At 30.0% G+C, this 288,358-nt stretch overlaps 5 protein-coding genes across 8 annotated transcripts; 4 read left to right on the top strand and 1 right to left on the bottom strand.

The window, feature by feature from the left end:
• The first annotated feature begins 54,568 nt into the window (after positions 1 to 54,568).
• On the top strand, positions 54,569 to 141,509 carry LOC142322836 (dual specificity protein phosphatase CDC14C-like). 2 transcript variants are annotated; one of them, XM_075361907.1, is made up of 13 exons: positions 54,569 to 54,904; positions 65,686 to 65,858; positions 73,250 to 73,348; positions 76,246 to 76,325; positions 79,469 to 79,598; positions 86,468 to 86,555; positions 89,012 to 89,242; positions 90,529 to 90,667; positions 100,137 to 100,416; positions 107,017 to 107,150; positions 114,500 to 114,688; positions 133,139 to 133,309; positions 141,034 to 141,509. In XM_075361907.1, the coding sequence occupies exons 1-13, from the start codon at positions 54,856 to 54,858 to the stop codon at positions 141,122 to 141,124; spliced, it is 1,854 nt and encodes a 617-aa protein (XP_075218022.1). In that variant the 5' UTR covers positions 54,569 to 54,855; the 3' UTR covers positions 141,125 to 141,509. The 2 variants fall into 2 exon arrangements, with proteins under 2 accessions (XP_075218022.1, XP_075218023.1); XM_075361908.1 differs by lacking the exon at positions 133,139 to 133,309.
• A 13,402-nt stretch (positions 141,510 to 154,911) lies between these two features.
• LOC142322601 (uncharacterized) lies at positions 154,912 to 156,177 on the bottom strand. The gene has a single exon (XM_075361677.1). It carries the CDS (start codon positions 156,175 to 156,177, stop codon positions 154,912 to 154,914), a length of 1,266 nt encoding a protein of 421 aa, XP_075217792.1.
• A 12,352-nt stretch (positions 156,178 to 168,529) lies between these two features.
• LOC142323317 (haloacid dehalogenase-like hydrolase domain-containing 5) lies at positions 168,530 to 186,212 on the top strand. Of its 3 annotated transcripts, none has more exons than XM_075362796.1 (7): positions 168,530 to 169,038; positions 170,020 to 170,226; positions 171,713 to 171,916; positions 173,236 to 173,444; positions 176,556 to 176,744; positions 182,615 to 182,728; positions 185,525 to 186,212. In XM_075362796.1, the coding sequence occupies exons 1-7, from the start codon at positions 168,922 to 168,924 to the stop codon at positions 185,625 to 185,627; spliced, it is 1,143 nt and encodes a 380-aa protein (XP_075218911.1). In that variant the 5' UTR covers positions 168,530 to 168,921; the 3' UTR covers positions 185,628 to 186,212. The 3 variants fall into 3 exon arrangements, with proteins under 3 accessions (XP_075218911.1, XP_075218910.1, XP_075218913.1); XM_075362795.1 differs by having other exon boundaries at positions 182,615 to 182,795; XM_075362798.1 differs by lacking the exon at positions 182,615 to 182,728.
• A 41,477-nt stretch (positions 186,213 to 227,689) lies between these two features.
• LOC142323316 (serine/threonine-protein phosphatase PP1-gamma catalytic subunit B) lies at positions 227,690 to 258,696 on the top strand. Its single transcript, XM_075362794.1, has 7 exons — positions 227,690 to 227,898; positions 228,005 to 228,136; positions 239,316 to 239,546; positions 240,909 to 241,123; positions 249,017 to 249,130; positions 253,313 to 253,456; positions 255,784 to 258,696. Exons 1-7 carry the CDS (start codon positions 227,844 to 227,846, stop codon positions 255,877 to 255,879), a joined length of 987 nt encoding a protein of 328 aa, XP_075218909.1. The 5' UTR covers positions 227,690 to 227,843; the 3' UTR covers positions 255,880 to 258,696.
• A 4,803-nt stretch (positions 258,697 to 263,499) lies between these two features.
• Positions 263,500 to 283,184, top strand: Dysb (dystrobrevin binding protein dysbindin). The gene is made up of 6 exons (XM_075362793.1): positions 263,500 to 263,722; positions 265,373 to 265,523; positions 274,431 to 274,563; positions 278,804 to 278,959; positions 281,139 to 281,294; positions 282,568 to 283,184. Exons 1-6 carry the CDS (start codon positions 263,667 to 263,669, stop codon positions 282,651 to 282,653), a joined length of 738 nt encoding a protein of 245 aa, XP_075218908.1. The 5' UTR covers positions 263,500 to 263,666; the 3' UTR covers positions 282,654 to 283,184.
• Positions 283,185 to 288,358: the final 5,174 nt, after the last annotated feature.

Genomic DNA, 288,358 nt, shown 5'->3' with positions numbered 1-288,358 from the left:
TTTAATTGAAGTGATTAAAATTATCTTCTGTTTGTTTTAATTTAGTGAATCTAGTACTATTTAAATATACTGTAAGTGATATAACCTATTTGACTTTTAATGTGAGAGGTAATACGTAGATAATGCAATGGGTCATTTCTTAAATTTTGTCTGAAATGAAGGGTGGTTTCCATCAGTGTAAATTTATTAAGTTGATAATGTAACTGGCATAGATTTTCTAACATTCTGGAAAAAACAAATTATTTTCCTGAATAAAACTAGTATGTATTTATTACTTGTGACTTACATAATAGCACTAAAACAATTACTGTAAAATGACATAAACCCTTAAGAATTGATGGGAAGTATTGTGACTATAAACATTAGTATTTGAAATGTTTGGTAAAAATGACATCAAGGAAATTTTATTTTCCAAATCAATTTTATTTGTTACCAGCTTATATATTTGAATATTAATATACAATTAATTTTTTGTTAGTTACATCTGTTTTAAACAAAAATGTGTAATGAGATACAAAAAAGAAGTAAGTTCTGATAACTTCTTCATTCACTCACAGAAAAAAATACTGCTTACTGGTTTATTTTTTCTCAGCCATAATACACATTTTTCTCTTTTATGCGTTAATGTATTTCCATTTTTTGTTACTACTAAGAGAAGACAATTTAGAATCTCAGATAAAACAAAATAATACTGCATGTGGGCAAACTTATGTATACAATCCTTTCATGTCAATATGGTTTGATTAACTGCTTTAAGTGTCTTAAAAACTTATTGATGAGTACTTGGATTATAGTTAAATTATCTGAATAAAATATAGGGCTTCACAACAACCATATCAAGAATTGTGTGCTTAAAATGTTACTAAAATTATTAAAAAATAAATTAAGCAAACAGAATAATATGTAAATGTGTTAAAGAAATACTTTATAGAATTTAAAAAAAGAAATAATGCACCATGCAACCAACATATTGTGAACCATCTATCTCTGTAACTATCTGTCATTTCTAACTCCATCTATCTCTTATAACCATGTATTTGTGGCTACACATTAATTTTACAGCAGTGAAATGTAACTCTATTCCTCCAACAGTATTTTTTTATTAACATGCTGGAAATGCCAGTTGCCCTGTTGTTATTTAAACTAAGGAGTTATTTTCATGACCACTCATAATATTCCTAAGTTTGACTATAACCTTGTTTGTTATCTTTGTTTCCATTTGATTTAATTCCTGTATTTTATAAATAAAAAAACTCACTTTTACAGAGAAAGCGCATGCAGTACTAGATCGCATATTTGTTAAGCAGAAATTTCAAAACCAAATTATGAACCATAATAAGTACTGAGGGGAGCTGAATAGATAGTGACTATAATTTTGTAAAGATAAAAATCACATCAATTCAGTTGAGTTCATTTTAATTAAGAAAAATGAAATTCATCTTCAAGTTTTTGAAGAAAAAATTTGTAAAATGAGATGAGGTGTAGAAAAATTAAAAAAACAATGAAGTAGGAAGCAGGAAAACCCTAGAGATTGCTGCAAAATCAGATGATAAAATTAATGAAAATATGATTATAAAAAGGAAATGTTTGAGGAAAAATAGTGGACATTAGTAGAATGATAACGAGTGATCGTAAAGTCGCGCAACCCAAATGACAACAAATTGTTTTTTAGACAGTTTTTTTATTAATTTTTTATCGATTTACAAAATAATATTAACATTTACAAAAGTATTACTTACAAGTTTATAATAAGTGCTGGAAATATTCATCATGATTTTCAATGCATCAACGGGGTTTCTTACATTGTATGCGACCTTTTTCAGTGTATTAACAGTGACATTTGATATACAGCTCATTGGTTTATCAAGTTTGGTTAAGTTCATCAAGTGTATGCGGTTGTTTGAGTACACATTATCCTTCAAAAAGCCCCACAAATAAATATCGGGAGGACTCAGATCCGGTGAACGAGGAAGCCATAGACCACGAGAAATTATCCGGCCATCGAAGAAATCGCAAAGAAATTGAATATTACGTTGGCGGTGTGTGCAGCTGCTCCGTCTTGTAGTCAGCAATCACGTCCATCATCATGTAGCAAAGCTATAAACAGCATGATTCTTTCTTGATACCATTCAGCTGTGATGGTCTCCGAAAAAAGATAGGCCCGACAATTCTCCGACGAGATACACCACACTCCAGTTTTTTTTGCGAATGTAGTGGCTGTTCATGGAACACTTGTGGGTTCTCTGAAGACCATATTTTGTAATTTTGACTGTAAACATATCCGGTAAGATGAAATCTTATTTCAAGCTTGAATGTCTAGAAGAGATATGTCATTTCGAATGAAACTTCTAAAGCACTGAAAATACTCCACTCGTTTCTCCTAATCTGGTTGTTGGAGCTGACTTACGTTAATCCGGTGCGGATTTAATTTTAGAATTTTAGTAGTCTTATGAACACTTCTGTAAGACAGCCCAATCTGATTAGAGTAGTTTTTGGAGAACGAAGATGTGTTTCATTTATCAACTGCTGACTGTCGACAGTTAAAACACTTGGACGGCTGGCACGCTTACAATCATCCACACCACGTGTATCCCAAAAACGTTTAAATAAACGACATATAGTGGATTTTTTTGGTACGTTAGCATCTGGAAAAGATTTTAAAAAAGCTGCTTGATACTAAGCGTATGATTTCGATTCGCAGTAACTCACAACAATAAAGACGAGTTGTTCTTGCGTAAAAGACATTGCTGCTCGGACTAGACAAACTGCTTGGTGCCACGCCCAGTGTAGTCTTTCTTTCTTTTTTTCCTGTTTAGCCTCCGGTAACTACCGTTTAGATAATTCTTCAGAGGATGATATGTATGAGTGTAAATGAAGTGTAGTCTTGTACATTCTCAGTTCGACCGTACCTGAGATGTGTGGTTAATTGAAACCCAACCACCACCATAGAACACCGGTATCCACGATCTAGTATTCAAATCCATGTAAAAATATCTGGCTTTACTAGGAATTGAACGCTGTACCTCTCGACTTCCAAATCAGCTGATTTGGGAAGACGCGTTAACCACTAGACCAACCCGGTGGGTTACGCCCAGTGTAGTTCCGTACACTAATCTGTAACACAAAAAATTACCGTAATTAAAATATCTTTTACAAATTTAACTTTCATTCCAACAAAGCAGAAAAATTTGGGTTGCGCGACTTTACGATCATTCTGTAGAAATCACTGATGAATTAGAATTGATGAATGATTATTGTAAGAATAAAAACCCAATAATGAAGGAAGCTGGGAAGTGTGCATGCTCTTTGAAAACAAAATTAATAAAAATTACAAAAAGGTGCACTGAAAGAAAGAGTGATATAACAGCTGGGAAGATAAGTGTTGTCGTACAAAAAAATAGCAGAAGACTTTAGTCAAAATTATGCTAAAATGCATTAGTACCAAAGTTGCACATAATAACTGCTGTTAAGATTGTTTATGATGATCTCAGAAAAGACTAATCTGAGTTCATAATTTGTTACCATTCTATAGGATAAATAAAAATTTGAGACATGTATATGAAATATTTTTCGAATACCTTGTTTAGGTTGATCAGAAAGCATTTTTAATTTATAAAAATATATTTTCGGATTTGCAAAGCAGTAATATCTGATTTATTCAAATTCTATTGGAAATTGTATAAGCTTTGGACTAAGCTTAAAGTAAAAGCTTTAATTTTTTTAGAACTATAATTAAAATTTGGAAATTAATTGTTCAATATGAATCAACATCCAAAGTAAAGATTTATATGAGTAGGCTTACTGTATTTTTTGGGTCCAACCCAGGACATATTTTTGAAATTACTTAAAAGTCTTAACAGTTTACTAAAACATTAAACTTTATTTATTCAGTTGTATTTTTCACTAGACATGACATTTACAGAAATGGTTTGTTTGTTTTAATTACATCATAAAATTCATAAGAAAGTTCTGAATTAATTTTAACATTTAGCAGATGTTTAACAGTAAATACTGAAAACCTAACCCTTTCTGCAAACCAAATGTTCCCCGTAATTGAAAAAAAACTCTCAACTGGAGCAGATGTCCCAGGAAAAGACATCGCAAACTCAACCACTTTAGAAATATTGCAACATGAAATATCAGTCTTTTGAAATACTTTAAAAATTGCTTTCCACTTCTCTTCAATAGTATCTGGTACTTTTTCAGAACTTGAACCACACTCTACCCTTTGGTTTTGAATTGCCTGGTTCAACAATGTACTTCATCAAATTGGTCACCAATATTTATGGAATCTTTAATAATTTCATTAACAACCTGTGTACTCTCTTCTAAATCAGACCAGGCAATTTCAGTTCGTAAATTTATCCAATGAAACTTACTAACTTTATCAAAACTGGTTCTCCACAATTCTAAGTACTGAATACTGGAATTATAAAAATTGTCTATGCTTGAGAAGAATTTTTGTTCCTGAACAACATTATTTTCTTTTAGAGTGCATAGCAACTCTTTGACAGAAGGTGGTATATATCTGTGGGTTTTTCTTTCCTGAAGTTGACAAATTAATTCAGAATATGTCTGAAAAGCTTTTGCTGTGATAAAATTAGCTTCCAATTTTGAAACATTATTAAATAACTGTAGAGTACCGTATAAAAATTTCAAAAACAGTTCACTTTCTAGATTTTCAAATAATAATTTTGGGCATTTGTCACAAGATAAGAAGTATGATTTTAGGCCATAAAAAATAGAAAGAATTCTTTCTATTGCAGGTAACAAACTAAGGAACCTTGTGCTGCTATGAGATAATACTTTTTTGTAATCTGTTTTCACAATTTACAGAACTCTTTAAGTTTCGTTACTCTTTCTGTATATATGTGAAAATATTTATACACTTTTATAAGAATAACTTCTATGTCCAGGGATAGAGAATCACATGTTGTTTGTATCAAATTGTGTACAATGTGGGCTGAACAACCAATTCCTAAAATAGGTCTATCTAAATCACTTTCAACTTTCCTGAACACATTTTCATTCCCCTTTCTCTTCACACCACCAAAATTTTTGGTTAGTGTTATCAGCAGAATAACAAACCAACTTTTCAAGTTTGTATTTTTTCATACACTGCAAAAGATACTGAGTCAAAATTTGAGCAGTTTTACCTGAAATTTCATCAAAATTTAAAAGTTTAACTTGAATTCCCTCCTCCAGACTGAAATATCTTACAATAATCAGAACAAATTTTACTTCACTTCTGTTTGGGCTATCCATCGTTACTGCTACAAAATTAATGTTGTCCAATGAACGCAAAACATTATCAAATATAAATGGCAAAATAATTTTAACAATAATTGCCTGTTTTGGTTCTAGCAGATGAAAATAACATTATATTGTGACAATCTGTTTATATATTCTCTTATTAGAAACAGTTATTTTCATTGTCCTTTTAAGAAGGACTCATCTTAATAAACTCTACACTACAAAAATTATTTTAATTTTAACTTTATCTCACACATTCATTTCATACATTAATGAAATGGAGTTTTACCATATCTTAACAAACAAAAAATTTAATTTTAATTTTTAATAAGCTTTGTTTAACAGATAAAAATCTGTAATGCTAACTTATATGTTTGTGTTAAATCTAATTCAGTTAATTATTATCTTACTTTCAGAAAAGATATTTGTCACTTCTGGATTTTTATTTTAAAAAATGGATGGAAAGAAATCTTAAGTGAAAAATGCTTGGATTCAAACAGTTTCAATTCCCTGGATTCTGATTTAGAGCTATCCAGTGATAATTAGATGTTAAATCTTGATGGTCCCAGTGGAGATGATAATTCTGATATTTCGAGTCAATGATATTTGTGATTCTGATGATTATGATATCTGTTCTCCACATACTGTGTAACTTCTCATGGTATAATAAGCAGATCTACACAGACTGATGATGCATTATTATGTCCTATAACAATTCCTTTGACATCATCATCTCATGAAGAAGCATCTACTTTTGATAAACATAATGACACGATTAACAACAATCAATATGGTAACATTAAAGAAAGAGAATCAATTATAAAAGAAATATATATATATTTCCACATCTCAATAATGTTAAAGAAAATTTAGGGAGTGACATCAGTGACATCTGTTCTAAAGAATTAATAGATAATAGAAAACGAAGAGCTGAAGTATTTCCTTGTGAAAGTATTTCATTCATTATTCTGATTATTATCTTTACTCATATGATTATATTTTCTAAAGTAATTATTACTGTAAATTATAAATAATATAACACATTTCACTAACAGTGTTGAACGTTTTTCAAGTCATAAATTACCACTGATAGACAAAAATAAATTTTTTTGTTTGTATAAGTGTGATACCATTTCTTGAATTGTATTTTTGCGTACATTAGAGATCTGTAAATACAATTTTTCTATCATCTTTAGTTTAAAATAAAATACGCTTCAAAAAAAATTAAGGGAAAATATAGTAAAAATCTGTAAAATTTATAATTTTACATGGAATGGTTTCGCTGATGCTTTTCTTTTATGAATGACCTCAGGGACATCCTGAATTAATGGCCAAAAGTATTTGGCTAGCATGTTAGTATTCCATTTCACTTTATAGCAGCTTTCCATCACCAAAATGTCTTTTTGGAAACATCCACTGTGTTCGTCACTTACGTCTCCAAGGTTGTCCGGGAAAAAATCCAGATGTGATTGGAAGAAGTGTACTTTCAAAGACATATTAAATCCCATAGCTCTGTTTGAAATAAGAAGTTGATTAACAATATCGTGGTATTTGTAGGATTTTTGTTTGCCGAGAAAACTTTTGCAAACATCTTTAAATGAAGACCAAGCTGCACTTTCTACATTATTTAACATCGAGTTAAATACATCATCTTTGACCAACTCTCTTATTTGAGGATCAACAAATATTCCTTCTTTAATTTTTCCTTCACTTACGGTCGGAAATTTCTACCTGATGTACAAAAATCCGGGACTATCCTACTTCATTGCTTTTGCAAAATTTTTCATTAGTCCTAGCTTGATATTAAGAAGGGGTAAAAATATTTTTTTGAGTTCAACTAAGGACTCATAAATAATATTTTTCCCATTTGTAGTAAAGTTGTCTTGTTTCTTCCACTCTTTGGTAACAGAATGTTTATCCCTAGCTCGGCTGTCCCATTCGCAACGAAAACACATGTACTTAATATAGCCTAACTGGACGCCTAACAAAATAGGTGTAAATTTCAAATCACCACATGTGTTCCACCTATATTTTTTATAATTTATTTTTTCAAGAACGTCTATCATCACATCGAATGTTTCTTTCGAATTAATATCATAAGCGATTAGTATCGAAGGATATTTGTTACCATTGTGTAGTAGAACCACTTTTAAACTATACTTGGACGAATCTATGAAAAGGCGGCAGTCCTCAGGTTTATGAACTTGTCCTAAGTGCAATATAAGCTTACCAACATCTGTGTAATAAACAAAATTATTTTCATCAATGAAGTACTAAGAAAGTTCTTTTTGTCGGTTTCGAAAGCCCAACATTTTTGTATTTTTTTGAAGTAAATTCCAACCTTGCATTTAATTCACCTTGTGGTATAAGATGTGGCTTATTGGAAGATAATTCAAAATCAAATTCATTTTTGTCTTCTTCAGTACTGCCTGATTCTTCATCGCTGCTTTTGAAACATACATTCACAGGTGGCTCAGGAACTGGAATAATTTCACTGTGAGGTACATGCCTGATTGCACATTGCAATGAAGGGTACTTTACACTATATTTAGATTTTTTAGAAATTCCAGACACACTTGTTAAACAAAAGTAACAATCGGTTACATGATCCTTTAGTTCACTCCAAACCATACATACACCAAATGGCAAAGCCTTCCATGTACCTTTCAGCCAGCCTCTTAAATATACAGAACAATTAGTGCATACTATATTAGGAGCCCATATTTTATCCTGATCACCAATTTTACACTGAAAGTACAAATGACAAAATTTTTTAATTAAATGTGTAATGTTTTTTCTATTTGATTTTATGGTAAACATACATAACAAAAGGCATCCACATCATTTATATAATTTCAAGGTATTATGACGCTGCAAAGTTAACAAACTTAAGACTGAATAAAATTAATTCATTCCTAAATCCAATGCTTAATACAAACAACACACATCTGTGGAACAACACACCTGGTGTGTTGTTACACAGCTACAAGTTTTGACCTGCACAGACATGATTGATTTGTCCATGAATGCTCACTCTTCAGTATTAGATATGATGATCATAGTTACATATTATTTTATATGTAATTATGATATGATTAATTCTTTGTTTAGTATTGTTTATTTATAGCTTACAAATTATGTTAACTAAGTTAAACAATAAAAAATTAGCTACCAAAATACAATCTAGGAGCTTAAAATGCTAACTATACGTTGAAAAATGAAAAAATCCTTTAATAAAAATTTAAACATTTTTCAAAAATGGAAGGTGATAGAAAGATTCTGAGTTCATATTCGTTTTCAGCATCAAAAAAAAAAAAAAAAAAAATTAAAATCATGTATTGCATTTAAGAAACAAAAATTATGTTTATCAGTGTAATTATTCTCTGTGGAATCCTTCCACATATGCTACTTATGACCTCTTTCTTCTCTCCTTAACATCAGCTATTGATATTAATGCATTTTAACATCATTTCAACAAAACCTCTTATTTTTCTGTATGATAACATATAAAGTACTTTCCCAGCTCTAACATCACTCATTTCTACAGTGCACCTTTCCTTGTCCTGTATTTTTGGGCTTTCTACGAATTTTATTTTTAAAGACCATCCGCACTTTCCAGCTTTTTTCATTGTTTGTGTTTTATACTTTCAACAGTCATTCATCACTTCTAATACATCTTTCAGTTTTATTGACTTTTATATTTCTGCTTAGTGTCCCCTGTCTGGCATCAAACATTTCCTTTTTTAAAGTCATATTTTTATTAACTATATTATCTCATTTTGCAATCATTTTTAGATGTATTTCTATGCCATCTTCTAAGTTTGACTACATAATTGTCTACACATTTTATGGTAAACAATCATAACAAAAGGCATCCACATCATTTACACAATTTCGAGGCATTATGACACTGTACTAATAACAAACTTAAGACTGAACAAAATTAATTCATTCCTAAATCCAATGCTTAATACAAACAACACACCTGTGATTTCAGCTACATGTTTTGACCTGCACAGACATGATTAATCTTGTCCAGGAAGGCTCACTTTTCAGTATTAGATATGATATCATAATATGTGACTATGATATGATTAATCTTTTGTCTAGTATTGTTTATTTATAGCTTACAAATTATGTTAACAAAGTTAAACAATAAAAAATGAGCTAACAAAATACAATCTTACAATCAGGAGCTTAAAATGATAACTATATGTTGAAAAATGAAAAACCCTTTAATTAAAATTTAAAAATTTTTCAAAAATGGAAGGTGATAGAAAGATTCTGAGTTCATATTCGTTTTCAGCATAAAAAAATATTAAAATCATGTATCGCATGTTAAGAAACAAAAATTATGTTTATCAGTGTAATTGTTAGTTGGGCAATTCAAAAAGAGTTAACCGATTTTAAGACATATTTTTCAGTTTAATAGAACTGTTGTAGAATGAGTCACAGTCATTCGAAAAGTAGGTTTTATAGTTTCGAATAATTACCGCATGAGCGCGTTAGTTATAGTGTCCGCAAAATGGCGAATCAACATTAAAAGGCGTTCTGTGTCCTCGAGTTCGAGAGAACAAATTCGGTAGTAAAGATGGTGCGTGACTACGCCTTTCAAAGGCGATTCAACATTAACCCGCCCTCTCCGAAGAACATTCGACCGTGGTTTCGATGGTTTGAGGAAACTGGGTGTCTCTGTAAAGGAAAACGTCCAGGCCGATCACAAGTTTCGGAGGAACAAGTGAAGAGAATCGTGTTGCGTTACAACGTAGCCAGTATAAGTCCACAAATCGAGCTAACCTTCAGCTTGCAATTTCCCAACCAACTATATGACGTGTACTAAGAATACATCTACATATAAAACAATGCAGACTGCAACTCGCTGAAGCACTTTCCTATAACGATAAAAGGAAGCGATTGGAATTTTGCGAATCGATACTGGACAAAATGGAAAACGAAACCTTCATTTCACGTTTAATTTTCACTAATGAGTGACCTTTCAGTTAAATGGCACAGTCGATCGTCATAATTTTCGCATTTGGGGACTCGAATCCCCACATGTAACAGTTGAGCACAAGAGTAATTCTCCTAAGGTGAATGTGTTCTGTGCAGTGGGTAAGAACAAGGTTTACGGTCCTTTTTTCTTCTAGGGCATTACCGTTACAGGACAAACTTTTCTTGACATGCTCTAAACTTGCACTTCCTGTTACTTGCAAGCAGATTCAGATGACTTCATTTTACAACTAGATGGAGCACCGCCTCATTGGCACCTGATGGTACAAGCTTTTTTGAATGAAAAAGTGCTCCAACGATGGATTGGTAGAAACGGTACCCAAGATCTTGCTCTTTATGCTTTGCCTGTGAGATCTCTAAATTTAACCGTATGTGTTTTTTTCTTGCGGGTATATGTTAAAACAACTTGTTTTTCGTTCACTGCTACCCACAAACATCGAACATCTACGCAGTGAATTGTGTCATGTTTGGGAGGAATTTTCTTATTGCCTTGATGGTGTCCCTGCTCCTAATGGTGGTTACATTGAACACTTGTAAGATAGGAAATGAAACTTCATTATGAGTAGATTTGGTAATCATGGAATATAGTGATGTGTTAAGAATTTTATATTACTTTTCCTTAATAAAATATTAAGTTATGAAATCGGTTCATTCTTTTTGAATAACCCGTGTATAGAAGGTTCAACACAACACGTTTAACCGCCCGATCCAACGCAGCAGTATAGAAAATTAATAGTTAATTATAAGATAAAAAGTAGATGCGATTAACGTACATAAAAATTGATGGAAATACTTTTTTAAAGGTTCAGTAGCTTATTAAAAATGGCATCGGAATCATAAGACTTTCTCTATTCCTCTTAAACCGAACAATTCTACTAAAAACAATTAGAAAAAAATACAAAATGTTCCATGAAAACAACACTATTGTTTGTTTTGACAGAGGTGGATATTATTATAATTTAAACGTTAGTTTTTATTTTTTTTACCATAAAATTCATGAACTCAGCATTAGGCAGTAAAAAGTATGAGATTTACCGACCCACTATATTCGCCAAAAAAATATACTGAATGAGTGTACATAACACAATAAAATGTGTTTATTGCTGATTTAAAACGAGCGCAAATAATTAAATAAAAGTCGTCTGTAATACCAACGAGGAAGAATACAGATCATAATATTAAAACATTTTCTGGATGAAAATTTTTGTTATGAAAAAGTGAGTCTGACTTATTATTTTGTAAAAATTTAAATATAATTTCTTGATGTTGATCAATGAAATCTTCTTTTTTTTATTAATAATAAAAGACTACTTACACAAAACAATCTATCTTAAATTGAATTATTTTACAAACAAAGTAGATTGAAAACAAAAAATAAACAGGAAAAATTAAAATACAATCGATTATGCGGATTAGATAAAATTACATAATTTCTTTCGGATTATAAGTTTAAATTAATATATTTCTAATTTTAAGTATGGCTACCTAGTTAAAAAACACACAAATGGTTTTTTAGTGATTGTCGGTCGACTTATTCTTCTATGGAGCAATTATATTTTCTTAGGCATAAGAATTTGAATTTTACCTCTCTTTATGTTCATATTTCTCGTATATCGGTTTGCATTCGCGAGCTTACATAGTATTATTAAATAAAAAAAATAAATAAGGTAATTATAATCAGTTCATAATTATAAAAATAATTAACTTTGGATTATTACTAAAATTTAATTTCCATAATCAATTTAATTCAATTATAAACTAATGAAACATAATTTCATATCTTTTAACATATAATTTTCAAATTTTACAGTCAATCTAATTAAAGTTCAGTTGTTAAGCCTAACTAAAGTTTACAGCTTAACAACCTTATGAAGTTATTTGTTTTTAATTTGTAAGTTAAATCTATTTCTAAGTGATAAATCTAGTTTCTTGATAAATTTTGCATTGTAGGCCTCAATCATTTATTAAGGCTGAATTCCTCAATAACAAATAAAATAGTTTACTTAATCAGTTAATTAATCAACTAGTTTTAACTAATAATAAATTCATGCTTGTGATCAAACAATAAACTGATTTCACTTCAGTTGGATGGTATTTTAATAATGATCATAGGATCAAATCAGTGTTCTAGGCCTACGATATTAATTGAAAAAGTTGTTTGCTTTAGGCCTAAGGTATTAATTGAAAAAATTATTCTCTTAAACTAATAAAATTATTTTTGAATTTTCTCCTTCTTGTTCAAGCAAACTCTTAAATGACTCAAATATATGTTTTAGATAATGAGCTAGGATAATTTTAGTGGTAATCGAAAAATAATACAAATTATGACTGAATTGCATATCACTACAGTCAAAAGCATCCTTAATTTGGCATTTCAGAATGCTATTCTAATCTTTTGTACACAAGAAAGCATAAATTATCTTCTCAAATGAAAAAATATTACTTCAAAGATAATTCTTGTGTGTATATATATATATATATATATATATATATGCACAAGACACATTATATAGGTGTGTGCGTGTGCATGCATATATATATGCACACCATGCGTGTGTGTATATACATATATATATATATACACACACCTATGTAAACTCATGTAGGCTTATATTATCATGTTTTTTTTTTGCAACAGGTTCACATGTAGATAAAAAATTTTTGATTGAATATCTCTTTGTTTTTATTTAGCGAATCCAGTATTGATTAAAAACTACATTGTAATTGATCTAATCTATTTTTGATTCTTTTACTGAAAGAGTGCATTGTAATAGGCAATGCAATGAGTAATTTCCATCATTGTAAATTTATTAAGCTGATATTGTAATAAGTAAAGATTATTAAAAATTGTGAAAAAAATTACTAGCTGAAATAAAATGTAATTAAAATTGATTGATATAAAATGTAAAGTGTAATTCACTACTAGTGAATTACATAATGGAACCATCACATTACTATTAATAGCATTAACCCTTAAAAACTGATGTGAAATTTTATTACTACAAATACTTGGGTTTGAAATGATCAGTAAAAAATTGCATGAAGGATTGTGTGATAAAATAAATCAAAAAAAGATGATTGTGTTTTAGTAAATGGGGCTTAATTTTTTTTTTAAATAAGTGTTATTTGTTTCAAGTAAAAAAATTGTAAGACGTTTCAAATTTATCAATTCCAATAGCAAATGTATCTGCGTGATTATATTTTAATACTAAATTAAAATGATTATGATTTAAGCTTAATGTTGAAAGAAACAGCCAACATGGTAGAAATACTATGTTAAAATATTTGGTGTAGACAATTTTGTAGTCAAACTTAGAAGATGGCATAGAAATACATCTAAAAATGATTGCAAAATGAGATAATATAGTTAATAAAAATATGACTTTAAAAAAGGAAATGTTTGATGCCAGACAGGGGACACTAAGCAGAAATATAAAAGTCAATAAAACTGAAAGATGTATTAGAAGTGATGAATGACTGTTGAAAGTATAAAACACAAACAATGAAAAAAGCTGGAAAGTGCGGATGGTCTTTAAAAATAAAATTCGTAGAAAGCCCAAAAATACAGGACAAGGAAAGGTGCACTGTAGAAATGAGTGATGTTAGAGCTGGGAAAGTACTTTATATGTTATCATACAGAAAAATAAGAGGTTTTGTTGAAATGATGCTAAAATGCATTAATATCAATAGCTGATGTTAAGGAGAGAAGAAAGAGGTCATAAGTAGCATATGTGGAAGGATTCCACAGAGAATAATTACACTGATAAACATAATTTTTGTTTCTTAAATGCAATACATGATTTTAATTTTTTTTTTTTTTTTTTTTTGATGCTGAAAACGAATATGAACTCAGAATCTTTCTATCACCTTCCATTTTTGAAAAATGTTTAAATTTTTATTAAAGGATTTTTTCATTTTTCAACGTATAGTTAGCATTTTAAGCTCCTAGATTGTATTTTGGTAGCTAATTTTTTATTGTTTAACTTAGTTAACATAATTTGTAAGCTATAAATAAACAATACTAAACAAAGAATTAATCATATCATAATTACATATAATAATATGTAACTATGATCATCATATCTAATACTGAAGAGTGAGCATTCATGGACAAATCAATCATGTCTGTGCAGGTCAAAACTTGTAGCTGTGTAACAACACACCAGGTGTGTTGTTCCACAGATGTGTGTTGTTTGTATTAAGCATTGGATTTAGGAATGAATTAATTTTATTCAGTCTTAAGTTTGTTAACTTTGCAGCGTCAAAATACCTTGAAATTATATAAATGATGTGGATGCCTTTTGTTATGTATGTTTACCATAAAATCAAATAGAAAAAACATTACACATTTAATTAAAAAATTTTGTCATTTGTACTTTCAGTGTAAAATTGGTGATCAGGATAAAATATGGGCTCCTAATATAGTATGCACTAATTGTTCTGTATATTTAAGAGGCTGGCTGAAAGGTACATGGAAGGCTTTGCCATTTGGTGTATGTATGGTTTGGAGTGAACTAAAGAATCATGTAACCGATTGTTACTTTTGTTTAACAAGTGTGTCTGGAATTTCTAAAAAATCTAAATATAGTGTAAAGTACCCTTCATTGCAATGTGCAATCAGGCATGTACCTCACAGTGAAATTATTCCAGTTCCTGAGCCACCTGTGAATGTATGTTTCAAAAGCAGCGATGAAGAATCAGGCAGTACTGAAGAAGACAAAAATGAATTTGATTTTGAATTATCTTCCAATAAGCCACATCTTATACCACAAGGTGAATTAAATGATTTGGTTAGGGATTTAAATGTATTAAAAAATCAAGCTGAACTGTTAGAATCAAGACTGCAAGGTTGGAATTTACTTCAAAAAAATACAAAAATGTTGGGCTTTCGAAACCAACAAAAAGAACTTTCTTAGTACTTCATTGATGAAAATAATTTGGTTTATTGCACAAATATTGATAAGCTTATGTTGCACTTAGGACAAGTTCATAAACCTGAGGACTGGCGCCTTTTCATAGATTCGTCCAAGTATAGTTTAAAAGTGGTTTTACTACACAATGGTAACAAATATCCTTCAATACTAATCGCTTATGGTATTAATTCGAAAGAAACATTCGATGTGATGATAGACGTTCTTGAAAAAATAAATTATAAAAAACATAGGTGGAACATATGTGGGGATTTGAAAGTTATAGCTATTTTGTTAGGCGTGCAGTTAGGCTGTACTAAGTACATGTACAATTTTAGTATATGTACTGCCGAAGCAAGTACAATTTCGAGGTAAGGATAACGGACAATTGTGTAAGATTTTGTGAATTTTGGTGACCGGACTGTGCTGTAATTACGTTTTTAATTACTGTCGTAACGTTTTTCTCCATAAGAGCCAATGTTAAATTGGCTGTTGAGGCTAGTGAAAATAAGTTAAGACAATAGACAAGTAATCTTATCTATAATTACTTTATATTATTAATAACAATAGCTTACAGTGATAAGCTACTGTGGCTTGAACAGAGTTAAATTTATTTCTTTTTTTGCGTTATCTCTTGATAAGAGACCTATAAATATAATATTAAGCTTTTTTATTATATTAAGACTGTGCGTGTAAGACTATACACAAGTAAGTATACTTGTGTATAGTAGTGAGTAAACTATTTACATTTAACTGCATTTGTGTGTGTGTTATTAACATGCAGTGTGTTAGTATATAAATATTTAATTTATAAGTTACTGGAATAGAAGTCAAGTTTAATCTTGTTATATATAGACCTAGTTTTATTGAAATAGCTTCTAGTAATTGACCCCCTGACCCCCGTATTGGACCCCCTCCGATTATAGTGAGTGGGGTATCAAGTTAATTGGGATTGAGTTGAGAGTTAGATTTTTTAACATTTTATAATTTTATCTGTTCTTGCTGAATTGTGAGATGGCTGACAAATGTTTTAAACCTAAAAAAACACTGGCTCGTTCCCCTGTTAGAATGGAAGTATCGCAGCAGGAACAGTCTGTGAGCCAATTGGAGAGCGTGTCTCCGCAGACTACACCTAGTGTACGGACAGTCCCACTTCCACAAAGAGACAAGAGAAGGGAGGCCCCTGGCGATAAGCCTCAAAAACGTAAACTAGAGGAGATTGAAGCTAGCACAGATAGTGATTCTATCGAGGGCACAGACTTTGATCAGTTGATGAAAGAAGTTGGAAATTTAGTGAAATTAGTGCATGGAAGCACTAATACTAAGAAAGAAATTAAAGAATGCGCTTTTAAGATTCTTGAATTAGCTAAAGACTTAGGAACCTCGGTGAGGGCTCTTTATGAGCTCTCACATCCGAAGCAATGTAATGAGATTCCGACTCAGACTGAATTGCCACACCAAGTCAAGTAGTGGACATTATGGCGGATATAACATCGGACGATGATCTGATACGCCTCCTACATAGGAAATGGCCTATTGATTTATTGCAGCGTCTTGTACAACTAGAGGAATATCCACAGGAGGGTGACACGTGTCATTTTCATGACATTGTGGAAAATAAAAGCGTTCAAGAATCTAGGAGGTACCAAGCGAAACCAGGTGAAATAAAGCAAGATATCTCTACTATAATGTGTAGTGCTTCTACGATTCAATTTACGCGATATACAATATTTTATGACTCATCGGAGCATGAGGAGCCATTACTCAAGACGATATTAGCTGCCTTGAAAAGAGTTATAAGTAGTTCTGCAGTGCCGACTTTCGTTCTTCCTGGAGGCAAATTCGGGACAAGCTTACGCAAGATTATATTGTACTTGCTTCGTCAACAGGAGGAAAACATTAAGATTTATGTCCGACCAGGAGAAGGACGTCAAGAAGTAAAACAGGTCTTAAGAACTACACCCGCGGTAACTGATAGCGGTACTGTTATTGTTAAAGCGCAGGGAAGATCCTACGCGGATTTATTACGGACTGTCAAGTCTTCGGTGTCACAAGAAGAAGTGGGTGATATTTTGTCACTAAAGAAAGGTGTAAATGATGATTTATATATTCGGGTCCAAGGTTCAAAGAAAGCTGCCGAGCTGAAAACGTTATTGAAAACCAAGGCGGCTGATCTTAAAATTGATCTCAGGTCACGTGAAAGCAGGCGGACGGTGGTACATGTTAAGGGCATAGCCATGGATACAACAGAAGAAGAAATAACCACTGCGTTATCGCGAGTACTCGGTGAGGACGAAGACTTTAAATTATCGTCAATAAGACAAGCTTACGGTGAAACTAAAAACGTCACCGTAATCACGAACTTCCGGGCCGCAAAAAAATTAACGGAAAGACGGGTTCGCATCGGCTGGGTTCATTGTGGAGCGTACATAAGAGAACCGGAAGAAAGATGTTTTAGATGTTGGTCTTTCGGCCACGTCTCTGCGACCTGCAAGGGTGTGGACCGTTCGCAACTGTGCTACGGATGTGGAAAAGCGGGTCATCACAGAGCACAATGTAAAGACCTGACAACGTGCATGCTATGTGGTAAGGAGGGCCACAGGACCGGTCGGTGTTCTGTTGCAAAATAAGATTTCTACAAATCAATTGCAATAGGAGCCGACAGTCATTGGCTTTATCGTGGGATACAGCTTTGACGGAGCGCTCAGACATCATTTTTGTGTCGGAACCTCCTTATGATCTCACTTCTGGAACAGGATGGCTAGTGGATGCGACAACGACAGCAGCTATTGGTTTTCCGGTGTCTGGGATCCCTATAATTAGCAGTGGCAGCAGTGACGGTTTTATATGGGCCGACCTCGGTGAAATCGTAGTATTTTCTTGCTACAATTCTCCAAATGCGGGAATAGATAATTTTGTAGTATTCCTAGAAAATCTTGTAGGAGAGGTTATGAGGCATAGAGATCGTAAAGTCTTAATCGCTGGAGACTTTAACGCCAAAAGTCCCGAATTTGTGGGAACTGTAAACAGTCTAAGAGGGCGTCACCTGAGTGAGTATGTTAATACACTAGGGCTGACTTGTATAAACGGTGAAGATATGAGGTTCCGTAGACGAATGTCGTGTTCGGCAATAGATTTAGCCTTTACAAGGAGTACTGATATTAACGACTTCTTTGATTGGAGGATTATTAATAAAGAGAGTTTATCGGACCATCTATTTATAGCATTTGAGTCCCGATCCAGGGAAATTCGTGTAATGTCGGAAAGGCTGATCGTCTCCAAAAAAGGATGCTTACGGTTTAGGGACAGAATAATCCTAAGACTTGCTGGCGATATGTCCCCCGAAGACTTTGTGGAACAAATTCAAGAGGAATGCGGAAAAGCGGGGGTCTTAGTTTATCCCCGGAGGCAGCAACATGCTTACTGGTGGTCGCCTGATTTGGAACAACTACGGAAGGCAGCATGGAAAGCAAGAAGAGCCTACCAAAGATCGGGTAGGCAGAATGCTAGATTAAGGGATGCTGCGCGTGAGGTATACGTGGAAGCAAGGAATGCATATAATGCATCAATTAAAAGGGCTAAAGCCAGTTGCTGGAAGCGACTGTGTCAAGATATAGATGCTGATCCATGGGGCAGGGGTTTTAAAATTGTTACCAACAAGTTAGGGAAGAGATTACCTGCCTTAACAGACGATAAGATCCATCGTGTTGTTAAGGAATTATTTCCTCAGCAAGCGGATCCTGTTCGGGAAGAGATTGTGGATAATAGCTTTGAACTTCTTGACGCTAGTGAGCTATTAATGGCGGTGAAAAGACTGAAGCTACATAAGGGACTCGGGCCAGATGGCATTCCAGCCGAGATAATCAGAATATTAGCAGAGAGGATGCCTGCAGAGCTTCTTAATATCATGAATAAGATCCTGAGAGATGGTTGTATTACAATGCAATGGAAAGAGTCCAGTACAAGTAGCATATAGACCTATATGCATGATTCATAACATCTGCAAACTCCTAGAGAGATTGTTGGAATTGCGGCTGAAAAATGCGATTGAAGAACATGGTGGCCTTTCTAATGCACATTTTGGTTTCCGTAAGGGGCGTTCTACGGTGGGTGCTGTTAAGACAGTTATGCGTCTGGTGGACGAAGCGGCATCGGGTACTTGGCGCACCAGGAAGATACCAATTGTGATATTGCTTGATGTGAGCAATGCTTTTAATTCGCTGAAATGGGATGCGATCCTACAAGCGTTGAGAGATAAGGATATTCCTGGATACCTAAGAAGAATTATCCAGAATTACCTGCAGGATAGGTTTGTTGTTTGTCACCAGGGTAGATCCTGCTTCCGCTTCAAAGTGACGTGTGGAGTGCCTCAAGGCTCTGTCTTGGGGCCACTCCTTTGGAATGTGGTCTATGACGGAATTCTCGGGCTGAGTTATCCTCTGGGTGTTTTCCCAGTGGCTTTTGCTGACGACCTGGCCTTGGTTGTTACTGGAAAAACTGAAGTAGAGGTATCGGAGAAGGCAAACGCAGCGATACGAATGGTAGAAGTCTGGATGTCTACTAAAGGCTTAAAACTTTCGCATGGTAAAACAAAATACGTAGTCATGACAGGTCGTAGGAGAATATCTGACATCCTAATTCGAGTAGGGGGTAATCTTGTCCAGCAACAGACTTCAGCCAAATATTTAGGGATCTGGCTTGACAAGAGGAGGAGTTTTACGGCACACGTGAATGAAATACGTAAACGAGCTGAATGCACGGTCAAAAATCTTAGCAGATTACTCGGTAATATGGCAGGATCCAGAACTGCGAAGCGTAAGATTTACGCTCACGTAGTTAATTTCATCTTACTTTACGGTATACAAGTCTGGGAAAGAGCTCTGCGTGCCGAGAAGAACAGAAGAGCCCTTGAAGGAATTTAACGGCGCATGGGCTTAAGAGTGATATGCGCATATTCTTCAGTCTCCACCGAGGCAGTACTCGTAATTGCAGGAGTTCCTCCGCTTAAACAACTGGCGGAGATGCGAGTCAGTATAGCATGTGGACAACCTTCTAAAGAAGCATATGAAGAGATGCTGCGTAATTGGCAACATCGTTGGGATGTAGCCAACACGGGACGATGGACACATCGTTTGATACCTTTGATCCGACCATGGATAGAAAGGAAGTTCGGGGACATAAATTACTGGATAACGCAATTTTTTACAGGGCATGGGTCGTTCAGGTCCTATTTATGTGCGAGACTAAGGGTAGATAACAACAACTGTCCTTACTGTGGGGCTTATGATTCCCCTGAACATGTAGTATTTGAATGTAACCGTTGGACTGAAAGCAGGCAATCCTGTGTAAGATGTATAGGGCCATTATCTACGGAGAATGTGGTGGATAAAATGCTACTTAACGAGGATAACTTTAATGTGATCTCGTCGTTTATAACCGCAGTTATAAAGAAGAAAGATGAGGAAGCTCGTCAAGAAGAAACCGCTCGCTGATGACGGCTTGTCGTAGGTGGAATTTCCACCTACGAAATAAAAGAGCTAACCGGTGAACTGACCTGCCGCGTGCCGGACATACAGCCGGCGGGCGGGGAGGCGAGCTAGAGTAAAGGACACTCCTCTGGCGCGAGTCAAACTTGATTGTAGATCCGTTCCAGAGGAGTAGGTGGAATATAAAAAAAAAAAAAAAAAAAAAGTACATGTACAATCCATCGGGTTCGTCTAGTGATTAACGCGTCTTCCCAAATCAGCTGATTTGGAAGTCGAGAGTTCCAGCGTTCAAGTCCTAGTAAACCCAGTTATTTTTACACGGATTTGAATACTAGATCGTGGATACCGGTGTTCTTTGGTGGTTGGGTTTCAATTAACCACACATCTCAGGAATGGTCGAACTGAGAATGTACAAGACTACACTTCATTTACACTCATATATATCATCCTCATTTGTCCTCTGAAGAATTATCTAAACGGTAGTTACCGGAGGCTAAACAGGAAAAAGAAAATAAGAAAGTACATGTACAAAGTCGAGTTGGAGACTTTGCCGTGTGATGACGTGCCTTGTACCGCTCTGCGTTTTTGTTAATTTTGACCGGGTTTTTTGGTGTTTTTTTCGGATTCGTTGATTGAAATTTAAGAGTTTTGGATATTGATTACGGACTACCAGATAAGAAGATTTTTTGATACGGACTGATTGAGTTTTTTAGAGTTTTTTAATAGTTAACAAGTGATACAGTTAATTGGTGTTTTTTACCCATTATTCTTTTTTCTAGTAGTGGGTAACAGTGATATAATACTTTTGTAATAGTGAAGTGCCGTTTTACGTACTAAAACAGTGAATACACGTACTTTTTTAACTCTTTTTTAGAGTAAAATAAGGTTATAATTAAGCATATTTCAGTGAATTATTCTAAGTCATAAGACAAGAATATACAAGTGCATAATTTGAAGTAAACAAGGACTTGGAAAATTTCACGTGTTGTTCTAGTAGCAATAGTGAAAATTTTTCTAAGTCCTAAGACAGCTTTTACTAGGGGAATACTTTTCCTTTAATCCCACTTATCCTAGAATCCTCAATCCTAGACATAAATCCATCCCCAAAAATTTCCTACCCCCTGACCCCCCCACCCAAATTTTCGACTCGATTTTTGGGTGGATACATTTTACCTAACCCCAAAATGTTTTTGGAGCACCCCACCGAGTGGGTACTCATTGGACGCGAAATTGTCCCCGTAGTCTGATAGTGCAAGTATGAGGCGCAGAGGATCGCTCCCTTTAGAGGCAACAGCCGCTCAAAGTAGTAGTAAATAGAGGATGGTGCCTATCTAGAAATCAGAGGGCAAATGCAAGAAGAGACCACGCAAAGGGTCATCAGAAGAAGAGGAGGAGCTGCCAGATACTTTGGGTAGCATAATTTATCAACTGGGACACACGTTGGTTTCCCTAAAACAACATATGGGTCCTGGACTTAGCAAACACATTGGTACGCATGAGCAGGAGCTCAGAGCAATTTATGAAGGCCTGAATGCGCTGGCTGAAACGCCATCCATGGCAAACATGGTGACGCAAGCCACACAAACGGATCTGCCGATAACTGAAGATAGCATGGAACATATTCTTTCTAAGGATTTAGAAGATGGGCAGCTGTTAGAACTCCTACACAAAAGGTGGCCCGATTCCTTGAGGAGTAAGCTAAATTTGGTGACAGAACTCCCTTCTGACAGGGAAATTACATGCAGTCTAAAGACTTAAAGAAGATGGGAGAACAAGAACAAGGCCCCAAATTAGTCGCAGGAGACATTATAAAAGATGAAGTTTCAGTCATTGGAGACAGCACTACAGAAAAAAGAGAAGTAAATATAAGATATGCTACAACTCTGGCGTACCTGAGAGGGAAACCCTTGCTACATTGTTAAGAGCGGCCAGGAGGGTTATATCTCAAGTACCAGATGCTGCGTATATTTTGGCCGCAGGGAATATTGGAAATTACATGAAGAAGATCCTGTCCTATTTGTTAAGGAATAAGGAAACGCCAGTATACATATTGACGCTTGGAGATTCAAGTGTAAGGTATGTGGGAGTGAATCATATACCCATAAAGAAAGCTACACCACCAGCGGATCAAAGTCGTACAGTAATCGTCAAGGCTGAGGGCAAGACGTATGCGGAGCTCCTTAGATCGATGAAGGGTGCAGTGACAAGTGAGGAGGCAAACAACGTAATAGCACTGCGCAAGGGCCGTAACGAAGAGTTACATGTAAGAATCGAGGGTGCAAAAAATGCAGAGGACTTCACCACATTACTTAGGGATAAGGCGGCAGATTTGCACGTTGATCTTAAGAGTAGAGCCACCAGAAGAGCTGTTGTCCACATCAGAGATGTAGTGTTTGAAACATCAGAACAGGAGGTGATGGCTGCAATAGCAAACAGGGTTGGTCCAAACGAAGAGTTTAAGATATCATCAATCAGAAGAGGCTTTGACGAGACCAGGAACGTCACGGTTATCGCCTCCTATAGGGCAGCGTGCAAACTCGTAGAGCAAAGGCTCAGGATAGGCTGGATAAGTTGCCGAGCCTATATACGCGAGGACGAAGACAGGTGCTATCGTTGCTGGGGGGACAGGACACAGACGTCAGGACTATAAGGGCCCAGATAGGTTGGAACTCTATATCAATTGCGGCAGTCGAGGTCATAAGATTGCTGATTGTCGAGAACCGAAGCAGTGCCTCGACTGCAGAAGCAGAGAACATAGGACTGGAGCTTGGCAATGCACGAAAGACCAACATGTATAGAACATTATTTGCTAATGTGAACAGGAGTATCCTCGCTCATGATCTAATTGCACGAGTCGTCGTCGAGAGAGGAGTTGATTTCCTTGCAGTTGCCGAGCCGAATAGATACGAGGCAGCCAAGTCATGCTGGATCGCTGATACTCAGGGGCATGTTGCTATTATGGTCATAAATCATAATATTCACTGGAGACTCAGGTTTAGGGATAGGGGCGTGGTGGCATTGGAGAATGAGACCGTCATGATAGTGGGTGTGTATGTGTCACCCAACATAGAGCTTGAGGAATTTACTCGCTTCGTAGATATCCTACAGGGATTAATTACTAATTCACCGAAGAGATTAGTTATGTTGGGTGACTTTAACAGTAAAATGGTGATGGCTGGTAGTCATTACACGAACGGGAGAGGACAGATCCTGGCGGACTTGCTTGAGGAGCGGTGCTCCTTCCTAAAGGTGCACCCATGGAGGAGGACGCCACTTACACACCCCTGAGCCTCTTGAATGCCATGGGGAAACTCGTGGAAAAAATTCTGGCGGGCCGTATTATTCGGGAACTAGAACAGGGAGTCGGGATTAGCCCAAACCAGTATGGTTTCTGGCGGGGGCGGTCCACTGTGAAGGCCATCTGTAGGATTTCGGACTGGGCTAATGAAGTCAGAAGAGGCACATGGCGCACAAGACGCATTCCATTAATGATTTCACTTGATATAAAGAATGCCTTTGGCTCAATCAGTTGGAGTCACATAAACAGGGCAATGGCCACAAAGGGATTGAGCCCTTATATATGTAGGCAAATCGAGGACAGTCTTTCCAATAGAATATGTTTGATTGAAGCCCAGGAAGGAAGAATTCATTTTGAGATACACGGTGGGGTGCCACAGGGATCGGTCCTGGGGCCGCTGCTATGGTTGCTAGTTATAGATGGTCTGCACAGAATGTTCCCTGCTGGAGTTGAGGTTTTGGCATATGCAGATGATCTCGCGGTACTAGTTGAGGGCAAGACGGTAATTGAGGTCCAAGAGAGGGCGAACGCGGCCACTCATATCATTAATGAGTGGATGGTTTCTAGGGGTCTGCAGTTGTCATTGGAAAAATGTAGGTGTATCGCCTTCACTGGAAGAAGAGTACTGGATCCTATTACTATTTTCATCAATGGTAAAGTTATAGAAGAGGTGCATAGTTTGAAATACTTAGGAGTTACCTTTCAGAGGAATTATAGATACACTGACCATATAAGTAACATATGTAGGTAGGCTGAAGCAATGGTAAAGAGTCTTAACATTATAATGACAACGCAGAATGCCCCTAGAGCATCAAAACGCAGATTATTGGTGTCAACGATAGTATCCTCGTTGATGTATGCTGTTCCCGCATGGAGTCACGGTATAGATATCAGGCGTAACAAGGAGAAGTTAGCGGGGGTGCATAGGAGAGGGCTCCTAGGTGTGGTGGCCGCGTATAGGACAGTGTCCTATGAAGCCCTTTTGTGTTCTTGCCGGAGTACCGCCGTTAGACCTCATCGCGAGATATAGAGTCGAAAGATCGAGAGGCAGAGCAGATCAAGAGGCCAAAGATGAAGTCAATACTACCTGGCAGGAGAGGTGGACTAATATCGGTGTGGGTCGCTGGACAAGAAAACTCATCCCGGAAATCGAACCATGGATAAGAAGAGGTTTTGGCGAGATGGATCACTTTTTAACGCAATTTTTCACCGGGCATGGCTCATTTAATAATTACTTAAATAAAGTAGGAAGGAGAACAGAGGCAATCTGCATGTATTGCGAAGAGATCGACGATACAGAACATACTTTCTTCATATGTGAAAGATGGGCCGCCCTCAGATTTGACATGGCGATCGACGGGATGACTCCCGAAGCTATAGTACCTTTTATGACTAGTCGGGAATCCAACTGGAAGAAAATAGCGTGTTACACCAGACAAATCTTATCGCAGAAAAACATCGACGAAAGGAGGCAGGGTTTTTGATTTAGGTTAGGGAAAGGAGGACAGCCTCAGCGGAGAGGGCCGGCATGCCGAGGTGTCTCGGTTCCAATGAGCCGCTGGGGACTCCTGGGGATATAGTTTAGGGAATAATAAAACACAAGATATAGAGAAAAGACCTCGACACCACGTCACGACACTCCAGGTATGGCGTGATGTCTGAAAGGGGCATATAAAATAAAAGATTACTCTCAAAAAGAGCTACCGGTAGGCCGACCTGCCATGCCAGTATATAGCTGGTAGGCGGGAAGGCCTATTTGAGTATAAAGACACTCCCCTGGGTGGCGTAATACCAACAAGTCGGTCCGGCCCAGGGGAGCTGAGAAAAAAAAAGAAGAAAAAAGTACATGTGTTTTCTTTGCGAATGGGACAGCCGAGCTAGGGATAAACATTGTGTTACCAAAGAGTGGAAGAAACGAGACAACTTAACTACAAATGGGAAAAATATTATTCATGAGTCCTTAGTTGAACTCAAAAAAATATTTTTACCCCTTCTTAATATCAAGCTAGGACTAATGAAAAATTTTGCAAAAGCAATGAAGAAGGATAGTCCCGGATTTTTGTACATCAGGTAGAAATTTCCGACCGTAAGTGAAGGAAAAATTAAAGAAGGAATATTTGTTGATCCTCAAATAAGAGAGTTGGTCAAAGATGATGTATTTAACTCGATGTTAAATAATGTAGAAAGTGCAGCTTGGTCTTCATTTAAAGATGTTTGCAAAAGTTTTCTCGGCAAACAAAAATCCTACAAATACCACGATATTGTTAATCAACTTCTTATTTCAAACAGAGCTATGGGATTTAATATGTCTTTGAAAGTACACTTCTTCCAATCACATCTGGATTTTTTCCCGGACAACCTTGGAGACGTAAGTGACGAACACAGTGGATGTTTCCAAAAAGACATTTTGGTGATGGAAAGCTGCTATAAAGTGAAATGGAATACTAACATGCTAGCCAAATACTTTTGGCCATTAATTCAGGATGTCCCTGAGGTCATTCATAAAAGAAAAGCATCAGCGAAACCATTCCATGTAAAATTATAAATTTTACAGATTTTTACTATATTTTCCCTTAATTTTTTTTGAAGCGTATTTTATTTTAAACTAAAGATGATAGAAAAATTGTATTTACAGATCTCTAATGTACGCAAAAATACAATTCAAGAAATGGTATCACACTTAGAGAAAGATTAAAAAAAACTTTTTTCAATCAGTGCAAAAAGATTTGAAGGATGAAAAATTTCTCATGATGATCTCAGATAAGCCTCTAATCTGAGTTTTCAATTGTTAGCGCAAGTAAAAAAAATTAGATGAATAAGACAAAAAAAAGGTTAGGCAGTTAGAGTAAATGAAATATCGTTGGAATATCTTTTTTTAAATGAGCGGAAAAATATAAAACTCTTGCACTATCAATCTCATTTTTCATGAATTCTCCAATACATCTGATAGTCTGCATTTAACAGAAAGCTCTAATATTTTACAGACTCATAGAGTGTGCAGTAAAACATGTTCTAGTTCGAAGAATTCAGCGGGAAGTGAAGATCTACTAAAGAACAGTTCTTCAGTCTAGAAGTATCATATCTAGATATAAAATTAGAAAATAATTACCAAAAATAATTAATTATGTATATCTTCGATCTTTATGTTACTAAAACACAACATACGAAGATCACTGACTTCTTAATTTCTAATGAAAATTGCCACAAAATAAGCCTATTTTCTATTATAGTGAATTATTAAATTAATTTATTTTTACTTATTTAATTAATTTTTATGAAGTACGTCATGTCATTGGAAACCACTCCCCCTCTACACCAACCCTTAATGATGAAGTATATAAAATACATACAATTTTATTTCATGTGTCGAAGTTTCTTTGGGCGACTTATACTCTGCTATGTTCTCTATAGGTTTCATCTCGGTGTGCAGAAGTGAAAGGAGAACTTTATTCGGATCTATGAGAGCTTTTTGGAACACATTTTTGGTTACAGGTTCTAACGAAGCTCTTTTTGACCAATCTTTCCTTATCCAAGGATTTTCTCTGTTTCTGCTATCCCATTCACATAAAAACATAGAAAATTTGTGTATCCTCCTTGCTGTCCTAAGCGTATCGATATTATTTTGAGATCGCCGCACGTGATCCACTTATAATTGTCGTATTTAATTTTATCGAGAACGAATTCCAAATTATCGTAACCCTCTTTTAAATGGACAGAATGTCCGACGGGTATTGACGGATACGTATTCCCATTGTAAAGAAAGACAACTTTGAGGCTTCCTTTGGACGAATCTATGAATAGTATCCAATCGATACTTTTGTACGGAATGTTAAATCGAGTCAAAAGTCCACGTACATCGGTGCAGAAGACTAATTCTCCTTCTTTAGAAAAATACAGGAGAAAATCCTTTTCTCTGTATCTGAGCCAGAGAAATGAAGTGCCAGCTGCTAGCAGGTTGTTCTCTTTAAGCCTTGAACCAAGCAATTCTGAATTTTCTTTCGTCAGATGTAAGTCTCGAATCAAATCGTTTAGTCCAGACTGTAAATAAAGCTATGGTGCACAGCTATCTCTGGGTTTGTACTCCTCCATGTTATCTTCATTTAAATCACTTGTGGAACCATCTATTTCAGGTAAATTTTCTAGTGGAACTGGCACTGGTACATCTGGATCACGAGGAGTCGGGCTTAACGTGGATGGCATATTTGGATTGACTAATTTTTTTTAATCTTCAAATTGAAACGTTGAACACCAGTCAAACAAAAGTAACAATCATTGGTGTAATTTTGTGGCTCTCACCACACCACTGGAACTCCAAATCTGAACGCTTTTTGTTCATCCCTTGACCACCGTCTACGTCCTTCATCACATGTGTAGAAATATGGTGGGGTACCCAAGTTTAATCATTTCAAAATAATTTATCTTTTTTTCTCAAATTTTTGCATAGTTTGCATATTGAATAGTGTAAGTCTGACTTGATATTGAAAAACATCAAAATTAAAGAATTGATTTTGATGGATTATTTATTTGATCATAACTTCAAATCCACTGTTCTAGTTTTCCCACCTATATCAACTGTTAATAAATTTTACACTGATATTCATTTTTTACTCTTACCTTATTTGTAACAGGATTTTCTGGTTTTATATGTGTGTTATGTTATGTTACTAGTACGTTAATAATTAACTCCAATGATAATATTATCTTTTTTTAATAGAATTCAGAATAGTATTTAATAATTATTCATGTAATTACAGCAAAAACTTCATTTTTAATCTGTGCTATGGATCTTTAAACAGATCTTTATACATATGGGGATGTAGTATTCTCTGATTTATTGAAACTCCATCGGTACATTTATAAAGTTTGATCCAAAAAATTAAAATTAAAACTTAGATATTAATCTTTCAACATCAAAAATTAAGATTAATGTAGGGGACCTGTATACATCAGTACAGTTTAAGATAATGTTAATGTGACATTAATTTAACAGAGTACGTATGAATTAAACTGTAAGAAGTTATATTAAATATTTATCAAGGTGAATTAGGTTGTACAATTTTACAGTTTACTATTTCTATTTCATAATTTATATATTTATTACATTTTTATAAACATAACAACTTAGTGCTGCTTACTCTACCATTATAAACTAGTTCATCAAATGGTATTCTATCTTTACCATATGATAATAATCAGACTGTACCTTATGTATTACACATTCAAAAATTCATTTTAAATATCTACTACATTAAAGATGATACATGAATGTGTAAATTTAAAAAAAAAATTACATCTCTAATTTAAATTGTCAGAAGTTATATGTAAAATGTTTAAATTATTGTTTTAATATTAATGAAAATAGTGATTTTAACTGAAATTTTAGTTATCTTGAATTAATCACTAATTTGAACTATTTAGTGTTTACATTACTAAATACAAAAATAGAAGTGCACCATTTTTTCAAAACACCTCTACAAGCAGCGATCTGTTCATTAAAAAAAATTTACACAAATTACTGTTGCCCCTCAGAATGATATTTGACTTACCACAGTCAGTACACTTGTGAACAATATAAAAATTACACACATTAAATTTGATAACTTGATAAAAATGAATTACTAACTTTCTCAAGTTAAACCAGTTAAAGTTACTTTATTCATTTTTAAAATTACTGTAAACGTTATTTTGTGAATTATTCTTTCTGTATATTTTCTTATTACAAACAGTGACTTTCATTCTAATATTCTCATGTTACAAACAGATTTTCATTGTCCTTTTAAAGGGATTCTTTTTAATAAACTCTGAATTACTATAATTATTGTTATATTAACTTCATTTCATCTAATAATGAAATAGAATTTTACTGTTTCTAGCAAACAAAAAATTTAATTTTAATTATTAATAAACTTTGTTTAGGAGAAAAATATCTAGTGTAAATTATACATATGTTTGTGTTAATTCTAATTCAATTAATTATTTTCCTATAACAGAAACAGATATCTATAACTTCTGGATCTTTATTTATAAAAATGGATGGAAAAAAAACCTTCAGTGAGGAATTCTTGGATTCAGACAGTTTCCATCTCTTATATTCTGATTTAGAGATTTCAGATGACAATCAGCTATCAAATCTTGATGGTGCCAGTGGAGATGAAAATTCTGATATTTCAAGTCAAATTGAGGAAATTTGTAATTCTGATGATTATGATACATCTTCATTAGAAGATGTAAATAATCATGTAAATTCTCATGTTTTGATAAATAAGTCTACACAGACTGATGATGCTTTATTACATCCCAAAACAACATCTGTGCCAACATCATCATCATCATCATCGTCGTCATCGTCATCGTCATCGTCATCATCATCATCATCATCATCATCATCATCATCATCATCATCATCATCGTCATCGTCATCGTCATCGTCATCGTCATCGTCATCGTCATCATCATCATCATCATCATCATCATCATCTGATGAAAAAGAAGATATTTGTGATGAAGAAAATGATATGAATAATAACAATCAATATGATGACAATAAAAAAACAGGATCAAATATAAATTTACTTTCAAACCGCAATGAAGTTAAAGAAAATTTAGGGAATGACATCAATGAAACCTTTTTTGAAGACTTAAATAATAGCAAACAAACAGATGAGAATACTCCTTGTGTAAGTATATTTCATTCATTTTCTGATTATTGTCTTTTCTTGTATGATAATACTTTCTAGATTAATTATTACTATAAATTATAAACAATATTATAACCTCTAACACATTTTACTACCAGTGTTGACTTTATTTTTTATATTTTTTTTTTTTGTCTTCAGTCATTTGACTGGTTTGATGCAGCTCTCCAAGATTCCCTATCTAGTGCTAGTCGTTTCATTTTAGTATACCCCCTACATCCTACATCCCTAACAATTTGCTTTACATATTCTAAACGTGGCCTGCCTACACAATTTTTTCCTTCTACCTGTCCTTCCAATATTAAAGTGACTATTCCAGGATGCCTTAGTATGTGGCCTATAAGTCTGTCTCTTCTTTTAACTATATTTTTCCAAATGCTTCTTTCTTCATCTATTTGCCGCAATACCTCTTCATTTGTCACTTTATCCACCTATCTGATTTTTAACATTCTCCTATAGCACCACATTTCAAAAGCTTCTAATCTTTTCTTCTCAGATACTCCGATTGTCCAAGCTTCACTTCCATATAAAATGACACTCCAAACATATACTTTCAAAAATTTTTTCCTGACATTTAAATTAATTTTTGATGTTAACAAATTATATTTCTGACTGAAGGCTCGTTTCGCTTGTGCTATTCAGCATTTTATATCGCTCCTGCTTCGTCCATCTTTAGTAATTCTACTTCCCAAATAACAAAATTCTTCTACCTCCATAATCTTTTCTCCTCCTATTTTCACATTCATTGTTCCATCTTTGTTATTTCTAATACATTTCATTACTTTTGTTTTGTATTTGTTTATTTTCATGCGATAGTTCTTGCGTAGGACTTCATCTATGCCATTCATTGTTTCTTCAAAAATCCTTTTTACTCTCGGCTAGAATTACTATATCATCAGCAAATCGTAGCATCTTTATCTTTTCACCTTGTACTGTTACTCCGAGTCTAAATTGTTCTTTAACATCATTAACTGCTAGTTCCACGTAAAGATTAAAAAGTAACGGGGATAGGGAACATCCTTGTCGGACTCCCTTTCTTATTACGGCTTCTTTCTTATGTTCTTCGATTATTACTGTTGCTGTTTGGTTCCTGTACATGTTAGCAATTGTTCTTCTATCTCTGTATTTGAACCCTAATTTTTTTAAAATGCTGAACATTTTATTCCAATCTACGTTATCGAATGCCTTTTCTAGGTCTATAAACGCCAAGTATGTTGGTTTGTTTTTCTTTAATCTTTCTTCTACTATTAATCTGAGGCCTAAAATTGCTTCCCTTGTCCCTATACTTTTCCTGAAACCAAATTGGTCTTCTCCTAACACTTCTTCCACTCTTCTCTCAATTCTTCTGTATAGAATTCTAGTTAAGATGTTTGATGCATGACTAGTTAAACTAATTGTTCTGTATTCTTCACATTTATCTGCCCCTGCTTTCTTTGGTATCATAACTATAACACTTTTTTTGAAGTCTGACGGAACTTCCCCTTTTTCATAAATATTACACACCAGCTTGTATAATCTATCAATCGCTTCCTCACCTGCACTGTGCAGTAATTCTACAGGTATTCCATCTATTCCAGGAGCCTTTCTGCCATTTAAATCTTTTAATGCTCTCTTAAATTCAGATCTCAGTATTGTTTCTCCCATTTCATCCTCCTCAACTTCCTCTTCTTCCTCTATAACACCATTTTCTAATTCATTTCCTCCGTATAACTCTTCAATATATTCCACCCATCTATCGACTTTACCTTTCGTATTACATATTGGTGTACCATCTTTGTTTAACACATTATTAGATTTTAATTTTTGTACCCCAAAATTTTCCTTAATTTTCCTGTATGCTCCGTCTATTTTACCAATGTTCATTTCTCTTTCCACTTCTGAACACTTTTCTTTAATCCACTCTTCTTTTGCTAGTTTGCTTCCTGTTTATAGCATTTCTTAATTGTCGGTAGTTCCTTTTACTTTCTTCATATTTTGTTGACTTTATTAAGTCACAAAATATCACTTTACTAGGTAAATTTAACAAATTATATGATGTGCTTAAAATGAAAGGACAGAATGATATGCAACACAGGATCCTCCTGAATATGACACTCCGTTCACAAGAATAAGAACCTATTCTATAAAATGATGAAAATTTTTTTTTCATATATAAGGAACCTTATTTGAGAATAATGTTCCTTATATATGAAAAAAAAAATTTTATCATTTTATAGAACTAAATATAGTTTGGTTCACTATTCCAAGCCCACTGACATGCAATTGACATTTAGCCCAACAAAAGATTCCTTATACATATACTTTGGATGTGTTTACAGTGTGCATTATTTTGCTACTTTTTCTTCTATCTTGTACACTTTGCTTATGGTTTTGAAAGCAACACAGCCTAAATATCTAAAAATGTTAACATGTTGTTCAATGAATGTTAGTACAATGTATTCTCCATCATTAAGTGTGTGATTTGATCTTTTTCTATATGTATATAACTTGTCTGTAAGTGCAAGTATAACTAATACTGTTTCAGATACAGTTTATTTTGATCTTCTTTGTAGCTGTTAGCTAACAAGGATGAGTGTATAATACAATTTAGCCTACTCAGGCGTACACATGTTAAATTAATTATGAAAAAAAAGGAAAACATTTAATAATTGTAAAATTTACAGAAAATACCAACAATTGTGTGGTGTATGAATATCTACTGCTGAACTATAAATTATTCAGCCAAATTACCACTGGCAATTAGCTTTGTCATGGATGTAGGGGATAAAAATGCACCCCTTTGAATCTCCATGTGATGCCTGTGATATTAGGCCTCTTAAATCAGTTTTACAAGATATCCTTTTCTAGAATGATCTCTTGTCAATATTATCTATTCATTTGTAATTTGTGTTTACATTTATGTATCGAAAATACATTTTATCTTCTGAGTCAGCAAGGTGTTTTTGTCTTTATGTTAAAAGAAATTTAGATAAATGATTAACAATGTAACTGATTAACTATTATATTTTAAGCATTTAATAAAGTGATTTAACTTTTTTTATTTTAGTTTGCCACAGAGCCAAGTAAAAATGTTGAGATTCATAAATTTTATATAAAACTGTATCTGGGGAGGATCTAAAAGTAGTTTTGCTCACTACACCCCTTCACAAACAAAGGCTCTGATTGAAATAGGGTAATCTTTCTTTTTTAAGTTCGGATATAAAGTTTACTCATGTAAACACAAGAGAATATAATCTGTGCATATTTTATATTCATAAACTATGAAGAAATTTACTGCAGAATTATGCAGAAATAATTTAATTAATATTTTCCACAAAAACCATAAATTAATAAAACAATTAATTAATCTCATATTGTATTAGAATTAATGTAACAGATGTACTTTTAGGATTCTTCTAAACTGGCTTAATCTAATAAAGACTTTTTTAATCCTTTCCATTAAGATAATGTAATAATTTTTTCTCTATAAGAGTTCTTTATACTGATTTCTGAAAATGTGTTACTACTTTCAAGTGACCTTTCAGACAGCCATACTCTCTGTGCAGAAGCTGCATAAATTTATTCTTCATGCATAAATTTATTACTTTTTGCATATCACTAAAACCTTTGTATAATTTTGTAAATGTACATGATACTCAGATAATATACAGTGGTGGACTCACTACAAATAAAGGGTAATGAAGTATCATTCTCGCCTCTGACTCTCTGTTACACTCAACAACACTTTACACATATGGTTTTTATTTCAACATTGGTTAATAATTATTTTTAATATTTTTCTTTAATATGTATTTGCTTTCTTTTATTATAATTTGAATATGAATACAATATGAACACACATTTTTGTAGGAATGTGATTAGATTATCTCTATTTATTACCTTAAATAGTTTGTATAATTTAAATAGAATATGTTAAATAAAAATAAATAACATTATGCTTACGTTTTTAGCTTAAGAAAAGAAAGTATGTAAGAAGTAACCCTCCTTCAAAACCTTGCTCTCCAGAACTAACACCTCGCCTTACTCTGGAAACAATACCTCTGCCTCAAGGAGTAAATCCCTGTTCTCCAAATCAAACACCCATTCTTACTCCGGAACCAAAACCTGCGACTGTAGAAATAAAGCCTCAATCTCCAGATCGACCACCTCCTCTTACTCAAAACCAATCTTACACTACTCTGGAACCAACATCTTCAAGTCCAAAGTCAACACCACCACCAAAAATACCTAAATTAAAGATACGTCGATCAGGACCAAATGATAATGATTGGCTTCTTTTATAATTACTGGAGGACAATAGTGCACTGGAATTAGCTGATGAAGTGAAAAAGTAAGTTCTGATTAATATGTTTATTTAATTTTTATTCTGAAAATATACTGCTATACAAGCCACTAGTCTAATTTCTGTAAGTCAGTTGAGTTTTCCTGTCTTTAGCAGAACATGTCAAATAACATTTCCTTTAATTTCACCTTAATAAACAAAACACAATAACTGGTGAGTATATCCAGTTAAAAATATAACTATCAGTTTAAACTATATTTGAAATAAATGGATCATGAAATCAGCCACTACAAAAAAAGCACTTGTACTTGCTAAATTTTGTAATGAAATAAATCATTTTTGTAAATTTTACATTTGCCTGGCATAATTTTAAAATATATATTTTCAAATGTAGTCTAATATTATTTTACTGTAATATGTAATTCTATTTTAAAACAATTAACTACAATATGCAAAATTTACGTGCAGTATATTTTATTTTTGCTATAATATTAAATATTTCTCTAGAACTTCACAATAATATAATAATTTTACAAAATTCTCTGACAAGAAATAATTATTAAACTACCCTCTAATTAAAAAGAAATTACTAATTGATTCAATATGTAACTGATAAATGCTTTATTTAAATATATGCGTTATTTTTAAACTCTATTAATAGTTGTAATTAAATCAAAATTCAAGTAGTTTTTTATACAATAAGTATTATTAAACTTACAACTTAAATCAAACAACACTGTCTCTTATAAGTATGTTGGCAACATCTGCAAATAAAATTGATGAAAATTAAGAAAGGACATGATGCAAGATGAAACTGAGGGATAAAAATCGATCAATTTCTTTAGTGGAATAATAAATCTGTTAAAGATTGTTTTCATAATCATACAATAGCATTTCCACTGACTGTTCAATACATTCAACTTAGGACTAAAACCATTTCTCTTCTCTATTTCTGTGATTAGGTAGCCTACATGCTACAAAGTATTATACAAATTATTAATATATATTACTAAACAAATGCATCACTAGATAAGCCATACATGGTTAAACTAATTTAATTAACTTATTGTGTATTTAATCAATGCTTACAGAAAGGTTCCCATTGAAAATACTATATTTAAACACTAAAATAATCATATGTAATTTGACGAATTTCAAGTATAGAAACATAAGTTACTATCCTACTATGCATAGAAAATGGGACAGTGGAGCAGCACTTATGTAACTTTCTATTGGATTTGATAGTTTAAAAAATAAAGCGTTTAAATTTGTCACTGTTAAGCATTATAAACGTTTTCATTGTAATTTTTTTTACTTGAAATAATCACAAAATGCATCATTCTTAGTTTTACTTTTATTAACTTTTAATGTTATTGTTTATAAATTTGCCATGTTTTTTTTTAATTTGTTTCTGCCAATTCTTTAAAGTATGGTTAACCATAAGTATTTTTTGTACCTCAGCTTTAAAATATGGTACTTAAAGTGTTTTAATTTGTAATGGTATTTATTTGATACATTTTATTATTCTTTGGAAGATAAAAGAGAAAATCTTTCTATCTTTTTAGGTACTGTATTGCTGTTGATAATATTTATATATTTTTTTTTAAATCTTTGTCTGACCTTTTTAATCAGAAAAATAAGAAGCTTAAAGTATAAATATGTTTTAGGAATCAAAAGTCAGATTAAAACAGACTAAACTGGTGGAATCATCATGAAAATTAGATATGTAACCAGTTAAAATGAGGAATTAGGAACAGTGGTAATTAAAGTTCGGCGATCACTAAATTCAACTTTTGATACATCACTTGATGCTAAATTTGTAGCATGATGTATACTAAATAATATACCAATATAAACTAAAATATATATAGTATATATATTTAACATGAAAATGCTACATACAATTATCCTAATTAAATTATTGTAATTAAATGTAATAACACATTGTGTTGTATGATATGAAATTCCTACTCATACTTTATTGAACAAGATTACTTGACATTGTATCTGTTTTATATCTTATGTCAAGTGAACTCATTTGGATCAGACCATAGGGTGATCAACACAAACAAAGTTATTAATCAACACAAAATAATCTTGGCATCAGCTTCTTAAAATAAATTTTAGAACCTGAATATTAAAAAAGTTATAAAATTACTTCAACACAGAATTTGTTATTAGTGAGAAAAATTAAACTTGATTCAAAATTATCTGTTGTGGGCTTTACACATGCAAACTGTTAGATGCTGACTTGTTGCAGCTGGAAAGCTTGTCAGCCAGCTCAAAATAGCTTTAAACATCAGAAATGTGCAAAAAAAGGCTCTTGTGGGCCTAAGCAAATACTAACTTAACCAAAGACTGGAAAAATTTTATGTTTTCTGATGAGTCATATTTTTATGCTCAGGGGCAAAGGGTTTCATACATCAGAAAAGCATAAGATGAAAATACATCTACGGCTTATATCCAACAATCAGTTGATGCCCAGAAAAAAATATTTAGGCTTGTTTCACATTTGAAGGTCCTTGTTCATTACTTTCAGTAAATGGTTTGCTGAAAAGTGATGACAATACAAGTTTCTGAAGGAAAGGGTTGTGTCACAATTTCAAAACAAATTCCCACAAGGCAATGGAGTGTTCCAACAACATTTGGTGCCATACCGTACAGCCAAAAAAGCAAAAACATTTTTCAAAGAGCAAAACATTAAAATGCTTCCATGGCCAGGCAACTCCCAAAACTAGACTCAGTTGAAAATTTTTGAGCAATAGTCAAAAAATGACTGTCAAAAATGGATTGTAGCACAAAAATTGACCTCATTAAAGCAATAATATCAGTATGGTTTCATGATGAAGAAATCAAAAAAAATGTGTAGTGCTCTTCTCTAAAATCATGTATGTGAAGTGATTTAGAACAAAGTAGGAGATATTAATTACTAAATATTTACAGATTGTACAGGTATGATTTTTTTCTTAATAAAGCTACTTTTTATTAAATAACATCTGTGTTCGGATTAATTTACATGCTACTGTAGAAGAATCTTTACTATTCTTACATAACATACACATTCTGCGATGGTAACAATCCCCATGGCTCCCTTGATCCATAGTAGGGTGAATGTTATTATTTTTTACAAGTATGAGGCTGTAAAGAGGTGTGTAGAAAATAAACAATGTAGAAGAAAGATAAGTTTGGAATGTATCAAACCTAAAAATGAAAATACAGTAATTATGCTGAGATTAAATGGTTAACGTAGAAAATACACAATGAAGAATACCATAAAAGCAGTCAAATAACTAATGACTAAAAGAAAATATATAAATATATTTATTATTTTATTGTGCATGTCACACTAAAATTCTTCTCATCAAAATGTTTCAGCACTGACTAAACACACCATAATTGTTCTTTCATTAATATTATTAAAACATGCTTCCAACAATTTTTAATAAACATTTGTACTAAACTAATTATTTAAATAATACAGTTTTAAATTTTATTTAACGTGTCTCAATAATTTAATTTAAACAGTGTTTAAAGTTAGCTGTAAGGAAAAGTATGATCAGTTGAAACATTATTATTGTTATAAGTATATTAAAGTTTAAGAACGCATAGTTGTAATTTAATATTTTGGTCTATTTTTTTAGGAAAACAACTCAACAAAATGAAAATTAAAGTGAAGCATACATTGACAAAAATGATCTTGAAGATTATAAAAAATAAAAGAAAATCCTTATACACTTTTTTAATAAGATGAATTTTTTTTTTGAGTATTGTATTATTAAATTATTTATAGTTATGGAATTGTCTGTATTCATATAAGTAGCAGGATTAGATGTTCAGAAAAATTGCCTAAAGTTTGGTCTGGCAAATCTCAAAATGCTTTATTACTCATCTTTTTTAACATAGCTTAGGTTACCTTAAAACATGCCCATTTAATTATGGTCAAGAACTGATAAGGGTTTACAGAATTACTTTTTGTTTATTTGGTTATTTTTTATTATTCACTTTTTTTTGTTTTTTTTATTACAACATATTCTGCATAATAAATATCATTCATATAACAATCATGTAGAGGACTTTTATAATTTTAGCACCTTGTGCAAAAACAATATTATTACAAGTTAGATATTTAAATAATAATAATAAGTTATTAAAGAAATACTTCATTAATTACTTCTAAGTTGTTTAGTTTTTTATATAAATAATAATAAGTATTATTGGTTTATAGTAATTTTATTTTTTATCATTCATTTAATGTGCAATGATTCATAAAATTTGGTGTTAATGTGGCTCAAGTAATAAGAGTGACTATCATAATTGCACACACTACAAAAGGTGTATAAATCTTTTTTAGTTTGAGGAGCAATATTTTTGGCTCCTTGGGTACCGAAAGTGGAAAACCAATATTAATGAAACTGCAAATCCTATAAGTAGATCCCTTATACTCGTATGACTAAGGCATCTCTTGCCATTTGCTATTATCTTGCTCCATGCTATGTACTGGGATTCCTTACCTTGCTATATAACTATTAATTCATTTAAGTAGTAAATCCTACAGTCACAATGTGAATATAAATTTATAAAACAATAGACTTCTTAACTAATAATAAAATGAAACATTTAATTGAATTTAATGTTAAGTGAAACAATTAGAATATTTATTGGTTTGAAAAATTAAACAAAAAAATACTAGTTACAAATACAAGAAAACTATTGATACTAACATAATAAAAAGCTAGTAATAATACCAATACTAAGGAATATAAGATAATACTTAGGAAATAATTTAGATTATTACAAATATTTGTGAGTATTTCTGTTTCATTGTTAATAATAAATTTATATTTCTTTTAACTGTGGGATGTGACACTAACAAAACTACATTATGTATTGATACGTTTGACATAATTTATTATGCAAACGTGTATAAATATAGTGTTGACTTGCATGAGCTAAATAAAACTAAACAGTTTTTTATTGCTCCGCATTATACATTGGAAAAATGTAATTTTTCAGTTAAAAAAAAAAAAAATATTTTTTAATCAAATTAATAGAAATATCATCAATTGAAGCACATTTGTTAATATTCAGTATCATTTCAAAACCAATTCATAAATAAGTAATCTTAACAGATAAATTATTTTATATTACACAGTTTAAAGTGTGACTATTTGTATTTGAGACGAATGAGGGGATAATTTTTGCACCTTACTTCTATTTTTAAAATTAAAATATAATGAGAACACAGTTTATAATATAATTACCACACCTTTATGTAAAAGCTTGTGATGTAAGCAAGCCAGTCAGAATGATGTTCAGTTACAAGGGGTCAAAAAATAATCCAGGTCTCAGTAATTCTGTTGAGCAACAAAGCATGTGCTTATCGTTTGATTGAGGATGCACTCTTTTGGCATTCTCTGGTAATAAGATACAGGTTTATGATGTTATCACCATTAAATCACCTAATTCATGACTTTATACTCCATTTTGTAATCAGTCTGTTCAAAATATTTGTTCAATATTTTGAAATTCCATTCTAATTTTCATAACACCTAAATAAGAATGAGTTGTACTGTCTTGTATACTTTATACTCTTATTTAATTACATGATATTATTTATTTCCTTATATTTATTACATGTTACTCATGTACTATAACCTATGTGAATATTTTTTTCTCATTTTTAAATTTTATTTGTAGAATATTATTATTAATTTATAAATAAGGAAACATGTTATTTACAACTACTTTAATATTTAAAAACATCCTTTTAAAAGAGAGAGACACCAACAGTTTGTATTGTAACACAATTCTCATGTTTTGAAGAAATTGTGATGAGATGTTTTTAATATTTATTGTATGTATTCCTCAGGCTTTCTGATGGAAGCATAATGCAAATCTTCTTAGAATAGAGTAGATTCTACTTGTAGTTAAAATAACATAGCTTCCTCTTCAGATTGTATATAATTGTATTCTATGAATTTATTAAATACAATTAATTAAAATAGATAATTAAATGGAAATTAAAAATTTTTGAAAAGAAGAAGATTTTATTTGTTTTTTATTGTTAAATTTAAAGAATTTTTTATAATATAAATAAAATTCAGTTTTTTACAGTATCCATTCTTTTTTTTATTTTTATCTGGTTATTTATATATATATTTTTTTATAGTATTAGATTTTAAATTCAATTTAAAATTGATTAAATTCTATACTACTATATTTAAATAATGCTTGCATTATGTACTCATATTTTAATTTTTTTTTCCTGTGCACTTTTATGATGCACCACTTGTATTTCAGAGGAGTGAACTATAATAAGTTTTAAAAAATTATAAAACTAGACAAGATATCAAATAGAGTATTATTTAAATATTCATAACTTATTCTGCCATTTACGTTAATCTTGTTAAAATATGCAACACTATATTTCAATGTTAAAAAATTCTACTATCAACGGATTTGTCAACTTATGTTATGATAACACTTAAATTCAAATTTAAAAACTTACAGTGCTGTAAATTTTATCTAACAACTTAATTTTTAATGGATTGTCAACAGAGCAAATACTGTAGGATACACTGTGTCTGCCTCACTAAAAATCAACTTATTTTCCCTACAGTAAGATTTTAATGTACCTAGTCTTTGTCAGACATATATTTTCATTATTAATTAATTGAATTCTTTAATAAATGTTATGCTCACTTTGCTTGCTCTTCTTAAAAATGTAAATCATTTTAATAAGTTTAGTTATACTTCAATGAACATAATTTTATGTAGTACTCAAAGAATTTCTGTTCATAATGGTATTAACTGAATTCAGTATATTTCAATATACTACTGTATTGTAGTTTCTATTCTTATTAACATGCTAGGCTGTGTGAGAACATGTCTATATATATATATATATATATAATATAAATAAAGCTTGGAAAGCTAACTATAGTCAGAGTCAGACCCTAATGAGAATTACCCACCCAAGGGCATATAAAAAGGTGGACTGCTTTAAGTCATGAAAAGGAGAATTAATTGCTGTAAGGAAACAAACAGGACCATTTGATTTTTTCAAAGAATATATATATATATACTTTTGTAAAGTAGTGTCTTATTAAAGGATAAGTAATAATAATAATTCTCTTTTTTTTGTTTTGAGGTGTAAATTCATTTACACACTGACTGTTCCCAATGGTGGCCTTATCAAACTGCCATCAGGAGACTACCGGCTAAAACCAACCCCCCTTTCTACAACTACTCAGCCTGAAACTGTTTTATACATTAATTTGGGCCATGCCCTACTATCCTCGCCTGAGAAGGCTACACTCTAGTTTGCATATGGCTTAGGACTATCCAAGTCGCCATTCTTGGCTCTGTGAATGCCCTTGATGAATCAAGTCACACTCTCCCAGCTGCTCAGATCCCAGACCATCAAAATCACATTGTGGGTACTCAGTGTTCTGAGATTTCCCTCTAGTGTTCATTGATCTGCCGCCCACCGAGCACACTCAAAAAAGGTGTGCTCGGCATCGTCCTGTATACCGGGGCAATAGAGGCAGTCAGAGGACCCCAGTTTCCTTATGGCATGAATATAAACGTGGAAGTACGCGTGACCCATTAAAAACTTGCTCTAGTTCACTAGTACTACACCTCTCCATGCCGCCGCTCAGTCCACAGTCTGACCAGAGGGATACGCCTTGCGCTCCATCGTCCTCTGGTCTAGCGGACCCAGGTCTCTTGCCAGGCGAAGACCGTACGAGTCCGTTCCATCCAGCGATGGTCTCCTGGTCTTCGCTGCCCGCCCCGTTCTATAGGGAGCATGGCGCTCTCTTGACAAAAGAAGAATGGTATAACGGCAGGCTCGGAAATCATCTGATACGCGGAAGCGACTGACAAGGCAGCGGTACGTTGCACCTGCGCGAGCTGCTTCTTCTTGAAAGCAGCTTACGCAGGTTTGGTTTCTCTCAAATCTTAACGCCTGGGCTCACACTTCCACCCCGTATAATAAGACGGAAGACACTGTGGACATCACCAGTCACCGTCTTCTGGCCTTCGGTCCGACGAAATTCACCATGAACCAACTGAGAGCGGTTAGAGCCCTCACGGCTTTGTTGACAGCTCTCTGTAGCTGCTCAGCAAAGCTGAGTTTCCGGTTAAACATCATTCCGAGGTACTTAGCGGCAGGCTTGGTCTCGACAACCTCATCCCCAATCCGCAAGAGGAAGAGAGTGTCAATACGCTTCTTAGTTAGAACCATGATCTCCGTCTTGCTGAGAACTAGACACAACCCATGGCACTCCAGCCAGACGATAACCCTGTGTACCGCTCGGCTGAGCCTCAGTTGGGCGTACTCTACGTCGCGGTCTGAAGCAAGTAGCGCAACATTATCGGCGTGCCCAACCAAGACCGAATCTTCCGGTATCTCCAGCGTTAGAAAACCGTCGTAGACGGTATTCCAAAGGTCGGGGCCGAGGATCGATCCTGTGCCTTCCCCGACGTGATCGCGGTCCTAGGCCAGCCTACTGCGGTCTCGAAGACGAGACCGCTGCTTCTCAAGTATGCGTCCACCATTCTGAGGAGATATCGAGACATGTGGAACGAATACTCAGAACCCGAAGCATATCGCTCCACCGTGCAGAGTTGAACGCGTGTTTTACGACCAACGTAACGAGAAGGATGACATGGCGCGAAGAATGATTGTGATACTCTGCTCGCCGCACTACCTCAACAACCTCTTGGACTGCATCTAGGGTCGACCGACCCTGCCGGAAACCGTACTGGGCAACAGGCCAGCTGCCTAATTCATCGCCGCAACCAGTCACTCCCTTAATAGCTTCTTCAATGCCTTCCCAGATGTGTCAAGCATACACAATGGTCGGTAGGGGGACGGAAATTCCGGGTCTCCTTTGTCCTTGGGGATCACCACAAGATGCGCTGTCTTCCATCTGGTACTGAAGGCCCCAGCCTCTAGACATGCATTGTACATGTCTAGAAGCACACCGGGCCTGCAGCGTTCCACTAGCTTCAGGACCTCGCTCGTATGCCGTACGGACCAGAGGCTTTTCAGACCTTCACCGACCGTAAGACTTCCTCCAGCTCCTTCCTCGAGAAGAGGAGAAATCACCGAAGTCCCGCTCGGCACGAACCGAGTGCGAGGTAACAACGTCTTAACGACGTGTTCTGCTTTAGCCTCGTCGGTGGATGCTGACCGCGAGATCTCCAGTCACCAGGTCACTATCTTGTAACACAGCTCCCAAGGATTAGCGTCCACGGTCTCCGTCACTTCTAGCCAGCAGCATGCCTTACTCATGTTGATGGCCTGAAGGAGCCGCTTCTTCCCCGCTTTTTCTCAGCCGACCTGGCGTTCATGTTCGTGCGATTTCTTGCACCTTGCACCGCTTATCTCAGCCGAAGACACTCTTGGCGCAACCCCGCAATTTCTGGTCTCCGCCAGTACACGGGTCGCCTCAGCTCCTGTGGAGCATGGAGGCGTCGCATGCAGAAGCGATCAGCTGCATGGTCGAAGCAACCACGGCTTCAGTGCCAGCTACGGCCCTCGGCGGTGATGTTCCTAAGACATTGTATTTTCACTAGCCGTGGGGCCCCGTGCACCCTTCAGGATTCTAAACGAGATGTACTGGGGATCGCTGCCGGTGTAGTCTTCGAGGTTCTCCAGTCCTGGATGAGCGTGACCAGCTCTTTGGAGGCGAGGAAAATATCTGGAATGGTCTCCGAATATCCTGGACGGCGGAACGTCATCGTGTTCTCTATATTGACGACTACGAGTTCAGTACGTGCCACCATCTCCAGGACGTATTTCCCTCTCGAGTCGATACGCGCTATAATCTACTACACCGCCCTGGAGTTGAAGTCCCAGCTATTACCAATCCAGCGGCGGCAGCAAGAACAACATCCTTCAGTACGTCAACCTTCCGGCCAAATCCGCTATCGGGTTATTGTGGGAAGGTAACAACTAAAAATTGTCACCCCACCACAGTAAATCCAAACGATTCCCTCGCCTGCGCCGTGCCTCCAAAATGGGCTCTGCTGAGATACGAGGTCCAAATCGTGGCAGATGATCTGCTGCTGTTGCAGCAGCAGCAGATCATCGGCTAGCCGACTCCTGTTGAGATTGGACTGAAGAACGATGAACTTCCTAACAAAGCTTTCTCTTGGCCTGTTCCAGGAAGCCCTGACGGGGCTGTTCCAGGAAGCTCTGACACTCACTTTTTCCGGGTGGGTGGGCCAGCTGCAGGTTACTTATGCCTTTTTTTAGGCAGAGCATGTACCAATGGAGGCGGAACACTCCTTAGCCATGTGATCCCCTGCCCCGCACTTACGGCAGAGCCGACTCCTGTCAGGGCCCATACATCCACGGGACAGATACCCATACCCATGGCACCTGAAACATTGAGGGACCTGTACCCTAGGCCTAATGTGGTAGTAAATCCAGCTAATCCTTATCTTTGATTGACTGGGTAATCTGGCAGTAGGCTTCTCGCCAACTTCTACTACTGGTGCCTTCTGCTCCCTGACATTAAAATAGGTAACGCTAAACCTGCAGTTTCCTACATCTCCGAGATATCTTCTTGGTGCTACTTCCAGTTCTTCCTTCTCTATTATACAATCCAAATCTCGGATCTCAAGGGCCTCCCACGGTTCGTTCTCCGAGTACTGTATTCAGGGCAGCACTGAAGGTCCGTTTGTCTCTGGTGCCACTCCCAAGCTACATCAGAACATCGCCCGCTCTGGTCTTTCTTATTGCCGCTACTTCCGCCTCAGTCTTCTCCTTTTCCATCCCCTTCCGGATATGACTGAGGGTTTCGGCATAAGTTCTCCCGTCGATCTTTTTTATGAGAATCGCTTCTTTACGATTCTTCCTCTTTTCCTTGTTGCTGCTGCCTCTGAAAAGTTTTTGTTGCTCCTTTGCAGTCTCTTTATCTTCAGAGCTCTTCTTCTTCTTTTTGACCTTCTTATTTTCCATGACTGTCCACCGTTCCAATCGTGGATGGTTTGGGTTAGATGGGTGCCCGGTAGAGTCCCGCTCGTGGATGTCAGGGGTATCGTCTTACTACCAAAATTCCTTTTTTCTTTTTCTCTTTATAATAATAATAATGATGCCCCAGATAAATTCCAACTCCACGTCCATACGATCACGTCCGTGGTGAGTAACGACATGGTATTTCGGTTCCTGCACTTATGTCGGCCAACAGGGAAATGGTTCTGTTCAGGAGCGCCCTGTGGAGTACAGGATTGGCGGTTCCGAGCTGGTTGCGATTGTTCTTCTCGGTTTCGCTGTTTGCAGCGGGGGCGGAGGCATGACCGTGATCTGTTTTTGTTGATGATGGGTGGAGTGCGGACGGGGAGTGCTCATCCCTCTTCCCGGTTGTGGAGCGGATTGAGGGTGGGCAGCTGTGAGCTTGTTCTGCCGAAGTCTTGCGCCGCATAGTGTGAATCAGTCACTTACCCTTGGCAGGGATTGTCCCGTGGGTAAGGATATCGGCGACCCATGCAGGGATCCACCCTTGTCTGCGTATTGTTGCAGGCACCATTCGGCGAGATCACGGAATTGCCCGAACTATAAGCAAGAGGTAATTGTTAAAGAGGTCAAGACAGTACAAAAAGTCAACTACTATGAAGCTAGGAAAATTGTAGTCGGCAGACTTCCAAGAACTGTGTCCTCTGCACAGGTTGCTGCAGCTTCTGCAGTTCCCATTACACCAGAAGTTGCAGTCTCGCAACTAGCACCAGCTCTGCCTAGTATAGTCGAATGTATCATTAATGAAAAATTGAAGAGTTGATCATCTAGAAAAAGTAATCCTAAACCAATGCAAAAGAAACAAGATGTCTCCAAATCAAAGATTGTGACACAACCTAGAAATGAGTCTTCTACTAATCAAAAAAGGCGAAGGAAACAGAAGCTAAACCACCGAAGAAGTCAAAACAATATATCAACGGTAAAAGTTGAAATACAGAAAATCCTCACCAAGGGACTTGAGAAGCCCGAAGTAAAGTTACTAGAGAAAGAAGACTGAACAACCAACAATGGAGCCTCCTTATGCTCAGAGGCCTTTAAATGAGAGGGCGAGCACTTCAGCTGCCCCACAAGCTTTTGCGGAGAGTGCATCGAGTCTAGGCTCTGATGTACTGCTGGCCACACCATCAGAGCCGGTATCATTCGATACCGGCAGCAGTAGATCCTTCGTGATTTACAGCGCAGGATCAGAAGAACCCATCTCCGAGGCCTCTGACACCCTGAAATTCGACATCAAGGCCTTCTGGAAGATGGAAAAAAGAAGAAAGAAAGGGTAAACCTAGGCAATAGATTTTAAGAAGTTAGTTCTTATATGATTTAACATAATTATTTTAATGTTTTAATTTAGTTTTGATATTTTGTGAAAACATTTTATTAGAAATGGTTTTTGTTTATTTAACGTATTTTGAGTGTTTTTGAATGTGGTTGTTTTAATGTTTTGAATTGTAATGACCCTTTACACTCCTGTCATTTTCTGTTTATTTACAGTTTTTATATCCTTCGACAAGTCTTTTTTAGATGATTTCTTTTGACAACACTAGTCTTCTATGTTGCTATTATTTTTTATCTGGATGTGAAAGAAATATTTTATTTTTTTCATGTAGAAAGGGGCTAATGACCACAATAGTTGATGCCCCTAAAACCTCAAAAATTATAAAAAATAATAATTCCCTGGATAAATTTCAATCCCATGTCCGTGTGATTAGATCTATGCACACGTCTGTGGAGGGTAACGACATGATACTTTGGTTCCTTCACTTATATCGGCCAACGGGAAATGGTTTCACTCAGAAGTTCCCTGTGGAGTAAGGGACTGGCGGTCCCGAGTTATCCGAGCGTGTTATAGTTGTCCTCGGTTTGTGTTTGTCCCGTCGCTGTTGCGGCGAAAGCGGGAGGCATGACCGTGATCTGTTTTGCCGACGCTTGATGAGGTGCAGACTAGGAGTGCCCATCCCTCCTCGCGGTTGTGGAGCTGGGTTGAGGGTGGGTTGCTGTGAGCTTAGCTCTGCCGAAGTCTTTCGCCGCTCAGCATGAGTCAGTCACTTCCGCCCTTAGCTGGGATTGTTCCGTGGGTAAGGATTTCGGAGCCCTTACTGCTATATGTGAGCCCTGGAATGTCGGTATCACGGGTCAGGCAGTAACTGACTCTCCTACCCGTGTTAAATTTTTGGGAGGCAGCTGACTGGAGGGGATCCTATCTAGGTAGGATCTACAAGTATGATCTAGGGCACGCCAAACCGTCTGTCCACCCGCACCTTATGACATATTGACTGGTGACATTATAGACTATCGATGCGTCTATTTCCACACCTATCGTGGCCGAGAGTCTACGTAAAAACCCTCGTCTTGGATAGCCTCTAACTTCGCAGGTGAAGAGGAGGAAGAGTGAAGAATTCACAAATATTGAGAAGATGGATCGAACCAAGTTTCGACCAGAAGGAAATGTAGTGATACCAAAGTATCTGGTTGTCAAGCAGAGTGAAGGAGATTTTAACAAGATAATTATTTTCGTGATAGTCTGAGGCATCACGGAAGCTGCTGGAGGTCAGGTAAAGGATGTAAGGAAGTCTGCAGTAGAATTATTTGTTGAAACGATTTTCTTTGTTGAAACGATTGTCAACGATTTTCAATCATCACAGCTGTTGAAGGCAAAGAAGACTGGACTATTAGACATTGAAGTTTCAGCATTCGGGACTCTAAATAGTGGGATTTAATTCCATTTCATTTCAGTGTTACATTTTTAGTTAAATACATTTGTCATAGATTTCCTCTCTTTTTTAACTTCGTTCTTCTGTCAGCATTTTATCTTCCGAACACCTATAATATTTTATTCACTGTTGGGGTAAGTTACATAAAATAAAATTATACATAGCTCGTATTTGCCAAAAGAATATTGGACTTTATTTTTTACAGAATGAAATGAGAATTATATAACCATATTTATAAAAACTGCAAAATGCATTATCATAAATTTATATACAACAGTTCTATTTATACAATTACAGGATAGGTAAATTTGTTACCTTTAATATTTCCTTGAGATACACAAAGCATATAATAATAATAACATACACAAAGTATATAATAATAATAATAACTTACACAAAGTATATAATAATAATAATAACTTACACAAAGTATATAACAATGATACAAAGTATAATAACCTTATTATTTAATGGACGATTACCTTATTATTTAACAGACGAATTATTGTTCAATGAAAAACATTAATATCTTAATATTCACTTACGCAGAATTGTAATCTGAACTAACATAATAGAAAGTTTAACAGACAATTACTGTAAGATGAAAAATCATTAATATTTTGCTGTTAATTTGCACCGAATGTAATCTCACAATCGTAAATTATATACGTCGACATGAATTCCTTTGATTTTAATGAAGCATACAATTATAAAGAAGAAAAATCACAAACATAATATTTAAAGAATTTTTGACATACAACTTAGATTCACATATTATAACATAACAGAGAATATTACAAAGATTCATACGGATTATAACATGACAGAATATTAGTAGAGTTCACACAATAAAGATTCATGAGTATTAAAACATAACATAAGATACTTCAGAATTAATTGAAACATATAATTTTTTAACAAGAAGACTTAACAATTTTAGAGAGAACGTAACAAGAGAGTTTTTACATTGTGTAGTGTCTTATACATAAGATTGAAGTGTAAAGAGAAGAACATGGTTTAAATATGTGAAAAGAAAACAATACAACAATCCAAAAGATGATTTTCTTTTGTTTTAATTAAAAGTTCTTCTTATTACCATTTAAGATATAAACACATGAAATAATAAATATCTTAAAGAAATAATCAGTACAGAAGGCATAAATGAAAACATCAGCTGAGCATATATAAATATATATGTCAAATGGAATACATAAATCCCAGTGTATGAAAAATTTCTTATTTATAGTTGAAATATTCATTACACCGAAATACTGTTAAATTTTAGAGGAAAAAAGTTAAATACCAAGTTGAATTAAAACTGCTTTACGCAATGGTGTAAACATTCACTTTATTCCTTCTTCTTTTACATTCTTGATTTAACCAGTACTCTCATTCACTTAACAAATGACAGTTTCTGATCACTGATGTCATTAATGTTTTTCACAATTTTTATTTTATTATGTCTGATGATTCTAAATAGTTGGGTAGTTGTGTGCAGCAACCTTCTAAACTGTACAGAGGAAGAAATCATTGAGGAACTGAATGAACAAGAAGTTATTGTGTGTTGACGATTGAACACCCGACAAAATGGAGAAGTTCTACTCTTCATGTCATATATATTGACATACAACAAGCCAAAGTGCCCAGAAAAGATAAAGGCTGCCTTTCACGAGCTAGATGTCCATCCGTTCATCCCAACTTCATTGTGATGCTTTGGATGTCAGAGGTTTAGACACACAACTGCACATTGCACAAGTAAGTAAACATCTATATTTGTGGTGAACCGCTACATTCTGATGATCCATGCAGAGATAACCTGTCTGTGTCAATTGTCAGAGGAATCATTTAGCAAGATCTAGAAATTGACCAATGTATAAAGAGGAGGTAGCAATCTGAGAGTTTAAGACAATTCAAAAGGTGAGTTACTAAACAGATAAAGGTGAGTAAAAACAGATTGCCGAAGGTAACGTCATACCCACAGGCTGCGTCAACTCCTGCAACTTCTTTCAAAGCAAAGGATGTGATTGTAGAGCTAGGACTGGCATTAGCAAGTATGGTTGAAAGTATTGTGAACAACAAACTTGAAAATCATCCAACCAGAGAAGACTGCTCAAAACGAGTGAAGAAAACATTAGCTATAAAAACAAAAGAGTTTATCTGAGGAATGAACCTTTGACCAGTTCCAAGGTGAAGGACAGAATAGAGAAGAAGCCTAAAGATTCATGTGACATTGCAGCATTTGAAAGGTTTGACAACATTTTGTTGGAAATGGTTTGTGTGTTTTAATAAGTTTTTTGAAGTGTTTTTAGTGTGTTAGTTTTAAATGATTTTAAGTGACAGGGACCCTTTGCAACCTTGTAAAATTGTGTTTCTTTTGGGGTTTTAATACCCATTGAACAAGCCTATTTTTGGATGACCTATTCTGACAAGACTAATCTACTATGTCATTGATATTCTAATAGGAAGGGAAAGAAATATTTTCCTTTTTCCTTTTTTTATGTGGAAAGGGCTAATGATTAACCACAATAGACAATGCCCTTAAAACTTCAAAAATAAAAAAAATAAATGCTGTATATGCATTTATAAGTCTTAAAATATATAATAATATATTTATAGGTACTTATTAATACACTAATAAGTAAATAGTAACATCTATAAGTCTCTTGGTGTTAATTAATTGCTCAGAATATTATTAATAAGAAATAACATTAATTCAACGCATAATATTAATTATTCCTTTAAAAGAAGGAAAACCATTGCAGGAGAATATTTTGCAGCATTTATAAGATTGATTGAACAGTTCAAATACAATCAAAACAGAATCAAATAAAAACAACCAATTCGACAAAGAATATGTGCTATTTCATCATGAAAATTCACTAACAGCAATTTCATAAGCAAAATTACAAATTACATTTAATTCTAAAAAATCTCCAAATTTAACATTGGGTGACTTTATCCTGTTTCAAAACATGAAAAACTGGCTTGCTGTACAGATATTTCCATCATACAATTAATTAATTGATGAAGCAAACTTTTTTTTTGGAGGTTTCAACAGATTGTATTTTTCTGATATCAAAAAACTGGTAACATCATTTGAAATAGTGTATCAAGCTGAAAGGAGAGTATGTTAAACAAAATTTATATGAATTTTGGTTTTGTGGCTATTCTAGAAAATTATCAAAGGCCCCTATTTTTCTAAAATTAATTAATTTCTGCTATTTACTACTTAATCTAAATATAAAAAAATTAAAACTGCAGCAAAACATGTAAGGTGTTACATCTTCATTAAAGTAAACTGAGCTACTCTGCTGTTATTACTTATCAGTAAATAATGAAACTAATGTCTGTTAAGTCTTATAAATTGTGATAAAACTGGCACTTGTTTGTACAAGTTAAGGCTGTATCAAATATTTTCATTTACACAGTGAGAATGTGACTTCACAAGAAAGTGCTTCCATTTATGATTTAAATGAAGGCATAACCAACGTAATTCTGTTGTAACAATGATGCATAATGAAATACAACTGACAAATTATCACAGAAAGCCTCAACATTTCTCTCAGTTAATGATTAGCCAAATATTTCACTACTGCCATTAACATCAAATCTTCTCAATATTCCTAAAACTATTACACTACATACATAAACTTGTCTTCGTTTATTTTTAGATGACTCTTAGAAATGACAATTAAGAAAGAGCATAGTGATATCATTAGTGGGTTATAATACAATCACAATATCTCATCAAAGAATTTAAATGTATTATTTTCACAAGCATATAGCATTAAAACAGCATTAATTTAGTCCTTGGCTTGATAAAAGATGATAGTTCGAATGCATAATGTATTCAACTACTTTTCACTTAAGTTTTCAATGAAGTTTCATAAATTTTTGGTGAACTATGACTGCATATCGAAGGCCCTCAGCTCGCTTCTGATCTTTGATATCAAGGTTTAAGTAGGCAATTCCCGGTTTTTGATATGAGTAGAATATTAATGCTACTCTGAAAAGGCTTGATACTGTTCTAAAGATTGATCATATCATTATATGGTTTACTAATCAAAGGAGTGCCCCCAGAGAAGAAATCAGGGGAAACCAACCACGTTATTCAACTAAAACTAAATGGGACAGTCTTATCAATGACCTCATTATTTAGCTTTTTATAACTTTATTACTGTCTTTGTGCTAAGTTTAGGTCATTTACATTTTACTTAAAGTCTTTATACATATGTCTTAATGAGGTGATCAGCCCTGACTCTTCATCTTAGGTGATTTACAAAGGATTCTTCACTTATATATATTACACTGAAGAGCTTGATACAATAAAAGTTTCGATACTGATTAATAAAAACCCAGACTTACAGACAACACACTATGTAAAATTCAGAATAAAATCAAAGTTGCACCCAATGACATATGTATATATAATACTACACAAGACAGATTAGATACACATTCATCCATAATATTATTGAAGAGAAGTCGTTAATTAACTCTGAAAGGTCTTTGGAATAAAAAGTTTCATTAATTTGAAAACAAGTTGTTTAGTATTAAAGAATATTTACAAAAAATTAGATTTTGAAAATTATGTCATAGAAAGATATCATCACCACACATCTGAATGTAAAAACATGCTCAATAATCCTCAGAAATGTGAAATTTGCAAACTAAACTTGATAAAAACAGCGTGTTAAATGAATAAATACAACTAGACCTAACAAATTAGTTGGATAGATGCTAAATATGTTTTTCAAGCACTTCTATATGGAAACATTAAGAACAGTACTATCTGCAACACTGCTGACAAAGGAGCTATACAACTCACACGTTCTTCTGGAAGGACACACTCACGCGTATTTAAAAGTGAATTGTTTTAAATTTATATAAAAATGAATATCAGATTTCATTGTACTGACCAACTATTGTTTTAACCTGAAAATACGGCAGGCGTCTGCTATTATTTTAGATATTTTCAATGAAGTTTCATAAATTTTTGGTGAACTATGACTGCATATCGAAGGCCCTCAGCTCGCTTCTGATCTTTGATATCAAGGTTTAAGTAGGCAATTCCCGGTTTTTGATACGAGTAGAATATAGAAATTTTTATATCCGTTCAGTCTTACTTTGTCTATTCATTTTCTAAAAAAAGTCGTTTGAAGAGATTAAATTCATGCAGACTGATTTTCTCCAACTCTTCCATTACCCGTACAACCTACCTCGTTTTATAACTGTAAGGTGGGATATTGCGACTAAAGACCTTGTCATGCTTAAACAGAAAAAAGTTTTTAATATCAAAGCATTCGTGTTCAACCGGTTGCATCTGAAATGTAGGACGCTACATTTGGGTTAAAAGACGTGCAAGCTAATCGTGTTTCCGAGGCGACTAACGACTGCTTTACGAGCCTCTTTGCAATCCAAAGAGATTTCATTTATCATTGCTAACACAAGTCAAGCATAAGTGAATGATTAATAATTGTAACTGGGCGTACATTTTACGACTAAGGAGATGTGACTACATTTTGCGTGAGCGTTGTAGTAGGAGCTATGATACTGTTTTTTTAGAATGGTCATTTTCAGACATTATAGTAGGCGGGCTAACATTCTCTTCCCCACCAAAATTGGTTTCTCTTCAGTATTACCAATGTACAACAACAAATGTTTCTAAATGGCTTTGTTTCTGTTAAATTTATTTGGATTAAGAAACAATTAGTACGATCAAAAGAAAACTTTTATGAGGTGATAACTTATATAATGCCAGAAAGCTGCATTATTTACATAATTTTCACTGCGTTTAGTAAAAAATTCTTAGGAGGTATTTTAGCTTATTTATTTTTAGGTTGTTTTGACCCAGAGCGTCGTGCTACAATTTTTGTGTTCTGTCCTATGTAGACTACCAGACTCTAACATTGGCCTATCGAACGATCTGTAGGTTATTTGAAGTTCGTTGATTGAAAAATACTGTAACTGAAAGTATTTTTAAAATAAAAGTGATGAGAAATGTTTGTTTGTTGTTTTCATTCATATAACGTTTCAGTTTACTGTATGACATTATAAAATAAGAGCTCAATCACGTCAATGTTTACTTTCACGGATTTTTAAAATTTTTTGTTGTTGTTTTTAACTACGTATCGTAATTTGGATATTTTTCTTATTTTAATGTGTTTTTCCAGTACTTATTGAAATAATGGAAGAAGAAAGTGATGTATTAGTTTGCGCTTCGGAATTTATTAAAGGTAGTTGTTTTTGTAATAAAATCGTATAACATGAAGTTTTAATGATAGTGTATTAAGAGTAATACGCATACGATTTGTCGAAAAGTATACTTTATTTAAATGATTTGTTGTGATGAATATGTATAATTTTTAAAAATATTCTCAATGAAATAACATCTAATATAATGTACTTGAATCTTATTGTTAAATTAAAAATCACTAACATTGAATTGATAATAGGTTAATTGTACTGTTTACTCTGTACTTATGATATTACTTGTTTAAACGCTATGTTTTTATTAACTGTAACATGATCCATTTTTGTAACGCATTCCGAATAAAACGTTACTTTAAACCTCCCAAGTCGTACTTAAACAGATTTTGGTTATTTTTTTCAGTAAACCTTTTAAAGGTTACATCTGATAGAAGTTTTGTTATCTTTGCGGAACACTTGTGCTAGCCGTTTAGTAAATTAAGGTATTAATGTTTTTATTATAAAAATGGGGGTACATTGTTGAGGATAGATATAGGGTAATATAGATAGATAGGTAATGTTTAAAGGTGAGGGAAATATATAAATTTTATCTGTTAAGAAGCTTTATTTGTATTTCAAATATGGCTTATTCAAACACTGGAATTATTTCATAATTTACTTAGGTTTAGAAAAGTAGTGGCACTCTTTTAGCCATGTTAGAAGCTGATATTCTGACAGTACGATTTTGCCTATTTGTAGAATTTTATTAAATTTCTGTAGATTTTCGTTTTATTTCAAATTTCATACGTTTGTTGTTTTATTAAATTTGTTTATTTACTTCTTAAGCCTGTTGTACATAATTTAGTTCTTTTTTTTTTTTTTTTGCTAAATCAGTAAAAACATAATCATGTTATTTTCATTTAATTGGAGCCATTAATGTGATTTCTGAATCCGCAGTGATAATGCTTTTTTTATTTTGTGTAAACGATTTTCTTGTATATGCTTTATTTATGTACCTAATTATTGTGATGATACATTTTTATATGTTGCTTAATCAAAAAATTATACTATTTTCTCTAAAAGTAGAAAAAAATATAAAACTTAGATGCCTTAATTATAATATTTATTAATTGGCATGGAAACATGCGGTAAGAACTTTTTTAATCAATAAAACAAAACTAATCAATAAATGTTTTTCATAAAAACAAATTTATGAAAAACTAATGGGTTATCTGTTATTTGATAGTTTTGAAAATACATGTTTATATTATACCATGAAAAAAAATGTATTACCCAATATGATACTTGATTACCATATTGATTACAAACAGTTGTTTTTATGTATACAATGTCATATATTCCTCACAGTCATCAAATTATGCTTAAATTACAATTCTTTATAGAATATGTACACTATACAAATTACTCAACTTCCTTGACTATATTTATCAATTATCATGTCCTCAAAATTGATAAAAACCCACATGATGTTTGACAATATTAATCATCTCACACAGCACAGGCTTTTCAAAAATTGAATGCGTGGGAATCATTCATTAGTTTAGAAAATGTGGGAAGTTCTTTATGGGTGATGCTTACACTGCAATTCAAAAGTTTAGTAATTATTTAGGTTTATAATTTATACTATAATATACATTGATAGTGTTTATTACAAAAACTTGTGAGTTGCATACATAAGAAAATATTGGTACAATAAACATTTTTATTTGATAGCTCTTACAGAACTGTGATATATCAAGATCAGTATACCCAATTTTGAGAAATGAAATACTAAAATAAAATTAATTCTTTTCTAAACTTTACACGTGGTAACCATATAGCTGTCTCTTGCAGATCATAAAGTAGAAAAATGATGTTTAAAAATTTGGGTAGAAGTGGAGTTATATAGACAAACACACCCAAAAATCATCCTCAGATTTCAGTAACAACATTATAAAAGAATCATTCAAATTGGCGTGGTGTTTCCATAGTTTTAGTTAAGCAAGCATTGATACATAATTACAAACATTCACATTTGTATGTGAAGGTAGTATTAGTATGGAATTTATGAAATAGTTTGTGTGTACATGAAAGAAATAGTTTTTAAAAATTCAGTTTGTTTTACTTCATCAAATAATTTTGAACAAGAAACAAATATTACTGAAGATCGTAAATCTAGAAATGTTTTCTTATAATGACTTATAAACTTGACTTGTGAGATCTCTTAATTAAATAAAATTTGTTTTATATTTTTACTTTTAATGACTGATCAATCATATCTGAAACCAAAGTCACCCATAAGCAGTTTTATTAAATGTAATGTTGTAGCAGTTAATATAATCAATCACTTAGTCATTACAGAAATTTTTTTTATAGATATAGAACTAATGCCAAAATAATTTGTTTTTAAGTATTAATATAAAGAACGTTCTGATAAGCTACACAATAACAACAGTAGTACTATTGTTTATAACTGTGCACTTTATTGAATAATCTGATTCTATATTAGTGTTTACAGGAAAAACAATTTCAACTCCATAAGAAACTGATTGAGTGGAATCCTTTCCGTTTGCCCATATCAACTCCTGGATGTTTTGTAGTCCATTATTTGATTTCACAATTTTTGCATAACTTTTGTGAATTCTATATGATACTGCCCCATATCTGTGGCCTCACTCATTTACTTTCTTCTTTTATAAGGGTGTATAAAATCTGACAGCCTACTTTCTCATTTCTCTAACCTAGGTTATATTTCCCATCTGTTTTTCCTTTCTCTATTATGCATTCCACTCTCCTGTTATTATTCTTATTATCTTGTACATGCTTGACTAAGTCTTCTTTTATTTGATGTCTTTTATGTCTATTAAAAAAATAAATCTCATATTTCAACTGATATGAATTTTTAAACTATTCTATCAAAATAATTTTACACTTCACAACATCAACTGCTCTATCTTTATAATATTGTTACTCCTACTCTTTCATTACCATTATCCAATTTCTAGTGAATTATTTTATAATTCATTGACCAAAAATCCTGTTCGTCATTCATCTTGATTTAGCCATTTTCACCTGTAAATACTGTATTCTAGAACTTTTATTTATTTAACTCTTGACTCAAAAAATCTCATGGTCCATAGATTTTCTTATGACATCCATTAGTAGTCCACATCTTGGAAGTGCTGGTGAGGAACTACGAGGGTAAGTCAATTATTATCCACAATGTAGTTATAAATTTTATTGCATAACAAATAGGAAACTTACATGTACATCATTTTTCAACATAGTCCCCTTGCATATCAATGCACTTGGTCCATCGTTGCACAAGCTTCCTGATGCCCTCATAAAAGAAGTTTTTCGGTTGAGCTGCGAGCCAGGAATGCACCACTTCTTTCACTGTTTTGTCCAAGGTAAATTGACGGCCCTTTAATCCCTCTTTGAGTGGACCAAACAAGTGGTAGTCAGAAGGGGCAAGATCAGGACTATACAGAGGATGAGCCAGTACTTCAAAGTTGAGTTTCTGGAGAGTTTCAGTAGTGTGGGGAGAAGTATTTGGACGGTCATTGTGCAACAACACAACACCTTTCAACAGTAGTCCTTGGCGTTTGCTTCGAATTGCAGGCTTCAGCTTGGCAGTAAGCATCTCACTGTTTATTGTTGTGCCCCTTTTCTCATAATGTTCCAGTACTGGGCCTTGTGAGTCCCAAAAAACCGTAAGCATCAGTTTTCCTGCAGATGGTTGGGTCTTGAACTTTTTTTTGCAGGGTGAATTTGGATGTTTCCATTCCATACTCTGTCATTTACTCTCCGGCTCGTAATGATGGATCTGTGTTTCATCACCAGTGATGATTCTGTCTAAGAAGATGTCCCATTTGTTACCATAGTGATCCAAATGTTTTTGGCAGATGTCCAAGCGCATTTGTTTATGAAACTGTGTGAGTTGTTTTGGTACCCATCTTGCATAGAGTTTATGAAACCCAAGTCTATTGTGGATGATTTCATAGGCAGAACCATGACTAATTTACAGACGATGTGCCACTTTATTAATAGTTACTTGTCTGTCTAAGAAAACCATGTCACGTGCATGCTTAATGTTTTCCTCGTTTGTGACGGTATATGGTAGTTGGCTCCTTCATCATGTGAAAAACTTGTGCAACCATTTTTGAATTTTTCAATCCATTCGTTCACACTCGGTTGCGGCAACACACTGTTCCCTTACTGAACTGAAAGTCTTCGATGAATTTTGGCCCCTGATACACCTTCCGACCACTTCTTTGGTGCAAACAGAAAGCGGAGCAGCCATGGTTAACGGCAGGTCAGTGATAATGGAATGCCTAGCAGCATCAAACCTGCACAGACATAACAACAATTAAACCATGCATGTGTCATCTACACAACACAACAGTACTACCAATATAAACAAAAATATAACTAAATTGCGGATAGTAATTGACTTACCCTCATATTTATTGTACCTAAGATGACACAATTGCATAAAAAAATAACAGAAATGATGATGAAAACATTTCTTTAGAAATTATAGGTTTAGTTTTTTTTTTTATTCCTTTCAGCTGCATAATCCTCAAGTTTCCTTTCTTCAATCTGTAATAGCCATTATTCATTTAGCACCCTCAGCAACTCTTGAAAATGCTATTGTTCAGTACTATTGTTCTCTTAAAGGCCACTTTCAGGCATCAATTTTAGTTTACACTTCTACAAATACTCAGCTGTTAAGTAGCATGTATGGTACAACTATCTGTTTCACGTAGATGATGTATGAGCTTCCTCAACAGTATGATAAGGTTTCATCCTTCTAAAGGGAGGTTTAGTTTATAAAAGTATTTAAAACTTGTGTTCAGTACATTGTGATGAACTTCTTTATTTGGTAAATGGCGTTTTAGATTGATTTATTTACATGAAGTCTTAAATACTTTGTCAATTTGGAGCGTGTAGTCAACTGCATTCTTGTTTGTGTACTCAGTAACAGAATCATAACTAGAAGGAAGACTGTACCACGGTGCTTATAACATTAAAATGTGATCATTCTGGCCTAGTCTGTTGACTTTGTACACAAGAAAGCAACAGCAATACATTTCTACATTTCCCTGTTTACTCTTCTTGCAATTTTCGTTTCTTTGTAGAGAAATAAATCCAAACTACTGATGTAATATATTTTCATTATTTCATTGTAATAGTTTGACTAATTGATGAATTTCATATACCTGTAGCCCTCTAAGTTCACATTATTACAGGATAATTAATAACATAGGTATTACTTGTTGGTCTGATTTTAAAAGACCTTCATATTTTTATAGATATAAGCAGATGTCCATTTGCAATCCTGCACTTTTTTGGATGAAGTTTTTGTAGTGTATGAAAAAATGTTTAGGCAGACTGGGAAATTCATCTCAGAACCTTCCAGATAGTGATTCAAAGAATGTTGAATCTTTATAACATCAGAAAAATGTGTTATTTTATTCAAATTAACTAAGAAATGTATTTAAAAATATTTCTTGACCAATTAGATTACAAAAGCAATGATTTGGTAGACTTTTTTAAATATATTATTACATATTTAATTACAAATAATTTGTTTTATAAAGTTTTTAATAGCATTAAAAACTAAACATTTACACTTACAATTTGTAATAAAATCTACTAGTAATTATATTTAATTACTGATCGACCTGATTGTATTATTAAGAGAATTAAGTTTTATTACGTTATGTACATTACATTTTTTTATTAATATAATTTGTGGTAGTAAAATGTTCTTGTAATTATATTTAATTACTGAGTGACCTGATTGTTTAGTTATTTTTAATTAAAAAAAGTATTACTTATTGCAACATGTACAGTAGTGTACTTTTTTTATTAATGCAATTTATGGTACCAGACAGCTTGGATTGTAGTATTAGAAATGAACAAATAAATAATTGATGCAAACAAACAAGGAGACACTCTTACTTACAGTACATTATTGTGTGTAGGCATGCAGACATCTGATTTAATGCCTCTAATAACACACAGTTCCGTAATTTGTTATGTATTTATTTAAAAGTCCATTACTTCATATTACATGAGTTGTATACATAAATATGCATTTTAGCTTGAAACACATAGTTATAGTTGATTAAAATAAAACAATAAATAAAATCATTGGATGTGTTACAGGCACATCATGGATATGATGTGCCTGTAACACTGGTGTAATTTAATAGCATTTAGTGATGGTCTATTTTTAAATTTCAGTATTCATGTACATTGTACTCCTTGTCTTTACTTGAATCTGGTTCATTTCAGTACATCTGTACTGTAAAGCAGTACACTGTACTGCTCTAAATCCTTGTCACCAGGAATGTATTCTATTGTATAACATGCCTTATTTTCAGTTTTATTGATTTCTGTAGTCATCTGCAATGCGTTAACTTTTGACATCTTTGTATATTTTCTTCTATTGATTCTTTCATTTCTGGTTTATTATTCCTATCCTCAGCCCTTGACCTAAACAGTTCAGTACGTTTTGTTTTCCGATCTCTTTTTTAATGTATTAGGCAACAATTAATTGTTCTTTCAATACCTGTGTTTTTCTGCCTTTTGTAATATCAGTGCTTCATACTTGTAAAGCAATGTAGCCTCTGATTATAACAAACACTTCATGAGATATCTGTTTGTATTTAATCCCATTTCATTTCAGTGTTACATTTTTTATTAAATACATTTGTCATAGATTTCCTCTCTTTTTTTAACTTGGTTCTTCTGTCAGTATATTATCTTTCAAACACCTATAATATTTTATTCACTTCATTATTAATTCTTTTACATTCTTGATTTAATTGGTACCCTCATTCACTTAAAAAATGATAGTTTGTTATCACTGATGTTATTAATTTTTTTCATGAATTTTATTTTATTATGTCTGATGACTGTCTTCTAGATATGAAATTATTCCTAGTATGTCACTTTAGAATTTTATTTACCCTTAATGATGTTTGTCTTTTGAGTTGGAGAATTATTATTCAAATCACTAAAATTAGAAATACAATTGTAACAAATATGTGCAGTGTAGGAAACGAGCTTAAAAAAGATGTGTACTTGTATGCAGTTTTTTTAATTAAAAAGAAAAATGGGTACTTATCGTTTATCTGCCCACCACATACAATCATTGTTTAAACTAATGTTTTAATCAAACCACCTGCTAGTCTCCTACTGTAATCCTTAACTTGCAACTAACTTATCCATTGCAACTTAACTTTGTTGTCTCCATCTCACTCTAGCATTTACAGACAATGTCATGTAAGGATAAACGTGATAAGGTAGATAAACCTTATAACTACTTAGTACTTCAGATAAAGCGTATTACTTTGATTTTATAAAAATAATAATTATGAAGACTTATTACATTTGTCCTTTGACCTTTTGGACATAGGGAATATTTTGGTAGAACCCCGGCCTCAATAAACGGCACGGTGTTCTGTTCCATATTTGTGGTAATTGCCAAATTTTCATTTCACACAATATAAATTAGAAGCACAAAACTCAGAACCAATCTAATTGAAGAGAAATACTAACTAGAATAAAAACAAGAAGTATTTAAAATATATCAGTTGAGATAACCGTTGCTGTCAATAGAGATAACAATTATCAAATCATAATAATTGTTTCACTAATTTTAAAATAGAATGACATTTAAGTAAATAATACATAGCTAACATGTAAATTGATTACTACTTACTGTTTGAACCCACTGGAATGGAAAAACACTTTGTGATAAGAACCAAAAAAATGTTTGAAATAAGTCATGTGTAATGTCAAGAAAAGGTTTAGTCTGTACATTAAAATATATAATTATGTGGTTATTGTAATTTTTATGTTGTCTGAACCAAAAAGATGGTGTTCCCCATAATAATTTATTTCTACACATTAGTTAATCATTAAAAAGCCAGGAAGTATGGTTGAAAAACTTTACATAACCCCTTTAACTTTACTTTTATTTAACCCCATAAGTTAAAGGAGAACTACCCCACTTTGGTCAGTTTTCATAAAAATCTAATTGCATTAAGCTCTTATATATACAAGTACCATACCAGATTTCATTATTATGCATTTACTCGTTCCAGAGATATAAGATAATAGACTCCTAACACACATACACATTCGTTCTTTTATATATATGGTGTTAATATTTTATTTTAAGTTAAGATATGAAATAGCTGAGGTATTTTTCAGTAGATAATATCAATACTACATAATATTCAGGAAAGAAAAACTTGAAAAAAGAAATTATGAGAAACTTAATTACAAGAGAAATTCAGCTAGAGCTTAAAAGATTGTTTTTTCTAGGACTCATAACTTTGAAGCAATTTCTTCCTCTAAGTTGATGCATCTGTTTTATAAATCTTTTCTCCTTAGTCAACTGTTTGGAAGTTTGTATCAACATAGTGCATGATAGATAAGGTAGATAAACCTTATAACTACTTAGTACTTCAGATAAAGCCTATTATTTTGATTTTATAAAAATAATAATTATAAAGACTTATTACATTTGAACTGAGATAAACTAAAAAGTGAAAGATCTGAGTTTTTAAAAATTGAAAACTTAATTTCTTTTAGACATTTTTGTGATAGTGCAAATTTATAACTGCCTTATACAAACTCAGATTTATACAGTTTGACATACTTGATTACTATTACATAATAGTATTGTGTTATATTTAAGACAAAATGAATTATTTTCTGTATATGCAGCTATATTCTAAAATCTAAAAAGTTATCTTGCTTATTGAAAAAAAAAAAAAGGAATAAAAGTTTTCTGCCCTTAATTGTCTTGTTCTATGTGTATTTTAAGTTGTTTATATTACATTCCTACATTATTGATTCATATGACAATGAATCCCTTTGCTGTTATTTTCTTAATTACTAATGCAGTGACTATTAAATTAAATTGGTCTGATGTATGGTGACAGAATAATTTTTTTATCTCTTGTTATTCATTGTATATTATAAATTCTTGTAAAAAAACGTAACTGCAGATTTATTAGAAATAGCCTTTTTTCACTATACAACATTTCTGTGATAAACAAAAGTGTTCTGTTCTAAATATTTTTCAGTTTATTAAGGAAATGTAACAAAAATTGTTTGTGTTGTGTTTGTACCTCAGATAGATTTTTGCTTGAAAGCTTCTAACACTTTCACTGATTCAGGACTTGGACGATCTTTTGGAATCTGAAGGGACATGGATCAGTTTAATCAGAGATATATCAGCCAATCTCATCAGAATTTATATGTTTCAGAGTGCAACATATAGTTAGTAGTACGTGTTTCCCCATGTAGGAGGTAGACGATTCAAATCACAGCCTGCTCTGACCGGTTATATTTTAACACTAATGGCTCTTCAATACTGTCTCCCAGCCATCACTGTATTATTGAATTCTAATTAATTATGTATCCTGGCCTGATTATTTAGGATTATAACAAGTTATAGGTACACTTGTTACTTAGACAAGGAATGCTGCTATTTACATCATAAAGTTGCACTAAGTTTCTGAGAGGGTCCAGAACATCATACAGATCTATCAGAATTTAGACATTTAGTTTTACTTCATTTAACTTTTAGAACATATATGATTATGTTTCCGCTTAGCTTTTATAGCTATGATGATGAAATTTTAAACCCTACATTTCTTTTGAATAATACAATAGTACAACAGAATATGATCAACAGTTTTTTTTGTAAACTTTGTTAAGACTATAAACCAAATGTGTTAAGAACATGCTTATTTTAGTCGTATACTCGATGACTAAATGTCATCGTATTATTGTTTCTAATATGCAAGTATATTAATTTTGTTTATTGCACAAAATATGGATTTGATGTTAGCTTCTGAGTGACAAGTGATAATGAGAATTTTGATTGTGATGTCTCCACAATACCAATGCATGTCTTATTATCTCGCTCTGAAGTCATGTAATTATATTATTATTTTACTAATATAAATGCATGTCTTATTATCTCGCTCTGAAGTCATGTAATTATATTATTATTTTACTAATATAAATTGGTATTATGTAAAATTACATTATAACTAGAAATTTTCAATTTTTATACTGTCTTATTCTCAACATTAAAAACATATGATGTAGAAATCATAAAGTAAAAAAAAATATTATATGGCAAACACCATCAGGTTATATTTTGCTCATTTAGGTTAAAACCAAGTTTTCCATATACTGTTAACATTTTTTATTATCTGTTCAGAAAGATTGCTTGTACATACCTGAGGATAAAAAAATTAAAAAATTTCAAAGCATTTATAGATTTCTTCAATTAATATAGATGCAATTAGCAGATATAGTGGAATTATATTAAATAGATTTGTCTAAATATTAGCCTATATCAGTACTTATTATCAGTATTCTTGTAAATGAAACATTGCAAAATCATTACCCTATTGTAAACATCGAACAGTTTTAATAGCTTATATCAAATAAAATTTGTAAGTCCATTTTATTTAAAATAATCTGTAAATAACTTATACTTTTTGCATTTATTCACTTAACCTTTAGAAAAGTTGGTTTATGTATACAGAATAAAGCCAGAGTATCGGTTTAATTAAGAATATAGTCTCAGTTTCAAAGTTCAGAAAAATTAAAGCAAAGTGTTAACTTTATTTTTCCTTTTAGGTGTTTTTGCGTGATAGAGTGATTTTTATAACCATGCTGACAGCATTCTATTTTATAAGCTAATTTTTTTTTTCCTTTTTGTATGAAATATTTAAGAATTATAAATGGGATTAATGTTATATTGATTTTTTCTCTTCTATTTCAGATCGTCTCTATTTTGTTACACTTCGTACACGAACAAAACCAACATCTACAGCAAATACTCATTATTTTTCAGTTGATGATGAGCTGATTTATGAAAATTTTTACTCTGATTTTGGACCACTTAATCTGGCTATGTTATATCGTTACTGTACTGAGCTCAATAAAAAGTTGCAGGTATAGACTGTTGTTTTTTAACATTGTAGATTAGTTAAATGTATATCATTATTTATTATATAAATTTAAAAAAGTGTTTTAAATTAAATTTGTTTTAAATCAGATCATTAAAAGGATTAAATCAAAAGTTAACATCTTTTTCTAAATACTATATAAAGTCATTTATAAATAATAATATAGAAAAATGTTGTGAAAATTCTATGATTTCTTTGATTAAGACTGGTGAAACAGTGAGCTTTTCCAGTATTTAACTGCAGTTTCTTCTAAGGTGTAAATGTGTTAACATTGCTTTTTATTTTATGATGTGTATTGTTAAAATTTTTCTGTTTACCTAGATTTTGTAATCCCTTTCCTACTTCTTATTTCTTTAGCTATTGACTTGCATATTTCCAGATTATATTCCTTATATTTGTTTTGTTCCTTATTTAAAATTTTTTACATAAACTGGTAGTGGAAATTGTTTACTTTTCATAACACATACACACACATGAGGAGTATTTTTATTTAAAGTAAAGTCAATTTTGAAATTGCCACCTATATATGTGATGTAAATAGATGGTACTTGCTTAGCTCCATTATTTCAATCAATTGTCAGCTATTATAGTTAGTCATTTCATGAGGAGTAATATGATTTTTGATGGCAAAAAACAATTTTGCAGCTGTAATTCAGAAGCAGATTTGTGATGTTTATGAGACCAAATGTTATGAGTTATGCCAAGTTAGACGGTGGTACTGTTCTTTTTGAGAAAGGCAAACAAGTATTCATGATGAAGAATGTAGCAGCTGGCTGTCTGTGATTACGGATGATTTGAGTGAAAAAATTTGAGAAAACTGGTACTTCACCATATCACGATTGTTTTTTATGTTTTACTATCTTTGATTTACAAAGTTTTGATTGAAAAATTGAGTACCAGATGGGTAACCGTCTTTCACATAGGGAAAAATGTCTTGCAGCAGCACATGAATTTTTGCAGCATTATGAAAATGTAGGTGATAACTTTTGTTTGTCGAATTTAGTGATCACAGAATTACTGTGAATCCCAATACATATTGCAAAATATTAAAAATTTCTAGAAGAGCTATTAAAATCATACAATGTGGGTGCTAACCTGTGGGATTTTCTTTTTTATGACAGTGCCTGACCACACACTGCAAATCAGGTAGTGAGGAAATTGAAAAAAATTGTTGAAAGCTCTTCAATCATCCACTCTATTACTTTGACTTAGCTCCCAGTGATTATTTTCTTTTTCTTCACCTTAAACTATGGCTTGCATCATAAAAGTTTGATAATGACAAATTGAAGAAATTTTATTATGACAAATTGAAAAATGGCATTACTGGGCGGTTTAAGTCTCTGGCAGTGGAATCTCTTGAAGAGAGAATGAAGAAGCTAGTGAAACACTATGAAAAATGTGTTGAAGTTGAGGCAGCTATATAGAAAAGTAGTAAATAAACTTTTTACACATTAGTCTTAAGGTTTGTTGATATTTTTCAGAACTGATCTTACTATAAAAAACATACCTCATATACCAGGTGTGTAAATATGGAACTGGAATTTTTATATAGAAAATACACGTTTATTGTATGAAAATGAAAAAAATATTTTATTCAAATTATTGTCCACTGCAAGCTATTCATTTTTCCCATCTGTCTGACAATTTATAAATGCCACGCCAAAAAAACTGTTGCTCTCTTGAGGCAAACCAGTCATTGAGCCATTTTTGTACATTTTCATAAGAAGTGAAGCATTGATCAGCAAGTGCATGCCCCATTGATGGAAATAGATAGTAGTTGGACGGAGCCAAGTCTGGTGAGTAAGCCGCATGCGAAAGTATTTCCCAACTGAACGCCTCAATTGTTTCCTTGACCAGTCTTGCTGTGTGTGATGGTGCACTATCATGAAGCAAAATCACTTTGTGTTGCCTTTTTTGATATTCTGGTCGTTTTTCACGCAATGCTTGATTGAAATCGATCATTTGTTGTCGGTAGTGTTCAGTATTAACGGTTTTACCAGCTCATAATAGATCACACCCTTCTGATCCCACTAAACACAGAGCGTTGTCTTCTTTCCATAGTGATTTGACTTTGAAATCGATGTCGATGGTTCACCTGGAGTTACCAAATCTCAATATCTTTTACGCTTATGATTCTTGAAATATATCCACTTTCACAATTCGATGGAGAAATGACTTTCTTTTGTACCTGGCGAGTAGCATTTCGCAAGTGGTTTTTCGGTTTTCTTGCTATCTTTTATTCAGTTTGTGTGGAACCCATTGCTTCTCATATTAAATTTATTTGATCCGAGAGTTATTTTTGCATTTGAGCGTCATCCTCATTCAACAATGCTTGCAGTTTGCTGTCTTCAAACTTTTTTGGTGGTCTCTTCCACATTCTTCATTTCTCACATCAAAATTGCCACCTTTGAATTTTTTAAACCACTCAAAGCACTGATTTACCAAAAGCATGCTCACCGTAAGCTTCGACAAGCATTCGATGAGATTCTGCAGCAGGTTTCTTTAAATGGTAACAGAAAATCAATGCTGTCCACAAATCATAGTTTGTAGGTACAAAACTCGACATGTTCAGCGCTAATTACAACTATGCTGTTGTATGAAACTTGTATTGTTATGAGTTAAAAATCTTTGTCAGCTGTCAAAGAAAGAAAATGGCGCTAATGATGCAGTTTGACAGTAACTAAATTGATAGCTAAGGCCATCTATGGGCAAATTCCAGTTTCATATTTACACACCTGGTAAAAACCCAGCAAAACCATTTAAGTAGAACAAAATACTAAATTTAATAATTTGATGTGTATAAAAATAATTTGATATAAACACACTTTTTGTTAATACAGATAGATCAATATGCCATTAAAAAAATTAAATAGAAAAATATTAATGTAAAAATCAAAGTATATGCCAAGATGCATAAACTATAGAGATGAGTATTTTTATTTTACTATGAACAAATATTTAAGAATTTTAAACCTTCTAACTATGAACTGTTGAAAAGTTATACTGATTATCCAGAAATTTATAATTCAAATGTGCTGTGCAAAGAAAAACAGATAATATTTTTAAACTGCAAAAAACTTTTACAAAATCATTACTTAACAGCACAATAAAGAATTCTTTTTTTGATAAAAATAAATGTTAAAGTGGTTATAAAAGAAGGTTGAAAATTAAGTAAAATGAGCTTTATTCAATTTCAACTGTTCTACTGGATTGAACTATTCAAATTTGTCATACAGCCTCCAGCGTAGTTAAATTTCTGCAGAAATTAAAAAAAAAATATGTATGTATTAACCCTTAACTGGTCCACGCTCTTTTTATAGCATTACTAGTCACATTGGCTCACTATGACCCGAACATTCCTAAATTAAATAATAATACATTATTGGAATTAAAAAGAAATGAATGCATATATTTGAAAAATAAACTTATTTTTTATTCAAATAAAAAAAAATATCTCCTTCTTTATAACAGAATAGTCAAAGAAAAATTGAATTACAAAAACTTGTAAAAAATAAAGATCTTCATTTTGGTTGAGGTTTGCTGGCGTAAAAATATAATTATTCCTGATTCATTATTGAAGAAAAACTAACAACACATCTGTAAATATGTTTTCAAATTAAAATATTTGAACTGACTCGAACATCTACAAGTAAACAATGCACAATTTGCCTGGATATCAAATTGATATCCTGAACAGTAAATTTGTATACATTTTTTCTTAAATTTATCATTTCAAAGTTAGAAATTCTTTATTTCCAACACTGACATTGTTCACAATCTTTATAAATAAAAGAAGTATGATTTTTACATATATGGTGTTCACATTTTACACAAATAATGTTATATATATTGTCCTTAGTGCTCGGGCAGAGGTGACAGTGTTTACGTTTCCTTCTAACTTCCACATCTCGCTCCTCTGGTTGATGAACATCAATTACAGTAATGTTGTGTTCTTCAAAATATATTTTTACTTTATTCTTCAAGTTTTTTTGGGTTTCCCGGAGAAAGATACCGTTTTACAAGTAAATTCTATACTAAAAGTGGTCTAAATTTTTAAGAAAATCTCTCACAATAGTGTAACATAACTGGTCGCGTTGGCTCAAATAGTTTATTTCTGTTACTTATAATACACAAATTAAGGGAAGCTGGATACCAACTGTTAGAACGAATTACAATAGGAGATTAGCAGGCTTGCCAACCTAATACCATTGAGGCAAATATTAAATTATAATTAACTGTTAAATTTTACCAAAAAAAAGGTGTGTGTGTGTGTGTATATATATATATATATATATATGATAATATTTTATTTTTATTAATTTTAAAATGATGTACATTTTAAATGAACAATCATCAGCGCTATTCCCGTATAAAGTATTAAAAGTTAAAAAAAACGTCATTATGGTTCTTTTGCTTTATTCCATACCTGATTACTCATATTTCAGTATTGCCGCAGAATATTATTAAAACATTTCATTGGCAAAAAAAACAAATTCTGACCTTATAGGCATATTAAAAACATTACTCTGACATATAACATTTTCATCCATACTAAATTTAAAAACAATGTACAGAACATAACATACATTACACATAGTAACATAAGTACACATGAATAACAGGTTTAGTATTTTTATTGGCATTATGGCATGTTTTTGACTTTGTTAACTATGTTCTTTGCACACATTTCTTGTCTCCAGATGCTATACTATTTGCAATTTAAGATCAGATTCATTCAATACTATATTATTGATTTCATTCAGGTACTACCTAAAAATAATATTTTCTGTACTACGTTTTATACTATATACTTTTTTCTATATCAGTCCTGATACTCCAATTTTAATGTTACAAATTCTAAGTTTGTTATTTTCAGAAAACAATAAAAAATGGACTTCTTCAGTCTTAAAAAAACTTATAATTTACACGTCTACTTGTCCATAATTCAAAGTTAAATTCCTGATCACCAGAAATGTGAACAATTAGGTATACTGTAATTATTTTTTCTTAGTTTAAAAGAATACATTGTCTTTTAACCTAAAAAAAGGGATATATAAATATATATTTATCACATAGATGATCAGTAATAATGCTTAATTTATTTTTTCATCTATCATTTGACTAGTTTGTTCAATTTCTTTTTTTTACCAATTTTAGGCTAATCGAACATCATGATATATTGTGTATTGCAGTATATTATCAATTATCCATTTTATAAAAAAGTTAGGTTTTCTTTATATATTTTATCCCTGCTACTGTTCCTTCTGTAATAAGATTTACTAACAATGGGGGTCTTAATAGATGTCCCACTAGTTTGTACAAGTATTTTTATAAAATTCTCTTAAATTTTTCTTTTCTTCTATTTGAATTAAAACCTTTTAATTTCATACCTTCAACCCATCTAATTTTCTTCATTGTCCTTTGTTACAGGAGTGTTGCTTTTATCCCTGGCTTTCTTATTGGTCATGTTTTACTCCCATAATAACTTCACCTATACAGATATTTTTAACTTCTAATCCTTGAAAATGTGTTAGATATTGGTTGGCAAATTTCTTTTCTACATGGAAGCCTTCCTAACTTGTGCTCAGTGTCCACAAACTCCTGGTACTTATAATTATGTCTATCCTTTGTAATTTTAATAAGTAATAAAATCATTTAATTTCTATTATATTTTGTACTAACATGTAAATTTTTTTTTCTATTCTGTTTCTTTACCTTCTCTTTTACTTTTGCTAACTTTAAAATTGAATTTCCTCCCAGTTATGAATTTACCATTTCTTTTTTTAATTCATTTCTAGTATCAACCAAAAAAATATCAGCCAGTGTTAAAATTTTCTTTTTTTGTCTTTGGTCTCTTGCTCTAGTGCCAAATTTATTTACCTTTCAGTATGTATTTCTTCCATATGCAAGTTGAAAGCGATGGGGCTCAGTTTGCATCATAGTCTCACTGCTTTCTGTGCTGTGGCTTGACTTTCTTCATTTTCTACCCAAATTACCTCAACATATCTCACAGATTATCACTATATACTTCTTATATTTACCTTTAAACATTGAAAGGGTGAAAACTTTATTTGCTTGTATTTAAAATTCACACTGCAGTTTACATTCATTTTGCAGGTTTTCTATTTTTTAAACATTCTATTTGATGTATTCTACATCTATTTTTAAAAATCTTAGGAAAATAGTAATAATGAAATTTGACTCTTACAGAGTTAAAACAACAGAGAACTAATTTATTTTATATCACTGACCAGAGGTCATCACACAAACTGCTTACTCTTCTTTATTTTCTGGATAGTTCTTGAAAATTAAAATCATCCACAGAATGAGATATGGTACTTGATTTTTCTAATCACAAATGTCAGATAGAGCCTTGGCACTCAGAGAATTAATGAAACATTTGTTGATCAAACTCTTGATTTATTAATTACACTAATAAACATAATTTTTGTTTCCTAACATGCAATACATGATTTTGATCTGTTTTTTGATGCGTAAAATGAATATGAACTCAGGCTCTTTCTATAATCCACCATTTAAAAAAAAAATTAATTAAAGGATTTTTTAAAATTTTTCAATGTATAGTTATTATATTAAGCTGCTATATTATATTTTGTTAGCTGATTTTTTATTGTTTAACTTTGTTAACATAATTTGTAAGCTATAAATAAACAATACCAGACAAAGAATTAAATCGCATATTATGACAACATATCTAATACTGAAGAGTGAGCCTTCATGGACAAGATTAATCATGTTTGTGCAGGTCATAATATGTAGCTGAAAACACAACTGTGTTGCTTGTATTAAGCACTGGATTTAGGAATGAATTAATTTTGTTCAGTCTTAAGTTTGTTAACAGTGCACTAATTGTTCTGTATATTTAAAAAGATGGCTGAAAGGTACACGGAAGGCTTTGCCATTTGGTATACTTATGGTTTGGCATAAACCAAAGGATCATGTAACCGAATGTTACTTTTGTTTAATGAGTGTGTCTGGAATTTCTAAAACATCTAAATATACTGTAAAATACCCTTCATTGCAATCTGCAATCAGGCTTGTACCTTAGTGAAATTGTCCCAGTTCCTGAGCCACCTGTATTTTCCCTCAATTTTTTTTTTAAGCATAATTATTTAGAACTAAGGGTGATAGAAAAATTGTATTTACAGATCTGTAATGTACGCAAAAAAGCAATTCAAGAAATAGTGTCACACTTAGAGAAACATTAAAAAGTTTTTTTTTTGTTTATTAGTGTTATTGGATAGCTTTAATACCGAGTTCTAGTGAAGTATAGTTATTATATAAATTCTGATAGCATAATTTTGTTCTTTGTTATCATTATGTGTCTGAGGTACTCTTACATTATACTTATTTCAGATGAATTCCAGTATAACATGTAAAAAGAAAATAGTTCATTACACAACAACAGATGATAAAAAGAGGGTAAATGCTGCCTTCCTGATTGCATCCTATGCTGTGAGTATAAATGAGATTTATTTTTGAAAAAACAAAACAGATTTGTCACAATATATTTGTATTCTATTAAACCTACAACAGCTCCTCTCAGCAGTCAAGTGTATGAACAGCCCTAAAAGTTTTTGGAATAGATTTTATTTCCTATATTACTAATGTAAATTTTAGGTAGATTTCATAAGAAAGCTACGTATTGTAATGGGTACCATGATTCGACTTTCGGAAAATTTCGACATATCTTCGCGTTTCACATCCCCCAGACCCCAAAACCACCGTTAGTTCAAATGTTTATATTTATATATATATATATATATATATATATATATATTTCACTTTCTTCTGTACTCGATAACTGCCATAATTTTATGCTGATCACTTTCAAATTGTTTCCTAAAATTAACTTGACCCAAAACCTCGGTCGAGTTTGTTAACGGCCAAAATCGGACCATGGGATTGGAAATGGGGTGGCTTTTTCCAAAAAACAAAATATCGCTATAACTTTCTTATTAAGTAAAATATCGAATTAGTTTAAAGTTCCTAGTATTCTACAGATAAGAGCCTAAAATTTATCTAAGTAAATTTTCTGATATCACCAACCATTTGCCCAGGTGGAAAAAATGGGGTTTCAAAAAAGACAAAAAAAATTATACCTCACTTAATAGGCGCAGTATTGAATCAGTTTAAAGTGGTCCTCTAAACATTACATAAAACTTTTGTCTGAAACAATTTTTGATGACATACCCTTATGCCCACCAGAATGTTGCTGGAATTGTAAGATGGGCCTTGTTGCTAAACATGTGAAACTTTTTTCACATGCAACCATTGTCGTATTGAGTAAATTTGAAGTTTTTCTTACAAGTTTTACTTTGCCAGCCGTCCACTAATCCAAAGTGAATAGTTCTTTTTTTCATCATTTATTTTCTTCATTCATGGTTGCTACATATTAATGGATAATACCATAGTTAAAGTTTATTAATGAGTTTTCATGCAAGCATTGTTCTTCCTTACAGTTAAGAATCCTTAATTTTTATTACATTTTATTGAAGAATTGAGATCTTGTTAAATCTTTTCCTATACTACACCAGGCAAAGTATAAGGAAAGTGATTGATTTCCTTATTGGACTTGGTATGTTCAAGTTTTATTTTAAAACGAGAGCTATTTTTTTAAAAAACCCAATATGACACCAACAATCGATTGAAATTGGTTGTTGTTTACATCTACGTGAGATGCTTCAAAATCGTAGGATTATTTTTGTAAGAATTAAATTCATTGAAAACAGTTAATTAAGAATTTAATGTTCCATTAGATAGGTAATATTGAAAGATTGACTTGGAAAATTATCAAATTTTAGTGTAACCTATAATCTTTGTAATTTATCAGTAAGTAGTATCTGCATATAACAGGTTTCTCTGGACTTTGGCAGAGAGGATTTCATAAAAAAATATGGATACCTCTTTCCAGACATCAATATGCCAGAAGATCCTGTTTGGTTATGGAAATTATATAATTGTGTAGCATTATAATTAACTCTAAATAATACAATATAATAAAGCTTAATATTGTAGGCTAAAGTAGTTGTGTAATGTATTATTTGGTTGTTTGTTATTGATACTGCCCCTCCCTTCATCTGTTCTAAATGATACCTAGCTAAATTTCAATTTTCCTTTATGTGAAGAACCAAGCATCTGTCCATCTTTTAGTGCAGTTGACCTAAACAGCTTTCAACAAATGAAAGTGAATATTTCAGTATGTTGGCATTTTTGTAAAATATATTTCTTACAGTTTCTTGATTAATCATCATTGATAAGTAGGATGTGCACTCGAGTGAAAAAAGCTGAAGATATTCAGTAACTTGCAGAAGATTAGAAAAGAAAAAGCAAAGAGAAAATCATATCAGTTTGTTTTAGTAAAATGTTTTTTTTTTAGGTGTATGTTTGTGTTATGAAATTTTTTACAGATTGAACATGTACTCTTAAATCGAAGTGGCATGATACTTTTGAACCAACCGTTTAAAGCGTTATAATTCTTTTATTGCATTTTACATTTCTTAGTACTTATTATATAGCCAAAAAAAATTTTGTTTAATTCAAAAAAATATTGTTAGGAAATAGTCAGCTGCACTGTTGATACTAACTATAGAATCCACAGATACAGTTATTGCTAATTATTGCAGCTATTTGCTAACATGAGTTCACTTATTTTAGCTAACGAGCATTAAAAATAAGTATCCAAACATTTGAATGCTAAATTTCAAGCCTAACTAAAAAAACGTTTTTGTAAACCTTCTTTTCTTCTGTGTTCGTTTTAATGTGATTTAATTTGAAACCCTTATAACTTATTGTTCACCATTCTATCTCTTTTCAAATCATTAATTTTAAGTGTATTAATATATATGTAATGAAATATAAATGAGATCACATGAAGCAGAAAATATACGAACTGAATTACACAGAAATGAAGTAAAACATATGTTGACTAACCTCAAATTAGCATTTGAATTGCTAATTGATACGCATTTGAAATACAATGCAGTTTTACAATTTCATTGCAAACCATGTGGTTCAAATTGGAATCAGTTAGTAAAGACATTATAAAGCTGAAGAACAAAAATAAGCACACTGTATTTTATTGTAGAATTAAATGAAGTGACCGAAGTTATGCTTGGACTTCGGTGATATGAACGATATAGATTATACATGTACACACATCATCAGAATGTTTGAATTAATAAACTTTATCCTAATGTACATGTTCGTCTCTACTTGATCAGAATGTATCTGTTTATTTTACATATAGAATGCATTCTTCTGTTCAGTAAATTTTGTTATTGTTTTTATTTAATCAAACTAAAATTAATTTTGTAAAGGAACCTATTAAATTAATAATTGTTTACTTTTAGGTACTTTATTTAAAGAAAACACCAGAAGAAGCTTATAAACCACTTGTAGGAGTTGGAACACCTGCCTTCTTATCTTTTAGGTATCATTTTTCTTTATCTAAATCTGTCCTAAATAGATTTCAGGATAAATACTCGTATTATCACCATACTATTCTTCCTTTTGCTTCCCTCTTTCAATTACTTATAACTTTTTCTATTCTTTATGTGTATCTATATTCCACATTTCCTTCGCCCTCTCCCTTTCCCCCCCAGTAATCTTCTCCCTCCTTAGTGAGGACCTAAATTTTATAAGTATATCATCTAAAGATGAAAGTTTTGATGAAGTTTTTCATCAAAAGATGAAATGAGGTATGACTAACCAATTTGTGACAGCTCCTCCTCTGATACCATACTTAAGGTTTCCATTAGTGAAAAATGTGGGTCAACTTGAAAGAAATTGGCCTATAATTTTCTCAATTACGTGACAAACCTTTCTTTAGGAGGGGAATAACAACTGAAGTCTTAAGACAGCTGGGAAGTACTTTATTGTTTAAAGATTAGATAATTAAATTTGTAAGAATAGTATCTACAACTTTTTTTTAAATACTGGCAGGAATTTCATCAATACTCAGTGAATGTTTACTCTTCATACTTAAAATACAAGTTTTAATTTACTGTATGTCAGCAAGAAGTAAAAATACTTATCAGCAAAACCATTCAGAGTGAATGGCGTTGTTTGAAATGGATCATTATTACTGTTGTTTGAAGTACTGAAAAAGTAGTTAAATTCTTTTTCTACCTGGTTAGAGAATGAGATAACTGAAGTTAAGTCCTTTGTTTTTTTGGTGGTTATTTGACTTGTTCTATTTCCAAATTCACTTTCACTTTTGATGACTGCCCACATAGTTTTGACTTATTATTTGAATTGCACATTAAATTATTATAATATCTTTTAGCGTTACAAATGACTTTAATATAAATTCACTTGTAATTTTTGCAAATAATTCTGAAAATTATTGGAAAAATTATTTTAGACATTTCACAGAAATTTCTCAGCGAACTGTGAAAAGTAAACAATTTTCAGAGAAAAAAATTAACAATTTTTGTTAATAAATCAATTTTATAAGTTGTTTCTTCTAAAATTATGTTTGTGATGTTGCATAATGACCTGGTTTATGCATAAATTGACCATTACTATCTTTACTAAACAACTTTATTAAATTACCTCTGATTATTAAAATCTTTATGAACTGTTTATTAATAGCATTGCTTATGGAATTCTTTTTATAAAAAAGTACTGACTTCTCAATAGCAATCATGGATTTAATTTCCAGCAAGAGTCTTTATTTTCTGTCATTTGCTATGTTATCATAAAAAATGACTACTCTTGTAATGGGGACTCAGTCTGTTGTAGTGAAGTAAAAGTAAGCATAAAAAATTCTTGTCAGTCGCTGTTTACCAATTTTTATTATGCAATTGCTGATTGAACAGAAAATTCCACCCAAAACTTGACAAATGTACTAGAGCTGTTCAGTAAATTTAGTTAAGATTTAAGGTTTTGTTAAAATTTTTATATAAGTATAAAGAAAATTTCAGTAAATTTTTCATTGTAATTGAAATGAATTTTTTAAATTTTTCTTATTATTCGAGTAAGAAAAAATTTTAATAAATAAAAGGTACATGCACTAGTTGGTAACTTTCAGCCAATAAATATGGAGAGATTATTTAATTTGTTTTAGTATCATTATTTTTTTTTCAAGATAAAAATTGAAGTGTATGGTAATGTAATCTAACATAATTGTTTTTCATACTTAATGTTATATTAAAAAAAAATTGTTTCTGTAGTTTTTATTGGTATTTATTTTAATCATAATAAAAATTTATGTATAGCTGTAAAGCCATCAGTATGCTTTTTTTTTATTTTTAATATTACATAAAATAATATTAGGATAATTATTATAAATATATAAAAATTATATTTTATAAAAAATTATTTACAGCCAAGAGCTATAAAATTTATATCAATACAAATTCCATGTGAGTAAAACAGTTTGAATGAGTTAAATACTTAAATTTATATACATTGTTCTCCAATTATATACCACAGCTAAAGGGAGAGAGGTGAAATGATCACTTTACCTACAGTATAACAAAGATATACTCTATTCACTAAGAGCTATTCTTTTGTAATCAAATCTTATAGCATTGTAATTCACTCTCAATAGTTATGCATACAAATTATGTTTTGATGCTTTCATCTGGCGTTAACTGAATCGAATTATTTATGAGTTAATTGCCTGGCATTTATATGTAAAGTTATATCAGTGTTGACAAAAACACAATAGTCAATAAAGTATTATGTAAGTACTGGTGAGGACTAACAAATTGAGTCACCCAGTAGATTACTGCACTAACACAATCACACATACTGTAGTAAAATCTCACTACTACAGACAATAGCTAGGATAGCTCTTACCACTAAACACAGCATAACCTTACTCTTCATTTATATAATGTTTTATTTTTCTTCACTGAATATAGGCTACTTTATATTAGTAAAAGTTTGTATGTGACATATAACATTTTTATATATGAAATTAATATATGATTAAGTAAAATAATAGAATACATATTAATTTTTATATTATGTAATATGAAACTGTGTTTAAGAAAGGATGATAGGTGTTTTTATTCCTTCTATTACTACTTTAACTGAAAGAACATTATTTGCTTTATTTTATCTTCATCTTCAACATTGCCTTGTTTTCTAGAATTGCATCTTTATTATTTCTTTATCAACCATCATTTGATAATTTGGTATTAGGGTTTGTTATTGCTGATGTTCACCACTGTGCCACAAGAGTTTGTATTAGGTATGGTTTGTTTAATTGTTTAAATTATTAATCTGCACTAATAACCATATAATCTTTCTTTTTCTATTTCCATATATTTTCCTCTAGTGGGCAAAATTACTAAGTATATTTTAATCGTATACTTTTCTAACTTTCCATTGTTGTTTCACAAAATTAGTTATTAAATCAAAATTTTTCTTACAGAATAAATAAATAACTTTTCATAAAAAACTGATGACTGTTTGCTATGTAATCAGGAGCACTGTTACGTATATGAGTATTATTTATGTGTATATTATGCGCAAAGGATTTCATGCTATTGTTCTTAATTATATATGAATATTATATTATTAAATAAAACTGTAAAACTAGTTTTTTTTTCTTTTTCACAGGGATGCATCATTTGGAGCTCCAGTTTACCAGTTAAGTTTGAAAGATTGCCTTAATGCTGTATATAAAACTCATTCACTTGGATTCTTCAATTTTACTGATTTTGATGTTGAAGAATATGAACACTACGAGGTATGTACATTTTTCTTGTAACCCTATTTGCTTTTCATGATTTTATAGTGCCTCACAGTTGAGAACTGTCTAGTTTACAGTTTATTAATTAATTAGTCTTGTCTAGTCTGAGGTTAATCTGTACTGCTAACTGAATCTCAACATATGAAGCACTAATTTAATTCAGTGATTGAAGCCTAATTAAACTACGACAGAATACTTTTAATTTGGTTTATAATACAGTAGAAGGTGTTATTGTTCATCTTCATGGGAGTATAACCAATTTATATTAATTTGATTGTAAGTTATTCATAACTGATGATGCCATTTTATATTAGTCGTAGTATGTTAGAAATTTTGAATGTTTAGATATTTATTGTTAAAACTGCAGGACAGTGTTGGCCAAGATCTAAATTTTATTTATATTCCCTGAAAAATTTTTCAGTGAGTATATTTAATGGTTTACATGTTAAGTTAAACTGAAAATACTCTTCTTTTTACATGAATGTCCAAAAAGAAGTAATGTTTTTAAAGTGTATGTATGAATCCTTACATTTTCGATTCCTTATGAATCCTGTGTTGGAATCCTTATATTTTCCGGAGTGTCACAGGCTATATAAATATGTAAATATAAATATATATATATATTTATATGTGTATGCATTTAAAAATATATGTAGTAGATGAGATTTGCTGGTTGAAGCATAAACTTTAATGAACTGTGGACTGTGAACCCCTATCACCATATTAGCTGGTTTTGAATTGAATGATTCAAATCAATCAAATGAATAATATTACAAAAATAGTAAAATTGAATTTATTTTAAATAAAATAAAATAATAAATTTTTAACATTTCTGTTTATTAATAATGGGCTCCCATGGGAACTGTGTGTAAGGGGATGTGAGCACCTTGTGCGAGGCTAGACCAATTATCACCATCAACTGGTAACAATCAGGGTGTCCCTGGGGCGCTGTTTTGGGAGGTGTAGTGGGGTGCTCTTATAATAATATCTCTGCAAATAATCATCCGATTTTCTGAATTTAAACGAGGTATTTCTTAGTAGGTTGAAGGCTAAGTTTTGCATGCTTCAGGTACACTCTCGATCTAACAGATCATGGTTATTTGGAATTGTTGTTATATCTTCGCAACCAATCTTCCAATTTTCAAAATTCAAATGGGGTATTTGCTAGTATAATACAAAATCACGGTGGAACCAAATCAGAACAGAAATTAACTGAAATACTCAGAAGAATTGAATGGCCGAGACCAGCTAACCAATGCTACACCGAGACCAGCTTGAGCCCAGCAAGTTCCCACAAATGGTCTTTGTAGAGTTGATGACATTATAATTAATGCTGTCAGCATTGGATTGAGGATCAAGCAAACTATTGTCGAATTTAATGCTTTAGAAGAACAGGACAAAATGGAACGGCATATGCTGCCACCAATATTGTGCTGGGCTGTGACAGTGAATAAACTACAAGGAACTATTCTAGATAGAGCTGTCATAGATCTGAACACTCACATCTTTGCCAAGAGCCAGGCCTATGTAGTACTGAGTCGTGTGAAATGGTTCAAGGATTTAGCCATTAGTTGTTTGGATCCCAGAAAATTGCTGTATCATCCTCACGATAAAACGTCTTGAGGAACTTAATCGCTTGAGAAATCTGTAAGTTTAGATTGTTATACCCCAATTAAGTAAATAAATTGAAATGTTTTTTACTTTCCTCGTTTGGTTCAGTATGTTAAATACGTTATATCCATAAATTTTCGAATCATGAATTTTTCTCAATGATCACTAAAAAGTATTAAATAATAAAAACAGTTATAAAAAGTAAAAAACATAACTGCCGAGAATTAAAAAAAAATAAAAATAAATTGAACTAAAAAAAGAAAATAACGTATGGAAATAAAGGAGTAAACATCATTATGTAGTAATTAATTAAATAAAATAATGGGTGACCAATCACTTTCAGATTGTTTTAATTTGTTTAAATATATTTTTCATGTTCTAGAAATAGCAGGCATTTAAGGTTGTCTAATGATTAAGTTCTCACCAGGTCTTACATTGATAAGAAAATTTTGTCCTTCAAAGAAAATTTTTAAAAGCAGTCAGGGGCTCTTTAATATATGATAATTACTATTCAGAACTCCACGACTGCATTTAAATATTTTCATGAAAAATATATTTAAATAAATTAAAACTGTCTGATAGTTGATTGGTCACCCATTATTTTATTTAATTAAATACAACATAACGATTTTTAGTCCTTTATTTCCATACTTGCTTTCTTTTTTTAGTTAAATTTATTTTTTGGCAATTGTGTTTTTTAATTTTTATAATTGTTTTTATTATTTCTGTGCAGTCTCCATTGAATTAGATATGTTTTTTATTATTGTAAATTTTTTACAGTAAGGACAATTTACTAGGTATTTATTTTCATTAAAAAAGTATTTACATTGTAAAAATACTTGAATTAAAAAGACCAGAGTTTTCTGAAGAAAATAATATTTGATTTACTTTAATTTTTTACACGAAGGTAGTTTTTTCCATTTTATAAATATATAAATGTTGATATCAAATCTTTGCTACTTGGCAAGCTTTCAGTATTGTCATTGGACACTTTTCAAAAGTGTTTGTTATGGTAAATTTTACGGTTTTAACTAAATCAGTTTTAGAATAAATATCTGTTTCGCAAGAATAAAAAGTTCACAAAATCAATGAAATATAAAGAGTAAATTTAAACTAACATTGTTGGCAGTAGCATCAAAAGATATATATATATTTTTTTTTTTTCTATAGTCAATCCTTTTAAGATCCATATCACCTCTGCACTAATAATATAAATCATCTTAATCCACCCATTTATTTAATTAAGAAAATTCTTACCTTATTTTATTATTTTTATTTTCTTTATAATTTTTACGATAGTTCTTTGACAGGATCCCGCATCATCAGTCATATATAAAATGTGTATACAATTACATATTAAACACAAAAAAAATTAAAAGATTAAAATTACATATACATATGCAAAGGCATATGAAGAAGTCATAAGTAAAATAAAAACATAAAATAACCTGTATGTGACTAGCCAAATACTAATACTATGATATTTAAATAAATGAAAATTTCATGTATTATCTAGGAAGGTGCTGCTATCTATTGCAGCTTTTATGAGTATATCTCCTTCAAAATCTGTCTGTCGGTTGATTAAGTTGAATCTTTGCTTATATATATATATATATATTTTTTTTTTTTCTAAAGTATGTAAATTTTTATTTATATTTCTTTTTTTAATTCTCAATATTTCCAAATTAATATTGACATCAGAAATAGAATGCTTATTATTTATAAGGTGATCCACAATATTAGAAAAGCCCAATTTTTTATTTTTATAAACCTAGAATGTTCTTAAAATCTGACTTTAAATGATCTATTGGTTTTACCTATATAAATATCCTCACAATCATTACATTTTATCTTATTTACAAATTTGTAAATAAATTAAAAAACTTAACAGTCGGCAGAAACACTAGTATGGTGATTTAGGATATAAGTAACATGTATCCTAGCATAGCTATTGATAAAACAATTCATATAATAAAAAATAAATTAATAAATAATCATGAAGACTCTAAATTTATTGATAACATCATCACTATCATAAGGAATATATGTAACAAAATTACTTTAAATTTAATAACAAGTGTTATACACAGGAAAATACCTTGTCTATGGGATTTCCTTTATCTGCTGTCATGTCAGAGGTATACTTACAAGATTTGAGAGTAAAATTGTCTATGGCATTATGGACAAGGTTTCATTATGGACTCATTATGTAGATGATGTTTTTCTCGTTTATGATCTTGTTATAAATAATGAACACCTCATAATTTTGAATAAACGCAATTCATAATATTATAATTTAAAGTTTATTTTTGAAATAGTTATATACAGAACAGTAAATCTTGTAGATGTTAGTATTGAAATTGACAAAAATAATCAAATTGTAACTTTGATATACAGGAAACCTATAGCCAATAAAACAATTCATAGAAAATCAAATCATCCTTGGTCTCATAAAATTAACATATATACAAATATGATTAATAGAGCTGTCTATTATACACAAAATAATAAAGAGAAATTAAACACAGAAATAAATACTATAAAACAAATTACAATTCAAAATGGATATAGTGCTTTGTTGAGATAATACATATAAAAAAACAAATATCAAAGCTTAATAGTACAATAACTTCAAAACCAATTCATAATACACAGAAGGTTGATAATGTTTACTTAAAATTATTCATACACCAATAGTATTGTTGAAAATATAACCAAAGTTTATGACAGGGATAAATTTAAACCTGTATGTAAAACTAACAACCACAAAATAAAATATTTAAAAAACAATAATAATACTTATTTATACAATTTATGTGGGGTTTATAAGATGGGCTTTTCTAATGTTGTGGATCACCTTATAAATAATAAGCATTCTATTTCTGATGTCAATATTAATTTGGAAATATTGAGAATTAAAAAAAAGAAATATAAATAAAAATTTAGATATTTTAGAGAAATATTATATATACAACTTGATCAACCTACAGACAGATTTTTAAGGAGATATACTCATAAAAGCTGCAACAGATAGCAGTACCTTCCTAGATAATACATGAAATTTTCCTAGATAATATTAATAGCACAGGTGCTATTAATATAGTATTTGGCTAGCCACATACAGGTTATTTTATTTTACTTATGGCTCCATATGCCTCTGCATATGTACATTTAATTTTTTTGTGTTTAATATTTAATTGTATACACATTTTATGTTCAACTGATGATGTAGGATCCCACGAAAGTACTATCATAAAAATTATAAAGAAAATAATAAAATAAGGTTTTCTTATTTCTGTACTTGGATGGATTTATATATTACCCTCATATATATATATATGAGGGTATATATATATATGGTATATATATATATATATATATATGAGGGTAAGTCAATTATTATCTGCAATGTAGTTATAGATTTTAGTGCAATACAAATAGGAAACTTACATGTACATCATTTTTCAACATAGTCCCCTTGCATTTCAACGCACTTGGTCCATCGTTACACAAGCTTCCTGATGCCCTCATAAAAGAAGGTTTTTGGTTGAGCTGTGAGCCACAAATTCACCATTTCTTTCACTGTTTCGTCCGAGGTAAATCGACAGTACACTCAATGCCTCTTTGAGTGTACCAAGCAAGCGGTAGGCAGAAGGGGCAAGATCAGGACTATACGTAGGATGAACCAGTACTTCAAAGTTGAGTTTCTGGAGCGTTTCAGCAGTGTGGGCAGCAGTATGTGGACAGGCATTGTCGTGCAACAACACAACCCTTTTGACAGCAGTCGTAGGCATTTGCTTCGAATTGCAGGCTTCAGCTTGGCAGTAAGCATCTCACTGTTTATTGTTGTGCCCCTTTTCTCATAATGTTCCAGTACTGGGCCTTGTGAGTCCCAAAAAACCGTAAGCATCAGTTTTCCTGCAGATGGTTGGGTCTTGAACTTTTTTTTGCAGGGTGAATTTGGATGTTTCCATTCCATACTCTGTCATTTACTCTCCGGCTCGTAATGATGGATCTGTGTTTCGTCACCAGTGATGATTCTGTCTAAGAAGATGTCCCATTTGTTACCATAGTGATCCAAATGTTTTTGGCAATGTCCAAGCGCATTTGTTTATGAAACTGTGTGAGTTGCTTTGGGACCCATCTTGCATAGAGTTTATGAAACCCAAGTCTACTGTGGATGATTTCGTAGGCAGAACCATGACTAATTTGCAGACGATGTGCCACTTCATCAATAGTTACTCGTCTGTCTAAGAAAACCATGTCAAGTGCACACTTAATGTTTTCCTCATTTATGGTGGTAAATGGTCGTCCGGCTCCTTCGTTGTGCATAACACTTGTGCGACCATTTTTGAATTTTTCAATTCATTCGTAGACTCAGTTGCGGCAACACACTGTTCCCGTACTGTACCGAAAGTCTTCGATGAATTTTGGCCCTTGATACACCTTCCGACCACTTCTTTGATGCAAACAGAAAGCGGAGCAGCCACGGTTAACAGCAGGGCAGTGATAATGGAACTAACCTAGCAGCATCAAAACTTCACAGACATAACAATTAAACCATGCATGCGTTATCTATGCAACACGACAGTACTACAAGCATAAACAAAAATATAACTAAATAGCAGATAATAATTGACTTACTCTCATGTATATATATATATATATACTGCTAGCAATGTCTTTTTAAAAATGTATTAATGTTTTTTATATGTATCATTAAATCTTTACATTAAAACAGTAGCTTATACAATTAATAATAATAATAGCAAAATACAGTACTTAATGAATTAGTTTAAGTTAATTATATATAAGATACCAAAAAATTACCAATTGACAAAAAAATAAATTTTCTACAATCATGGCTAGATTGCCACATATTATTTATGTTAACATAGATAATGATAATATATGAATGGATAGTGAAAAAGTATAATTATTACCAGAAAGCTCATAATCTCTTTTTTAAAATGGTGCATAAAATGTTATGATTGTTGACTGTGCACATTCATAATAAGCCTACAAAATCTTTTCAAAATCAGTGAGTGCTCACTTCTGTTGTAAAGTACTTTTAAATATCATTACACAAAAAGCAGTACTGGTTCTGGTACTCATAGTATTTATACACAAGTATACAATTTACACACATGTTTATAAATATTGGTCTTCTACAGATATCTGTTTTTCATAACATATTTATTGATTTATATTTTAACTTAGCATTGTGTATTTATGTTTATAAATAATTTCTACAGAGAGTTGAAAATGGTGACCTTAACTGGATTGTACCTCAGAAGTTTATTGCTTTTTGTGGTCCTCATTCTAAAAGTAAGATTGAAAATGGTAAGTGAACAGTTTTACAGTAAATCTTGTAAATTATTTTCTTTATTTTATATTGTTTCTGAGCATATTTATTATTATTATTATTATTGAATTTAAAATCATTTAATTGTTTTATTTATTTAAAATCACTCATCTTCCTTAATTACAGAAAGTATCTTCTCTTATTAAGATAATGCTATATACGCTTCACAATAAAACGACAATATCTTAAACTATACAAGCCCTACATAAAAATGTTAGGTGTATATAGCATTTGAATCATATGTTTTGTTTCTAATTCTTATCTCACTATTACAAAATTGGTTTTTGCAATTTGTGGTTAGTATCAAGTTTTTTCTATGTAGATTTAAGTTTTACTGAAAAACATTTTTTACTTTGTTTTTTCTTCTTGAAATCTCATATTTATCACATTGTTTGTTAAATGCCATGCATATTTTTCCTAATCACAGGATTTAGCTAGAAAACCTATCAGTTTTTTAACATACTAACAGTAAATTTTAATTTAACCCATCGGGTTGGTCTAATGTATTCGTTCTCAAAGTGGGCAATAACACCCCCTTGTGGGTGCTGGAGGCCTTTAGGGGGGAGGGTGTAGAAGACCAACAGAAAATTGGGGGCGTTACGGCAGTCTAGGAAGGCGATGGGTGATTAAAAAAAAAAATGGTAAAAAATATATTCCTAATATTTCAAAGTAAGTAAATATTAATATCTAAAAATTTTATATATGTATTTGGACTGTATGTTTGATCATTATCTAAGATATGTTTAGCATAATAGAATTTTCAGATTTATTATCTTTAATACTACCAATATGTTCTTTTACACGTATAGAAAATTTTCGGTTGGTCATATCACAATCTTTACAACTTAAACTTTATACTCCCTGTTTATTAAAGTTAGAATCATTATTATTTAATGTTTTATTATAATTATTAATAGATTTGTTATTTGTTGTATAAGCTGGTATTATGTTAATTATTTTGTAAAATTTTGCAATTTTTTGACTGAATGGTGTATTTTTATTTTTTATTTATATTTTTTCAGTTTTTTCTGGCAATAATTTTATATTGTTTTATTGTGTTAATTTTATTGTTTATTCTTTTATATAATTTATTTATTGTATTAATATTTTATTCATTTGTGTGAGCAGTGTTTTTAATAATTTCAGTTTCCTTGTTTAGAGAAACTTTATCATGTTTTAAATAATGTATGGCTCTATATAAGAGTGCATTAAAAACAGCCATGTTTTGAGACCATGGATGAAATGAATTATAATTAATTATTGTGTCATTTGAAGATGATTTACAAAATATTTCTAAACTTATTTTATTGTTATATATTTTTATGTCCAAAAAATTTAAACAATTGTTATCTTCTGTTTCCTTAGTAAATTTTATGTTTTTATCAATATTATTAAATTTATTTAATATTGTACAGGTTACATTTTGATTATTTTCGTTGTTTGTAATTATGGTATCATCGACATACCGTTTGTATAAAATAATGTCATGTTGGGTTAAGATGTTTTTGATAGACGTATCTTATAAAAATTGTTGGTATATATAAAGGTTGCCAATAAAGGTTCTCCCATTGCTAAACTAAGTGGTTGTTATAATATTGATTGTTGAAAGTGAAAAAACTACATTCGCAACATAATTTAATCATATCAGTTAATTCATTTATATATTGTGTATTTAAATCTTTATTGGTTTTTAAATGTTTTTTAATAATTGTTAAAGATTTAGATATATCTATGTTAGAATACATATTGCAACTATCTAAAGAAATAATTTTTTTATTATTAGTTATTTTAATATCATATAAAGGATCTATAATATTATAACAATATTGTGCTTTGTCTTGAAGACAGTTCTAAACCAGTCCGATATATTGTATTTTGCACTTAATTTCAGCTATAGATAAAGTATGATGATTAGTTTTTATATATGTTTAAAATGATCAAAATAAGATAATTCCCTAGAACTAAAAACAAACAATTCAAAAATTCTGATTTCTAGCAAAAATGATTGACTGCAAGAACGTAAACAACATGTTACAAAGGACTAATATTGCTGTTTTGTATTAATGTTTTGTTACTGTATTGAGACAGACATGGTTATCAGATAAGGGAACTAAGGTGATAAAAAAATGATTACTATTGACTGTAATGGTAAGCAGAACATAAAGAATAATGTAAATATGTTGAAAACTACTTATCCAATTTTTTTTGTTAAAAGAACATTTGACCACACTGTATGAGGTATATAGATAATTGTATGTTTGAAAGTGTTAATATTATTATTATTATTATAAATGTAGTTGGTTGTTAAAGTATAATTTTCTTCAACATAAAATTAGAAACTGTCATATTCTGTTTTTGAAGTAAATAATTTTAAATAGAACTTTTTTTTTTTTTTTTTATTAATTTGTTATAATGGTTATACATTTTTTTGTAGGATATCCATTACATTCTCCCGAGTCATATTTTGCCTACTTCCGAAAAAATAATGTCAGTACTGTGATACGATTAAATAAAAAAATATATGATGCTAATAGGTTTTGTGAAGGGGGTTTTGACCATAAAGATCTTTTTTTTATTGATGGTAGCACTCCTAGTGATAATATACTGAAACAGTTCTTAACAATTGCTGAGAATGCATGTGGAGCCGTGGCTGTTCATTGTAAAGGTAATAACATTTTTATTATTAGGTTTTTCTTAGCTGATAATGCTTTATATCTATAAAAACTATTTTATGTGAAGCACTCTTTAGTTCAGTAAGAGAATGAGAAGGAAATTTTTTCCACAATATCTTATACTGATTAAAGTACTATTTTTATACTACTTTTTTGGAGGAAATGAGTGCTTATTTTGAACCTAAGTTACTCTTTTTATTCTTCATTATGTAAAGGAATATACGTATGTGCATCCTACTTTGTATAACCCAAAGGGATTGAAAATATTTTTATTTAAGTGACTTATAATCAGCAAATTTAATGTCTTATGACAAAAGAGGTATTCTCTTTACAGAATCAAGGTGTAAATGCAATCATTGTTTATAAAAAAAATCAGACTTGTCACTTTCATTAATATGGAAGAAAAAATAATGCTTTGGTAAATTAAAACTACTGCATTTGTTTAATTAGCATTAAATTTTATGACTTAATCTGCATTATTGTTAACTATGGTATAGATGCATCTTTTTTTTAAAAGTTTTGTCATTTTTGATTAGTAACTATTCATCATTAATAGGAATATATATATTAAACAAAATTGACATCCAGCCGTAATTAAAAATGATATCCTCAAAAAATCATATTTCTTGCAAAATAATCCTTGAAATTGTCACCATTTATCTAAGTATTATACAGATCTATGTGAAATTTGTTCCATGCAAATGCTTTAAGTTCAATTCAGAATCACTAGAGAGGTCATCCTACAATCTTTTGACAATACCTAGCCCAGACTGTTGTCCAAACAATATAACTCCTTGAATTTTAAATAGAAACACCTTAAGAAAGCAATGACTATACTTCTGATGGCAGATGAGTGCATACAAAAATATACACATTGCAAGAGGTACATAAATATTCATAGTGACTATGGAAAAATTACCGAAAATAAAATAAAAAGTTTTGTTAAAAATGTTTACTCATTTTTTTCTTACAAAATGAGTATTTTTTCCATACAACCATCATTATATTTAATCTCAGTCATTTATTAAGTGGCTTTTCTTTTAAAAAGAAAAGCATGCATAAAGTTTTGTCAGTAAATTTGTCATTGGTATAAACAAAACTTATATCATTATAAACGTATTATATCGGTATACTTTCCTTATTATAAGCATGTTATTGGATCAGATTAGTTACTTTCAGATATTATGTGGGACTGATATTTAAAAAAGTTAAGTATTAACATAAATATATTTTAAAATTTAGCTATTTATTAAGAATAAATGTATGGATTTGTTTTCAGCTGGGCTGGGTAGAACTGGTTCACTTATTGGCTGTTATATAATGAAACATTATAGGCTTACTGTTGGTGAAACGATAGCCTGGATAAGAATCTGTAGACCTGGTTCTATTATTGGCCATCAGCAAATTTGGCTTCATGAGTAAGTGTAGTTTATTATGTTTTATCAGAATCATGAGAAGAAATTATTAGTTGTTTAAAATAGTACATTTTACTTTCTACTTAACCCAGTTAAAGGAAGAAGGTACTGTATGTATGAAGATTTTTCATGTTTATATGAGTAGTATCTTTACTCTAATCTCAAGTTGACAGACATTTATGCATATGAGTATTTGTATCACCAATTTTTTTCATGAAATTAAGTATCCTTTAAAGAACTTTTATTGACCTATCAGTATTTTTGATGTCTAGAAACAAAGCATCTATGTTAATATAATGTATATATAAAATTTCAATTTCATCTTCTTCCACTTATGTAAATTAGATTTATATTTCTTTATGTTTTATGGCATATTTTTTACATGTCCACTGTCAGCATGTTTCCCCTTTCATTACTGGCAAGTATATGTTGCCACTACAGTCATAAATTACAGATTGCTAGACACCAGTTGTTACCACATGATAGGTAGCTTTGATTTTGCTGGCTATTTACACTTACTCAAATATACGTTGTATATTCATTTAATTTGAAAATAATTAACTTTTATGTTCTATATTTTTTAAACCATTTACTTTAAGAAGCAAAATTATGTTATCATTACTTAATCATTAAGCCCTTATACAGAGCATTTTTAGAAATTCTATAATAAATAGAGCTTTTTTTTTTTAGAAAAATATTTTATTTTTAACAATGGAGAGTATAACTTTAATTTTCCTATCATAAGACAAAATAAACATGCAAGATCATATGTAACTTTTTTTGTCTTCAGTCATTTGACTGATTTGATGCAGCTCTCCAAGATTCCCTATCTAGTGCTAGTCGTTTCATTTCATTATACCCCCTACATCCTACATCCCTAACAATTTGTTTTACATATTCCAAATGTTGCCTGCTTGCAGAATTTTTCCCATTTACCTCCAATATTATGTCCCTCCAATATTAAAGCGACTATTCCAGGATGCCCTAATATGTGGCCTATAAGTCTGTTTCTTATTTTACCTATATTTTTTTTGGAAATGCTTCTTTCTTTATCAATTTGCCACAACACTTCTTCATTTGTCACTTTATCCACCCATATAATTTTTAACATACTCCTATAGCACCACATTTCAAAAGCTTCTAATCTTTTCTTCTCAGGTAATCCAATCTGTCCAAGTTTCACTTCCATATAAAGCTACGCTCCAAACATATACTTTCAAATATGTTTTCCTGACGTTTAAATTAATTTTGATGTAAACAAATTATATTTCTGACTGAAGGCTTGTTTCGCTTGTGCTATTTGGCATTTTATATTGCTCTTGCTTCATCCATTTTTAGTAATTCTACTTCCCAAATAGCAAAATTCTTCTACCTCTGTAATCTTTTCTCTTCCTATTTTTATATTCAGTGGTCCGTCTGCATTGTTTTTTCTATTACATTTCATTACTTTTGTTTTGTTCTAATTTCTTATCATGTGTTAGTTCTTGCATAGGACTTCATCCATGCCGTTCATTGTTTCTTCTAAATCTTTTTTACTCTCAGCTAGAATTAGAATTCTAGAAAATATTAGAATGTAACTTTTTATTTAAATTTTTGCTTAATGCTTTATAACTTCAGAAATAGTAAAATATTATAAAAATATAAAATAAGAAGTAGTGAAAATATTGTAAAACAGATAAAAATAATTATATCTTTCTTATTGTTTGTTTATGAATACATGTAAAAAAAAACCACACACAAGACCTGTCATTTCAGTTTCAAATATAGTTCTATAACTGATGCAAGTACAAACTGAAAAATTATCCAGACTTTTCAGCATCTTTAAAAAACGTTTAGAAATACCCAATTAAAATTCTGAAAGCTGATTTTTTAATATTTGTTTTGAGGTTTAACTATTTTTAAAGTAAAATACATAACACTTAGTATTATAGGTAAATTTAACATTCAGTGTCAAAACTTTGGTAACCTTTAAATTCAAATTAGTTTCCACTGTCCAGATATTGACTTATCTTTCTATAAATTAAATCTGGTCTAAAAAGAAGTTTATAATAATGTTTTTAATTTTTTTTTAGAATAAGAAAACAAGAATTTTTCAGATTTTTTTTTATACATGTAAGAAAACAAGGAAGGTGGGAAGTAGAAACTATAAAAATTGTCTTGGCTGCAAATTTAGCCAGTGCACATTGTTATTTCATTATACTGTTCATGTGGTGCCAAAAAGGGTTAAAAGGCCACCTTGTTACAAGCTCCAATAACCATAATAATCAGTTAAATGTTATTGTCAATGCAATAAAACTAATAAGGTTTTAATTTCCAGTAATCCAATAATACACTTTGTCATAGGTTTTTATATCAGTTATGAAATTCTTATGCTTTTTTAAACCAAAAATCATATGCTGTTCTTAAATCTCTTTAAATATCATACTGTTGCATCTTCATGGCTTGACCAGGCTATTGAGAGGCTAACAATCTAAAAATTTCTTATAAATACAATATATTACTCTAAAAATGTAGAAAATAATAATAATAATAATAATGAATATATGACATACAAAATAATAATTCAAATAAGGACAAGATTTGTTTAAAGACAGTTAAATTATAAAAACTAGAATACAGTCCAATTTACTAAAAATGTTATAATGACTGCAAATATTAATACCTAATATTGCATTAACAACAAGATAACATTAGAAAAGTCTAAAGTTCATTCAGTTTAATTTTTGCAAATATTATTATTTTTACTGTCTACAATAGAACTGCTCTACACTTTACAAATAAATGTAATATTGTCACTTTCACTACCAGTAACTCACCGAACAACTTTCTGCATTCACCCACTGTCCACTATGGAATACAGATGACATACTCTTCACTCGTTGCCACATGCTTACTGATATCGCCATCACTGCAACAGTGTCAAACTTGGGCTTATGAAACTATAGCTTATTATCACAACTACACTGAGTACGGCCTTGCAGGACTTCTTGCAGAACTACTGACTATCTCCGCTGGTCCCTGGCAGTATTTATATACCCTGGCCTGCAGAACCAGTATCCGCCGCATCCCTTAATTGTTGAAGCTTAATAATTTTCATCGTTCACACCGTATCGTTTTCCTATAAATTCTTATTCCAATCCGTTAACCCTTCTGGTCGATCAACAGCTTTTGGAGGTGCCATTGTCTATATTACAAAGAGCAGTTTGTTAAACGAAGTTGTAGTCAGAGAAAAGAATCCCTTTTAGTTCCTTCTGAATTCTTACATTATTTTCCCATTCTTTCTTCTTAATGGGAAGAAATCTGTTTCCCTGGCTTATTATACTGGTCATGTTACAATATAAAAAACTGTGTATGACATTTAATTCTGGTTCTTATTTGCAGTATTTATAAATATTTAGAAAAATAACTGTTCAGGGAAATACTTATTGAGAATGTTATTCAGACTTTTCTGCTGGTTTAAAATGATCAAATACTCATAAAAAAAAAAAAAAAAAAAAACTAGCTCAAAAGCTAGTTCTGATTGTGTTTAAAATTTGATGAATTATGCTAAACATCATCACTATTGTGGCTGTTTAAAAATTGTCTAGCCAGCATGGTTAGATGTTTTTATCATCCTCCATCTAGTGATTATTGTTACAGTGAAGACATTTTCTTGCATGCTAATCTTTTTCTTTTTATAATATTTGCTTTTTCTTGTTTTTATTCTATAATAGTTGCTAGTATGATTTTATTGTATTTAGTATTCTTAAAATAGCTTTTATAATTTTAACATGTGTAATAAGCTATGAAAACTGAATAATTGAAAATTTAATTAAATTTCTTCATCTAAATAATTGATTAGCGTGCAATTACAAAATAGGTAATATGAATTCGTCTTATTTTAAAATCGAGCATTTGTTTAAGTCATTGTATCAGCACTGATCTGTTACAATTATGTGTAAAACCAGTCGTTAATGTAAATTACTGTGATAACTCACAATAAAAGTAAAAGTGAGCATCTGTGGCTTTGTAGTTTGCCACAGTATTTCAAGTAAGTTTTATTTTATCTGATCGCTTGTGAATTAGATGTCTAAATTAGTGCATCTGATTTGAGCATGTTGCTATTTGCTAAATCAGTGAAGATTTGACATTTTGTTACTATTTAAATGAATATAACTGAACAGGCTATTCTTATTACAGAAAATATTTTATCAGGCTTGATGAAAATTTTGTTAGTTTTCATTTCTTTAAAAAAAATTGCCTTTCACTTACATTTATGATATGTCCTCAAAATTAATATTTATGTGATAAAACGTACTATGCCAACATCGTTTCTAATGTTTAAAACATTTCTAGAATGGGACTTTACAATATAGGCTAAAAACTTGCTAAATGATTTTTGTTTAATGATGATGATAATGCAAAACATTGTATTTTTATTAGTTTTTTCACTCTTGAGAAGAAAAAAGTCACACAGGGGGAGTGCAGCGGTTGTATGATAATTTATTATTTTTCATCAAATATTTCTGAACTGACAGTGAAGTTTAAAGTAGAGCATTATCATCGTGTAATTTTCATGAATTACACTTTTCTTATTAAATTATTTCATAAACTTAATAATTTTCTACAAATAACGTCACACAACAGCCTAACTATTCTTTGTTTATAACACTGATAAACATAATTTTTGTTTCATAACATGCGATTTGTATTTTGTTATATATTTGTTATATTGTATTTTGTTTGCTCATCTATTGTTGAACTTTGTTAACATAATTCGTAAGCTATAAGTAAACAATACTAGACAAAGAATTAAATCATATCATGGTCACATATTATGACATATCTAATACTGAAGAGTGAGCCTTCATGGACAAGATTAATCATGTTTGTGCAGGTCAAAACATATAGCCGGAAACACAGCTGTGTTGTTTGTATTAAGCACTGGATTTAGGAATGAATTAATTTTGTTTAGTCTTATTGCTATCTTGTTAACAATGCTATCATAATGCCTTGAAATTGTGTAAATGATGTGGATGCGTTCTGTTATGTATGTTTACCATAAAATCGAATAGAAAAAACATTACACCTTTAATTAAAAAAACATATCATTTGTACTTTCAGTGTAAAATCGGTGATCAGTATAAAATGTGGCCTCCTCATATAGTATGCACAAATGTTCTGTATATTTAAGAGGACGGCTGAAAGGTTCACTGAAGGCTTTACCATTTGGTGTACGTATGGTTTGGCGTGAACAAAGGATCATGTAACCAATTGTTACTTTTGTTTAACAAGTGTTTCTGTAATTTCTAAAAGATCTAAACATACTGTAAAATATCCTCCATTGCAATTTGCAATCAGGCCTGTACCTTACAGTGAAATTATTCCAGTTCCTCAGCCACCTGTGAATATATGTTTCGAAAGCAGCGATGAAGAATCAGGCAATACTGAAGAAGACAACAATGATTTTCAATTATCTTCCAATAAGCCACATCTTATATCACAAGGTGAATTAAATGACTTGGTTAGGGATTTAAATTTATCAAAAATTCAAGCTGAACAGTTAGGATCAAGATTGCAGGGTTGGAATTTACTTTAAAAAAATACAAAAATTTTGGGCTTTCGATACCAATCGCTTATGGTATTAATTTAAAAGAGATATACAATGTAATGAAAGACGTTCTTGAAAAAAATAAATTATAAAAAACATAGCGGGAACATATGTGAGGATTGAAAATTATAGCTATTTTGTTAGGCATGCAGTTAGGCTGTACTAAGTACATGTGTTTTCTTTGCGAATGGGACAGCTGAGCTAGGGATAAACATTGTTACCAAAGAGTGGAAGAAATGAGACAACTTAACTTCAAATGGGAAAAATAATCTTCATGAACCCTTGGTTGAACCCAAAAAAATATTTTTACCCCCTCTCCATATCAAGCTAGGACTGATGAAAAATTCTGTAAAAGCAGTGAAGAAGGATAGTCCCGAATTTTTGTACATCAGGCAGAAATTTCCGAATACAAGTGAAGGAAAAATTAAAGAAGGAATATCTGTTGGTCTTCAAATAAGAGTTGGTCAAAGATGATGTATTTAACTCATGTTAAATAATGTAGAAAGTGCAACTTAGGCTTAATTTAAAGACGTTTGCAAAACTTTTCTCGGCAAACAAAAATCCAACAATTAACACAATATTGTTAATCAACTTCTTACTTAATACAGAGCTGTGGGAAGTAATGTCTTTGAAAATACATTTCCTCCACTCATATCTGGATTTTTTCCTGGACTACCTCAGAGACGTAAGTGACAAACATGGTGAACGTTTCCACCAACACATTTCGGTGACGAAAAGCAAAGTATAAAGGGAAATGGAATACTAACATGCTAGTCAATTACTGTTGGAAATTAATTCAGGATGTACTGAGGCTATTTATAAAAGAAAAGCATCAGCGAAGTCATTCTAACACAGGTATGGCCATGCAAAATTATAAATTTTACAGATTTTAACTGTATTATCCCTTAATTTTTTTTTTTTTTTTTTAGTTTAATTTATTTAAAACTGAGGGTGATAGAAAAATTGTATGTACAGATTTCTGTAATGTATGCAAAAACACAATTCAAGTAACATTAAAACAATTTTTTTGTCTATCAGTCTAATAACACCTTATGGTAAAAATTTATGAAAAACAATGTCACTGTGATCAAAGAAAACAAAATGAATAATTTTATTATTTGATAAAACAAAGTTTTTTCAGTTTTGGCTCATTTGGGAGGTTCTATAGAGTGAATCATGATTCATCACCAGTTATAGATAGAAATGTGTTGATTCATTTAGTGACTTCAATTTTGTTCAAGATTTAAATTTTGGAACACAAATTTTTTTGTTGGGTAAAGTTAACAAAAAACACACAGCTAGTATTTGCCAAAAGAAATTGGACTTTATTGAAAGTGTAACAAATGAACTTATGTTATAATCATAATCTTAAAACATAACAGGAAATTATGAAATTAACATAACTTAATAATACTTAACATATCAGCTGAATCAACAAATGAATAATGCTGTTAAATACAAAAATACATGAATAAACCTTTTTAAATACACAATGTAACAGAGCCGGAAAATAAGAGAACATAAACCACCTTAATTTTAAATTAGATGCTTAAGACATAACATCAATAGAAAGTGGAACTGGAAAACAGTTGCACTACTAACATATACTGTACTATGAAGATTAGCAATGAACAGATTTCATTAGGTTAGGAAACATTAATTACAATAATTTCAGTATAGAAGGCATTAAATCACAATATAATCACATTAAAATAAATAATAATATAAATAGAATTTATTCTAATAGTAAGCTTTCTTGAAAATATTAAGTTACAAAGAAGTACAAAAACATAACTTCATATCAGGAGTAATTTTCTTTAGATTAATTTAAGAGAATATGAATTCAGTGCATGAATAGATAAGAATTAATCTCGGCGATTAACAAGTTAAATTAGATTAAATGATAGAGTTGATTGCAATAAACATTTCAAGTAAAGGTAATTTGCTCTGAGTAACTGACGTTTGAACACGAACTTTTGATGAACAACACGAAATATAATAATAGTTATCAATAATAATATATGAAATATATCGCACATAAGTTTTATAATTCTGAAGTAGTGTTTAAATTAAAAGTAGATTTGATAAGAACGATAGTTTGCATTTAATAACCCATAAAATGGGCTACACATGAACAAGGATAACATACACGTTTAATATGAATAATTTGCACTTGCCTGTATCACACACAAATATTAGCAAGAGATGAACTCGTAAAAGCAAGTACATATGAATACATATGTAATCCTGGGCGTAGTCCGCACTGGTGTATCAGGAATACAGAGGTGTGATGTGGTTTAGTGGTAGAATGATGCATAGAATCACAGATGTGTGATTCTACGCATCACGACGAGTTTTGAGATTCTGCTTGAATGAGAATATTACCACAAAGTTTGCAGGAGAGTATGGCCATAGGCGACTGCACTGGTGAGATGTTGGATCTACTCTGCTGAAAAGATGGCGTGAAAGAAAAAAGGGGGAAACCAGATCCAGGTAGTGGACAGGAGAGAGTGTGTGTAAAAGACAAGAGATGTGTGCATGTAGTAGTTTGGGAACGAAAGAATAACGGGTAAATGAAAAGGGTAGTCAAAAATAATTCGATAGAAGAATGGACACGGTCACTAAGGATGACGGAGGGAGGGTCGAACACGAGAACAAATAATAAAACAGGTAGTTTTGACAAGCCCAAAATACGAAACAAAGTGAAATTTAACATTCCTGTAACAAAACAACAGGACCCACCCACCCTAGCTTGGAATTCACTGAAAATAACGGAAACTTTACGCTAAACGGCGTAAAGATTTTTTATTGCTGTTCTCATGCCCAAGTAAATTGAGGAAAGGAATTCTGCAACACTCGTTGGCCATTGCTTATATCCAAACTAAATTTCAAGAATTCTAGAGAATAATACGCCTTTGTTCATGAACAATTGGTTGTATCACATTACTCCATTATTTTTCACATTAACATATGTGTTTTTAGTTTTGATTGATTTCTTTTACACCTAATACCATCCAGAAACCAATAACTTCCATAAAATACCATTCTATGTATAAATCATTTGATAGATTAAATAAATTGAGCATCTTCATTCTCTGTATACCCATGTATGTTGGACAAAAAAAATGTTTGAAGTATTATTATTACTTAGAATTATTGTGCTATTTTGATGAAATAATATTGCAGTTTTACACACAATTCTTATATCTTTCAGAAAATTTTTTCAAAATTTATTTCAAGTTAATTATATAAACTGTTATCAGTTGAAGTCTAATTGGTGTGGGACATAGTTTTTACTTTTTTTTGGTAGATTCATTTTTGTTTTAAATTTACTCTTAATTTTTACTATCACTTTAAGCAAAAGGAAATTTTTAAATGTAGAAAAAATGACAGGTGTATAATTTGCTGATGAGAGACGAACTTAGTTTATGACATAGAAAATACACAAATTCATATAAAAATATTGTTTGATGGTAATTGTATAAAGAGATGAGCTTGAATGATTTTTATACATTTATAGCTGGTTTGTAATAAATATTTTTGCTACCTTAGGCTATAAACAATTAAAGCCAGTCAACATTATTCTCATATTTATTATTATTTTAATCAGCTTACACATATTTTATTTATGCATATCCTGCTAAATTAATGTAGAACATTTTGAAAAATTATGTAAATTAAAAAGAAAACTTTTTTTAGGTTACAATCATTTAAAAAAAAAGTTATATATCTCATTTAAATGGCTAGATATGTATGTAAAGATTTTAAAATAAAATTTTTATACTGTAAGTGTTAACAAAACAATTTTTTTAATTTTTGCTTAACACGGTATCAATGCTTTTATTTACTTGCAAGTTTGTTTATCTATTGATTTAATTACAGAAAAGAAGCACAAATGTGGGCAGATGGTGATGCATATAGAAAATTAATTAAAGGAAACCCGAATGCATTTCCTGAACATAAAATTGGGCTCTACAGTGTTAAATTTAAGGCTCTAAACAAGAGACTGACATCATCACAGAAACTGAAGAAAGCTTCTGATACTCTTTCAAGAATATTACATAAAGTAGATACTATGAAAATTGATGATCAAAAAGATGAGGATAAGAGTAAAAATGGAATTGATAATGGGAAAAAATTTGCTGCTTCAGATATTGTTAATGTAATTTTTTTATTGCTGAAATTTATGCTTTAGCTATGATAACTATAAGCTATTCAGATAATTGTTCTTATAACAACCTGCTGTTATAATTACAGATTTGCTGTTAATAGTTTGAATTTCATTTTTATTGCTTGTTAATGTGATTCTTTAATATGCTAAGTATAGTAATGAGGGATATAATTAATTATTTAAAAAGCTTAGCTTGCCGACAAAGATTGGATCATTGACTGGCATAGTGGTAATGTATGACACTTTTGACTATATATTATTATGATTACTAGTGTTGTCATATGTAATGGCTAAGTTTTATGCCATCTTTGTGTTTACCATTGATAACTAAAAATGTTTAATTACTGAAAATTTGTTTATATACCAATACAAAATAAAATTTATAAATAGTATAAAATTTAAAATATAATCTTATATAATTCATGTTAAACAGAAATTTTTTAAGTAAAAGCAGTTTTGAAATTACACATTTTAAAATTAAATGATGAATCTAAAAAAATTGATTCGCCAAAAACTGATCACCTATTGTCATTTTTGAAATGAAGTAAATGTAAAAAATTAATGTTAGTGTAATCCAGCAAAACTGAAATTGTGCTGGATACACCCATGACAATTGAGAGAAAGGAAAGATTTTAATAAGTCATATATGTTGATATGTAGAAATTGAGTTTTTAGATGGTGCCTTGTATCAGTGTGGGAAATGGCACTATTCTGAATTACTTACAACGTATAAATTTTAATTGTAAATAATTCAAGAAAATGTGGTTTTTTTGGCATTTGCCATTTAGGGTTTTATGAAATATATGCAAAAGTAAATGTAAAATACATATCAGAAGATAAACAGTCATTGTGATTCAGATATTTGACTGATTAAGTTGATATTAAGTGGTTTATATTCTTCCATTCTAAAGAAAAAATTGTAATGTTTTGCAAATGACAGATTTATTAAAATTTTGATATTACAGTCTGAGAATAGCAACTTAACACGCTGTGATGATCTTTAAGTTTATTTAATTCACCATCCTAAACAATTATTTTCATATCTGAAGACTGAGGGGTTATAATAGTTATTTAATGCTTTTAAAATATACTGATTAGAACCCCAAAGAGGGTGATAATGCAGATCTTGGCAGTATATTCCCATCAAGAATGCTAATTGCTGTATCCTCTCTACAGGCCTGGATCACATGGATTTGCTGTAAAGTAGAACTTAATGTATTAACAGAAACATGCAAAAAAGTGTTTTATTTCAGTGTTTGTAATTTGGTTAAAAAATAAGGTCAGATGATGGGAATAGAAGTAATCAGACAAGATTACAAAATGAACTACTGGTGAACTTTGCAATTACAAAGTATGAAACCTAATAAGAAATATAGCTTTAGAGGAATAAATTTTTATAAAGATCTGTCATTGCTATGATAGTTTTAAAGTACATTACATTGAATAAATCTATCAATAAATAAAAATAGACAATAAAATTAAAAAAAAAATATATAGAAAATTTGAAAGATAAAGGAACTTTTACCTGAAACAAAAGTATTTAAATAATTTCAATACGTTTTAAAATAAGTTAATTCTGAAAATTAAAAGATAACTTAAATTTTATTAATATAAATGTTAAAATATTAAAAATAAATAGTTTAAGCTAGACCAATAAACAAAACACAACAGTATTCTCAATTCTACTACTTGAACCAAAAACAACTGCCTACAGAGTAGATCTGTGTGATTTGGATGAGGTGCAGCCATCACACAGATCCACATGAACCAGCATGAATATGTTCAGTGCCAAAATTAAAGGGGAAAAAACTGATGTTCAAATAATACTGCAGTAGAACGTAACGTAAACATATTACAAAAACACATAGTACAAAAAGATACAACAGTATTAATGAAAATAAGACCAGAGTATAGCTTAATGATAAAGAAGTAAAACTAAAAAATTGTTTCTAACCAGTGGCTCTTTGTTAAAAATACTGATCTAGTAGATCATTTCATATCAGACCATATTTGAAAGGATTGGATGAAGAGCAGTTAAAAATAAGAGAGATAAATTATCTAGATATTTTTTTGGAAGAACCCAAAAATCTTTTTAATATAAATATATTTTGTATTACAATGGAAAAAAGAATATAATGCTGTGATGATCCAAGTAGTAATTACAAGGTATGTGACCAAATTAACATTTTTCAAATAATATAAAAGCCTTATGAACTGGAACTTGGGGAATACCAAGGGGGATTTAGGCCATGGAGAGGTTGCCCGGAGCAAATAATATCCCTAAAACTTATGATGGACTTATATAAAAGACGGAAAAAACAACTAATAATCACCTTCGTCGACTTTAAAAGGGCCTATGATTGTATACACCGACCATCCATGCTGAATATTCTGAGAAACCTGGGCCTTCACCCTAAACTCGTAAACATGATAAAATTAACTTTAACCAATACCCAGTCCAGAGTGAAATTCAGAGGTGAACTCTCTCAACCCTTCTACATAAAAACTGGATTGAGGCAAGGAGACGGCCTCTCACCACTCCTTTTTAACTGCGCCCTTGAATTTGTCATGAGAAAATGGTATGAAATAAATCCCAAAAATATAAAAATGGGTACTAAGAAAAACTCCATCACACTAAATTGCCTAGGATTTGCAGATGACCTCGCTCTTTTAGCAAATAATATTCAAGAAGCCAAAACACAAATCATGAGCCTTCAAAACCTAGCACAAAAGATAGGGCTTCATATCTCTTTCAAAAAAACTGAACTAATGGCCATAGATCCTCTGGTAATAGAGCACATTACGGTAAACAATCAGAAAATTAAAATAGTAAAACAATTTAAATATCTAGGGGAAATAATAACTTATAATTTAAATGAAAAAGTGACATGGCAAAACAGGACAAATAAAATGATTAAATCCCAAAAATTAACTTGGTCAACATATAACAAAAAATGCCTTTCTGCTAAAACAAAACTTAAACATTATAAAACTGTAGTACAGCCAGAAGTCACCTACGGAAGCGAGACTCTTTTCAAAATCACTCAGAAAAACCGAATTGAAAAAATTCTGAAAATAGAGAGGAGAATTGTCAGAACGTGTATCAATAAAAAACACCAAAAAGAAGGCCAATGGTGGATTGTGCCAAATGAGGTGGTGTATCGAGAAATAGAGCCTGTTACTGATACTATGTGGAAAAAAAGAATCTCTTTCTTCGGTCATCTCATAAGGACACCGCAAACAAGACTGTCAAGAAATATCATTGAAAAGCTCTGGTTCCAAAAGCTAGAAGTAGGATGGATCAAAGAAATTAGAGAAGATATGAAAGAATTGGGAATTTCCCTGACTGACCTACAGAATAAAACTGGAAAAATTACAAAGCTAAAAGATAAAAGCATTAGATTTAAACAAAAGACAGACAAACGACAAAATACAACGAAGAGGGTGTTTACGGATGAAGAAAAGAAAGCAAGATCTGAACGGATGAAGAAATACTGGGCAGCTCAAAAGAGTAAAATAACACGCTTTTCTCAGAAAAGATCCAACTAAAATTGACTTAAGTGGTCCCATGTTGGCTGTAAAAGCATAATAATAATAAAAAGCCTTATTAGAAATGTAAAGGCTTCTTGTTCTAATAAAAGTGATTTTTATTAGTGCAGTTTAATACAAAATATTCTACGTGATGGTTTTTTAGTGGTATAACAAATAGATTTGTAATATAGAAATGGGTTTCGTTAAATGTAGTTTTATTTATTCTAAAGTTATTGACCATACCTATTTTATAGGGAAAACTATTTGTCAAGGTGTGAGAGTGGCCCTTGAGTTTTATCAAATTTCAGATTATGCTAGGTATTATATGAATACACTCATGTACCATTTACTTTTCACTGTGTATATTAGTATATGATGTATTAAATTAATTACTCTTATTCACTTATCGGGAATAAACCAGTCGAAATGCAGTGAGTGAAATACAACATCGACTGTTGTTTGTCGCGGACAGTATTGAATTCTTAACGTATTTAATTTACTAGCATTAAAAGTTCAGAAATTTTGTAAGTTATTTTGGAGAAAATGATATGCTTAACAATGAAGTAGGAATTAATGTAGTGTTAGATACATTTTACTCAGCTGGTAAGATTAAATACATTAGTCTCACCTAACTATGGGTGATGGACAGCTCTACTATCTAGAGTATTTTGGTCTACTCATGAGATAGAACAAGCTTGCCTAACTTCACAGGGAGTTTACTTAATAATGTGAAAGAAAGAAGCATGATAGGCTATAGACTACCTTGTACCAAAAGGAATTTTTTGATAAGATATAGACAGTCAAGTTGTTTCAAGATCAGTACAAAATTCAGATAGTATTTACCATAGAAACCCAGACAATATGGAATCAAAATACTTGCTGGTGTATGTGTAGGTTTATATGTGTGTGTTTAACAGCTATTTTGAAATATATCTTTTAAAAGAATCAGATGAATCACTTTTTCAACAGATATAAGGTATAGTACTTTTAAAAAAATGTATCGGTCAATAATTCCACCATCAACAATCTATTATTCAGTCAATGTAATGAATGGTTCTAGATAGAAATCTAACTTTTTGCTATAATTAAAAGAAAATCATTATGGTAAACACAGAAGCAGACCAACAAACAAGGTATCTGGTAAAGTGTTTGGTTTGGGAAAGCAGTTTAGTTTTTGTTGAGTTCCACATATCCCAAATTGTATAGAAATGATTTCTAGGTATTGTCAATGAGTGACAGAGATGACATAATTATTCTACATGTATTGCATGAAAGCCATACATGGTCACATTTTACAATATCGCAAAAGAAGGAATACAGCTTGATTTACTCAAAGCACAGTATTCAGTTGAAAGAATTGTTTTTTTTTCTAGTCCCCAATTAGTTTTTTTTACTATTATTCAGTCAATTATTCATCTATTATTAGTCATCTATTATTCAGTCAATGTAATGAATGGTTCTAGATAGAAATCTAACTTTTTGCTATAATTAAAAGAAAATCATTATGGTAAACACAGAAGCAGACCAACAAACAAGGTATCTGGTAAAGTGTTTGGTTTGGGAAAGCAGTTTAGTTTTTGTTGAGTTCCACATATCCCAAATTGTATAGAAATGATTTCTAGGTATTGTCAATGAGTGACAGAGATGACATAATTATTCTACATGTATTGCATGAAAGCCATACATGGTCACATTTTACAATATCGCAAAAGAAGGAATACAGCTTGATTTACTCAAAGCACAGTATTCAGTTGAAAGAATTGTTTTTTTTTCTAGTCCCCAATTAGTTTTTTTTACTCTGATGGATGTACCTGGTGTTAGTGTAGAAGTTATTTTTCCATCAGCGCAAGTGAGAACATCTAAAGAAGATGTATAGTTTTTTAAATTGCGAACAATAATTTAAACTTGCGTAACATACGTTACGCAAACACTATTTCCTTGTCTTTATACAAGGATTCTGGAAGAGAAACTGGTTATTAAGGAAACTAAATATCAAGAAATTGATGTAGTGACCAGATAATTTAAAGTACTAGAAGAGTAAAATATTGATCCTGTTTATAAGAAAAACTGAAAAAAAGAGCATTAAGATGAGCTAAGTATAACACTATCTGTAAAAAACTCACATTTCAGTATATAGATTGTTTTACAGAGATAAATAGAAAACAGAGGACTCAAGATTTACTGCCCCCCCCCCCCCCCCCCCCATTTGTCATCGCCAAGTTTTTATTAATTTTAGAGAAAATATATCTAAGTTTATGTTTTTTGCAAACATAATGCACTTGGTTATCTAAGAAATGGTTAGATCAGCATTGCATATAAGGTAATGCTAGTGGTGGTTAGTAAGGTAGGTTAGTAATAAAAAAAACTATCATTTACTCTTCCAATGTTCTATAAATATTGAAACATTCAAATTTCCCTAAAGCAGTAAGTTCTGAATAGAACTAATTAAAATCATTGTTGCTTTTTAATCTTTTCTAATGTATGCAACAGTATAAATTGTTACCATTTATTATTGTTAGTGACAGAAAGTAAATATAGCATACTTTTTTCTTAGATATTAACTCGAGGACATGAGAAATTTCCTGACTAAAACACACGTGCAGCCAGTGTTATTTTAAAATTAGTATTCTCTGGAAATTAATTAATTAAACATGTTTTTGATTTTTTATAGCATTAATCCTATTTCATAAACTTTTATTTTCAACTTGCCACTTCCGAGACGTTTATGTCTCGATACAAATATGTAAGGGAGATAGTATCTCCCATCGCACCCATCATCCCACACAATGCTTTAGCATTAAACTACATTATTTTAGATGATACTTTCCCCTTCTTTTTTGAAATTCAAGCAAAATAAAAATATATTTTGTTTTAAAATAGCGTATTTTATTACAGGTATACATTACCTGTATCAATTATAATATAGGTGATGTATTTCAGGTAGAATATACATTTCTGTTAAGAGGCAGATTAGTGATTGTAGATATATGTATGTGTAAAAAAAATTTTTATTGATTATTTATCATTGTTACTGTTATAATAAATGTAATTGTTTTTCAGGAATCTAATTGGAAAGAATTGAGGCACTGCAGAAGTAATAGTGGTTTGACTCAGGGTGACAGATTAAATCATATAAAAGCATTACGAAGAATACAACATCCCCATACACGGTCTATCAACACAACTCCTATTCAGTAAGTTGAAAGGTCTTAATTAAATATTTAGAACAAATAATTTGTTCTATTATTTTTATCATTTTTCCTCATGTTTACTGTTTTTTCTCATAAAAATTTTAAAGTACTGGAGCACTGTGGAAATATCTGATAATAAATAATGTTGAGCATAACAGAAAAATGTAATTAATGTAACTTAGAATTATAGGAAGAGCTGGCGTCCTGATAGGTAACTTGGTCACTAATGTGACTTTTAGTGCAACTCCTGGTGAGGAGTTGCACTAAATATCCTATGTGGATTCACAAGCAGTCCCTGGACTGATCACCTGAAAGAGTTTTAATCTCACTGAGCTCCACATAAAAAAATGCTACCCTGCTGGCTGCTGGAAGATGTCAACAGCTGTCACTGTTGGAAACTGGATGGCAGCCAACGCAATTTCCAAAGAATCTTAAGAAGAAGAGAGGGCAATAAAACCTATGAAAAGATTGCCTCTGATCAGGGTAGTTTACTGTATTTCCTAAGACAAATTATTGTAACATATTTTCAGCAGGATTCATTTGCTGTGGTTTTCTTGTTACCTAATAGCATTGATTTCGACTGATATGTATAGTGACTGCTCAAAAACGAACATTTAACAATATGAAAGGAGTACGAAACATGAGAGAATGAGAAATTTACAAAGAAAAGTGTTACAGGAATAATAAACTGGCTGAAAACAAATCTTCTGTGTGAAAATTCTGTTATAATCATTTCAGTTTTCACTTTTTTATTGTTAGATTATATGACAAGGAAAATATTGCTATCCATTCAGAAAATAATCCCATTTCTGAATAATTCTATTTCGTGTCATTTTAAGTTCTCTGAATTAAATATTAAAATCATGGTTACAAGATAGTGTGTTTGTAAGTGTTTTATCATGAAATCATGGAATTTAACATGGTAACTTTTGTATTAGTATTTTAAGCTAGATAATGGACTGCAGTATACAATCATCAATACCTGTAGAAATTATGTCATACAAAATCTAACATAATCCCTCACCTTTATTAAAAATTTGCAATTTATTAAATTTTATCAAACCTTTGATTTTAACCAGTCAAACCCTTTTTAGTCATTTATTTTTCTGTAATTAGGTGTTATCAGGGTAGGAAAAGTTGTAAACTTATCAGACAATTAGATGGCAATAAATTGCTGTCACCAAAAATAGGAGTTCTGTAATTTACGAGGCATATTATAAATTAAGGGCCATTTGGTCATTAAAAAAAATTAACTCGTGAGAAAAGATTTTTACCTACAGTTTTAGTTTACTACATATCTACTTCACTTTTCTACATAATGCCATTCAGTTCTAAGCACGTTTTGTAACACTGCATCAGTTTCTTTAACCCCTTTTCATAGAAGTTCACCGCCTGAGAATTGAACCTGTTGACAGCGGCAGCTTGAGTTTCTCATCATTTTCAAACCATTGTCCACCAAACTACTTTTTCAAATGCAAGAAGAGGAAGCAGTCACTAGGTGCAAGGTCGAGACTATATGGATAGTGGTCAAAAGGTTCCCAACAAAAATCTTGAATCATCTTGGTTAAAGCATTGGTGTGAGGACATGCATTCTCATGAAGGAGGATTACGCCGTACGACAGTTTTTCCCGCATCTTCAATTTTGGTGAACATTTCACAGTACATGTCAGCTGTAATTGTTGATCCACGTTCCATGAAATCAACCAAAATGACGCCCTTTTCATCCCAAAAAACAGTAGTCAACATTTTTCAACTGAGTACGGAGATTGCTTAAACTTTTCCAGTTTTGGGGAACTTGAGTGGCACCACTGTATTGAATGTTGTTTCGATTCTGTGTTGGTATAGAATATCCACGTCTTGTCGCCCATAACAATGTGGGAAAACAAATCATTTCCATCTTGTCGATAGCAGTCCAAAAACGCTCATCCACTGCATATTCTTTGCTCTTTGTGTTGGTCAGTGAGCATTTTCAGTACCCACCTTGCACACAATTTGTGATATCCGGGCTTTTCTGTGACAATTGTTTAGATAGAGATGCATCCAACATGTGGAAATTCATAGCATAATTTGAACAATTTTACTGACACAATTGCAGACAGTAAGCTGGTAGGTGCATTGTCTTGGTGAAAAAGAACCGTCCTTTTTTCTTTATTTCCTCAACTAGACAATTCAGCAAAGATGCATAATATTCTCAAAAAGTCAATAAAGAAGTCAGTATTCAAAAGAGCTAATAAAAATTTTACCACAAGCATTCTAGAAGATAGTGGCATCATCTTTCCTGCTAATGGACTGTTTTCACCTTTTTTAGAGTAATTTCCCCACTGCAACCCACTGTTTTTACTCTTCCTTGGTTGCAGGATGGTAATGATGTGTTTAAGTCGCATCAACTAATGAAACTGCACAAAAATTATATTAGAACGTTCCCAAACTGTCTTAAAAATGTTTACTTGTTCATAATTTTGATCAGTTGTGAGAAAACATGACAAAAATCTTGCAGATGATTTTCACCTATGCAAGTATTTGTGTGAAATATAATGGATTCATTCATTTGAGATCTCTGTTGTCTAAGCAATTTCACACACTTTCTACCTTTTGTTCTCTGCAGCTGTAACTTCAACAGGCCATCCAAAACATTCAGCATTGTTTTTGATTATATGACTACTCTATAAATAACCAAACCACTTGTAAACTGTTTTAATTGATGGAGTTGACTCCAGTTTAATAATTATCCAGTTTGACTTTTCAGTTTTGCCATTCAAAAAGTAATTTTTGATCACTATACGTGATTCTCTTTTGGTCATTTTTAAAAAATCTCAGTACTTGATTGACTCAAACGACTGGCAACAATAATATTATGAATGTATCCGAGTGAAACTTGGTTTACAGGAAACAAAGAATGACCTCAACAATATATATTATGAGCGCTATCATTTCACTTTGCGTGGATTTATCAAACACCCCTCATAAATATATATAAATAATAAAAAATAATGTGTGAAATTGTTTTAAAGCAATTTTCAACAAAATGATGAAATATTGATGAATTTATTTAACTTGTGCGCTATTTTACAACATTATCCTACACTGCAATGATGTTTTAAAAATACTGTAATGCAGTAAATAAATAAATTTTTGTTTTAAAGGTTCTACCTGTGAATTTTTTGCATTGCCTGTATCTGTCATTAAAAGTTCATATGTCAATTAAGTTAATAAACAGTCCTTTCAGCTTAGAAAAAAGTAAGACACTAGAATCTTGGAAATTTAAACAAGTTTACCTTGAAAATTAAACTACAAAATGGATTCTGTTTTCTTTTTTAGCAAAAGAACAAAAAATTATAAAAAAGTTATGTATATACAATAAGCAATGAAAATCAATATGCTTTATTTTGGAAAAGTCTGTTTGCTATCTAAATTGTTTTCCTGATGCACTTCATTTATCTGAAACTGTTTTTTATCACTTTGCTATTGGAAACCCAGACAAAACATACAAAGTCTTCATCTTTCCACGTGAAAGTTTACTTAGTGGCTGTATTTTCATTTCATTCAGAATCACTACTATCTCGTACAGTCCTAGAAATATTTTTATGGTTTCATTATTCATTTAAATTACAAAAGTTACAATCTATTACAAATTTGTCTAGTGAATATCTGAAAATGAAGTGCCATTTTGTAGATTTTTTAATTGAAACCATTTAGATAAAGTCAAGCTTTCCTTCAAGATCATTACTGACATATGGAAATTTGGCAAGTCCTGTTTTGCTTTGACGGTTATATATTGTCTTTTACGTTATGTATTTTCTTTGTACCGCGTAAAAGTCAAACTGTGTTGAATATAGAAATTTTGATGTGAGATTTTTAAGCAGGATTTTTTTTTTTTATCAAATTTAAAACCACAGGCCAATAAAAATAAGATTTGAAACTTATAATCGCTTCATAAACACAAATATATCACTTGTAAACACAAATATAGAATTCAGCAGCAAGAAAATAATTTTATATGTTATGTTAAATTAGGTAACTGAACATCAGCTTGACAATTGTCAGTTAACAGTAAAATCTTACTGTTTTCTTTTCAGATTGATTCATCCCATTGCCTATTTCTTTTTAAAAAATTGTAGATGTTATCAATGTCCTTTTGTTAGCTATGTAATTATCAGGAAGACATTTCACATTTTTAAATCCTTGGCTTTCTAATCTTCTTGTTAATAGTTGTTTTCATGTAGTGCTGCCATTCATGTTAACACACAATAAAATATTGAATCTACTTTTAACAAGCCTACCAACATGTTTTTCACCTGCAAATTTGTTTATGTTTTATCAGGAGTTAAATTGTAAATGTACCTACTTCATTTCCATTGTAAATTGTAGTAGTCCTTTCTTAAATCCAGCCACACACTTCTTAACCAGTTGTTGATGCACTTTGTCAACCAAAGAAGCTTCTTCATTTATTCTTCCATAAACTATATTGTTTCTGTTTTTAAAAAAAACTTCATCAGTGTATTACGTCCATAAAGTCCTTGTACTCTAATTGTATGGAAACCTTTTTGGCCTAAACTTTATACTATTCCAATAATTGCCATACCATGAGATGGTACTTGTTTGTACTTTAAACTACAAAGATCTTGAAAGTTTTCAATAAGAAGTCATCACTTTTTCACAGTTTTTAAGTTTCTTTTACAGTTTATCTGATTATTTTTAATCACTACCATTATTGAGTCCCAATATTTCCAAAATTGTAAATACAGTTATAAAATAAATTTTTTTATACTGATAAATTCAAAGAAACATTTTTCAATTATCATATCACATGCATTTTTTTAGAAACAATTACAATTTTGACATTTGAAGACCTGAACTGCTGCAGTCTTTTAAGACATGACACTTTCATAATACGAGATAGATTAAATTTGATAGGAAATGTATGAATACTGAACATACAGTAAATCCAAGTCTTACCAGAGTACAACAATCAGTGATCAGTACAAGATTGATTATTTGCAAATTGTTATTACTGTTAATACATCTGCTTATAAAAGACCTATTTTAGTTCAACCCAGAATGCAAAAGCTAAAACAGGTAGTGAGTGCTGTTCTGTGAAAATCTTGAAACAGGGTGAAAGGCTACAGTTTCTTACAGTGCCTCACATTTTGTAAGATATAATTTAACTATCTTTATTGCATACTAAAAAGGTCATTGACCCCCAAGTCTAACCTAGGCTCAGAAAAACATTTTGTTATGTGCCTCAGTAAATGTGAAACATCACAGGTTTGTTTTTTTTTATGTGATCTTAAGGGAACCTCAAGATGTATTTCCATAGAATGTCCGAGTTATTTTTCGTGCTGAATTTCAACTTTTTGGGAAAAAAGAGCGAGAATATTTATAGTGATCATGAAACGCCAGGTTTTTAACCTTCTTAAGAGTGGTGTTATGGGAAATTTATCTTTTTTTTCTTCTTTGGTCAGAACAAAACTGATCAAAGACTAATTACTGCAACTTAAAAGTATTACTCTCCATTTGTTAGAAGCTGTAATACTATTAGCTTATTTTCCTTTGCTAAAACAATAAAGAATAAATTTCTCTACAAATAGTAAATAAAATTATTATGAATCCATTACAGCTTCTTAATAAACAATAATTTTTACCATAAAGAGGAAAAATGGACTTTTGATTTTATGATGTTTAAAAACTTATATTTTAAAAATATAAGTTTCTACTTCCATCCACAAATTTCTACTTCATTCAACTTGATCTGTAACTACTTTCTCTTATAAGATAAGTTATAATTGTTTTAATTTTATTTTCTTGAATTTTTAGTTACAGCTTATCTGGCATACAACTTATCTGGCATAACAATGAATGAAAATTAATTTTCAGTTCTCTCTGTAAAGAAAATATTTAGCTGCTTTCTGCAGATGTCTGTTATATTTTGTAATATATTGTAATAATTTAATAAAATATATTGTAATTTTCTGTTACTGACTGTTAACAAGAGGTTTTACAATTTTTGTTATTTACTTCATTAATCCTATTTTCATGTAGATAATATTTTTTTTTAATATTGACAAAAAGGTTTTTGGGTTATGATCTGCATACATGTCTTTCCACAATTAATCACTTCATCTCAATTAGATTCAAATCAGGATGATAAATTGGAAGCCAAAGAATCTGAATTATACTAGTTAATGCAAGGATGGTAGTTCAAGGTTTGGTCAAACCCATCATATTTTAACACTGATAGCCCCTTACTGTACCCAACCACCATTTTGTTGTTGGATTCTAATTTCCAACACATCTTGGTCTTTTGATCCATAGATGAACAGTGCAGAGATTAAAGAAATTAACATACCTGGGGAGCTCTATGAACTTGCACAGGAATCGCTCTGTCAAAATTAACTTATGCATCCAGCTTTTGTTAAGATTAATATACATTTAGAAGCCATTACCTGACTGTGGACACTAAGCTTCGGTTTATAGGGTGTCATGTCTTCATGGTGTTATGTTTTCATGCAATTACTTTATCATGTGGATGTACTTTGTGGCTGTAATAACAGATGAATTCCTGTAGGTGTATTCTTAGAATTTTCTGGACTGATTATGTAACAAATGAAGAAGCGTTAAGTAGGTGTTAAAATTAAAAAAACATTTAAAAGAAGAAAAGTTGAATATCTGAGACATATAATGAACCACTGTGAGAGTTAATGAGGATTCCTTCCATCAGTTAATACTTCAGAGAAAGTGGCTAGTAATTGTGGACCTGATATAATGCTAGAACTGTAGAACTATTTGAGCCACAGTCAGCAAAATTGCTACTGTCATATGGATTGCCAACATCCTTTAAGGACTGACACACAAAGAAGAAGTAGAAATAATATAGGATCAATTATTAAAGATTTTAAACAGTATTATATTCTTTAAAATATATATAAAATGTGTATTAACATTGCTTAACAAAGCAATGATTTGCCTACTAGCTCTGAATCAAGAAAAGTGCAATTCTGGAAGCATCCAAAATACCATACAAATCAATAAAAAAGAGACACTGATGCCTTTTTTTGCACAAGTTCATCTGATTTGTTTAATTTTCTTACATTTTTGCGTCCTTTTTCAATCTCATCATATTTGCAATGTTCTGAAAGATCTCATAGATACAGTGCAAGCTTATGAAGAAATTGCAAATTAGAAAATCTATTTTTATTCTGTTGTTTCATCATGGATTAGGCAGATAATGTTGCATTGTCAGTAGTACTGTAGTATCCATAATTTTTTCTAAAAGATGAGCAAAATGCATCTATCCATAATTATTTCTTATCCTGTGCTTTATTGATTACTTATTTTATGTTATATCATTGCAGTACAACTAATGGAAGGATGACCAGTCGCAGTAAAAATCAAAATTTGAGCAGTGCCAGTAATCCGGTTTCATCTGGACCAGGATTTGGTTTACCAGTTAAGGTAGCTAAAGTTGCTGATCCACCGGTATCACATCAAAGCCAACCACATAAGCATACATCAAGGTCATCTATGATTATGATTAACAAAAGGTAAATAGTACTAAATTTATTAATGCTTGAATTTTTGTTTCTATTCATTACTTAGTATAAAATGTTGATATTTAGTGTGACAATATTAATCAGTAATATAATTTTTCATTTCAGCAATATTGTGATTTTTTTTACCGTGGTATTATAAAGTAAAATTCTGGATACAAGATATGTTTAAAAAATACTGAATTTTGTATGTGATGTGCCAGTAAACTATATCACATTGTTTTCTAGCAAGCAGCACAAGCAGGCAGTAATGTTTTTGAGTTCAGTTTGATATATAGATCCATGCATAAATTTATAAATGATGTGTCTATTAATAAAACAATGTTTTTTTCTCAATGTAGGTTTTGCATTCTAATCATCTCATAAGTGATATCTACTAATTTTGATAAAGAAATGTTTTGCTGGGATTTTGAAGAAAAGAATGAAAGTTATGTAATTTCCAAATGATTCATGTGATAAAATTGTAAGAAAGAAGTTTCAAATAAGAATTTATAATATGTAGTTGCTTAAAATTCATATCACTAGCACTATTAGATTCTCCATCCTGTGTCATACTTTTAACTGTTTTCTGTTTCTAATGAAGATAGAAATTTAATGTTAGCATAATTTGTTGAGAAAACTTATTCCTAAACAGTGCAGTGTAAGGAAGTAGAGAAATTGACATACCTGGGGAACTCTATGAACTTGCACAGGAATTGCTGTCAAAATTAATTAATAACACTGATAGAAAAAAAAAATTTTTTTATGTTTCTCTAAGTGTGATACCATTTCTTGAATTGTATTTTTGCATACATTACAGAGATCGGCAAATACAATTTTTCTATCACCCTTGGGTGTAAATAAATTACGCTTCAAAAAAAATTAAGGGAAAATATAGTTAAAATCTGTAAAATTTATAATTTTGTGTAGCCATACCTGTGTTACAATAATTTCACTGATGCTTTTCTTTTATAAATACCCTCAGGCACATCCTGAATTAATGTCCAACAGTAATCAGCTAGCATGTTAGTATTCCATTTCCCTTTATAGCGGCTTTTCATCACCAAAATGTCTTGGTGGAAACTTTCACCATGTTTGTCACTTATGTTTCTGAGGTTGTCCAGAAAAAATCCAAATATTAGTGGAGGAAATGTATTTTCAAAGACATTACTTTCCACAGCTCTGTATTAAGTAAGAAGTTGATTAACAATATTGTGGTAATTGTTGGATTTTTGTTTGCCAAGAAAAGTTTTGCAAACGTCTTTAAGCCTAAGCTGCACTTTCTACATTATTTAACATGAGTTAAATACATCATCTTTGACCAACTCTTATTTGAAGACCAACAGATATTCCTTCTTTAATTTTTCCTTCACTTGCATTCGGAAATTTCTGCCTGATGTACAAAAATTCGGGACTATCCTTCTTCACTGCTTTTACAGAATTTTTCATCAGTCCTAGCTTGATATGGAGAGGGGGTAAAAATATTTTTTTGGGTTCAACCAAGGGTTCATGAATATTATTTTTCCCATTTGAAGTTAAGTTGTCTCATTTCTTCCACTCTTTGGTAACAATGTTTATCCCTAGCTCAGCTGTCCCATTCGCAAAGAAAACACATGTACTTAGTACAGCCTAACTGCATGCCTAACAAGATAGCTATAATTTCCAATCATCACATATGTTCCCGCTACGTTTTTTATAATTTATTTTTTCAAGAACGTCTTTCATTACATTGTACATCTCTTTCAAATTAATACCATAAGTGATTGGTATCGAAGGATATTTGTTACTGTTGTGTAGTAGAACCTCTTTTAAACTATACTTGGACGAATCTATGAAAATGCGCTAGTCCTCAGGTTTATGAACTTGTCCTAAGTGCAACATAAACCTATCAATATTTGTGCAATAAACCAAATTATTTTCATCAATAAAATACTGAAAAAGTTCTTTTTGTTGGCTTCAAAAGCCCAAAATTTTTGTATTTTTTTGGAGTAAATTGCCACCTTGCACTCTTGATCCTAACAGTTCAGCTTGATTTTTTGATAAATTTAAATCCCTAACCAAGTGATTTCATTCATCTTGTGATATAGGATGTGGCTTATTGGAATATAATCCAAAATCATTGTTGTCTTCTTCAGTACTGCCTGATTTTTCATTTCTGCTTTTGAAACGTACATTCACAGGTGGCTCAAAAACTAGAATAATTTCACTGTGAGGTACAGGCCTGATTGCAGATTGCAATGAAGGATATTTTATAGTATTTTTAGATCTTTTAGAAATTCCAGATATACTTGTTAAACAAAAGTAACAATCAGTTACATGATCCTTTGGTTCACGCCAAACCATACGTACATCAAATGGCAAAGCCTTCCATGTACCTTTCAGTCATACTCTTAAATATACAGAACATTAGTGCATACTGTATGAGGAGCCCACGTCTTATCCTGATCACCAATTTTACATTGAAAGTACAAATGATATGCTTTTTTAATTAAAGGTCTAATGTTTCTTCTATTCGTTTTTGTGGTAAATGTAAATAAAAAAAGGCATCCATATCATTTTTCACAATTTTGAGGCATTATGACAGCATTTTTAACAAACTTAAGACAGCAATAAGACTAAACAAAATTAATTCATTCCTAAATCCAGTGCTTAATACATACAACACAGCTGTGTTTTCAGCTACATGTTTTGACCTGCACTGACATGATTAATCTTGTCCATGAAGGCTCACTCTTCAGTATTAGGTATGATGTCATAATATGTGACAATGATATGATTTAATTCTTTGTCTAGTATTATTTATTTATAGCTTACAAATTATGTTAACAAAGTTAAACAATAAATGAGCTAACAAAATACATTATAGGAGCTTAAAATATTGTTACGTTGAAAAATGAAAAAAAATCCTGTAATTAAAATTAAAACATTTTTCAGTAATTGTGCGTGTTAGAAAGATTCTGAGTACATATTCGTTTTCAGCATAAAAAAAAAAAAACAGAATAAAATCATATATTGCATATCATAAAAATGGTGTTTATCAGTGTAGTATATAGAACTGACACAACCAGCTTTTGTTAAGATTAGACCTACAATTAGAAGCCATCATCTGATTGTGTACACTAAGCTTCAGTTTATGAGGTGTCATGTCTTCATGCAGTTACTCTATCGTGTGGATGTACTTCATGACTGTGATCATTACATGGAAATTAGAAGATTTTAAAATGAGTTCCTGCAGGTGTATTGTTTGGATTTTCTGGATTGACTTTGTAACAAATGAAGAAGTGTTAAGTGGATGTTAAAATTACAAAAACATTTAAGAGAAGAAAAGTTGGAAATCTGAGACATATAATAAACCATCGTGAGAGCTAATGCATACTCCATCAGTTAATACTTCAGAGAAAATAGCTGGTAATTGTGGACCTGATACAGTGCTAGAACTGTAGAACTATTTGAGCCATAGTCAGTAAAATTGTTACTTCGAACATTCTCTAAGGACCAACACACAAATAAGATGTAGAACAATTTGGGATCAATTATTAAAGATTTTAAACAATATTATATTCTTTAATATATATATATTTTTATATATATATATATATATACTATAAAGTATAATATGTGCATTAACACTGAAATTTATAATGTATTTTTAACTGCTTCGCAAATTTGAAAGGAGAATAATGAGATTAATGTTAAGTTAGGTGTACATAATATACCATAAATTACAGAGTTTTGCTGTTTAGGAGTAAAATTATAAAGGACATACAAAATAAACAAGACACCAAAAAAAAGCACAGAAAAGAAGAGCTTTTATGCAAAAAAGAAATCTGCTAATATCAAATATAGATCTAAAACTTAAAAATTCTTTTTAATACTTGAAAATATTTGTATGGGTTATTTATTTATTTACTTAACCGTAATATAAAGTATAACAGATTGCTTTGTATAAAACAACCTTATTGACAACATTTAATAAATTTTTGATATTTCAATAAAATTTGAAATAAAGAGACAACTAGTAGATTAGGGAAATTTATAGCAGATTCTTAAAAAGAGAAAAAATAAATTGTTAGGCCACGTATTAAGACATCTAGGTTTAGTTAATTTGGTGATAAAGAGTTTATGTAAAACATAAAAACTGTTGATGAAGAAAATGATCACCTTATATGAAACATATTACTGGAAATGTAAGATGTAGTAAATACGTAAAGTTTAAAGATTAGTGCAGAACAGAAAGTAAGAGATTGGTGATAAACACTAAACCAGTTAACATACTTAAAAAACCAGTTCAATTATAAAAAATATTATTGTTGAATTGTCTTCTGCTAACAGAGGATTTATTATTAGAATTAAATCAAGTAAAGTTCATTTATAAGAACCTGTATGTTTTGGATGATATAAGCTTATCCTGTGAAGATCACAGTTTATGGGTAGTTGTGGCAGTTTAAAATTTTTGCATTGCATGATGTGCATTTTTTTCTTTCACATAATCTTTTAACTGTAAACAAATTGTCTTCTAGATGTAAATAAAAAAAATGATAACAGTTTATACATTCTTATAATCTGTGATTTTATAAATTTATAAAATATGTTATAAATCGAATAATTGTTTATAAATGTTACAATCCGTGCTTATATTATTTTTATTTACTCCAGACAATTACTGTAAAATTCATAAAAGGAAATATTATCCGATTTAAGATTTATCATTACATAAAATAACCACAATAAACAGAGACTTATGTACTAAACTCTTAATACTAAATACTAAAAGAAAGTTATAACTCTAAATACTTAAAGAAAGTTATTTTAAGAAAATAGTTTATAAATATTTTGAAGATATAAAAGTTATGAAAATGAATATAAAAGTAAACACAGATATAAAATGGTTACTGCCAATAAATTGAACAGAATTAATATTATTGAAGTAGAAATATGAAACAGATCTTCAATTACATAGTTTCTAAAAATAAGATTAGGATGTTAGAATAATTTTAACAATGAATTTCTCATTAGATGGCACTTTTCTGCTTTCAATATAAACTCTTGTTAGTAGAAGTAGATCTGTATCATATATGAACTATACACTGACTTGATTGTTCTATTGATGTCCTGAGCAGAAATATTAATTACTTTTTTAATTTTTCTAAATGTTAAATGTACCACAAGTACAATATATGTGGATAATTTAGTAATTAAAAACACAAACTGACTGATTAGGAAATACAGTGTAAATTAAAATTTTTAAATCTGTACTTTTTAAAAAAAATATGTTTTATCGACTGATTGGATATAAATTATTCCATTTATTTATATATTTTTATAATTTTGTATGTGTGTGTATGTGTTCACATGTGTGCACTTGTGCCTGTATGAGGTGTGTTTTGTGTTGGAACAGTGATATAGTGTTGTTAGATTGTCAGTAGAAGAAATTTTTCCACCACTAAATATACCCAGACATATAATACCACTGTATGGAAAGTAGTATTTAAACCAAATAAATTTTTACAAGTGTATAGAACACTGAAGATTGCTGTTTTAATGTTGAAAATAAACATTGTTCTAGAAGACCAGTTAAAGTGAAGCTTACAGCAGTTTGTATTAAATTATAAACCTTAAGAGGTTTGCAAGTAAGAAATAGCTTATGTCCAGTTAGTAAATATCAATATAATTCATTCTTTTATTAAACATTTTAATTATTGAAAAGATTTGAGATGGGTGTCAAGAATGTAGCAGATAATGTCTCTTACCATCCTGTAGTCTAGATTTATCATTCTGTAACTATTACCATGTAATATATGCTACTAGCCTACTAACCTATAAGGTTATTAGTCCACTCAAAGAACATTGTGAAATAAAACATTTAGAGAGCAATGACGAAGTAAAAATTCAGCTGTAGGATTGGATTCTACATTAAGATAAATTCCTTTCTTCTAGAATAAATGGATTTTACTTAAAAAATCGATGAGTGCATTTTTTTAAAGGAAGACTATTTTGGGGAAACAAGGTTAATCCTTGCACAATCCATATTAGTGATAGTATTGAATGGACATATAATATGAAATTAAAGCTTAAATAGTTTAAATATGTCCACAATTTTAAGAAATTCAGTCAATCTTAAATTAGTCATCTCACAAACAACTTCTGTTAATCTATAATAATAATATTAATAAGAGAATCTTATCAGAATTGAAATTACAGAAAAATCATGATAAATCCAAAAATGAACATTTAATGAATTGTAAAATTATTATAATAAAATTAATATTTGTAAATGTACTTTATAATATTATGATATAAGTCACCAGACATTATTTTTTTCTGTTAATGTTAAATTGTGAGTTCAGAAAATTACAGCATTTTACAGATATTTTTGTACTTATTTTCTTAAATTCTGTAACGTTAAATCACGCAAGAAACTGTCATATTGGCTTACAAGTTTTCAGTAAAACTTTTACCCTGTTAGAACACTGTAGTATCTGTTAATTGTACTTCTTTATCTACAATTTACTCATCATTAAGTTTTTCCAATCTTCTTGTAATCTAGCTGACTATCGTATCATTTCAAGCCTTTGGAAAATTTTACCATGTTCCAGCCACTATCTTCATCAAAATCTTCAGATCTGGAAAATGTTTATGTCATTTTAGCCAGCTCAGTCAAAAAAATTTCTGCTGTAGATACTGGCTCCTCTTCATTTTCTGTTATAATTTTTTTTCTTCAAAATTTTATGAGAAAATTGTGTTTGAATGTTCCATGCTCTTGAGAGTTCCATCATTGTTGCTGAAATCATGAACTCTTTCTAAAATGATTTTAAGCCATTTCCTTCTTCTATATATTTTTAAAAATTTAATGAATAATTGTGTTTTAAGAGTGGAAATGACTCCTTGGTTTACCATTTGAATTAAAGTTGTCTCATTGGGTAATAAGAATTACAAAAACCTTACCCACCCTTTACAAAAATCCTCTTTGCATTTTGAAAAGCTTGTTTGTGATGAAGAAGAACATTATTTTGAATAGAACATTTACAATCTTTTTGATGTAAAATCTCATACATAATATTTTTTGGTGAACTATCTTCTAAAAATATGAGAGTACATACAAAATATAAATACTGCAATATTTTATAACTTTCCTTTTTAATTCTTTAACTTTTTACACAGAATATATTATGGTTAATGTGTAATACATGTAGTCAGGAGTTGGATATGTATCTAGTTCTAAATATGAAATTTAGCTTGTATCCTTTCATAAATTCCTACTCAAATCTGATCAAAACCAACAGTGACTACATGGGACAAAATCAAACACCACTCATGCATTTTACTTTATATTGATTAGTAAGATGCATAACAACCCATTTGAAAATTTTACATACTCAAGAAGAAGTGACAATTTTGTGGGTTATAATAAAGAAGTTATTACATGTTGATTCCCATCTACCCATGAATCCAGTCATATCACACATCAGATCATCCTTAATGTTAAGCCCAGTTTTTTCATCATCATGGATATTTTCTATCTGTATTAAATGTCTGACACCATCATTATATTATCAATTCATCTATACATCACCACAAACTTACCTTAATTGATGAATGTCACATTGTCACATAAATTTTACTTTAAAATGTTAGATAAAAGAGCTCTGATCATACTTTGCAAAAATTTTAGTTTTGGTTCATAATTTAAAAAAAAGTACAGAAATAACACATAAGCTTTTAAAACAACAAATCTCATACTGAGTATGATAAACAAGTTATTGAGACTGGCCAACCTTGAATTAGCCAGGATGATGGATCTGCATGGTCCAGTGCAAACAGGTACTACTTTCCATACAACTATCCTGGTCACCACATCATTCCCTCCATTCCTAGCCCTGATGGGCTTTACCACAGGTCGTCTTCTAGATCCTCTAAACTTGATAACACAACACAGTCATCAGTTTTGCCTCTGTCAGGACGCCACCGATGCAAGTGCCATAGCAGACAATTCCATCAGTATATTTACACAACCTACTATTGCCTTCGTATGGTCTCTTCCAACCACAACCAGTCTACCATACCTTACAACCCACAACTATCAAATTAACTGATTTGTAGAAGCATGATCCCCATACCTTCCTCTAACACCGAAGGTTTCACATAAAAACTCTTTTCCTATATTTAACTTAAATTAGACTATGCACTCGGATCATTATTTGATTGACTCTTTAAACACCAAAAATATTATTTCCATACCAATAAAACAACTGTTGATTGCAATAAGACAATTTTGTCCTAAAATTCAAACTCAAAGTCCTCTTGATTAACTTAAAAATCAAGGAACAGATTCACAAATTTAATAAGCCTCTAATGAAAGGATAACATTTCTCCCTGCTTTGGTTCGCTATTGGAAGCAAGGCTAGTACCTTCACCCTCCCATACCACAGCTCCATCACAGAGTTCTCTACACATCCATTCTCATCCTAACAGCAAATATATCGGCTAACCGGAGCTGGATGCCAAGACACTTATCTGGCGAAGTAAGCATCTAGGCGGGCCCTTAGCCACCTGGGTTGCTGATCTATCTACACATCTATAACAGCATCAGACCCCCTCAGCCAGTTCCCAATTTACTCAGCCAGTTTTCCAATTTACTTGCGTATCAAAACCAGAATTGATCCTCGCAAGTTCTCTAGCTACTTTGGTATGTTCAGCCTCATACCTGGGGCAGATATATAATTCATAGTGCACATCATCAGTGGCCCTACACTCCAGACACAAGCCTGAATTAATCTAACCAAATCTGGCCAACCTATCTCAAAAAGCACCATGTCCAGAAAGAAACTGTAATATGCTGATTGGGGGGAAATCCTCCTAACTACCTGCATACTTCAAACATCAGGAAAAATACCATGGGTGTAACACCCATCGGATGATTCAGTCCACCTTACCTGCCATAAATGGAAACCTTGGTCATTTGTTTCTTTTATGCGTCCAAGAGCTAACTCTTGGGCACTTACATACTTCAAGTATACCAAAGTTGGGCCTATAATGCAACTATTTTGTTGCTGTGGATAGGTTGTTTGTGATATTCTGTTCTTGTAGAGTTAAGGAATATATTGATGTTCAGAAAAGTTTAAGTGTTGTAGATTTGGTCATAGTTCTAGATTCTGTCAATATGCTTCACTCTGTGCACACTGTGGTGACAAGGGTCACAAGTGTGAAGAATGTCCTAAACGTCTGAGGCTCTTACTTTGTAAATTGCAGAAGGTTGTGCAAAGAGTGCAAGCACTCGTCATTAGTAAGGATTGTGGTTGTTATTTTAGAGTTGTTGAGATGTATTTTATTTAATTCATTGCATGGTTAAGTTTGGACAGATAAATTTGCAAGGTGCTTACATTTCTCAGATCAAGTTATGTGAAATTGTTAAAAGGAGATCCCTCAATATACTTCCTCTGCAACATCCATATATGGTACAGGGCGATCTGTCAGGTTTTATTGGTTGGCAAAAATTTTATGCTGGAAGTAACAGCATGTCCACAGTTCTGTGTAGGAGGCAGTTGGGTTGTCTTTTTGAAGCAGGTTTCTGATATTCATCATGTTGTTGTTAAACTTGTTATTGATGGTGTTGATTTCTGTGTTTTTAGTTTGTATTTTCATTATAGAGATCCCACTAAGGAACATTTAGAAAAGTGGGATAGAATTCTTGGTCTTGTAACTGTCCTATAGAGCTAGGTGCTGATAAATAAATGCTAAGTCACGTTGGTGTAGTGGAGATACAGATGATAGGTGTAATTAGTTGAAGGCTTTGTTGTGCAGTATAGATTAGAGGTCCTTAATGTTGGTGAGATACTAACATATACTGGAATGGTTGATGGAAGGAAATTGTTTGCTCAAATGAATATTGATATTACTGTTGGCAGGAAAATTCCTGGTAGGATTGATGCTTGGTCTGTTGTTGATGATTGTTCTAGTAATCATCAGTTAATTATCTTTGAGTTGGTTAGGGAGTTTCGAAACGCATACAGATGCAATGTCCCTCTGTTTATCAGGGGCACTTCCTGCACAGGAGGGTGGACTGGCTTAAATTTGTTAATATTCTCTCTGCTAGACTCTGTGTCATAGACCGAAGTCCAGATGTTATTCAGTTGGAAGACCTAACAAATATTTTCTCTGGCTTTCATCAATGCCATTGTGAATTCAATTCCTTGTAGTTCAGGTTGAGAGAGAATTGCCCCTTTGTGAACTAGATAGTTACCTTTGTTGAAGCAGTCTGTGAACCATCTCAGGAGGGCTGCTCAGCAGGAGAGTGATTTTGGTAGATGTCTATCAAAGGCAGGGGTCTGAATATTTTCATTTGGGATCTCAATATTTTCATATTTTCATCAAAAAGGAATTCTTGGCGTTCTTTGGTTAGAGAGCATGGAAGTAAGTATCCTTGGGGTGTTGTGTATAAATTACTAGGGCATAAGAAAACTAAGAATAAGAAATATATTATTTTGTCGGTTCTCTTGACTCAGCAAGGTGTTGTTTCCAATAAAGCTGAGATTTTAAATATTCTATTGAATGATTTATTGTCAGATGATGATGTGATTGAAACCTTGTATCATCTGCGAGTTTGAGAGGAAGTTGCTGCCTTTTGTTCTGATGTTTTCTCTGTGGAAATTACAGAGGCAGAGGTACGTCAGGTAATTTGCAGTTCGGTAGGAATAAAGTCCTGGGTTTTGATGGAATCATGGTGGAGCTCCTTGCCCATACTGTTGGAAATTGTGTTTGTACTTTGACTAGAATTTTTAATAGGATGCTCTTTGCTGGCTATTTCCCTATTTGCGGGAAAAAATATGTTTTAAAATTGTTTTTTAAAGGTGGTAACAAGGACTTTGTTACCACCTCCTCTTATAGGCCTTTAATGCTCCTGCCAGTTATTGGAAAAGTTTTTAAGAAGGTATTGTTTCTTCATATTACTGATTGAATTCTAGAAAGTTGTTAATGGATGATCAGTATGGTTTTTGCCCAAGCAGAGGCACAAATGTTATTCTTAAGGTTATGAACATTGTTTCTTCTAGTGAGTCTGAATATGTCATAGGTATCTTTTTAGACATATTAGGGGCTTTTAATAATTTGTGGTGGCCCTCTGTCCTGTTTCAGCTGCAGAAGCGTGATTGTACGCAGAATGAGCTGAATGTGTTATAGAGTTATTTCAGCAATTGAAATATTCCTTTAGACTGCATCTCAGAAGTAAGAAAAATGCTATCTAAAGGAAGCAGTGAATGTTGTTGAAGTCTTAGGCAATGTTAGCTATTCCTTCACCTGATATGTTCATTGTTGCACAGACTCCTCTTGACAAAAAAAAAAGATTTTTTGGATTTACTTGCTTGAGGAGCATTTAAAGAATGAAAAGAAAAGGAATAGAATAAAAGATTAAAAAAAAACTTCTTTTTGTAAAATTGGTTTTAATTTATATGCTAGGAATGAAATGTCCTGTCCATAGGGTAGTATTTTAGGACCCCTCCTCTGATTTTTTTAATTTGATTCTTTGATGTGGTTGAGTTTACTCAGTGGATACCAGATCACATCATGTATGCAGATGATGGGCTTTTGCTGGTTAAAGGCAATTCAAGGAATGAGATTGAATTTAGGGCAGTCCAGGCTTGCAAGATACTCCAGTTGTGGAAATTGCAACTTAAGATGGTGTTTAGCCCAAAGAAAACAACAGTGCTATTGCTCAAGGGCGATTCACAATGACTTCATGTATCAATGGTGGCTCATCAAACTAGGTATGTCGTGCTGCAGAAGTATCAAGGTGTTATCCTTGATGAGAATGTCAATTCAAGGAGAATATTCTGCCAAAAACTCTTTTTCTGCTTTTTCTTTCTGTGGTGTTCAGAGAGCAGTTCATCCCAATCAGGGGTTTTTCAGAACCATGTGTGTTCTACATAAAGATGTGCAAACCTATAATGATGTATGCTGCATCTCTCTGGGCTTATTGAATGAGGTTCAAATGTTTAGGAATATTTTGCTGAGAGCTTAGCATTTCCTGTTATTATCTGTGATTGGTGCCTGTAGGACTCTCTCTTAAGAGGCAGTCCTTGTTGTTTCTGGTATTAAGCTCAATGATATCCTTGGGATTGAGCGCCAATTACATTATTATGCCAATGTACCTTTCTATAACAAAGAAATTGTCTTTTAATGTAGACTAGCCTTTGACATGCCCATCTCTCATCCGAGGATGCATCTCAGTTATCCAAATTAATTTAAGCGTTTGCTCATAAAATACTCCCAAAAAAAAACAACCATCCAGCCCAAAATCAACCTCTTAAACTCATTAACAGTCAAAACAATACAAAATCTACCATGAACTCCAAAAATCAACTAAATCACACATGAACTCATACTAAGGCAAGCACATGTCTGAGTTTATCGTCCACTCTGTACTGCTGCAACAGTACAGTTCCCTCACCTGCATCTAAAACACTCTTAACAACTTGCGCAAAAACTACCCTTACAAAACTAAAACTGTAAAAAAACTAAATTTCTGAATAACTGTGATCTGTTAGATCTAGAATGTACCTGATGCATGCATAAGGTAGTCTTCAACCTATTAACACATTCTCCATTTGAATTGTGAAAATCAGACGAATGGTTGTAGATATATTATAAGAGCACCCCATTGCACCCTCCCCAAAAACAGTGCCCTGATGGCTGAAAACAGCTTTGCCCTGAATGATACCAGATACCCTCATATCTAACTACTACAAAAAAATCAACCCCAAAAATTGACTATATCTTTAAGATCTTATCTCTGATGACAAACTCAGGTGTTTTACTGTAAGGTGGATATATTAATTTGTGGGATTAAGTCAGACGTTTATATATTTATATTTATCTTTTACTTAATAATTTCTTCGATTTATTTTTGTCTTTCGCTTTTTTGTAGTTATACTGAAAATGATAATTTAATAGGGAACAATTTTGGAAATTCATTAGTTGGATCTAAAGGATTAAATCACTACCTAATAAATAATCGTATTTTGGCTTCTGAAAAGTTATATTTCATTTTTTATGTAATGTTATTATTTATTGTGATGACTAACATTTTCAGGTATTTTATGTTAAATTTTTATTTTATTCTCATGCTTGGCCTCTTTTTGAATGGAGGATTAAAATATTTCTTGTGTAGGTAAAATTTAAATCATGGAATGTTCTTAAAGAAGTATCATTCTTGTATTATTTTATATACTTAAACCTGTAATTATTTTGTTGAATAATTTTGAATTCACTTCTCTAGCAGTTTGTCTGTTAATTTTATCTTATACTGAGTCAGATCACTTTCATGTTTTGAGTAATGTTTGCACAATAAGAGTCAATGAAATCATATAAAGTATATTTGAGTACATTTTTACATTTTGTAGGTAGTGATATTGTGTGCTTTATTTGTAATGTTTATATAAAAATCAGAACAGAACATCCATGAATATGTTTATATATCCCAATGACCATGTAAACCTCTAGAACCACTGATCCAATCTGAATGATTCTTTTGTCTTTGTTTTTATTGAAGTTAAGTGATAGTTTTAGGCATACATTATCCAAATAACTTTATTATTGTGTGAGCAGTGTAGCTGAAATGTGTATTATGTCTAATTTTAGAGTAGTTAATTTGTGTTATAATTTTGAGTTGCTGAATAAATTACATTCTATAAGAGGTAACCATCTGATTCCTGCAATTGAAATTTAGAAAATAAACTAAATTTTATTTTGGTTCTTCATTTATCAAAATTGGGTAAACTTTCTCAAGCTAAAGATGCAGTAATTTAATAAAAAGTTTCAAAGTTTTATGCTTTTTTAAATAGACGAGTTTATATTTAATGTCATTAAATTTTTATTTGTAATTTGCTAAAAGCGTGTTTTCATGTTATCTAGTTGTGTTTCATAAAAAAAATGTATAGCTGCATTGGCTTTGTTTATTTGAATTTTTGTCCATTATGTTATTAATGTCTATTTTATTGTTTGTATACCAACAGCATAATCTGTTTTAACAAAATTTAAAGTGAATCTATTTGAACTAGACATTGAATTTGTTTGAACTAGACTTAAGAAGCAGTCAATGTTGTTGAAGTCTTAGACAATGTTAGCTATCCTTTCAACTGATATGTTTATTGTTGCATAGACTCCTCTTGACAAAAAAATAGATTTTTTGGATTTACTTGCTTGAGCTGCGTTTAAAGAATGGAAAGAAAAGGAATAGAACAAAAGATTAAAAAAAAACTTCCTTTTGTAAAATTGGTTTACTTTATATGCTAGGAATGAAAAAAAATGAATGAAATGTTAGCAAAAAAATTTCAACTGGTGAAAACAAAAAATTGAAAAAAAAACTTTCTTTGGAAGTGTTCTTCATTTTAAATGGGAAAAGGGGGTTCCATTCTATTTTTGACATAATTTTTTACATGGATCACTGTCTGAGGAAGTAATTTTGCAAAAAAATTAAAGTAATGAAAGTAAAAGCAAATAGAATTGTAAATAATGTTCACTTTTTTGAAATTACAAATGAGGGATCCTTCCCCATCTTAATAGGTTATTTTTACAAAAAATTCAATTATATTTCTATTTTAAGTTTATTTATCATAACATTAGGGTTAGGAGTATGTACTATGTACTGTTATTCAGATATTCTTATTTCGATATTCAGTAAAAACCCCAGTTGAAATAAATTCAGTTTTACAAAAACTGGTGTAAATTCTATTCATTTGAAAAAGGAATGTATATTTTATGCTTTTATAAATATTATAGAAATTTTATTTGCATTGCTAGGGAACATTTAGTAAGGTTTATCAAGAAGTAATAATTTTTCTGTCTAGTAATGTTTTTTAAGTACTGACATTCACCATATTGCGCAATAGATCCCTTTACACTACATCCCAGAACAGCTGCAGTATAGTTTAGTTTCATGTATATACTAGCAATACAGCTTACAACAGGACATATTATTATTACCTTCATTGTATGTGAAATGTAGCAATATTTTTATTTGATTTACGAATTAGTTTATCTGGTCATTTTTTGAAATACAAAGAAGTGAAAGAAGAGAAACAAATTTTTTTTAAGTGTAGGTTTGAACCCTTATGGCGACACCCGTGTGTTAGTTGCTTTTTCAGCTCAGAAGAAATTAACTACTCAAAAGCAATTTTTCAAAGATTTTAAATTTGCTATTCCCACATGTATCTATTTATTGCATATATGAAGAAAAATGTTAAAATTTCAAGATAATGGATTTTAGAAAAATTGTGAACTAATATATGAGTGTCATAGACTTACAGACTGAAATATGATATTGTGTACTTTATTACAATGATTACTTTAAAAAAATATTAGTTAATAAAGGTACTGTTATTAAGAGCCTTATACTTAAAAAGATTATTGTAAACTAACAGAGTTGGGACTCCAGATCGATTGGTAATCATCATAAGGAATTTGTCAACTAATAAATCAGCTATATGTGCCATAGCAGAGTAATACTAAAATGATATTTATAGGATTAAGGAAGCTTAAAGGCAAATGATTTTTTTTTGTAACCTATTTTTGTAATTAAAATTCACTTGTATTAAAGAAAGATTTGAAGACATTTCTTAGCAAAAATTCAAAGCAGGCTGTTGTGACTGTGGAAAAATTAAGATTAATCCCGGTATTAAGAAAGATCTTTTAATGAAGGGAGGGGAAATGAAACTAGATTATATAATCTATTAAGTATGCATATGCATTCTTAATAAATTAAGAAATATACATAATAAGAAATAAATTTTTATATTTCAAGGTATTTTAAGTGCCAGTTATATGGCGACATTTCTTGACATTGCAAAAGGTCTGCTCAAAAAAGAAATGTTATGGTTATTTTTCTTTTATGTATTAATTTCAATTTATTAATAACCATAAATATTATATTTAAAGCCATTTAAGTAAAAAATGAACATGCTGTTGTTTAGAAATACTGTTAATTAGCTAATAATGGTAAAAAACTGACACATCTAAAATTGTCCTTTCAAAATAACTTCCTGAATTGACCATTGATTGTCATTCATGTCATTTTTTTGTATTAATCATAATTATATGATACTTATTATTTGGAAAATGATGTTAATAAATATGCTGGAGCAAATGAAACAGGATGGAATAGTTTCTAAATAAAATTTATTTTTATGATCATTTTAGATCTACTTACATCTTACTTGTTAATTGTAATCCATTTCAAAATGTATCTTAGAGTAGTTGACTGCAAGCCACAACATATGGTTACCCTTTCTGAAATATTAATTTTTACAGTTCCCAATTTACAACTTTAATGCTGGCAATTTCTTATAATATGTTAGATTTCATCCTCCAATGTTTACTGATGGTTTTTCTGAAAATTTATGTACCCTTAATTGCGAAACTGGCTTTTAACCCTTAAAAAGTAAAGACATGAGTCAAGATATCCTTCATTAACTATCTAATTAATTATCAAAGCAACTGACTATAATGTGTTTTCTTTTATCAGGTTTAATTTATTCACACACAATAGACATGATTATGGTTCTGTTTAAATCTATGATGTTTGCACTAACATGTGGCCTGCAAGAAATGTCTGGTTGATAGACTGAAGGGCTAATATATTAACTTTTGAGGAATCCTTGATTTACCATTTTCTATGTCAGCAATAGCTTTTGGTATGCATAATCATTATACTTATCAGAAGCTTCTTATGAGAGAATTATTCTTTAAGTTTACATTGACTACAGAACCAATTTTCATGGATTGTTGACTATATAAACAATTTCATTGATTAATTTTTGTTCACATTATTTACAAAATATCTTGAAAGATGATGTATAAACATGATGCTCAACAATTAAAATACAATATTATATTGATTACAGCATATTTCACAGGGAAATACTGATCATCTTAAAGTGAAGTCTAAAGTTTTATTGTCCATAGTGGTCATTGTAATTAATAATTTGCCTTGTATGTAATAGCTATCAGATGTATAACTATCATGCATCCAAGTACAGTTATAATTCTGGCCACTAATTATTATGTTACATTTTAATAATAATCAAAATTGTAGTGTTTTATTAGCTAGCAATAATGATTTTATTTTTACAGTTTCTCCACACTATACTTCTCTGCCTTTATTTACAATCAGCTTTGTTAGTTAAGATAGTAGATTACCAGTTATGTTATTTTTTTTTACTAAGGTGAATTTTCTTGTAATTTTCTATTCTTTTTTCTGTATTCTTTTTTCTGGTTAAGGTCTTCAGGTAGCTGGTACAAATTATTCTATACTTAAATAAGTTTTCTAGTGTAAGGGCAGTTGGTATTAGATTACTTATTGATAGTAAAGGTTTTTCGTTTTTCTGTAAAAATTTTCACCACATCACTGCTGTTATATTTTGTAATGCTAAACTGTATTTATATACTAAATTTTCAGTAATTACTTTCTGCTCAGTTTGTTTGTAAATATTTTTATATATATTTTACTAATATTAGTTTGTCTTTTTCACATAGTTTGTTTTTGTTTTATTTAGTATGTATATATTAGCTGTTAAGTGATTTTACATAATATAACCCTAATTAAATTAACAAGGACATTTTTAATTTTAATTACTTTGTGAAAAATGTTTAAATAATGTAGAAATATTCAAAAGTAACAGTACTATTGATTTTAAAAATATATTAGTTTTAGAGAAATCTGTCTTGAAAAATTGGCTTAACTTGTGTCAGTTTTAAATTTCTTAAACTTCTTTTTTATTTTAATAGCATTATTAATTTATAGATTTTTTGTAGTTTTTTTTATACTTACACTCAAGTAACTGCAGAAAAAAGTATTATGTGGAGGCCATAAAAAATAACTTCTACCAAAAGTAGGAGCCTCCTTCCTTTCCTTCCAGAGTTCAATGAGTATAGATGTCTCATTTGTTATTATTATCTTTCTCATTTGTTTGCTGTATGCAAAGAAATTGATCGTGATTTCTTTATAAGTATAAAACTAAAAGTAAAGAAAAACAATTAAAAAACTATCAGTTATCAATTATGACAAAAAAAACCATAAGTTGTTGTTTCTGGTATATTGAACTATGACATTATACTTCATGTTTCCTAGAACACTAGCAGAGCATATGAAATGATGTGTTAAACATCAAAATGAGATCACCTGTTTTGCAACTTTTCATCCCAGTTAAATAATAAACAGATTTATTGGTTGTTGGAAAGTATCCGTAGTCCTATTTTAATTACCTCTGTTGCTAGTGACTGACGTGACAATAAAATTTTAAGACTGTGTAATAAAGTAAAAACGTTTGATTGTATGTTTTTAATTTTACCATTTTTTTTAAAATGAAACAGTACTGTTAACTATTATTCAAATAGCTTACTGCTTTAAAACAATTAATGCTTTGATTATTTTTAACATTATGATAAGGATTATACTAACATTTTTTTCTTATATAGAAATATGTGGCTTCTAAACACTATGTATGGGTCGAACCGTTCGCTTAGTATCAACAAAGTTAACATCCATTTGAGCCATTCGTTGCGACCTTTAACGCGCTCTGTTTCAAAAGCTTCTGCCTTCTCTGTCCCTTCGGCTGGCCTGGGCATGATGCTGCGCAGCTCCAGCCAGTAAGTTTAACTTTCTACACCTGTCATGCATGTCAGTTTGCTTTTATTTTAAATTACTTTAAAAAGATTTAGTCACAATTTTATTTTATTTTGTTCTTTTAGTATGTTGTATTCCACAAAATCCTGTTATCCTGAAGTGAAATAGTGCATAATTTTATAGCTTCAATTAAAAACTTTAATTAGTTTCTGTGGGGAAAAAAGTTCTGTTTACTTCAGTTGGATTTTTTGAGGAATTTTAAAGTGTAAATACACATGCAGAATGTGGTGTTACTTACCATGTAATCTAACTGTTGACATACAGTTGTATATAAAATAAGAGTACAATTGTTACATGTTTCAGTTTATTTTTTCAATTATTTATTTTATTTATTATGATTTAATTTTTGTTAACATTCTTTTATATTTTGTAAATTAAGGAATAAAGTTTTTCTGATTTTATTTGAAAAAAAAAAAATATATATATATATATATAAACAATTGTGGCAAAATTTTCTTAATGTGATTTATCCTTACTTGTAATATGACTAAGAAATGTAGCTGGTTGTAAGGATTGGATGTAGTATTTGCAGTCATATGTAACTAGCAACCTGTACATAATTGACATTGTTACATGTGAACGAACTCTGTTGGCTACAATTAATATGGTTTAATAGACAAACAATTTGTTAAATCTGATGGAGCCATAATCCAGGTCTTCTTTCCCAGCAAGTTAGGAAAGTAGAAGACTGTTTACCAATTTCCATTTCAAGACAATTATAGTTTTGTATTAAAAAGGTATGACTAAAAAAAAAGTGCACACTCATGTATCAGTGTGCTTCCTCAGTTTCTGCTTTTAGTTTCTTGAAATTGTTGTTGTCATTTGGATAGTTCATTTGCAGCAGTTTAAATGTTCCATACTCAAGTATAATCTTATTACCTTCGAAAGCCTATAGTCCTTACAATCAGCTAAATTTGCATGGAGACTTTAACAGTTAACCTCTTTCCAAGTTTGTTAGTTATTATTCCATAGCTTTTCCTTAATTTTTACTGTGTGATTCCTGTGTTGCAATTTAATAAATCAAAACTTAATTCTTATCCTTTGCCTTGCAATTCTTTAACGTTAATCACTCAATGGTTCCTTTTTATTATTATCATCCCTTAGTGTAATTGATACAATTTTTTTTTTGCATGTAAGGTAGTATTTTTTTGGTTGAAGTGACTATGATCATTGTTTGCATACAGAAATACAGTGTAACAGAATTTTTGAAATTGTAATTTGTAAGTGGTAAAACGATTTATGCATCCCAAATGAGCTGTGTTCTTTTAAAATGAAAATCATCTTAAAAATGTACAAAAACAAATGAATAGCTTTTTTTTAAAGGAAGTTCATAAAAATATGGAATTTTATTGTGCCAAATATTAGATCACTTATGTGCTTATCACAGTGCCAGAGCATTTCCATGTCCTGTTGTTTTCACTTAAGAAGCAACATAAAGATTATTCTTTTTATAATCAAATGGTTAAAAATAAACATATTTGTTACAATTTCTTTAAGGATTTTTCCACATCTTCATATAATATGAAAATAAATTTACACTGAAATCATTTTCATTGAATTATATATTTTGTAGTAATTTATTTACTTGCTAACTTCTCACATTTAATATATAATACTACTTTTATTTTATATATTCATATTTAAAATTATTAGTTTGGCTTAAACCATTTTTACTTTTATTTTATAATTAGTCATATGGTGACTGCTTCGGTCAGGATTTTTACTTTTTGTTTCCCTTCATTTATCCAGGAAATTGCTGGGGCAGTTCTTTTATTTTAACCATGGAGTAGTATATCTACCCATCCCTGACTCTGTCTGTATGATGTATTACTATGTATTGATCTATTCTTGCATGAATGGACACAGCTTTGCTGTATCTGGTTCAGTGTACAACAGAGGATGTAGTAGATGATTTTTCACTGTAAGCTAGTGACCTATTTAAAAAGAACAGTGTAGCACTTCTAGTAGTGAAGTGAACAAGTAGAACATAACAGCAACAACCTGGCAAATAGATCTTTTAATGTTGTAAACAGACTTTTAAGAATTTAATTAACCAGCTTCGATTCCAGTTAATGGTTTTTTTTTTCTTTATGTAACTTGTAAAGAAATGTGGTAAGTTTTTACCATTTTAGTTCTTTGCAAAAGCTTTTTTCTGTTATATTTTCTTAAAAAAGTTGTTCCATTTTTATGTGATCATTGAGCTCCTCAACATACCCATTCACAGCATTTAATAACTTCCTCGTTGCTCTTAAACTGTTGTCCACCAAGCCATTTTTTGAGGTTAGGATATTTATAGGTGGTAGTCGCTAGGTGCTAAATCTGGCAAATAAGACAGATGAGCATGCAATTCAAACTTAAGTTAGTTGATTTTAGCCATTACTTTGACTGACAAATGTGCTGGTACGTTGTCATGGTGAAACAAAAATTTTTTTACTAGATGTGTCTGTTTTTTTTGACTTTGCTATTCAAACGCTGCAATAAGTTTGCGTAGTACTCATCATTGATAACTTTACCCTTTTCAAGGTAAAGACAACCGTTGACAGATTGATTAGTAAAGACAACCCCTTTTGCATCACACAAAACAGTTGCCATAACCTTGCTGGCTGTAAAAGTTGTCTTTGCCTTCTTTGGGGTTGGTTCACCTCTCCCTGTCCACTGTTTTGACTGTTGTTTACTTTCAGGAGTGTAGTGGTGGACCCAAGTCTTATTCACAGTTATGAATCGATGCAAAAATTCACTGCGGTTGGGCATTAGCAAACATGGAACCCACCTTGCACAGAGCTTCTCCGTGCCCAAAAAATTATGTAAATTATAACCTACATGTTTTTTGATGTTTTAACAGTTGCAGTTGCAAGTGCTCACACACTTTTTATCTGAGGTCTTCCAGCACGATTTTATAGATCCTTTCTATCACTTTGGGAGTTGTCACCTCAGCAGGGCATCTGACAACTGTCAGTGCTCTTACAACATTTTTTAATTCCAGAAACCCTCTGCTTTATCGTTATATATGATGGAGATGAGTTTTTAGTGGAGTCCACTTCTTGTTTGATTTGAAACTGCGTTAAACCTTTCAAATGGAACTATTTTATAACTGCATGTTTTTCCATTTTTGTGAGAATAACAAAGGCGTCTCGCTCCAAATGCTGTCAAACATATACTAACCAAGCTATTGACCTGAAATTATATTTATAAGCTAGTGAAGGATAATGTAGAATGCCAGAAAGATATTGGACCTGCTAGTGCTGCCTCTACATCAGGCCGTAGACTTATCAGCCCACCTTTGTAAATTTTAATGTGCAGTTATAAATAGAAATGAGTACTCATGTATTATATTTTGTTTTAAATTTATTTAATTTACTTAATTTAAATTATTAAATTCCACCTCTACAGTACGCTTTTAAATTCATTCATCAGTTTATTCTTCTTTTTCCATATGATATCCTTAAAATGTTCCACTGTGTACATATAGGAAAATAAAAATAATGATAATTTTATTATTCTTCATTTTAGTTTTATTTTCTTTATTTATTTTACCTATTTAAAAAAATAAATATTTAAAATAAAACCTAGTTTTATTTTCTTTATTTATTTTACCTTTTAAACAAGTGTTCATGATAGGCTGAATAAGTCTTATGGTAATTTCTTCATTGCATGTTCTTATACAGTTCTGTATTAAACTGTTACACACTTGCCTTTATAAATAAAACTTTTAACCTTCTTTTAAAACCTTTTAAACCTTTGTTATTTATTTTATATAAAATACCAACAGTGCCATGCTAAGAAAATTTAACACTTGTCTTTATTAGTATGAGTACAGTCGTTCTTTTTTTTTAGTGCTGCATTTTTATTTTTTTTTGTTATTAAACTACCTTTCTCTTCTGTAAGTATAGTTGTTCGTAAATAAACTCATTGTTTTCTATAATTCATCAATTCTTAGAAGGAAAGTAACAAGATCACTTGTCTTAGTTTGCAGTATTAGCTGCTTGAAAAGACAAACAGTGAATTTCATGCACATAATTTCAATACTTTCCTATCACTTAAACCTTTTTAATTGGTGTTATATTGTTCACTGAATGGGTGTTAGTAGCAAAAATGATTTCAAAATATAATATACCATGAATATGTAGTGAATTGGCTGGCTGTCTCAATGGTTTATACATCAGAATCAAATGTTTCCAGATGTGGATAATTGTTCTCATCAACAATTTTGGAAATTGTGGAGTGTTCTAATGGTTAGACATGGTGTTGTAAGTAATTGAACTTGTTGTTTTGGTTCTGGTAAATATATTGACTTTAATGGATTCTTTTTCTTTAAAAAAGTATAGACTTATTGGAATGTTTTACAGTCAGACTTATTTTCTGCTCTATAATAACCCTGTACTGATTATATTTGAATAGAGGTTGTGTTTTATTTATTGTGCATTGATTTTTTTTTTGTAATTTATTAGCTTATATTATTATGTCAACTTACAGTCCTCATTGTTATGATTATTGACATTTTACCACATAATATTTCAGTTTAATTGCACTTAATAGTATGTATATATGCTTATGTACATATATACTATATGAAATATAAACCACCAAAAGACAGTGATTAGATAAGTTAAACTTACCGAATTAATTTCCAAGAATCAATTTTCACGGCATCCTGCATCTTCAGTTGGTATTGAATTGTATAATTACATTATAATACAGTTTTTTAAAAAGTCTGTTATTTTAATTTTATTGTTTTGAAATTTTGAAAAACAAAGAACAATCTAAAATAAAATTAAAATAACAGATTTTTAAAAAGAATTATAATGTAATTATACAATTCAATACCAACTGAAGATGTGAGATACTGTGAAAATCAATTCTTGGAAATTAATATGGAAAGTTTAATTTATCTAATTACTATGGTTTGATGGTTTATATTTCATATAATATTAAATTTTTTTAACATAGTAGTCAATATGTTAATGAATTATATGAATTTTCAAAAAAATTTAAATATATATATATATATATATATATTATAATGTTTGTATATTATATATAATCTCTATGGGTGTTTCAAAAAGGACATTGACATTGTCAAAGGGGTTTTTTTTAATTTATTACAAAAATATTGATGTTAATAAAATACTTATACATTTCTTGTGATCCCAATGCAGGTTCGTACATGTTTCATGACATTTGAAGTGATTTTTCATAATGTTTTCTCAGTAATATTTGAAATCTCACTTTCATTGTTATCCTTCAATTAATCAGGTGTATGAGGGTTGTTTTTAAAAACTACACTTTTTAAATATTCCCAAAGGAAAAAATCTTCTGGTGTAAGATCTGGGAATCTTGGAGGCTACAATCTCCAATAATGTCAAAAAGATTCCCATTACATACCCACTGTATCATTAGCAGTATGACACATTGCATTATCCTGCTGGAACCAACATTCTTATTTGTGTAAATCTAACATGACAATAAACTGTTCAATTAAGTTGTAATAAACCACAACATCTTCAGATTTGTTAAAAAATAAAGGCCCTATTACACGATGCCGGGAGATCGTACACCAAATACCAATTTTACATGCATGTAGTTCATGTAACACCAATTTCTACGCATTACGTTATACGTAATGTAATACGTATGTTATACGCATTACGTATGTAATGCGTGAGGATGATTTTCAGCACTCCATATTTGGTAGTTTTAGCTATTAATGTAGCCATCTGAGTGAAACCATGCCTCATTGCTGAAATAAACATGATCCAAAATTTCAATACTGTTGTCATCAACAAGAGAATGAAACCAACGTCAATACTGTAAACGTTTTCCGTGGTCTACTTCTTTCAGTCCTTGAAGGACATCGATGCAGTAAGCATGCAATTGTAATTTTTTAGTAGCTCTGAAAGCTGTAGATAGTAAAAGCCCAGCCTGTGAAGTTAACTTTCTGAGTGATTTTCTGGGTGAGCAAGTCAAACATTCTTTCACATCCTCCAGAACAGTGGTGGTTTACCTGTGTTTTTCTGACAAAATTTATTAATCAAACTTGATATTTTCAACTTATTTGGAACTGACGAATTTGGAAAATTGATCTAAAACTCATCTTTCACTCGTTTGTAAGATTTATACACGCAATAAGTCTCAATAATAAGCACATATTCATCCTTGGAAAACAACATATTTAACACACAGTAGAAATGAATTTATACTGGTATAGCACTAGTGCATAAGGAGGACATTTTAACTGTTACAAGGTGCTAACCTTAAGTACAGTGCTGCCAACTGACATGTAGGGAGAAATAAAATTTACCTACACGTGACTTCTACCTTCTTAATCTTAGAGTTTTGTCCTTTTTGAAACACCCGTTGTTATATATATTTAATTTCCAGTAATCAATTTTTGCAGTGTCCTGTGAAAATCGATTATTGGAAATTAGTATGGTAAAGTTTTAACTGGGTTTCGGTGGTTTTTATTTTATGTAATATTAAATATGTATATATATATTTGCATTTATGAAGTTTTTTTCTATTTTTACTTTGTATCTTATTATGTTCCTCTACTGAGTTGAAGCAGTGTATGTAATGCATTGTTTTATGATAGGAGGATACATTAATTAATAATTACCTTAAATTATCTTTACCAGTCTTTCATGTAGTTGTGACATGTGTAAAGTATTTGAGGCAGTGCAAGAGCTGCTAGTCAGAGAAACTTTCACTAAGAGTAATAATGTTTACTATCTGGCTAACCCAGTTGATGAACAGGGTGAAGGCATCACTTGTAGGGGCTGATATTCATCTGCATTTCAGAGACCTTAGTATGCTAGTATACAAACAGTATTTTCAGCTGATAAAAGAATGCAACAGGAAACCACTTCACTCCTCGCTTTCCCAAGTTTACTTGTTTTTCATGTGAATGTCATTTTTAGGAGTGACTTGTGACTTGCATCAGGTAGCTTACAACTTATATCAGTTATGAATTTTTTTTAAATATATATTTTTTGTACATACAATTTATTTATTTTTCTTTAAATTTAACTAATTGGAGTGAGGTGGTCTTATCAAACACAGTTTATCATGAAATTTTCAATTTGCAGTACTCTAAACATTAGTACAATCTGTTGAAAAAACTTCTTTTTTTTAAATGTGCACTCTAGATTCGTACATTTTAACTATTTACCTTATATTATATTCTGTATAGAGTAATAATTATATCTTTGTAAACTTGTCTTCATTCTAAAAAAGAAGATTTTATTGGAAATTGTGAATGATAAGCATATTTCCTGAATTTTATCTACACTTTGCTGACATAGTTCTGGAACTTTCCCAATTTTTTCATTTTTTTTTTTGGAGTCCATAAGAGTGGTAAAGAAATTTATTTTTATTCATGCTTCCGTGTAACACTACACCTCTTAAACATTTCATTATGTAAGAACTGTATAAAAGCTTATATTATTGTGTAAACAATTTTAAAAAAAGTTTGAAAGTTAAATTGAAGAAACCTACATTCATTGCAAGTCCATACTGCAAGGAATTTACATAACATCAGTTCAGAATTATTGTACTGTTTACTTAACAACATTCCACAAGGATTTATTTAATTAAAAAAATAAATGAATAAAATTAAAATGATATTCGTAATTATAGCAGACTGACATGTTATGTTTTTTGTTTTTTTTTTTCATTTTTTTTATTATTAAAGTTGCCGGCAACCAGCATCAGGGTCATCTGTAACGGGAGCTTCAGCCACTTCTCCAGCAAGATCTGCCAAAAGCAGTGGAGTATTTGGATAGAAAATACTGTAAAAAAGTTTTTTCGTCGTAGTTTCTGACATAACCTTTACAATGTAAGAGATAATTAACCATAGAAATATAAAATAAGTAACAAACCTTAATTTGATGTGTAATTTATATATTTAAATGTATTTTCTTATGTTAATATTATGATACTACTTATAAAAGGATTTGTGATGTGTAAGAGAAAATTAAATGTTTATATTAACATGATTAAAGTATATGCATATAATATTATTTATTCAGAATTACAGTGGGACATTTCTCATCCAAACTCGGTCAATTATTAAGGTTATGTCTTTTCTATTATGAAAAGGAACAGAATATTATTCAGTCTTATAATTTTCTGTATGTATGTATGTTTATATATGTATTGTGTATTGAATATTTTATCTGTCTCAAAAAAATACATGTAGTAGTGTAAATACTATATTTTAAGTTTTACATAATGTAATACAAAATAAGTTGTACATAATGTAATTTAAAAGTTAGATGTAAAAATATATTTAAACACATGTTTATGTGTATATACGTGCATACATACACAAATATATATTTTGTAAAAAGAAATTTGCAGTGAAAGATCACACACACTTAAATATAAGTTAAATTGTGTTGTGTGTGTGTGTGTGTGTGTGTGTAGTTTAATTATTAACTCGAGGCATGTCACATTAGTCATGTGTATAACTAAATGATTGTTGCAAAGTAGGTGTATAACTTTCTTTACACTTTCTGAATGTAATTGTTATTTTGTCTTTATGTTCTGTGTTTTAGTTATTTGTTGAAGTAAGTTAGTTAACTAAAACTACTTCATATTATATCTATAAGCTTGTTTCTTTTTTGTAATATATTTGAAAAAAACTGTACCCGTATGGTATTTTTCACTTTATATTTAATTGTAATTTAAATTTTTAGTCTTTATCAATTTCTATTTTTCTTTTGTATTTTAGTAATTTAATACAGTAATGTTATATTACTCCATGATAAAAATAATAATACATACTTCAGCAATAAAAGTTTTAATTCAATGACTTCGTCTATGTTTGTGTTCCTGTTTACAAGCTGTTTTTGTTAGTAAACAGTTGTTAAAAATTATATTAGTAATGTATAAGTTTGCCTAAGTATGAAAACATAATTCTTAATGTGCCATTATTGTGAATTATTTATACATGTATGTATGAATTATTTATGTATTTTATTATTATTGATGTATGCATTTAAAGAAGTAACAAATTTATATGACAGGATATTGAATTTTTTATTTAATCTAGCATCTTATAATCTTTTGTCTTAAATCTAATATTACTGAATTAATTCAGTCATGTAAGTTTTTAAAATCTGACTTCATAGACCTAAAATTTCTTAATTTCCACATAAAAATTTTAATGTTTTAAAAATTATAAATGTTATTATAATTAACTTATATAAAATAAAAATTAGTTATATAAATTATACGTATATATTACTTATGTGAAAATTTATTTTATTCTGTTTAGCTAGAAATTAACGTTGAATTATGTCAGGGTGCATTTATTAGTTTGGAGACAAAATCTTATGCTACCTGCAAACTTAACATGTATGATGTCATGCCATTTGCATGCAAAGCATTGCCACATTTTATCAGTATTATGTCATGAAACAAGATTTATTATTAGTTTTTTTTTTATATATGCATTTAGTACTTTAAAATTATGCTTATTAAACAATACTGCACTTGTTAAGACAGAATAAATAGGTATTAAATTATTTTTAAAATATATTTATTTCTTATATATATTTATATACAAGTAAGATATATAAGTTAAAAAGTTCCTAGAGTTATTTTATTTTTGTAAAGTCATTAAGTACACATATTTTCCGATCATAAAAAGCAGTTAAGAGCAGTTTCAGAATTTTTTCTCTGAAATCTCTGGAAGATATTTCTTTCAATCTTTAAAATACTTTAAAGTTGCTTTGTGGATAGATATATTTATTTAGAATAGGTAAATATAAGGAAGAAAGATCATTCATCTTTGTATTTCTTAGCACTTCTTTCTGGTTTTACCAGTCTTTTAGAATGAATTCATAGTGTTGATAATCTAGAAATTCAAGAAAATCTTTTTCTTTATATGGATGAAATTACTTTTACATGGCAGTAAGTTTATATTTATTGTTTTGAAATTGCATTTCTGAATTATACAAATAAAAATAGTGAGCCTTTTTAATCTTATTTTCAAATTATTTTAGAGTATGATTAGAACCTTCCAGGATAAAATATTTATCTGTTATCCAAAGTTAGTTATTATGGCTTTTTGATGATCCATAATTCCTTGTGTTTATAAGTTTCAGGGCATTCAATGCATGGTTAGAGATGATAAATTTATTGTATTTCATTACAAAATTATTAAATCTCATATACTTATGAATAAACATTTGTTTAAATTAATCTTGTTTATACACATACAAAGATAACATTACAAGATATAAAATTTCTGATTAATATTCCTCACTAGTAAGAAGTTGAAATTGATGATAAAATCTGCGATTTTTTTAATCTAACCCAAACTTGTTACCATCACATAATCACCTGTTTTTACTTCCCCATTCAAAGTTTATTGTCAGAAAGCTTTTAAAAAGTTAAGTAGATTTTTTAAAATTTGATATCAGTTTATTAAAAAAAAAAATATGAAAAATGCAAAATTGAATTTCACTCGGTACTACAGCATAGGGTGTAGTTTATTGAAAATTCAGTGTAACATAAAAGATTTTTTCAATTTGTTTAAAATGTGAAATAGGCCATTTTTAATGTTATTTTTGTTTTTAAAGGCTGCTTTTTCTTTTGTTAATTCTGCTATTTTAAATAACATTGGTGATGCTAATTTATATAATAAACTTGCTTTCAATAGAATTACAAATTTAAATAACTGGGACCAGTTACAGTTATTTTAATATATACTTTATGTATGTGTACGTTATTAATATGTTTATATTAATTTTTCAAAGATCTACACTTTTATTCCACCAGTATAATGAATATAAATAGTATTAACCTTCCAGTTTAGTCAAAAATAATTAGAACATTTTTTTTAAAGTACTTCTTTAATGAACTTGTCACATCTTCAGTTGCCCAATGCTTTATAAGACATTTAAAATAATACATTAAAATATGATATAACTGAGAATATGACAAGTTTACAATATTTTAACATAAAATTGATCAGCGTTCTTACTGTTTCTGACCAAACCTGGTGGTTTTAAAACTATTAAAATTAGCTTATAAAAAAATGTATACATATATATTGATATAACTTTGTGGAAATTCAAATAATTCATCAACATACTGACCACTGTGCCAAATAACCTCAAATAACAACAAAATAACCACCAAACACAGCAAAAGAACCTAAAAAACTAATACCAAAAGTCTACTTTTGCAGGATCCCGCATCATCAGTCTGTACAAAATTCCAAAATTGCATCAAACAAAAACTAAAAATTTTAAAAATATAAACTCTAATAACCACAAAACTTGAACAACTTTTCAATATTACCTGGAATGATAAATTTAAAACTACGTTAGTAAACACTGTTGCCAATTGCTACAACCTTAATTAAATCATCATCTTCAAAATTTATCTGTTGATTAATCATTTCATACTTTTGTTGAAATTTATAAATTATAATTATTTCAAGTATACCCATTCTTTTATTGTTGTTACAAATTTCTAAACTTTCTAAATTATTTTTATAATCAGTATTACTATGCCTACACAACAACAAATGATCGGCCATTTTAGACGCACCTCTCTTTCTGTTTCTATAAGCATTCTAATGTTCCATAAATCTCTTTTTAAAAGATCTATTAGTTTTAACAATATAAATTTTATTACATTTAATTTTATATATTTCTCTTAAATTCTCTCCATTGCTTTTATTATTATTCCTTAAATATTTTATAATATGGTTATTTGGTTTGTAAGCTTTTTTACATTTATTTTTTGTTTTTGTTTGATGTAATTTTGGAATTTTGTACTGACTGATGATGTGAGACCCATGAAAGTTGACTTTTGGTATTGGTTTTTTAGGTTTTGTTACTGTGTGTGGTGGTTATTTTGTTGTTATTTGAGATATATTGATATGTATAAGTAATTTGTATATTAAATCTATATTGAAATTAATCTTTTTAAGATTAATAATATCCCTGTGTACTGTTAAATTATATTTAAATATTCTGTACTTGGTGGTTTATTTAATAGAATTTAAATATATATATATATATATATATATATTAACTAGAAGATAGTGCTTATGAGACAATCTTTAGATTCATTCACAATGTCATTGTCTATTTTTTATACATATGTGATAAATTTAAAAGAAGTCATTGTGAATTTTGTCAAACTAATAAAATTATATTCAACCAGAAAAAGCAGTTTTTTAAGAAGACCCTTCTGTCTCTGACTAATGGGTTTAAAAAAATAGTTGCAAATAAATATTGTAGTAATGAAACCAGTATGAATATAATAAAATAAAAAATGTAATTTTTTAATTATAAATAAGAGAAAAATAAATTTTTATAAGATTTACATGGCTGCAACAACTATAATTTTTTATTAATTTGTTTTTGGCCATGGGTTGTATCTATTTATTTATTTATATATCTATTTAGAGTGAACTAAGTAATGAAGTTCATCCTAATATTTGTAAAATAATGTTAATATTCATTTTATTTATGTAAGTAGACTAATGATGTTAAAAACAATACAAATCCTCTAAAGCATATGTGTTGATCAAAAATGCATCTGATGATTAAAAAAAGCATTAAACATATATCTCTATTACTATTAAGTATGTAATTCCATCACTTCATAAAATTATTATTTTGTGAAACATACATTTCTTACTCCAGAATGAGCAAAGTGAACAATAACACAAAGAGATTACTTATAGTGTGTAACTTCAAATAGTACATATATTTAAAATTTGAGAATTTTGTTAACATCAGTTCACTTTTAGTCAGGTTTGTCATGAAACCTATATACATGCAAACCATTAGAGGATAAATTTAGTTAAAAATTGTTAAGAGTTGAAATAATGAAATTGAGTTAAAATTTTAAAAATATTAATAAGGATTATATTTTCTAAATAGAATATTTTTGCCAAAATCTGTAGGCTTGGTACATAAACACACACATTATATATATGTATGTGTTTATGTAAGATCATTTTATATTTGTAACATATGTTTTAAATTATTTTACAAAAAATTCCACTAAAAAAAAATTCCACGGAAGCCACTAACACAATTTGTGTACAATAATTGGTAGTTTTAAGTTTTTTTTTTTAAATTTTTGTGTTTATGGATTCAGGGTTTCATTACTGTAGGTAAATATAATGTTTCTGTTTGATTTTGCTTTTTTTATGATTAGGTATGGTACTAAATTTAATGTATTTTTATGGTGATGAAAAATCTTTTGTATTATTTTGTACTTTTTATTATATTCCAATATTTTTATTAATTTAATGAATACAGTATTAATTTTTGTTGTTAATTTTTGCTACTATTACTACTATTTTAATTGTTGTTATTGTTTAATTTATTGTTATGATTTTACTTTTATAATTTTTAGCAATACTCAGTGCCAGATAATAGCTCAGTAAAACCTTGTCATGGCAGAATTTTAAGGGACCAAAACATATTTGTTATACTTCAGAATTCACCAAGAATAAAAATTCTACCATCAGCTTACCTGAAAAAGCTGTAATTCTCTTTTACCTGTTTTATTATATCTGATTATCATATTTAGTGTTAGACAAATTATGTTTTTAAGAGTTATTATGTGCATGTTTTCTAATAAGCAATATAAAGTAAATAGATACACTATGCCAAACTCCTAATGTACAGTTTATTACTAAACATAGGTCTACATTGTTCACTATATTTTATACCCTAGTATAAAATTATATAATATTTTTTTTAAACACAGTAGTTACACAATGGTTTTGGTGTGGTGTTAGGAGTCAAGGTCAATTTAGTGAGGATTGAAAATAAACTATTTGTAAATGACATCACAACAGAAACTGCTTATTCCCTGCCCATTCAATCTCTTTCTATGTGCTCAGGAAAAAGTACAGTATTACTGATATATTTTTTCTATGTCTTTTATATTAAGTATTAATAAATGCTATAAAATTATCCATGATTTATAAAACAGACCACACCATTCTTTGAAAACTGGAATACCACTTTTCTTTTATTTGTGGGATTGTTAGATGCTCATCCCATGCTTACATTTTCATAATAGCATAATTATTGTTAAAAGTGTGAGTTGCTGTGCATACTGTTTACATATTTCAAGGTTGTTATTATTTTTCAGGAAGACAGCAGTTAACATGAAAGGTTACCATCCAACTGTAAATATTGAAATAGTGGGGGGCACTACAGTTACTAGGAATTAAATTTGCAAGACTTACATTAATAGATTATTGTTGTACATTATGCTTATTTAAAAGATAACATTTGACTTTTAATTGTAAAATAACTTATTTACTGGTGATATCATAAATAAATCCAACACCAAAAAATGAATGAAAGAATGTTCATTACTACTCATTTTATATATTTATGGTAGGATAGTTTACTGTATTGATTTAGTACAGTCGATTAATTTTAATGACCTGTTAATTTAATCAATAAATTATGTGGTGAATAAGTTTTTAAAACATAAATAATTGAAAACAAAATGAAAATTTGTTGTTATATTACCAGTTTATTCTACTTTGCAGAAATGTAATTATTAAGAAACTTTTTTTTAATTCTGGAAATTTAAATTCAAGTTTAACTCTTAAAAAACACAAAAGTACTATTAAACACTACTCTGCAATGTTAGAATCAACAAGTTCTTGACTTGCTATTGTTGCTTAATGTTTTGTTATAGTTTCTGCATCAGAAAGTTAATTGAAATTATACTTTTCTTTTTTTTACAGTATATTTAAGTGACAAGGAGTATTTTAAAACAGGTTTTACTGTGCTATGATGGTGAATATTTCAATTTTTCTTCCATAATTATTCATTCCAAATGAAATTTTTTTTCTTTAAGGAATAGTCATTAATTATTTCAGACATTCTTTGATGTATTATTTATGCTTATTTGTATTTAGGTTTTAGAAAGATATTACTCAGCCTGAAACAACAAATTCTGTTCAGTTTTAAGCTGACCTAGAAATGTTATTTCTTGAGCCTCTCTAAGTATAACATAATAAATTATTATGATAATGCATAATTAATTAAGGTACAGTAAATTAGATGAGATAATTTGTTATCTTATCCGGTATGCGATAGAAAATATTAATGAAAATTACAGTTGTATTAATACAAATTTGTAAATGCCCTTGCAAACACTAGTATCACTTATCAGGCATTTCTGTATTTCCTCTTCCTAACTGCCGAATTCCCCTATTGAACTAGATCAAAATGTTGCTACCACTACCTCATGCATTTGCAACAATAGACATAAATTTATAAAAACTAACTTATTAAATGGTAATATTTTTTCACTTTTAACACCTATAGATTATTATTCAATTTACTGAAATCACCCTGGCAATATATAGTCCAGTCCAAACTAATCTGAATTCTATAGAAACAATTTCATGGTCATGTGTTACATATAGAATTATTGAAAATAAATAACTATATTTTTAAAAAAATTACATTTAACTGATAATTAATACTGACTGCCAACTGAAATAAATTTGTTATGACATCCTCCAATGATTATTGTACCAATTGCAAAGTAATGTGTTCTCAAATAGGGATTGCATTCTCCTTTAAGAACCGGCATATGTACGTATTGAGAATGTTTACAAGGATTGTTTTTCTGTAATCTTTTTATTTATTTATTAAAATTATTTTTTTTAATCGTCAATATTTTTTAGTAACTAATTTTATAAATTAAGAAAATACTTCCATTTGTTTGCTTTGAAAAAAGAAATTATAATAATTCATTGCTATCTTCACAATTAGAATATGTTTTCTATTCCAGGTCCTTCATGAAAATGATAGATGTTTTGCTTCCTTAAAAAAAAATACATATTTATAAAAGATTTTGTCCTGTTAAAATTGTATCTTTCCTATGCCTGTGTCCTCCATTGTAATCCATTTGTCTGAATTGTTGTCATACGTAATTACTATATTTGTGGTAAATAATTTAACATTTTCAAGGATTTATAAAAGGATTGGTAAATATTTTTAACTTCCAGTAAATTACCATGGATGTATTTTAATATTCTGTGTTTTATTAACAATTTCTTTGATGTAGCATTAACTTTTTTCACAGAGAATGAAAATCTCAGTATTTTAAAAGTGACCATTTGCTAATTTGTTAATTTTTAGTGATGATTGTTAAAACATTAAAAATTAATTAAATTATTTTTAAGTAGTTATTACTTATTTAGTGTATAAGTATATTTTGTAATTTCAAGATCTAGACATTCATTGACCAAGCAAATAGCTGATGATAGATTTGAAGGATGTGGCAGCTGTAGGTAAGGAACTCCTCCCTCCACAGAGTAGGACTTTTTTCTATTGATATATGATTATCATTCATAATTTCAGGTCTCAAGGCAAATTATTGAAAAGTTTTATTTATGCTTCCATATTTGTTTTTACATTTCTTAAACATAAAAGGTTGTATTGTACAAAATTATTATGTTATGTTTGTTACTCTTGTGGCATTAAACTGAATTTGTATCCTGAAATATTCATTGGAATTATGTTTCATGTTGCTTCTTTTACCCATTGACTGTTGCATTCTACACCTGTTGACCAGCTACTACCACAAAGTTTACTGAAGGTACATTTTTTATGTTATAAAGTAGTTTTATCATTTAGATTATTTGAACATACTTCCAAAAGAGAAAATTTAAGTGTTTAAGGGTGATTGATATTTAACGTTCATTTTATATACTTTATTGTTAGACCTTGATCATTTTAGCTGACCCAGTTTGAAAAGAATGACAATAGTAAAGATTAAAATGAAAAAGGTTGAAATAATATTATGAGTGGCAGAGATGAATTTGCAACCAATGACATAATAATGCATTTTTAGTGGTTATATCAGATAGTGAAAGAAATTAATTTTTTTACTCAAATCTATAGGTTTAAATAGTTTTTGTATTAGGTTCCCACTGGAAAATGTTTCTGTAATGTTTTTATGTATGTATGTTCACATGGGAACTAGATGATTATTCTCGGCTTAAGCTAACTATTGCTTCAATTTGCATCATTTCTTAGCATATATGGATTACTTAATTTTAGAAATAACTTCTACAAATTGAATATTTAATTGATTAAACAAAAACAAGTTTTCCAATTACTGTATTTATAAAGTTTTTTAATTATTTGCAATTCTTTTTGGTAAATTTTTTCACTTAAATAAGAAATTATCAAAATTTTGTCATACAAAAAGCTTTGTTAAGTGGGAAAATGTACTATTTAGGTCATTAAATAGAAGTTCAACAAATGTGTGTATATATATATATATATACACACACCATATATATATATATATATATATATATATATATATATATATATATATATATATATATATATATATATATATATATATATATATATATATATATTATTACCATTATATTTTGTTAAGTAGTTGACATTGATTACCAATATCATATCATTAGTGTGTCATATGTTTATGGTTACCATTTTAGAATAATGGTTATTGGTTTTAAAAATACTTTGATATTTTGTTTATATTGTTGATACATTGCTATTTATATTCATTATCTAAATAGTATTTTTTTTTTTATGTTGTGGTGCATTGTTAAGTGTATTATTTAATTTTTTGATAATAATGTAAGTCTTATTAAGTGAATATATACTATAAATACTCATGTTTTGTTTATTAAAAATGATAAAAATACTCATGTATTCAGTAAAAAATAATATGTTTTTTATCTACTCTAAAATTCTGATTATCAGGTTATACTTTTAGTTATGCTCAAACTTAGTACAATTTATTTCCTAATAATGTTATTATTCTATTGATGTAATATATATATATATATATATATATATATATATATCATTTGCCGTAAATATATCAGTTAATATGAAAGTAGATTTAAACAGGAATGAAATGTCCACAGCAAAGTTCCCCAAACATGTAAAAATAGAAATCCCATACTCAAATTAAAATACATAAAGTGATAACCCATTTTTTTATTTTTCAGATGATTGTAGTTACAGTTAATGTGTATAATTAGAATTCTGTGGAATTATTATGAATATAGAATTACTCAAAATAGAAATAGTGCATATAAAAATATATATTGCATTATTTCTTTTGATATTATAAATAGTTGCATTAACCTGATATGAACATTATAATTTATACTGTAATATAATATTAATTAAAATAAGATTACTTGATAAAATTAAATGCATTGCCATTTTACAAATTCAACCTATTGATTCTTTAACACATCAGCTGCAGATATAAATTTGTAAAAGTTGATGTACAGCAAGATTCACTTTTTGAGTTCATATGGCTTTCTGATATTAAAAAAAATTCTATTTTTATAAATAAGTATATACTATTTATCAAATTTATAGACATTCTCTGGTCTGCCATACACAGTGCCTGAGACACAATTTGGGAATTAGATAACCTAAAGTGTTATTAGCATTAAAAATTTTGGTTAAACTATCTTATTTGCCCAGTGATTTTTTTTGTCTTTTTATTAATAATTCACTGTTTCTACCATGTAATATCATTTTGACAGACTGAACATACTACTCATAAATTTCACTTCCCAAAAAAGTATTAAAAATACAATTTTATTGCAGATTAAATTACTAATTTATCAGCTATCATTGTTACATAGAAATTTCCATTACCTTCACATTGTGTACAATACAAAAAAACTTTTAACAAGAGATGAATATTAAAAATTAAAAAACAACTGCTGAAAAAAAACATTCTTGACAAATATTGCTTTTTAATATGGGATAATTGAAGAGCATGTGAGTGACAACTTTGTATTTATATATATATATATATTTTTTTAATTTTTAAAATTTATTTAAGCATGTATATGTGTATATATATAAATAACCTATGACACTCTCAGTAACATAAGGATTCCAACATGTGGTCAAACATCTAAATTGGTTCAGCTGTTGAGCTGCTATGATGAAACAAATGTACATACATACATATATAAACATTAACAATTATACTCCTTTTCGAGCAGTCGTATGACACATGAATAAAATTGATCATTTGATCTGTCATTTGAAATTGATCATTTGATAGATTTGAAAAAATCTATCAGATGAATGAGTTGTATTTGATTAACTTGCATCTCAACTCTTCATTCTGAACGATTCAGAAACCTCATATCTCATACATGAGATCCAAGTTATTAATTATATTTAAAATGTTATTCTAAAATGACTGTAAACTTAAGTTGGATAAGTTTCTATCTAAAAAAAATTATTAGTGTCACTTTTTTTAATTAATTTCGTAACATTTTTTATTGGTTTAAATTTTAAACACAACTTGCTGTAAAATTATGGCTAGACAGCTTTTTCATTTTAGTTCTAAACTTTAGAAACATAATGTTTTTAACAACGAACTAATAATTGTGTTACCACTTCAGTTAACTCACTAAATAAAAGAAAGGAATTACTAGTTAATATTTTTTTTCCCCCCTACATTCCTGGGCCGGACATCCACTTAAGTATACTCGGCCCAGGAACGTGTCCATTTGACTCTGATGGTGCGTCCCCCACCCACCGGTTTTACACCCGGCACGGCAGGTTAGCCCCCCCCCCGGTTCCAGATCTTTTTTAGCGCCTGCCTCAAATTCCCCACGGAACAGACGAGGTCCGGCTATGCCGTCCCCCACCGCCCCTCAGGGAACCTGGTCTCGGTCTATGCCCTGCCTCAAACCGACGGTGCCAGTCCCAGAAAGCACCGAAGCGCCCCCGGGACCAACACCGACGGCCGGGACTCGGTCTTTACATTTTCCCATACAGCCTGCCCCAGGAGTCCCCACCCCATCACAGGAACCCACATACGGGCCCTCCGGGGCAGGGCTGTTCTCCCTTCCCTACATTTGGGCCCCTGTAACCCCTGGTGTCTTGAGTCTTCTTCTTTTATCCTGAGGATATTTCTTGCGAAATTCGCGAACCAGTCCCAGTTTGCTTCATTGACCAATAACCACCCGACCAGATTTTCAGCTGTTAAGTTGTTGCCATTTCGTTTCTGTACTGGACTGGGCCCATTTGCGACAATCGAAGATTGTATGTTCAACATCGTCTACTTCGTTACAGTAGATACATATAGGCGATAACCTTTTGCCAAATCTATGCAAGTAATAGCCAAATGAGCCATGCCCAGACATTAGTTGTGTCATATAATAATCCAGATTGCCGTGTTTTCTTTCCAGCCAGACCTCCAGATCAGGGATCAATCGTCTTGTCCATACCCCAACCAATGAGACAGACCATTCGGTCTGCCAGTTATACCTGGTCTCTGCTTCCGCTTCAGTTTTTGACATACCCGTTGCTCTCAGCCTTCGATTTCTTATTTGTTGTTCGATTGGTGGTACCCCAGCCAAGACACACAGCGCATCATAAGATAGGGTGCAGTACTCTGCCACAACTCCCAATAACGCAACCCGGTGTACACTTCTTAATCTCTGTTTATTCCTTTGTATGCTCATTACTTCACCCCATACCGGGGCTGCATATAGCGCTGATGTGATCAGTCTCCTGACTGAAGCTCTAGGTATGCTATGGTTGTTGAACATTCCCCTTAACGCCCTTATAGTGGGGGCTACCCGTTTGCTTATCATCTCTATGTGCGCTCCAAATTTAAGACTCTTATCGAGCATTACACGAAGGTATTTGGTGCAACTCACCTCTAAGATATGCTCCCCTCGTATTGCGATGTTGATTCCCTGGACTCTTCTTCTACCGGAGAAAAGAATACATCTCGACTTGGCAGGGGACACCTGTAACTTGTTTCTTTCTAGCCATTCGTCGATTATTCCGAGAGACTGATTAGCTTTGACCTCTAAATTCTCTACTTCTCGATCCTCTACCAGAATTGCCACATCATCCGCATACTATTATCATATGCCATTATCCGCATAGGTGTTCCGCACCTACAATAGTTACCTCTTCCGGGTAACGCAGTCTAAAGATCTGGTCATCAAAAATATTCCAGAGCAGGGGTCCTTACACTGACCCCTGCGGAACACCTCCAAATATCTGAAATGTAACAGTTCCTTCAATCGTTCTGATTTCCGTATATCTTTCATGCAGGTAGTGATTAATTTGGTTGATTAAATACATACTGATGTTCATTCTTTTTAATGCATTTATAATCGCAGGCCAAGGGACTGAGCCAAAGGCATTTTTTATATCTAATAGTATCATTAAAGGTAGTCTTCTTGTCCACCAGGTGCCCTCCCGAACTCCTGCCGTCCAATTTGTCACCCTATTAATTGCGTTTATCGTTGAGTATCCTTTACGAAAACCATATTGATCTACATATAGACTCTTCTTCTGTTCTAATTCTTCTTGCAGTCTACACGCAATTAACGTCTCCACCACTTTTCCCATGTTATTGATCAAGCTGATAGGGCGATATTCACCTTGTCCCGCAGTAGCACCCGGTTTGGGCAAGAAGACTGTTCTGGCTGCTTTCCAACAGTTAAAGAAGACACAATTTTGCAGTCCATAGCTAGCGACATCAACTAATTCCCATGGAATCACTTCAGCAAGGCCCTTGATAATTGCCGCCAGGATCCCATCCGGCCACGGGTTTTCTTATTATTTAGTTTTTTAACCGCATTAATCACCTCTTGTTGTGTAAATCTATCTCGAACACATGTGATTTCTTCACGATTTTCCATTTCTTCCCTTGGGAACAGTATGCTCATTTGCTGAGCCGCAGTGTCCTTGTTTAACATAGGCATGTGTCTGCCAAGGCGTTTTGTCACTATCTGGAATGCGCTACCCCAGGGGTCGGCATCCAGTACGCGACATAGTTCCAGCCATTTCCTTTTTTTAGTCTGTTTTATTAGAAAGTTCAGTTTTTTCCTTGCCGCTCTGTATTCCTTGATGGCCAAATTACTCTCTTCCACCATACCCGCACGAGTACGCATTCTCTGCACCTTTCTTCTACATCTCTGCATGAGATTCCTCTGGTCCTCTATTTCGCGAGTCCACCAGCATACCGGGTGGTACTTGTCAGTCCTGTGTGGAACTCTGGCGATTTCTTCGACTATTATCTCCTGAAACATGTCTGGATTAATCTGCACCTGTTCTGCAATTTTGCGTGCAAATCTCCTAACCACCAGTTGAATCTGCGTATTTGTTAGTCTGGGGGTGATGTTCTGCCATGTCGTCCCTGTGTGATGATCACTGATTACAACTGAGACCGCCAGGTGGTCACTGCCGGTCTCTTCGCTCAGTACGGTAAATGCAATCAGATTTGGGTCCATTCTTCGATCTATTATAGCCAAATCTAAGATCGATTCGTGCCCTCTGGCTTTGAATGTTGGCATACCATCATTAATGCATACTGCGCCGGTGATTGCTAGAAATTCTTCAAGAATCCATCCCCTGGCGTTGGAGGAGGCTGCACCTGCCGCCGTCGTGCTAAAGTTGAAATCCCCAAGAATAAGTACTCTTTTGTGAGACTGCATGACAATGTGTTGAAGCTGGAATACCTTGTCTTGGAACGATCCCAATGGAATGTTTGGGCTTATATAAACACCAATTATAACTATTTCATTTAGTTCAACTGCTACCAAACCCTCCGCTCTACGGTAAAGGCCATATTCCCTGTTCTCTGCTACCCTTCTAATGGCCACATCTCCATTCGTATCAGAGACCCATTGTGGTCTGGCTGCTGAATAAACGTGCGGCTCAGTGGCCACTATGAGGTCATAATTGCCTCTAGTGGCAATTTCTTCTAGTAAGTCATTCGATAAGATACTCCTGTGGTTGTTTATTAATAACGTTCTAATCATGTGACTTAGTACAAACAGCACTGCTTGTTCTGTGAGCCAGACTTCTGCAGTCGAGGCACTTTGAGGCCTTGCGACAATCCCTTATTATGTGACCTGGTTCACCGCAATTATAACATAAGTTTGTTCTATCGCGTCCTTTACAGAGCCTGCTACCATGGCCCGTTCTCCAGCATCTATAACATTTTTCATTTTCTGTCCGGATGTATGTCCTACAGTTGACCCAGCCAACCCTTAGTCTCGAGGCCACCAATTTGGTTGCGCCTCTATAGGTAGTGATTACTGTCGCGTTCCTGGTGTCGCCGTATGCGCCTTGGAGCGAAGTCACCTGAAAGCTTTCGTCTGCTCCCAGTACTCTCTCAACTGCCTCCTTCACTTCTTGCTCGGTTGTATCGCATACTAGATCTTTAACATGGACCACCGTCCTACGATCCCCTCTGGTTCAGACATCCACTTCCAGGTCCAATACACGGTCTCTCAGCATTGAAGTAAATTCCCCCGCCGTCTGGGTGCCCTTAATCCTGACTTCTAGTTCTTGATTCCTCCCCTTCCTTATTGAAAGTACTTCTCCGGCCTCGTCCACACTGACCTTGTCCTTCACGGTCTTTAATAAATCAGCATATGATTTGCCGGGCGCTTTAACTACAACTGTTTTGCTATCGGTCACCGGCGGGGTGCCCCTCCTCACCGATCTAGATCTAGCGCGAGCCTGGTCTCCCAAATTGGGCAAGACCATTCTAGGTAGTGTTTTGCCTTTGCGCATCAGGTAAATTACGACTTTCTTGATTATCGTAACCGCCGTCCCCGGGGGAATGACGAACACTGAGGATTCAGACTTATCCACAACCCTCCTCAGCGCTTTGATTACATGGGATACCATCATCCTTTTTCCATTTTCTGAATTATACAGTACTGTATATTTAGTTCCTCTTCTTGTTATTTTATTGTCTTCCATGATAGTAGAGTCTTGCATAATCAGTTCAACTGTTAGGCTGCTATGGTGGAACATACGTACACCATGTATATTCTTTTTTGGGGAGTTGTGTAAAAGTCACATTTTATTCTATATATATATATATATATATATAATTATGTAATATAAACTTATTCAGCACTCCATAAAATACAGAATTAAATAACACTGTTACCTTACTTTTTTTTTCACTTTCAAAGCGCTTTCAGGTGTAAGCCTATCTGCAGTAATTTTTTTATTTTTTTCTCTTTTACATTTACCTATTAAAATACATGATAACGTTAAAATTTTTAAAACAAATATTTGTTCAGTCAATAATTTCAGAAACATACCCCTACTATGGCTCAGTGTAGACTGTGTGTTAAGAAGTACAGATTTGAGTCAGTTAGCATTTGTTCCTACAAGTAAACTTAGTAGACCTAACCACATACCATGGCATAATCCTTGTAGTTACATATCATCATGACCACATATACCTATGTATGTATTCTGCAGTCAATGTGTAAATTATTTTGCTTTTGCATGTCGTTCTATAGGTGTGATTTCAGTATGTGTTATTTTATTAATTTATCTTTTGTGAATGTATGAGGTGCATTTTATATTTAAAATATTTTTATTTTTTAGCCATTTAATGGTATACTATTTTATTGAAATGAATGGTTTATGTGTAGTTTATGACTGAATATAAAACAACATTTTAGTTTAATCATTAAAAGTTAAAATTTTTAATATTTATCATGGACAAGACACATTACCTCAAACTCTTAAGGCAGTCCAACTTTTGATTAATCATTCTCTCTTTTCACCTTCTTTCCTTATCTTTTATCCCTTTTTTATTGTATTAGTACTGTTGAAAATTCAATGTTTCCTTGCCAGCAATATCTGTGACATTAGCTTGTGGCTGGTGGCTCTAACTAGGTCTGATATTACTCTTACAATTTAATCTAATTTACCAAAGGAGAATGATCATAAAAATTGGCTGGTGCTGTGTATTTACTATTTATAATCTAGAGAGATAAAGAAATTTTTTAACCAGATGTGATTATTTTAAAATCAGTTATTAAAAATTAATTTATTATGTACATCAGGACACCATTTTGGAACTGTAAAGTTGGTCTCATTTTAGTTTTATATAATATAGTGGGAGTATACTTGTAAAAAAATGAATGAAACAAAATAATGTCTAAAAGCAAAAATGGATACTTCTTAATTTGGGTGGTCAGTTTCAGTAACATTTATTTCAATTAATATTTTTACTTTTCATATTTATAATTTACTTAAATTGCTCCAAATGAAATATTTTGAGACAATTTTTGCGATAAATCTAGTTCATTAGATATGTTTCTCAAGTGTGAGACAGAAGAAATTAATTTTGGTTGACAACTTGATCCAGAAGGCTTTATTCCACAGTGTAATAAGTTTTTGTAGCACAAATTTTATATTTATAGCTAAAATATTCACCAATTTAAAAATTATGTATTTAAATCTATCATTATACAGTTGACACTTGTGCTTGTAATAAGTTTTATTATCTTTTGAACTAAATTTATTGCTATGTAATTTTAAAATCTCATCTAAATTAAATTTCACCTGTTAACAGTATAATTGTGAATTCTTCTTAAATAGCATTAATTTTTTCTGTATTGCTTATGTAACTCTTAATGCATCTTCTTTATCACCTTATAAAAAAAATAAAATAAAACATTAGGAACAACTACTGCAACAGTTTAGCTGTATAATTTTCTTTTTTATTTGATGTTGGTACCTGCTGATTAGTAGTCTTATTACACTGCACATTTTGTCCGAAATTTTTATTTGTGGATTAATTATAGTTCCATGCATTAGTAGCTGTTTTAATTAATATTTAAAATGGCATCTTTTAATTTGTATAAATTAAAATATAGTAAGTGTATTTTGAACAAACAATTCTGTATCAGAAAGAAGATAAGTTATTAGGAGTAGCAAGTTTCTCAGAAGGATATCCATTAATTACTTTAGTTTTAAAAACAGTCATTTTATTACAGTATAAAATAAAAATTATTGGTATACTTTATACCAAATAAGAGTTAACACACAATACAATATGGTAAAAAATATTACAGCTAAAATAGAATAGATTGTTCAGTCATGATCTTTACTAGACCTCCAAAATACTGTCACTCAGCTTTGGTGCCACCTATAAGAAAAGCATTAAACATTAGGCCAAATAAAGTTATATTGTCATATCACAGTCATTCATTTATTAGATTTTTTGTTATCATTTATTTACCTGTTTTCAGTATGAAATTTGCTTTGCAAAATTAAGCCTTCAAGTGTGTGGTGTTTAGTTGTTCTACGTTAGATCATTTATTTGACAACTGAAATTATTCCTACTGTACTTATTTAATTAGGAAAGAAAATAAATGAATATTTTTATTAATAACACACTTTTGTTCCTAATTTGTATCTTATTGTAAGCTTTTACTGAATGATCCAAACTTAGATTTTTTTAAAATTAGCCTAATATTATGAGACAAAAAAAAACTGTGATAAAAATTTTATCATTGTTTGTAAAATATAATGCTTTTTTACTCTTTAATCACCAAATTGGCATGTTTGTACTTTTAATATAGTTCTATCCTGAATCGTAAGCAACATTCCATGATATTGCTAATCAGAATTGTACATGATTTATTCACCACTAAAATGCAACTTTGACTGGAAATGAGATATTCTGTAGCATGTGAAAATACCAAGCCTGATCTGGATTAAACATCTGATAATCTTAAACATTAATATTGTTCTTTGTTACCAGTCATTAGAGAAATTTAAGAATTTTTTCACCCACTCTTCAAGATTACTACATAAATAATTAGCAATAACTTTATTTGTTGTACTTTATTACATATATAGATTGTAATATGTAGGGGATCATACTTTGATGATTATAGATATAATTTTGTGATGGTGTTTTCCATTTTAATCCGATTTTTCTCTTGGTGATGTTTGTTTTTATTATTTTAGTATATTGTAAAGTGTAGTTAAAATTTGGCAGCAGAAATTTACCGTATTATAATTGTACGACACCCAACATTTATATTTTTAATATCTAATTATAGCAATTACAGTTTACGTAAATTTTTTCAGCTTGTCAACCCAACAATAGTCCAGTTTAGATTTAATAACTAGTATTTTTTTTATCCATAAGAAATTAAAATCATTATTATTTGTGATTTTACTTAAATTTAAAATGGATTTTTACAGTTTTATTTTTTTTTAAATACCGTGACACTATTTATAGTGAGTCTGTAATAATTACTGCTATGTATGTATATATGGTATATACCAAATAAAAATAATACTTTTTTTTTATTATCAAAAATCACACTTCTTTGACCTATTTTTAATTTCTAGTTTGACTTACACGTTTTGGATATCTTTCACCATTCAGTCTTTTGCACTATATCTCCTCATGTAAGCATTATCCATGATATGACATATAAATTATGACTGTTTTATATCCATGATTTAAAACTAATGCTCACTAAAATACAACTTGTAATAGGTAGAGATCCAAGACAGCAGGTACAATAGATAAGAAAATACTTTGTGGCTGCTGCCATCAGTAGCAGTTCCTACAGCTTAAAAATTAATCTGCTTCTTATGATGACTTATAATGTTGAACAATAAGTAAAATCCAAGAAATTTCTAAAAATTCTGATTCGGTAATACTTTTCTCATGACAACACACAGTAACAACTTTCTCATGAAAAGTATTACTGTGAATTAATAAAATATTTATATTCAGTCAGATTCTGTGAATTAATATAAATTTTTAATTAACATAGATAATAATTGAAAATGTATTTATTAATTCTTATATTTGTTTAATAATTGAATTTATTTTAACTTAGTTTGTTGGATTCATTAATGTTTCTTGTTAATTGTTGAATTACATGTTATATATATTTATATGTTATATTAAGTATAAATTAACTGTTAATAACAATAAATTGTTTCCCTTTTAATTTATATTTATTTATTGTTTACTAAAGATATTTAATTAATTTTATTGTAAAAACAAATTGCTATATGGTATTACATTTTATGTGTGCTTATATTCATTCACAGTTGTTTATAGCACTGACTTGTATGTAATATGTACAGTTTGTATTTATTTTTGTAAATAATGAGTTATTTAGTATAATATCTACTAAGAACTAAAGATTTTAAAACAATGTGCTCTTATTAGAAGAATTTAGGCAGTATTACTGATTATATGTATGATGTATGCAAAGCTACTACCACATATTCTTTTGGGATTATTTTTATTTTTAATTAAGTAATTTAATACGCTTTATTAAAAACAAAAGAATGTGTAATATCAGTCATTAAATAATCCTGTTGTAATTTACTGTTTTCAATATATGGTTCAATCTGTCAGTATTTTAAAATGTTTATTTCTGATGTGTATACCATGTGTAAATACTTTGCTGTAGAAATTTTTTTTATGTTTGATATAAAATAATTGATATAAATTACAATAACTTTAAAGAAAGTTATTGTAATTTATATCAATGAAAATAAAATTGTAAAATTAGTTGTTTATTGTAAAAAAACAGTTACTATAAAATTTATTATTATATAGCTGTTAGGTTAAAGTAATTGTATAGTTGTTCTACTGACTTGTTTTAATCTAATTTATTAATTGTTTTAATTTAATTATTATTTTATGTAAAATATTAAATGACATCACATTTGCCTAATAAATTCACTCGCTTCTTGTACATTTTTTATTTGTGTAGTAATTTCTTTCTGTTTTTTCTATCACTGAGTATCCTGTTTCACCATTGTCTTTTTTATATGCTTTTTGATGGGAAAATAGATTATAATGTAAAGACAATCTTTTTTAAGTCCTTTGAAATTTTTTCATTTAATAATAATAATAATACTGCTTTTATTTTCACCAAAGTTAAAATGCAGACATTTTTCATTTTTCTTCATATATTTTACAGCTTGAAATAATTCATCAGTTAGTAAATGGATAGTAGTTTTAAATTTTACAGTAATTTAATCATGAGAAGAAAATCATTATTCATATAAGCAAAGTTTTCTAATCAATAAAAACCAACTACAACAGATTGAATATGATCATTTCCATGTTTATTATCAATTAATTTTTTGTATATAGCTAGGAACAGAAAACTGCAGTCAACATAAAGGGCCTTTTAAATTACCTTATCACATTTACATATAGTCGCCATGCAGCAATGGTAAGCTTGAAGTGGCGATGATTACTACCCAACATAAAAACATGTTCCTTGCTCTTAGTAATCCCCCTTACCAAATAATTGTTCTATTTTTAACAAATGAGTGCAACAGTTTTGAAATAAAATACAGTCAGCTAATTCTGTGCTGCACATTGTAAAATGTAATAACGGTTGACAAAATATTATCTATTAGTAATTACACAGTAAATATTGCAATAGATGGTCATTACTATAACTTTAATTACTGGAAAATGCATTAACTGTTTAATTCCTCAGCTAGATTGCTTTCCTTGCTGTCATCCCTATCTTCAACTTAATTGTCACTATATCACTGTCGCTACATAAAGAGACAATGAAAGATTCTGTCAGAGAATCTATTAACGATTCTTGGCTCCAATATTCACCTTCGATTTTTTTATCCTTTCAAAGTAAGGTTTCCAGTGTTCGTCATTCATCAAATTCATTTTATCTTCACACAGTTTCTGCATTCCTGACATCTTAAACATTGTTTTGTGACTCGCAACATGTAGTTTTACCTCTGAGCATACCATCTCAACTGGATTTAAATCAGGATGGTAAGGTGGAAGCCGCAGAATTTGACCAATTCTTTCCAACAATTTGTCAAATTGGTATAATTTTTTATCACTTTTTTCAACTTAATTAGTGCGCATACAACAATTGTGGTTTAAGCATTTGAGATTAAAATGGAATATTATGTTTCTGCAGCCAAAAAGTCATGTAGTGTTTCTTGCTTGATGACACAGAAAGTTTTTCGGAAAGGGTATTATGATACAGAGCATTGTCAATAACTACTACAGACTCAGGAAAAAGATTAAGAACTAATTTTTCTTCAGCCTATTTCAAATAATTTTTAATGGACACTCTTTGATTTGGCTGTCCAAGTTAACATTGCATTTGGAATAAAGCCCATTTCACCTCCAGTGTGAATTATAATTAAACTTTGACTTTTTTTAATTGGTAAATGAAGTCCTACACCGTTGTCAACCCATGATTTACCATTGAATGAGATGATAAAACATGCAATTAATCTAAGTATACAATTTCCCGATTACATTTTCTGAAATCACTGATTGCCTGAAAATATGAAATCTTTTTCTGCTTAATATGTTTTCAACTATAATTTTCCTTTCATTTTCTGTTTTGCGCCACTTAAAACCTAATTCTTTCAAAATTCTTCTTAGACTAGTTTCACTGCCATTAAAATTAATTTTATTTCTCAATTCTTTACAGAATTTGTTAACTGTTGGCAGCTTCCCTAATTTTGAGTGAAATTCATTCACAGTTCACCTAACCACACTTTTATCAAAATCATCTAATCAGGTAACTGGTTTAGAACGTTTCTTTTTCACGGTGATAAACAGACATTCTGGCCCCTCAAATCAAAGAAGTTCTATTTTTTTATTTCCTTAGTTTTTGAACCTGAGTCCTGGAAATGCCACAGGCAGCTGCAGTTCTCTCTTCACACTTCTGTATAGCAATTAAGTGCTTGTTATTTTTTAATTTTCCTACAGCTAAAGATTCTTTCTTCATGAAATCATACACGTTGTTCACAATTTCATGTAACTGTATTAGAAATTTTTTACCTTCCACAGCAGACTTAAATTCAGTCATAACTATATTCGCATGTGAACGAACTACTTTAAAAAGTTTGAACTGTAAACCAGAACAAAAACCTTTTAGAAAATATCATATTGTACATTAATTGATTGTGTAATAAAATACATGACAACCACCAAAAGAGCTGTAATGAGAGGCAGAACCACAGAAGTGAACTTTATATTCATGGAAAAACAAAAGAGAAAAAAATAAAATGAAAATAATTGTTTTGTATTTGAAACATGATGTTGTCACTTTATTAATACTTTAAACACACAAAAATGCATTGCTTTGTAAACGACAGTTGCATCATTTTATGCTACTAAGAGATGACTAATCATGATGTGCCAATGTTTCCGCTAACAATAGTATAGCAGATATGTCTGGGCTGATCATCCAAGTTCACCGTTATGTGGTGGCTATTGTACAGTGGTGGTTATTTTATCGCATGATACTATACTATTTTACACATCATGATACTAAACACTAAAATTCCACTTTGAACTGTAATACAGAGTACACGCATTTGATTTGATTCATGGAATGTAGTGATACACAACCTGTAATGTCCTAAAGCAGTGTTGGAAATGTCCATCATTTTCCTGAAAGATCCGAACCCTTCCCACCATATTTTTTTATACCCTTTGTAGGATATCAGAGCTTATGGAATTAATTTCTGCAATAATGGCTCACTCCATGTCTTTTAAAGTATGTGGGTTTGTTCGATATACACGTCTTTTCAAAAAAAACCAGAGAAAGAAGTCTGGTGACAGTAAGTTGGGAACTAGGGGGCCACAGACCTGTAGAGATCATACGATCACCCAACATTTCTTCCAAAAATTCCATGGTGTTTATGGAAGTATGGCATGTTGCCCCATCTTGTTACAGGTAACAATAGCATTCATCAAGCTGGAGAAGAGCTACAAATTTCATAATTATTTCCTGGTATGCCAGACTGTCAAGGGTGTCGTAAAATAATTGGGCCCACTATTTGTCATCCATCAGGAAATTGCTCACCAACTCCTACCTTCTGTGAGTACAGTGGCAATTCATGTAAGATGTGTGGATTTTGTATTGACCAATATCTGTTATTCTGACTGTTGATGTAACTGCTAAGGTGAAAATATGCCTCATCTTTAAAAAATGTGTTATTCAGTATGCCCATCCCATTACTTTCCACCTGGTTGATGAACCAGTGGCAGTACCTTATTCTTTTAACAGTGTCTGGGGGTTTTAGTTCCTTTTATGCATTGTATTCAGTATGCATATAGACCTAATTTCTTTGTGGCTTTTTATCCACTCCCATGTGATATTCCTGTCTGAGATGATAATTTACATAAACCTTTCCTTGGAGATTGTTCAAGTAATGCACGTTCCTCTATCATTACTGAAGCATGCCTATTCTTGTCAGCAACACTCCTAGTCGTAAGTGATTGATGATTCACATTACTGTTGAGTTGTTTGGCACAGGTGCACCTGGAAATCTAACACAAAATTTTTCTTTAACGTAGTCATCTGACTTACTTCCTAAGTTCACCTTGACATTAAGCACCTGCTGTGCTGTTGAAACAGCATGATTATTCACAAGGAACATGCTACACCACACCACACAATTTTGTAATCACAAAGACCATATGCTCTGTACACACAAAAATTATTATTGCACACTGATGCCACCTTTTTCTTTTCTTTTTCCTGTTTAGCCTCCGGTAATTACTGTTCAGATAATACTCCAGAGGATGAATGAGTATAAATGAAGTGTAGTCTTGTACAGTCTCAGTTCGACAATAACTGAGATGTGTGGTTAATTGAAACCCAACCACCAAAGAACACCGGTATCCACGATCTAATATTCAAATCTGTGTAAAAATAACTGACTTTACTAGGACTTGAATGATGGAACTCTCGACTTCCAAGTCAGCTGATTTGGGAAGATGCGTTCACCACTAGACCAACCCAGTGGGTTACACTGATGCCATCTACTGGTAGGTTAGCTAACTATGTAGCCAACACCTATACAAATCAACTAACTTTCAAAATTTGCTAAAACATGGTTACTCAATGTCAGCGTGCTCAAGACAAATGATGTGCATGATAAAATGATTGTACTGTATTTTACTGCAAATTATTATAGATAATAAAAAGTAATAAATAATAGTTTTCATGAAATAGCTGTTCAGTAATCGAGTGCATTAACAATCTATTGTCTAGAATATAGGTATTGGTAAATATCCATCAAAGTATGGAATGTACTCGTGAAAAAAAGATTTCCTTCAGTACTAATAATAAAATTTATGTTCTCTGTGCGATTGATTTCTAAGAACAAAAATTTACATTTTATCTCAGCATTAGTGGAAGCCAAACTTCATATTTTGACTATAATTTTAAAAGTTTCAATTGAATTAATAATGCTTTCTTGTTTTATGTTATTTCATTCAGCCTTTGAGTTTGTTCAGTAACTCTATTTCTTATCTATGGGATATATAAAAAGTCAATAGTGTTCAAGATACTTCTCTAGTAAGGTTAATCCTATTCTTTCTACAATTTAATGTAAAGTGAAAGTGGCAATTTAATAAATGTATCCTATCAATAAGAAAGGTGTACCTTTACTGTATGTGAAAGTAGCAAGTTCAGTTTGGATTAACCTATTTGTACACATTCAGTGATAAATGTAATTTACCATAGAGTAAAGAGAACGTGGAAGAAAGTGCGATTAAAACATACCCAATCTTATTTTTAGTTGCGGTAACCAGTTTTAGTGTAGGAGGGGAACCATTATGAAATGTGACCTTGACTCATATTGGTTTCTTATAATTCACTGTTTTGCTCCTTAGCAGCTGTGAAAGTAAAATGTGTGAGTAGTTCATATCATGTTTTAGTTGCCATTCAAAATGGTTGAATAAGTTGAGAGAGAATTTGTATTAAATTTTGTCAGAAACTTAGTGATACCCAAGTAGAGACAATAAGGAAGATTCAACAGCTTTTGGTGATCAAGCTTACATAAATTAAAAAAAAGCTTGTGTGTACTTATGTACACATATAAGAAGTTATACTTCTAGAGCTTGTAAGTTTGAGGCTTCAGTTAATTGCTTCCTTTTTATTTTGCACATGCACCTCAGCTTGCGTAGTAGTAACATTGCGCATTCACAGGAATGAGTGGACAAAGATGAATTGCACATATTGTCACCAACTTGATTTACAATATCATTGAAAATAATTTCATTTAAATTGATAGATGCTGGCTGACATGATGGTCCGAGAGTAACTACACATATATCTGAATTTAATATAACACTGGAAGGACCACTTACGGATGTTCCACTTTGTTCTGAAATTATTTTTTGACATAGTCTGTAAGCTCAAACTTGTTCTGCTTTATTTTTCTCTGCTTAGTTATGCTTATTACATTTCTCCACATTTGTTTTGGGCATCTTGGAAACTAAAAAGAATTAAAATTACATATTAGAATCTTTCGAATGAAGGTAGTTAAAAATAATATATATATATATATCAGTTTTACAAAAATAAAATAATAAAATTGGACGATTCAATAAAAAGATAAATTTGAACATGCTTTTTTTTATTTACATTTTCTAATTCAACATTCACAATATTTATTTTCCTTCAATTATATTTATTAAAATTAATTTTGCGAATTGATAAATTAACTCAAGATATAATAATAATATAATTTACCTTATTTATATATGGGCAATCTTACAAATAGTACAGTTGGATAACTTCAGACCGAAAAGAAAACAATAATAGTAATAAAAATAATAAACTCTCCCTAAAAACTAACTTCATGGTGTGTTACAACGACGCGCGCAAACTTCCGTAATTTGCTGAAAATACACTGGTCAGTTTCTCCTAACGCGCCAAAAGTAATATAACCTCAAATTGGAATCGCCGTTTCCAAGCTTGTCGAAAGTGATGAATGCACTACCAGAACTTCCACCAAGAAAGAAATTGAGCAAATTCGACAGATGATGATAAATAATCGTCATATAACAATTAGAGAGCTTGAAGATGAAGTAAGAGTTTCATTTTGTTCAGTGCAATCAATTTTAATGGAGGATGCGACGCGAACCAACAAAATCTGTCCCAAACTTCTCACTCATGAGCAAAAGGAAAACCGTCAGAGGGAAGTCCTGGAATGTGCTAATAATGATCCTGATTTTATGGAAAAAGATAATAAACGGTGATGAAACAACAGTCTCGATCTCCACGTGGCTCCGAGATGAAAATTAAAAAAAAAATCGTTGATGATACATTCTTATTACCCGAAAGAGTAGAATTGAAAGTAAAGAGTAAAATTGTTGTTACACAAATTACAACGTTTGTAGTAAGTTTTATCTGGTAATATTTAGTAATTGGTCATGGAAAACAAAATAATAAACAAGGATAATTTCTTTTTACCGCTTGAAATGAATATATGTATAATGTTTTTATTTTCAAAATGCGTGGATGACGTCATGGATAACAAACGAAGATCATGTCGATGGGAACATTTGTGAGTTCCCATCACGATGCAGACGGCGAAACTTGGAAAGATGTGTGGAATGTCAGTTGATTTGGGAAGAACAGTTTGGTCTTTGAAGTGTTACTTTGTTAATAAATTAGTGAGGGTGTCCTCAAGGTTGTAAGAAGGTTATTAAAAGTATGTGGTACCAACAGTTGTTAAGGTTATTTTAAACTGATTATCTTGAAAAGAATGGAATATATGTATACATATGTATTTTTCATCGTTCGGAAGGTTAGGTTATATTTGACTTTATTCAGCTCTTCCAAGTCTGTTTCGTAGTGCAAGCGTGTTTGTATAGCGGTAATGAACGTTTTCGAATCAACCTTAAATACTTTGCTTGAATTTTTGGCAGTGCTTTAGTGGAAAACTAGCCAAAGGTAACTATGGCTGCAGCTACTGCTTTTGCTTGCTGCAGAAATAAATACTGTTTATTTGATTATTATAAGCAATTTAGTAAATATATAATTAAAAGTGACTTAAGAAGAGCTTCATTTACACAGGTAAGCGGGTTTTTTAGTACATTTTTTTGTTATTTTTTTTCAATCAATTGGTAACGTTAGTTTTGCGAAATTTTTGTGCAGATATTTAAATAAGTAATTTTTAATGTTCTATGTTGTCAAATTTAATCATTTTAAAATAATTTATTTTTGGATAATTTTTCAAATGTGCTTCTAAATGAAAAATAATTTTTTTTATCAATGATAAACATTCCATAAATTAAATTAGGTATTAAGGGCTTCAGAGTGTTAAAATTCAAAGTCTAAGTTATTCCATGGAAATCATTACACTTTATAAGATACCAAGTCTTAGTCTTTTGAAAATTTAAAAAAACGTCTAGTTTGCCTTTTGAATATATTTATTAAGCCTTTTTCTATATTTAGAATTCATTATGGTAAAATATTTATCATTTAAGCACTATATTTATAAACAGACATTGAATTTATTATCAGAAGATATGTAATTTACAGGGAGTTTGTAGTTGACATGACATCCAAGATTCAAAATTTAAATATAAGGCAGTTTATATATATCATAGGAAATGCATGTGGTTCAGTTGGACTGATCATCCAGTTTTCAATTTATACAGATGGGTGCCTGAATCATTTCCGATAGAGTACACAGTAGCAGAGTCATTCAAATACGCCCTATGTCTTCTAGCAAACTATGTGAATATACTAACATGTATGTACTTACTTTAAATGTATATATTTAACACTATTTTTATCTGTATAAACTCTTTCTGATGAGAATTTCTTTCATTGAACAATGTTTTAATGCAGAATTTTCTTCAACACAGGACAGCAATTTTGTAAAATTTTGGTTTCATCTCATGACGGCTATAAGATTTAATAAATTACAGTTATCCTATTACTTGCTAAGGAAATGAAAATAAACATTATAAAATTGTCATCCACTTTGTCAGTAAATAGTATGTAACCCTGCTGGAAATCTTATTTATTATTTAATTTGTGCTTTTTCAGAGTGTTGCTCCATCATTTGGTTTATTATTTGATATTGATGGTGTGATTGTTAGAGGAAAACGTATAATACCAAGAGTTCCTGAAGCATTTAGAAGATTAGTCAATGAAAAAGGAAATTTTCGTGTTCCAACAGTATTTGTCACTAATGCAGGGAATGCACACTGTAAAGATAAAGCTAAACAACTTTCAGAATGGTTAGGTGTACAGGTAAGATATTATTTTATGTTATCAGTGAAACATTGTGCACATTTAATTGATAGTTATAGTAAATTTATTAAATAATTTCATAAAAAATTGAATTTAGTTTTTAATTTTGGAATATACATTTATAGCCAACTAATATTCATTAATTTTTTATTGTTTCTTGCATACTTTTTATTTTGACCAGCGTAGTATGTTGAATGTAGTTACCATTACACAGATACTATTCCAGTAACCCACCGGGTTGGTCTACTGGTGAATGTGTCTTTGCAAATCAGCTGATTTTGAAGTTGAAAGTTCCAATGTTCAAATTCTAGTAAATGGAATTACTATTATGGATTTGAATACTAGATCGTGGATACCAGTGGTTGGGTTTCAATTAACCACACATCTCAGAAATGGTCGACCTGAGACCATTGCATGAAGGCTACACATCTTCCTCTGAAGTAATACCTGATTGTGATTCCCGGAGGCTAAAAAGGAAGGAAAAAAACTACTATTCCAGTGAAGGCATCTAGATTATTGAACAATGTTTTTCACATAAATGTTACTATTTACTTTTTAAAAAAGACCTTCCATAAAATTGCCCCAATAGATTGTATACTAACCTCTATTTATTAAAAAAAAACCAGATATGTCAAGAACATAAATAAAAAATAATAAGCAAAAAAATATTTTAAAAACCAATAAAGTAATAAGTATTACTCATCTGAGTTCTGGAAGTGTAAATATAAAGGTGCACAGCAGTTCAACTTGGGTGTCTGAAGTAGCATTGGCACTGCTTATAGTACAGTGTACCATGACAGGATACCATAGGTAACGAGAAGTCAGTTGGAATCCAGCAATCCATCCCCACCGTGTGTGTGCCAACTTAACCTTGACAAGTAATAAAAATATTATTGATCTGGCAGAGAAATGTTGTGAAGGGTTGTGTTTTCAGATAGAAAGCTGTATAGGCAATAGTATTCACAAAGAGTTTCTGACTCATCTGTATGGAGCAAGTTCTTTGGGTTGACAAAAAATGGACAATATTGCTGTTATAAACTAATTAATTCTCCCCTGAAATTTTATTTTTTGTTAGCTAACCATCATTATTTAATTCCAGCAGATGTAACTTGTACTTTGACATTTATTAATGTAAACCACATTTTACTTATAAAATGACTGACCTGTGAAGCTTATTAGTTAGAGAACCTTATTTTTTACATTTTACATGGCAATGCCTGCCTCTTGTTGTCTGTTTGACTTTAGTCAAGCTGAAAAACAGAAACATTATAGTGTTACAGGAAGGAGGGGTTAACAGTGAGCATAATCTTAATTTGTTTTTATTCTTGAAAAAAAAAAAATTATATATAAGTTTTTAAACAGTTACATGTAAATTTTAATTTCTTACAATCATAAATATATGTTATTGAAATCTAAGCACAAAATTTTTAGTACACTAGCAGTTAATGCTGATTTTGTTTTATTTAGGATATTTTTGTAATTTCAGGTTTCAGAAGATAAAGTAGTTATGTCTCATACACCATTGAAAAACTTTTATGAATTTCACAAGAAATGTGTTTTAGTATCTGGTCAAGGACCTATTGAAGAAATTGCAGGAAGACTTGGATTTATTAATACAGTTACTGTTGAAAACTTAAGGAGAGCTTTTCCATTGTTGGATGCAGTAGATCAAAAACGACGAGTTTCTCCTGTGAGTTTAAATGCATTATATATGTTTATATAGATTGCATCTGTAATGCCATGTATTTTAAATATTATTTAACCTTTATTGATTTTCATATTTCCTTTCTTTAGTTTACAGTATCATTAATGTAATAGCAGCTTATTTTGCCATATAGCATATTGTTAGCAAACTCAAAGTTTAAAATCCTGTTGTGAAATAGATAAAGTAATGAAAATATCCATCAGTATGACTGCACTATTACCCATAATTTATTCCTAAAAAAAAATAATATATTATCTGTATCAGTGATTAATGCTTTAGTTTCTTCTAGGCTTGTATTATATTGCACTATTTCATGTCCATCTACATAACAAGAACAGCTGAACTTAATATCTTCATCTAATCAATTTATGCATCTGCCTTGTTAGCTTGAGTTAGTACATTCATTTACATTGAATAATATTTATAAAATTGCTAACATTTTTGCTAATGACATTATTATTTTTCAAGATGATTTCCAGCCTATTTATAATTTTTTTGAAAATATATTCTTCGAATTTTAATTGTATTGAATTCAAAATGAATAGTATTCTCTTCAAGATTTTTAGAACTTTATAGATATATCAGATATAAAATCTTTTAAATTTGCTGAAAAGTTAAGAAATAAACATCCAATTTCATATAATAAAAATATTGTGAACAGAAGTTATACAGAAATTTAAACATTATATTTATAAACAAAAAAAAAATGAAAATGTTATAAATTATTAGGTTTTATTTGAGGATATAGTCTTATTAAGTTGGGAACATTGGAATTAAATATCATGAAATGAACTAGTTAGACTAATCTACTTATGATGCAGATTACTCGCAAAAATGTTCTATTATTTTTTAATTCTTATAGTTAATATGTTTTTAATAATCCCTGATGTACATTCCAACTAGGATCTCAGAATAGAAATTAAATTCTAATCTCCTATATGGAAATTTCTTCTCTGTGGAGAGTTTTTATGGAGATGAGATTTATAGATTTCATCCCCCAGATGCTATATATATATATATTTTTTTTTTTGAGAGACCATTATTACCGATCTCCTTTACTTTTCAGTAATTGTTTGCTGATTCCTATTTTAGTGTCTGAAAAAACTTTTCTATTTTTAAATTGGTTTGGTCTATAATGGAAAATACAAATTCCCAAAAAAATATGAATTTTATTTTTTATTTTAAAATAATAGTTAGTATTTGTTATCTCACAAGATTTTACTGTTTAATATTTCAATCAATATCATTACTGTATTCCATACCTTCATAATTTGTTGGTATTCATTTTTTTTTTTATATTCTAGGAAGTGGCAGGTAATCCAAATTTTCCAAAAATTGAAGCAGTTATTCTATTTGGTGAACCAGTAAGGTGGGAAACATCTCTTCAGTTGATACTTGATGTAATAATGACAAATGGATCTCCTTCACATCATCAAAGACTTAGTTATCCGCATATACCAGTACTTGCTTGTAACATGGATTTGCAATGGATGGCTGAAGCAAATATACCAAGGTATCAGATTAGACATTTTATTCCTACTGTTCTATTTTACTTTTGTGTGTGTGTGTGTGTGTCTGTCTGATAATTAGCTTGATTTGAACATTGGTTGTGTTGCATCGTCATAAATCAGTTCTCATATTGCTCTTAAACATTCAGCTAACATATCAGTTTATTCTATTTCATTTGTTTTATGTTGCTTCAAATACATTATATGTAAATAATTGTAATTTATTTCTTCTGTGACCTATTGCTTTTGACTTTTCTTTATTTTTTATTATTTTTTTGATGTTAGTTATTTGATAAAATTCCTGTGCATATTTCATGTTTAGCTGATCTTATCAGTAGCTGTTTGTAGAAAGGTGTAACTGTTAGGTTGGATGGAATTAATCCTTGTTTTTTAAAATATATGAAATGAAATTACAGGCTTACCACAGCAACTGTTTTGTTCTGGCTACCAAACTGGTTTTTTTCTGGTGAAAAAAATCAATCCCAGTTACAGTTATAAGTTCATTAAGATTATTGATGCCTCTTTTAGAGGCAGGTATAATCAATTTAGATCCTATAATCAATTTTAGTTTTGAAGTTGCATTGACCCTGAAATTTGCTTTATTTCAGAATAATAAATAAGTAAATCGTTAATTGTGAATGGTACTCAATAATGCATTTTATGGATCACATCAGAAATGGGTACATATGCTACTCATGGATAAAAAAGAAACTGTTGTAGCATTTGGTAGACGGATCAAGGGAAACAATGGTAAAACCTTGATCACAGCAGCATCACAAAATATACAGTTAAAAAATGAAAAATAGATGTGATTATAGTATATAAAAATTATTTTAAATATATTCTTATAAAATAATATTAAATTATATATGTGAAGTTACTAAAAATATAAAAGATAACAACAAAATAAATCAAATTTCAGAAGGTGAGCACATATTTGTTGGCTCAAATTACACCTTCAACGGAGACATGAATGAAGGTCCAGAAAATTCAGTTTTATTTTAATTAGTATTATTTAAAAATTCATTCATTCATATAGAGAGAGTAATAATATTGCCTTTCTGTAAAAGATAGTCTTTTACTCAATGTTAAATAAATTGGTAGGAAATTTTTAAATGGTTGGTAAGTTATTAAAATCAACAATGGAAGCATAATAAACTAAAATATTGTGTTCAGTACACAAACAACAGTTCTATTATCTGGTATGATAGAGGGGTACATTGTTATTTTTAAGAAAAAGTGACTATTTTTTTTAGCAAAGATTGTGCGTTCATAAATACAAACACATGGATAAGTTAACATTTTTAATTTTCTAATTATTGATCTAATTCTTCTGTAAATGAATCTGACTGAAACTTTCCGTTGTGTGTTTAAAATATGCTCCTAATAATATTCTGATCATTCTAATAATTCAAACTCTATCATTTAAATGGGAAACCATCATCCCTTACAACATGATGGAGTGATTGTACTGCAAATAGTATCAGAGCACTGATATTGTCGAGATAATAGTGTTACAACAGTAATTTAATCTTGAGATCTAACTGGAACAGTCTGTTATTGCAGGTGTAGTTCCCAACTTATGTGGCTTACCACATTTCAGTCCTGCTAGACTTGTATCCCTTTATCCCTCTTTACCCTCCTCTTACTTTTGTTTTTAAGTTTGTAATAAAACCTATATTTTAACATCTATATAAAACAAGCTTTCCAAATATGTAAGATGCAGAAATAAAATTTAAAAAAAACTTAATCCGAATTCTTAAGTATAGATGCATGGGTGTACCAATCTGTGCTACTCATTAGTCAGTGCAATTGTCAGCAGACTTCTCTCTTATCATCCCTTTATGCCTCTTACATTTCCCTTTCCCATTGCCAACAATTATGAACACTATATTTGTTTTATAACATATAAGAAGAAATAACAATAGGAGGTTAGATTTAGCAATTTTCTTCTTTATTATTTAAAGTTAAAGCAATTAAATAGGAAACTTGGTTTGATAACTACCTTTTCTTTAGAATTTAGAAAGTTATTATTAAACTAACTGGTGCCCCAAGTGAAACTATGCAGCTATGTTTACAATTGTTTAATTGTTTATTCTACATTATATTCGAATAACAATGATAAGAACAGAAATACTTATTGAAATTAGTTTTTATTTGCAGCTCAGTATGGCCACCATTAGTTTCCTAGAATGCCTGAACACATTTCAACATATTTGAAATTATACTCTGAAGCACCAAAGAAGTGATTGCATTTACAAATTCAGTTATGTTATTTTTTCAGTTCATCCAGGATGTTAGGACTGTTCTTGTGAGCAGATCCTTTCATTGCTCCCCAGAAATAAAAATCTATAGGTGTAAGATCTGGGAATATCAGTGGCCAGATGTACTTTGAAATGAGCCTATCCCAGAAAAGTTCATGCTACAAATTTAGTGAAATATTGGTAATGTGCTATGGTGTAGGTGTACAGTTACATTTTGGACTCTTGTTATATAATAATTTAATAGTTCTCCCATACAGTTAACTATAAAATAGTTGCACAGTAATATAAAATAAAACTACTTTGTTTTGTTACAATAATTTTATGACAGTTCTTTTAGCTTACTCATTCTATAGAAATAATCATAAACTGTTGTAATAAATTGAATAATTCTATTCTCTTAGTTGTAATCGTTGTTTAAAAGAATTAAATGTTAAAAATACATTCTGAATGCTTTGAATTTTGAATTTTACTGAAAAAAAGAGTAATAGGAAAAAGTAAAATACTGTTATAAATTTCAGAATTGATATCCAAAAATATTTTGTAGGAAATTTGTTATTTTCATTAGTTGGAAAAGACTAATAAACAATATATTTCATATTTTGTTAGGATTAAATTACAACATTAAACATTTCAAAAAATAAAATAAGCTTTGAAATTATGACAATACTTTACAAAAAGATTTATAAATAAGCTTAATTTTTTTAAAATTTCTAATGGATGAAGGTCGAAGTGTATTGTTGAAATAGGAAACTTGCTGTTGTTAATGCAGAGTAAGCTGGTTTATTGTATTTTGACTGATTGCATTAAAAAAGTTAATAAGGTTGAACTAATAATATGGTTATTTTGTTTTAGATTTGGACACGGTGCTTTCCTAGTTTGTTTAGAAGAATTGTATAAAAAAATAACTGGTAAAAATTTAATGTATACTGCCCTTATTGGAAAACCAAGTGAGATTACCTATCAGTTTGCACATCAGTTGCTACTGTATCAGGCTCATAACATTGGAATTGTTTCAAATATTAAACATCTGTATGCTATTGGGTAAGTATTCCACAAACCTACATGTATAACCTTTTCATTATATTAAATCATTTTTAATGTTATGTTTTGTTATGCTTAATTCTTTCACTTCTGATTTTTAATAAAATTATTTCAATAAATTGGTATTTAGCTTATTTCAATAAGCTGGTATTTTTCATTTTTTATTCTTACAGTATTTATTCGTTTAGTTCTGATTCTTGCAGAATAGGTCAGTTTTGCTTCATAGTTAAAAGTTTCTATTAAATTTAATTTTTAGGACAGATGATACGTAACAATTATACTAAATACATAGCTCAAAATAATGACAAAATATTTTTCTATATAAATCTAAAATTCCATTTGTATTTTTATACCAGTGTTTGCTTAAACCTCGAGAAACACTGGGCCGCTTTGAATGATTCTTTTACAAGCATTTTTATTGATCTTTGAGGATGGTTCTAGGCACAAACTTATATAACTACATTAAGTGAGCAGTAATGCTTAAACAGAGATGTGTATTGTATTTTAATGCTATCTTTTTTTTTATAAAGTTTTGAACTGTTGACCAAATCATATTCCATAAGAGTATTTTTTTCATTTATAGAAACCATTTATTTGGTTTCATTCACTGCAGGTTTGGTTTCTGTAAATGAAATTTATAAAATAGACTGAATCTGATTATGGTATTTTTTTTTATTAAAAGTGGGTAAACTGTTCTCAAGCTCAAGATAACAGTGATTTAAAAGAAAAGTTCATATTTAAATGTCTGTGTAGATAGATGAATGACAATTTTTATCTCTAGTGCTACCTATTTATTGTATGTATAATTAAAGTTATGTTTGTAAATAGTTGTAAAGATGGGTTTTATTTTCATGTTATTTTTGCATTCTGTTTAAAACTAAATCAAATGGGTTTTTGACTCAAAAATTCCATTTCAGATTCATCTCTGAAAAGCAGATTTTTGACATTTGTAGTTCAGTATACATTTTTGCCTTTTGATAAAACCTTTTTTAATTTACGTGCTTTGCATTTTGCAAAAAAATTGCAAGCAGTGAAAATTTAAGCAAAATAGAATTGTATAAAAGCCATAGAAACTGTTGTGAATTTCAAAAGGAGATTCCTTCCATCACCTTCTGAAGATAGTTTTTTGTGATTTTTTATGCATTTTTAAGTTTCGTAAAAGATTTCAGAAGAAAAGAATGTTGAGCAAACAACCCTTTTTTGGAAATTTAATAAAAAAAATTTTGTCTGAGGTTCATGTCTGAGTAATAAGTAAGATCTGGTACCTGGAGGAACATTGGTTAGTTCAAATGGTGTTAATAAAGATAACAAGTCTCACTTTCCAAGCTGCTATCTTCTGACTCTGTGTGTGATTTATAAAAATTATTATAGCTGTTGATCACCAACCACTTGGACCAATGGCATGACAATATAATGTGTATTGTAAACAACTGATTTCATAACAAAATTTGCTACTAGAATTTTTATATACTAATAAATTAGATATTGGACAGAAATAGACTGAGAGAGGTGGCATAAGGGATCTGTCGCCAGATAGAATACCAAATGATGATGAAATTAGATATATAATCTTTTTTTCTTAAATGGTTTGTAGAGTATTTTAGAGATTGGTTGACTCAAAAACTAAAAAAACAAAAATACAGTTTTAAACTTAAAATGATATTTTAAGCACTGATAGAGTATTCATAAAAAACATTTAGTGATCTACAAGGAGTGTTAAACTGTATCAGAAGTTGTGCATGTTCGCTATTGCTTTGTTATCTTAGCTGTAAGATTTGGTATTAACTTATTTATTGTAAGATGAAGACTGAATTTTACTTGAGGCAAGGAATCAATACCTGAGTGAGCCTTATGTTTTTATTCTTTATAAAAAAGAATGAAATAAAAATATAATTAATTACGAGGGCAAGTCAAAAAGTAAAGTGAAATTTAAAAAAAATCAATATATTTATTTGTACTTACATAAATGATACTTGCATTGTTTTTCAACATAATCCCCTTCTACTTCTGTGCACTTAGTCCAACTTTTAATGAGCTTTCGAATTTCTTCCTAGAAGAAAGATTTGATCTGGTGTGCAGAAAATCTTTCACTGCTTCTATGTCCTTTTCATCACATCTATAATGAATCCCTCGCAACTGTTCCTTTAATGGGCCAAAAGAATAAAAATCGCTTGGAGCTATGTCCAGACTGATGGAGCAGCTCAAAATCGAGATCTTGAAGGCAAAGGACTTTTTTTTTGGCTGTATGAGGTCGAGTATTATCCTGAAACATAATCACACCTTTAGAAAGTTTACCATGTCTTTTGGATTTGATTTTTTTGCTTCAGTAAATGCAGTAGGTCACAGTAGTTGTTACTTTTACTGATTGACTTTTAGGTGTGAAGTATACCAAAAGTGAACCTTCCTTATCCCAGAATATCCTCATCAAAAAAACCATAAAATTCAAAGGTGAAATCATCACCTTTCCTGCAGACATCTGAGTTTTGATCTGCTGTGGGAGATGAAGGATGTTTCCATACTCCTAATACTTTTCTGTCTCGGTGTAGGTTAACTAAATAGAAATATAGTTAAAATGGATTAAAGATAATTTTACACTTTTTCATTAATTTACAACATTTATATTGACTGTAATATACCTTTTTCTTATAATAATTATATTTTGTATATATCTGAATTTCTGAGAACGAGAGTTTTTATTGTCATTTTAGAATTAAAATATAAAATGATTTATATTGCTTAGCAAATCTTCAAAAACAATTTTTAAATATTATGACAATTTTTTTTTACAATTTATAAATTTCAAAATCATTAAATTGTAGTTCACAGTAAAATAAAAATATCCATCAGTATTTTTATCCCTGTAGGTGTATATTATTATTTGTGTTTAAAATTTGTGTTTTTTTATAACAAGCTCCGAGTTTAACTACTAAAAATTAATTTAATACATCAGAGTATTTATTATTTTTTCCTTATGTTATTAAATTGAAGACTTTTTATTCTTGACTTAAACAATTTTGGCTTTGGAAAAATAAACATACTTCAAGTATAACTATATTTAGATATTCATGGGTTGTCAATCTCATGTGTTTTTTCATATTTACAATTTGGCATGCTGTCTCGTTTCTTTCTTCTTATTTTTTCTTATTTATATAAACTACATAAAAGATCTAATTCAGTTGGTTCATCACCAGCTGATAGTTTTATTTATTTATATTCATTACTTCTATTGTTCATTACACTTTAATAACATGTACAGTACAGATGTATTTATTCATAGTTTCATTTATGTACAACAATCTGATATGAAATATATTATATTTCAAACATATTTTGCATTAGTGTTTAGTGAAAAATGAATCAGTGACACCAGAGTCAGCAAAATATTTCAACATTTTTTGATCTGGCCCAGAGGATCATGGGATTGTGTTTTGTAATTTTTCTAAGGAATGACTTTGAATAATTATGAATAGACAAATAAACACACCACTGTTTGATGAAGCTATCATTTTTATTTTAGTTTTATAATAATATAAGTTTAATTAGTAAATATATAAAGATTAATTTTTTTATTTTTTCATTTATGAAGTTGAAAGTTAGATTCAAAGTCACATCATTGAAGATAAATTTTATTTCTCAGGTTTTTTTTCTGTAAACTAAAAACTTTGAAAATTTTTCCTAACTGCTACTTATCTATACTTTATGAAACTTTTATATTTTTTATTCATGACATAATGATTGCAGTGATTGCATCTTCAAACCATTATATCACCAGTTTTGCAACAAAATTTTAATATTATCTTACAATGATTTGAAAATGTCTGTTTGAGTTAAGGATGCTTGCAGTACAAGAGAAAAGCTTCAGAGAAATGTTTATATGTGATCATTAGTTTTCACTATACACCTTATTAAACAAAAATTCTATTAATACCTAATTTTTCATTTAATTCCTGTTCTTCCTCATATTCATCACATACTTCAAATATTTTAATTTGGTTTTACCAGTTGAAACTAGATCTGGGGATTTCTGTTCTGCAGATCGAAAATGAACTGTTCGTTGAAAAAAAAACACTGTTTGTACTAACTGTTGTTAAAAAACAGGTTGAGTTATTAATGTTGGGGAAAGTTACAAAAATAAAATTACACAGCTTGTTTTTGCCAAAAGAAAATTGGACTTTATTTTTAACAGAATGAAAATCAGAATTATATAACCATATTCATAAAAACAAAAAAAAAAATGCATAAATACATTATTACATGTTATTGTTTTGTTAAGACAAATGCTTTGCACAAAATCTCCTTGTGCGATATTTATATACAACAATCCTTAAGTAAAGTATAGGTAAACTTATTACCTTAAATATTTCTTTTACATACACACAGTATATAATAATATCTTATTATTTAACAGAGGATTACCTTAATATTTAGTAGATGATTACTGTTTTTTGTTAATGAAAAACAATATCTTGATACTCACTGGCACAGAATGTAATCTGGACTATCATAATAGAAAGTTTAACAGACGATTACTGTAGAATGAAAAACATTAATATCTTGATATTCACTTACGCAGGATGTAATCTGGATTATCATAACAGAGAGTTTAACGGACGATTACGGTAGAATGAAAAACATTGACATCTTGATATTCACTTGCACAAAATATAATCTCACAATCGTGGATTTTATATATGTCTACATAAATTTCTTTAAGTTAAATATTTTATCATACAATTATAGAAAAGAAAAACCACAAACATAATGTTTAAAGGATTTTTGACTTACAAAAAAGATTCATTGTTGAAGAATATGTGAAATTTACTTGTTAACTGCATGAAGTGTAAATTTTGACTAAACAATATTAGAATTGCAAGACGCACTAATGATTCTTTGAATGATGGTCAGAGAGAGACTGAGAGAGACGATGATCAGAGAGATACTGACTGACTCTAGTGGGGAGCCGGCTTATATAGTGTAGATGGAGCCGAGTTCATGCAACATGTTTACGTTCTTCTTTTTTTTTAACATAAACATGAAATAATACAGAGTTAAATCTTAATAAATAATCAATACAAAAGGCATAAATAAAAATCAGCTGAGCATATATTTATATGTACGTTGAATGGAATGCATAAATTTCAGTGTATGAAAAATTTCTTATTTATAATTGAAATATTCATTACATCGAAATACTGTTAAATTTTAGATAAAAATAAGTCAAATACCAAACAAGTTCAATTAACTTATAACTGCTCTTTGCATTGGCGTAAACAATTAATCTGTTAATTCTCCTGACTAATTTTTCCGTTAATAGCTAAACTGCTTGTTTTTTTTTTTTTAAACCAACAGTTTCATTTTAATATTTTTCCCAATGTATTGCCTGCAGTTGCAGGATGTTTCGATTGACATCGGTGAATTATATATGTCATTTTATCATACAAGTTGACAGTTATATGACTCTTTTATTCTGCACTTGAATATTACAGTATTTTCATGAATAAGAATTATTATTTGGTTTTTGAAACTATTCGATCTTAGCAGTTAGCTTATAGCATAATCAATATTGATAAAACAACAGTTTGCTGGGTAAGTAACCTGTTCCCAGCAAATGACAAACCATTTATTCACTTTATCTGTTTCTGTTAACTTGATGTATGTTATAGTGAGCTGACAGCTTTTTTTGGCGATTCAACATGTTTGCTGTGCAGTATTATTAGTGGGCTGAAAAAAATAGTTTGTATCAGAGTGAAACAACAGTTTGTTTTTTCTGAGAAACAAGTTTAGTCAAATCGTTTGATATTTTCCAACTCATCATTAGTTAAAACTGAGTTTATTACTATCGATATATTAATAACCTTTCAATTTTTCAGGGATAATATAAATACTGATATATTTGGTGCTAATTTATATAATGATTATCTTTCATCTATTAATAAAAAAACAGAGAGGGCAAAACATGCAGCTGTGGCTGAATCACATATGAGGTACTCAAAATTTATTGATCTTGAACCAGCTAATAGTACATCGGCTTGTTTCAGTGTCCTTGTTAAGGTAAAAGTATTTCTAAGATGATATCTTCTATGTATGATTTTCTATTATGCTGGGTTATCTATTATGTTAAATGTGCAGTCATATTGCAATTTTTTTATCACAACTATCTTTAACGTTGCTTATCTATTAATAAACTGGTTTATTAAACATAATTTTGATTGTCAATATCGTATCCTTTTATTTTCAGGATTCTACTCCTGATATTATTAGAATGTAATTTCAATATTTTGATGCAGTTCTCTATTTTCCTTTTTTTTTGTACATAGTTTGTTCATATTTTTCTAGTAATCTTTTAACTTAAAGTATTCACTGCATCCTACATCTACAATTATTTTGTTAAGGTTGTATTTTAATCTTTAGTCCCTTTACTTGTTTATCCTCTGCAATTCCTTTTATGGTATAAACCATATGAGCCATTAATTATAAATGACAATGTGAAAAAATGGTTATATGTAAATTAGTACCCATTTTGTAATAAAAAAGAAACTACAGTAAAAATGTTAAATATTGGCAGGTAAGAGGTGCTTTATCTTCACCTAGTCTTCATCTTGCCACCAATTGACCAATTTCTCTTCTCCTGTTACTCCTTGTGTTGAGAATAATTCTTTAAGTGATTTTACTTCACCCTTTAAGGCTCAAAAATATATTTACCACCTGTGATATTTGATGCATGTTCAACAAAAAGTACATTAATTTTGCAACACTTGTATTCAAAATCTAGATTGTAATCGTTATTTTTTTTACATTTAATTCTTCATTCTTCTTTTATGTTTTCACTTGTAGCATCTTTTGATCATTTGTAACCCAAAAAATTAGCTGTATTATGTGATTTGAACCAGTGGTTCTTATCTTTGTTTTCTTTTGGCATTATGAACATGTAACAGTGAAAATTAACAATATGTGATGTGGTAAAAGTGTTAAGACAAATATATTTTCTATATGGTTACACCCTCATTATGCAAAGGAAAAAACTTAAATTCTTTAATGATGTTTAATTTTAAAACAAAATGTTTCATTACTATTTTATTCATAAAATTCATAACAGTTGTGCATAACAATTACTTTACAACCCCCGTATGGATTTTTTTTTTTTAATATTCCAAACTTTATAGTATAATAAAGTATGCTGTGTGTATTTATAATAAATATTATACATCACTATAAACTACAGAAACTTTATACTTACTATAAAAATAGAAATAAAGAATTCTCACAAATAAGAATATAAAAAAATGGAATCATTATTAAAATGTTCAAGGAGTCATATTGTTTGGCCAGCAGTGTGGGGCTAAGGTGTTGTTTATTGACAATAGGCCTCTCCTTCAGTTTTGAATTACCACTGCAGTTGCTTTAATGTTTAAAAATATGTATCAGCATTTATTATGTCTCCATTTGTCATAAATTTTACTAGGGCTGGAACTTTTTAGACTAAGAAGAATATCACCTGTGTATGTTGAAGTCAAAAAGATCTCAAACTACTTGGGTTTGGAAAACAAATTAAGGATAATTATGAAACTCAAAAACTAAAAATAATTCTGATTATTTTTGATTTTGATTCTATTTATTGGCATTTACTTTCTGTTGTAGCATAGAAACAAAAATTTTGTTACCAAGCACATTGCACATGAGAAATTCATCTCTTTCCCTTTTGTATTGATCCAAAAAGCACCATGGCAACTGTATACTTTGCTTTGTGTTGGTCTGTAAACCTGCAAGGAATCCAACTTGCCACAAAGTTCTGCATACCCAAGGTGAATGGCGAAAATTTTGTGATTTATGGTATGGGAAACATTCAGAAGTTTTTCATGAACATCAAGTTTGTGATGATATCCTGATGAAGTGTAAAATTCATCCTGCTTGATCAATTTTTTATACCATTGTCATCTGTTTAATCATCTTAAACATCACTATGATTTCTGAATAACAGATCTCTTTTGTATACTGTAGGATTTTCAATTTTATTGTTGTTTTAAAAAGGTACAGTAACAACGCAAAACCTTCTGAAGTGAATACTTATCCAGAGTACAACAAACAGGTTACAAGAACTTTGTGACTACATATTACCCAGAATCAGTAACTTTTGTAGTAGCAATGCATAAAAGCATAAATATTTTCCATTTTGTATATTTCCATAGATTTCTCTTGAAACAGTAGTCCATTTTGAGTCTCAAAATGTTTGGATTTGTTCTCTGTTGTTCATACAGAGATTACCTTGTCACAGTGTGGGTGGTTTTGTATTACTATTATTTTATATAATTTTTATCTTTATGTGCTAATATGGAATTTAGCCACCTTATTTTGTATTTTGTGACATTGTTTTGATCAAAGTCTTACTATCATTTCCTTTGGTATTTCCAGACGGTGCCAGAACAGTACCTTTTGTTAAACTTGGAGCTACCCTTTCTTTAGGTGATATGTGCAAGTATAATGTATAATCATGTACAATATGAATAAATTATCTATTTAAAATTATTTTTATATGTTCACGTTTTCATTTATTTCAGTTCGAATTTTATTTCTATCCATTCTTGCTTTTGTTTTTTACAAGTGGTACTATTTAAATAAAAAATTATACAGTAAGTCAGTAATATAAAACATAAATATTAGGCAGAAGTGTTCCATATTTACTATAATGACAAATTTAGTGATATCCTTATGGTATTATTTTATTTATTTATATTTGTAAATTATTCTTTAGCAATAATAATTTTATTTTTACTTTTTTTTAGACTGGTGTTTTTTCAAATGAATTATCTGATAGTAATCTTGATCACTCGCCTAGAGACTTTCTGGGAATCGATCAGTCTTTTAGACAACCTGCATATACCGTAGAAAATGCTGCAGAAGCAATTAATAAAATATTTGAACTCGAAGGTTTTCATTGACATTTGTTGATTTATTGCACAATATTGTTAAAATTATGGTTATTAATGTAATATAGTACATAGTTATTCACTTATTAACAGTTGTAAAGAAGTCTATAATATTAGATTGTGCCTGTTCACAGTTTTTGTTTGCTGTTGATCTTAGATTTTAATTATTGTTGTTATCATGATCATCAGTATCATTACTAATGATTATATTTCTCAAATTTTGAGATTGTGTAGTTTAAAAAAAATGTTATGTACATTTTCAGTGCTGTATGTTAGTATTATAGTTGATTATTTTTTTATGTATATGTTCATTAACTACAGTACTGAAAAGATTTTACAATAAAAGGAGCTACTTACCAACTTAAGTGTCGCATTCTTAGAAAAGGGTTATGGATGTATGGTGTTAGGACCACCTAACCGTGGCTTACTGATTGAATGGTAGTTTTATCATTCTGGAATAACGTTAAAGGTTATCTAATTCTTTTCAGATTGATCTGAGTTTTTTATTATTTTTATTAAAAAATGAATTTATTTACTATTTAAATGGACTTTTTACATTTTCATTACCTGACTTCAAAAATTAACTTTAGATCTAGTATGTACAAAGTGTAACATGTTTTAATATAATACTTTAAAAATTATAATAATAGTTATCTTAATGATTATAGAATATATTTTACAATATTTAGGAAAAGAATAATATATAAATAATGATCTTGTATATAGTAATTTATTTTACATTTTAAAAAATGTAAAGTAAAAAAAAACGTTATTGATATTAGTTGTTTCAAATTACACTTATTCATGTATCCATTTAAATATCTAGTAATTTTTAATATATGTTTCCACTTAAATAACTTTGCCAGAGTTCAAGACATCATATGCTATTAATGATATGATCCCATACCTGAATGCATATGTATCTCTGTCTCCTACATAGATATATTTGTTGACAAAATTAAAATTTTTCTTAGTCTGTTTTACTATATACTATAGAAAAACCCGTTGTACTACACATACTGGTAGATCTGTCAAACTAACTTTCACATGCTGTTAAAAATGGATGAACCTGTATTGTTTAAAGCTACTTCATCACATGTAATTAGAATTTATTGTACGTGTTCTATTTTCTGCCTCTCTTAAATCCAGTAACTTTCCTTTTATTTATATTTTTATTAAAACAACATAATGAAATTACCTTATAAAAGAGATTTATGGTAAGATATAAAATAACAATAATATCCTTGGTAAGTTTTATGTTCTTTTTATTAAATATATATCAAAGTGCATTATCATATTTCACATCAAACCCTGTCATTTTGTGAAAATGTTTTTTCTTTACATATCAAAACAAAATTTGAAATTTTTCACCTATTTATTGCTAATTTTTTTTTTTCATTTTAATATTAATTTCTTGCACTTGGAAACAGTGTTTAAGAGATTTATTAGATTCAATTTTTTATTTAAGTTTCTACCTTGTTTTTTGTGTGATAACACTTTGGGTCTTGAAACAGTCACTTCCCATTTGAAATATTACAATGATATTCAACTGATATTTAAAAGAGAGCCCAAATTTATTTTGGTAGAGGATTTAGAAAAATTACATCTTTTGTTTTTAGATAGTTGTAATTTGGAATGTTGCAGATAGATGGTATAATTTACAATCAGGAAGAGCCTATGTTACGTGAATGGCATTAATTATCACTTTTGACTATTCTCTTCACTGAATTTAATTACAAAAATATCATTAAATGTGTCTGTTATACAAAAAAAAAAAAAAATTAAATATATATATGCATAGATACATATTTATATATGTATATATATATATATATATATATATGTATTTATAAATTATATAAATACTAGCTGGTCTGTCTATCCAGAACCTGGACCCTCGGGGCTCAGGTCAGCCCAGGTGAATCCTGGAGCTAGCTCAGGGCCTACCCCATGGCCACAGAGCTTGCTTCGCTCACTATTTCGAATTTGCCAGAGGGATCAGTGCCCAGGACACCTGCAGAGCTTGCTTCAGTTGCCATTCCCATCTACCCAGAGGGCTCTACTCCCTGGACCTGCACACTGTACCATTATCCTCATGATTGTGAGAATAATACTGATAAATAATAATTACAATATTTAGGCTTTATAAAAACCTGAAAAAGAATTTAAATTACAAAAGATAGAATAATAGTAACTATGGTAACTAAAGTACATACACCTTTGACGATGAAAAATTCATAACTTATTTTTTTGTCATGTTGGCAAATATATAATAATGAAGTAAAAGCTTTAATCTATTTTTTCTTAATGAATATTTTTAATATCTTAATCTTCAAGGGAGCTAGAGCCTCGGTTAATGGTTTAAAACCTTCCCTGGGATAACATGAATATATCCTACAAGTTCCTGCATGATGTGATAACAAACAGACAAACTTTATGTAATAGTATAAATTTCCAAATAACCATGATCTGTTAGATCAAGAGTGTAACTGATGCATGCAAAAGTTAGCCTTCAACCTACTAAAAAAATACCCCGTTTGAATTTTTTAAAATGGTCATTGTTTGCAAAAATGTTACAAGAGCACCCCATCTAACTCCCAAAACAGCATCCCAGGGGCACCCCATTTGTTACCAATTGATGGTTACGATTGGTCTAGCCTCTCACGACGTGGTAGCAAACCTCAACACTCTACCTCACATGCAGTTCACACAGGAAGCCCGTTATTGTTAAACAGAAATTTTTTTAATTTAATATTATTTTATTTAACATAATTTAATTCTGTTATTTTTATAATATTATTCATTCGATTGATTCAAATCATTCAGTTCAAACACAGTTCACACAGTGATAGAGACTCACTGTTCTCAGTTCATTAATTCAATTCATTAAAGTTTGTGCTTCATTCGGCAAATCTTATGCCAAGAAACATGGGTAAAAGATTGGTTGTGATTGATTGAGTAGTTTTTTGTTTATCCCGAACAAACAAAAACCCTCTTTCTCTTTAAATAATAGTGTAGATAATAATAAATTATATATTAATACTTATAAGGATGGCTAACACCTTATAACCATAACTGGTATATATAAAATAATAATTGAGATATAACAAAACAGGATAAATGATTATTTATTAATTTTTATTATTGATGTAATTTAATTATGAGTAAATATAATAAACAGCAATAATTCTGCTTTGTAAACAGTGCATTATACTGGTTTATAGTAAGCAATGGTTATATTAAAGTTATTAAAATAAAAGTTATTAGTGAAGTAAACATTTAAATTTTATCAGTCTGAATGGTGAAACTTATTTCACATTTGGTACTTAGCACCTTTTATTAGTTTATATAATTGAGCAATAAATGTTTTAAGATATATTTATTTATTTGCCTATTTAGATGATGCTTTTCAGATTTTAAATATAAGTTGTATAAATTTAGTGTGAAGTTGTTAGTTTTCATTCTTTCAGTTGAAAACATTTTTCAGAAAACATGAATCCTTACATACTAATGTATTTTATTAAAAAAAACTTCAGAAAGTACATTTAAAAAATATATTTTGAAATGTAATCACCATATTGTGCAGCGTATAATGCAACCTAGTTAAAATAGAGAACTTTTATATTGCACATAATATATTTTATTGCATAAATTAGATAAATAAATTTATATAATAATTTGTTTTACCTAACATCATTTGTTTAATTTCTTTATTAGAAAGTAATTGAAATATATATTTTCTTTAAAATATGTGAGCATCATATTTGCATAATAATTACTTCACTGAGAGATGCCAAAGAAATCAGAAGTAATTATAATAAAATAATGTAGATAATGTTCATCATTTGTTATTTTACTCAAAGACAACTTTTACTTAAAGACAAATCTTTAGTTAAATAGTCCAGTTTGATTTTCTACTGTTTTTCTTTTTCTTTTTTTATGTCAAATCCAGTAATGCAATAATGACTAATGAAAACTTTTTTCAATGTCATACTTTTGTCTAATCATAAATTGGTAAGGAATTTCTTATTAATCTTCTACTAAATTGTGATTTTTTACTTTAATATTTTAATTTTGTAGTTAAGTTTTTTTTTAACGTTTGGTACCACTTGTTTCATGCAAATTGATACCTGTGCGCCAGATGAGGTTTTTTGTTTGTTCTTTTATCATCTTGAAATTGTACTTGTGTCACTTTGTATGGCTACTATTCTACAATTATGAAAGCTGTCAAACAGAAGTCAACGATGGCATAACAATTGAAGATTTGTGTGCAGTTGTGGACACCTATCCAACAATTCTTAGAGCTGCATAAGTAAGTCTGTCTGCAAAGTGCGATCCACCATAATCTTATTGATACTAGAAACAAAATTCCCAGATTTCAATCTAATATTCTCAGCCTTGTTGTATTTTGTGAGTTTTCATCTTTAGCCGTAACTGAAAAAATTAAATTCATGGGCTAAACTGCAATAAAATTCAAATTTCAGTTAGGTCTTCTGGATTATGTGGTATTCTTATAAAATCAGTTTGGAGAATCTAAATTATAAAAAGAAGACAAAAAAACAAAATGCCGTAATATAATTAAAAATCATCCAATGATTAAAGATTTGAGTACCTGTTAACCAAAATTTAATCTAAGAATCTTAAAATGGACTGTTTTTACTAGTTTAGAAAAGATCAGTTTGAACAAAAATGACAGAACAGTTAAAATTAATTAAAAAAAAAAAAAAAAAAAAGGCAAAATACTATACCTTGGAAGTAAATGTATTTTTAAAACATTTGTCACATAAAATAAGAAAAAAATAGTAAAAAAGGATTATTTATAAAAATACAAAACCAAATAAGATATTGTAATGTTTTTCCAGTAGTAGAAAACTGAATTATATTTATTAAATTAAAATATGAGAATTGTTCCTAGTCATTTGTAAGTAAGTTCAGTCTATGAAGTTAACGCTTTAAGTACTGCTGGTATTCTATATGCGTTTTTTACTTCCAGACTAAACATTTTTTTAAAGTTTTGAGTTTTCACTTCTGTTCTTTTACTCACAACACATTCTTCCTTTATTTGTAGTATATTTTTTACTACTTTATTCTCACAAAATTTCTATTATGCATTTATTTTTTAAAGAACTGAAATTTTCCTTTTGCAAAGATGTATGTCTATTTATATTTTTAATTTCTATGTACCGTATAGATAGATACACAGAATGAAAATATGGATTTTACTGGAACATACTATAAATTGTACTCCATTATAAAAGACTGAAAATATATTCATTACTTTACCATAAATTTTCACTAATGGCTTTCAGATATATTTTTCTATGTGCTTCATACACTTTAGCAAAATGGAGATTATCTATCATGCATTAATTAATATTGATTTATTCAGAATGCTACAAGCCATACCCTGATCTTCTGAATTGATTCCTCTGTAGGTGAATGAAACACTTCCTCCATTATACCCTTTTTCTTAGGACTTTATAAGAAATAAGTCTCTGATTTCTTTTCTTTTTTTTTTGTTGAAAGAGAATTCATGTAAATCACATCAGCCAATACAGTATTGGCTTAATTTGTTTACTTTATGGTTGCTTGTAGGGTGGTTACAGCCTGTGGCTGTGTATACTATCTTTTTATGTTTGTCACTTGTTTGTAATTTGCTAACAAAATATATTTTTAATATTTTCTAGCCACATTAGTTAATTAACATTAAAAAAAAAAATGTAATTATATTTTGAAATATGTTGGATTTGGGGGAATGCAGTATTAACTAACAGGGTGGATTCCGTTGAATAATCTTTCAATACTTTATTATATACTTGATGTGAACATAGATTGTATGTAAAAATCAAGTACTGTTCTGATTGAAAAAGAAACAAAATCATAGTTAAGCTGTTTACTTGGAAGTCCTTTATTCAACCAATATGATTGGAACTTTGATCGTTATTACTTTTTTTTGACGGAAAACATATTCTTTATAAAAAAAAAATTGTATTAGTAATTTCTAAAATATGTAATAAATATTTAAATACCAGGGCATATAATTCTTATTTATTAAGATTTTAGGATATATAATTATTTCTTCTAATGCCTGGAACTTTTGTTTTTTCCCCCAAACAGATAGAGGAAGATATAAATGAAAAAAAAAATTGAAGAACTTTTGCTGAATTTTTTTTTATTATTAACAATAATTATAAAATTTGAATATAAATTTGATTTTTTATTTAAGAAAATGATATCAGGCTTAGTTAAAAATTACACTTAGATATCTTGCCTTTGAAGTGTTGATGTTTGTGTGTAAAATATTAGCAAAAAATATTTTTTTAGGAACTAGATTTTATTGTTTTATACTTATATTTGTGATATAGCGTTATATTGATTTTATGACTTAACGTGAGATTGCTGCCAAAGTGACATATTGCATAGTTAATTTTATTCTTGTATAAATATATATATCTAGTTTTGTATAGTTTATATGCATTCGAGTATAAGTGATATATTTATATCTTATTTTATTAAATAAACAAGTTTATTATATCCTTAACTATATTATTATATTTATTAAAAATGTAAATGTGAAGTCCACCAAAGCAGAAAATAGTGAGTAACTGCTCTTATGTTTGTGTATGCATGTGCATTCATGTGTTTATGTGCACATAAAATATATATATACACCATGGGTGGATCCATATGCTGTTTATCTTGCTTAAATAATATGTTACATAATTTGCAGAAATATTTCAAAAACCTTTGTAGAATTAACTTTGTTAAATGGTGAAGTGTATGCTAGCTAATCAGTTTGAAATAGATTTTGAAGACAGTATAGCCAAATGAATATATAGTAATTCCCTGTAATATGAGGGTTGTTTTTTTTTCAACCTCTGATTGTGCATCTAAATAAACAATAACAAAATATTCAGTGTAGTTGAACAGTGAAAAAAACCCGTTAAGAAACAAAGTTAAAGGTAAAATAACAAAAGTAAAGAATATATAATATTTCATTTTTAGCTCTCTTTTCAACAAGTTTCAATCATTAACTAACTTAATATTGATTTATTTTTTTATCTGAATCAGTTTGAACCAAGTTTTGAAATAACTTTTTGTATAAATATGTCATGGTATTCTGAGAACCTACAAACTAAACTGAAATCTTTATATATTCTTGTATCAAAGATGAAGTCTAACTAGAATATGATCTTGTGGATCATGGTTGTCATATTGTTTAAAGTAACAATTAAAGTTTTTAAGAATAAGTAATTATTTTTATACATGTTTGGTATGTAGTAAATATTAAATAACTCATTTGGATTTGGATGGAAAATGGTAATTCCTGCCTAAGCAGTTGTTTAGATATATTTCCACTTAAGGAGATGAATGATATGATAGGAGCAGTTTGAGAGATCTAATTCTTGATGATCCATGTTGTGTGTACTGCACATATTGATTATTGCAGATATCTCGGCTTGTTTTGAGAATTTTTCTTTTGATGGTAATCTGTATCTTTAAATGGAGCAAAAGATAAAGTTTAGTTGTATTCTTTGCTGCAGAATGAATAACAGTAAGAAAAACATTAAATTTATGAATATACAAAGAAAATTAAAATTAACGAACTTACAAAGATGACAACCTACACAAGTTGCCGGCCTCCATGGCACAAGTAGTAACATCTCAGCCTTTCATCTGGAGGTCCCGGGTTCGAATCCCAGTCAGACATGGCATTTTCACACACGCTTCAAATCATTCATCTCATCCTCTGAAGCAATACCTAATGGTGGTCCTGGAGGTTACAAAAAAAAACCAGAACTTAGTATAATAGAGATTATTATTTTTATGCGTATATTTGGTTATACTATCTTCAACATTCAAATCAAACCAGTAACCCTGCGCCGTACTTTTATTTTAACAAGGTTAATTCTGTTATTTTTATATATTTCTATAAATTCTTTTATAACATTTGATTCACACAATAAACTGAAAATCCGTCACAAAACATATATGCCAATTGAAAATCTATTGTATGTGAATAAGAATAGTCTAAATCACTTTTTATCTGGTAACTGTTTACAATTAGGGACTCACCTCTGACTTTCATGAAATTTGGAATACACCTTATTTAGGACTAAGTTATTTGTTACATTGGACATTTTTCATCGGAAACACCTTTCACCCAAGTTATGTCTTTCATAAGTTACACAGTACGCTCACAAAAGATTTTGTAATTCAACCCTGCAAAAGTTTAAAATACATTATCTTAAAATTAAATGATCTGGTTATCTTTGTTAATTAAGAATGAGATTAGATTCACTTAAGTATAAATTATGTTAGGTTAAGCTTGATTGCAACTTAGGTTAAGTTAACTGCAATATACATTATTTACAGAATAAATAACTGGATTTAAGTGAAATTCAGTTGAGTTTAGTTAGGTTAGTGAATTCATTATATCGTAACTAAATAGTTGTTTATGATTTATAATTATGGACTCAGCCAATTTAATATTTAAGATTAATTAGACAAGGTCAGCGATCGAAGCAAGCATGAGGTTAGATTATGTTGATATTGTACAAAGTTCAACACATGGAATCCTTAACCTTGACCTAAACCTAACTAAGCTCAACTGAATTTCACTTAAACCAAGTTATTTACTCCTTAAATAATGTATTTCACACTTGTGCAGTGTTGAATTACAAAATTCTTGTTGAGGGTACTGTGTAAGTTACAAGGGCATAACTCAGGTGAGAGGCATCTTTGACAAAAAATTTCAGTTGTAATAAATAACTTAGGTCCTAAATAAGGTATGATCCAGATCTCATAAAAGTCAGAGGGGAGTCCCTAATTGCAGACAATTACCTTTTACTGTTTCAGAACTTTCATTATTTTCTATTCTGGTTGATTTCATTTTTAATATATATAACTGTATAAACATACATACATACATATACACACATGCATATTCATTCATTTTCATTCAAGAGACATATGTATTTTATAGTACTATATTTTTAATTAATTTAATTGTGTACATATATATAATGTTAGTGATCAGGTGATAAGATGTTATAGTAATGTAATTTAACCTGACAGGTGGATACATATATACATTAACACTTGCACATATATATTTATAGAGCAGTATTGAAATACTGGTTAATAGCAGATTAATTAATAAATGAATATCAGGGTTGTCATGTAAGGTTATTATGTGCAGTTAGCTGTTTGTGTTTTTTAAGTGGAAAATTTGTTTTGTAATATGTCAGTTACATTTACTGCAAAATCAGTATCTTTAGATTTTATTTATTTCTAACTTCTAAAACTGAAAATGTGTTGGTTTTTTTAATTACATTGTATTATTAAATTAACATTTTGACTGCCATAGTGCTCCTCAGTAGCTAACAATTAAGGAACAACAGTTGGTTTATCCTGTTAGTTTCTGTTGACTGGCAGAATTGTTTTCTCATACAATTTTAATTACTATGTAGATACCAATTTAAAGATTTTACATAATGGTATCCAGAGATAAGGAAATTTTGTATGCAATACTATTTTTACAGCATGTTACAACAAGCAGTTTAGTGAAATGTTATTAAGAAGAACATTTTTTTAAAGTTTTTCTCTTTGTAAAACTCAACTACATTTTCTTTACAGGTGTCTTTGAAATAAAGAACAATTTGTTGTTACTAATAGAACACTCATATAACCTCATAGTGGTATTATTAATATTGGCAGCTGGATATCGGCAATTATTTATTCATTATATTTATTATTTACGTTAAAAACCTAAAAATATTTGTCATTCCAAATGAGATTAGATTTATCTTGGATTTTTAGGTTGTGCTTGCATTGTTTTTAATTATTTAAACAATTTTAGTTGAAGAATATCAAAAAATATTTTTAAAAATTTAACAAGTGTTCTTATCAATTTTGGGTTAGAAGAATGAAATTTGGTTGGCAGCCAAAGTGTTAAAATTAATAGAAGACTGAAATTTAAAAATATGAATTTGTTATTAGTTAATAAAAACTTTGTGTTATCATCAGAGAATTATTACATGGTGTATTAAAACGACTATTTATGTGTGTCAATGTTATAAATGTTTTGTGAACCACTATTTAATTTTTTTTAATTGTTATGTTGTACTGGGAATATTTAAAATATAAACACATTGTTTCATTATGCTTACCTTTTCAGGAGATAAGCATTCTGGAAAAGTCCTTTTAAATCTTCTCAATTTAAATGTATTTTTCTCAAGTTTTTAATGTTTTTTAAAACATATTTAGTAATTCTCAACCAGTTTTCCTTTTATGCTCATTTTCTTGCACTTTGCTATGATCTTTTAGATATTAACTCTTATATTTTCAAAAATTTTAAATATTATTTTAATTTATTTTTCCATTTAATGGAAAAAGCTTAGGCTTTTTTTGCAAATATTAAAGTTACTTTATAAAAAATAACTATTTGAAAATTTTGAATTAGCTGAAGGTAATATAGTTGTTAATACTACATTAAGAATTAGGATTATATAACCAGCAACTGGAATAAAAAATATGAATTAAAGTTGATGCTCACAAGATGTACTTTACCTACACAAAAAATATATTCAAATTAAATTTTATTTATATTTAAAAAGTAAATTACATATTGAAAATGAGAGATTTAAAATACTAATAAAATTTTAATAAACAGTGTTCCTTAACCAGATTAGTGGCAGCATTCAGCAAAAACACAAGGCATATTTTGTTTTCATGCATGAATGTACGTTTTAAGTTTTTAAATAGCGTTTGCATGAACTTTTTTTTCTTGAAAATGTCTTCCACCCACAACCATAAAACATTGCCACCCATGAAGGGTTAAAAGAGATTTTTAGCACCCCGGTAATTTGACATGTCACAAATTCCTTTCACCCACCCCTCATTGTCAAAAATAGTAACAAAAATTGGGCCTCTCCTTTATTCTGTGATATCTTTTATAGGTATCACAGAAATAAAGCATATTTTACTCACTAATCCAAAAATTTATCAATTTAAACAATACTAAAAGAAAATTTAGAAAGTAAAAAGATTTCAAAAATTATTTTTCAATACAATCTTCTACTTTTCAACTGTCTTTCTCTCATATACTTTATTTACGATTCAGACAAAATGCTTAAACTTGAGAAATAATCTTTCTGTACACCATCACTTTCAATACTGTATTTGAAAAATTCAGCACACAATAAGTTTTGAATTAAATGATGAACTAACACTAAAAAAAGGTCAGAAAATTTCTGAAGGCCTTTACTATACTTATGATATATGCATTTATTACTGTCTGTGTAAGCAGTGACATTGCTTGGGGGAAGATTCTTTCCATTATATAAACAACTTACATTATTATATTAAATTGTATAAAAGGATAGGAGCATCTCAATTCCCCCCGAGGGGAGAAGATCCTGCCTCATAACGTGTCTGGTCGCTACACCACCCCCTCTGTTCCTTGCCAGTTGTGGCTTTAACGGAGGTCGGGAGGATAGGAGCAGCACATTACTGAACAAAAATATTTGGTCATTGATCAGGTTAAATATTTTATACAATGAAAGTTATTTTTCCTCCAAAAATAGAAAGCGGTGAATACAGGTTTAGGCTTTCTAAACAACATCCCCTCACCATTCTGTAGTATATGGAAGTATTGAACCGAACCATAAAAATTCTGACCCTAGATTTTTTTAATAATTTGTAGTGATGTTTATTTTGCTTATAACATCTTAAACATACAGGTTTTATTTATGTGTAATCAGCTCATAATTTTCTAGGGTATTGTTTAGTTTAGTATCATTTTCTTTATTTAGTAATCATTTTTTTTTTTAAATTTAAACTTTGAAGTTACGGAGTAAATTTTATGTACCAAGTAAAAGCAATCTTTTCTGGTTACTGGTAGATTTAAATATAGATGATGCATTTTAACATTTACTCTACTGCCTAAACATCCTTTACTTTAACACGTGAAGTATAGGTTGTTTACTTTTACTTTAACAAGTAATGTAAAGGTTGCTTATTTTAAAATCTTCATTGCATCATTATTTACAAACCAATAAAATCCAAAACTAAATTTGCATTTTTTTTTTGTTAAGCAGTCATCATTAGTAAAATCACAGAAATAAATTAAAATAAATAAGAAAATTGGCAAACAGAAAAATTGAACAAATAAATACTATTAAAAATTATCAATAAATAAATAAATAACAAGCACTTGCAAAATTCAGAGTATTTCTATATGAATTTATAAAATAAAAAACACCCATTATTTTTAATTTATAGTCATATACTATTTTATATTGTTTTATGAGTTTTTTTGTCCATATGAGTTTTTTAATATATATTTGCTAATTTTTCGGAATCTACTGATAATGGCTGTTTAATAGTCAAAATTTGCATTTAGTTTTAATTTTTATTTGCAGATGGTTTTTTAGTATTTTTTCATTTATGAATTTATCTCATTAATCATGTTTATCTTTGCTCCCTCTTCCACCATCACTCTTTATCTCTCTCTCACACACACACTTCTATTTTTTTTTAACTTTTTAGTATATGGTCAGAGTTTACATCCTGATGATGAAGTGTCATAATTAATGTACATCTGATTTACCTTAGAAAGTTTGAGTAATTTGTTGTTTTTTCTAAGTTAATTATAATTTTTTTCAAATTTCCTTATTTTTTTGCCATAGTTTTTCCACAATAAACTTCTATTATATGAAATTTATACTCTGAATATAACTTCTTTATTTATTAATTTGATGGAATTCCTAAATTTTGCTGTAAAAAATTTTCTGTGTAGCATTTTAAATAATGTCTTTTATTATAGCGTATAGAGCATTATGTTGATATCCCTTAGAATTTATGAAAATCATGATGGATTACTACTTATTTTCATTTTTGCTTTCATAAACTTAAATAGTGGTTTCACTTTAATTGAGTTTGCAAGTGTCAGCATGATTACTCTTATTTCTTTTTTGTATTTTTTTTTTTAATTTTGCCTAAATCCTATTTATATGTGATAAATTCAAAGGCCATGTTTATTAATATATATATATTTTATGCAAAACCTTTCTAAATGTACTAGTTGTATCAAAACAATTTATTTTTATAAATATAGGAAACAAAATTGAATTATATTTGCTAAAGATTTGATTCAGTATAATTTTAGAAAACTTGCTGTATAGAGCACTTTAAATGCAATTGTAAGATGTCATATTGTTAATGTAATACCTTTTATATACCAACAGACCTGTAGAAGCCTCTTACTCTTATCATATAATTCCATCCTCTTGTATAAGATGAGGCTTTTATGTGAGTTTATTCAAAAAAGAAAAAAGTTAAAACCTTTCAAAGGAAGAGTCTGTAAATTTGAATTCTACTATAGAGGAGTTTCAATGCGCTTCATTTTAGAAAGATTCATCTTTGTTTAAGTGTATATGTATGTCTGTGTATATGAATTAATATATGAGGTGCTATCCAAAAGTTCGGGGAATTTACCATAAAAATAAAATAGCTTACCATAACTTATAATTTCCACTGTCTCCTTCAAAGTAATCTCCTTGGGCATTGATATAGTTATCCCAGCGTTTTTTAAGTGCGAAGCAAAATTTGATGCGGGTTCTTTGCTCTTTAAAATCTGCCATTTAGAACTTGCCGAAGCAGTAAAACACAACGTTACACAACCGCACGAAAGTCAACAATGCAGCCTCACACCGTCACAGCTGTTGGAACACTGGTCCACAAAGAGTACTGTTAGCCACATCTAGCGGCAGCAGGTCGTACCAGCAATGGTTTGCGCGTAAAATTGAAATTCCCCAAACTTTTGAGTAGCACCTCGTTTGACCTATATTATATAAATATTATTTATTAACCATCAAGACTGTGTATTTATACACACAAAAGTGATGATAACATTTCATTATTTACTGTCATCATCTTCAGTTTTCTTAACATAGATTTTCTAAAAATCTTTTCAACTTGTAAAATTATTCTCAGCCACAGTTAAAATACAGAATATGCATTTAGCAATATTTGAAGACATTTGTACAAATAAATTTATAAAAATAGTGGTTTTACCAAATATTCATTTAATTTTACACCAAATGTGTATTTTGATAAGAAGACAGTATACTGTAAACAATGAAAGCACTGTTATGAGTGCTTTTTCCAGTTAATGCCATCACCTTGTTTAAAATCTTTGTGATTTTTTTTTGGGGGGGCGAAAAACACTTTTGTGTTATCATCGCCCAGGAGTTTTGGTGATAAATGAATAAAAAAATAATATATATATATACCTATACCTATATATATACCTACTTCAAGAAAAACAGTTAATAAATTTTATTCAATTTCAAAAGTTATATTACGCTCATTTGCAACCAAAATTAAGAGTACATAAATCTAGAATAATATTAAGAAAAATAGTTATGATAGCTTTTTACTTTTACTCTGGTTACTTAATTTAATTAATTTTAAAATTATACTGATGATTTTAATGACTCTAGTATTGTTTAATTACATAGCTTATAATCTTACCTGCAAATTCTATGAATAAATTTTACCTTAGAATGTGGTACAGAGTGATTCAAAGAAACAGGAAATTTTAAAAATTTAATAACGTTAATGAAAAATTTTATTTAGAAAATGAATTTTATTTTAGTTTATTTTTTAAAGATGACATCTTGCAGGTGACCTCTTCTTCTACGTAAACACTCACAAAGTCTCTTCGTTAAATTGTTCATGGTTTGATGTAACATCTCAACTGCAATATCCGCAATTGCTTCTCGGATCTTTGCCTTCAGTTCTTCCGTTGTAGCAGGTCTACTGTGGAACACTTTGCTTTTAATTTTAAGGTGACCCCCACAAAAAGTAATCGCAAGCTGAGAGATCAGGTGATCTGGGGGGCTATCTAATGTCACCATTTCATGAAATGACATGTCCAAACAATCGGCGTACAGCTGCCATTGATATTCGTGTAGTATGTGACGTTGCTCCGTCTTGTTGAAACCAGGCTGTGTTAAGAATTGGTGGAAATCTCTTTTGTTGTTCCACAACAAAGGTTTCAAGCATGGCTACGTAACGAGCCGACGTCACTGTAATCGCAAGACCGTTGTCATCCTCAAAAAAATAAGGGCGTATAACACCATAAGATGACATAGCATACCACACGGTCACTTTCTGGCTGTGCAACGAACACTGGTGTAGCTGCGTAGGATTTTCTTGTGCCCAGTATCTGAAATTTTGCTTGTTAACAAATCCACTGAGGTGGAAAATGCGCTTCGTCTGACATCCACAGTTCATGAACAAACTCTTCGTTATCATTTATCTTCTGAAGCATTAAATTACAGAATTGTGCTCGCACAACTGCATCGTTCGGTTTCAGTTCCTGGACGATCTGCAACTTGTACAGATGGTATTGCAAGTCCTTCACTAACACTTGAACTATGCAATTGTAAAGATGCTGAGAGACGACGGATTGACCGATATGGACTTCGTGTGACAGCATCTTGTAATGCTTGAACATTCTGTGGTGTACGGACGGTTCGCTCACGGCCTGGAGGTTTCTTTTTCATTGCCAAACCAGTTTCCTCAAAATTAGATATCCATGTTTTAATTGCATGTGCTGATGGAACACGGTCGTGCCGTCCCAGATTAAAATTCTCTACGTTCTCCCTCCACACTGTCATTGTTTTTGTAAAATGCTTTGATAGCAAATGCACATTGCGCACCACTCCAAGGATCCATGACAACTAAATGGCAGGGTAGGTTAGAGAGGCTGGCACCACTTATCAAGTGGTACCAACACAACTTTCAAAATTTCCCGTTTCTTTAAATCACCTGTATTAGAATAATAGTAATTTATTGTAGAATTTGTATATTTTTTAACTCTAAAACTATTAGAAATATGAGGAGGGTTGAGAAGAACCAGTACTGGGATATGAAAACATTATTGTTTCATGATCTTGTGTGGCAGCTGGTTTTCAAAGCCCAAAATTGGTTGTAGATCATGATAAATGACCACTTGTATTTTTTATTCTCGTAAACAAACTATTGGAGCTCAAAATACAAGTATTTTTTGGTGGGAAGGTTTAATTGTTATATATATATATAATCAAAATAATAATTGTAAAAACAAGCACCAAAAATCTAATAAATTACCAATAATCGTAGAATTATTTCAATAATTTATTAGATTTTTTTCTGTATTACTGTATATAGTGTTTGGTTTTTACAATTATTTCAGAAAAAAAATATATATATATATATATACAGAGTGGCACAAAAGTCACTTGACACTTGTTTAGAAAAATACTAAATTTATTTTATTTATTACAGACAATATTTACAATTATATTTTATGTTCAAAATGTTTTCCGCGTTCATTAATACATTTTTCCAGTCTTTTGGGAGCACTGTTACACACTCTACAGCAAAGTGCTGTATCACTGTCCAAATCATTGAATGCATTATAAATGTAATCTTTCAGTTCATCAATAGTACGAGGTTTTCTAGAATAAACACTCCATGACAACACCCCATACAAAAAATCCATTGGCGTAATATCTGGTGAACATGGAGGCACATCTGCCCATCAACCAATCACTCTTCTGCCAAATATTTCATTCAAATAATCGCAGACTGCAGTGGTGTAATGTGGTGGAGTGCCTTCATGTTGGTAGTAAATTTCTTTAATTTTTTCAGTACTTGTCATGAGTCATAGTACCGTGTAATTTTTAAGCATGTCCAAGTATTTATCTCCTGTCTCCTGTTTTCCTTCAAAAACGTACAGTCCAAGTACGTCAAAAGATGATATTGCCCCCCAAACACTCACACCTGGTTAATTGAGTTGTTGCTCTAACAAAAGATGTTGGTTTTCAGTATGCCAGTAAGTGCAGTTATGTTTGTTAACTTGTCCACTTAACTTAAGATTGGCCTCACCAGACCACACAGTTTTAATGAATAACTCCGGATCTTGTTTCTGTTTGTTAAATATCAATTCACAAAACTGAAGACATCAGTCTGGGTCATCTTCAAGTAGCCCATGAAGTAAACATGGAATTTATATTTTAAATCTATGTTTGTGTAACATTCTTTGTACGGACTTTTGTAATTAGTCCAGCTCAGAAGCTAATCATATTGTTGATTTTCATAGACTTTGCGTCACTGCTAATCATATACACAATTCATTTTCAACTGTTACGGGCGGCCAGATCTTGGTATCCATAACAGAAACATGTTGTTAAAATTTGTCTCATATGTCGTACACTGTTTGTCTAGAGGGAGAGTTTGATGTAAAATGTCTACCCCACTCATTAATAATTGCAGTAGCACCTTTTTTATAAAAAGATTTTAAAGCGAAAATCCTTTTCTTCTTTTGTTAACATCATTACAACTACTTAACACAGAAAATCAAATTGGATACTACAGCTCACTTCAATACTCTGAGATACAGATCTAGATAATTAGTTGTGTTTGTCATTGTATTGCCAATTTGACATGGCTGAATTATCAACATCATGAACTAAAATTATTGGAAAGTACATTTTGCTATTGTTAATTTTTTTAACTTTTTTTGCTATTCATAATTACTTTTTATCTAGTGTCAAGTGACTTTTGTGCCACTCTGTATACACACAAACCTAGTTATAAACAAACATAAAATTAATAAAGTAGTTTATTGAAGTTTTGTTTATAGAAAAACATTACTTTAAAAATGAAAAATAATTTATTGAAATAAATAAAAATGTCATGAACAAGTATAGAAAACAGTTAATCAAAATTCCAGTAAATAATACTATCAAAAAGTATCGGTAGTTATTTTAGCTGCAATAAAAGAAATCTTTCCAAAACTATAAGATTAAGGTAAAAAATTAATGGGTTATTTGTTGTATTTACTGGTACAGTTGTTGTAATAAATTAGACCCAATAATACTAATTCAACTTAATCAACAGTAGAAATAAATAATTTGAGAACTTTTTATGCTTATTCATGTTCTGAGGTATCTCTAAAACTTGAAGTAAAATAGTGCAAAACAAACATAAAATGTTTTAGTACCATATCTCAGTCAGTGTTAATATACTTATCAATTACAAGTTAGAACTGGTATGGTTAACAGTTAGATGAAATGTATTAATGTAAATCAAAATACCCCTGTGTTTGTTTGTGTTGATGTTTAAACACAAATATATTAATTTTGACTATATCTATTAACATTTTAAAAAGTTTTATGTTATTTATATTGTTGGTAACACTGAACTTTTATTTTTTGTAATTGCAGTTGGATAATAAGTATTTGCCATATTCAAAATTATGCACTTGGTGTTATTTAACTGTTTTGATCTTCTGAAATTGATTAAAGGTGGCGTTTATTCTTCACATCCTTTAGTTTCCAGGATGTTAACATGATATTCCAAATTGTGGAACATCAAATTGTTCCATCACATCAAGGACTTATTATTATTTTATATTTATTTTTGTTATGTTGTAAGTTACAAACATGTTATTATTAGTTATTATTCTTTACTTGTGCTGATAATTAAAAATACAGTATTTAATTGCTATTTCATTTAGAACAATCTTACTTTATATAAACATGGGTTAGGGTGTTTTAAAACAGTAGAAATCCATTAAAAAAAATCATAAGATTATTACCTTAGATTTGTGTATTTAATTTGCCCTTTGGTTTTTGCTAGGGTTTGAAGTTAACTTATAAAAAATCAGCTATACGTTATTTTTCTGGTAAAATATGTAAAATTTTTATATCTTAAAATCAAGTATGACATGGTTTTAAAATGCAGTGCACTAATTAGCACAACAATAAAAATTTTTGTTTTCTTAGATTAATTCAGTGACTAAAACTTGTTAAATTTTAAATGATTTATTTTTTTTAAATTATTGTCTTTCTGAATAATAATTTCAAAACTGATTTTTAGTAGTAATTATGTTAATATACATATTTTCACCATAATTATGTAACAGTTCATGAACAGTCTCAGCATTATCTTTGTAAGATTTGTTGTGAAAATCTAATTTTGTGTTATAAGTAACTTTTGTGATTTGTTTTTAATAGATTGAATTGAATAAGTTTAAACAAAACCACTAGTATAGCTGAAACAATTGGTAAACTAATTTCTACGGATAAGTTTGCCCATAGAGCCAGGTAACATGATTATCTGCATTATTTGCTTTTCAACATACTGTTGTATAATATAACTTCCAACTGCAATTAAACTACCTGTGTTAATCATAATTTTTGTTTTAACAGTTAAGAGCTGGAAAAACTGGAAAAGTATTCTTTTATTACACTTAAATATTGTTGTCACTCTTAAAAAATGTAATAAATTATTTAAAGGTATTTTAATTACCTTTTCATGAATAATAGAACTGAAAAATACATTTTTCCTCCTTTTTCTTAATTATTATACAATATTAGAATTTGTGGTAATTTTTTTAGTCTCATTTCAACTACTGTAGTTGTTGTAAGCTGAATGTTGTAAGTTCCAGTAGCATGTTATCTGTCCGAAGGGAATCTGCAGCCTGAATTATTTAACTTTGATTATCTAAGGGAACCAGATTTTTAATTATAATATTAGTCAATATTTTAACTTAACTAAAATATTTGTGTGAAACAGCTTTTGTAATTTGTTTTTAATAAATTGAATTAAGTAGGTAAGTTTAAACGAAAACATTAGATGAAGTTACAAAAAAGAGAAATTAAAAAACCAATTACTATGAACAAGAACTTTCATGGATTTTATGAGTTTTCAAGGGTTTTAATTTTTATTCAGGATGGTACTTTTTGAAATATTCCAGATGTAATGGAAAGATTAAATTTTAAGAGAGTAGTTTACATGCCTAGGGACATGCTTATTCATTGGATGGATGATATCATTTTAATACCAAGAATGACCAATATTTTTATTAAAAAATTTACAACCAATTGAATTATTTAATTTCTACAATGAATTTCAGTCAAGTTAAAATTACTCCACAGACAATATTCTACTTGGAATTACTCTTTATTATCTCTATTTCTATGAATCATTTTTGGGGGTTTCCTTTATTATTTTTACTTTTAATTTATTAATACAGTTTCCTTTTATGTAAATAACATATTACAATAAGAACTCAAACTGCTAAGTAAAGGTCAGTTTTTTTGGTAGTTTGATTGATTTTGATGCACTTCTTTCTTTGACATTCAATTTTTTTAATTTCAGTATATGTTCTTGATGTATTCTATAGCGTTCATAAATAATTGCCGTATTTTTTCTAACCTTATTATCCTTTTTGCTTACTTCAGTGACTAATGTAAGTGTCACTGAGTGCCTCAATATATGATCTGTGTAATCCATTCTCAAAGGATTTGCCAACAGGCCTTTTTACCCCTCCTGTTAATTTTAGAATCATTTCATTTAAAATTTTATGAACCCACTTAATTTTCACAATTCTTCTATTAACACCAAATTTTAAAAGCCTACCTGATATTTTCTTTGCTTTCCTGCCTTTCTTAGTGACCATGTTTTGCTGGCATAAAGCCTGACTTCACAAAATTTGTTTTAATAATTTTTTCATAGTTCTGTCATCTCTATTAATATTTTGATATTAGTAGACTTTTTCTTTATTGAAGTTCTAACTTCTAGTTCTCTGTATTTTTTAATGCTATTATTTAGTACTTCATTATGATTCTTAATGGTTTATGATCTACTCCTGTTGTCTTTTTTTGTTTAAATCGTTAAGATCTATATAAAATTTTGATGTTAGATAGATTCTTGTCTGAACTTATCTAAATTGTTTTCTTTTTCTTTCAAGATTATTTTTAAATAAACTACCACTGCCGTAGTGTTAATTCTGGTTATTAATAGTGATAAGTAATTTACTGAGTTAAGTGTTAATAATTTTTTGTTGGTTTTAAAATGTGGAATATTTTGAAAAATACCCTAGTTTTAAAAGTTCAAAAGTTACCTTCTAGCTGTGTCACACAAAGTAGGGTATTGGTGATACGAGACTGTTAAAACGTACACCATGTCACCACTACTACTAACATTACACAAATGGCAGCCAGCCTAATTTACTTTTCCCATTTCCCCTCTGGAAGATTAATAATTATCTAAGTTGGGAATGCTAAAAATTCATCTGTTACAAGTGGCTTGTGTACTATTCATACTACTTTCCTCCCCTCAAGATCTATAATCTAGAAGGATTGGAATGTAATCCTACCAACTCTCCAGTCAAAGATTATTAATACCTGTCATGACTAAACATTTTACTGTCATTTCACAAAAATGATCCACCAGCAAGGAACAAAAGTCTACTTACACAGGGATATGCTTCCTCCTACTGAACACTTGCATTAATTGAATCAAATAGTAAGTGTTGTATCACTAGATTATCATGACCCTACCTTTAGATTTTTGTACTAATTTTTAATATACTTCCTAAAAACAGAATGTAATTGTTTTATTAAAATTAATTTTTTTTTCACCAACTGCTTTTTTCTTTTTATAATCTCCACTGAGTACTTCAGAGGTCTCCTTTTTTAGAGAAGATTTTTTTATGAAGAATTAATTACAATTGTTTTAACTTGAAATTTTAACATTAGATATTTGCAGTCTTCTAATATCCATTCACTAATATATTACATATTTTACTACAGTAATAATAATAGTTATTATGCTATATCTTAGAGTATATTATTTATAATAATGGAGTTAATATTTATTGATTATATTATTAGTATTATACTAATGTTTTATAATATTAATTTTATATGGTGGTTGTATTTATGATGTATAATAATAATATATGAATTAAATAAATATAATAGTATGGGACCAGAATACCTTTTAATTGTAAATTAGTAGTACTATTAAAAAAAAAGTATATATATTTATTTATTATAGGTCACAAGTAGATGTTTTTAATTACTCATGAAGTTTTCTTTAGAGATTTTTCATTTTCTGTCACCATTTGAGGTTAATATGAAAAGATTGATAATATTAATAAAATGAAATCCTGCTAGATGTGTAATTTTTAATGAAGTTGAAGTAACACTTCAAAAATGCTTTGTATTGATAATGTTCCTACTTCTTCTAAATTTTGTAAATGGTTTGATATAAATGACAAGAGTAGTATAACCATCCAGTGAAATAACTTGTGTGATAGGTAAAACTAAGACTATATGGACAAATAGTAAGGTAAGGTTAAAAGTAAACAATTTTAAAACAGTATTGCTCTGTAAAACATATTGTGCTGGTTGGTATTTTGGGTTTTGTAGGTTGTGAGCTTACTTATATTTAAAGTTTATACTAATCTCCATCAAATAACTAAGATATCTTTATAAGTAATTTTGTGAAAATCATTGAAGAATTGATTAATAAATATAAATATTTTGTTTTTCTAGATTATTTTAATGTTGATATTGATCAACATATCCTATATTTTAGATACTAATTTACCTGAAACTTAAAATCTGATCATATTTATGTAATAGTTAGTTACCCAAGGTAATGAAACCATTATAGTCCTGAGAAAAATAATGTAGGATTGAAATTTAAGGATAATGTGGATTATTTAGATGTGTTCCTTAGTAAACCAGATTACAGTGTATAATTAATTAGAATTTTATATAGAAGATAATAAGAAGATATAAGATAATGTTAAATGTAGTCAAACTGCTTATTTAAAAACTACATGATAATTTCATGTAATATGATTCTTCCAATGTGAGGATATTTCAGACAAGATATACAAAATATAAAATACCATAGTAAGAAATTGGGTCAAATACTGGAACTGTCATTTTGTAATGAAACTAAGATATTTGTTAAGAGAAATAAAAATTTTTATTCACTCACGTTTATAATTGCAGGTTATTTCTCTACTTTTTTAAAATAAGAGATGAACTTAGATGCATGTAAAAAGTTTGAAATTGGTCCAAAATTTGAACTCCAGAACCTTCCAAGAATAATTAAAAAAATTTTTTTAGATCCTTTATGGTGATATTAAATATGTTATAAACGATGATATTTTATAATTGCATAATGAATCAAATGCAATTATTTTCATTATGCATTTAGCAATTTCTTCTTTCTTTTTGTTTGTATAATATAGAAAATTATTATATACAGTATTAAAATAAAGGAAATGTATTCTGATTTATCAGATAATTGCATTTTTTTATTATTGTTTTTCTTATTTTAACTCTAAATAAGAAAGAATGTTGTATATGCATTTTGTACAATAATTTTCTATGTTCAGCTATTTCATTACCGTGATATAATTGTTATGGTTTATTTTACAGTACTTATCCTAGAGAATTAAAAGAAGCAAAAAAGTTACAAAAATAGCTAGCACACAATTATGGAAATATTGTACAGCTTATGTTATCTGTATTACATTTTGTATGTCTTTTATGAGAAAATTAATTAATCTAGCAATATATCAGCATATAAAGAAAATTTTTCTCAACAGCTTTTTTAAATTTACTGTTGTTAATAGAGTAGTTTGTATTAGGCTTATTTTTTCTAAGATATTAATTTCTGATTATGATGCATCATTTCTAAAAATCTTATGTGTTGTATATAAATAATTTTGTTTTAATCTTTTTGTTAAAATTTTGTTTGGGTTGATTTGATGTTATTCTATTCATTTCTCTTTTGTGCTGCCTGTCTTCCCAACAAATTTAATATATCCTGCTATCTACATTAAATAATAAAAACTGTATATTCTTTGTTGATACTAACTTGATTACATATTATTTAATTAAAATATTGCTCCTTTCAAATCACAAGATTCTTCTCAAAATATATAATTAAAAGACTGAAAACGTTTCATAACACATGAAAGGAGTTGGACACTATTATAGTTACATTAGTACCGATTCATATAATTAAACATAATTCAATGCTGAAGCTTACTCAACAAATCTTAATTAAGTTTGCTCATTTAAAGTTTATTTTTTATCAGTTTTAATCTTATTTTTGTAAGTATAGAATTTCTCCATTGGAGCTATTTTTCATTTATTATTGCATGCATATAGATTTTAAAAAGTTTTCTGTTGTATTCTGAATTTTTATCTTATTGAAATGTGTAATGCATAGTTCAGTCTGTCTTTCTCTATATTTTTATCTTCTATGCCTTAATCAACAAAACTGTATTTCTAAAACATGGTCCATCAGTATATTTTGGCAGTTTATTATATAAGAATCTAACCACTATCTCCTTATTTTAAATTTTATTAACCTTTCTATTTTCAATATTCCTATAACACTGCATTTAGAAAATCTGTATTCTTTCCTAGAAAATCTTTATTTAAAAATCTGTATTTGCCATCTTTCCTATTATCCATATTTTTCTACTATAAATTTATATAAATATTTCTTTATAGAAATATTTTTAATTTTTTCTTTCTAATTGTGTATCTGATAATAGCATATTTATTTTTTGCATGAAAGCCCATGTTTGAGCTTTTGGTTTTTCTTTGTATCTTCTTTACTTTATATATCCCGCATAATTTTATTATGTAAATAAATTCTCCCATTTTTGTTATATTGTATGATATCTTAATACTTCATTCCTCATTAATCTCTTTTCTTTTAAATTTTTTTATCTTCAAGTTATTAATGTAAATATTTACATATTTTCTGAAGGAATCCCTTCAAAGTAATAAATTTATGTCAATCAGTATTCTTTTAAATCATTTGCAGTTTAAAAAAAAAAAGTCATTAATAAATCTTATCTGCTTTATCTTCTTTTCTCTATTAATCCTATCTCTCTCAGTTTTTTCTTTTAACTGAGTTACTTATACACTAGTTGAAATTTATTAGTGGTAGATTATATTTTTCTCTCATTCTGTGTAGGAGGTTAGCTTTCTTTAGCTTCTACTTTCCTTAAAATCTTAAACCTGTTTTTTTTTTCTCTTTTATATTATCATATGCCTTCCCAAGACATGCAAGTGCCACATATGTAACTTTCTTCAAAGATTAATCTGTTGGGTGAGAAAAGCATCTCATTTTTATAATTTTCTGAGACTAATTTGGTCTCATCTAGTAAACCTCTAACCTCATGTTCTTTTCACATGTTAATTGCTCTACTGAGCATTTTTTATATGTGAATTATTAGTCTGATACCTTAACAGAAGTTCTTTTATTTAGCTTTTCTTTTCTTCAGTATGATTAGATAATGTCCACCACTTGTTTGGTCTTTATCATCTGCTTTTTAATTTATCTTTTCTATCTCATCTTCTGCTGACGACATTGACATATAAATCTCTACTGTTGTTTTAGATGTGGGTCTCGAATACATCCTTACTAAACTTATTTTTTCACCATAATGTTTCTAATCAAATTTCTCATACATTTTTATTCATTATTACACCTACCCCTGCACTTTTGTTTTTTGATTTTGTGTTAATTATCTAACACAAAATAATAAATTATTCTAATTTCTTGACCAGAAATTTTACTCGCTTTTCATTATATCTTTCTAAGTTCCAATGTATTCCCTGATCTATCCATTTCTTGTTTTAAATTATCTAGGCTTCCATTTATTTCATTTTTGTAACATTATATCGCTATAACATAAAGAATGTCATTATTTTTTTCTGCCCTCCTTATGAAGGAGTCACTGTAAATGATAGGTAAGAAGCTAAGTATTTTTAGAAGTAGTTCTGATTACTGGGGATAAGATTTTCTCCAAATATTTTATCTAATATGATGATATGATATTGCCTTATAAAATAACAAGAAAGAGGCTATTATAAATACAAATTTTTTGTAATATGGTATTTTCCTTGAAAAATATGGAATAATTTATCATTGATTTTATCCATTCAGAACCAAATGATCTAGCTTGAAGTTTTTTTTGTTCAGGCCATGTCGGGAATTAATTTTTTGACTAAATTATCAATCACTATAGCTTTTCCCTTTCAAGAATCATTCTTAAACTAGCTTCTTCATTGATACCCACCAGTTTTATAAACACCACTTATCAAAGGCATACAAGAAGTTCCCTCACAACTGTGTTTCATGATTCCTTGAAGAAAATGTTAGAAACTAAATTTCATTTAAGTTAGAAATATTACTACATTTTACATGTATATAATTCTTTCTGTTATATTATATTGTTGTTATGATATAATGTAAAAGGCTAATAAAAAAATATAATGTTTATTTTTCTAAATGTATAATTGAATTTGACTCTTTTTTGACTCTGGTAATCATGATTAAATTTGTTAATTTGGGTGTATGATCCACCAGAAAATGAGTTAATATAAATTCAGTTAAAACAGAATTATATAGAAAAATGTTTCACATAGAATGTCACTCGCTCCAAAAAATAGAAAAAATGAATTTCTTACCTAGTAGCTGAAAAACATGGATGTCAGAAAAATATCTTATATAAAATAAGTATTTTAAAGTATAGTACAAAGAAATAGTTTCATACTTAATAGACATAATGTTTATAGTGAATGTATTATTTAGTTTTTTAACAGCATATTGTATTCTACATTTGAATGGTAAGAATGTTTTATGTGATTTGATTTGACAACTACCCCATCTTTTTTTACAACAAAGTTAAAACTATTTATGCAGTAAAAATTGATATTATTAACACCTGCATACTTTAATAATGCTGTACAATGTGTTATGAATTTATTTTGAATTATTGTTTCATGAAAAATTAAGTGTGCACTTAAATAATACTAGAAATAGATAAATCTTATAAAATCTTATAAAAAGATTTTTATAAAATCTTTATAAATCTTATAAAAATAGATAAAACATAAAAAACATTTTATGCTTTTTTTGTAGGAAAGCATATGTTTAACTTTTTTCTATGTACAATAAGTTATGAAAAAAAATATATATTTTATTAACATTCCAGTGCAATTAATCTGTTTTGATGATGTTATAAAAATATTGTACATCCTTTTTTATCTTTTTTTAACATAAATTTGTAATATAATTTAAAAAGTGTTAGTTTTGTTCAGACAAAAAATAATTACCATATGTATATATATTTTTGTAAATATATGGTATACCCTGTACACTTGCATAACTACATTTTTATGCAAATAATGATAAAAACAGTATATTTTAATTTATTTAACTAATTATATACCTTGGAGTAATTTTATTTATCTTTTTCTGTGATGCATTATTGTGGTAGTAAATTGTGATGATAATATTCTAGGTAAGACCATTTTATTTTTATATCACTGTTATATTATGAATATTCTATTTTGGTATATCTTTTCTATGCAACCATTAAGTAATTTTAAATTTATATGTACTGGTATCATGAACCTAACTATTTAGCTGTAGAAATATAATAGTTTAAGTGTGCTGTACTTTGCATAATATTAGAAAAGTATTTTCCTTATGTTGCATATAATTTAGATGGGAAAACTCCAGTTTGAGTGTACTATGAGATGATGCACTTAGAGTATATTTATGTATATTTTAATGGGCATTTTTTACTTATGTCAAAGTACATATTTTGGAACTAGGGTGCAAAAGGTACTAGTGTCACTGAAGAAGATGGGGGGTGAAATAAAAAGCTCTTTGACCAAAGTAAAAAAGCCTTACACCTTTTGGTTTGAAAAAATTCTATTAAAAAATTGATTTTGTTTGTCATTAAGAAATTAATCGTTTTGAATAATCTTTCTTCTCACACACATAGTTGATATATAATTATGTATACATGTTCTCATTTTTTCCAATTATGTAATTTCATTTTTATAATGAAGAGAATAATTGATCAAGTTACTTATGTCACAGATACATTATGCTCTTAATTGATATTTCTGAGGATGTTATAACTTAATTTCTAAAATAAATGATTTCACCTTAATTTACTATATTTATTGCTACTTCATTGGTTTGCATCTACCACTAATAGTTATTTCCTATTGTGAACTCCTAGTATTAAAATTCTGTAGATTTAGTTAAGTTTCATCATTAATAATAATGTAATTGGTTTTTTATGCACACATCTTGGTATCACAGTTTCACTTTCAACAAATCTATTTCTTACCCTTGAAAAACTTAAACTAATATTTTTGGTACTTAAGTAAGGTTTTTTTGTCTAATGCACACAGAATCATGGTGAGCGGTAGTCGTCCTTAAGATATAGATTGATGAGCTGTGGATGATGAGGGTAGGTAACCTACTGTTATTTTATTATTTTTTTTTTTATTACCCTGTTGGACTTTTATTACACAAAAACAATCTAAAATGCTGTTACCTTGATTGAGTGCAATTTTTTTAAAATTTTATTGATTAGTATTTTAATACTTAATTTACAATTAGTAAAAGTAGTCTTCCTTTAGTATCTGTTCAGACTTAAACTTGACTCTGTAATCATCTTCCATTGAAAATGATCTATGCTTGTTATTCATTTTTCCAAAAACTATAATCTTTTACTGGACATATACAAGTATCTTTTGGCACATAGATTCTTGTGTAATACATAAATAGTAACTACCAGAAATAAATATGTAAGTAATTAATTAAGTAAAATTAAGGAAGCGTAGTTTCCTTTGTTTTTAATATATTAATGTTAATTTTTGTAGATATTGAGTTAAGGAGATACAAATTATATTAAAGAGAAAATAATTGTAGAATTTATTTGATAGGTTTTTTTATTATCAATAATCAATGAAAAGAACATATGCATAGCAGGACTTGAGAGTGAAGAGTATTGTTGTAGAGTTCCAGCTTGAGAAAGAAAGGAGAATAAAAATCAGCCAATGTTAGATATTAAGCACACACATGCACATTACTAGCAGTGCTTGGAGATGGCAGCTATGTATGTCCATTTCCCTGTCATTCTTGTATATTTAGAGCCTTACTTTCACTTGAATGACCTATATTCAGGTTCCAGTGCAATGGCCGTGTCCTTCCAAATTAAAATATATTAAATATTAATATGTCCTTCCAAATCTGGAAGTTATAGCACGCATGTGTGTGCTCTATCTTCTCATTTGGGAATATGATTCTCGAAAGGATCAATTTTAGAAAAAAAAATTATATATATATATGTTCTGTATTACTTTAGATTTTATTCAAGAAAACAAAAGCATTAATATTATACAGAAAAACCCTACCCTATTTCAATTTGGGCTCTTGGCTTTCCTCTCTCTCGCTCTCTCATCAGTTCTATTATTACTCCATAAGAATGAATATGTTTTTAAATAAGAACAAATTTTTTTTTAATTATTTTTTGAGAAAGAATATTTTTCTGTAGATTTATTTAGTTTTCAGCTTAATATGTTACAAATCATTAAATATGTATTTATTGTACTTATTATTAAACTTTTGTTTTTCAATTTTATTGTCAGTTTTGTTTATAAAAAAATAATCTTTTCTACTCGCACACAATTATGTATAACACACATGTGTCGTGTGCACATGTGTATGTTTTGTATTAAATTGTATTTATAATTTATTATGTTAATTTAATGTGATAATAAAAATGTTAATGTTTTGACACAGTTTTATCTTCTGATATCTATAAAAAATGATGGGGATCATATAATAGTAAAATGGTTAGATATGTGCATAACCGTTTCATTCATTATTGATCTTAGAAAACTTATCTTGTAAATGTTTCTGTACACAATAAAATAATTCTATATTATTTCTGTTTCTAAATATATTACTTTCTGTGTGTACATATATTTATTAACTTAATAAGTTAGACATCAGTAATGATAATTTCATCCAATGAAATTAATTTATCATGATTTGAATATTATGTTATATTAATGTACTGCGTTAATTAAATTTTCATTTTCTCTCAGTTTTCCTCTTTGTTTAATCCTTCCTATTGTTAATGGTGGCAGTTTCCTTGAGATTGAAAGACACATACTTAGCATATGATCAAAAAGTGTATTAGATTTGAAATGTTTCATTTGCATTAATCTAGTGTATCATTAGTTTTGTACATTTCATAATGATTAAGTGTATTAAGATGTGGTTAAGTTATTTAGTTCTTCAGTTCGAAGGATACATTTTTTTAAATATTTGTAAGCTACATGTTTGTATAAGTTTGTTTATATTTGTTGGTGTGATTTTATTTCTTATGGTTGTATTTCTTTTTAATTTTATGCATATTTATTTTATCTTGAGAGAGTTCAGTGAATGTGCTGTTATAACCATTTGTATTTGCTGGGTACTCTGTGGTAGTCTTGAGTTTTAGTATGAAACCTTCAGATGACATAGATATGTTGAGTAGTGTTTGAATTATGCTTCTTAAAGCTGAGTCTATGTGAGGTAAGATGGTTTTGTGTGTTATAAGTGTTATCATCATTGCAATTTTTTTTTTATTTATTTTGAAAATGTGCTTTTGTTGACTGCTTTTTAAGATGGTGAATTCAAAAACTTTTATTTGTTTAATCTATTTGTATTCAACTGTTACGTTAAATTTATTGTGCAATTTTTTTATTTACGTTAATAATTGTTCATATGGTCTTACATTACCTTGGTACAAGATGGTGTTACGAATGCATCTGTACCAGTGCATTATTTTGTTAGCATATTTGTTGTTTGCTCTATAAAAAAACTTTTTCTGCTAGATATTTGAAATAGAGTAGCCCATATGAATGCTATTAGGTTGTGTGTAATATTTAATATAGAATGTAATTTTCAACTAGTGAAAAAAATTTAAGTTAGAAATATCAGATTTTTTATGTCCTTTATCTGAGTTGAGCCAGAATAGTTTATAATGCATTGTTTGCTACAGAAAGTAATTTATTAATCTCTGCTTTCACATCATATTTCGCTCATACGAGGGTAAGTCAATTATTATCTGCAATTTAGTTATATTTTTGTTTATGTTGGTAGTACTGTTGTGTTGCGTAGATGACATATGCATGGTTTAATTGTTGTTATGTCTGTGCAGGTTTGATGCTACTAGGTTAGTTCCATTGTCACTGCCCTGCTGTTAACCATGGCTGCTTCGCTTTCTGTTTGCACCAAAGAAGAGCAACATTCAGTGATCCATTTTTTGTGGTTGGAAGGTGTATCAGGGGCCGAAATTCATTGAAGACTTTCGGTACAGTGCGGGAACAGTGTGTTGCCGCAATGTAGTGTCTATGACTGGATTGAAAAATTAAAAAATGGTCGCACAGGTGTTATGCACGACGAAGGAGCCGGACGACCATTTACCGCCACAAATGAGGAAAACATTGAGCATGCACATGACATGGTTTTCTTAGACAGACGAGTAACTATTGATGAAGTGGCACATCGTCTGCAAATTAGTCACGGTTCTGCCTACAAAATCATCCACATCAAATTTGGGTTTCATAAAGTCTGTGCAAGATGGGTCCCAAAACAACTCGCACAGTTGCCTAAACAAACGCGCTTGGACATCTGCCAAAAACATTTGGATCACTATGGTAACGAACGGGACATCTTCTTAGACAGAATCATCACTGGTGACAAAACATGGATCCATCATTATGACCCGGAGAGTAAACAGCAGAGTATGGAATGGAAACATCCAAATTCGTTCTGAAAAAAAAAGTTTAAGACCCAACCATCCGCAGGAAAACTGATGCTTACGGTTTTTTGGGACTCACAAGGCCCCGTACTGGAACATTATGAGGAAAGGGGCACGACAATAAACAGTGCACGTTACAGTGAGACTGTTACTGCCAAGCTGAAGCCTGCAATTCGAAGCAAATGCCGAGGACTGCTGTCGAAAGGTGTGTTATTGCACGACAATGCCCATCCACATACTGCCGGCCACACTGCTGAAATGCTCCAGAAACTCAACTTTGAAGTACTGGCTCATCCTCCGTATAGTCCTGATCTTGCCCCTTCTGACTACCACTTGTTTGGTCCACTCAAAGAGGCATTAAGGGACCGTCGATTTACCTCGGACGAAACAGTGAAAGAAGCAGCTCAACTGAAAATCTTCTTTTATAAGGGCATCAGGAAGCTTGTGCAACGATGGACCGAGTGCATTGAAATGCAAGGTGACTATGTTGAAAAATGATGTACATGTAGGTTTCCTATTTGTATTGCAATAAAATTTATAACTACATTGCGGATAATAATTGACTTACCCTCGTATGTATGACCTTTTGATGCATGAAAAATATCTAGGGTACTGATATACCCCAGATTACACTACCTGTACTGAAGTTATCACTCATAGGATTAAATATAAATGAGACTTAACATGCTGATCTCCAATAATACATTCAGCTCAGTGAAGAAGCTAAATGGAAATCACTTCACTCCTTACTTTCCTCATTAATTTAGATAAAGGAAAATTGCTATTTTTTAGAATATTTGAATGGCTGAGTCATTTTCAGTAGTAACTTATGATTCATGTCAGGTTGGTTGTATACCAAAATTGCACCATCTAACAAACAAAACATAGATTTGATCCCTTAAACAGGATTTCAATATTATTTTTTACTAACCATTTTATCTGGAATATTTGATTTTTGTAACTGAAAAATTTTATATTTGTAAAATTTGTAAATATCTTGTAGCTAATGTGCTCACATTTACTGTTAATTAGTTAGTGAATATGATTTAGCACTGATCCAATAAACATATTAATTATTTTTTAACTTCTCTGTCATAAAACCATACCTGTGTTATTGATTTTTTTAATAATACGTTAAACTAATTAAATATGGGCTAGTGACAGTTTTCCATACAGTGCCTTTATTTCCCATGAAAAAAAGAAAGTCTGACTCAGTGAAAAACCTAGCAGTTTTCCAGTCTCTTGGCTCCAGTTTGTATTTTCTTTGGCCTACATGAGCTTTTTTCATAATTGCTGTTAAGAGCAGCTTTTTAGCTAGTTGTTCAGCTTTCATTCCAACTGCAAGCAGTTTGTGTCAAATAGATGTGTTGGTTTATTCCAGCTTTGTTTTACTCTCGAATTAAAGTCAAAGCTGACAGTTTAATGTCAATTATACTAAAAATCAATCCTGGGATTAACTAATTTTATATCTTCAGTCACACTTGCCCTCTCTTTGACAAAAAAAGAAACTAATTCTTTACTGTTTTTAAATAGCATTCACAGAACCTATGCCAATACCATTATGTAAAAGCTACTTGTCATTATGTTATATTAGTATTCTTCAAAAAAAGAAACAAGTCTGATATGTTTTCTTGGAGTTATATACTACAAAAAGTATGAAAAATGTGATTTAATAATAAACATTGAATAAATTTTTTACAAATCCCTGTGTAATATGTACCAATTATTAAACAAAGAAAGTAATCAACCAAATGTTCTTGAAAATTACAAAGAATGGCTGTAGTCAAGCAATGTGGCTACATCGTATGTAAAGATACAAATTAAATTTGCCTGCTACCAATTTGTTAACAGAAATAGTTATATGCAAACACATATACTAGCACATTATGGAAAGTTGTGTAATAAACTAAAAATATGAGATAAACATTTGAATGTTACTTTCAGTCCTCGATCACTGACTTAGAAAATAATTTGAAGTATCCAGTCGAAGCTTACATTACTATGTTGATTAAATGATCTAGTATAACAGCCAAGTAACTTCTGAAAAAGAGATGGCTGAGTATGTATGGGTAGGTATGGTAAGTCTTTGTAGAGCTCACTCTGACAAAATTTAAATTAAAAAATATATATATTTAATTGTACATTAAGAATAAATTACAAATCAAAGTTTATGAATCTGTAAAATCTTAAAACTCATAACTGGGTGCAGAGTAATGAATTTTTAACTTAAAACTGTTGCTATAGTGAAACTTGGATCACCGTTTTTGTCCTAAATCTAAACAGACAAAGTTTAAAATGGAAACATCCAAAAACATCAGTGAGGAAATTTTACCTCAATACTATCAATATAAAGCTTTTATTTTGGTATAAGAAAAATATTATAATAATTCTAATTTAATATTATTCTAATTTGCTGTTCTCCAAGATTAAACATACATTGTCAAAAAAAGCAAATATGATATTTTGCATGATAGTACTTGCCTACTTCAGATTCCACAAGCATTAACAGAAATCAGCTAGGAGAAGCTTACACCCATCCAAATTTGGTTCATATAATTTTCAACTGTTTGGTTTGCTCAAAGAAGTTTTGTAAGGTAAGCATTTCTAAAGAAATGAATATATGAAAATTCAGGTGCACGGTTGGTTTTGACGTTACCTCAAAGAGTTCTTTATTGCCTAAGGGAAGTAATTTTACAATGGACTTTTATATCTTATGTCATGATATACCTGTTTCTTTGAAACTATTAGATAAAGTTAGTATTTTCCTGTTAAATAATTAAATATTTTTTATCTTAAAAGGATTCTACTTTTCAATATGTTTGTTTAAAATTAGATAATGATTTTTTATACTCTTGAAATATTATACTACATTAAATTGGAATAGTTATAAATATTCAGTAAATGTACTTACATTCAGAAGATAGAGATATAAAATTTAATTTTAAAAAATTCAGACAGTTTTAATGCAGGAATTTTGATTAGATCATGAAATAATTTTTTAAGTGTAAGATTATTAATCCCATTTTTAGATCCCAAAATTCTGAAAAAACAAATATTTTTTCTGTAAGTTTAATGTTTTTTTTTTTTTTTTATAAAACTATGCACTTAAAATATAGATCTATGTATAGTTTATATCTAATAAAAAACCTCGAACCTCTATCTTTCATATGAGCTGAGAAAAAGGTGCATGAAGTTACAAAAAGTAAAATTTGAAATAATCATATTAAATTATAAGAAATATATAAAACGGAGATAAATTAATTTTAGTAATGATAACACTAAGCTAGGTTGTTTATATCTTTTTCCTTTCCATAATGGTCAACAAGTCTCTAACTTAGAAGATTTTTTCTTAACTAATTTTTGTAGTCGAAGATGAGTTTTTCACACTTATGCATCCAAACTTTTCATTGGCATGAGAGTGTTTCTTCCAGAATTTATCCCATCACTTCCAAAAGAAGTACTTTTAGAAAAAAAATTGCCATCATTGTAACTATATAATCCCAAAATTAAGCATTGCAATATGTTTTGAGTACGATCATTAGAACTCTTGTTTGAATTTGATATATTGCTGAGCCTGTGATAAGTCTTGGAGTATGGGTTTCATTTCAGCCATAACCTTGGCAAGTAAGTAGACTTGTCTAATATGATCATAATTTTCACCAGTTTGAATTGCTTTATTATGTTTATACCAAGTATCAAGGCAAAGTTGATGAATTAAAGCATTAATTGATAAAACTTGAAATATATGGCCCAAATAGCTACTTTCATGTCAGTGTCCCTTTTGATGGCTGTCATAATGTCTCTTAAGATCCTTAATAGTATCTTTATACTTAATACTTCTGCAAACAAGTGATTTTGCCCTTGAGATGTTAATTTTCTCAGGCAGCCACCCATTCTCTTTTTAACATACTCGAGTTTTTCAATATTGACAGCAGGAAGATATAGAAAACTCTGACACACTACTTGGAAAGCCTTTGAGTCTCATTGTCTAAATATTCAAGAAATTGCATATTGCACAATTCTGGCCATTAAAAGTAACATTTCTTCTACATCAAGTACATGTTATTTTTTTTTCTGAAGTAATAAAAATGTTTCTCATTCTTATAGAAGTATAAAAATTATACATAATATAGAATATATTTATTTATGAGCAAAATAATGACAACTTTTCTAATATAGTTGAGTTTTTATGCATATACGGGATGATCTCATAGATTATGCATCATTTTAAAACAGGAATTTCAAAAATTAAATTAAAAGAATGTTTTAAACTAAAAACAAACATCAGTAGATTTTGGTAGACCAATTTTTTTTAAAAGGTTTCATAAAAAGATACAAGAGCATAATTAAAAAGTGAGATTATACTGACAGAAAAAGATAATTCTGATCCTGTGAACAAATAACAACCATCAATGATTATAATTACTCATTGAATGGCTTTTCTTTAAAAATTTGACTTTTATTCATTAAGAAATTAAAGTGGAAATACAGTTTAGGATTTTTTACTTATGTGCAAGAGGGTGGTTACTAAAATAATGTAAAACAAGAGATTTAATACAGTAATGAAATTTATATTTCAAAATTCAACTTAGACAGGATTTAAACCTGGGGATTTTTGACTAATTGAATCTTTATTTTATTTTTTTTAAAATACCATGATATAATAATTAAGAGATTAAAAGGAGCACACATTTTTTGCAAGAATAAGAATTTTCTACTTGACTGTACTAATTATTTTACCAAAACCAAATTGAGTTCTTGACAAAGAAAAATTAGAGAGAAATCAAGCCGATAACATTTATTTAGTGAACGTGTTTACATCTTAACTGCTAGCACGCTTCAACACTATTCATCAATACCTGTATTGCAATTAATGCATATAAAATATGTACATCATTAAAGCCATGTATAAGACTAAATGATAAAAGAATATCTTTGTTCCTGTTTGTAGTCCTATATATTCTTCTGCACAAATTTACAGGAACAGAAGTAGAGAAATGTTGTCAAATAATTATTTTAAGTTTAAGAGTTGATAATATACTGTGATTAAAAGTATAAAATTCTTTTAAACTGCCAGTGGTACAATTTATTTAAGGTAAAATTTAAAAATCTTACCCAAGTGTGAGCTAGCTTTCAGTCTAAATCAAGCTTCTTCAGCCTGAAAAGAAATAATAATACAAAGTGAACTTAATTAATCCAAAATTATATTACAATTTGCAGTATATAAATAAAATAAAAATGAGCAGAAAAAAATACTGTTATATCCTGTTCATCGTATGACATGACTGAGACCGTCTGCGCAATTGACAGAATTAAAATTAAAAAAAAGAAATTATAATGAATACAAGAGATGCAGTTGAAAACAAAAGTCAAAAATTAAATTTGGTTTCCAAGAGACTTATACATTTCATTGCAATCCTTGCATCATTATCTAAAATAAACCTTTTCCTTTTAGATATTGTTTCATCTCACCTGCTTCAATAACATTAAACCAATAATACTAAACAACACATTCCATTAATGTAGTTCAGTAGTCTGTAAACTGATAAAAATGTTTAAATAAAATTAATCTAAATATTTTTTACCTCTCTCTTGTTACATAATGAATTTATATGTTATGCTCATGAAATGGACAATCATTAAAACCCATAAATATTATGTTGTAAATCAAGAGTTATATTTATCAGTAATACAAGATTTTTCCCCAAGACGCCAATTTAATCTTCCACATTGGATCATTGTGCTCTTTTTACCTATTGCCACTCATCAATTGTTAATTTTATTTAAATGCTATCCAAGTAAACTGGCCATCTTACTTTTCCCCATGTGCAGTCATATAAATTATAGTTTCATTCATATACCAACCAGGCTTGAAACCATCTAGTAATTCTCTCCACATTGAGATAGTTTCTGGCATCTGAAAAACCTTTATAATATAATTGAAATGTAATTTTAGAAGCGAGGATCCCATCAGGCTAATTCAAGTATTAAGATGAATGCAGATTATGGTGCATGAAAAATATTGAATTGAAGCCTAAAATCTTTGCCAATTAAAATAAATGGAATTTTCAAACCAATCAACTTCCACATACTCCCAAGCTTATGTTCCAAATGTCACCAGTGCTCTGCTAACAAAGTTAAATATATCCTACTCACTGTATTCTAGTATATATGTTTTGTTTAAGAAACTGCTCTATATGGTATGGGTAGCAAAATCAAATAACAAAAGCACCACCATATATTTATTTACTACTTCTAATTAATTTCCAATTTTCAGCTTTTTACAGTTTTCTCCATTTGAGTACCATTTCTTTAAACTTATCTAAATTTACCTCAAGATTCATTTAATGTGATAATCTGCAGTTTTATATACCATTTCCTGCAATCACTGGATCAGATGAATACACCGACCATAGAGATAAGTGAAAACTATTTTTCATAACTGAAGCAAAGAATGTTATCAAGGTTAATCAAAACTTCAGTCTGATAGATCTGCCATGTTTCAGCAAGATCTCATACAATGCCATGTTTCAAAAAAGATCGGCTTGCCATATGTCCAGGATTAGCCCGCACAGTCCTGGTTTTTTAGTGCTGTCCAGGATTGCAAAAATGTCTGGGGTTTGAGAATTTTCTGACTGGTGGGGATTTTTTTAAATTTTAGACCTATATGTGTGACATTGCATCTTTAAACATTCCCTTATAGGCATGCATCTTTCAGCCGACCTTGGAGCAAGCGCTAACATCAGTTTTGATAGAGATGTGGCTACTGGTCTTGCCACAACTTTTTAGTTAGTCATTAGGAACACAACAGGGCCAATGTATTTATGTTGTTTCGTGTGTGAAGTAACTCATCTACATGTTTTTGTTCATTTTGTCTCATCATTTAGCAATGGGCAAAAGAAAATGTGTGTTTAATGTTAACCTGCAACAGGAACACAAATTTTTGAAATTGTGTAATGACAGTAACAATGAAAGTGTTTATTGCAACATTATGTTTTGAGAATTTTCTGTTGCACATAAAGGAAAGAGTGATATTGAAGACCACGTGAAAACAGCTAAACATAGGAGTGTTATTAATACTACTACTTCAGCAAACATAAGAGATTTTTTTAAAGCCAAAGATGGGATGACAATAACAGTGATCTGGAGTGTGCTGCTAAAGAAGCTACATTTTCATACTACACTACTAGACATGAACTCAGTTACAAATCATCAGATTGCACATCTAAACTGATTAAAAAGTTATATGACCCAAAATTTTCATCTGCTAGAACCAAAACTGAGGAAATTATTGTTAACATTATTTCACCATTTGTATTTGATAGCGTATTAATTATGTAATAGTAACAATGGATAGCTCAAACAGAAGTGAAGTAAAACTTGTTCCGATTGTTATAAGATATTTCAATCTGGAGGAGGGAATTCAAGTTAAACTTTTAATTTTGATGAAGTGTAAGGTGAAACTGCTCCAATTTTGACTCAGTATCTTTTGCAGTGTGTGAAAAAATACAAACCTGAAGAAAGGTTCGTTGTTATACTGCTGATAACACTAACAGTAATTTTGGTGGTGTGAAAAGAAAGGGGAATGAAAATGTGTTCAGAAAAGTTCAAAGTGATTTAGATAGACCTATTTGTAGAAACAGATTACAAAAAAAGTATTATCTCATAGCAGCACAAGGTTCCTTAGTTTATTACCTGCAATAGAAAGAATTCTTTCCATTTTTGATGGCCTAAAATCATACTTCTTATCATGTGACAAATGTCCAACATTATTGTTTGATTTTTTTTAATCTAGAAAGTGAACTTTTTTTTTGAAATTTTTGTATGGTACTCTACAATTATTTAATAATGTACTTCTGAAATTGGAAGCTAATTCTATCGCAGCAACAGAAGAATTTTAGACATATTCTGAATTAATTTGTCAACTTCAGGTAAGAAAAACCCACAAATATATACAATCTTCTGCCAAAGAATTGCTATACATTCGAAAATAAAATAATGATATTCAGGAACAAAAATTCTTCTCAAGTCTAGAATATTTTTATAATTCTATTATCCAATACTTATAGTTGTGGAAACCAATTTTTTGATAAAGTTAGTAAGTTTCAGTGGATAAATTTACAAACTGAAATTGCCTGGTCTGATTTAGAAGAGAGCGCACAAGTTGTTAATGAAATTATATAAGATTTCATAAATATTGATGAACGTACATTGTTGAACCAGGTAATTCAAAACCAAAGGGTAGACTGTGGTTCAAGTTTTGAAAAGTACCAGATACTATTGAAGAGAAGTGGAAAGCAATTTTTAAGATGTTTCAAAGGACTGATATTTCATGTTGCAATATTTCTAGAGTGGTTGCGTTTGCGATATCTTTCCCAGAAAATCTGCTCCAGTTGAGAGAGTTTATTTAATTATGGGAAACATTTGGTCTGCAGAAAGGGGTAGCTTTTCAGTACCTACTGTTAAACATCTGCTAAATGTTAAAATTAATTCAGAACTTTCTTGTTGTGCATTTTATGATGTAATTAAAACAAACAAACCATTTCTGAAATAAGTCATGTCTATTGAAAAATACAACTGAATAAATAAAGTTTAATATTTCAGTAAACTGTTTTGACTTTTAAATAATTTCAAAAATATATCCTGGGTTGGACCCTGAAAAATATGGTAAGCCTAAAAAAAGGTAACCAAATTTTTTCAGAAGAAAGGTATAATACTACTCAACTGGCTTGGGCATTTACCAGATATGAATCCCACTGAAAACTTGAGGTCCATTTGTAATGACAAGCTCAGGAAAATGGATTGCACAACTAAAGAGAACATGATTTCATCACTGACATGAGTGGGTTTCACGATGCAGATATTTGCAAAAGGTGTAAATTACTGATTAACTTGATAACTAATTGGTTTAAAATTTTATTAAACCTAAATGAGGCATACTAAATACTAAACTTAAAACTGTTTAAACATTTTGAAATATGTAGTGTTTTTATCTGTTTACATAATAATTTAACCTACTTCCTGTAGTTAAAATGTTAATTTCTGGGATGATTTATTAAAAAAATTTTAATTTCTTTAAATTGCAGTAGAAAAAGCTACATAGGACTAATGAAACATGAAAAATGTTGCTTTACTACCAGTATTGGTCTGTAAGCTAAGAAATTATCTTTTTTTAAATATTGTGCTCACTTATCAGAAGAAATAATTAAGACTTATTAAGATACAATTGCGAACACTTGTAACATCATATCCTGTTTTAAAGTATTAAACAAACATTTTAAAAAAGATTAAGGGTAGCTAGCAAACTGTGAGAACATTTCTGGATGAAGTTACATCTATATAGCTTTACATTTGGTACTCTCTAATTACAGAATGGTTCCATGTTGTATTTAAAAAAATCTGTGCTCATTAAACTTTGGGAAAATTTTCGTTTTAAACAGATTTCATAAGAAAAACCACCGGGTTGGTCTAGTGGTGAACGCGTCTTCGCAAATCAGGTGATTTACGGACTTACGGATTTAAATTCTAGATCGTAGATACAGATGTTCTTTGGTGGTTGGGGTTCAATTAACCACACATCTCAGAAATGGACGACCTGAGACTTTAGAAAACTACACTTCACTTACACATATCATCTTCTGAACTAATACCTGACGGCGATTCCCGGAGGCTAAACAGGGGAACAAAGATTTCATAAGAAAGCTACTTATTGTAATGGGTACCATGATTCGACTTCCGTAAAATTTCGACATATCTTCGTGTTTCACACTCCCCAGACCCCAAAACAACCGTCATCTCAAAAGTTTGTATACATATATATTTGACATTCTTGTGGACACGATAACTGCCATAATTTTGCGTCAATCAATTTCAAATTGTTCCTTAAAAATAACTCGTCCCAAAATCTCGGTCGAGTTCGTTAACGGCCAAAATCGGACTACGGGGGGGCTTTTTCGAAAAAAACAAAATATCGCTATAACTTTCTTTTTAAGTAAAATATCGAATTCGTTTAAAGTTCCCACTATTCCTTGGATAGGGGCCTAAAACTTATCTAAATAATTTTTTTTGATATCACCAACCATTGGACCAGGGGAAAATTGGGTTTCGAAGACAAAACAGAATCATACCTCCCTTAATAGGCACAGTATCGAATCGGTTTAAGGTGGTCGGTAGTCCTCTAAACATTTCCTAAAACTTTTGTCTGTAACAATTTTTGATACGACCAACCCTTACAGCAAGGGATGACCAAAATATTGCTGGAATTATAAGATGGGCTTGTCGTGTGCCAAACATGTGAAACTTTTTTCACATGCAACCTTTGTCGTATTGAGTAAATTTGAAGTTTTTCCTTAACTTTAAGGTGGAAATCTTTTTTATCGCCTACTTAGCAGCGGTGAAATCTACCTCCGCCTTCTGGCGTGCCGAAAGGGATTTTTTGTATTCATAACGCAGTAAATTACAAAAACGAGTAAAGTTATTTTTTAACGTCTTTGTTTTCAAGATGACGTCAACGTAGAAGACGCCATATTTCTTTACACACGGAGTGCGTTAGCGAGGTATAACGTTTTCACTGAATGGTGGCGAATTCTATTTGTAGTTAAGTTAAAATTATTTTTACTTTCAGTGTGAAGTTCTGTCTACTACGTTTTAAAAACATTATTTCTAATGGCTGATATAGATAAATTGAATATTGATAGTATAATCGCGCGATTACTAGAAGGTAAAAATTTATAGCCTATTTTTGCTATTTTGAAAGGGTTTTTGAAGTTGTTCACGAGCAGTGATTGTGATTAAGAATTTTTAATTTGTTTATTTTTTGATTTTAGTTCGTGGAGGGCGACCCGGCAAAAATGTTCAGTTACAAGAGTGTGAAATTCGCGGCTTGTGTCTGAAATCGAGAGAAATTTTCTTGTCTCAACCTATTCTGTTGGAATTGGAAGCTCCATTAAAAATTTGCGGTATGATTACAAAAATATGTTTTTTATTTTATTGTAAGAACTAAATGGACATCCAGTGCTATGCTTATTGATAATATCCAGTTTTTTGTTTTACTTATAAGGTAAGTATGCCCCAGTTATTTTATCCTAGGCTGAATGATTTCACATGCTACCTAGCTTTACCTGCGTACCTCCGTGTCAGTTGTAATCCGTGATTTACTATTGACTTTCGTTTATAGTTGATTGTGAGTACTAATCTGGTTACTTCGGATTATCCTTAAACATTTTCATAATATATCTTATTAAAACGTTTAAGGTTCATTTTATTTTATAAAAATTCTATAATGCTAACGTTCCTATATTATGTTCATTAAATATATCGTGCTTGTTACATTCATCCTTTTTTTTTGTACTTGTGAATTAACCTAAGTATCCTTTTAGTATTTGCTCATGGAAACAAAAAGAATAAGTGAAATCGATCATAAACTTAAATTCTACAGTTGTAATTTGTTATGTGCAAGTTGAATAATCAACAAATACTGATTTCTTGTTTTTTCTCCATGTAAGCTTGTTTAATATTTGTTATTGTACATTTTTTGTGCAGCATCAAGTTTATCATGATAGTTGTAACATTTGCTTATAATAATTCCAGTTATACCTTATACATTTCTTGTATTCTATTTTGTTTATGATAAAAATTTTTCATGTGATAGTTCGATAAGGATTTATAAATTTAGTTTCTTCAATTCTATGGAGTTTGTGTAGAGAAATTAACTGTCCAATAGACTAGCATGGCCACTTAATAGTTTTCTCTTCTTTGTTTTAAAATGTTATTTATTTATTAATTTTAATTAGGTATATATTGTACTGTTGTCTTTGATAATTTCACAGTATTTGTGCTGCTGACATGAAAACAATGCAACAGAATGGGTATTTAATGTTGAAAATAAATGAATCTATTAGTAATCTTAAGGTTACAGTTTAAGCAGTTAAAAGTGTAAAGTGTACAGTTTTTTTTTATATAAATAAATTATAGAAACAGTTGTGGTAACCTGTGTAATATAACTGCTAGTTTTGAATATCTTGCTATTTACTTATTTTTACTGTAAATCCTTGAGAATTCCATAAATGTCTAGAAAGTGATTTAAATTGCAAATACCTTTTTGGAAAGTTTCCACCTAACTTGTTTATATAAATTAATAATCTGTCTATTTTTAATCTGTCTGATCAAAGTTTCTTTTTAGGACTGCCTTTATACAAATAAAAATTAAGAATGCATAACCTTAATATCTTATTGGTGATTGTATTTATTTAATTTCAAATTAATGTGTACTATTAATTTCATGTATATTAAAAATTAAAACTTTTTTTTGTTTTCCGGCCAAATACAAATTGAATTAGATTGTTAATAAATTTTTTAACTATTAAAAACTGAAGAAAAAATAAAACTTGCAAAATTAAAACATATTAATGTAAGTAGATGCATTATAAAATAAACATTTTGTAAACTTTTAAGCTACATAAATATAACTACTCTGTACTACACACATATACTTAATACTATTCTGCACATTATGTAAAAGTTAAATAACTTTACTGTATCATGTATTTTTAAGAAGTGATATAAATTCTTCTAAGTTTTAAAAACGTATAACATTGATTTGCCTTTATTACGTGTATTATGACCAATTTTTTTTTTTTAAAGTATAGATAATTTAAATTGTCATGAATATCTGAGGTCCTAAATAAGGTATATTCAAAATTTTATCAAAATGTAAGGCAAGTCCCTGATCAAATATAATTACTCATTTACATTAGTAGATAATATGATCATATTATTACAATAATATATATATATATATATATATACATTTTCTTTTTAGAAAATTCAAATAATTCATCAACATATTGACCACTGTGCTTAATTCATTTAACATAAACCAAAACTTAACCACCAAAACAGTAAACATATTGGTGGTACCATAATAAAGTCGATTATTGGTGTTAGGTAAGTTTACTTACCTAATTATTGTTGGTAAGTTTACTTAACAAATTAATTAATGTTGGTGTTGAAATTAACAAATAATGGTGTTAAATATTAACACCATTAATTTAACTGAAACTTAACCACCAAAACACAGTAAACAAGTAGGTAAATTAACACCAATAATCAGTTTTCACAGGATCCCCCATCATCATTTGGTATTCATTTATATAATTACATCAAAATTAATTATTTTTAAAAAGTTAAATTTAGAATTGCCTAAACTATAACTGTTTTATAATACTGAAACTTTGCAACAGACGAACACGCAATTCTGCTGCCCATACTGTTTAAAACAGTGATAGTTTATGCAATTCTAAATTTAAATTTAAAAAAATAATTGATTTTGATGTAAATAGTTACTCATAAAGTACATTCATACAATCATAAATATATTCTATAAAGAATTGAATACCAACTGATGATTTGTGATCCTGTGAAAATTGATTATTGGTGTTAATTTGGTAAGTTTTACTTATCTGTTTACTGTGTTGGTGGTTAAGTTTCAGTTAAATTGAAAAAAAATAAAAATAGTATTAATAGTATTAAAAAAAAAATAGTACCCATCCAAATCCTGTTGCCTTATCTACCAAAACATATATACCTTCCTATTACCTTGTTTAAGAAATTAAAATAAACTGTTGTTAATTGTTATATTGATTAATAATTGTCTTAACTGGTGCATCTTGCTGAAAATCAACAACCTTTAAAATTGTAAACATTGTACATAATAACACTTCTCAGGATATAGCTTTAACCAAACCTAACTTATGATCTAAACCAGCTTGGACCTTTCTTGCATTGCACCTAATCCAGTTTTATCTGATAAATAATAGTAATTTAATATGCAAAGAAAAACTAAAAAAATTAATTATAACTTGTGAAAAATTCATCTAAAAGTAAATTGATGTAATCCATTTGTTTATTTACTAAAACTGTTACCATAGAAATTTTAATAAAATATTTTCTGCTGCTTAATTTTTCTTTAGTTCAGAAGACTTGTAACAATTATAAATTTATTTAATTATTTCTTTATATGACTGCTACCCAAAAGGAAGTGTAATGTAATAAGGGTGTACGTATATATGTATGTTTGTTCCACCGTAGCAGCTCAACTGCCAAGATTTAAATGTATGACACAGCATTGGAATTTTTATGTTACCTAGAGCGTCAGGGTATACAATTACCCTGACATATACAGTGTGTTCTGGCATGTATTAGCTGAACTTCATGAACTGATTCAGGACACCAAAATGAACAAATAGTTAATATTGACATAAAAGTCCTATTTTGCTTTGTTTTCCTTCTGGATGCCATTTTATGATTTTCAACAAAAATATTATTTCTCAGGAACAGGTAAACCTGCTTTGATTAAATTTGGTAAATCTATGACTAGTGTCTTATTCTACAAAATAAAAAAATTTGAAAACAGCAACTTCAAAAATTTCAAAATAGCTTCTCTTAATTTTTTAATTTTTAATATCTATAATTATTTGTTTGATCAAATTTTTATTTATTACAAAATTTATTAAGCATTTTATTTTGAACAAAATGACTCCTCATTTGTAAAAATTTGTTAACAACAATTTAGTTATTGCAGAAAAATACACCCAGTAGTATGCTTGCGCACCATAATTCAAGGTAATAATTTTTAATTACATTTAGTGGAGGAAATAAAAACTAGCAAAAAATTATCATCTTGCATTACGGTGCGCAAGTCAATATTAATGTTTTTCTTATTTTGGTCTCCTGAATCAGTTCCTGAAGTTTGATTAATACATTTCTGAAAACTCTGTAGTAGTGCTGATTTGCCAGTTGAAGCACAAACTTTAATGAATTGAATTAAAAATGAACTGATGTGTGATCTCACACAGTGATAGTGAGCCTCTATCACTGTGTGAGCTGGGCATAACTGAATGATTTGAATTAATAATATTACAAAAATAATATAATTAAATATACTTTAAAAAAATTCTTTTTAATAAAGAGCTTCCCGTGGGGACTACGTGTGAGGCTAGCGTGGTTAGTCACACATTGTGCGAGGCTATACCAGTCACCATCAACTGGTAACAAATGGGAATGCCCCAGGGTGCTGTTTTGGGAGGTACAATGGTGTGCCCTTATAATATCTTCAAAAAATCATCCAATTTTCAAAATTCAAACTATATTTGCTAGTATAATACAAAATCATAATGGAACCAAACCAGAACAGAAATTGATTGATATACTCAGAAAAATCTAGTGGCCTGCACTGTCAGGACCAGCTTGAGCCAGCGGCTCCCACAAACAGTCTTTGTAGAGATTGATGACAGTACGATTTTTTCAGCATTGGATTGAGGATAGAGCCCACTACTATTGAATTTGATGCTTTAGGGTGACTGGGCAAAGTGGAACGGTGTATGCCGCCACTAATATTATGATGTTGCATAAACTACAAGGGACTACCCTAGATAAAGCTATCGTAGAGCTGAGCACTCGCATCTTTGCCAAGGGCCAGGCCTACGTAGCACTGAGTTGCGTGAGACAGGTGGAGAGTTTAGCTGTTAGTGATTTGGATATCAGAAAATAGGTGTATGATCTGCATGATAAAGTCTCTCTAGGAGCTTAATTGCTTAAGAAATCTGTAAGTTTAGATTGGTAAAAGCCAATTAAATAAATAAATTGAAATGTTTACATTTTCCTGATTTGGCTCGGTACATTAAGTGTGCTATATCCATAAGTTTTCGGATTGTGACATTTTCTCAGTAATCACTAAAAAGTATTAAATAATAAAAACAGTTATAAAAATTAAAAATTATTACTGCCAAAAAATAAATAAATTGAACTAAAATAACCACTATAAATCGAATTAAAAAAAAAAAAAAAATCAAGGTATGTTAATAAAGGACAATACTTATTATAAGTGTTTTTTTTTTTTTTTTTTTTTTTGTCTTCAGTCATTTGACTGGTTTGATGCAGCTCTCCAAGATTCCCTATCTAGTGCTAGTCGTTTCATTTCAGTATACCCTCTACATCCTACATCCCCAACAATTTGTTTTACATACTCCAAACGTGGCCTGCCTACACAATTTTTCCCTTCTACCTGTCTATAAGTGTTTTATGCAGTATTTAATTAAATTAAATAATGAGTGACCAATCAACTTTTAAACAGTTTTAATTTGTTTAAATATATTTTTCTTATAGAAACAGCAGGCATTTATGGTCTATTGACTAAGTTCTCACCAGGTCTTACATTTATACTAAAATTGTGTCTTTCAATAAAAATATTTAAATGCCATTGGTGGTACTGAAAGTAATTGTCCTATATTAAAGAGCTCTAAATAGTAATTATTCTATATTAAAGTGCCCCCCCCCCCCAGACAACAATTAAATATTTTCATTGGACAAAATTTTCTTATTAGTGTAAGTCCTTTTGAGAACTTAATCATTAGAAAATCTTTAATATACCTGCTATTTCTACAACATGAAAAATATATGTAAAGTAATTAAAATTTTCTGAAAGTGAATTGGTTACTCATTTTAACTGCATTATGGTGTTTAGTCCTTTATTTCCATACCTTGTTTTCTTTATTTTTTATTTGATTTATAATTTGATTTGTTTTTTAATTCAATTTATTAATTAATTAATTTTTATTTTTTGGCAGTTGTGTTTTATAATTTTTATAATTGTTTTAATTATTTAATAAAAAGTTTGATTTATACTTTTCAACATATAATATTCTTTGACTGAACTTTACACTAAATTAAAATAAACACAATTATAAGGTTTCAGTAATTGAATTTATGCAGAGTGGACGAAGTGATTATGTCCTTTTAAGTAGTTGAGATTTGAAAGTTTTCCCTAAAAGTCTACAGATGATAAAAAAAAACAATTCCTTAAACTACCAATGATAAAAAAAATATATATGAATTCAGAGTAACTTTGTAGGCATTAAAATCTGAGAATTTCTGGTTTGAATCCTGCACATGTTATTTGTATCTTGATGTTACTCGCTTATCATTAAGCTGTTATTTAGTTTAGTGTATGAACTTCAGTCTGTTTTCAAATGTTACTTTAATTTTTTTTTTCTCATCATATAGTATAGTAATTATAGTTTCTAATTTATTTTCAAAATATTACTGGATATTTTAATGTGTTTTACCTGTGTATTTTTTTTCTGCAACTTGAGTGCACATATTCTGTATAAAGAACTTTAATAAATTACATATACATATGTACCTTGAATCATTATTTTATCTAAATAAATTGTTGGTTTAGTTAAATCTTATAGTAAGAATGAAAGAAAGTGCAGATACTACTTCACTGTACTATATCACTTTTTTTTAGTATGCCTTTTACACTGAATTGTTGAACAAGCTGTCCCATTTACAGATGTGACTTGCATATGAAATGTCTGTTGCTTCAGTCATTTTTGATATGGTAGTTACAGATGAATTTAAGTCAATAGTTCATTATTAAAAAGAAAAGTTGTGTGTGTTACTTTTAAATTTTAATTTTATTTTCTTATATTCTTTAAATTATGATTTTATGTTTAAATATGTAAAAAATAAATTATGTTTACAGAGAATGTAATGTGGGCAAAGGAACGTCAAAAGATATTTGTCAAATATAACCAAATGTGTGTTTTTATTCAATAGAATTTTGAAATTAAAATAATTTTTAATAGTGTTATGAAAATTTAAGAAGTGTATAATCAGAAAAAGAAATTGGAGTGTTAAAGTAATCATAAACTTTCTAAAGGAAATTTAACATCAAATTACAAACAGTAATTTATTACTACTTGTTAAGAAAATGATCCTAATGTTCTAAAAAGCTGATTTCTAATTGATTGATCTTTACCAAAATACTAGGTAGCAGCTCAAGAATTCTCTAAGAGAGTGGCTGAAACAAGTTGTTTTCATAAGTAAATTTATTAAAATTAGCTTAATTTTGTTCCAGAATGCTGAGATTTTGAATCTATATGCACCTCTCAATCAAATAGATGATATGAAAAAAAACAGGAATGAAGAGTAGGCAACAAAAAAATGTATAAATTTTTTTCTAAAGTAAATAATATGTTTCTTGGTTTTAAATCAAGTCCACATCAAATAAAAAAAAGATAAAAGAAATAAGAATAATATTTCTTTATTAGATTATATTATTTCTCTGTCTAAATTAGAACTTCTCTATCAATATTTTAATCTGAAATTACACCTCTGATGAGGTTGATTCTACCAAAAACATTAAGGTGTACTCTACTTTCAGTAAATTAAACGGTTTTTTTTTTAATATTGTAATATATATGGGAACTATATTTAAAGAAGTGATCAGGTTTTAATCTGTGGTGGGAGTGGATTCCAAATCTTGAATACTTATCCTATGAATTTTATTTATTAGCTTTATTTAGTAATTAACAAAATATATAAATCTATTATAAAATAAGTAATTATGTATATATCTAGATGATTGTACATAATTTTTTTTTTTTAATTTTGTGCTTGAAAAAATGTAGGTCTGTTTCAAAATATATGACTGAAAATAACCATATAATAAAAAAATAATAAAATTTAATGTAAATCAACAGCATCATCCAATCAATTTTCATGTTATATAAAAATGTTTAAAATTGTTATAATTCATTAAATTAAACTAACTTTTACTTTACAATTCCTCAAAACTATTGGTCGGTATAAAAACCATAGTGTGCCATTTAACTTGTATAAAATTAATGAAATTGTGTTTAATGCATTTTAATTTTCTGTTGTAAAAAATTTAATAACTGCAAAATATAAGTTTGATATCTTTATTATACACTGACAGAGATATCAGGGATTGCTTTTGAGATTTCCCGTTGTAGAAGGATGCTGAAAAAATTAATTTGATAATGATTACTTAAAGGACTAAATGATAACTGCAACATTTATTTTTTGAATTGGTTTATAAAAACTAAAACAAAAGTTAAATATAATGTAATTTAGTGTGATATTAAAAACTGGTTTTATTATAGTTAATAGTTTTGAAGGGTTCTTAAATTATAAATTGTTTAATTTATTCTATAATCAAAGTTTGCAAGTTACATAAAAAGTAAAATTACATGGAAAAAAAAATTTATAAAAACAGTATTTTTAAATAAAATAATGTAGAATTGAATAGATTTTTATTTGATTGCAGTATATTTTAATCTCTTATTAATTTATAATTGCTCTGACGTATTTCTTGTTAGCTAAACTACAGTGTTATCTAGTTTAAAAAAGCATGAAAGTTATTTTATGCAAATCATAGTATTATGAATTTTATCAATATTAAATTTTTTTAAATATTCACACTTCATTATGTTGATTTAGTGTAAATATTCATTTAATTGCTCTGTTTGTTACAATCCTATTATTCTGATTTTAAAAGACTGTTTCAGTTTTTTTCTTTATTGAAGTAAATTTGTTTTTAAGCTGTATGAAGTAAGTTGTAATTGATTATTTTTGCTAAAGTATTTAACTGCAGTATCTAAATTATTATATATTTCCTGATAAGAAAACCAATAAATAAGAAAATTAATAAGATTATATCGATAATCGTTAATAATTATTTAAAATTATATTTACACAGTTAAGACCAAGATAAAATTGTAAAAAATAAGCTACCAAAATCTGAAAACTGTTATTGTTGATCTGGGCAAACAAACCTTTAAAAATCTTTTTAAAAGATGGTTATCTGCAATGTGATTTAATGATTAATAATGTAATATATAAAAACAATGTAAAATCTAAAGATAGTTAGTGGTAAACATATTTTTAAATAATTGTAGATCTGTTACAGAAGAAGTTAATGCAGAAATTAGAAAAAAAAATTTCATTAAAATATTAATATTTACAATTAATGTTAGAAAAACAGTATTAGAAAGAGAATAAAGCATTTATACAGTTGAAATCTGTATTATTTAGAGAATAATAACAGAGTACTTTTTATTTCTCAGCACAATATCTAATGTGTGAACAACAGCAGCAGTTTTTCAAAATCTATACAAATGTGTGTACCCTTCTATGCTAGCTCAAACTTATTAGAATGGATTCACTCAGTTTATCAAATTGATTAATTGAGGGGAAAATAATCTAGTATTACTCTGTTAAAACTGCTCCTGTTTTTTTTTTTTCACCTTAGAACTATGGTAAAACTTATGCAAAGCTCCAGTGTACTGTAGTTTTCTCCTGTATTTTTATCTAAATTTGTGTTTTCGATTTTACGTTTTGCTTTGATCATTGATATAGGAATAAATATTTCTTTCCTGTGTTATACATGAGAGATAGTGGTGAAGATTTTATACAATTATTAAGCTATTACGAAACAGCCAAATGAAGATTTTTCTTTTGGTATTACGAGGACGAATAAAAAATTTATCTATGCTTTTCATTCTATAATTTATTTACACAAAGGTAGTTCAACACGTACATCAGTTTTCCACATAGTCATCGCCCTTATCAATGCACTTGGTCCAGCAGTCCACAAGCTTGTGTATTTCTTCCAAGAAGAAGGTTTTTTGTTTGTCATAAAGCCACTTTTGCACTAGTTCCTGTATGTCTAAATCTGTAGAAAATCGATGACCTCGCAAAGTATCCTTGAGCCATCCAAACAGATGAAAGTCAAGGAACAAGATCTGGGCTGTACAGAACAAGGTGGTTCCAGTACTTCAAAATTCAGCTTGATGGTTTGAATGATGTGTAAGCCATGTTTGGGTAGGCTGACTTTGTTCCCATTGCACACAAACTTTTACAGAAGCCGAGCTCATCATGGATGATTTATGGGCAGATCCATGACATGTTCAAAAAAGACACTATGTCATCAATGGTAGCTTGTCTATTAACCAGAATCATGTCTTGAGCTTGCTGAATCCTTGGTAGAGGTTCGGTGTCCTGCTCCCTCTTTGTGTGCCAAACTTGTTTGGCCACTTCTAAACTTCTCGATCCATAAAAAAACAAACATTTTTACTTGATAAAACTCTACAATGATTTTCAGCCCCTTTCATACCCTCTGACCAGAGAAATTAGATTACTGATCATTGTTCTTCCTTGATGCAAACTGCTAGCAGATCAGACATATTTACACTGTAATCACTGGAAGCAAATGATGTGATCGGGATCAAATTTCGCACACATGATGACAGTCGTACCAACTTTAAGCATGCATGCACAGAAGGCAATATGACAACCTTGAAGATGTTATGGCGAAAGTTTAGGTAACTTTTGACTTGTCCTTGTGTAATGTTTTTCAATCACTCTTGTGCCCTTCCTCAGTGACATCAGCTAAAATTATTGCTGGTGGTTTTAAAATTTATCAAACTATATTTCTTAACTAGAAAATTAAAATAAATAAGTAAGAAAAGCTAGTATTAACTTCTGTAGAAAATAAAATTCATAGCAGTAGCACAAGTATCACTAGCGAAGATTTGGGCAATTTATTGCCGAAAAATGATGAGGGAAGCAGCACAAAAGTCTTTTTCTTTTTGTAGGGTAATATATAACTGCATGGAAGCTGGAAAGATAACATGTTAGAAAATTTGGGTTATTGAAACATCCACCTTATTCATCAGATCATGCTCCTTATTTCCCATTTTTAAATCTTAAAATGAGTTTGGTAAGGAGGAAATAAATGATTCATATGGTATGTATAGCTGTAACAGAATATTTAGTCATTAGGAGTCTGTATGCAAGAGGCTAGTGTGTTGAACATCATGGCGAGTGTGTGGAATACCGTACAAGATAAATGGCTCCATTTTAGGTTGAAACTGTAACAGTAGTTCCTTGTGATATAATTTTTTGAGAACATTATATGAAATTGAAAAAATTACCTACTTAATTAGAGTAATGGTTACATTTTATGAACACTTCCTATCTCTTTTTTTTTATCTGATGATGTTTTGATGTTCCTTTCTTAAATATGTTTTAATCAGTGCATGAAAAATTAACATTGAACTTCCTGTTGTATTTCAGTAGGTTGTTTACTTATATTTAGATAAAATCTTATTTCTATCAGTAAACTCATTCCATTTATCTTTTGTAGTAATTTTTAGCTTCAGCCCAAATATATATTTTCAAATATACTTATGCTTTTATCATATTAACCATATTCAGTTGTGAATATTTTGTGTGCCATTTAAAATGAACCATTTTCTTTTCATTTTGTAGGTGATATTCATGGACAATACTATGATTTATTACGTTTGTTTGAATATGGAGGATTTCCACCGGAATCCAATTACTTGTTCCTTGGTGATTATGTTGACAGAGGGAAGCAGTCATTGGAAACTATTTGTCTCCTGCTCGCATACAAGATCAAATATCCAGAAAATTTTTTCCTTTTAAGAGGCAATCATGAATGTGCTAGCATTAATAGGATATACGGATTTTATGATGAATGTAAGTAGAAACTAATTGATTTATGTACTTACTATTTTTATTGTAACAATTAGTTATGCTTTTCTTAAAGACGAGTATAAGAAATAGGTTGATATTTTTTTTTTTTTTAGTTTTGATATTAACTTTTGTTCTTGAAATTTTCCTATTTTATTTAATATAATTGTGTAACATCTGATATGATTAAAATAAAAATAATATTGTTCTTATCAGCCTAGTAGAAAGCAAATCCAGAAATGACAGTTGATACAACATAGGCCAGCTGGTCCATTATTTTGTGAGGTGAGGATTTATGTAATCAACAGTTAAGGAAAGTAGGAAAATGAATTTTTGCTCTGTTTAACTCTAGAAATATTGGCACAGAGCTCACAAAGTATAATTTCAACTGCTAAATTTTCATCTTTGAGCCTTTAGAAGCAGTACTACTTATTGATTTTATTATTAATGTAGCTTGAAAATGGTAGAAAAATGGACACATGAAACTTTTTAAACTTGGCTTCTTATGCATGTCCAATCTATTTTCTTGTTTACATAGTGTATTTAGTTGGCTGGGTAGGTAGATATTTGTAAATTTGATTTCAGCCTCTAATAATCTCTTAACAGTTGGTGGTCTAGTGAACCTAATTTTGTTAAATTGTGTCGTGATATAATAAAATTAATGTTTCTAGCAAAATTGAAACTTAATGAACTTTAATAAGTGTGGAACACAACACCATGCTATGCTGTGAAATTTATTTTGGAAAAAACATATTGTTAGGTAATTTAAAAAATTGCAGATTTTTTTCAATTAGCGAGTATATTCTTGTTTTGTAATACTCCTTATTAATCTGATAATGTTCCCCTAAATTTTAGTCTGAACAGTTAGTAAATAAATGTTTAGAAAAATTATGTGTTTGCTTTTAACCTAAAAAACCTAATATTTATTTAATTTATTTTTAAGGTTAAACTTATAGTATATTTAATTAAATTTAATATTTTTTACAGTGTATTTAATAAAATTATATCTAATCTTTTCATATATAAGAGCTTAAAAAAAGAGAAAGATTTCCTCATGATCAACTTGAAGTCTTGAGGACCTCGTAAGTAGGACAAATTCAGATGGAGCATGGGTGTCCAATATACTTTTTATCTTGTTCTTCTGTATCTGAGCAACAGTGACTAATAGTATTTAGGATAAGTTATTTACAAATTAATTACTGAGTTTTTCTAACAAGTGTAGGGGGATATCTTTATTGCTGTCTGTAGTTATGACATAAAATTAATCTCCTAAATTTTTTGTTTTATTTCATTTTTGTTAATTTCTTTTAAGTTTCAACTATGTATCTTGCAAATTTAATGAATTTTTTTATTTATTTTGTTTTTAAGGCAAAAGGCGATATAATATTAAACTCTGGAAGACGTTTACTGATTGTTTCAATTGTCTCCCGGTTTCTGCTATTGTTGATGAGAAAATTTTTTGTTGCCATGGAGGTCTTAGCCCAGACCTACATAGTATGGAACAGATTCGACGGATAATGCGGCCTACTGATGTACCGGATCAGGGACTATTGTGTGATCTGTTGTGGTCTGATCCAGATAAGGTAAATAAAATCAACTGTAGTTTAGACTGTAAAAAGGACTTGAATTGTGGTTTTCATTTTTTGAATTGATATTAATTAGCAATTCATGTTCAATGATGAATATTAAAACAAGTAGATAATTTTATTTTAAAAGGTATCATTATTACTTAATTTGTGTCGGTTTTACATCTGACACAAATGTAATTTTACACTTATAACTTCCTCCTTTTATTTTCTATTTTAGTCATTAATCATATTTGAATACCTTAAAACTGTAGAATCCTATTCTTGCTTTGTTTTTTAACTTCTGTACGCACTTCATGTTTTATTTTTGTTTATCTTTTGAAGTGCAAATAACATTAGGAACTTGAGTAAGTGTTGTCTAATTATTCTACTCGTAACTTTTAATTACTTATTTATGATCTATGTCTTGTAAATATCCTATCAGGATACAATTAAAATAAATTGCTAAGGTGACTATAGATTGAATGATACATTGCTAATTGTAGCCAAAATTGCCCATATATGTAATAAAAATGCATTTTTCAGTGATCAGAAGTAGATTTCTAAAAGATTAAAACAAATATGAATGTTTTATAAAACATTTTAAGTTATAGATATACTTCAGATTGTTTACAATTATTATAGAATGTGCAGTGATAAATTGACATGTTATCAATCTTAAGGATACTTGAGCTATGGGGTCATCAACATAAGAAGACTTTCAGTCCAGAGAAGATCACTATGATGCTCTCCAAAGACCGTTTGGCTGTGAGGTGGCAGATATGTGTTTCGATGGCCGGTCAGCACATAAAGTACCTTCAGGCTCAAAAGTACCTCAGGGTGTTTCTCGATGAGAAAATGCAACTCAAGAAGCACCTTCAATCTGTTGCAGAGAAGGCATGTGGTGCCTTCTTTGGAATTCAGCATGTGGTCAATCCGGATTGGGGTCTTAATTTTAAGACCATGAGTATCCTGTATAAGGGGGTCTATTAGGCAATTATACTATATGCAGTGCCTGTTTGGGTGGATAGGCTAAGGTTTAGATGCTATCGGGATATATTGTTGAGGGCTCAATGCCTTATACTTTTAACGGTAGTGGGTGGCTACCATACGATTTCACAGGAGGTGATCTTGGTGATTGCAGCTGTGAGATCGATAGACTTGATTGTGTCTGAGTGGCAACAGTATTATGTCGGCAGGAAGTTAGGTGAGTTAACTTTTGACAAAGTTCAGGAAATTGAACAACATGGTAATGTTTTGTGGCAGCCCAGATGGGATGAGGCAGAGAGCAGTCGTTATATACATGGTCTGTTTCCTGATGTTGGTTTGCAGGGCAGCTCTTGGATGCACCCAAATAAGTACGTGATGCAATATCTTTCAGGGCATGGCACTTTCTGGGACAGGCTGCAGAGGTTTGGCCTGGTGGAGTCAGGAATGGGTTCACAAAGCGGACAGTGTGACAATGTACATCATGTTCTGTATGTTCATAGTATGAGCTGATACGTAGAGACTATCTGTCGGCTCGTTGCTGGATCTCCGTGTCAGTTGTTGAAACCAGGCTGAATGGATAATAGTTGAGAATGTCGTACACTATTTGGCAAAAGATAGGATTGCCGAGGGTATTTAGGGTGCTGCCTGGGTTTCTCGCGTTCTTTTGTTTGTTTTGTAATTGATAGGTTTTGTTGCTGGTTTGTTTTATTGTAATTGCATGTTGGACTCACTTCTTTTACCTTCAGTTAGGTAGTGGTTTCAGTTCCTTTCCCTATTTTGTTCGCTCAGTCTTGTTTGAGACTAACATAAGATATGTTTTGTTTTTAGTTATGTTGTTTTTTAGGGATAGTAGTACACTGATGGGAATGTCATGTGTGGCATTTGCGTTGGTGACTGAGGCAAGAAGAAGGCTGAGAGATGCCCTTTGCAAAGGTTTTGAAAATGTCCTCTGGTAAAGCTCGTAAGGGGTAGGAATGGATGGGGTGGCATGGCGACTGCAACTGTCACATGGTGGGGTGTCTTCCCTTATAGAGTTGGGATGTACTCTGATTTATATTTGCTGTAGATTGTAGTAAATATTCATCCAATAAAAAGTAGGCACTTAAAATTGCTGTATGATTCCAGCAACCATGAAAACTAAAAAAATATTCTAAAAATTAAGAAAATTTTTTTTGAGAAAGTCAGTGCCTTTCTTAGTGGCAATGTCAAACCTTCATATTATATATTAAAATTGGTAGTTTTCATGATCAGTAATAAAAGGTAAACTATTATAATAGGTGGATTGGTGATTGAGTAATTAAATGAAACTCACCGATTCAGAGTTGTCTTTTCAGTCTAGATAATTTTCAAACCTTTTTTTTAATATACAAGTTTTATTAAACGTCTTCAATTATGTTTTTTTTTTTTTTATTGAAAGACATCTCGGCTCATGAAATTTTTTTAATTAATCTTATTTGGTATGGTCTATTTATTTTATTCATTCATACTGTTATAACTTGGGTTCTATGTAATATAACTTTTAGCATCTACTAGAAATTTTTATAGAATACTAGTTGACCCATCAATGCTTCATTATTTCTAGATTTGAGTGTGTGTATATGTATATGTAGATTTAATGAACACACATGAAAGTTTGATAAAACATTAAAAAACTGAACATTATGGAACATCACAAAATTTAACCTTTCCCTTTTTCCCTCTTTCTCCCTTCATCTGTTCCCATCTTCACCCCTTGCCCTCTTTCCCTTCTTCCCTTTTTTTTGCAAAAATATTTCTTTTCACGTAACTAATATATATTCTGAATATGAGCCAAATTGGATCAAAAATATAATTTTTCAAAATATCTCAACCCCAGTGCCACCTAGCAGGTCCAAACTAATTCAGAAACCTTCACGTGCATGTGCACAACACACCAAAGTTCCATCGCAATCCGATGAATGGTATAGGAATGCATATAGGACAAACAAACATTAATTTTATATATATATATATTTATATTTGTTTGAATATTGCTTGCTAAAATGTAGTGAAGTACTGTTGTCACTTCCTGCTGCTTTGATTTATTACTTTTCCCCCTCAGAATCAAGGTAATAGTGCACTTACTTTAAGACAATGATAACTATATGAATATAGAGCTTGTCTTCTGCAAAATGAAGCTGTAATAAATCTTCCTTCACATCTACACTAATTTCTCCTAAACCTAAATTTTTGTCCTTGTTTTCAGTAGTATTCATGGGTACTTAAATAAATTGAAGTCCAATAAGAACCACAGTTATTCAGTTCTGTAATTTATTATGAAAAGAGCTATAAAAGATTAAAAAGTAATTGAATGGTATTCAGCAAATCAAAGCATAGAAAGACTGCTTTTAATCAAATTGTATTTGTTTCACTGGTTACCAGTTTACATATATTTGTATTTTTAGAAGGGATTAATAAGTCTTGCTCTACTCTATAGGTAGTTCAGTTATTAGACTTGTATTTCTTTTTTACTGGTAAGGAGATACAATCCCTTGATTGGTCTATAGGTAGTGCACCTTCTATTAGATTACAAATAGTATTCTGTATTTCCTGAACAAATATCTAACAGAGCCTGATCTATAAACATTCCTTCCGAAAGGGAGGTTAACTCCTTTCCAGGTTGTAACTGTTGAAAGTCCTTTAGATCAGCACATTCTTACTCATGATGGCATTATTACTTATGACGGAAGCAACAAATTACCGAGCAATAATTTTATTTTGACACCAGTATATATGCTGTAAAAAAATGCTTTCCTTCAGAAATTAAAGAGCTGTTCAAGAATAGGTCAATCTTCCTAAAGAAAAACAGCCTTGTTGCTCATCTCTGTTGTTAGCACGATGTAAACCCACATCAAAAGTAGGCTGACGGAACTGGCTGTAGAAATCAAAACAACTGTACAATTTGTTTCAATCACATAAACACAATCAATTCTCACTAATAATACTATATAATTGTTACTAAAAAAATAAATGTCACTAATTCACAAAAATTATAATTCTCAAATTATGCCACAAAAATTTAGAAAAAAACTAAAAATGAACCCAGAAAGTAAAACAAAAATGTGTTCATATTACTGACATGATGACTGATCTCGAGTAAAAAACAAGTTAATTTTTAATTGTGTACTGGAGTGATATTGTTTCTCTATAATAAGTTAGTTAAATTGCTTGAAGTTTTCATAATAGTGTTGAAAACTTTGTTCTTCTGTTGCATCAATAACTGAAATAATCATGTCCACCACAGCCTCCTGAACTTTTTAAAGTTTAGATCTGTTTATTGGTTCACTCTCACACGAATCATCAGAATCACTGTCATTCTTGGAAATGACTTCATCAACTATCTCTTCATCATTCAAAATCTGGATCCTAGGATCACTTTCTATTTTTTCCAGCCATTCCTACACATTGTCTTCAGTTATTGCAGTCTCTCCTTTTTTCTGGAAAATTTTGCGAAGGTCTTTAGCTTCATTGAGATAATTTTTCAATTCGTGTTCAACATTCATACAAGTTGTGAATAGTTTACCCCAGGCTTGCACCAAGGTTGTCTCAGTGAATTTCACACATCATTTAGATTAAAAGTTGCTAAATTCATCAAATAATTTTTAATATTTTGAACAGTTTTTCTCCTCGTTTATCTACAATTAAATCCTCCTCCTCTTCTAACACTGCAAGAACTTAGTCTAAATATATTTGCTGATAGAGTCTTTTTTATATGCAACTTATCACCCTCTGGTCCATAGGCTGAATTAGTGATGTAATATAGGTAGCAAAAACAAGCTCTTAATGTTGCTGTTATCGCTTTTAAGCTTCTCGGGAAGAGGATTTGCAGGTGTATTATCCAAAATTAAAATAGCTCTCAGGTTTTCAGCTGGTATCTTTAGGACATCTTTTTTAAATTGACAAACGGCAGTAATAAATTTATGAAAAAACCAATCTTCGAAAATGCTTAAATTAAACCATCTTTTTTGAGTGGTAATAATTAACAGGCAGAAGGTGCATAATATTTTTTAAAGCACGTGGATATGCTGATTTACATTAATGGTCAACTTAAGCCAATGTGTTCCATCTGCATTCACACAAAAAAGAGCAGATAGTCTATCTTTACTTAATTTACAACCTCGCAAATCTTTTTCAAGCTTTAGAGCTTGCATGTTTTTTGGAAGTGATCTCAAAAATACACCAGTTTTGTTTCCATTGTATATTTAGTACAATTGCAGTGATTCATCTTTTACGAGTTCATTTAACTTAACTTCAAATGGTTCCACTTCTTTGTGGGTGCACTATCAGCTTCCCCGTGCATCACTTGATTATTTAAACCATGTCAGTTGCAAAATTGGGATAACCATCCTTCACTGGCCTTAAATCTTTGCATCACTGAATGAAGTGCAGATTTCTTCGCTGCATTTTATATTTCTTTACCTCGGATGTTTATTCCACTTGAGTGGTGTTGCATAAAATACTTAAAACACAGTCTTCCAAATCATGGTTAGTTGTAAGTTTTCTGTGCTTTCGTTCATTTTCTGAATTTCTGGAAAAAAAAGTTGATGAATATTTAAAAAGCTTTTCTTTAGATTTTTTAATATCTGAAACAGTCTGCTTTTTAATTCCATATTATTTGCATAAACTTGAAACACTAGTTCTAGCCTCTAATTTTCTTAGCAACTCCAGTGGACAAATTAACATGTTTCCTTTTGACACCCATTTCACTAGACTTATCAGTAGACATTTTAGCAATTAGGCTAAGATCTAAGAAGTAACTTCACAAAAAAATAAATCTAAAAAAAATAACTTTTAATCTAAGCAAACTAAACTTCTAAATACAGTATAAGAAACTAGCTCCTAGATTACAATCAGAATTCTAACAAGAAACTAAAACAACCAAACTGATGCTATACAACAAATAAACATAGTGGACATAGACGCTACTCTAGAAGAAGCATTTGACGGTTTGTAAATCGTAGGCGTGGCATCGGTGAAATAAGCATGGGCAGTTTGCAGTGACACTAATATGAAATATAATAATTATCGTACATATTAGTTAATGCATCACTTTGTATGAAATTAATTTTTTTTTTAAATTGAGTGTAAAACAAAAACTTGTTTTATATGAAAAGTAAATTCCAAATTTTTGACGGAATTTTCAAACTGTTTTATTTATATAAAGCTAGTTCGTTAATCGAATGTCCATTAAGTGCGGGGGTCTGTTAAATCGAGCATTGACTGTACATACATATTTTACTTTCTTGTATGAAGTAAAAGAAGTATTGTAATGGCGAAAAATTTTGGTTTTCAGATTACAACAGAAATATCCATTTTGACCATCCCTGAATCCATTTTGACTAGTTTCGGCTTGATATCTGTACATACGTACACATGTATGTATAAAAAACGATTAGCTGTAGAATGTTGAAATTTTGTATTTAAGACTGGTGTAACATCTAGTTGTCCACTTCCCCTTTTAATTGCAATTGACTGGGCCAAACTTGTGTATACAGTTCTAAATAAAGTGGGGTTTTAATTTTGAAACATTTGGATTTTGGACTTTTTCTTAACTGCACTAATAAGCCCTTGTTGAGATCTTTTCAATGATATATCATTGAAAAGCTCATCATTGATAAGATACTTATTTTCATTGGTTCTAGAGTTATAGGCACATCAAATTTTAATTAATGAAATATTTGGATCTTACAAGGGAAAGGTACATAGGTTCAAATCTGACTTCATGTACGTATGCTTTTTAATTTAAATATATTGATTTCTTAATAATTATTAACCTCTGATTGTAAAAAAATTTTAACAATAAATAATAATTCAATAACAATACAAAAAAAATCAGAAGTTATTAATAAAATAAAATTTTATGTACTTTTCATTTTAATTCAAAGACTTTTACAATCAGAGGTTAATAATTATTAATAAATCAATATATTTAAATTAAAAATATATATGTATATGAAGTCGGATTTGAACTGTGTGCATGGTTATGGATCCGACACGACATGTTCTCACACCACGTATCTACTTGAGCGAGGTGAAACAAAATTAATATAAAATGCTATAGGAAATTTTTAGGGCCATTTTGCTTGAGTATAATTGAATATTTTGTGATAAAGACATGTAAACAGTGTACTATTCAATTTGGTTCAAATTGGTGTCCCGAGGCCTGTGCCTTCCCCTTGTTAGCTACAGTAATATGGATCTTAGGTGCCTTACACTGATTTAACTGTCTATAAAAAAAATCACTATAATTATTTTCTTTAGTTATATAATTAGAAATAATTTGCTTACGAAAAATAGTTTTTTTAAAACATTCAGCATGATCTTAGTATATTAGAATAATTTTATTTCCAAAGCCTATCTTGTTTTACCTTTAACACGTTCTTAAAAACAATTAGCCATAGAATATTGAAATTTTATATTTAGGACTATTGTAACATTTAGTTGTGCATCTCCCTTTTTGATTGCAATCGACATTTAGAATAAATGAATGTTTTGTTGGTAATAACTATATATATTATATCTGATAATTTAATATTAATTGAAAATTATAATATATAATCTTATTATTTTTTTATTTTCTTAGTACAACTCTTCTAAAAATTGTATTTTTGTAATTGTGTAACTGTCCACTTTGTTAAAAAAACTGGAGGAGCGTATCTCATTTTCAAATGAAATAAGTTTAAATGAAATGCAACAAAAAATGTGTATATGTAATTTAATAGGTGTACAAGAAAGTATAAGTTGATGCAGAAAGTGTTGATCCAAGAAAAGTAATTTTTTATGAATATGATGGTTAACAAAAGTAGAATGTTATGTTGTAAATAGTAGAAAATATGCATTTAGGTCATGTTTGTAAATAAAATATTAATGTAGAAATGTATATTTTATATATTTTCTTTTCAGGACACAATGGGATGGGGTGAAAATGACAGAGGTGTATCATTCACATTTGGTGCTGAAGTTGTAGCAAAGTTTCTCCATAAACTTGATTTTGATCTAATTTGTAGAGCTCATCAGGTAAATTTCTGTTTCATGTACTATATTATATATACATTAACTAGATGTAGTGTAATATATATATATATATATATATATATATATATATATATATATACACGAGGGCGACAATAAAGTAATGAAACTGATGTGAAAAAAAATGTTGCTTACCGTTTTAGTCATGTTTAGTGTTGTCTCCTTCAAAGTAATTCCCCTCTGATTGCACACTTATTCCAGCGCTTCTGCCATTGATGGTAACATTTCTGGAACTCATCTTCTGTAATATCCTCCAAGACCCTCGTCACAGCTTTTTGGACATCTTGTGTTGTTTGAAAATGGTGTCCCTTGACCGCCATTTTAACTCTTGGAAATAGAAAAAAGTTGCACGGAGTGATATCTGGTGAATAAGGTGGCTGTGGTAGTACTGAAATTTGTTTTGAGGTTAAAATTTCTGTACTGACAGAACAGTATGGGATGGAGCATTATCGTAATGCAGAATCCAATTATCAGCAATGTCGGCACGGACACGAAGAACTCGTTTACGAAGTCTTTCTAAAATTTCTTTGTAGAAATATTGGTTAACTGTTTGTCCAGGAGGCACCCACTCTTTATGAACAATTCCCTTGGAATCGAAGAAGCACACAAGCATGCATTTCACTTTTGACTTTGACATGCAAGCTTTTTTTGGTGTGGGTGATCCCTTTGAGCACCATTGCGAACTTTGGCGTTTTGTCTGTGGATCGTATTGAAAAAACCAACCTTCATCACCAGTGATAACACGGCTCAACGAATCTGGATTAATTTCCGTTTGCTGTAACAGATCGGCTGCCACATTTTCCCGTGTTTCTCGCTGTTGTTTGAGATTTTCAGGGACCATTTTTGCACAAATCTTTCTCATACCAAGATCTTCAGTTAATATTAGACGAACCGTTTCTCGATCGATGTTGAGTTCTTCTGCAATAATTTTCACGGATAATCTTCGATCAGATCGTACGATTTCACGCACCCTGGTCAAGTTGACATCTGTCCGTGAGGTTGCTGGTCATCCACTGAGGTCTTCATCTTCAACATTTGTTCTGCCTTCACTAAAAATTTTATGCCACCGAAAAACTTGAGCTCTTGACATAACCTCCTCTCCAAAACCCTTCTGAAACTTACCATAAGTTGTCGTCGCGTTTTCACCTGATATAACGCAAAATGAAATGGCATACCGTTGCGCAATATTTTGCGGTTTCATTTCTCTGACGAGAGACACAAACATGTGTTCACTTATTACAGCACAACTCACGACTGAGCAGTTGCATCAATGTGCCACTTGGACTAGAAGTAGCTTATAAACCAAGGTCAAAGATGGTGTGCCTACGCAAGCTGCAGAGTTGCCACATCTTGCAAAGAAAAATCAGTCTCATTACTTTATTGTCGCACCTCGTATGTATATGTATATATATAGAGAGAGAGAGAGGAGATTGAGATTTGGTATAGAAAAAATGTGTTTTTATGTGTTCTGTTAATATTTGTTTTTATAGCTGTGTATTTTCTTTCGATTGTGTGGTGTCTAGTATTAAAATATTTCTTTTGAATTTAAGTTTAGTTCTGTGAAGTCTGTAAAGTTGGAAAAGCAGTTATACTCCAAATTTGCATTAAAAAGTCGTAAGTTATTGGATATTTCCTAAACAAGTTATATTCAGTGGAAAGAATTAATATTTCTATGTCAAGGTTAAGTTTAAATAATTTTCATATAATTTTTCCTATGCAGATTCCACCCTTCGGTGTTAGGAAGGAGACAAGTGCCTTAACAGTCTCCCTGAAACCTTGTCTTATGTTCATCTTCAAATTAGCATTTCTTATTCAGTCACTACTGCCAGTCCTTGTACAATCTCCTGAGCCTGAATATCGCTCTCCAAATTTATTCTCAGAATGATTGATCTGGTCTTTGGGTAAACTTCCTTCTTTAATCACTGATGACATGGCTTCTCTGAATGCACCATTAGCCTTCCACCAGCTGTCTTTTCTCACCCTAACCTCCATCCTATCCCCAACCTTCCTGATGGATATGATTTGCATGACCGCAGGGACCACCACTTCTGACCTGACTGTTTTAAGTAGATCCACGTACACTGAATTCGTTTTAACCACAAATATCTCAGTTTTGTGAGTTTCCTGTGATGGCTCAGCACTGCTTCATGCAGTAGGCAGCCTGCCCATTGGAGCAATAAGATGAAACTGGCATCTGGTCTTCCTGCCCTTATATTTTTAAATTTTACGGGTGAATGTCATCGTGTCTTGTTCATATAATTCGGTCTGCAGCTGTCCAAGACAGCCACCACTATTGTTCTTGTCTTTCTGGAAGATATCAATCAGGGCCTGAGCTAAACCTGTACCATCATCCGAATTCACATATGCTACGTGGAACTCATTGGCGATTGGGGCCACACCCTCTGCCTCGCCAATCAACCATGCCTCCACTGTGGCTGACACAACAGTCCAGCTTTCATGCCAGGTTTATTCAAAAGCCAGGCAACATGCAGGTGGAGAAAAAAATAAAATTAAAAAAAGGACCCAGAGATCTATTAATTATAAGGCTGGAACACCTGCCATTTGGCTGCTGTAATTGCAAATATACAAATAAATAATATTGTATTTTCAGACAAACAGCTGAAATTAAATAGGTTTAGTGGAGTGTAAGTATAATAGTTCTTCATTTATTTAAAAAAAGTCTTAAGTGATGTATCTTTATTTGTAGACATTGTACCGTTATTTAAATTATTTCTTTCATTCAAGTTGAGCCATATATTTATCTGTATTAAGTTCTGCACTATTTCTTTGGTCAAGACCATTGCTAATTATAGTAAATTGTTCATGTCTGTGAAAAAATTTTTTTCTCTCCATCAGCATTGTCATCATTGACATGGATCTTGTTCTGGATGTGGACATATAATCAAGAGATTGATCCCAGTGGAAGCTTAAGAATGCCAGAAAAATTTATGCAGATCGTGACAGTAATCCAGTCTTTGTTATTCTTGGTTTCCCTTCATGATGCCACTTCTTTTTGGGTAGGGCTGTCCAGTACAAGTTCATTTCATCAGCATTGAAAAAGAGTCAACATTATTGTTGTGTTCAGGTTTGCCCTAAATTTTGGAACAAAAGTTTCTGTTATGTTTGTGTTGGCTGATATTTTTTGTTGTGAATTTTTTTATCCACTAATACCGTGTTAATAAAATTTTCCCCCAGCTATTGCTTGCCCTAAAATCTGGGTTACCTTGTGAATTTTTATAAATATTAATGTTTTTCACAGAGAATTAGTACTGACTTACATGTTGTAAAATCCACTTGAAAGGAGCAGCAACTAGGATCATTTTCAATTTACCTCATCACTTTTGTATTTAGTTTTCACTTATAAGCTTGCAAATCTTAAAATTGACTGAGAGTTTTCTCACATTATAGTGAAATTTCTCAGATCCAGTACTTTTTTCAAAGACTACATTTATCGTACCACTGTGCTATTTTTTTCCCCATTCGATTTACCTTTGGTTCTCCTAATTCTTTTATTTAATATTTTTATTTTTTTAATTTATTACTAGTCAAATTTATTCACTATTATACCAATAACTTTATTTATCCTGGAAATATATTTTTTTGCTTTAGCTAATACTAAAGGATAATTTTTCCCTTTTCCTTATTTGTTATTAAAGTTATTAAAGTTTATGGTTAATTTGGTAACTGCTTCTTCTTGCATATAGCAAGGGTTCATCCTTTATTCCCTTACCTACATAGTATTTTACCAGTATTCACATCAATTTGATTTTAAGGCTTTTTTTTATTTAAAAAAATATTTTTTCCTTTATTAATTGAAAAATGTAACTGAGTAAGGGTATGTTATATTAATTTTTTGCATGTATAAGTTATGTTAATATTAAATATGTAATTATTTTTTAATATTGTTTAAAGTATATGTTGTCTTTTTCTGGTTAAATGACTGTTACTGTATGTCAGTTATCTTATGGTATCATCTTCATTTACGAGTATAAATGAAAACTTTATTTTATCGCTCAATAATGTTGTTTGTTGTTAAGCAAACCACTTGGATCAAGTTCTTGCACATTACTAAATTTTTAAGTTTATAAAAAATAACTTTCTTTCTAGGTTTGGTCTTTAATTACAGATGTAAGATAGGAAAAATATTATAAATATATCTAATTACAGGTTGTAGAAGATGGCTATGAATTTTTTGCTAAGCGGCAGTTGGTTACACTGTTTTCTGCACCTAATTACTGTGGTGAATTTGATAATGCTGGTGCTATGATGTCAGTAGATGAAACACTAATGTGTTCCTTTCAGATTCTGAAGGTGAGTGAAAACTGCTTTGTGTTTTTTTTTTTATTATTGATTGATAATATAAATACAATTTGTTAGTAGTAGAGTAGTATTAGTAATAATAATGGTAGTAAATGGGTCATGTTAAAATATTACTCAATTTACTCACTTCACTTCCTTAGTTGGAATAATAATGATTTTGTGATGTTATGGGTATATATAGTCGAAAATTGATGCAATTCATACTATTGTGAATATAGCTACTCTGTCAAAATTACTTAAGACCTAAGCTGTCTTGTATAACATGCTGAAATAGTTTTAGGCATTGTATCAGTTTATTGTCTCACATATTTTTTATCATGTTTTTACACCATACCTGTTATTTTTTTAATTTTAATGAAAGTTTATGGATTCTGATTAGATGATAGTATAACTGTCTTATTTTATTATATCTTTTTTGCTGTTTAATTTTGCATACCAGTTTTTGGCATATGGTGTGGATGAAAGCATATCCAAGTAATGAACTTCTAATGCAGTTTTACTTACAGAATTATTTTATTAATTTGATGTGTTCAGTTTAATTTTAAAAATTGCTGTGCTTTGCATGGAGAATTAACAAAATAAAATTGTTAATTTGAAACAGTTCTCATGAACAGTGCTTGAATGAATACAAGTAACATTTCAGACCATCTTATCTCCATTACAAAGTGTTAAGAGTTTACTTTTCTCTTGAGGTTCTGGATTTGAGTATCAGTTAGGCATGGCATTTTCACTTTTCACTACAAAATTCATTATCATTCATCAGTAACAGTTAATAGGTGTCAGCCTGTTGTTATGTAAATAAATAGTGTAATAGAATACAAAAAGTATCCCTGGTTCATAGCATGTTAAAGAAGACATACTTAAGTTTATTAATTCAGTTGTTAAATTGCACGACAGAAATAATAAAAGAAGAGAAGGAAGATCTTTAGAATGGATCTGCCACAAACCTAAAAAATACCTAACTGTTTTGGTAATTAGTTTGAACTTAATTCCCCATTGTTGCATTTCAGAATGAAATGACCTCTTCTGGACAGACAGGATTACATAATTTCATTAAATTAGTTTCTAAACTTACAGATTGCCACGTAATTCTTAAGTTTTTCACCAGACAACTTTACCTGGAGTTTTTTTTCTGAAATGCATCTAGAGTTAACTTTATTGACCAGAAACTAATACAGCTCTTTTAACACGTGGGGGTTGTTGTCATTGTATCTCTCACAATCTGTTATTTTAAAAACTGTAAAGGTGGCAATTTTTCATAAAATAAGTTTTCCTGCATCGATTATCATTTTTTATAAATTGAAAATACAGGTAATAGTTATATCTACACTTAATAAAAAAATGTTTTTTAAATGATTACACTTCATCCTTTATGTATAATTTCTTATTTATTAATCTTTTTTATGGTGTTCATATTTTATCACCAAGTATACGAATTTTGATGATTATTTTTTTAATTTAGTGGAGAAAGTTCCTCTGACAATCGTGTTGTAAGTTCTTCCATGTAACTTATATGAAAGATTTTAAAAACAAAGAATTTTGTAGTCTGCATTAATAATTTTAAGATATTTTTGATGCCTTTTTTTGTCTTGTCATTATTTAGTGATGGATTTTTATAAGGTAATGATAATATTCAAAATTTTTCATAAAGATTTAAGAAAATTTATATGAAAATGTAAGATAAGAAATAATTTATATTCCCACATCCCAAAAAGCCTTAGGTTACTGTTGGTCGATGTCTATTTAAATAGCTTTCCTGTATTCCTTTTCTTGTTTAGAAAGACAGGCTTCATGCCTGGACTTTTTTTAATGGCCTAGCAACCAGGAAAACCTTTGAGGTTATTATAGGAAAAACAACAATAAAAACCAAACAACAAATAATAAATTTAGAAGGCAATAGATAATTTTCTTAAAAGCCAGAATAAAAATAAATATAAAAACTCAAGAAAAGATTTATAATTATTTAAGTAACATCATATATTTAAAAGGAACAATGTAAAATCTTTCTTGCAAATATATTTTTCTTACAGGATACAATTTTTCCTTGTCTACCTGTCTTTTTTTGTTTTTTTTTAATTGGGCACAAACTTTAAAATGTTGAAAATATAAAGAACAATTAAAAAAGTATTACTTTCTAATTGTAAAAATAATAACATTTAAAAGCCATATCTTGTAAAAAAAAAAGTATTTAAAATAAGCTCATACCGTCATATAGCACTTTCAGCCATTCATATTTGATAAAATATAATTCCATATTCAGTTATAAATAATTGATTTAGTTATATGTAATAAATATTGTCTTATTTGTTGTGTTTCAGCCTGCTGATAAACGTAAATTCACATATGGCGGTTTAAACACAGGGCGCCCAGTAACTCCACCACGTGGTGCTACTAATAAAAACAAGAAAAAGTGAACAATAGGGTTTTATTATGCTTGCCAAGATCTCCTATCTTTCCCAACTCTAAATTCAACGATTATTTTAGCCCTTAGTTTTAGTTAAAACTCTGTTCTAAATAAGCAGTTTGTAAAAAATACTGAAAAACTGATAAAAATACTGTATAGCTGATACTTTTTTTAAAATTTAATTTATATTTATGTATAATTTTGCTTTTTATGTATTGAATGAGTGCATTTTGTGTGTGTGTGTGTGTTAGTGCATGCGTGTACAGTATCCACTATTTCTTTACAGGGAAAACTAATGTATTCAGTTCATAAGTGTTTTACAAGTAAGTACAAATTTTTATTAATTGAAATTCAAATTTTCAAACTGAAGAGGAACACATATATCTATATATATTAGATTTCCATTTGAACATTTTAATGTGTATTATTGTTATCTTCTGCAGAGGAGTCCATGAAGTCCTTGTTTAAGGATATTGGATTTTTATCTTGCATAGAATTTTTTTTAAATTAAATAATTTTTTCACAGTTAAGAAAATATTGGCCTTTTGTTTCAGTTAATGTCAAAATATTTGGGTATGAAATATTGTAACTACAAACTTTATTCTGTAATTATGTAGCCTACCCATAATCACATTTTGTGGCATGTTTTTTTGACTTGTCCAAGACAATTGACTTTATTATTGGTGGTGCTATTTCTTCATGACTTCTGTTTTGATTCATTAACAATTGTGTAATAAAAGAATATTGCTTTATTTTCTTTTGGTCTGACATGATATCGATAACTCCCAAATCCTTAAAACTGAGACTTTATTGACCATTGATTTATTTTTCATTTACTGCATTTGTTAATATCTAATAAAAATATAATTTTTGGTTTATTAGAAATAGAAATTCCTATTGAACTGTTCAGTCTATTTTTCAAGCAGGAGTGAGCGATTGTAAAATCACTTTTAAGCAGTCATTTGTTAAATTTATGTTTATGCATGGAAGTGTATAAACTGTATATCAAGTATAACATTTTTGTTTATAGCCTAAAAAAATTTTCTAAGATTTTTAATTTTGTTTGAGTTGCAGAAGTAGAATTGTGTAATTTTTATGAAATCGATATTGTAAATGATTTATTTTTTGCAAAAATCATTTATTAATAGTGTATATGTATCAGTAAATAAACGAATGATACTTGGTTAATATATATATATATATATATATATATATATATATATATAGTAGTTAACAAAATTTATGTAATAACCCCTTGATATTATAAATTATTATTATATATATTTTTAATGCTTTTTATTGCTTTTTATTTCATTAAACACTTTGCACATTAAATTTTCATTTTATTTATATTATCATGACTATTGTGGTTTGTGTTCTTCGATATACTACTTAATTTTGTGACCTGTAATTATTGTTAATTTATTCATTTGCATTATAATGTTTATTGTCATAGTTGATGGTAGTACTTTAATACTTTCAAGACCAATTTGTAATTAATAAATTTAAAATAAATTGGCCTTTAAATGATAGATATAAATAATGTGTTAAATTCTAGACATAGTAAATTAATTTAGATTAAGTATGTTATGTTCTTCAAGGGGTTAAAAATATATAAGTGATTATTTTGTCATACTTTCATTATTCTGCCCAGTTATTCATGAGTAATTATATTGCACATTTATTTGTTCGTGTTGTCATTCTTGAAACCGCAATTTTGTATAGGATTCTTGAATTGTAATTAAAGACATTTTTTATTGAAAATAAAATAATAAGATTTTTTTTCATTATAACTGTACCTCATTTTTATAAATGCATTGACACATTTATCACCTTTTATTATTTTAATGCCGTACAGTTGACCTCAATTTGGCCATTTGTTATGATTTAATTTTGAAAGATGAACTATACCGAATTCACATACACTTATTACCGTGATAGTTAATTTCTTCATTACTACTTATAATATGAAAAGTTATTCACATTATTTTATTTTATATAAGTTTGAGAAAACAATAGAAAAGCTGTGATTTGATGCTCATATATCTAAAGAAATTAATTGACAAGAAGTAAATGAAAAACAGTTAATTTTTTTATAAATGTAAGAGTTGTTTGTAAGTATTTTTAAAATTTGCATTTCAAATTTAGTTTCAGTTCTTATTTATTTATTTTAATGTTTACATATGAAATAATGGATCATTTTATTTAAGTAGACTAATATAAAATGTTACCATAGCATTTCAGTATTTTTAACAGTATGTTTTTTTAAATAGCCTTCCATTACACTATTTTCATATGTAAAATAACCACAAATTAATAACATTTATTTATTAGAGATTGTTTTAAGCAGGAACCATTTATTCTATTTATTTGTTAGCTGTGTGGGAGAACATCAGTGCTATAGTTGTCCTAGCCACTGGTTAAGCTACAGATTTTGTATCTTTAATAGTATTTTACTTCACTGTGAAGTATATTTTAGCTGTACTTATATGAATTTATGTTTTATCATGTGTTCACTAAATTTTTTGTGGTCTTTGTACGGCATGCTACTTTTACTCATACATGAATTTTTATCATTCTACTTAATATTACTTTCATGTATTTTTGTATGTTAGAATATTAATATATGCAAACTGCATGCAGTCTGTATGTCAGTTGCATCAGCAGAAAATATTTGTAAAGAATCGGGATTATTTATTTTTGTTTCGGGAGTTTCATGAAGCTGAAGAAGATTCATATATAGTAGAGTCCCAATAGTCTTAGTGTCTATTAAATCCAAGCTTCCAACCTCCATATTGTAGAGTAAATAAACAGAAATATTGTCTTATTTATTATTTATTAGTACTCTGAACCCAAAAGATATTAGTTGAGAATTCCTTTTCCTCACTTATAACCACACCCTTCTTAACTTCCCTAAATGTGAAAGAATTCACAAAATGATCATAGACCAATTGAAGAAAAGGATGAGTAAAATTTGATAATCCGTTATGAATTAATTTCCAAATTGTAAAAAAAGTCAGATGTAAAACTGATAAAAAGTGTTCAGTGGTTGAACTGATGATCAGGTAAAAGTTAAGTAAATGTATCTGAAATGGTTGATAAATTTAGGTGATTAAGAAATGTGACAGAATCGGAAACAAGAAAAAATTCCACTGAAGGTTCTGCAACTTTATTCCGTTTAATAAAATATGTAGTCATGTCATCAAATTTGCTAGTATTAAAAGATCATGTGATGCAGCAGCAAGCAAACATGGTGACTGGCGTAATAAAAGACATTTGAATATTTCCTAAAAACAATCCAAATGCTCTTTTTAGTAAACTAAATGTAGTTACAAAAGCACTTATTAAAAATAATCTACAACTGATTTTGGTAAGTCTATTCTTCCACTATATATTTGTAAACTGTTTCCAGACATTTAGGATGCCTTAAAATCAAAGCATCTATTATGATTGATACTTATTATTAGGCATGGTAGAAGTCTAAATTAGTATTTGATTCCATGGAAAAATAAATATTGAACCAAAAATTTAGAAAACAAAATTTAAAAGATTATTGCATAGACGTGTATGTATTATTAAGCATTATTATATCGATCTGAAATCAGTAATGCATATGAAAAATGCTTTCCATGAATAATAATACAGTGAAATCGATAACCTATAAGTAAGCAGGGCATGAACGATTTTTTTATCTATATCATTATACTAAGGATTGTGAAAAGATTATACCCAGGTCTTATGATGTCCATGTACAGCATATCTGAGAACTCTTCATATTCCTTCCTACAAGTAACATATTGCTATTGTTTTGAAAGTTGCTTGATATTTAGTTCCTAAGAGATGTTTTGTTTTCCTCCATTGGTATTCCTGCTGTCAAGGTCACACAGGACATTCGCTTGCTCTCTTGTTTCAGTTGCAAAGTCATGGCTGTTGCGATCAGATGAAATTATATTGTTGAGGAGCAGTTTGAGTATATGAATGATAGGGCATGGAGCAAACAAGGACCTTCCTTGTAAAGTAATAATGCTTGAATGAAACAAACATGTTGCCATCATTAATTCAGTTGGCAGTCTCCATTTAAATCTATTTGTAAACAAGTGGTCGAACTTAATATACTGAGGTCAACAATATATGACATTAAAAAAAAACGTTATATAAACCATTTTGTCCATCTTTTATGACAAAGATGAAATTATTGGAGATGGGGACATGGAACAGTGTGTTGCAGCCTGCCATGTTTTATTGGCATGATCTGCAAATGTAATAAATCTGCACACGAGTTGTTTTCTGATGAATGTGCAATTTATCATAGTTTATAATCCACCAATACTTGTTCAGACCATATTTTTTATAGAGTTCGTGACTGATGATTCTTATTTCTAAATGTTTAAAAGATTATTTGTAATATCTCAACTTCAAGAGAAGGGTATCAAAATGTATGTGGATACAGCAAGACAAGGTTCCAGCTTGTTTTGGTATTTGAGAATGAAATTTCTTAAATAAAAAATTTCCAGGCCACTAGATTGGCTGTGGTTCATAAGCATTACCAGCCCCACTGCAATGGCAACCAATAAACCCTGACCTTACCATACCCAACAATTCTTTGTGGAGAATAATCAAGGCCTGTGTATGGTGATATGCAACAAACAAAGAATTTTGCAACATTTTAGAGGAAGTCTTTTGTACTATAAATGGAGATGCTTCACATTATGACAAGGACGTGGAGATGCCCAGCTCTGAGCATTCAGCTTGATGATCATGTACACAGATCCACAGGATAAATAATTTACGAGTTAAAATATGTATTAAGTGTGAAACATATTTATCTAGGGGTTCAAGGGACTTCTATATGACATGCTGTGCACAATTTAAGAAAAAATTCTGCATAGCTTTATTTATCAACTGCTACAGTATATGATAGAGGGAAATTATTGCCAGCAATCAAAATAATGACCCCTGATTTTTGTATGTCAAAATGTTTGGGTTTTACATCTGGAACAGTTTAACAGTCGTGGAATTCAGGTACTAGTTTATTTTCTAGGGATATGATAGTGTTAAGATTTTTTATTTAATATTGGGTTGCTGTGGATGATAATGTTGAGACTTAATGAAAATTTATATTTTTGTGTAATAAACAAAATCAAATAAAAGAAACGCAAAATTATGAAAAATACAATTACAGGAAAAAATTGTTTAAATTGAGATTTTATTACTTTTTTTTAAATAAAGATTTTTAATTATTTATTTTCTAAATGATGCACTATGGATTGCAACAATTTTCTCAAGCTAACTAAAATGGTAAAATTAGTTTTAATCCTTACCATTGGATGGAAGGATTAATGTTTTAAATTTCATACAAATACAAAAAAGTTCAGAATCGTAATTTCTAGCCTATTTAATCTGCAATAATATTTCTTTTTTTTATTTTGTTTATGGTTAGATTTAGGTGTGAGAAAGACTAGTGGTAAATATTCACATTATACCATGGCCTTACGTTGTCCTGTATCTTGTTTCATCAACATGAACTTTTTTTGTGTTCTAATGCATAGAGCAACTATATGTTGCTTTCTTTTAAAGATCACATTCATGATCTTTGAAATGTTTATTAAATTTGATGTCTACCAGCTGCTGCCATTTCAGTCTTGCTTTCAATTCTTTTCCTAATGAATAAGTTTCTCTTCAAAACATTACAGGTTTCTGAACCCATTGAGATATTTAATCTGCCGATTACTGTCTTGTCCAGGACAGCAGAACCATAAGATTTATTGGTTTTTACCTAAACAGTATTTGTTCTTGGCTAGGTTAAATAGAAGCTAGGTAAGTTTGATTTGGGGAACAATATGATAATTGATAAAATCACGTATAATAAATGTAGGAGTAACTTTCAAATGCAAATAAATTACTTAGTCCTACCTGTTTGATAAAGTATTTAAAAACTGAGTTTAGCTTAAATTATCCCCACTGCTAAACTGTTTTAAGAAATTAACAAATTTCTAGACAGGCTGAAGGGATCTGACTTCTATTTTGCCCAGGCCAGAATTACTCTTAAAATTTTAATATAGTTTTTACTAAAGATGACAAGTTAACTGCCCCATCTTTTAGTACTGCTTATTTTTCTTTTATCTATATAAATACAATTTTTTTAATATTGTAATCACATTAATAATAGTATAAAAAACTGAGGTATATGTTGTTTGTCAATAAACTATAGAAGAATCTGTGAAATAATTATGATAATAATACAGAAGAACAAAGGAATTTTAAATTTGCTTCTGATGTGCTCTTTCGACAGTAATAAGAAATATTGCTGCTGAATCGCAGGAACTTTTTATTCAAAGAGAACCTCTGTAAAAAAAAGAAAACAATGATATTTGATATGTGATTTTTCATAGTTACCGAGATAATATAATGCAGGGAATCATAATTACCAGAAATTGCAGAATTTTTAAATTTAGTTATTAAAATTATAAAAGATGGGTGAAGTAAAAGATTCCAAAACTAGATTGACATAGACAAGTTGAACTTTCATTCATAACTTTGTTAGTGTCAAACAGGATGTAAAAATTAGAAATTTTAAATATTTATTTGGAGTGGAGTACTACTCTAAGGCAAAGATACATGGATATGGAAGAAAAGGAAAAGAATGGAACTATGAGAATAATGTGGGCTGATGAAGTTTATAATGAAAATTAAAAAAAAAAAAAAAGATTAGGCTTGTAAGGATATACAGTGAGTTAGATGATTAAGACATCTAGGTTTAGTTAATCTAATATTAGAGAGTTGTCTAGGGTAATAACTACTGAAGACAAAAATTATAATATATGAAGTAGATTTAGGGTCATAATAAAAAAAGAGTAGCTCAGCATAAAAAGGATTAATTTCTGTACAAACCAATCCATAAAGCATGCCATTGGCATTTATTTGTACTTGTATTTTCAGGAGTGTAGCATATTTATTGTAAATAGAAATACAGAGTGTCCGTACAATTATATCAGTAAGAAGAAATGGAAATATAATACAGTGTCACAACTAAAATTATCAAATTTGTTAAAAATTGCCATGAAAAATCTTAATTTCCAAATTTTATTGCACAAAATATTGAATTAGTTTGATGAAGTATTTATCATTTATGTCTTCTAAAATAAATCTTTGATAGGGTTGTTTAGCCATTGCATCTTATGTGTTAAGTTTTAATAACTTGTTAAAAAAAATACAATTTAAAATGTATGGCCTTTAATGTTATTAGTCATACCATCTGAAACTGCCGAAAGATTTAAGAGAATAATAAAAAGTAACAGAGAAGGGAAATTATGTATAAGCAAATCTACCCACCCTTTTAGTTGTGTTAAAAATTTGTTTTAACTTAAAATCTGGTTTACGTTTTATTTTAACATAAAAATTAATAATGACAACGTTAAATAACCTAAACTATAAAAATCAGACTACCCCGAAAATTGTCTTGGCTTTTAGATACCAACGGCGACAGAATAAGATCCTAAAAATTTAATTCACGAAAAAAGTTAAACATTACACATTAAAAAGAAAAGTTTTTGTTTTTTATCAATGTAAACATTGAAATGAATTTTTCATAATATTGTAATTGCCATATTTTTCATAACTGTCATGTAGCCAGTCGTGTATGACTGTAAACCATATTCTTACGGTCTGCTATAATAAAAAAATCAAACTTTCCGGTACTAGAAATATCGATATGTTCTGACTATTCAAATATACGTGCCTAGGTTATGTTTTGTAGATTATGCGGTTGATGATTTACTGGAAGAAGTCTTTGTTAAAATGTTCTATAGCCTCAAGGATAAACTTCATACGGTTCAAGAAGGAATAACGGCAAGGTATTACAATTTTTTAATTAAAAAAAAATGTATTTCAGGCTAGAAGTTTTGATGTATAACAAATTATATATTTTATCTCTTGAATATTAAAAATTAATTTTTGATTTTCTTATTCTGCACATTTTAAAACCATATCTTTTTTCTGCCCCATAGTAATGTCTTGTTCTCAGCGGAGGTTATCCCATTTTGGATAATTGTTTTTGTAATTTGACCCAGTTCTCTAGTTTTTATCACCCATTTTTTCTGTCATTTTTAATCTGTCACATGAGTTTTAAGAGTACACTAACAAATCGGTTCTTCATTTCAACAAAAAACCTTTTTTTATATTGATTAAAAATCTTAGAAAGTGATTAATAGATTAGAAAATGTTTCCTTATCAAGAAATTTACTTTGCTGTATTTTATAGTTTCCAATTTTTTAAGTATTTTGTGGATCTTAGCCACGGGAAATATAATGAATAGACTGACATAGTTATCAAAACTGATGCTCACAAATTATGTAAATAATCTCATCTTAACTAAAAAAAAGCTTTCAGTGAGATCTATTTTTATGTTTATGCTCTTGTTTCTTTCACTCTATAACGTTTCTATAAAATTGAGTTAATTCCATAATTTCTCACGTGATAGTGATCACAGATAATAATTATTGTTTTGATTTTTGAAAGAAGGAATTAGTTTCTAAAACATTTCACTATAAAGCTTATTGTGGATTCCTAAATAAACTAACCTAGTCTGTTTTTGGCTCGAATCCTATAGTTCTTGACACAGTTGAATTTTTTCACTTCCTCATTGCTACTAAAACCTTAAGTTTGTTAGTTTCAGGCCCAGACAAACTCTGAAGCCGTAGGAGATATAAAAAGTCCTGAGATGGTCTTTCAACTGTTAACTCTATAGTCCAGCCCTTTCTGGTTTCCTCACAGCCAGAGGACTTGATCAGGGGCATACAGATAGCAGTGAAGCCTCTAATATTCCTATTCATAATTTACTAACTTGGCCTAAAGTGGTACTTTTGTATTAATTGTGTCATTGGTTATATTCTTGTAACAAAAATTCAGTTTTGCTTTATTGTTAATTAGTAATGTCTGTGTATTTGCCCTTGGGTTATTACTCTAATCTTGTCTCACTGTTTTCTTTGTAACAGATTTTTCTAGGTAATTGACTTAATTTCCTTGTTCTAATCACCAATTATTTTCTTTGAAGCTTACAAGTGTTCAAATTCACACTAATTTACATTTCATCTGTGAATCATATGATGAGAAAATTTAGTATTAATGAATTTTAATGAGTAATAGCCAGCCCACATTTGGAGGCAATCTGATAACTTTTAGTGATTCACACGGTACATAATTATTATCTCTTACAATCTTGAATAAATCCTGGATAATGGCACAGCTTATTACTGTTGATGGATCTTTATTGGTCACATCGTACCAAGTTAATACAGTTTGTTCTAACTCATGTGTTATCCTCATTTTTATAACTTCTCCATAAAGTTTGATGACAACTTTGCTATGACCTAAAACTTTTTATAGTATGTTTGGGTTGTTAGATACATAAATATATTACAGCTTTTATTTAGTAATATAAATCTGCTAGTTTATTTATTACTTTGCTAAAATTCATTAATTTTGCCCTTTTATTGAGTTTATAGTTTTCGTGGTCTTGCTGCTCATAGTCCTGTGCAAGGTCATAATAATGCAAGAAGTATTAATATAAATAGTGGTGCTGATATTTTACATCATTATCAGATTCAGTGGAATGAACTTCATAAATTAGCTGAGGAAAATTCATCTAAGGCACAGGTGTGTTGATATATTTCTTATTTGAAAAATAAACTCTTGTTTATTTCTGTATATTTGTACTTACGGACAGTTCCCTTCTACCACTCTGCATGTGTGTTTTTGCACATGCAGAGTGACGGACTTTACAATTATTGGGTGAAACTGGGTTAATGTTTTAAGTTAACCCAGTATATATATATATATATATAACTATGTTAATGTGTGTGTGTATGTGTATATGTATATATATATATATATATATATATGTGTGTGTGTGTGTGTGTGTGTGTGTGTGTGTGTGTGTGTGTGTGTGTGTGTGTGTGTGTGTGTGTGTGTGTGTGTAATTTAATTGAACATTGCACAACCACTTTATCAAATAATTATTATAAAACAATAATAAAAATAAAAATAATATTTATACCACCAGATACAGTTCATAAAAATTAAGAACACTTACCTGTTTATCTGAAGTACTTTCAGAACATTGGCAGACTTATTTTATAAGATACACTAATTAAAATATGAAGATAAAAAAAAAATATAAAAATTAAAATTTTATTTTATTTTAGTAAGATACACATAATTAAAATATGAAAATTCTGCTGATGATAGACAGATAGGTAAGTGTTCTTACGTTTTATAAACTGTATCTGGTTGTACAAATATCATATACATATATATATTTAATAAATTGAATTCATCAGTAAGCAGCATTACCCATTTCACATTCATCAACAGAATAATAGATACTAGCAGTTTCTGTACTGTGTCAAGGTAAGTATCACTCTTTTCTTCAACCTTCTCTGTTATTTCTTCAGTAATTATTTTAGTCTATCACTGGAACATTTTTTTGGCTTTTAAACAGTCTCACTCATATGCTTGAACCAGTGAGGGTGGTGTTTATCTCATCCTTATCTTGGCCACTAACTTTTCTTGATGTTGAATCCATGCAGTTCTGAAATCCCTATCACAGTCTTGTTTGGCTGTTTTGGCTTTCCATGTTTTGTTGGTCAGGGCTTAAACATTTAAAATGAAGATTTAGTTTTTTTTCAATTTACTAGTTTGAATTTATATTCTGTGAAATGCATAACCATAAAATATACTTTTTTTCAACTTTATCAAATTGTTAGTTACAAAAAACCCTCAAAACTCATTTCCTCATGTAACCAATATAATACCAATATTAGTAACACTGCTTCCAGTAGTAATCATATAACATAGTACCAAATTGTCATCTTTAACTCTTAGCGTATCATTTAGTTGAAAATATAATTACAGGTATTTATTCTATATTATAATTTACACTTAGAACAATTTTTTAAAGTCTCAAAACCTTAATAATTTTTGGCATTTAGCTTTCTCAATGGCTGGAGGGACAGAAACCCTTATGATGTGCAAAGTATAAGGAAAAGATGGAGCAGGGAAAGAGGGAAGAAAAAAAAGAAGTCGCTGTACTAATAATTAAGAAAATGAATTAATTCTACTTAGAGAATGAGTTTGTGTTATATTATTTGAAGACTTTTTTGTTGTAATTTATGAAGTTTCTTAGTTATTTCTGGGTTTTTTTTATCCCTCATTAAGCTAACTTTAGCTTGAAGAATAGTCTTCAAAATAAATATAAATAATATTAAAACAAAATGTTATTGTTTTATTTTGGGGTAAGTATCTTTTAAGTTTTATACCAGTGATTTATATAAAAATCTTTTGTTTAAAGTTGAAAAAATATTATTATTAAATGAGCTCTCTTTGACAACAGATATTATCTGCTTAGAGATGCGCGCAGGTTTTTTTTTTATTTTTGTAGAATACATTTAGGTTAAAAAATACAAACTAAATGACATTTTAAAGATGGTAGTCTCTCTAAATAGTCCTTTAAATTTTTATGTCTCTTAGAAAATATGGACAATCATGTTTAAAAATGTAGTATTTTTTAGATCTGAAAAGTAGCGGTTTTTGTTCAGATTTGAATTGCTGTAATATAGTTAAAATAAATCTGATACAAATGCAGAAAAAAGCCAAATTAAAGATTGCAATTTTGTTTACTTTCATTCATCCCTCTTGCTGTTTTTAACTGATATGCATTATTTTTTGTTTATATTTAAAAAACAAATGTTAGAGTTTTTGAAAACATGTTTCTCTGTGTACAAATGCAATAACAGACTTATTTCATGATTAAATACTTTGTATAATGTATGCTTAGATAATGTAGTTATCTAATGTTTCTAAATGTTTATCAGAGATTTTTTTGGTGTAATTATTACAATTTTTTTCCTTAGATTTTATAATTACTTAATGGCTATTTTAGAATTATAATAATTTATTTATTTCCAATAATTTGCTTTTAGAATCTATCGCAAGTAAATAGGTTTGTTTATATTTTATGCAAGATAATATAAAATTGTAAATAGCATTTCTCTGTTAAAATAATTTTTCTCTTTTACAAAATATAACAATTTCTGTGAGATACATTTGTTATGAGATATAACCTCATAGCAAGTTATTAGAAATAAGTATATGTATATTTTTATAGTAAATAAATGCAAGTATTTTATTTTTAAGTATAAACAACGAACTAAACACTTAAAATCCTCTGAAAACAGGTTTTTACTTTTTAAGTTAATTAATATTGATTTTTTTCAAGGGATATAAATTGTTACATTTTTATTGTCATAATAGAAAAAAGTGTAAACAAAGAAGACCTAATACAAACAATAAAAATAGTGCTGGATTAGCCAGGTAACAATACTGGTGAGTCTTGTGAGACAGCTATATTTTTAATAAGTATTTTATAGATGTAGCTGCAGAACATTTAGTGAATGTAAATGTGGAGTTAACATTAAATTCGTTTTGTAGTTTAATTAAGTTTAATTTATGATTCACTTTTCATACCTAATTGATGTTAAAGAATTAAAACTTATAGTAAATCAGATCAATAAGAAATCAAGAGATTGGAATGATATATCTAGTTTTATAAAGAGTAGTATTTGCTTAATAGCAGAACCTGCATCATTAATAAATGAATCTATGTTTTGGTGTTTTTCTATTATTTAAAATATTTAGTAATAACAAATTAAGGTAAAAATTTTAAATGGTAGTAAAATGCTGACTCTTTTGGGAATGTTGGATTATAATTTACATTGGAAAAGCCATATTGAAATACTTTTTATAAATTAGCCATAACCTATTTTGTTATAAGAACTTTATGCCATGTGGCGAGTCAAAATATGCTCTACACAATTTATTATTGATATGTTAACTCCTGTTTAAAGTATAGTGTTACTTTTTGGAGTAACTGGTTAATGCTTATAAAATGTGTTTTTGACAAAAAAATTGTTAAACTATTAATAATTCAACTACAATCGTGTATAAAAATGGTGTAGAAAAAGGTAATTAGAAATTTGTTTTTCTTCAGTCTAGCGTTTCTAAGATATTTGAAAAAATAAATTATAGAATTTTAAAATATTTGAATGATATGTTTTTTCTACTGAACTAGTTTGGGTTTCACAAAAAACTATCTATGATATATGCTGCATTTAAACTCGCTAATAGTATATTACAGGCTCTTTTCAAGTATAAACAGTTTTTTAACTTCTTTTATTCTGTCAAAAGTTTTAACTGGTTCACCATTTATTATTGTTATGTAAATAAGAATTTTATAAGATTAAAAGTATTTAAGTTTTATTTATGGAATAGGTAGCAAAGGGTTGATTTTACTGATGAGAATGCATGATGGTGTTTTTCTAAAATGAAAAATTATTTTATGCATTTCCCAACATTCAGTCTTGCCTGCCATTCTTTTTTCTGATTTATATTAATGATTTACTATATATGGTGAAGGAAGCAGGGTGATTCCATTTGTGATAATTCAACTGCCTTACACAGAAACCTATTTATGTGTAATCTAAAACATAAATAAAGAGTTATTAAATGTTATTTCCCAATAGTTGTCAGATAATAATCTTAAATTAAATTGGAATAAAACCAGTGTAATTAAATTTTGTATTTTTTGATACAATCTGTTGAAATTTTGTTATATGGAAATGAGTTTAAATGTTTAAGTTTGAAAAATGTTCTAGGAGTTTTGAAGAATGTTAGATTATAATTATTGAAATCCTTTTTTAATAAATTAGCTATAACCTATTTTGTTATAAGAACTTTGTGCTATGTGGCGAGTCAAAATATTCTCTACACAATTTATTATTGATATGTTTACTTCAGTTTAAGGTATAGTGTGATGCTTTTTTGAGTAACTTTGGTTAATCCTAATGAAATTGTCTTTTTGAAAAAAGTTGTTAAACTATTAAAAGATTCAAAGCATAATGCCTACTGTAGAGAATATTTAGGCATAATAAGTTATAGTTCAGAAGGAAGCTTCATTGTAATTTTATTGAGAAATAATTTTATACTTGGAAGAATATTTGATTATTTGATGTGTCAGGTCATATTTTGTTGTTTAAACAAGTATTTGTGTAATTTTTAATCTGATTGCTCTATTTTATGGTATTTATATTATTATTTGCCTACTTGTATTACATATTTCTTAAACAATTTTTGGCTACCCTTTTATTTAATTCTCTAAACTGAAAGGTAATGAAATAAAAGAGGTTTCATAGATCTCAAAGGGAATTAAATTAGTGTTCGTGGATGTAGGAATTTTTTTCCATAGGACACTTTTGTTTTGAGCGAATTTGTGAAAATGTTTTGCAAAAAGGGATGAAAACATCCATTTAGGAAAGCCTGTTTTCAGCTAGTAAGATTTTTTACAACATTTTTAAAACACATCTGAAATTAATGGGAATTTAATTTTTTTTGTCTAAAATGAATAATATTTTAAATACTTGAAAATAATTGTTTTTCACCCATTTGAGATGGAGTTCTCAATATTTTTTGAATACATTTTAGGGGATGTTATAGTATACCATTTTTGATCCATTCCAACAATAAAACCTTAATCTAGTAAAACTTACATTTTCAAACTAACTTTATAATATTTCAAACTAAATATTACTTAAAAAATGATGAAAAGGATTTTTTTATTTTATAAAATTATGTTTTTCCTAAATAACATTAAAAAGTTGTTAAATAGTTCTGTGAATTGTGTAATTTGTGTAGGACCTGTTGATATGTAGTTATGCAAAATGTCCAGAGAGTAAGGCTGATGTTATTAAATTCATCTTGATAATTTCTGCTTGATGATAAAATTTTAAATTAAAAAATATCAAATTATATAGTTATACCATGTTGTCATTCTGATTTTTAATTTTTAACATCATAGGCTATGGCCATACAGATGAGTGGCAAGCTGTAATAGAGCAGTAGGTTGCAGAGTGATGAGCGGTAAGTGGCTGAGCATCAAGAAAACATTTCAAACTGGTACATGCTTTCAGTGTTGGCCATACTGAATATAAGAGGCGAGTGGTAACACTGAACAGCAGAGAGACGCCGCCGGTTCTCTTTGATATTTTAGTTCATTTATGTGTGGCAAACAGTGAACATGTGCAACAAAAGTTTGCTGCAGCTAGAAAATAATAAGAACATTTAGTTATAAAAAATTTAGTTTAGTTCTGAGTCAAATTAGTTTAGTTTTAGTCTAGTGTTGAATAGTGAACATGCGTGACAGATAGTTATTTATAGAAGATCTGATTTGTGGTATTCAGTCACCAGCAATTTTTTGGCAAACTAATAGAAAAGAGTATGTAAACAAAAATATGACTGACAAACTGTGGGATGAAGTGGGAAAAGAAACAATTCTGGATAGTACAGGTGAGTTTATTTATTTTTTATTTATGTTATTATATTTACTATATATCACCATTATTTCATCTACATTATTACTATCTGTATAATTATATACAAAACATAATGTAATATTGTATATAATGGATGTATTCTATTACAAATTCTGTACTATGGGCTAAGTTTTTTGTCACTTGGGATCACTGTGATCCCAAAAGTACTTAATAAATTGATCTCTGAGTGCAGTTACTGCTTGACTGTAGTTATTAAATCTGTTTCCCCTTTGCCTGGTCTGTCAATTGACATCAGTATTCATCATTCTTGTAACTGCAATGTAATCTATGTCTTTTTTACCGTCTCTCTCTCTCTCTCTCTCTCTCTCTCTCACACACACACACAAAATTGTGCAGAATGCATGCATATTTAACATAAATACTTGGGTATTTCAGGAATTTTTTCTATTTCTTTTACAGGGAAGCGGCATTTACTGTATAAAATTTTGAATACACATTCAGTGCATTTCCTGGCAGAAGAAAGTGTTGATCATTGACATTTTTTCTGAGCAGTTAAACTTCTTGGATGTAGATGCATCAAATATACCCACTGGGTTGGTCTAGTGGTTAACCCGTCTTCCCAAATCGGCTGATTTGGAAGTCGAGAGTTACAGCGTTCAAGTCCTAGTAAAGCCAGTTATTTTTACACGGATTTGAATTCTAGATCATGGATACCGGCGTTCTTTGGTGGTTGGGTTTCAATTAACCACACATCTCGGGAATGGTCGAATGAAGACTACACTTCATTTACACTCATACATATCATCTTCATTCATCCTCTGAAGAATTATCTAAACGGCAGTTACCGGAGGCTAAACAGAAAAAAAAAGAAAAAAAAAAGATGCATCAAATATGGTTTAAGTAGGTAAGCCTCACCTATTAAAACATTGGGTATGGCTATGGCAGACCCTGGTAACATTTGTAGAGGAGGAACATTGAAATTTTTGCTTTCCAAAAGTTGAAATAGAATCTATGCAATAAATGTACCTCCATTGCTTTCCTTTACTTTTCCACCAATTTCTGTAGTAATAAATTTCTTATCTGCATCTGCTACAGCTTATAGAATTGAATAATAACATAAGTATTTCAAATATTGTGATTCGGTATTTGATGGGCATTTGATTTGACAATGCTTGCTGTCAATACTTCCAAAGCAATTTGGCAATTTCCATCACTTGTTGTAGATGATAATAGTATTTTGCAGGTGTTGTAGTTTTACCAATTCGAAAAGCAAAAGCTAGAGAGTGAAAGCCATATCCAGTTGCAAGATACCTGCAATAGATCAAACAAGAAATAGAATCGATTAATAAATTAAAAAATAAAATGATTTTGTAAAAATATGTTATTTTAAATAACGACTAAAATAGTTAATAAGAATAAAATAGAATGTATTAGCATATATTAAATGTTACTTAAATGGGGTTCTATTTGTATTTGTTCCAGGGCAGGAAGTAAAAGAAAAATGCAAAAATTTGGAAGATACCCGCAGGAAAACGACAGAAATTACCAGTTACTAAAAGTGGGTGTGCAGCTAAGAAAATTACAATAAAATGGTCTTATTTTACATTGATGTCATTTGTTGGGACTATGTCATTCCTGCCTGCGATGAAGAAAATTTACAAGAATCGGAATTATCCGATTATTTGATGATCATGAAGTTTTAGATTTTTCAGAAATAACAGATAAAACTACAGCCTCAATGCTTCCTCCTAGCCCTTCTAGCATGTCCATCTCTACTTGACGTTGACAAAAGAGAATTAAAAAGTCAAATACCAGGAAAACAGATATGAAGGTTTTTAGAACTAGAAGAAAAGTGATTGGCATTATTACAGTGTGATACTGAAAGAGAAGTTGAGAACCCCAACTTGCAGTTTTTTAAGAGTCTACTTCTGAATATGAAGTCATTTACCGAAATACAAAAGTTGGAGTTACAAGCCGATATTCACCTATTCATACTTAACAAACTGGAATATAAACAAATGCACTTGAACAGCAATAATGTCACTCAAATGGATGAAGAAATGACACCATATGCGTAATATGATGTCATTTCTGAACCAATGATTTCAATGAACCAACAAATTCATTTTTATCATTATAAATGTTCAATTTATTTTCCATTTATGTGAATCTTATTTTCATTTTGAAAACTTATTACTGTATACTTATTTGTAATTAGCTGTTTTGGATAAAGCAATTTTTCAGTTCTCAAAAATAAATTCTTTAAGAATATTTCAAATGTTTTTTTTTTTTTTTTTTTATAAGTTGTTTTATCTATCTGAACGTTATAACTAGTCGTTCTTCAAGACAGATTGGTCTTTTCCTATTTTGTGCCATTTTTCAATTTTTCTTTTCACTTTCTATTAGTGAATCAAAGCTTTCCACTAACATATATACAGGAAAAATTCCTTCAGAAAATTACAGAGATAGAGTTATTCCCAATAAATAGAACGACTTTTATTTATGGGATGAACTCTGTGTTTTCTTTTATTTTCAGGGGGTATTAACATAAAATATTTAAAATGATTTTTACATAGAAGCTCTTGTCTAACACCTCGGTAACGGCATGATGGCAATTGAATGCTGCTTTGATGCTTACCGCTCTTCTGTATGTTTGTAGCCTTATTGTAGTTCTGTTCTTAACGCTTAATAACAGAGAGTAATAAAATGTTTATAAATAACTAGTATGAGCTGTAGTAGTTGTTCATTCTGTTTTTAAGTATGAATTTGAACACTTTAGTGTTTTTGTTTTTTCAGTTCTTTTTTTGTGATGTTATGTTGCTATGTTTTAGACTTTACAGCAGTGAAGAATTAATTTTAATTTTAACTTGCTAAACATATTATAAGATCTACTGTTTTCTGTTCATTATTAAAAACAAGCATTTTTAATGAGTAACCTTGACACTCATGTATGTTATTATGTTACATCTTTTCTGTTATGCTATACTATTTCCTGGCCATCATTCTGTTTTGGTTTCCAGTATTTAATGACAAGGGCATAAAAATACAAATATACTTACTACATGAACACAGACTGTAGCAGTTTACATTTTCTTATATAAAAAAACCATGACCTTCAGTTTATCTTCTTTATCTGTTAGTCAGTCTATTATTAAGTTGATGTTCTCTTTAATTACAGGAAGTGGACAACTATATTGGAAATGTTCATAAAAAGGTAGAAAATGAATGGATTAATATGGGTATTTTGTGTAATAATCTGTCACGAGTGCCACAAATGACAAAGGATATGGAAAAGCTAATTTCTGATATAGGTAATTGTGGTTATGTGTGTTATTAGTGTGCTAACTTTATTTACAGCATTTTTCTTATATACAGATGTAATACATATATGTGTCATTTCATAGAGAAGCCTTTTTGAAAACTGTGAAAAGGTCAGTTTCTCTAATAACAAAGATAATATCAAATAGAGGCCAGGAATGTGAAAGGCACTTGTTGACTTAAACGACAAAGAAATTTTGAATGGTCTTTTTGAACATATTGCTGTTGTGCAGTAGGAATAATTTTTCACCTCCTGCTGCCATGATGACATATATGGCAGCAATTATTTTGGTGCTATGATATGTCACCACTAGAACATGGTTTGCAAAGTAAGATTATTTTAGGTATAGTGGGAGTAAATGTTGGTGTACTTAAGCTCTCAAAAAATTCCAAAATTATGCATAAATAGTGGAGTGACATAACCTGATATATTAGCATAACTTAGTTATATGAGTACATTAAGTTGAGTAATATTTATACTGCAGTGACCTTAAAAAATTTTCAGTGACTTGCAGAAAAATTAAATAAAGGATATAAATAGGTGTCTACTATACAGATGAAGAAATAAATAAATAATTTATACATTTGTCCACAAATTAAGAAATTCACTAATATTGTTTAACAATATAAACAAAGGGATGTAATACCATTTGTTGATACAGTTTGTATCTGTAATACAGTTGCAAATATTCATACAGTTACTATACTCATAATATCAAGTACAGTTTTAAAAAATTACGTGTGTACGTGCGTGCACACACACATATAAACACAAATGTAATTGTTTGTATATAAATAGTGGTAACTTATTAAACCCATTTTATTTAGCATAGATTAGATTACTTGAAATTTTAACGCTGTAATTTACTATATTGATCATAACTTTAAATTTGTCAAAACTCATACAAAATATTAAAAAAATATTTTTATATATTAAATAATTATGATATTTCAATATTTTAAACTACATTTAGTTACTGTATTGATAAAATTTTTTGTAACATTTTATAATAAAACATTTGTAATACATATTCATTTAAAACATTTTGTAATAAATATTCCAATTACTAAAATACTGTATTCTATAATAGGTTTAGTTAATACCTACACAAACATAAAAACATGAATTTTTAATTATACAGGTGTTTCTAAAATGGTGGGCTGGCTATACGTTTTTTTGGATTCTATTTGGTAAACTAAACAAACAATATCCTTAGGAAAAATGGTGATTTCTCCAACGTTCTCCCCCTGTCCGTCATTTTGTTATTTTTATATAAAAATGTATATCATAAGTTCGGATTGACAAATTGCATTAATATTTGGTAAGTGTGTCTTGATAATAAAGTTTTAAAATTAGCAGAAAATAAGGACTTAAATACCTTCCCAAATTACAAAATGTAAGTTATGTTTATTTTTCAATTCGTAAATCAAAATTATGTTAATCAAATTAATTAAATCAAAATGATCAAAATTTATGTTATTTGATAAAATATTAAGCCTTTTATTTTGAACAAAATGACATTTAGTTTTTAAAATCAGTTAACAAATAGCTGAGTTATGGCAGAAAACTGATAGATTAAATGTTAATTGTTTTTATTTATTTTCTATTATTGTAAATTAGAATCAAATTAAGTAATAATTTTTTACAGTAATAGACGTACGTAATAATTTAAAAAATAAAACAACTGTTACCTGTGATAATCTTATGTTAATTATTGTAGAACATTAGGTGACTTTAACAGTTAACATTTGTTAAAAGTTATCAGAGATGTTAAAAGCATCCACCATTAGAAATTACACAAGTCTCCAGTCTTTTTCTGAGAGATTGTCTTAACCATTCAAAAATTCCGGGAGTATTCCTAATTTCTTGAAATTCATTTTGGATCCTTTGTTGAAGATCCTCAATGTTGAGTTGAATAAACAATAATATATTTAAAATGACCCCACCGGTAGAAGTCAAGAGGGTTTAAGTCGGGTAATCAGGCAGGCCAGGGCACTGGCCCTCCGCAGCCTATCAGTTTTTCATGGAAAGTTTCATGCAGGAAATCTGATACTAACTGACTAAACTCCACATTGTGGAGTTCCAAAGTAGAAAATTAAAATAGTTTGAACATCAAAAGCCTTATATTTCTCTTAATTTTTTTAAAGCAGTCAAAATTGATTTTTAGTCTACAACCTCTTTGATAAGTTACGTTCTAAAGACACTAAAAATTACACCAATGTAAATTTTTGAATTTTCAATAAAAAGATACCATGCTTATCATTAGCATTAAAAAAAATAAAGGGTTAGTGAGACTCAAAATTATTTGTCAAGGGTAAGTAGAAATAGTTCAATTGAAACGATTAGGTACTTGAGAAATGTCTTCTGCTGAACTGTATACAATATAAAATCAAGCTTGATTTTACAACAGTGAATCTCATTATTATAGTTTCATAAAAAAAAATGGTTCTTTGTTTTAAAACTTGCTGTTTTTGAATTTATTCACAATCAGTATTCTTTATAAAAGTTATTTGAAATTTTAACAGCTGTTAAAGAAGAAAAGAATACCAGATTTTTCACCTATTTCTTAAATATATAATTTTTGACGCAATATATTAGGTAAACTGTTAAAATATATGAAGTTGCCCTTCAGACAGACATTGTTTTTGACTATGTCATCAGACTGATGTAGTCAAAATCATATAATAATAGACTGGAATCATGAGTATAGTAGTTAAAAAAAAAAAAAAAATGTTATTGATTATATTTTTCTTGAATTACATAGAGAAATAGTTTGAATGCTGTAACCAAGTTCACCTTCGAGTTGAATGATTATTAAGGAAATAGGAGGATCAAATAGACATGAGGAGGGTTTTCGATATTTGTGTGGGTAATATTGAAGGAAGTGATACAAATTCTGCATCAGCTTAGAAGAGGAGCACAAAACCTAATAGTGGGCTGATATACTATCTTTATGTAATTCCATTCTTAGACAAAGAAAACAATTCTAATTTATTTTAGTTTTAAAAATAATGTATTACACCATCCTACATCATTTCTGTTGTACTAATTTATATACATTTATTTTATTCATTATTATTGTTTACAATTATATAGAAAGATGATGAAAACTGTGTACAGTGTGTTAATTTTTTAAAAAAGTATACCTCTTTGACAATCTCTGAAACTCTAATAGGTACAAAAAAACTTTAAATGGGGAACTTCACTTATTTATTCCCTGAGCATTAAAAATATGGTATTGGCTGTTTTCAAAACTGTTCCATTTTTCCAATATGGTGAGAAAATTTACATTTAAAAAAATTAGAGATCTGGTTTTTTTTACCAGTTTTTAATAGAAAACATCATTTTAAGACTTTATTGTTCTTGGGAATCTTTTTCTAAATACAACTGCTCAGGAGCTACACCTGACCTCCAATTAGACCTATTTCATACATAATTAAGGTCTTCAACATTGCAAATTTAGTTTTTTGTTATTGTTTTAGTGGAGTGATTTATTGTAATATTTCTTTTTTAAGGTGCATTTTATAAAATGTAATCTTTTTTTGATTTACAGTTTTATTTCGCATGTTAAATATGGTATAAAACCCATATGTAACCCAGATTTATACAACCCTTATGTAAGTTGTAATGATACAATTTTTTTATTTATATGCTAGTGTTACAAGATCCTTTGATAAAGTTTCAGTTGTTTTATCCTGAAGTTTACATTTTCTATTGAAAAATGTAAATAATAATTTGTGTATTTTAATTACTGGATAATTACAAAATAAAAAAAAATAAAAAAAATTATATATAATTTCAGCTTGTGTGATAAATATATATATATACTCAAACCTCCATACCAGTGATAATGCTAAAGTTCCCAAATAGCTCTTATAAAGTATATTTCACAGAAGAAATTCACAAAAAAAGACATTAATCAAATTTTTTCAAATTTTTATGAATTCACATTAATTTAATGAGCTTGTGATTCTAAACCAGGCTTCAGTTTTCTTCGTACAAATTACAATCTTTTTCCTGTCTTTACAGTTAGTTGTGAGTGACTTTTGACTAGCACATCTCATGGAAATACTTCACTAAAAGTTTTGCCACTTTTATTTTTATAAATTCTAAAACAAAACATATCTTTGCTTTCATCCTTTCTCGTATGATGATATGTTATTTCCAAAATAACTTAATGGATAACAGAATGATAGCTTAATGAATTAAATTATGAGTTACTTTTTATTTAGGTTCCCTGCACAAACTAATTGATGATGTTGAAAGTATGCTTATCAACTTAGAAGATACTATAGAAATGCAGAAGTTGCAAGAATCACAACTTGAAAAAAGATTTAAACTGGCCATGCACCATGAGAAAAAGTTGTGCGAATTAGACACAGTTAGAAGTAAGTTTTCTTTTCAAAATAAGTTAATATTTTTTAAAATGAGACTTTAATCCTTCTCTGTTATCTTTCTGTCAGTGTATCCTTGTATTATGTTCCTTTGATAATACAACATAGTCCAGCATGGTTATGTAAGGTGTGTTTAGGTTACAGCAGTCCCTGGTATCTGCCAGTGATTTGTTCCAACCCTGACATCAGATACCTGAAACCTCACATAGTAAACACACTCTGTAAAATTATGCAAGTTTTTTTGTTTATTTAGTTGATAAATAAAATAGGTCATTTCCAGCATATCAGTAATAATAAAATAAAATCAACACCTGATATTTTTTGCCAAAAATAACACAAATTGCTGAAATTAATGAAATAATGAGTAGAGTTGTTTATGATTTATTTTTTGTAGTTGTATTGAATAAAATTAACTGCTAAATTAAGTACAGATATATTACTTGATAAGTAATACAAGCTTGGTATTTATTTGTTAAATTAGAAATATTAACATTAATATGTGTTAACTTGGTACCTTTGCAAAAACAAGTCATTTATTTCTGAAAACATGTATCAGTTGTGTCAGACTTTGACCCTTTTTTTTGTTGAAAAAATTAATCATCATTTATAGCTTGTCATGAGCTAAAAAATGAGAAAACGCTAACACCAGTTGAGTTATTGCCAGAACAGGGTGAGTTCATGGGAATTACTTAGCTATATGTTACCTTTTTAACTCTGTTCATGTCTTCTTTGGACGTCATTGTCATCAACATCAGCTGTCAAATTTTGTACTGTATTGTCATCATTTCTTGCCTATATTTCCCTATTCTGAGATTAAAATTACTTTTCAGATAGTGTGTATTACTGAAATACAGTCTACTTTTTGTCTTCCTTAGTTATTTAAATTAAAAGAAAATATCCTTTAAATCAGCTAAAAGTGACTTATCTGTCAACTATTAACTATTTACTAGTTGATTGTCAGGAATTGACTTCACAGTAACTTAATTGTTTTAGAATAACATATTTTTTCTGGAATTTTTTTCTTCATAATTTTGAGTCATGATAAATTACAAATTACTGACTACAGATACCGTATCTGCAGATATGATGTTCAATTTTATCTACATCATGTCATGTGTTGAAGTTTTCATCACATGAAAATTTGTTATTTCATGTGTTAAAAATTACCTGCTTTAAAGTCTGGATAGTAAAGATCATTTAAACTTCATTAGAATTATCATTTATCTGCATGGCCTCTACTCCTTCATTCCATTCCTTTTTTTCTTTCTTTGTCTGTTATATCATGAATGGATAAATAGAAGTTGAGGTAAGGGGATGTGAGAAAAAAGCTACAATAGATTAAACCACTTCTGTATAGAAATAGATAGATTTGTCTTCATTTGCAAATGTAATTTTTGTGTTCTGATAGAGAAATCTAGTATTATTTTTTTAAACATGTTATTTAGTGTGTTGTAATTATTAAAAAATTATTTGGTGATTAAAAAATCGCCTATGAACACAACAAAGTAACAACATACTTAATCTTATTAAAATTCAAGTTGTATTATTGAATGTTTAAAAAAAATATATTGATGAATATAATAAACATAAACAAACACTTATGAACAGTTAAATTTTGACATGATGAATATTTAAATTTGTACACCTGTTTTTATAGCAAGTTTAACTAACCAATATTTAATTCAGTTGATCTTGACAGTTCAAATCATTGGTTCAAGAACCTATTAATATCAGTTGTAAGTTTATATTAAGCTTGTTATTGTGATGTGTTAATTGGTAGTTTTTGTTAATAATTATATCATATATATAATTAAATTAATAATGTAATGTAATAATTGAATTTTATATTTGTAATTTTCTGAGAAAGTATATATTGTAATTGTAGTGTGTTTCTTTATTAAACATTTCTGTATTTCAAAAAGGAAGATACAGTAATCTGATTATCAGATATTTTTATTAATCTTCTTTTAATGTAAAAATTTGTAATCTAAAATTTTGCAAGAGTACTGGAAAAACACTCCAACTCTTTTTTGTCCAATTGTTTCTTTTTGTCATTCCTAGTGTTTTTTTATAACAGTAACATGTACATTTACAGTACTTACATTTTATGTAAAATGAACTGTATCAAATTCTTTAAGATTGTTTTTGAAGAATTGTAAATAAAATGTTTCAGGTGCTTTATCTTCTGATCATATGATGAAATTAAATCATCATGAGAATAAAGTGAGAGAAATGCAAAAAGAGCGTCAGGCAACCTTTAGTGATGCTTTTAAGAATGATTTAGAACAGTATAAGAAACATGGGGCCATTCCAGCTAAAGAAATGACAGGTACTGTATTTATTTATCTAGTATAGGGTTTTTAAAATTTATTCATTATTTCAATATGTTGTTGGATATAAACTGATTCTTAATATAACTGTTTTTTTTTTTAATTCTTTGACTTATAAAATTTGTGCATGTTTGTAGTGTTTAGGAGTACATGGTTTCTCTGGGTTTTGTAGAATTGTATCTTAAACAATTTATTCAAAAATAATCTTGTTTTTTATTAATTTTTAATAATTCAAACACTAGTATAGTTTTTAAAAAAATAACAAAGTAAAATTATTTATTGTTACTTAATTTTATTAGATTTTTATATTGTTTTTCTATGATTAATCTAGTTGAGTGTACAAGTAGTATACCATGCCAATAAAATAAGCCAGAAGAGTACAATTTGTAAAAGAAAAAGTCTGCAGCTGAATAAATTCTCAGCAACACTGTCACAGTTAAAAAATAAATTAATGAAAACTTGTATATGTAATAAAAATACAAAAAAAGACAAGAATTTTTATTTTAATAGTAAAAGAAAGATACTTTGATTGAAGAAAATTAGTTCATAGATATATGATGGAACAATATTTTTAATACTGACATCATTGACATTGAACGTTTTTTTTTATTCATTTATTTATTATAAACTGAACTACCTGGTTTTCCTCCAAGTACCTGTTCTTATTTACTATATCTTTGTGAAAACTCAGACAATATTTAAAAAAAAAAAAAATTGTACAAAAATTAATAAAGATTTTATTTGTTTTAATTTTTATCTTGAGGCAAGTACTGTGATGATATTCTAAGTACTCATTGGGGACACAAAATCTGTGTCTCCTTAGGAAATGAAATAGTAGTAGCCTAGTAAAAGTATATTGTACAAATATCTAGATTAATATTTCATAAGGAACAATTCTAGCGCTACGCATCGATTTGGTTTGAGGACTGCATTCTCCATTATTTATTACTTTCCTCAGAGACTCATTGTTTATTTAGTGCTGATTTTTAGTAGTGTAATTTGTGCTAGTGTTTTGCAGAAATTGTCTTATTAGCTAGTTTATGCTGAATCGTATGCTGGCTGAGGTTTAATAAATGGAGTTTTAATCCTTTTTTTGACCAGATCAACTCATTACTTTCAACCTCTTGAGTTTCCATCCATCAGTCTGATTTCTACTCTGTTGAGGGCTGAGAGGTTAATCCTAGTAACTGTATGTCGGTTTTTTTCTTTAAATTAATTAATTAAAGGATTGCAGTAACTAATTTTCTAATTGATGTTTAATGTATTTTACAGGAAAAACAACTGATCACAGTTTAACATTAGATGAAGTTGAATTAGATTTTGATAACGAAGCACTAAATGAATTTGTGAATGGATGACATGTGATAATTGGAGTTTTTATTTTGAATAATTTATAATTGTTATATCAGTTTTGTGATTATCTTTATATGAAATCAAAAAGGTTTGATTTTTATCATCAATAACTGTATGGTAAAGTACAATTGTAGTGAGAGTGTGTGAATGTATGGTTAAAAATAATTTTCGAGTTCCTTTGTTAATTTTAAAAATATTCAGAGTAATATATTTATATAGGTTAGTTCTTGGGGTATAATGACATGACTTTATAAATGAAGAAACATTGTACATTTTTAAAAGTATTAAAAGTTTTTTATAAATATTTTGTGCTATTTATTATTAACAATCTAATCAAATGAATTTATGTATTATATGAAATGTATGTTGATTGTGTTTATGTGCATTTTTGAATGGGTGCTGATTGGACATTTTATATGAACGTATTCTTAAAATTTCTGGTTTTTATGCCTGATATTAGTACTGTTTATTTATGTCAGATTCTATATTTTTATCTATTAGAAAAATATTATGTAATAAAAGGCAGTATTTGTGAATTTGTAATTTATTTATTGTATCAGATCTTATCAAACAATCTATAGACTCCCATAAATACCTATCAATACCCATCTATACCTCCATCAATAATAAAGCTATTGACAGTTATGTTTTAGTTAATGTGAAGTGGAGAAAGAATAATTAAAAGAAAAACCTATAAATTTATGTACTAACAAATGCAAAAAAAACTTGATTACCATATAAAATTATATTACATTTTGTTATTATTAACATTATTACATATTTACTTTCTTATTTCTGAATTACTCCTTGAGATTCATAATTTTTACCTAGGACGATTTATAAAATTATGTTTATGATTACTATTTCAAACAGCAATAATCACCCACTATTTTGAGCTTACCTAAGTGTCAGTACATAATATACCTATTCTTAATACTTAATAATGTGAAGATGTGATTGTTCACCTAGAGGTATGCATAAAACATTGAATGGCACATTGTCTTAACCTGAAGAAAACTTCTTTAAGAATTGTCCATTTTGGGTATACTCAAGATAGAAAAATGTTTAAAGTTAAAAAGTTATTGTCTATAACTTCACTTTTAATAATAATAAATAAATTGCTTTCTTTATATTATTTATATATTTATAAATCCATATCTGTAAATATAATAATAAATATAAATAAATAAATAAATTATGAATTATATTTGTGTAAAAATTTAATTATCAATTAGCTAGAGAAATTTTGAATTCTTCTCCTAAGTTAACATAAATTTAATGTATGAATCATTATTTAAAATTATTAAATAATGCACTACTGGGAGTTCTTTTTATAGAATGATAGCATTGCTTACAACAGTGCTATATGTAACACCTGACGAAGCAATTAATTGCATAATAGTTCTGAAAAATATTTTGGAAACACAATTTCACATATACAAAGAGTTGTTTAAATGTGTTTTATTTTAGACAAAGTAAATATAAAATTGTCTTAGTGTGACATTTTAATTGCAGCTTACTTTTTAATAACATGGTACAATCAGAATACCAAACTTGGATAATGTGACATAGCCCATTCACATCACTGTCCATCATAATTATTTTCTTCTCTTACACTTTAGACTATTGATTCTCAAACTTTTTGCCCCCCCCCCCCCCAATTGAGAATAAAAAATTTTCTAGCGCCCTGAAAATTTTGTAATACAAATAAATCTGAAAATTAAAGGGTTTTGATTTAGCTTTAATGACAAATTGTGAGGTCTTTAATGTAGTGTTGTAGTTTTTGAATTTTGTTCATTTTGTGTCGAGATATTGAAATCTTTAATGATTGAGACTGTAACATGATCTTAGGATAAGCTGAGAGCAGATGATAAATGTTACAGTTTCAATCTTTAAAGATTTCAATACCTCAGCACAAAATGGACAAAAGGTGAAAACTGCAACACTATTGTACCTTACAATTTATCATTAAAGCTAGATCAAAACCCTTTAATTTCCATATTTATCTGTATCAGTACATTGCTTAGATTGGAAGACATGCAGCATTAGAGACACAAGTGGCCTTTTGTCTTTAAAGTGGAATATTTTGGTTCAGAAAAATCGTAGAAACACATACAAAAAAGAAATTAAAGTTAAAAAGTCGTAAGCTTTTAAACTTTAATGCAGTTTACTGAAAAAAATCTGTTTCCACCATGCGCTCAATCAAACGCAAAGAAAAACTTTAAAGCTTTTTTCTCACTGATTTTTTTTTTAATTTGATAATTTTTGAAATCTGAAGTATACTGTCAAAAAGTAGAGTATTCAAGCTTTAATATTTTTTTTATTCGTCTCTTTAAGCCTCTTGGTTGCAAAATTAAAGTAGTTTGAATACAATCATTTTCTATCATAAAATATAGGTATCCCTTTACTTTTATGTACTAGTGTAGCAGGTATTTAATTTTAGTTTAAAATATCAGGAAAATATAATTTTTGCCTTTTTTTAATTAGCCATCGCCTTCCTAGACTGCCTGAACGTCCCCAGTTTTCTGCGGGCCTTCTAGCCCCCTGAAGGTTTCCTGTGCCCACAAGGGAGTGTAATTGCCTACTTTGAGAACAAATGCTTTAGACTATTACAGTAGCCATTCCAACAAAAGTCTATAAATTTTGTTTTTATTTTTCTGCCCTTTGACACCACATTAATTTGATTACATTTACACCTTTTTTTTTAAGAATGCGAGACATTTATTTACATTATATAAAAAATGTAGCTTATTTGCATTGAATCCTAATAGATTCAGTTATTTATGAAATTTGTAAATGTATGTTTTCAGATTGGAAAAAAGTGCCCATTTCTTTAGCCTCAAGAGAACTACAGTCTAAATTCGTGTTAAAATGTATGTCAAGTGCCATAAAATTAATGGCTATCGTTGACCTGGCATGAGTCACAGTTCATTTCTGAAAATGACAGCCATTCTCAATAATAACAAGTATTCAATACCAGGATTACTAGGGAAAGTGAGAATTAAACTGATTTCTCACTATTCACTTCAATGAGTCAAATATATGTTGCATAATCAGCTTGCTAACCCACCGAAATAGGTGATATTCAGTCCTACATGTGAGACATATTCATTGTTTAATGGAAATACAATGAACATGTACAATGGTTGTACATGGTTCACTATACAAGTGTAATAGTGAACTTTAACCTGTTGATTTTAAGCACAATTCATTGTAAACATGTTCATTATACAAGCATAATAATTTACGCTTGTATATTGAACATAATTATTCCCAGAGAAAGTAACTGCAACTGGTGCTGTTTGTACTATGGATGCTTTATATGTATTATAGCCACAAGGATGATCGAGACATAGTATAAAGCAACAAATCAATGTATCCTTTTCCCTTATGAAACAATGCATTAACTCAGCAGGGGAATCTCTAAATTTAGCATCTTTGAAAATTAGAGATCAGATGGTTCTAAATACTTGTGTCAAATTTAAAACCTGTATTTTTATTTTTAAATAAACTGTTGTTAACTTTCTGAGGTATCTTTTCTATGCAGACTTCTGAAAAACATCCACACTACATTGTCATCTTTGTCTTGGTGTTGTTAGTGTAACTTACTTTTTAAACTGTACATTTTAAGAATTATTTAAGTTTTAATATTTTTAAAATTTAAAATTTTTTAAGTGCGTTTCAAGAATTATTACATTCTTAGTTTTAATTTTTATTTTCAGTTTGATTTAAAAAAATTGCTGCTGTTATGGTTGAGTAAATTTACCTGTTTGGGTTGGGTAAACATAGTTTTGCTCACGAGGGTGTTATTCCTGGCTGAGAAAATATTACATTATTAAATTACGCTGTATTCTTGTATCTAGCTGTAAATTTACTGATAACATTACCCTTGATACAAAGTTTATTCTAGCTATAGAAAGAAGTTTACTCAATATCATTTTTCCTTGGAGAAAGTGTAATTTACAGTTAAATGATACTAGAATTGCCCTAAAATCACAAAGACAAAGGTAATGAATGTGTTTCTCAGATTTCTGATTTTGTAGGAAAAATTATTTCAGAAAATTCATACTTTGTTTAAAAACAAACATAAAAAAATTTATATTAGCAACTAGAAACATTTGATCTGTTACATTAAATTGATATCTATGAGAATTGGATAATTTGTTTTAATTTTAGAAACCAATCAATTTAGGCATTAGCTCCTGAGGCCCAAAATTTAGGTTCTTTTTTCTCTGACCCCAAACCTGACATGATCAAATTTAATAAAAAATTGATTCTACTTTTGTTCAACAGAGATTAAAATGAGATAAATTTTATTTAAGATATGTATTTTTATATAAGTAATATCAAATGATAATGTGGTAAGCTGTTCACATGAATATTTGTCTAATGAAATTCAGGTGACATTAGGCCATCAGCAAAGTTTCTGATATTTGCATCTTAGATTACTTCATGGAGTTAGGTTTGACAGGTCCTTCATCAATTACATCATCTCTATTGCATAACAAATTAGGTGACTAAAGGATTTTGAATCAATGGAGAAGCAAGTGTATCATAGCCAGTTGCTAATTCAAAAAATGGAGCTGTAAGAGTCACATATTTTCTGGGCATTTCCAATATTTTATCAGTTGATATTTCTCTTATTCTTTCGTTGTTAATATCTTTTATCTTAGTGCTAACTAACTATCTAATTGATGAAGATAATACTAGCTGTACATTGCTTCATTGGGGAATTAGTTTATCTTTTTTTATAAGAGAGTTGCAGTCTCATTACATTCTGTCCTATGTGTGAAGGAATCCACTGTAAAAATATTTCCTTTCCAGACTGCCAAACTGCTATTTTATTGAAACAACAAAATTGCTGTACATCAAAAGGCCAAAACATATTACTGTTTTAATCAAATATTTGAATTCAATTGAACAGCCTTAAGAAATTGTAAGACATTTTATATCATACATTGTTGCCTAAGATACTTTTGATGTTAGCCCCTAGCTTAAACTTCCGTAGTTTAAGCTTTGTGAACTCACAAGGATGTGATGTACCGTTAGTTTACAGTTGCAGCAAGCACAGACAGGTGCATCGGTCTGATTCATGAGGTGTTCGTGATTAAGTTTAGTGTGCCCTGTTTGCAAACGGCAAATAATAACCTCCTTTTGACAGTTCCTCTCCTCCTCTCGACAGAATCCTTGATGTATCTGAGTTTATTATCTTTTGTAGCAATAAAGTCACCTTACCTTTTTCCTCGAAGAGTGTATTTAACAGAATTAATAAAATCGGCAGCAGTAACACAACTGGTGAAAGACTGTTGACTACATGCATCTTTAGCAGCAGAATCCGCATGTTCATTTTCTGGGATTCCCACATGACTAGGGATACAGCAGAAACTTGCTTGTGTGTTGTGATGGTTCAACTCAGCGATTGCATTATAAATTTTGGTGGTGGTTGGATGTCTTTTCTTTTTTTTTCTTTTTAAAAGGTGGAGGAACTCCATTTATGGGCGTCTGGGCAGTGTTGGGCTTGCTGACAGGTTCCGCAATTCCGCAAGATGTTATTAAATGCGCTGATGTTATTAAGATATGTGTTCCTGCGCACTACCAACTAAACCTCCACCCCTGGCTACCCACCCTTCCTGGTACAGCTGGTGTGTATTACTTCAGGAAGGGGGAATATGCCCTCACACACATTTAGACACCAGACACAGACCACACA

The sequence above is a fragment of the Lycorma delicatula genome, chromosome 4 (genome assembly GCF_047948215.1).
Source record: "Lycorma delicatula isolate Av1 chromosome 4, ASM4794821v1, whole genome shotgun sequence".
Taxonomy (NCBI): Eukaryota; Metazoa; Arthropoda; class Insecta; order Hemiptera; family Fulgoridae; genus Lycorma; species Lycorma delicatula.
This window is presented reverse-complemented; position numbering and strand designations above follow the sequence as displayed.

Excerpts from the sequence above, each read along its gene's own strand:
- LOC142322836 (XM_075361907.1), top strand. The coding sequence starts at position 54,856 with ATGGAAGAAGAAAGTGATGTATTAGTTTGCGCTTCGGAATTTATTAAA. Across the intron at positions 76,326-79,468 it reads CCTGCCTTCTTATCTTTTAG|GGATGCATCATTTGGAGCTC; the intron begins GTATCATTTTTC and ends TCTTTTTCACAG. Across the intron at positions 86,556-89,011 it reads TAAAAGTAAGATTGAAAATG|GATATCCATTACATTCTCCC; the intron begins GTAAGTGAACAG and ends ATTTTTTTGTAG.
- LOC142322601 (XM_075361677.1), bottom strand. The coding sequence starts at position 156,177 with ATGATTAGAACGTTATTAATAAACAACCACAGGAGTATCTTATCGAAT.
- LOC142323317 (XM_075362795.1), top strand. The coding sequence starts at position 168,922 with ATGGCTGCAGCTACTGCTTTTGCTTGCTGCAGAAATAAATACTGTTTA. Across the intron at positions 170,227-171,712 it reads CAGAATGGTTAGGTGTACAG|GTTTCAGAAGATAAAGTAGT; the intron begins GTAAGATATTAT and ends TTGTAATTTCAG. Across the intron at positions 176,745-182,614 it reads AAACATCTGTATGCTATTGG|GGATAATATAAATACTGATA; the intron begins GTAAGTATTCCA and ends TCAATTTTTCAG.
- LOC142323316 (XM_075362794.1), top strand. The coding sequence starts at position 227,844 with ATGGCTGATATAGATAAATTGAATATTGATAGTATAATCGCGCGATTA. Across the intron at positions 227,899-228,004 it reads AATCGCGCGATTACTAGAAG|TTCGTGGAGGGCGACCCGGC; the intron begins GTAAAAATTTAT and ends TTTTGATTTTAG. Across the intron at positions 239,547-240,908 it reads ATACGGATTTTATGATGAAT|GCAAAAGGCGATATAATATT; the intron begins GTAAGTAGAAAC and ends TTTGTTTTTAAG.
- Dysb (XM_075362793.1), top strand. The coding sequence starts at position 263,667 with ATGTTCTATAGCCTCAAGGATAAACTTCATACGGTTCAAGAAGGAATA. Across the intron at positions 278,960-281,138 it reads CGAATTAGACACAGTTAGAA|GTGCTTTATCTTCTGATCAT; the intron begins GTAAGTTTTCTT and ends AAAATGTTTCAG. Across the intron at positions 281,295-282,567 it reads TCCAGCTAAAGAAATGACAG|GAAAAACAACTGATCACAGT; the intron begins GTACTGTATTTA and ends TGTATTTTACAG.